Here is a 256,547-nt window from a genome sequence, read left to right as displayed (position 1 = left end):
GGAGCTCCCGGGGCGGGGTATACTTCTTGGGGTGAGTTGTTATCAATTGTCGATACAGTCATCTGTTTTACTGTGGTTTGGATCAAGAGGCATTTCAGCAAAGGCAGTACACAGCAAAAGACCACTCCCATTACCACCAGTGCTATGCCTATCATGATTGCCATTTTTGCAAACATTGCTCCCCACTTTCCCAGAGTTAAGTCCAACCAGTCTCAGGCGTGAGCATCATGCCCAGCATTGTCCTTAACTTCTTTCCGTAGTCCTTTGAGCTTAGTCATTGCTTCAATGAATGAACCATCCAGGGCAGTATTGTTGGGAATGAAGGTTCAACACTCATCCCCAAACATAACATAAACTCCACCTTTTTCTGCTATTTGCCAGTTTAGAGCCTGCCTATTCTGCCAGGTCATCCTACTTGTTGCCTGTACTTGCTCTCCCAGAGCTGTTAGCGCAGAGTCTGTGTAATTAATTAACCTCTGTTGATTATAGTAAATATAATTGATCCATTCTAGGTTTTTGTTGGGTGATATCCAGATGAATATTGATTCAAATCCTGATTTAACTTGCTTTATATTCCTTTGGAATTCCTCTAGGCTGACCTATTGAGTCTAAATATACATTGGGGACAGTCTGATACTCTCTTTTCATTCTTTTATAGTTATTCTGTGCATCCTGGTCTGTTGTTTTTACTGACTACCAGTCTGATATAACTATTTCCTGAAGCATTTGTACTCAAGCACATATTCCCTTCCATTCTTTAGGCAGGGTGGCTCTAACTCCTTGTCCTCCACATATCCAAAAGAAGTCTGCCACAGCCACAGACTGCTCCTCATAAGGAGAGATCAATGGTAGTGCCAGTGTTTGCTTCTCGCATTCCCCGGGGTCACCAGGGGCCCCAGGGGTAACTATCACTCCAGTACTTGACCCTGCTGCCTGATAGGTTGCTTTTCTGGAGGTGTCCGCATTCCAGGAGATATCGTTGTTCAGGTGCCATGTAGTTTCACACTTTCCCTTACATTTTCCCAAATCATACTCCCCGACTTCAACTGTAATACTTGTTATGACAAGTACTGAGGATACGAAGAGGCAGACGCAGGAATCAACAATGTAAAGGTTTACTTAACACTGAGCAAGAGAACAACAAAGAGCGAGTACACGACAAGACACTAACAGTCCAGGGATATACAGTGAGGGAAAAATGTATTTGATCCCCTGCTGATTTTGTACGTTTGCCCATTGACAAAGACATGATCAGTCTATAATTTGAATGGTAGGTTTATTTGAACAGTGAGAGACAGAATAACAACAAAAAAATCCAGAAAAACGCATGACGAAAATGTTATGAATTGATTTGCATTTTAATGAGGGAAATAAGTATTTGACCCCTCTGCAAAACATGACTTAGTACTTGGTGGCAAAACCCTTGTTGGCAATCACAGAGGTCAGACGTTTCTTGTAGTTGGCCACCAGGTTTGCACACATCTCAGGAGGGATTTTGTCCCACTCCTCTTTGCAGATCTTCTCCAAGTCATTAAGGTTTCGAGCCTGACGTTTGGTAACTCGAACCTTCAGCTCCCTCCACAGATTTTCTATGGGATTAAGGTCTGGAGACTGGCTAGGCCACTCCAGGACCTTAATGTGCTTCTTCTTGAGCCACTCCTTTGTTGCCTTGGCCGTGTGTTTTGGGTCGTTGTCATGCTGGAATACCCAACCACGACCCATTTTCAATGCCCTGGCTGAGGGAAGGAGGTTCTCACCCAAGATTTGATGGTACATGGCGCCGTCCATCGTCCCTTTGATGCGGTGAAGTTGTCCTGTCCCCTTAGCAGAAAAACACCCCCAAAGCATAATGTTTCCACCTCCATGTTTGACGGTGGGGATGGTGTTCTTGGGGTCATATGCAGCATTCCTCCTCCTCCAAACACGGCGAGTTGAGTTGATGCCATAGAGCTCGATTTTGGTCTCATCTGACCACAACACTTTCACCCAGTTCTCCTCTGATTCATTCAGATGTTCATTGGCAAACTTCAGACGGGCCTGTATATGTGCTTTCTTGAGCAGGGGGACCTTGCGGGCGCTGCAGGATTTCAGTCCTTCACGGCGTAGTGTGTTACCAATTGTTTTCTTGGTGACTATGGTCCCAGCTGCCTTGAGATCATTGACAATATCCTCCCGTGTAGTTCTGGGCTGATTCCTCACCGTTCTCATGATCATTGCAACTCCACGAGGTGAGAACTTGCATGGAGCCCCAGGCTTCCATTTGCGAATAATCGTACCAACTGTTGTCACCTTCTCACCAAGCTGTTTGGAGATGGTCTTGTAGCCCATTCCAGCCTTGTGTAGGTCTACAATCTTGTCCCTGACATCCTTGGAGAGCTCTTTGGTCTTGGCCATGCTGGAGAGTTTGGAATCTGATTGATTGATTGCTTCTGTGGACAGGTGTCTTTTATACAGGTAACAAACTGAGATTAGGAGCACTCCCTTTAAGAGTGTGCTCCTAATCTCAGCTCGTTGCCTGTATAAAAGACACCTGGGAGCCAGAAATCTTTCTGATTGAGAGGGGGTCAAATACTTATTTTCCTCATGAAAATGCAAATCAATTTATAACATTTTTGACATGCGTTTTTCTGGATTTTTGTTGTTGTTATTCTGTCTCTCACTGTTCAAATAAACCTACCATTAAAATTATAGACTGATCATTTCTTTGTCAGTGGGCAAACGTACAAAATCAGCAGGGGATCAAGTACTTTTTTCCCTCACTGTATATGGGTGGTGATGAGATGATGAGGTGCAGGTGCGCTGGAGGTGATTAGGGTGCATTGGGTTTCCATTCCGGTGTTGCCGAGGTGGTACGCTCAGACCGGTGGCTGAGTAGACCGGCGAATCAGAGCGCCGGAGGGGAGCAACGGGAGGAGACGTGACACTTGTGGTGGTTGGGACTTCCTAAGTAGGATAAGCATTCCGCAGAGCAATAGGGTCTTTCTGATCTTTTGAGGTAACAGAATTTCAGATTAAAGTCAGCACAGACCCTGTAGCTGTGGAGACGTTGTACTACTATCAGTTCCTTCAATGGGGAGGGGGCACATACTAGACAATTTGTTTTCTTATTTATCACGTTCACTGAATACTGTGCCTATTTGTACCAATCATTTTGTAATGCTTCCTCCCATGCCTTATCCCTGTTTGTAGGGGTAGTTTCATCTGTCTCAGGTTCTAAACTACCTATGCTCCCTAGGATATTCCACAGCCGTTGTAGACCACCTTCTGATTTTGTCTGTTCTGTTGAGGGCGGTGTAGTGGTTGGGAGGGCAGTACCATTTAGTGGGCTAGTTCCTTGACTCTAACTCTTTCTATTTGCATCTCCCAGGGTTATATTGCATGTTCCTCCTTTCTCAGAGGAATGTATTTCTAATGCTGGTACTTGTTGTCCTGGGTACTGTTTTACATCTTCTTTGGTCAGAGTAATATCTATTTCATCTATCAAGGTACACCAATTGTAGTGACACTTAACTTCTACTACATATGTTTTGAATTGATAACCTGGTTCATCTAGTTTGCATTTATCCTCTGTTTGAGTCACCCAGGTCTTGCATTTTTGATCACTAGTCATTACCTTAAGTGTGGTTATTCCTATCCTGGGTTGTTGATGCATCTGACCTATCAGGTTACATTGTCTGGCCTCCACTTGCTGAGTTTTTTTGCCATTAGAACTGCTAGACTACATACTTTCATTTTAGTTTCAGGAGTTAGTTTCTCAGGTATTGGTGGGACCATAAGACATTTGGCTTGTTTTATATCCATTATTCTTGCATGTTCTATTCTTAGAGGCCTCCTATTCTCATCTCTTTTGAATTGTATTTCTACACAATGGTCTTTAAGGCATTTAATCCTAATTAGCACGTACCCTTCTATTTGGCACCTGCCTAATTTTGGCCATCCTGTGTGCAGAACCTGATCTTTATTCATAATAGATATTCTCCCTGGTTCAGTAAGGCTTTCCCTAGAATAACGTATAGTTGTGGGCAGACTCACTACCATCTTTCTTAGGTTAACTGCTATCAGTGTTAGGGCCATTCCGCAGTTTTTCAACTGTTCTGATTTCCGTTTACTGCTAGGGGGACCATTGAAGGGCGGCGACGTCAATGGTGGGGAAGTCACTTTCCTCGATGGTAGGGATGTCACTTTCCCCTCTATCTCCTGTTGTCCCTCCGTTGCCTGGGTCATTGCCTTTGTTTGGGGCACCTGCCATAACAGGTATCCCATTAGTAGTATTCCACACGTTATCAGGCCCCATCCCCTGACTCTCTGGATTTTCAGGAGGGAGTATCTGCTGGCTTTTGATGTTTGTGCTGAGGCTTGTGCTTGCTTCTTCTTCTTCATGGACCCCGCCTGGTGCCTCAATATCCTCAGCTTCCTCATGGCTTGCTGGTGGTACGCCGATTCCCTTTGGGACCCTGGTGCACTGGTTCAGATGGTACCACGTAGTACTTCCTTCCACCTGTATCGCCGTGGGTGTTGCTCGGATCACTGTGAATGGTCCTTCTCTCCTGGGCTCGTTCCACTTTCTGCGTAACACTTGGATGTAGACTTGGTCTCCTGGTATCACCGGGCCTGGCTCCTCTGGTCTGGGTTCCGGTTCTCACCTTTTTTCCTGAAGATAAATAACTTTATGCATAGCAGTTAGTTGTCTCACATATGCCTTAAGTTCTATTTCTAATTGTTCCAATGAGGGACATTTATAGGGTCCTCTTAGAACTGGCACTGGAGTGGGTCAACCGTAAGCATTTCATGCGGGGTTATGTGTGTATTTCTGTTAGTTTGCATGCGATAGCTCATTAAAGCAAGTGGTAGTGCCTCCATCCAGTTAAGCTTTGCACCAGTACAGATTTTATTCAATTTAGCCTTGAGGGTTCCATTTATTCTCTCAACCATTCCATGCGACTGTGGGTGATATACTCATTCCAGTCTTTGTTTAATCCTTAACTGCTGTAGCACTTGTTTTACCGTTTTCTGAATAAATGCTGATCCATTGTCTGAACTGATTTCTGTCGGTATTCCGAACCTGGGTATTACTTCTCTGGTTAGGAATTTAATTACTGTCCCTGATCTCAAGTCTGCTGATGGTACCGCCTCTACCATCTACTAAATCTATCTATTATCACAAGCATGTATCTCTTGCCATTTACCTTTTTTATCATATCCACATAATCCATGACTAGGTGTCGAAATGGTTCTTCTGGGACTGGTATGTGACCTATAGGCGTGGTTGTGCCTTTATGCACATCATTTTGCACGCAAACTTCACATTTTGCCAATGCATCATCTACCATTGCTTGCAAATATGGTGACCAGTATCCTTGTTTTTTATTTATTTTTACCACTTCCCCCTTGTGCAATGGTCAAAACCATGCGCATCAGTTATCAGCAGATTAAGCAACATAGTGGGTGCTACTATGGTTCCTTCATGAGACCTCCATAGTCCTGTCGTGTCTTTGATGGCCCCTCTTTGGTGCCACATTGTTTGTTCATAAGTCCCTGTCCTTTACTGCATCCTAATTATATTATCTGGTTGTGGTGCCAATTCGATAATGACAATTGGTGCAGTTAATATTGGGATGGTGCATTTAGATGCTTTTTTGGCAGCCTCATCTGCCGCATTATTGCCTCTAATAAAATAATTTCATTTTTTGTGCGCCTGATATTTTATTATTGCCAGCTTTGTGGGGTACATTAATGCCATCATTAGTTCTACGATCTGCTGGTGATGTTGAATGGGTGTACCATCACTTTTTCTAAATCCTCGTTGTTTCCAGACTGCCCCAAATAGGTGGCATACCCCATGTGCATATGCTGAATCAGTATACAGTTGAAGTCGGAAGTTTACATACACCTTAGCCAAATACATTTAAACTCAGTTTTTCACAATTCCTGACATTTCATCCTAGTAAAAATTCCCTGTATTAGGTCAGTTAGGATCACCACTTTATTTTAAGAATGTGAAATGTCAGAAAAATATTAAAGAGAATGATATATTTCCGCTTTTCTTTCTTTCATCACATTCCCAGTGGGTCAGAAGTTTACATACACTCAATTAGTATTTTGGTAGCATTGCCTTTAAATTGTTTAACTTGGGTCAAACATTTCGGGGAGCCTTCCATAAGCTTCCCACAATACGTTGGGTGAATTTTGGCCCATTCCTCCTGACAGAGCTGGTGTAACTGAGTCAGGTTTGTAGGCCTCCTTGCTCGCACACGCTTTTTCAGTTCTGCCCACACATTTTCTATAGGATTGAGGTCAGGGCTTTGTGATGGCCACTCCAATACCTTGACTTTGTTGTCCTTAAGCCATTTTCCCACAACTGTGGAAGTATGCTTGGGGTCATTGTCCATTTGGAAGACCCATTTGCGACCAAGCTTTAACTTCCTGACTGATGTCTTGAGATGCTGCTTCAATATATCCACATCATTTTCCTTCCTCATGATGCCATCTATTTTGTGAAGTGCACCAGTCCCTCCTGCAGCAAAGCACCCCCACAGCATGATGCTGCCACCCCTGTGCTTCACGGTTGGGATGGTGTTCTTCGGCTTGCAAGGGACCCCCTTTTCCCTCCAAACATAACGATGGTCATTATGGCCAAACAGTTCTATTTTTGTTTCATCAGACCAGAGGACATTTCTCCAAATAGAATGATCTTTGTCTCCATGTGCAGTTGCAAACCGTAGTCTGGCTTTTTTATGGCTGTTTTGGAGCGGTGGCTTCTTCCTTGCTGAGCGGCCTTTCAGGTTATGTCGATATAGGACTCGTTTTACTGTGGATACAGATACTTTTGTACCTGTTTCATCCAGCATCTTCACAGGATCCTTTGCTGTTGTGCTGGGATTGATTTGCACTTTTCGCACCAAAGTACGTTCATCTCTAGGAGACAGAACGTGTCTCCTTCCTGAGCGGTATGACGGCTGCGTGGTCCCATGGTGGTTATACTTGCGTACTATTGTTTGTACAGATGAATGTGGTACCTTCAGGTGTTTGGAAATTGCTCCCAAGGATGAACCATACTTGTGGAGGTCTACAAAAAAAATTCTGATGTCTTAGCTGATTTATTTTGATTTTCCCATGATGTCAAGCAAAGAGGCACTGAGTTTGAAGGTAGGCCTTGAAATACATCCACAGGTACACCTCCAATTGACTCAAATTATGTCAATTAGTCTATCAGAAGCTTCTAAAGCCATGACATAATTTTTTGGAATTTTCCAAGATGTTTAAAGGCACAGTCAACTTAGTGTATATAAACTTTCTGACCCACTGGAATTGTGATACAGTGAATTATAAGTGAAATAATCTGTCTGTAAACAATTGTTGGATAAATTACTTGTGTCATGCACAAAGTAGATGTCCTTACCGACTTGCCAAAACTATAATTTGTTAACAAGACATTTGTGGAGTGGTTGAAAAACGAGTTTTAATGACTCCAACCTAAGTGTATGTAAACTTCCGACTTCAACTGTATATGTTAACTGTCTTATTTTTTCCTAGAGTGCAGGCTGCGGTAAGTGCTTTTAGTTCGGCTAACTGGGTGTCAAGGTGCTGATGTGGATGCGGTGGTGAAGTCAAGCGCAGGACACAGAGGAATAAGTCAAGACGACTTTACTAATCACCTCTATAGGTACACACAAATAAACGACCTCAAAAACACAAGAGGCAAAACAATACGCGAGTGCGTAAAATCACACGAAATGCCAAGGTACCGAACCTATACATTCATGACAGGCGAACAATAACACACAAAATACAAACATAGGGGAACTTATAGGTGACATAATGAATACAGAATACGAAACAGGTGCACTAACTAGACATGACAAAACAAACATCGAAAACATCAAACGGTAGTAGCTAGTACCCCGGGGACGACGAACGCCGAAGCCTGCCCGAGCAAGGAGGAGGAGCAGCCTCGGTGGCATCCGTGACACTGGGCTGAGCATGGCTGTGGACAGTATTCTGCTATCACTTCTTTAAACTCCTTTCCTTGTTTTTGTACCACTGCATAACCTGCATGATTTCCCGAATGGTCTTTATAGCAGGACCCATCCACAAAATATTATTCTACGTACTCTTTCCCCATGTTAAGCAATGGGGTTGACTCTAGGTATGTTATAAGGCTGGTAAACATCAGAGATTCTGCTACACAGTCATGTGCTTGTCCCTCAAATTCTAATGGAATTCTTTCAGCTGGGTTCACCGTGCTACATCGTATAATGGAAACATCTGGGTAGGTTAGTAGGGTCATATATTCTAAGGTTCTAGCATTGGTTAAAACAAATCTTCCCTGCTCTATTAACTCCACTATTTTATGGTGTGTGTGTATTGTTATTGGATATCCCATGGTTGTCACGGTTTCGGCCGAGGCGGCTCCTTCTCCTTGTTCGGGCAGGCTTCGGCGGTCGTCGTCTCCGGAGTACTAGCTGCCACCGTTCGATGTTTCATGTTAGATTGGTTTTGTCTGTTTGTTACACCTGTTCATTGTTAAGTGTTCATTAGGCACCCTATTTAGTTCTCTTGTGTTTGGTCAGGTGTTGTGTGTAATTGTTCGATGTCACGTGTTGTTGTTGGTCCGCTGTTCTGTGCTCTCTGTATTTCGTTTTGTTCAAGAGAGTCCTGCACGTTGTGCGCATTTACTTTGGACATTCCAGTGTGCGTATGTTTCGCCTGTGGCCTGTTGCCGTGTTGGCTTGTACTGTCGGACTTCACTAAAGACATCTGTTTTTTGAATCTCTGTGTCCTGCGTGTGATTCCACGTTCCCTCTACACTCAACCCTGACAATGGTGATGGTGGAAGCTTTATCATAAGCATATTGTAGTGCAGCTAAGCCCTGATAACAGGGTGGGTATCCCTGGGCAATGGAGTCCAATTTGGTACTATAATATGCAATGGGTTGTTTGCGTCTTCCACTGCATGTTTCCTGCATAAGTACTGCCGCCGCATACCTATCACACCTATTTGCCACATATAGCAGGAATGGTTTTGTATAATCTGGGGCTGCCAGAGCCAGAGTGGACTGCATCTCTTTTTTCAGTGTTTCAAATGCAATTAGGGCGTCACTGTTCCACTCAAGACTTGCCCTAATGTTTAGTTGTCCTGCTTCCTTCATAATTTTCTTAATCACATACTCCTCTATCCAGTCTGAGCTAAATCCAGTCATCCCTAAAAATGTCATCATCTGAGCCACTGTTTGAGGAAGTGGTGCTTTGCTAATTCCTTCTAGCTGTCCTGGTGCTATTGCCTTTGTTCCATGTGCTATTGTTCATCCTAGGTATTCAACTTGGGATCAGCAGTACTGGAGTTTTGTTTTTGACACCCTGTGCCCTCCTTCTGCCAATTGCTTTAAGACCTTTTATAGAATCAGCATGGCATTGTTCCAAGGAGGAGACACAGATCAACAGATCATCTACATACTGAATCAATGTTCCTTCAAGTACTAATTCCTCCAGGTCTGCTCTCAGTACCTGATTTAAACACGAGGCAAGTGTTTAAACCCCTTTGGCATGCGGGTGTATGTGTACTGTTTTCCTTTACACGTAAATGCAAACAAATGTCTGCATTCTTCCACCACGGGCACACAAAAAAAATGCTCCACATAGATAAATCACTGTAAAGTATTTGGCTTCTGGGGGAACATTGGTCAGCAGCGTGTGAGGGTTTGGAACTTCAACAGGCCAATCCTGTACTATGTCATTTACTGCCCTTAAATCATGGACTAGCCTCCACATCTTCCCATCTGCTTTAAGAACCAGTAACAGAGGTGTGTTGCAACAACTTTGTGTTTCTATTAACACCCCTACTTTTATTAGACCCTCGATTGTCATGCTAATACCTTCTTCTGCCTCAGGTTTCATATGGTATTAGGCCTTCCACAGGGGCTTAGCGTCTGGTTTAATCTTAACGCATATAGGACTTGCTGATTTTACTAACCCAACATCTGTATCATGTTGTGACCATACCCCATCCAATGTTTCTCTCCATTTCCTGTTTTTGGGACTCCCCACTGCCAGTCCCAGGTTCAACCCCCTTTCGGCTTCCTGTAATATCTGTACTATTCTTTGTTCCCTAGTTTATTTTTACCCTGTTATTCACTTTTTCCTATTGGTAATTTGTCCACAATCTTGATTCTCCTAGCCAGAACTCAGTTATTGTAAATGTGTGTGTTCGGTTTTCTCTTATTACACTTATATCTCCTGATGTCCACCTTCTTTGAGTGGACAATCTCATAAATCTTCTTTTTATTCTTCTTTTTCTTATTTCCAAACCGCTTGGTATCTTTCCACTCTTAGTACTTCAATGGGCATTCGCGCACCATTCACTCTTCCTCTCCTAGTGCGAGACTGGGTGCATCCTCTTTGCCGGGTTACACTTAAGCAATGGTCCAGGAGAGGTGCGCAGCCCCTTTCCCACCCAGGAGAGGAATTTCTTTCACACTTCTCACTTTCAGTACTTTAATCACACATTCATTCACGCTCTTCCTTTCCAGTGCAAACTGGGTGCGTCCTCTCTGCCAGGTCACTTTTATGTGACGATCCAGGAGAGGTGCGCAGCCCTTTCTCCACCAGAGACAGAAGCTTTCATACTTATTTTTACACTTTCTTTCTATGTTTTCAAAAAAACAACCTGCAAATTCAGCCCTCTTTCTGATACACTTCCTCGACACAGAAAAAGCGTTATTTATACAGGATTTCTGCCTGTCTAAGCAGCCCTTTATTGATTCACTTCCTCAACACAATAAAGCGGTATCCACTGGACTTTTGCCTACCCGTGCAGTCCCCCAGTGATACCGCTCTAGTGTGTTGAGGAAGTGTATCTGCAGGACTTTTGCTTACCCGTGCAGTCCCCTAGTGATACCGCTCTAGTGTGTTGAGGAAGTGTATCACTAGGGGACTGTACGGGTAGGCAAAAGTCCTGCAGATACCACTCTAGTGTGTTGAGGAAGTGTATCTGCAGGACTTTTGCCTACCCGTGCAGTCCCCTGGTGATACACTTCCTGAACACACTAGAGCGGTATCCGCAGGACTTTCTATTTCTTTTTCTAATTACCCAAACAGATGGGCAGCCGCTTGCGCCGAAATGAATCGAACAGAACGATCAGCAGGATAAACAGATGAATCAGACGAATTGAAGAAATGCACCAGACGAACAACTGAGTGACCCCAATGAATTGAATGCCCAAATTGAGTCCGACTGATTGAATAAGATGAACGTGTTGCATTCGCAACTCGAACAGGTTGAACAAAACTGGTCTGGACAAAACGAACAGATAAAACAACCGGATCAAACAGATTGATCTAACTGATCAAATGAACAACCTGAATGAAACAGGTGAACAGTCCAACTTAACCAAACTAAATGAAACAAAACCGCCCACGCAAACCACCCACCCACATGGGCTGAGAGGATTTACTTCTACCTAGGCTTTTTCTACTTGTTGCAACCCAAGGCTTTTTATTCCTTCATTATTTTGCAAACATTTTGAATTCAAAAGCTCCCAGTTTATGTTTTTCTAGTTCTTAAATTTGAAGAGACCTACTTGGTGTCCTGTTGCTGAGGCCCCGGAGCAAACCACACAAACTCTATACTATTAAGCAAGAACTTTGCTTACCTTTTTAGTAGCCACTTGTTTGTGTAGTTCGTCCAGGCCATCCACAGCCACAGGTTTTCACCGTTTCTGGTCCCTTTTTGCCAATCATGTTCGTGATGCCAAGATATGTTGTGGAAATACTTTTCAAAGATATCTCTCAGACACCGGAGCTTGTGAATTCAGTATAGACTTTATTACAAAGTAACAAGCCGAGCTGGTCCATGGAGCAACTGCCCATCCTGACTCGTAGTTCTCCTTTTATACAGTTTCATTCTTATACAACATTCATAGTCACTCCTCTTTATGTAAATGACTAATGTATTTTAGTTTCATGCCACTATTGTTTCCAAACCTAAGTTGTTTCTCTCTAGGCGGGGTTCCCCCTCCCCTTCAACTCTTGACACAATTATATTGGTGGCGTGATACTAAGAGTTTCATAGAAAATAATGAGTACATTCTTAAAGATTACATTACAGGGTGTGCTGATTGTCGTTACTATCCAGGCATGCATCTGGATTACAAAGCGTTAATCATGCCTATTCTGTTTTGCCCTTCTCCTATACAAAAAGGTGTGATTACAGGTTTCCCTTAAGCCCATAATGATTCTGTTATTCCATCTCAACATTTCATAATATACGTACTGGAAAATAACCCAAACCTGTTAATTGAAATGCATTCCAGGTGACAACCTCATGAAGCTGGTTGAGAGAATGCCAAGAGTGTGCAAAGCTGTCATCAAGGCAAAGGGTGGCTACTTTGTAGAATCTCAAATATAAAATATATTTTGATTTGTTTAACACTTTTTTGGTTACTAGATGATTCCATATGTCATTTCATAGTTTTGATGTCTTCACTATTATTCTATAATGTAGAAAATAGTAAAAATAAAGAAAAACCCTTGAATGAGTAGGTGTGTCCAAACTTTTGACTGGTACTGTATATTTTAACATGTACACTACCGTTCAAAAGTTTGGGGTCACTTAGAAATGTCCTTGTTTTCGAAAGAAAAGCAATATTTTTGTCCATTAAAATAACATCAAATTGATCAGAAATACAGTGTAGACATTGTTAATGTTGTAAATGGCTATTGTAGCTGGAAACGGCTGATTTCTAATGGAATATCTACATAAGTGTACAGAGGCCCATTATCAGCAACCATCAGTCCTGTGTTCCAATGGCACGTTGTGTTTGCTAATCCAAGTTGATCATTTTAAAAGGCTAATTGATCATTAGAAAACCCTTTGCAATTATGTTAGCACAGCTGAAAACTGTTGTGCTGATTAAAGAAGCAATACAACTAGCCTTCTTGAGACTAGTTGAGTATCTGGAGCATCAGCATATGTTGGTTTGATTACAGGCTCAAAATGGCCAGAAACAAAGAACTTTCTTCTGAAACTCGTCATTCTATTCTTGTTCTGAGAAATGAAGGCTATTCTATGCGAGAAATTGCCAAGAAACTGAAGCTCTCGTACAACGCTGTGTACTACTCCCTTCACAGAACAGCGCAAACTGGCTCTAACCAGAATAGAAAGAGGAGTGGGAGGCCCCAGTGCACAACTGAGCAAGAGGACAAAGACATTAGTGTCTAGTTTGAGAAACAGGCGCCTCACAGGTCCTCAACTGGCAGCTTCATTAAATAGTACCCGCAAAACACCAGTCTCAACGTCAACAGTGAAGAGGCGACTCCGAGATGCTGACCTTCTAGGCAGAGTTGCAAAGAAAAAGCCATCTCTCAGACTGGCCAATAAAAAGAAAAGATTAAGATGGGCAGTCTGAGAGATGGCTTTTTCTTTGCAACTCTGCCTAGAAGGTCAGCATCTCGGAGTCGCCTCTTCACTGTATCTGGTGTGACCACCATTTGCCTCATGCGACACATCACCTTCGCATAGAGTAGATCAGGCTGTTGATTGTGGCCTGTGGAATGTTGTCCCACTCCTCTTCAATGGATGTGTGAAGTTGCTGGATATTGGCGGGAACTGGAACACGCTGTCGTACACGTCGAATCAGAGCATCCCAAACATGCTCAATGGGTGACATGTCTGGTGAGTATGCAGGCCATGTTAGAACTGGGACATATCCCAGCTTCCAGGAATTGTGTACAGAGCCTTGCGACATGGGGCCGTGCATTATCATGCTCAAACATGAGGTGATGGCGGCGGATGAATAGCACGACAATGGGCCTCAGGGATGCTGGCCCATGTTGACTCCAATACTTTCCACAGTTGTGTCAAATTCGCTGGACCATTCTTGATACACACAGGAAACTGTTGAGCATGAAAATCCCAGCAGTGTTGCAGTTCTTGACACAAACTGGTGTGCCTGGCACCTACTACCATACCCCTTTCAAAGGCACTTAAATATTTTGTCTGGCCCATTCACCCTCTGAATGGCACACATACACAATCCATGTCTCAATTGTCTCAAGGCTTAAAAATCCTTCTTCATCTACACTGATTGAAGTGGATTTAACAAGTAACATCCATAGAGCCCCACATTGGCGGTGTCATAATACCAATAAAACCTAGCGGTCAAACAGGGAAATGGTTCCAATAGTTTTTCCACCATTCATTCAAGGGATTTTCGAAACACTTAAAATAAGGGCTGTGTTTCGTGTAGGCTTACCCTGGTGTGACGATTTGATAACCATTTAAATCTCTTTCGGACAAGGTGACGTTTATCAACATATTCGGCTCTATTTACTCTCAGTTTCAAAGTAGACATCATGCAAAACTACAAATCCCTGCATCTCTAGCCGACAACTTTGCTAACAGGTATTGTGTCTATTTAAAACTTGCACAAGACAGTTCACAGAATTGTCCATTTAAAGAAATGTAGCCAATTTATTAATTACTTCATTTAACACATTAGATAGCTAATCCAGAGATTCTTAATTTTGCCTCGATTCGACAGTCTCGTCCAGATCATCATGGCATTTGTAGTTCTTTATGATAGCCACATTAGCAGCTAATTAGCATTTCATTTTTGAGGGGTAAATACATGCGACTATATAAATAAAAGTCACCTTGTCCTAGAGAGGTTTACACGGTTATCAAAACGTCACGTAAGGGTAAGAGCAGGTGTCCTTAATGTTTTGTACACTCAGTGTATATTTAAATATATTACAAAATTGGACGTTTTCATATATTTCTACATACTGTATATGTTTATATATTTAAACATGCACTGCGTAACTATACTATATATACAAAGGTATGTGGCCACCCCTTCAAATTAGTGCATTTGGCTATTTCAGCTGACAGGTGTATCAAATTGAGCACACCGCCATGCAATCTCCATAGACAAACATTGTCAGTAGAATGGCCCATACTGAAGAGCTCAGTGACTTTTAACGTGGCACCGTCATAGGATGCCACCTTTTCAACAAGTCAGTTCATCAAATGTCTGCCCTGCTAGAGCTGCCCCGGTCAACTGTAAGTGCTGTTATTGTGAAGTGGCCACACAAGCTCACAGAACGGGACCGCCAAGTGCTGAAGCGGGTAGCGTGTAAAAATCGTCTGTCCTCGGTTGCAACACTCACTACTGAGTTCCACATTGCCTCTGGAAGCAACGTCAGTACAATAACTGTTTGTCGGGAGCTTCATGAAATGGATTTCCATGGTGGAGCAGCCACACACAAGCCAAAGAACACCATGCGCAATGCCAAGTGTCCGCTGGAGTGGTGTAAAGCTCGCCGCCATTGGGCTCTGGAGCAGTGGAAACAACTTCTCTGGAGTGATGAATCACGCTTCACCATCTGGCAGTCCGACGGACAAATCTGGGTTTGGTGGATGCCAGGAGAACCCTATCTGCATAGTGCCAACTGTAAAGTTTGGTGGAGGAGGAATAATGGTCTGGGACTTTTTTGTATGGTTCGGGCTAGGCCCCTTAGTTCCAGTGAAGGGAAATCTTAACGCTACAGCATACAATTATATTTTCGACAATTCTGTGCTTCCAACTTTGTGGCAACAGTTTGGTGATAGTCCTTTCCTGTTTCAGCATGACAATGCCCCCGTGCACAAAGCGAGTCCATACAGAAATGGTTTGTAGAGATCGGTGTGGAAGAACTTGACTGGCCTGCACAGAGCCCTGACCTCAACCCATCGAACACCTTTGGGATGAATTGGAACCCCAACTGCTTGCCAGGCCTAATTGCCCATCATCAGTGCCCGACCTCACTAATGCTCTTGTGGCCCTCTACTCTTTTCTATTTTTACCAATGACCTGCCATTGGCATTAAACAAAGCATGTGTCCATGTATGCTGATGATTCAACCATGTACGCATCAGCAACCGCAGCTAATGAAGTCACTGAAACCCATAACAAGGAGTTGCAGTCAGTTTTGGAATGGGTGGCCAGTAATAAACTGGTCCTGAACATCTCTAAAACTTAGAGCATTGTATTTAGTACAAATCATTCCCTAAGTTCTAGACCTCAGCTGAATCTGGTAATGAATGGTGTGGCTGTTGAACAAGTTGAGGAGACTAAATTACTTGGTGTTACCTTAGATTGAAACTGTCATGGTCAAACATATAGATTCAATGATTGTAAAGATGGGGAGAGGTCTGTCCATAGTAAAGAGATGCTCTGCTTTTTTTACACAATATTCCAAAAAGCAACTCCTGCAGGCTCTAGTTTTATCTTATCTTGATGTGTGCTGCAAAGAAAGACCTAGTTAAGCTGCAGCTGGCCCAGAAAAGAGCGGCACGTCTTGCTCTTCATTGTAATCAGAGGGCTAATATTAATACTATGCATGCCTGTCTCTCTTGGCTAAGAGTTGAGGAAAGACTGTTTTTATAACAAACATGAATGTGTTGGAAATTCCGAATTGTTTGCATTTAGTCAACTTACACACAGCACTGACACACACACTTACCCCACCAAACATGCCACCAGGGGTCTTTTCAAAGTCCCCAGGTCCAGAACAAATTCAAGATACAGTAACAAATACAGTATTATATAGAGCCATTATTGCATGGTACTCCCTTCCATCTTATATAGCGCAAGTGAACAGCAAACCTGGTTTCAAAAAAGAAATAATGCAACACCTCACGGCACAATGCCTCTCCCCCATGTGACCTACTTGTTGTGTGAATGTACTGACATGTACAGTGCATTTGGAAAGTATTCAGACCCCTTGACTTTTTCCACATTTCTTTACGTTACAGCCTTATTGTAAAACGGATGAAATTGTATTTTTTCCTCAAATCTACACACAATACTCCATAATGAAAAAGCAAAAACAGGTTTCTATAAATGTATGCAAATGTATTACAAATAAAAAAGAAATATCTTATTTACATAAGTATTCAGACCCTTTGCTATGAGACTTGAAATTGAGCTCAGGTGCATCCTGTTTCCATTGATCATCCTTGAGATGTTTCTACAACTTGATTGGAGTCCACCTGTGGTAAATTCAATTGATTGGACATGATTTGGAAAGGCACACACCTGTCTATATAAGGTCCCACAGTTGACAGTGCATGTCAGAGCAAAAACCAAGCCATGAGGTCTAAAGAATTGTCCGTAGAGCTCCGAGACAGGACTGTGTCAAGACAACGCAGGAGTGGCTTCGGGACAAGTCTCTAAACGTCCTTGTGTGGCCCAGCCAGATCCCGGACTTGAACCCGATCGAACAGCTCTGGAGAGACCTGAAAATAGCTGTGCAGCGACGCTCCCCATCCAACCTGACAGAGCTTGAGAGGATCTGCATAGAAGAATGGGAGAAACTCCCCAAATACAGGTGTGCCAAGCTTGTAGCGTCATACCCAAGAAGACTCGAGGCTGTAATCGCTGCCAAAGGTGCTTTAACAAAGTACTCAGTAAAGGGTTTGTATACTTATGTAAATGTGATATGTCCATTCTTTATTTTTAATACATTTGCAAACATTTCTAAAAACCTGTTTTTGCTTTGTCATTATGGGATATTGTGTGTAGATTGATGAGGGAAAAAATGAATTTAATCAATTTTAGAATAAGGCTGTAACGTATCAAAATGTGGATCAAGTCAAGGGTTCTGAATACTTTTTGAATGCACTGTATGTGTAACTGATAGATGCACACACACACACACACACACACACACCACATGTTAATGTTTTTAAATGTATGTAAATTGTAAAGTATTTCGTTATGTGTCGGACCCCAGTAAGATTAGCTGTCGCCATTCACGTCGGCTAATGGGGATCCTAATAAATCAAAAATCTCATGTGAAATCATGTGAAAACATGTGTTTGGAACACTTCACATGTGAAAAAAATAGTTTTTGAAACTTCACGTGATCACAAACTACAGAAGGACATAAACAGCAATAACATACAAAAAACATAATAAATACAACTCATAGAAAAGCCTCATTAAAACTGGAATTGTCATATGACTACCAATTAGCAGCAACTTTCCTTTGTATATGAAATTGATGTGGAAAATATCACTATACTTATTAAAAATCTAAGTTCTTCCAGAGTTTTTGTAGAATCAAGATAGACTTTATTACACAGAGTAACGGAAGCCGAGCTGGTCTGCAGAGCACCTCCCGTCTACCTCTCAGCTCTCCGTTTATATAGTCATATTCACATACATCTTAGCTTAAAGCCCCTCCCTCTTGGGTTCCCCCACCATTATCTTCAGTTTCCCTCTCTCTACCGCTCCGCCCACTTCCTTAGTCTATGATAGCGGCTAAATTAGACTTTTATTCAGTTTAGAATCAATAGTAGTTCAATCAATCAAGCCCTTGGCAAGCAACAATAATCTCTGTAATTTGTTTGAGGAGATAGGCAAAAGGCCACAGTCTGGTTTCAGTCCCTGATAAGGTAGGACAGCCATGGATTAAGTAAGAGCGAGGAAAATCGACCCGAGGTCAGATCCCTATTTCACACACACACAAACCCAGTGAAAGGAACCAATCAAGTTCCCGCCCAGCATCAGAGAACACCCATGTCTAATTCTGACTCCATGTTCGTGATTAACTCTGTTTATCTCATAGTTTACTAAAAAATCTTCAACATATCCCCCCACTGTGGGACCCCATTGGTCCCACAACCCCACAAAAGTATATAATGATTAATATAGTAACTAACATAAGAATAATTATGTTTATGATACCTGGCACAATCCTTGCATTTAAAGTTATAGTTTTCAAACAGTAAGATTCAAAAGTTTCTACTCAAATAAACCATATACGTGTATCCTAACACATTAAAACTAACGTAGCGTTGTTTTAACCATAATATCTAGGGCATGTTGAGAATAGTGTCAACATCTTTAGCTCACATAACTTCTTCACCCATAACACAAGTAGTATAACAATCAAAATAATAATTAATCATCATCAATATCTAAGCCATTAATTGTAGTGTCAACATCTTTAGTTATTAACATATTAATAACTTTATATTAACATACAGTATAATTATCCATAAATCTAGCATTAGCTTCCTCATAAGGAGAATAACTACAGATCAGTATCTCAATGCATTCTTAGTTTAAATTACTATAAAATTAGCAGTGTGTAATACCTCCTTAATCAAGGCCCCGTGTAGCTCAGTTAGTAGAGCATGGCGCTTGCAACGGCAGGGTTGTGGGTTCGATTCCCACGGGGGGCCAGTATGAAAGAAAAAAATAATGTATGCACTCACTAACTGTAAGTTGCTCTGGATAAGAGCATCTGCTAAATGACAAAAATAAATAAAAAATCTACCTAATACCTCAAATAACAATCCCTTCCTCCCCCAGCACTTAATCTTCTGGCGTGTCTTCATTATGTTCTTCAGATAGTTTCATAGTTCAACTTGGATTCCCCATGACAATGTCACACCTGAGCCGCCCCACCTCTACCCCCATTCTGTTTTGTCCATTTGCCAATCAGTATACCAGCACCATGAGAGATGTTGTATTTGAACAGATCTCTTTTCATTCCCACTCCACATGGACTCCTGTCACACTCTTGAGAGAAAAGGCATAAGAATAAAGGCAGTTGATTGCTTTGATTGGATGCTGGTTCTGATTCAGGTCTCCTGGTAGAGGTGGTGCTGGACAGGATCGTCTTCAACACCTTTGTTGTTCCTCTTCAGCCGGGTAGAGGGTTTTTCTTTTTTTAATTGAGGTTCACACCATTCTTGACCGAATTATCTCTGCTATGCATCAAGACACCAGCCGTAGTAACCTCGAGAAAGGACAGATCATAACAGTTTAGTTGAGTTCATTTCCAATCCAAAAAATCCCTATAAGCATTGACTATATGACAAATTATTATGTTTCACCAATCATTCTTAATACCAATTTCTAATACTTGACCCTGCTGCCTGATAGATTTTCCTTTTGAGGGGTGTCTGCATTCCAAAGGCTGTCACGCCCTGGCTCTGGGGACTCTCGTATGTTGAGCCAGGGTGTTAGGTTCTAGTTTTGTGTTTCTATGTTGGCCAGGGTGGCTCCCAATCAGAGACGGCTGTTGCTCGTTGTCTCTGATTGGGAGCCATACTTAGGTAGCTGTAAGGCATTCGTTTCGTGTGGTTTCTTGTTCCTTTTGATTTGTGTTTTGTATCGAAGGACTTCACGTTTCGTTTGTTGTTTTGTTCGCTGTGGTGTACAATAAAATAAATATGTATGCATCTCACGCTGCGCCTTGGCCCGCTCCTTTTCAAGACGATCGTGACAGAAGAAACCACCACGACTGGGTCAAGCAGCGTGATGAGGAGAAAGGTTGGAATTACGAGAAGTGGAGAGAGAATTGGACGAGAACCATGGAGGCCTGGTCCACGGGGGAGAGACAAGCCCAGAAATTTTTTAGGGGGGGGGCTCACGCCGTGGACGACGGGGCAGCAGGAGTACGGGATAGAGTGGTTCAGAGGGTTGGCAGAGGAGGCTGCCAGGTTAAGGGAGTTACTGGACACCAGGGGGAAGGAGTATGTAGAGGCACGGCGAGAGGTACTGGGGTGTGTTGCCAGTCCGGTCCGGCCCGTTCCTGATCCCCGCTTAGGGCCAGTGGCGTGTGTTCCCAGTACGGTTCGGCCTGTTCCTGCCTCTCGCACCGAGCCTGTGGTGCGCGTCGCCAGCCCGGTCCGGCCTGTTCCTGTCCCTCGCGCCAAGCCTGTGGTGCGCGTCGCCAGCCCGGTTCGGCCTGTTCCTGCTCCCCGCACCAAGCCTATGGTGCGCCCGTCCCAGCCCGGTCCGGCCTGTTCCTGCTCCCCGCACCAAGCAAGTGGTGCGCTTCATCAGCCCGGTTCGGCCCGTCCCTGCTCCCCGCACCAAGCCAATGGTGCGCGTCGTCAGCCCGGTCCGGCCTGTTCCTGCGCCCCGCACCAAGCAAGTGGTGCGCTTCATCAGCCCGGTTCGGCCCGTCCCTGCTCCCCGCACCAAGCCAATGGTGCGCTTCGTCAACCCGTTTCGCACGTCCCCTGCTCCCTGCACCAAGCCAATGGTGCGCTTCGTCAACCCGGTTCGGCCCGTCCCTGCTCCCCGCACCAAGCCAATGGTGCGCGTCGTCAGCCCGGTCCGGCCCGTCCCTGCTCCCCGCACCAAGCCTGTGGTGCGCGTCGTCAGTCCGGCACAGGCCGTGCCTGTTCCACTGGTGCCTGGTCCGGCACCGGTCAGCTGCTCCACTCCGGAGCTAGAGCATTCCGCTCCACCAGTGTTCAGTCCAGCTCCGGCCAGCAGGACCAGACCGGATCAGGGGCGCTTTGGGGGGTTAGAGAGGGAGTGGGAGTCATGCCCGAGCCGGATCCACCGCCGAGGCGGAGTGCCCACCCGGTCCCTCCCTGTTGTGTTTGGTTGGCGCGGCCGGAGTCCGCGCCTTTGGGGGGGGGTACTGTCACGCCCTGGCTCTGGGGACTCTCGTATGTTGAGCCAGGGTGTTAGGTTCTAGTTTTGTGTTTCTATGTTGGCCAGGGTGGCTCCCAATCAGAGACGGCTGTTGCTCGTTGTCTCTGATTGGGAGCCATACTTAGGTAGCTGTAAGGCATTCGTTTCGTGTGGTTTCTTGTTCCTTTTGATTTGTGTTTTGTATCGAAGGACTTCACGTTTCGTTTGTTGTTTTGTTCACTGTGGTGTACAATAAAATAAATATGTACGCATCTCACGCTGCGCCTTGGCCCGCTCCTTTTCAAGACGATCGTGACAAAGGCTATCTGTGTCTAGGTGCCATATAGTTCCACATTCTCCCTTGAATTCTCCCAAATTATATAACCCAATTGTTTTATTGTAACACTCATATTTTTGCTCATAGTCTATTTGATATTTCTCTGGTGTTCCCTTTTCCTTGTTCTTATTCTAACGTCTAATTGCTTACACTTCTCTCCCCATCCTGGCTGATTATACAATTGTTTATATTCAGGATTTCCTAAATATGACAAACATTCTGCTGGGCAATATGGTCTTTCCGAGTTCCTGAGATGACAGTAGTTGTGGTTGAACATAGCTCAGTCCTGGTAATTGTGGGGATTTGGAACTTCTGTTAATAATTTTAAAGGAGATGAGGTGCATATTAAACAGTTTTCTTTCTTTAATTTTAATGTAGTATATTGTGCCCATCTATACCAGTCATTGTTTAGCACCTCCTTCCATTCCCTTTCTTCTGCGTTTGATGGGGCTCTAACTTGTATCGGGTTAAGTGCACTTTCCCAAAGAATAACTACTTCAACAACCCTGCCCCCTGGAAATGTAGCACTTATAAGTACTACATCAAATTGTTTATCTAAGTCTTGGGCTGTTATCCTTATGTCTATGATCCACCTGTCTTTTTATTTTATTATCTTAAAGTCACAGTTACCCCATGTCATTTCCCCATAATCCTTGTGCTGGTTCCTCCCACACCAATAACTATTTGACCCTCGTACTTTAATAGCGATCCCTTTCTGTATTTTAGTTATGGTTCCTGCTTGTGCAGGAATATACATTTTAATCCTGTCTGTTTCTCTTCTCTGTCTTGTTATTTTGCTCATTACTATTGTCAGTATGCCATTCCCCTTATTCTTAGGGGGACTAGTCAAGGGCAGAGAAATCAATGATGGGGATATCTGGTGCGTCTTGGATGTCTGGAATATCTTGTAGGTCTGGGATCTCTTGGAGGTCTTATAGGTCTGGGAGGTCTTGAAGGTCTGCCCCGCCCCCGAGGGAATCAGCAAGAGCACGTAGCTCATCAGTAGCATTCCCATTGCCATCCTCCCCCATCTCCTGATTCTGGCCAGCTTCAGCATCCTCAGCTCCCTCATCTCTAGGTCATTGGTTTCCTCGTGGTACTCTGGTACAGTGGTTTAGATGATACCAGGTCGATCTCCCCTCTATCCGTACAGCCGTTGGTGTAGCCTGGATGACGATGTATGGTCCCTTTAGCTCTTAACCTTCTTCCGTCACTATGGTCTCTGGATCAGCCAGAGTCCCTCTCAATCCATCGACATCGGTCTTCGGAGAGTGTCCTTCTGGCAGCTTACCAATAGCGAAGCTCGGAGTCACCGGTGCAAAGACACACAAACACAGACAGACACAAAAAAAACAATGCTACCCAATGGCGGGGCCATCTTCCTCTCCTGGGGTTGGAACACTCCTACGGTGGGACACATGGATCTAAGTATCTGTCTCTGCCAATTTCACCATCATTGAGGTAGCCAACAACACCTGGTACGGGTCCCTCCACCTAGGGTCTTTCCAGCTCTTTCTTCTGTAGTCTTTTACCGCCACATAGTCTCCAGGGCCCAGAAAATGCTCAGATTCTCCTTCTCAGTTGGGCAGAGTTGCCTTCACCCATGGGAAGAAAGTCTTAAGAACATTGTTAGGTTAGGTAAGACACAGTATGCTACTGTACCCTGTCTTCCTATCAGTCAGGAGAAGCCTTGATATTAGGAAGTGCACAATCTTGCAGCTTGTTGCAGTCCACTCGTTTCATAGACAGGCCTCCTCTACACCCTGCCTCCTACCACAAATACACTTACACATAAAACATTTAACCTAACCCATAACACATTAATTACTACTGCTCATATACTTAATACAGTTAGCATATTTTACCAAAAAGCCCCATGCGACCAGTACTTCCCCCCTTTGGACACATGACTCACATCGTGATTCATGCGTTCAAAAAACAAAACAACAACATTGTCTGTTAAACCAAAATAATAAAGAAATTAAAATGACAACCTTTGATAATATCTTAACTTAATTGTATCCCATAAGATTATTCAAGGAATAGAAAAATTAGGTAGCAACAGGTATCCCTCATTCAGGACTAGCTCTCTCACTCTGTCTTTGTCATGGTTGGAATGATATATAGGACTATTGCCAAATTATAAACTTCTTCAAAATTATCAGTATTATAAATGACCCTCAACTCAGTATAATAAATTACCTTAAATTCATCATCCTATGTCACTTTGCAGTGTGGGTGATCAAATCACACTAGAAAATCAGGACAAAGGTCAGAGGTAATTCAAACCCTTCAAAGAAGTGTTTCATTCTATAGTAGACTAATCATTAACAACAGTCAAAACATTTAATAATTGTTGTATCCCAAGTGTACAGTAAGTCCTTAGTACAGCTCTTTTAAAAAGAAATCACATGTATTTACTTAAGTCACTCAGTAAATAAAAACCCTATACAACTAACATTTCATAATAAGTGGGTTGTTTGTGGTTATTTGAAAAACATATAATAAAACAACAAACAAAAAAATGGCAAGGCCTTCTTTATAGTCTCGGAAAACATTTCAGAGAAAGAGAAAATCACTCCCCCCATTTTCCTGGAAGAAAAAGTACACAATTCGTTAGTTTCCATTTTGATACCTCTTAAGTAGTCCAAACAATTCAAATTCGAAATCCTCACTTTGTATTGAATTTACCAGTCCACATCTCCGCCTCCTCCAACTCAGAAAACCCCCAAGAACATTACTCATGACTCCTCCTCTCCCCGGTCAATTCCACAAACCAGTGCACATAAAATGAAATAAAGTCTCATGAGATAAAAAACTCTAGGCTTTTCCTGAGTCGCACTGCTCCCACTCGATCACACCAAACATGCTTTGTGACTTCAGAAACTCAAATCCCCAAATATGCTATCTCTTGCCTCATTGGTTGTACTTTCCTACATGCCTTGTGGCCCCTCTCTACCAAAATAGTTTACTAATGTGATGATGGTCTGGCCTATCAGTGTTCTCGTCATTCTACGCCCATAACAATTTACTACAACATACACCCCTCAAATTCACCCCCTTCAGCGATTGTTTAAATGCAGCGTGATACAACATTTGACTATTTGTAACCATCATTCGTGCTGTCGCCCATACATACTGCCAATTTACATGTCACCTTTCAGAATCCATTATCTTTGATTCTCGGAAGGATTCATTAACCCCACTAAATGTAATATTTTTCTCTGTCGCAAATACAGACAATTTCTCAGTGTAAAGAATCAGTTATATTTGATCCCAAGCATCTATTAAAATGTTGTTTGAGACGTAGTCTCCTACATCTCCCTTAACATTCATACTGTAGGGGACTTCCATCAATCCTAGAAGAAAGACTCCCACTCAAGACACATCAGATATTACCACGTTTCATTAAGTGAAATATACACCTATAAAATAACAAACCCATAACCACTTTCTGGTAATCTAATCATTTCAACCTGTTGCATTGATTTAGTAAAAATATACATTTGTTGTTTAATTAATCCAGAACCTACAAAAAGTTGGTGCTGTCCCATCAGCATAATAGTCAAAATTAATGCTTCTCTAGTATCCCTGATTTGGTCCTTCCCACAAGTTCACTGGGCCCTGTGGAGCCTGTGTCTAAGACTGCTGCCATTCAGCTGAGCTGGGGCCATTTCCTTGCCAATTACCCTGTTGTGGTTGCCTAGGCCACCACGGCTTGGTAGGACAATTCCTTCTTGTATGTCCTGATTGATTGCACCTCCAGCAGACACCTGGTCTTCTTGGTCCACCATTCTGGTGTGTCTGATGCTGTGGTTGGTACCATTGATTCCTGGGTCCGTTTTCATTATTCTTGTTTTGCCACTGCCCAGGGGATTGTTGTGTGTATACATTCACTACTGGTGTGGCAGGAGCTCTTTGGCCTTGCTATTGACGCGGTGGTTGTTGACTTCCCTGGATGACAGGTGCCATGGTGCACCCTGTCTTCTTCTTGTCCTTTCTTGTCAGCTCTTTCAGCTGCATCTGTGTCAGTTTTCTCTGAATATCTCTCCCCTGCTCTGTCCGTTTTTGTTCGTCCTTCCTGTATTTTTCCACTGCGTGAATAACTCTTTGTATGACTTTGACGTTAGTCCCACCACATCTTCCAGTTTGCTTCTGATAGGCGTTGGCATTGATTCCATCAATGATGTCCTGAACAGTGTTGTCATCAGTGGATCCCCCTCTGGATCTTGTTCTGTTTCTTGTCGCCACCTCTTGAGCTGGTCCTCCAGGTAACCTGCCGAGTTTTCTTTATCCCACAATGGCTCCTTTCTCAGTGCCTTAAGGTCTATTTTGGCTGGATACTCTATTCTCAGAGTGTGCCATAGTCCTGGCCTATAACTGTCAAAGGCCACTCCATCCAGTAACGTCCTCTGCACCGCCTGTATGAGGCCATCCACCTGCAACAGGTCCTCCATTTTGGCCACTCCCACCACCCTGGCCAGCAATGCCTTCAAGTCTCCCACCGCCAGTAGCTTCCCCATCGTTTGTTCTTCAAATGTTCTAATCCATTTTCCTGCTCCTTCATGCAGGTTAGGCAGTCTAGTCACCAGGCCTTCCAGGTCCTGTGATCCCCAGGGCACATAGTGAACCTGTGTCCCTTTTACCAAAATGGGATATTGTGCTCCATACTTTTCTGGCTTTTTTATTGTCCTTCTGCTTCTTAAATTAGATTTTTCCAGATGGGCCTTACCTAATTCTGTTAATATAGGTTTGCCTCCCATGGCTCCGTGCTCTGAAAATCGTCCCTCTATCGCACTCTGTTCTAGATCAGAGTCAGCATACTGTCTAAGTTCTTCACCTTCCTCATTACTTGCATTCTCCCCATCTTTTTGCCCATCATACTTGATATCGAAATTAAAATATGTACAGGTTAAAAGTAATGACTAAATGTTCCACCCTTAAATATAGTTGTGAAATGTTCTTGTTTTAAGTATGATTAGTACTTTCTTAGTAGTGACTAATTATTATACTCCGAAACTGTGTGAGATGTGTTAGAATCTACTACCTGGTAATGTGTGAGTGTAGGACCAGTAAAGATTATGACATTGTGTTACTATTTAGCAATGTGAGTAGGCGTTAGACCGGACGGCGAAGAAGAAGGAGAACATGGAGCAGAATATTGTGAGAACGGCGATAACTGAGGAATGCAGGGAGTAGACTGTGTGTGTATATGTGTGTATGTATGTGTGTACGTGTGTGTGTGTGTGTGTGTGTGTGTGTATGTGTGTGTGTGTGAACTGATGGTCAGGAGAGCAGTTTTAAAGTGGAAAACTACAGGCCGCCTACAGAGGGGTGGGAGTTTTGTATGACGTGTGCGTATAAAAATATTGTACAACCATTTTGTGGCAGAATTCTCAATGAATAAAGGCCTGACTATGCAGACCGGGACTCTGTCCGTTTCTTGATCCAAAAGCCTTACAACCATTTGGGAGACGCACAGAGACACTGAAATAGTTAGTTAAATAATTCTCATAACAGCTTGGTCCTTCGAGCCGGATCCAATACCTGCCTCTGTCATTCCAGGTAACTCTGAAAACCGTCGACGGGCGAATGATACATTCGTAAATAGAAAGACCTGCCCTTTGACATTAAGGGTTAAGACAGGCCAGAGGACACCTGATTAATGACAGAGACGGTGATGGAATCCAATCTACATTGAATCTCGGCTGCAAGGATTAGGTCAGTAGTCTTTATTCATTAATTGGGGCAGTCTGGGATTTCTCAGGGTGGGTCCGTAACGATTCACGGTAATAGGCCATTATCAAAAGAAACTACCCTCTATTCAGAGAACATGTAGTAGATTATAGAACAGTAATGTTCAACAAATAATCCGGGATAAAGAAATACAGTGAAAGAGTGAAGTGAAGAGAGGGAGAACCCATTTCTGTTGTATGAGACTGTCAGGAATTGTCAAGATTACATTTGAGGGGATAAATTCCTCTGTAACGGTATGAGATAATTCTGGGGGACTAGTCAAGACTACCTATACAGGGAGGGGTGATTCCAGGTGTTGTGTGAAACTGTTTTGAGTTACTTGTTATATTGACGTGTTATATAGAAGAGGAGGCTATTTGGACGGTTAATATCACCAGGAAAGGAAGAACCCATTCCTGTTGTATGAGACTGTCAGGAATTATTAAGATTACATTGTGGGGATAAATTCCTCCGTAGAGTATGAGATAATTCTGGGGGACTAGTCAAGACTACCTATACAGGAAGGGGTGATTCCAATTGTTGTGTGAAACTGTTTTGAATAACTTGTTATATAAAAAAGGTGGCTAAGGGATTTTTAACAGTACCAGCTATGGGAGGCAAATCCTCACAAGAGGTCCCAGAATTAACTGGGGACGAGAAATATATGGAAATGCGAGACAAACGGAATGTGTATTATGGACCTATTTGGAGAAAGAAATATGGATTTATTGGGCGACTTGATGTAATTAAACTGGAATCCATGATTAAACAAATGCATGTAAATTGTGGTAATGATCTAAAGAAACAGAAAAGAGAGGGCTAGATACAGCCAAGGTGTGGCTCTCCGGAGTCTCGAAAGAGAGAGGAGGGTGAGAGACAGAAAAAGAAAGTCAGAAAGGAAGGTCTAAGACAGAACCCACAGCTCCCCCTGTAGAAAGGTATAGATCAAGACTATACACCTCCCTGGCAGATCAGGCCTGGAGGAATAAATCCAGACGATGAGGTGGTGGTGGTGAGGGGAAGGGTGCCACAGCAGGCTGCCATTTTGGAGTTTCCACCCCCTTACCAGAACCAAGGGGAAGCTGAGGGAGCACAGAGGGGGGTTGAGGATAAGGCAAAGGAAGATAGTACAGTTGAGGTTCTAAGGACAATTGGTCATTGCAGAAATTACAAAGATAGAGAGAGAGACGGAAAGAGAAGGCTAAGAAAGTAACTAGAGTACTAGGATACAATAGGGGGGTCAAGGGACCGAAGGGTGGAAGACCCAGGTCCCTGAGGAGACTTGAACCCCACAACAAAAGTCCAGTTAGGAGCTAAGCTCAGGAGGGAGTCAGTATGAGTCAGGAGATGAGAGAGTAGGAGGGGGCCAGTACCCACTGTAGCCTTACCTAATCTATTGGCAGGGAATGAAGGGGCCCCAGCAACCTTAGATGTATACAGGCCCATGAACACAGAGGGACGTGGCCCGAGCGGTAGAAGGAATAGTAAGGTTTGGGTTGCCGTTAGAGGGCAGTGGGTTTCAGGGGATGCCCAGAGGGCACTTTTGCCATGGGCCGATCACGGAGAGTATGTTGGGAAAATAACTGAATTGTGTAATAGCCTCAGAGAACATTACCATCGTCATGCAGACTTCTCTAAAGTACATGAGTGTAAACAAGAGGATAGTGAGACTGTCAGCCAGTACTAAGAGAGGCTTAAAGATGTGTTTAACGCAAACAGTGGCATACCCGAGCCAGACCAGAGACAGGGGAGTGATACGCCCTACCATCAGCAACTAAAGATAGCGTTCCTCAGTGGAATGAGAACAGAGATAAGCAGAACCATTAAATATACCCTGATTGGCTGGGGCACAGCAACACTCATTAAGAGAGACCTAAAGGGAGTCCAGTCATGCCAACTCTCGGGGAGATAGTGAGGCCAGAAACAAAGGGGCAGTGTCCTGGAAATCACTGTCAGTTTTTTTATTTTTTTCAGTTCTGCTGGGAGTATATTTGATGATGGGGATTTGTGTTGAATGAGAGGCTAGAGACTTCATAAAATAATAATTGGAATAATAATTATATATTAACTTGCTCACCCAAACGTAGACATACGTCATGGGTGAGACATAATTAATATAATATTGTACAAAGCCAATTTAGGGTTTCCATTAAGGAACGTCAATCACTACATTGGATATTAATACTATGGAGATAAATTCAATATATGCTGGTCAACTACGGCATGTGTTTGGTGTTATTTGTAGCCTACTTAGAAAGGACAGTTACCTATATCTGCTGTATTCTAAACAATGACAGATTGGGGGTTTCATAAGAGGTGGCTATAATTTTAGTTGATAACAGAGGTAATTAGATTTGAGAAATGTGGCGCAGTGGTCTAAGGCACTGCATCGCAGTGCTAGCTGTGCCACTAGAGATCCTGGTTCGAATCCAGGCTCTGTCGTAGCCGGCCGCGACCGGGAGACCCATGGGGCGGCGCACAATTGGCCCAGCGTCGTCCAGGGTAGGGGAGGGAATGGCCGGCAGGGATGTAGAGCATGGCGTTTGCAACGCCAGGGTTGTGGGTTCGATTCCCACGGGGGGCCAGTATGAAAAATAAAAAGATAATGTAAGTCGCTCTGGATAAGAGCGTCTGCTAAATGACGTAAATGTAATGTAAATGTAAAAGGGTTTGTTAGATGGAAAGTCAGCAATAGAGGATAGAGATTGTATAGGGTTTCCTGTGTGAAAAAAGTAATAGAAATTGGGTGATGAGAAATGTTGAATTGCATTGTTTAAGCAAGAATGGCATTAAATTCATGCTTTCTAGTTATGTGTATGCAAATATGTTATTTGTTTTTGGTGGTGTGTGGATAGAATTGACTAATGCCAGGATATAGTAAACAAAGCAGAGAGATGTAGTGAGAGCAGTGGAATGGATACTCCACCCTAAGACGGGGGTACACCAGTTCAGAAGAGATATGGAAGGGCTGACCGCCAGCTTTAAGCTGAATACAGGGGAACTAGAGAGGGCAGTCAGACAGATAGTGTTGAAGGACTGGGCGGCAGTAAGGGGAAACTGGGTTCCCGGAGATGGGAACGCGCCGGTGTTAGAGTGGGAAGAGGGAGGGGCTTATGGAGATAAATTGGCACAACTCTGTGATAATCTGAGAGAATATTATCACAGACATGCCGACTTCTCCAAAGTCCACGAGTGTAAGCAGGGAGACAGTGAGACTATTAGTCAATACCTAGAGAGACTGAGAGATGTGTTCAATGCAAACAGTGGATTTATTAAACAATAGGTTTAAATCAGTAGATTACCGGAAGGTGATTATGGGCTTGTTATTTATAGGTTTAGTGAATTTAATGAAACATGGTGTTCTGAGGGGGGAGTTTTTTTAGTTTTTTGTTTATTTCCCAGGACTGAGGAAAATCCCCTACAGTATATGTTAAGGGACAGTAGGAGACAACGTATCAAACATTTTTTTTTAAATAGATACCTGGAATAAAATATTACTGCTTACTTATGTGAAGTAAGGGATTATATTGACAAATGAGTGAAATATGACATTAAGAAGGGTGACAGGAACACTATACGGGGAAACAGATATTTCCTATGTTCTTGATTATATTTTACATTTTGGCCATTTGGCAGACGTTCTTATCCGGGGCGACTTACAGTTGGTGAGTGTATATATTTTCATACTGTAAAGAGAGGAACAATCCTACGAGATAATGTCTGGCATAGGGGGGATAGGTTAAAAGGTAGAGCAGGTTAGGAAACACTTTGTGGCCTATGGTATAACGAATTACTAAAAATATATATATATATATATATATATATAAGTGTTTGGAAGACCTTACAGAATGCCACAGTTGGCAGGACCAGAACAGGCAGACATAGAACTAGAGAATACACTAGCAGAACACATGAGAAAATTGTTCGTTAACCATACCCGTATGTCTAAGAATTTGTGTCCTACAGGAGAATTAAAGGAGAAGGTGATTCATAGTATATAACCTGGAGACTGGGTGTGGATCCAATCGTTGAGAAAAAATTATTGAAAGCAGTCACGCTGGGAGGGACCATACCAAGTCCTATTGGTAACTGCCTTCGCTATAAGAATAGCTGAGAGAGCCACTTGGGTCCACGTTACCCACTGCAAAAAGGTAGGCCCACATACCAACACTGTTGAACACACACAGAGTTAAAGAGAAGAACTAAACTACTAGGGTTCGGGGGTAAACTCTGTTAACGAAGAAACCCTACCCCGACCTTTCATCACTGTGGGGTGTTTATAGAGGTGTGGGAATGGGGAAGTACTAGGCAGGTGGGTCAGGGACAGGATTGGGATGGCGGTTTGGGGGATTTTGGGGGACTCTGAGCTGCATCATCATGTTAACCATATTATGGATTAATCCAGGTCAACCTAAAACAGGGAAATGATGCACTGATTCGATCTCGTAGAAATACTGAAACCAAGAAAGACTATTGGGGGAATGATTATTTTATAGTTAAAGTCAGTTTAGGACAAGATGGGGGATTCAAAATACCATTTGACTTCTCCCATGAAGAGAGGTGGTTTTGGGGGCTTTGGTAAGAAGGGGGCGTGTACAAGAAAGTTAGGTCCTAGAAGGTATGGTAAATACATTTGCACTGGGGAACACTCATGTCCTTGCGCAAGGGTGTTTAAACATACCTGGGGAACATACTGAGAGTGGAATGGACGCAGCACACCGATGGAGAATTAAACAAACCCATGATAAAGGTAAAACGGAACTGGTGATAACGGTAAAGTCAATTATGCAAGATGACATAGCAAGGAACTATTGGGTCTGTGTTGATGATGTCGGGGCAAATACATGTGTGAGGCTCATTTTTCAGGAGAGAATGTAATCTTCCACCCCCGAGACAGAACAGCAGGTAGATCTAATGTTATCACCAGAGGTATCAAAAACTAGTCTAACACCCCTTGGAAGGCCCTCAGAAGGAATCCTAAATAGCACTAAACCACCAAGGGTAGAATATTTTATCTTGCAGGAAATGAACTAAGGAGAAGTAGAAGGAATTTCAAATGAGAACTTCTGGGTAAGGTGGATGAACTACACAGCTAGGGCGTTGGGTCAAACTAATTGTTATGCCTGTTCAACAGGTAGGCCAACCCTTCTAACTGCACCTATGCCTCAGACCATGTTCTCTTGTGTGATAGATTTGGGATCAAACCAAACCTCACCTAATTGTTCTGATATTAAAAAAACCACTCTTAAAAAGGATAATACTAAGGCACCCCAATTCAACATGACCCCCGGAGATTATCAATGTTATAGACACCAACGTAATGCGAATCACAGATCAAATTGGAGAAGGGTTTACAACAACGTTTTTCTGGTGGGTTGCAATTGATAAAAATGTTGACTGGATTAATTACATCTACAAAGGTTCGTTAATTAGACAGGGGATGCAAGAGAATCTCAGACCAACTATCCGCCACATCACTCATGACCTGCAGAATAGATTGGCTCTCGATATGCTTTTAGCAGAGAAGGGCGGATTTACAAGATGGTGGGAGGTCATTGTTGTATGTTTATCCCCAACAATACAGCCCAGATGGTACAGTAACTAGAGCACTGGCAGGTTTCACTGCATTAAGTAAAGAATGGGCTGAGAACTGGGGGGGTGAATACATCAATGACTAGTTGGTTTGATAACATGTTTGGAAAATGGAAAGCTATTGTTGCAACTGTTCTGGGTGCAGCTATAGCTTCAATGGGTATGTTTGTTCTTTGTGGATGTTGTCTTATTCCCTGTGTCCGAGGGTTGGTGAGCAAGGCGTTGGAGTTGGCAGTTTCCCAACAGATGGTGAGATACGGCCCAATCCCGGACTCCGACCTAAGAAATGAAGAATATGACCCGCCAGGCTTGGTGGAGGACGACGACAATTCAGATAGTTTGAGACTGGATGAAACTTTTATTAGTTCTAATGTGTGAAGGTTGCAGTGAAAATCTAACGAAGAACTGTGACTGGATGTTTTCCTAGAACTATAAATCTCTAGTTTGAAAGTAATTGTAATGATTTTCTGTGTATTAAAGTGTGGATAATTTAGTCAAAGGGTGGATTGATATAGAAATTAAAATATATACAGGTTAAAAGTAATGACTAAATGTTCCACCCTTAAATATAGTTGTGAAATGTTCTTGTTTTAAGTATGATTAGTACTTTCTTAGTAGTGACTAATTATTATACTCCAAAACTGTGTGAGATGTGTTAGAATCTACTACCTGGTAATGTGTGAGTGTAGGACCAGTAAAGATTATGACATTGTGTTACTATTTAGCAATGTGAGTAGGAGTTAGACCGGACGGCAAAGAAGAAGGAGAACTGTTAAACATGGAGCAGAATATTGTGAGAACGGCGATAACTGAGGAATGCAGGGAGTAGACTATGTTTGTGTGTGTGTGTGTGTGTGTGTGTGTGTGTGTGTGTGTGTGTGTGTGTGTGTGTGTGTGTGTGTGTGTGTGTGAACTGATGGTCAGGAGAGCAGTTTTAAAGTGGAAAACTACAGCCCGCCTACAGAGGGGTGGGATTTTCGTATGACGTGTGCGTATAAAAATATTGTACGACCATTTTGTGGCAGAATTCTCAATGAATAAAGGCCTGACTATGCAGACCGGGACTCTGTCCGTTTCTTGATCCAAAAGCCTTACAACCTTTTGGGAGACGCACAGAGACACTGAAATAGTTAGTTAAATAGTTATCATAACAATACTCTTGTTCATCTATCCCATAATTTTCCAGTTTCGTTAACATGCCCCTCAGCCCTCCATAACAGTCTATATCTAAATGTGATTATTTTTCTCTTTTTGGTGTGGAAGCCTGCTGCTTCCCTTTTTCTACTTCTATCTCTACATTCCCTGTTATTGAGACTAGATCTGTGACCTGAGAATACTGCCCCCCTTCTGTGTATGGTGGTGGTGTAGTTAAGCCAGCCTTTTTCGGTTCACTCTCCCTCTCCATTATTATCCGTCTAGCTTTGGCTATGCTGTCCCTCCAACTCTTTCCTTCCTCCCAAAATATTTTCAAGATGTCTCTCTTTCTCTCTCTTCTTCTTTCTTTTCTCCCCTCTCTCTCCTGTTTTATCGTTCTTATTAGGGTATCAATTTCCTCACACACCGTTACATCAACAGTTCCCTCCTTTGGCCATTTTGTTGCTATTTCTCTGGTTATTTTTTCCTATTTATCTGAGATTTTTCCAATCTCTTCCTTATTCTCTGGGAACCTTCTCTTCATGATTTCTACTGATGTTCCTGCCATCCCTACTCCTTGTATTCTTGGCCTTCCTGTTGCTAATCTTATGTTTTTGTTCAGTTTTTATATTAGGATGCAAAGTAAATTATTTCTGTTAGCTTTCTCAGCTAAAAGTTTTTATATTCCGCAGTTAATGGTATTCTTCTTCCTAATATATCTTCATCCTCTGCTTTTTTCAAAAAATTAGATTTTATCCCTTGCCTTTCAACTATTCAGACTCCTGCTTCAAATGTCTCTTATAGCCCGATACAGTCCAGCAAGTACGACTCTCTTTTACCCACGAACTAGAACATGGCATTAGTAAAGTCTATTCACAAACCACCAATAACTAATAATATATTTGCATTCATATTATTAAAATACATTACTTTCATTCCAGTCTACCCAAACAATTCAAATTTGAAATTCTCACTTCCTATTAAATTACTTTCCTTTGTTTATCAATTCAAATCATGGCCACAGCTCTATTGAAATTGCCAGTCCGCTATTAAATGTATGTAACTGTCCTTTCTGATTAGGCTATAGTTAATAAAACCAATACTTGCTATAGTTGACAAGCATATATTCAATTCATATCCATATTCAATTCAATATTCCAAATTACAACCCTATTCACAGTAGTTTAAACTATCAAATCATTAGGCAACGCAAAAAATGACTCCCTCGAAATCATCCCACTATTCCTGTTGAATAAGTGAGTCTTTCAATTTGAAAGATGCAAGCTGCTAAATCGTCCAGTCTTACATCACAAAATCAAACACTGACTGTTCTATCAATCTAAGCAACCCATAACCATAGTCGAACTACAATCAGAAAACCTAGATTTTAGTCAGTAATGCAGAACCTATGCTTTATTGAAATGACAAGTAAATCCTCTTTTATTCCAATTATAATGGTCTGTAGTCTTAACATCGGGCACATAGCACAATTAAAGTAAATAGCTTTACAGGACAAAGATCTCACAAGCTCGAAGGGAATGAATTAGCAGTCAACGAGTCAAAGCTACATTCATTGACTTGGAAACACCTCAGCTCAGAAATGATAGATAATTATTATAATGCTTAATCTTATTTCTATCAAATGATCTATGCACTGTCTCCTACCCCTCACGTAGGTCTACGTTTTGGGTGCGCAAGTCAGTACCTATACATTATTCCACTTATTACTTTATCCAATCTCTAGTAATCAATTACACGCACATACAGTGGGGAAAAAAAGTATTTAGTCAGCCACCAATTGTGCAAGTTCTCCCACTTAAAAAAATTAGAGAGGCCTGTAATTTTCATCATAGGTACATGTCAACTATGACAGACAAAATTAGAAAAACAATTCCAGAAAATCACATTGTAGGATTTTTAATGAATTTATTTTCAAATTATGGTGGAAAATAAGTATTTGGTCAATAACAAAAGTTTCTCAATACTTTGTTATATACCCTTTGTTGGCAATGACACAGGTCAAACGTTTTCTGTAAGTCTTCAAGGTTTTCACACACTGTTGCTGGTATTTTGGCCCATTCCTCCATGCAGATCTCCTCTAGAGCAGTGATGTTTTGGGGCTGTCGCTGGGCAACACGGACTTTCAACTCCCTCCAAAGATTTTCTATGGGGTTGAGATCTGGAGACTGGCTAGGCCACTCCAGGACCTTGAAATGCTTCTTACGAAGCCACTCCTTCGTTGCCCGGGCGGTGTGTTTGGGATCATTGTCATGCTGAAAGACCCAGCCACGTTTCATCTTCAATGCCCTTGCTGATGGAAGGAGGTTTTCACTCAAAATCTCACGATACATGGCCCCATTCATTCTTTCCTTTACACGGATCAGTCGTCCTGGTCCCTTTGCAGAAAAACAGCCCCAAAGCATGATGTTTCCACCCCCATGCTTCACAGTAGGTATGGTGTTCTTTGGATGCAACTCAGCATTCTTTGTCCTCCAAACACGACGAGTTGAGTTTTTACCAAAAAGTTATATTTTGGTTTCATCTGACCATATGACATTCTCCCAATCCTCTTCTGGATTATCCAAATGCACTCTAGCAAACTTCAGATGGGCCTGGACATGTACTGGCTTAAGCAGGGGGGACACGTCTGGCACTGCAGGATTTGAGTCCCTGGCGGCGTAGTGTGTTACTGATGGTAGGCTTTGTTACTTTGGTCCCAGCTCTCTGCAGGTCATTCACTAGGTCCCCCCGTGTGGTTCTGGGATTCTTGTGATCATTTTGACCCCACGGGGTGAGATCTTGCGTGGAGCCCCAGATCGAGGGAGATTATCAGTGGTCTTGTATGTCTTCCATTTCCTAATAATTGCTCCCGCAGTTGATTTCTTACTTCTGCTTACCTATTGCAGATTCAGTCTTCCCAGCCTGGTGCAGGTTTACAATTTTGTTTCTGGTGTCCTTTGACAGCTCTTTGGTCTTGGCCATAGTGGAGTTTGGAGTGTGACTGTTTGAGGTTGTGGACAGGTGTCTTTTATACTGATAACAAGTTCAAACAGGTGCCATTAATACAGGTAATGAGTGGAGGACAGAGGAGCCTCTTAAAGAAGAAGTTACAGGTCTGTGAGAGCCAGAAATCTTGCTTGTTTGTAGGTGACCAAATACTTATTTTCCACCATAATTTGCAAATAAATTCATAAAAAATCCTACAATGTGATTTCCTGGAATTTTTTTCTCTCAATTTGTCTGTCATAGTTGACAGGCCTCTCTCATATTTTTAAGTGGGAGAACTTGCACAATTGGTGGCTGACTAAATACTTTTTTTCCCCACTGTAAAATTCATCATATTGTAATATATTCATATCAACCAAACCATTCGTATTTCTAATGATTCTTTATTACCACAAGTTAGTTCATCATAATCTACCTTCAGCGGAACAACAACTTTAACTACCTTGACCCTGCCCCTCAGTCATAAAATCCTCCCAGAATCTTATAGACTGGTCACTATTCAATGAACTAACATCTCACAACATTCCATGACAGGCAGTGTTGTACAAACCCCAAGATAACGTTATATCAAAAGCTTACTATCTAAATCTCAATAATTTTATTATAAATATTTCTATATGTTATTATCCAAACTTCAGATTAAAACTCATTCCCATATTCACACGACTCTCATATCACATTCACACAACGCTATTTCCCAACACACAATCAATAGTCGTATAACCTGCAGGAATATTTTATTATATAAAAGTGCCCTAACTTAGAATATCCAATCTATCACATTAACATTTTACTATAACCAATTTTACCATAATCCTGAATCTCCTCTAAGGTTTCCAAATTTGGGAAACGTGCAGGGATCGGTCTCACCGAGCTATAATAGCCTGACCCCACCCTGAATGACCGGCCGAAATACAATGTCTAGACCTCACATAAACACACCGGTACCTGCGACCTGTTCCTCTAACAGGATTTCTCATACCCCTCCTCGTAAAGACACTCACACCTTCTGATCCCCTTCTGATCAGGACACACACACACCTTCTGATCCCCTTCTAATCAGGACACACACACACCTTCTGATCCCCTTCTGATCAGGACACACATACACCTTCTGATCCCCTTCTAATCAGGACACACACACACACACACACACCAGTTACGATGAGCAGCCTCTCGTGACGAAATGAATCGAACAGAATGACCAGCAAGACGAACAAATGAATCAGACGTATTGCATTTCGTTTTTTCCCCACCTACTTTGAATGAGCAAAACTACTTTTTAACTAAGTTCCCTGTGTATTGCATCCCCTGGGCTGTATCCGCAGGATTTTCAAACATCAATTTTCAACAACATTGCATGCATGCTTATTTCTCATTCCAACAAAATCTCTGTACTTCTCCTAAATGTAGTCCTTAATACTGGAGAGACCCCTCCCGTACCTTACCCTCAGATTCAGCTTGATCGAATCACACAATTTCTATATTAAAAGTAAGAACGTCGCTTACCTGTATTAACAGTGGCCACTGTATTTTTGTGTGTGATTCGTCCAAACTTTCTCCGATGGCGTAGTACCCCTTATAGTCTCTTTTTCCAGTCCCGTCTGGGGTGCCAATATGATGTGGAAAATTATTACTATACTTATTAAAAATCAAAGTTTTTGTAGAATCAAGATAGACTTTATTACACAGAGTAACGGAAGCCGAGATGGTCTGCAGAGCACCTCCTGTCTACCTCTCAGCTCTCCGTTTATTTAGTCATATTCACATACATCTTAGCTTAAAGCCCCTCCCTCTTGGGTTTCCCCACCATTGTCTTCAGTTTCCCTCTCTCTACCGCTCCGCCCACTTCCTTAGTCTATGATAGCAGCTACATTTGACTTATATTCAGTTTAGAATCAATAGTAGTTCAATCAATCAAGCCCTTGGCAAGCAACAATAATCATGTTCAGTTTAAACTCTGTTCAACCCTGGCTCACCCTGGCTTGACCTGAAGATTGATTGTTGGACATGACAGGTCCACACTAAATCTTTCAAACGTACCCAAACCCACTCCTCTCTTCCCTCCCGTCATATGCTGTAATTACTCATGATTAGTCTAAACTCTGTTCAACTCTGGCGTCGCTCTCTGTACTTTGTTTGAGGAGATAGGCAAAAGGCGATAGTCTGGTTTCAGTCCCTGATAAGGTAGGACAGCCATGGATTAAGTAAGAGCGAGGAATTTGACCCGAGGTCAGATCCCTATTTCACACACACACAAACCCAGTGAAAGGAACCAATCAAGTTCCCGCCCAGCATCAGATAACCCCCATGTCTAATTCTGACTGCATGTTCATGATTAACTCTGTTTATCTCATAGTTTACTAAAAAATCTTCATCAAAATCAGCCCATCCCTCTTGACGTGTTATTTCGTCCCACTTATCTGTAAAATGTTGACACTTTCTTTCCACTTTCTTTTGCAATCAATCCTTCTAGTGTATAATAGTGTTTGACAGTTATTTTTGAAATAATCCAATACTAACATATTTGTTTTCTCAGTTTTTAAAATGAAAACCCCAGCAGAATAAAGATATTATATATCGTGTTGCATCTGTCCCTTATGTCACCCAATATAACTGTTTGTGTAGCGATAACAAGGTCTTTCTTTGCTGCACCATATTACCTGACAGTAATCAAGATGGGACAAGATCAGAGCCTGAACAACTACTACAGTTGATCTTTGTGCCAAAAACGCAGAACATCTTTTTATAACAGACATACCTCTCCCCATCTTTGTCAATATGAATTGACCATGATAACTGTCCATCCAATATTGCGCCTAGGAGTTCAACTTGTTCAATGATCACCCTTTATGCACAACTCCAGTGGAGGTTTAGGTCTAAGATAATATTTTGAACCAAATACAATGCTTTTGGTTTTAGATGTATTTAAGTCCAGTTTATTGTTCATTACCTATTCTGACACTGACTGTAACTCCTTGCTAAGAGTTTCAGTGAGTTCACTGGCTGTATATGCTGATGTGTAGAGGGTGCAATCATCCGCATACATAGTCATTTTAGCTTCTTGTAAGACAAGTGGCAAATTATTTGTAAAAATAGAGAAGAATAACAGCCCAAGGCAACTACCCTGAGGGATACCGCACTGTACATATCTGAGCAGTGCTTGGCAAACAGGAGCGAAAGCGACACCGTGATGCAACTGCCCAGTGGGAAGCAAAAGGAATGGCAAGTAAGTCTGGCTGCACAACCGATTGGCAAACGTACTGCAAATTGAGAAATCATGTGACTAAACTAAATAAAAAGAATTAGAAACTACACTATGAAGCAAAGATATATGACAAAGAATGATAGTAAAACGTTTTGGAGCACCTTAAATGACATTTTGGGCAAAAAGGCAAACTCAGCTCCATCATTCATTGAATCAGATGGCTCATTCATCACAAAACCCACTGATATTGACAACTATTTTAATGATTTTTTCATTGGCAAGGTTAGCAAAATTAGGCATGACATGCCAGCAACAAACCCTGACACTACACATCCAAGTATATCTGACCAAATTATGAAAGACAAGTATTGTACTTTTGAATTCCGTAAAGTGATTGTGGAAGAGGTGAAAACATTATTGTTGTCTATCAACAATGACAAGCCACCAGGGTCTGACAACCTGGATGGAAAATTACTGAGGATAATAGCAGACGATATTGCCACTCCTATTTGCCATATCTTCAATTTAAGCCTACTAGAAAGTGTGTGCCCTCAGGCCTGGAGGGAAGCAAAAGTCATTCCGCTACCTAAGAATAGTAAAGCCCCCTTTACTGGCTCAAATAGCCAACTAATCAGCCTGTTACCAACCTTTAGTAAACTTTTTTGGGGAAAAAATGGTGTTTGACCAGATACAATGCTATTTTACAGTAAACAAACAGACTTCCAGCACAGACTTCCAGCACGCTTATAGGGAAGGACATTCAACAAGCACAGCACTTACACAAATGACTCATTGGCTGAGAGAAATTGATGATAAAAATATTGTGGGGGCTGTTTTGTTAGACTTCAGTGCGGCTTTTGACATTATCGATCATAGTCTGCTGCTGGAAAAACGTATGTGATATGGCTTTACACCCCCTGCTATATTGTGGATAAAGAGTTACCTGTCTAACAGAACACAGAGGGTGTTCTGTAATGGAAGCCTCTCCAACATAATCCAGGTAGAATCAGGAATTCCCCAGGGCAATTGTCTAAGCCCCTTACTTTTTTCAATCTTTACTAACGACATGCTACTGGCTTTGAGTAAAGCCAGTATGTCTATGTATGTGGATGACTCAACACTATACACATCAGCTACTACAGTGACTGAAATGACTGCAACACTTAACAAAGAGGTACAGTTAGTTTCAGAATGGGTGGCAAGGAAGAAGTTAGTCCTAAATATTTCAAAAACTAAAAGCATGGTATTTGGGACAAATCATTCACTAAACCCTAAACCTGAACTAAATCTTGTAATGAATAATGTGGAAATTGAGCAAGTTGAGGTGACTAAACTGCTTGGAGTAACCCTGGATTGTAAACTGTCATGGTCAAAACATATTGATACAATAGTAGCTAAGATGGGGTGAAGTCTGCCTTCTTAACAGTACTATCAACAAGGCAGGTCCTACAGGCCCTAGTTTTGTTGCACCTGGACTACTGTTCATTTGTGTCAGGTGCCACAAAGAGGGACTTGGGAAATTTGCTATTGGCTCAGAACAGGGCAGCACGGCTGGCTCTTGGATGTAATCTCTCCTGGCTCAAAGTGGAGGAGAGATTGACTTCATCATTGCTTGTTTTTGTGAGAGGTGTCGACGAGCTGAATGTACCGAGCTGTCTGTTTGAACTACTGGCACACAGCTCGGACACCCATGCATACCCCACAAGACATGCCACCAGAGGTCTCTTCACAGTCCCCAAGTCCAGAACAGACTGTGGGAGGCGCACAGTACTACATAGAGCCATGACTAAAATAAAAATAGACCTTATGGAACAGTGGGGACTGTGAAGCAAAACAAACATAGGCACAGACAGATGCATACATACACACACGATACCATACTCACATGTACACATGGATTTTGTGTGATAGTAGAGTAGGGGCCTGAGGGCACACACTTAATGTGTTGTGAAATCTGTCGTTAGTGTATTGTAATGTTTTTTAAATGTTATAACTGCCTTAATTTTGCTAGACCCCAGGAAGAGTAGCTGCTGCCTTGGCAGCAGCTAATGGGGATCCATAATAAATACAAATACCTCAGGTCGGCAAGCACCTTGGTACAACACCGCTATGTTACAGTATTACTTTTGAATTCAAGAACAAAATTCATATTATTGCAAACAATAATAACGATAATGAAATCAAAACATTAACCCAAAAGTATTGAGAGCAAACTAAATAATATTTCAAGGAAATAGTTCTGAAAGGCAAGAACAAATTAATTGTAAATGAAATAGTTTTCAGTGAACGTTTTCAATGATAATGCAATTGCGATGAAACAATTCCCTCTTTGCCTGCAATGTTTTCAATCTTTGGTTAAGTTACCCTGTCCTTTGTTTTCTTTATATAATATTTTTATTCACAATGAATGAAAGATAAAATGTAAAGACATTGTACATTTTTCCAATTTTTGTCCCCCTTCGACCTCCCTCCTCCCATCACCCTCCTTCCAAGGTGATCTTATAGGCCTATATAGCAGTAACCTCAAGGGGTGGGGGTGAGGCCAAGAGTACTAATCTGGAGGAAGTGTTTGGAGCTGTTCAAAATAGGATATCATCGGGTCCCAGGTGGAATAAAATGAGTTAGTTGAAATGGTATATTTAATCTTTCTAATTTTAGGAACAGGATCGGATCTTTGAGCTAAAGAGAGGCTAAGGGACGATTGATAGATTTCCAATCCAAGAAAATCCTTCTGCGGACCAACAGGGAGGCAAAGGGAGGATTGATAGATTTCCAATCCAATAAAATATTTCTGCGGGCCAACAGGGTGGCAAAGGCAATGGCATCTAGCTATCTATTGGGAAGGATTGTTGTTTGTTACTCCAAAAATAGCCATTTCTGCACTAGGCTGCAACTTTATATCAAATGCTTCAGAAAGGGTTTTACATATAGCGGACCAATAGTCGGCCAGACTGGGACAGGACCAGAACATCCAAGTCAAGTCCGCCAAGGAGCTTTTACACCTGCCACATGTACCATCAATATTTGAGTAGAATTTGGACAATCTGGCCTTACTGAAATGGATATGGCGAAGTACCTGAAACTGTATAAGACTGAGCCAGGCACAAGAGGAGCTTCCAGTTACCCTAAGTAAGGCACTATTCCAGACTTCGTCAGAAATCTCTCCACCAAGTTCCTTTTCCCAAGGGACATGATTATTTAAAAAATACGAGATATGAGTCCCTTTAGTTGAAAAGGTGTTTTCAAAAGGGCATCCAAACACGATCCGGGTGATAGAATTGGAAAGGTTGGGTTTTAAGTGCGAATAAACTGACAGATTTGGAAATACCTAAACAAACTTGAATGGGGTAGATTAAATTTGCTAGCGAGGTAATCGAAATTGGCAAAGGTGCCATCAATATGCCTCCCGAGTGGCACAGTGGTCTAAGGCACTGCATCGCAGTGCTAGCTGTGCCACTAGAAATCCTGGTTCGAGTCCAGGTTCTGTCGCAGCCGGCCGCGACCGGGAGACCCATGGGGTGACGCACAATTGGCCCAGTGTCATCCAGGGCAGGGGAGGGTTTGACCGGCAGGAAAGTTCTTGTCCCATCACGCACTAGCGACTCCTGTGGTGGGCAGGGCGCAGTGCACGCTGACTCGGTCGCCAGGTGTACGGTGTTTCCTCCGACACATTGGTGCGGCTGGCTTCCGGGTTAAGCGGGCACTGTGTCAAGAAGCAGTGCGGCTCGGTTGGGTTGTGTTTCGGAGGACGCAAGACTCTTGACCTTTGCCTCTCCCGTGTCCGTACGGGAGTTGCAGCGATGGGACAAGATTGTAACTACCAACTTGGATACCATGAAAAAGGGGGTAAAATACCACACACAAAAAAGGCAACAGCTACTCTTCCTGGGGTCCAAACACATTAAGGCACTTATATTACATATAAAACAAAAGATAAAACAGTACATTATATTACATTATTACACCACTACATGTCTACAATGCAAAATGTATAATACCACCATACAACAATATTACAATGTTGTCTGTATAGAGTGCGTGTGCTAGCGCTTGTGTGCGTATGCGTGTGTCTGTACCTTTGTGTGTGTCTCTTCACAGTCCCCACTGTTCCATAAGGTGTATTTTTACCGGTTTTTAAAATCTGATTATACTGCTTGCATCAGTTACCTGATGTGGAATAGAGTTCCATGTAGTCATGGCTCTATGTAGTACTGTGCGCCTCCCATAGTCTATTCTGGACTTGGGGACTGTGAAGAGACCTCTTGTGGCATGTCTTGTGGGGTATGCATGGGTGTCCGAGCTGTGTGCTAGTAGTTTAAACAGACAGCTCGGTACATTCAGCTTGTCAACACTTCTTACAAAAACAAGTAGTGATGAAGTCAATCTCTCTTCCACTTTGAGCCATGAGAGATTGACATGCATATCATTAATGTTATCTCCACGTGTACTTTTAAGGGCCAGCCGTGCTGCCCTGTTCTCAGTCAATTATAATTTTCCTAAGTCCTTCTTTGTGGCACCTGACCACATGACTGAACAGTAGTCCAGGTGCAACAAAACTAGGGCCTGTAGGACCTGCCTTGTTGATAGTGTTGCTAAGAAGGTAGAGCAGCGCTTTATTACATTTACATTTTAGTCATTTAGCAGACGCTCTTATCCAGAGCGACTTACAGTTAGTGAGTGCATACATTTTTTAATATATTTTTTTTATACTTATTATGGACAGACTTCTCCCCTTCTTAGCTACTGTTGTATCAATATGTTTTGACCATGACAGTTCACAATCCAGGGTTACTCCAAGCAGTTTAGTCACCTCAACTTGCTCAATTTCCACATTATTCATTACAAGATTTAGTTCAGGTTTAAGGTTTAGTGAATGATTTGTCCCAAATACCATGCTTTTAGTTTTTGAAATATTTAGGACTAACTTCTTCCTTGCCACCCATTCTGAAACTAACTGTAGCTCTTTGTTAAGTGTTGCAGTAATTTCAGTTGATTTAGTAGCTGACGTGTATAATGTTGAGTCATCCGCATACATAGACACATTGGCTTTACTCAAAGCCAGTGGCATGTCGTTAGTAAATTTGAAAAAAGTAAGGGGTCTAAACAGCTGCCCTGGGGAATTCCTGATTCTACCTGGATTATGTTGGAGAGGCTTCCATTAAAGAACACCCTCTGTGTTCTGTTACGACAGGTAACTCTTTATCCACAATATAGCAGGGGGTGTAAAGCCATAAAACATAATTTTTTCCAGCAGCAGACTATGATCGATAATGTCAAAAGCCGCACTGAAGTCTAACAAAACAGCCCCACAATCTTTTTATCATCAATTTCTCTCAGCCAATCAGTCATTTTTGTAAGTGCTGTGCTTGCTGAATGTCCTTCCCTATAAGCGTGCTGGAAGTCTATTGTCAATTTGTTTACTGTAAAATAGCATTGTATCTGGTCAAACACAATGTTTTTCTAAAAGTTGACTAAGGGTTGGTAACAGGCTGATTGGTTGGCTATTTGAGCCAGTAAAGGGGGCTTTACTATTTTTAGGTAGCGGAATGACTGTTGCTTCCCTCCAGGCCTGAGGGCACACACTTTCTAGTAGGCTTAAATTGAAGATATGGCAAATAGGAGTGGCAATATCGTCCGCTATTATCCTCAGTAATTTTCCATGCAGGTTGTCAGACCCTGGTGGCTTGTCATTGTTGATAGACAACAACAAAAAATTCACCTCTTCCACACTCACTTTACGGAATTCAAAAGTACAATGCTTGTCTTTCATAATTTGGTCAGATATACTTGGATGTGTAGTGTCAGGGTTTGTTGCTGGCATGTCATGCCTAAGTTTGCTAATCTTGCCAATGAAAAAATCATTAAAATAGTTGGCAATATCAGTGGGTTTTGTGATGAATGAGCCATCTGATTCAATGAATGATGGAGCCAAGTTTGCCTTTTTCCCAAAAATGTCATTTAAGGTGCTCCAAAGTTTTTTACTATCATTCTTTATATCATTTATTTTTATTGCGTAGTATAGTTTATTTTTATTTAGTTTAGTCACATGATTTCTCAATTTGCAGTACGTTTGCCAATCGGTTGTGTTGCCAGACTTATTTGCCATACCTTTTGCCTCATCCCTTTTTAGTAGAACTGGAATAAGCAATTTCATAAATCTGTCAAGTGCAGCGTCTGGTTGCTCCTCATTACACACCACAGACCAGCAAATATTATTTACATCATCAACATAAGAATCACTACAAAACGTATTGTATGACCTCTTATACACTATATTAGGCCCAGCCTTTGGAACTTTGGTTTTCCTAGATATGGCTACTATATTGTGATCACTACATCCTATGGATTTGGATACTGCTTTAAAGCAAATTTCTGCAGCATTAGTAAAGATGTGATCAATACATTTTTGTGTATTTCTGTGCTGTTTGTTACTATCCTGGTAGGTTGACTGATAACCTGAATCAGGTTGCAGGCACTGGTTACAGTTTGAAGCTTTTTCTTGAGTGGGCAGCTTGATGAAAGCAAGTCAATATTTAAATCACCCAGAAAATATACCTCTCTGTTGATATCACATACAGTGGGGAGAACAAGTATTTGATACACTGCCGATTTTGCAGGTTTTCCTACTTACAAAGCATGTAGAGGTCTGTAATTTTTTTATCATAGGTACACTTCAACTGTGAGAGACGGGATCTAAAACAAAAATCCAGAAAATCACATTATATGATATTTAAGTAATTAATTTGTATTTTATTGCATGACATAAGTATTTGATACATCAGAAAAGCAGAACTTAATATTTGGTACAGAAACCTTTGTTTGCAATTACAGAGATCATACGTTTCCTGTAGGTCTTCACCAGGTTTGCACACACTGCAGCAGGGATTTTGGCCCACTCCTCCATACAGACCTTTTCCAGATCCTTCAGGATCGGGGCTGTCGCTGGGCAATACGGACTTTCAGCTCCCTCCAAAGATTTTCTATTGGGTTCAGGTCTGGAGACTGGCTAGGCCACTCCAGGACCTTGAGATGCTTCTTACAGAGCCACTCCTTAGTTGCCCTGGCTGTGTGTTTCGGGTCATTGTCATGCTGGAAGACCCAGCCACGACCCATCTTTAATGCTCTTACTGAGGGAAAGAGGTTGTTGGCCAAGATCTCGCGATACATGGCCCCATCCATCCTCCCCTCAATACGGTGCAGTCGTCCTGTCCCCTTTGCAGAAAAGCATCCCCAAAGAATGATGTTTCCACCTCCATGCTTCACGGTTGGGATGGTGTTCTTGGGGTTGTACTCATCATTCTTCTTCCTCCAAACACGGTGAGTGGAGTTTAGACCAAAAAGCTCTATTTTTGTCTCATCAGACCACATGACCTTCTCCCATTCCTCCTCTGGATCATCCAGATGGTCATTGGCAAACTTCACATGGGCCTGGACATGCGCTGGCTTGAGCAGGGGGACCTTGCGTGTGCTGCAGGATTTTAATCCATGACGGCGTAGTGTGTTACTAATGTTTTTCTTTGAGACTGTGGTCCCAGCTCTCTTCAGGTAATTGACCAGGTCATGCCATGTAGTTCTGGGCTGATCCCTCACCTTCCTCATGATTATTGATGCCCCACGAGGTGAGATCTTGCATGGAGCCCCAGACCGAGGGTGATTGACCGTCATCTTGAACTTCTTCCATTTTCTAATAATTGCGCCAACAGTTGTTGCCTTCTCACCAAGCTGCTTGCCTATTGTCCTGTAGCACATCCCAGCCTTGTGCAGGTCTACAATTTTATCCCTGATGTCCTTACACAGCTCTCTGGTTTTGGCCATTGTGGAGAGGTTGGAGTCTGTTTGATTGAGTGTGTGGACAGGTGTCTTTTATTCAGGTAACGAGTTCAAACAGGTGCAGTTAATACAGGTAATGAGTGGAGAACAGGAGGGCTTCTTAAAGAAAAACTAACTGGTCTGTGAGAGCCAGAATTCTTACTGGTTGGTAGGTGATCAAATACTTATGTCATGCAATAAAATACAAATTAATTACTTAAAAATCATACAATGTGATTTTCTGGATTTTTTTGATTCCGTCTCTCATAGTTGAAGTGTACCTATGATAAAAATTACAGACCTCTACATGCTTTGTAAGTAGGAAAACCTGCAAAATCGGCAGTGTATCAAATACTTGTTCTCCCCACTGTATATTATCAAGCATTTCACACATATTATCCAGATACTGACTGGCCTTACAAGGGTCATTAAACTTAGTAAGGCCATTCATCTGCCACAGCCTGAACGCTGAATCCCGCTTGTCTGGAAGGAAGAGGTGATTATTACATATAGGACCGTGAATAGAGAAATCACAGAATTTAAAATGTTGACAAAATTGAGTCCACATTTTAAGACTATTGAGAACAATTGGATTGGATGTGTAGTGCGAAGCTGAAAGAGGAAGAGAAACAGGAGTTGGCTTCTGTTTGACACCGGTCAGTTTCTTGGGTGCAATCTTTTGTATATTCGCTGCCCAGTAATAATACATAAAGTTAGGAAGGGCTAGTCCTCCATGTGTTCTATCGCTCTGGAAGAATGCTTTGCGTATTCTTGGACTCCCACCGCCCCATTAAAAAAAAGATACGCTTATCCGCTAAAGTGAAAAAAGACTTTGGGAGACATTCGAACAAATACAGAAATCTGGGCAATACGTTCATCTTGATACAATTCACTTTACCAGCTAAAATAAAATGGAGAATACTCCATCTATGAAAGTCCAGCTTAAGTTTGCTAATCAGGGGAATAAAGTTCTCATCATGGAGGGAAGACAAGGTACAGGTGATAAGATCCCTAAATATTTAAAGCCAGACTTGGACATAGGAAATGGAATAGTATTCCATGGAAATTGTAATGCTAATTCATGAATAGGAAAATGTTCACTTTTTGAGAAATTCAATGTATAACCCGAAAACACACCAAACCTACGCAGTAGGTCCACTATATCAGGGGGACACATTTCAGGGTCTGAGCTATATACAGTGGGGAAAAAAAGTATTTAGTCAGCCACCAATTGTGCAAGTTCTCCCACTTAAAAAGATGAGAGAGGCCTGTAATTTTCATCATAGGTACACGTCAACTATGACAGACAAATTGAGAAAAAAAAATCCAGAAAATCACATTGTAGGATTTTTTATGAATTTATTTGCAAATTATGGTGGAAAATAAGTATTTGGTCACCTACAAACAAGCAAGATTTCTGGCTCTCACAGGCCTGTAACTTCTTCTTTAAGAGGCTCCTCTGTCCTCCACTCGTTACCTGTATTAATGGTACCTGTTTGAACTTGTTATCAGTATAAAAGACACCTGTCCACAACCTCAAACAGTCACACTCCAAACTCCACTATGGCCAAGACCAAAGAGCTGTCAAAGGACACCAGAAACAAAATTGTAGACATGCACCAGGCTGGGAAGACTGAATCTGCAATAGGTAAGCAGCTTGGTTTGAAGAAATCAACTGTGGGAGCAATTATTAGGAAATGGAAGACATACAAGACCACTGATAATCTCCCTCGATCTGGGGCTCCACACAAGATCTCACCCCGTGGGGTCAAAATGATCACAAGAACGGTGAGCAAAAATCCCAGAACTACACGGGGGACCTAGTGAATGACCTGCAGAGAGCTGGGACCAAAGTAACAAAGCCTACCATCAGTAACACACTACGCCGCCAGGGACTCAAATCCTGCAGTGCGAGACGTATCCCCCTGCTTAAGCCAGTACATGTCCAGGCCCGTCTGAAGTTTGCTAGAGTGCATTTGGATGATCCAGAAGAGGATTGGGAGAATGTCATATGGTCAGATGAAACCAAAATATATCTTTTTGGTAAAAACTCAACTCGTCGTGTTTTTGAGGACAAAGAATGCTGAGTTGCATCCAAAGAACACCATACCTACTGTGAAGCATGGGGGTGGAAACATCATGCTTTGGGGCTGTTTTTCTGCAAAGGGACCAGGACGACTGATCCGTGTAAAGGAAAGAATGAATGGGGCCATGTATCGTGAGATTTTGAGTGAAAACCTCCTCCCATCAGCAAGGGCATTGAAGATGAAACTTGGCTGGGTCTTTCAGCATGACAATGATCCCAAACACACCGCCCGGGCAATGAAGGAGTGGCTTCGTAAGAAGCATTTCAAGGTCCTGGAGTGGCCTAGCCAGTCTCCAGATCTCAACCCCATAGAAAATCTTTGGAGGGAGTTCAAAGTCCGTGTTGCCCAGCGACAGCCCCAAAACATCACTGCTCTAGAGGAGATCTGCATGGAGGAATGGGCCAAAATACCAGCAACAGTGTGTGAAAACCTTGTGAAGACTTAGAGAAAACGTTTGACCTATGTCATTGCCAACAAAGGGTATATAACAAAGTATTGAGAAACTTTTGTTATTGACCAAATACTTATTTTCCACCATAATTTGCAAATAAATTAATAAAAAATCCTACAATGTGATTTTCTGGATTTTTTTCCCTCATTTTGTCTGTCATAGTTGACGTGTACCTATGATGAAAATTACAGGCCTCTCTCATCTTTTTAAGTGGGAGAACTTGCACAATTGGTGGCTGACTAAATACTTTTTTCCCCCACTGTAAAAGCAAGTAATCTGCATACAAGGAAACATTGTGTTCCAGTGCCCATCTATAGATACCATGTACTGAGGGTGTGGCCTTTAGCATAATAGAAAGGGGTTCTATCACCAGGGCAAATGACAGAGGGGACATTGGACATCCTTGGTGTGTGACCCTTGATAATGGGAAATATTATGAACAAAGTTTGTTTGTAAGTACTGATGCCCTTGGGTGACGAGTACAACAGTTGGACCCAGTACAGAGAATAAATATTCCCATTTGTCACGCCCTGGCTCTGGGGACACTGTTATGTTGAGCCAGGGTGTGTAATTCTATGTTTGTATTTCTATGTTGGCCTGAGTGACTCCCAATCAGAGGCAACGAGTGTCAGCTGGTTGTCTCTGATTGGGAGCCATATTTAACTGTCTGTCTTTCACTTTGTGTTTGTGGTTTCTTGTTCTTATTTGGTTTGTGTTAAACCGTAGACATCACGTTATCGTCCGTTGTTTTGATCGTGTGATCATTCTATTAATAAATATGTACGCATTCAACGCTGCGCCTTGGTCCTCCTTAGACGAGCGTGACACCATTCTACCCTGTCAAATGCCTTCTCCGCATCTAAAGAGATAATTACTTCAGGAACGTCCGAAGATGCAGGAGAGTGTATGACATTAAGCAGACGTCGAATGTTAGAAAAGGAGTGGCGACCCTTAATAAACCCTGTCTGATCCGTTGATATGATGTCTGTCATAGTGGATTCTATTCGAGAGGCAAGCATTTTCGCTAATATTTTTAGATCTGCATTTAAAAGTGAGATCGGTCTGTATGAGCCACACTCAGATCCAACTTTGCGTTGTTTTAACTAAAGTGTGACTGACGCCTCTGTCAGGGTTTGGGGTAAAACACCCTGGTCCAGGGCATTTTTGAACATTTCAAGCAGGAGGGGTGGCAGTTTGGCAGAAAACTTCTTGAAGAATTTGATTGGGTAGCCATCTGGGCCAGAGGATTTCCCACTTTGCATTTTTGGGGGAGGTAGATCAGCTTTAATATTGCAGAGAGATTGTAGCTTCCATCAATGTAATTATCTGCATCACTTCCAATCCCCCATATATTTTTTGCAAATATATATACATATACATACACACATATATATATACATACACACACACACACACACACACATATATATAAATACATACAAATACATATATATATACACACATATCCTTTAAAAAATATATATTTTCCTTTATTACTTTCTAACCCTACCACCCCTCCCCTAATTGGAGTAAACTAGTGAACAACAACGCTTAGGCCTCTACTTCCAGCTTATACATACTATATACATTTTATGGACACAGTCTATTTTTACAATAGTTCTATTTTGTTTGTTTTTACTACTGTCCTTCCTCTACCCTCAACCTCTCCCATCTATTTCTGATGTCCATCCGGTTTGATTTCTATTTGCCATATCTTTCAAACTGTGCTCTTTCACAAATGTTCTTAACCTATAACCTATATATGTTTTAGGGACACAGTATGTTTTACCTTAGTTATCTTTTTGTTAGTAGTTGTTATTAGTCCCAAACTTCAGCTCCATTCAACCCCTCCCATCGATCTCTTAATACCATTGTTAAGTTGCGTCAATTCAAATCTGGTATTGGGAACAAAAAGAGGTCAATACACGTCTTCTAAAATAGACTAGTATTTTAATTAATGAAAAACACTTCAATGGTAAATATGATGTTCGTATATACGGGTCCACTGAAATACCACACAGGGCATACAGAGAACTGAGCCATTGTCATAAGTTCTTCTTTAAATACTCTGACAGAGATAGTTCCTGCTCCAAGCAGGCCTATCAGAGTAGAGACTGAGCGTGGTTTAGACTTACTCAGCCTATCGTTGGGGCACAGGCTGGTCCCAGCCCCTTGACGCTTCACTGTTGCACACTGTTGCCAGGCATAAGTTGTTATCATCACAACTTTCCAGAGAGTCGGCACTTTTTCCAGTACACGTCCTTGAGCGCGGTTTAACAAAGAGGCAGTGTTTGTGTATGTGAGACACAAGTTCTTATCTCCCCCTACTCCCTAACAGCTCCTCACATGAATCACAGCTTGTTATGTTAAACAACCCACATCAGTACAGTACAAACCCACTATGTTTAATCATCAATGCATTCCTTCTAAGCTAGGCATCACATCCAGTTATAAGAAAATAGATCCCCACAATCCCCCTTTTCACACCCACTGGGTGTGAACCCACAACAAGAAAACCCAAAATAAGAAATTTCAGGGAAATTCAGGAATCCCCGTATTGACACCCTCTAGGGTGTCACTCATTAAAATACAATACAAACAAAAAGAATCACACTTTTATTAATAGGCAATAATGATAATAAAAAGGCCTTCAGTCCTTCCATCTACACCCAACTTGTACTAGGTTGCCTACCAGCCACCCAGGAACTTCAAACCTTCACATAAGGAAAGACAAACATTCACAATGGTTAACTTGATTAATAAAGCATAAAACACAGGATTAATAGAACACAAAACACAAGATTAATAAAACATAAAACACAAAGATTAATACATTTTGGCCCCCTTTAGACACCCACTAGGGTGTCACTCCACCACCTCACCAATAGCAAACCAAGGGTCATCCTCAGTCAACTTCATCTCAGTGTCTGCATCTCATTCTTGAGCCCCTAGGAGGGGCATCATACCAGCCGTATGCACGACATCTGTGACAGACTTTCTCAGACAAGGAATTACACAGGCAGTACAGCACATTAATATTAGAAACACAACTACTAGGGTCAGAAATCCAGTAACCACCACAACAGAGTACCCACCAAACCAATCACCCAACCAGGAGAACAGTTAGTTTCCCTCCATTCCAGCCATGCTCTTCATTTCAGCTGATAGTTTATCTAAACCAACTAGGGCTTTAGAGATACTCCCGTCAGGACTGGTATTGTTAGGGATAAATGTACAACAATGGCTTACCATTCTATAGACACCACCCCTTTCTGCCTGATCTAGAGCCAACCTCTTTATACTAAGTCATAAGAGTGAGATGGTGGATAATTGTTCAAAAGATCCCTTCTGTTGCATCCTTAGTCCAGCCAATAAATCGTTGTTGGTCGTAATAGATATAATTAATCCAATTCACAATTTTGTTTATTGTCACCCACCAAAAGAATGTGGTAGTAAACCCTTCCCCTAATTGTTTCATAGCTCGGCTACATCTGTTTAATCCTTGGTTCCTGTTGACTAATTCTAACTAGTTGTACCAGTATAACCAGGGTGCATGTATCTAGCCACCCCTTTGGAATTCTCTGCCTTACACTGCTTTTACTGGCACCCGCCCACCACACATCGGTTACAGGGGCTGTAAGGTTCAGAATTCTCTCCTGTGCTTCCGAACTTAAGTCTCCAATTGATCATTGGTGATGTCTTTGTTTCTCTTTACCCCCCATCTGGATGTTCAGTCCCCCTCGGTCTCATATCCCCATCCCCAAGTGTATTTAAACACTTGAGTCTAGGAATAATCCGCCGTGGGGGCCGAACACGAATATAATAGGATTTTATAATCCTAATTTGCTTATTGACATGTACCCCACCCGTTGGCTTCGTCCCTAACCCTTATTTTGAATCTGACAGTCTGCCCTTCTCTGACTCCCATTTTGTAGGCCACTCGTCCTTGACGGTCAGTATGTTGGGTCGCTTCTCTTCTCTTTTACTTCTTAACAATGGTAAGGGCATAGCATAATTGGTGGTGGATCTTGACATATCAAGACCATTACCGAGACTATGATTCAACTCAAGTTATCCATATTCCCATAAACCGCCAACCCTCTCCTGTCCTCAGTCTTTCTGCTTGGTACTACCCCATACTCACACCTCTATAAACACCCCACAGTGATGAAAGGTCGGGGTAGGGGATCTTCGTTAACAGAGTTTACCCCCAGACCCTATTGGTTCCAGTTCTTCTCTTTAACTCTGTGTGTGTTCAATGGTGTTGGCATGTGGGCCTACCTTTTTGCAGTGGGTAACGTTGACCCAAGTGGCTTTCTCAGCTATTCTAATGGCAAAGGCAGTGACCAATATAACCTGATAGGGCCCTTCCCAACAGGCCTGCTTCCAGTTGTTCTTCTTTAGGGACTGGATGCTCAACAGTCACCTGGTTAGATAGAGTGGGTCACCTTCTCCTTTAGTTCACCTGTGGGGCACAAAACCTCTGACATACGGGTGTGGTTAATAAACTATCTTCACACATGTTCAGATCTCAATTTCTATTTCTGATTTTTTTTTTTAAGTATTTTGTCCTCTCCTTCGTATATATATTTATTATTTAATCCTACCATCTCCTTATCATCTCCTACCATCCCCCTTTTGACACATGTTTTGCCCATGTGTCAATATTACCACCTACCTAAACAATCACTTACAGTGGGGAAAATAAGTATTTAGTCAGCAACCAATTGTGCAAGTTCTCCCACTTAAAAAGATGAGAGAGGCCTGTAATTTTCATCATAGGTACACGTCAACTATGACAGACAAATTGAGGGGAAAAAAATCCAGAAAATCACATTGTAGGATTTTTTATGAATTTATTTGCAAATTATGGTGGAAAATAAGTATTTGGTCACCTACAAACAAGCAAGATTTCTGGCTCTCACAGACCTGTAACTTCTTCTTTAAGAGGCTCCTCTGTCCTCCACTCGTTACCTGTATTAATGGCACCTGTTTGAACTTGTTATCAGTATAAAAGACACCTGTCCACAACCTCAAACAGTCACACTCCAAACTCCACTATGGCCAAGACCAAAGAGCTGTCAAAGGACACCAGAAACACAATTGTAGACCTGCACCAGGCTGGGAAGACTGAATCTGCAATAGGTAAGCAGCTTGGTTTGAAGAAATCAACTGTGGGAGCAATTATTAGGAAATGGAAGACATACAAGACCACTGATAATCTCCCTCGATCTGGGGCTCCACGCAAGATCTCAGCCCGTGGAGTCAAAATGATCAGAAGAACGGTGAGCAAAAATCCCAGAACCACTAGTGAATGACCTGCAGAGAGCAGGGACCAAAGTAACAAAGCCTACCATCAGTAACACACTACGCCGCCAGGGACTCAAATCCTGCAGTGCCAGACGTGTCCCCCTGCTTAAGCCAGTACATGTCCAGGCCCGTCTGAAGTTCATTTCGATGATCCAGAAGAGGATTGGGAGAATGTCATATGGTCAGATGAAACCAAAATAGAACTTTTTGGTAAAAACTCAACTCGTCGTGTTTGGAGGACAAAGAATGCTGAGTTGCATCCAAAGAACACCATACCTACTGTGAAGCATGGGGGTGGAAACATCATGCTTTGGGGCTGTTTTTCTGCAAAGGGACCAGGACGACTGATCCGTGTAAAGGAAAGAATGAATGGGGCCATGTATCGTGAGATTTTGAGTGAAAACCTCCTTCCATCAGCAAGGGCATTGAAGATGAAACGTGGCTGGGTCTTTCAGCATGACAATGATCCCAAACACACCGCCCGGGCAACGAAGGAGTGGCTTCGTAAGAAGCATTTCAAGGTCCTGGAGTGGCCTAGCCAGTCTACAGATCTCAACCCCATAGAAAATCTTTGGAGGGAGTTGAAAGTCCGTGTTGCCCAGCGACAGCCCCAAAACATCACTGCTCTAGAGGAGATCTGCATGGAGGAATGGGCCAAAATACCAGCAACAGTGTGTGAAAACCTTGTGAAGACTTACAGAAAACGTTTGACCTGTGTCATTGCCAACAAAGGGTATATAACAAAGTATTTTGTTATTGACCAAATACTTATTTTCCACCATAATTTGCAAATAAATTCATAAAAAATCCTACAATGTGATTTTCTGGAATTCTTTTCTCATTTTGTCTGTCATAGTTGACGTGTACCTATGATGAAAATTACAGGCCTCTCTCATCTTTTTAAGTGGGAGAACTTGCACAATTGGTGGCTGACTAAATACTTTTTTTCCCCACTGTATGTAATATTGGTAATTTATCATCCAATTGCCATCCCTTATTTTTATTTTTGAGACTGTCCCTTGCTTCTTTATTGCTCCTATCTTCCTGATCTCATTACTAAATAAATGATCTAGGTAATAGCTGTTTCGCATTAGATTGTGCCTTCCTCTGATTACTGCAGCTCATTGCATTAATTTAGTTTCAAATACCAACTTGTTGTTTATTAAAGCATACTAAAAATGAAATTTAAATGACAACATTTGATAATACCTCAATTTACTTCTATCCCGTAAAAGTAATCTAAGATTGGTACAATTGACTAGCAACAGGTATCCCTCATTCAGGGAAAGCTCTCTCTCTCTCTCTTCTGTTGTTTTATGGTTCAAATCATATATATTATTACCAAATTATAATCTTCTTCACACTTTTCACAGTTTTATAAATTACCCTCAACTTAGTAAAATAAACTATCTTAAAGTCCTCCTCTCATACCTTTAGAATTTACTAGTGTGGATGATTAATTAACTCCAGAAGGTTAAAACAGAGTTCAGAGGCAATTGAAATTATTCAACGAACTGTTCCATCCCATAGTATACCAAACATTACCATTATTCTAAATATTTCATAAATGTTACTTATCCCAAGTGTTCATTAAGTCCTGTAAGTCGCTCTGGATAAGAGCGTCTGCTAAATGACTAAAATGTAAATGTAAATGTAAGTCCTCATGACATTCATTCTCATAAGAAATCATATATACCCCAAACTCAGCCAAAACCGAAAAACTCCATCAAATTCACTGTGCGTGCTCCTCTAAGACCTATCACCCTTGACCTGCTGAAAACCCCCCAAAATTGAAACAACAAGGCTTTATAAACATCATACTAGGTGTGTTGTTTTTTGTTTGGAAACCCCAATTTGAAAAACAACAACCACAAATAGCCAGGCCTCACTTGATTTGGTAGCTCACTTTTATGACCTAAATACTGCCTAACTTCACTACTGCTCCCCCTAGCCCTGGGTAACATTCCAATGAGATAAGCTAATTCTCTTTCTCCTGGTTATAATTTTTGTTAACCTTCAATTACCATCAGTAATCTAAAGATGGTAGTACACACAAAACATGATACAGATATCCCCAGTCCTAACCCATCAATAATTGTTTGTATCAATCTAATTCCTCATAACTAATCCATAAAACCACTCAAAATTCCTCGAGTATACAATGATTATTTAATTGATTACCCTAAATCTGCTACATGTGATCTCATCTCAAATGATCCATTATCAATTATTTGTTCAATCCCCTAGGAAAATCTGTCTCCCCTTCTATTGTTCCTGTCCCCCCTGTAAATGTCATATTTCATTTTTTTGCCAATACAATCACGGTTACATCAAAAGTAATGCAATGTCTATATTAGGGTGTAAGGTAAATTATTCCTGTTTTCTTTTTCAGCTAAATGTTTTATATCCCTCAGTTAATGGTATTTTCTCCCTAATATATCTTCATACTCTACTTCTTTCCCTAAATGAGATTTAATCCCTTGCCTTTCCTCTACTATCGTTCTATCATTACTGGATCAATTATAATAACTGTAATAACTATTCATAATAATTGTAATAACTATTACACATTATATTGTGCCCTTTTTCTGATAATGTTATAATTGTAGCCTATTGCATTACTTTAGTTTATGTTTGTTTATTTAACAAATCCAGAACCCACCACAGGCTGGCGCTATTCCCCCAGCACAACAGCCAAAGCCACTTGCATCCCCTGGTCCCCGTAACAAAAATTAATTATTGTTCTAGAATTCACCAACTATTTGCATACACCACTGGCGTCAAGCAACCTATCGAATAAAGTAATAACCATTAGACTTCGTCAAAGAAATGCTTTTCATTCAACTATTAAAACTTCTGCTCGATCTAGTCAAGCAAGTACAACCCTTTTACCCGGGAACTAGAATCATAAATTATTTTCCTTTGTCCTCAACTTAAATAATTTTCACAGCTCTATCGCCATTTCAGTTCGCTATTCAATTTCTTTAACTGTTCTCTCTGATTAGGCCCTAATTAATAAAACAAATACTGGCTATAATGTACCAGCACACATTTAATTCATATCCCTATCATTTTTGAACTATGTACTGTCTCTCACCACTCCCCTTGCTCCTTCCTACACAACGGGGAAGGCGCGGGACCTTTTAACATATTTTCATAGACCTTTCTAGAATACTTCTACTTAAGCTGTCTAATTCAACCTTTCACATTTCTCAATCCACATAGTAATCTAGGTCTATAGCCCCAATGCAAAAGCTTTACCCACTGTCCCTACCTGTGTTCGAACCCGGGACCCTTAGATACATTGCCAGTCACCCCACACATTCCGCGATGCTTTCAAAGTACCCCAAACAAGCACTTTCATGTCGCACAACCAGCCACGTCATCACTCCCGACTAGCCAGCCCTTTCATCTCAAACACTAAATCCCCTAGTAGCAAAAATAAAACACACTCTCAAACAGCGTTCTGCATTTACCTCTATCATCGGGTTTAAAAACTAACGTAACAACATTAACCATCCTCTATTGCTGTAATAACGTCATGTTTGGTTCAGTTTATTTATTACGGAGTGTCCATTATACTTCTCTATTCTCAGTAATTTAACTCTCACCTCATTCAGTAACACAAAATAATGCTCTCTCTCCCTTCACCCATACCAGCCGCCGAATTCACTCATACACACAGACCTCACCTTATGCCACCAAAATGCCCAACAAAACATAATAGTTCAATGGAGCCCCCTATTGGCTCTCCACTATTTATACATTACTTCCATAACCACACTAGTCATGGTCCGATCACCCATCAAATCCCATCACATGATCAAACAACGGTACAACCTTAAACTCATATTCTCTACTTTCTCACCTATTACGTACGTCTACGTTCGGGTGAGCAAGTTCATACGTATATATCGTTAGAAATGTATAGGTACCTCTCAAATAATCGCTTCGTGGTGTTTTTAGCCAATTCTCAATCGACATAAATCACCCCCTAGTCCTTCCTGACTCTCCAAAAGCCACACTCTCGCTGTCTCCAGCCCCTCCCCTCGCGTTTCTCCCTCCTGTGTCCAGTCGAAACAGGTTTTGTCTGTTTTTCGTTTTAATTTGTAATATTCGTCCGTTATTTAATTATTTAAAGTACGTCTATCTATTTATTTAAATCAAATTATTCCCACCTAATTAGTTAAAGTCGGTGCATATTTATATTTCAACGATAAACCAAATTATTTCAGTCTAATTATTTAACCAGTATTTTGCAGGGTCAAACATCAAACGTTAAATTAAATAATAAACCAAATTGCTTCAACTTAATTATTTAAAACCAGTATTATGCTATGTCAAACATCAAACATTACAGTTCAATCATATCAGTTCAAACGTTTCAGTTTAGTCATACTAGTTATTCATTATTTTACCTTTATGTTCCCAATTGTTGTTAACGGGTTATACAGTTTAAGCAACCACAAACCCAACAGTTATTCACAAATTATACAGTTTGGACAGCCACAGACGTCTTTAATTCCTAATTAGTTTTCTATCAAGGTATACAGGTTTATTAATTTTAGTAACACGCATTCACTCTTTTATTTAGTCTGCAAACACTCTTTTATTACACTGGGACCATTCGCACTCTCATGCATACAACAACACATTTTTCTATGGAGTGTAAATAAATGTCTATGAAATATGAACAGTGTGAGAGCGAAAAACCTGTCCGGCAGCTTTCTTTCCAAATATCCATCAATCAATCAAGACAGTAAAATTCTCTCACGGCCCCTCTGCCCCAGGCAACCACCTAAGTACTCCAGATCAATTCATAAATCTTTATCAATGCATTTTAAACTATGATGCAATTAAATACACATGAAAGCTTTAGCAAACAAAATACAATCAAATTTGTCCACATTCAGGCTGGTTGACCCATCGGACCCTCCTGTGGAATCTCTCTGTCCCTGCCTAGACCCAATATCCCTAAGCATCCACGAAATAAACAAAAACATCTGAGATCCCCACATGTACCCAACAACAGCAAATATCATTCTTCAAAAATGAATACAGAAAAAATATTACACGAATTATGTATTACACATGCAAATATGTCTATATATCATTGCAGACACTGGAATGTAGTCCACTACACTTCATCTCCTCAGCAGTGTCGACTTTCAATGAAACGTCGATGATGGAATCTGAACATTTCCACACCTTCCTTGTTCCACTTCCTCCAGTCCATTCATATTGTCCATTCCTATTGTCCATGTTTGAGTATTTGAATCCCCTCTACACATTCCCCCATATGCTTCTGGAAGAAAAGAAAACACCAACCAGTATCTTTTGCAAAACAACACATGCAAATTAAAACATCAATATAAACAATAATATAAAAATGATATATAAAATGAATCACATTCCATTTCCCCCCTTTGATTCATCACAAAATACTAACTATCACAATAATACGTAAAAATATGTGAAAAATGATCGGATATTCAAAATGGATATCTATCCATCAATACTCCATCCAGTCCCACTTGTTCATCTTCATCTAGATCAGTAACAGTTAACAATGGCATCTGAGTGTTTTCTCCAGGCATCACAACTCCAACCCATCTCAATATCATAGCCTTCGCAAAAGTCAATAACAAAGTACAAAAGCAAAACATCACACACAGCGCTATCAGAGCTGCTACTAAAATCTGAACTATCACTGCTCCCACTGGGCCTAACTGATCTTGCAACCAAGTCTTCGCTGACCATCCAGCTCCTTCAGATCTACCAAACGCATCCCTTATATTCTTCAATGCATCTATAACACTAGTGACATTATCTGAACTATCGGGGATCAAAGTATAACAATCATCCCCCGTCAAATTCATAGCCAAACATAAGCCACCTTGTTTTGCTAAAATATAGTCAAGAGCCATGTCATGTTTCAACAGCGTCAGTCTGTGACTTCTTTGAGTATTTGACAGAAGGTGAAACCCTCTTATCGTTTCATTTGCAAAACCATGCAAAGTATAGGTAATATTATCAATGTGATCTGCCAAAAATTTTACACCATACCATGGAAAAAGTCCAAGTCCCCACTTCTCTCCTAGACTTATCCTCCAATGGTAGGCTTCCAGACTATGAAACTTCTCTCTTTCAGAATCAGATTTATCTGTTTCCAGTGCTTCCCCTCTTTTAATGGTAAAAACCTCATATGGAAGCTTCAACATCGACATGTAACAACATCCTTTCCATCCATAGGGTAAGAATATATTCTTTCTTACCACAAACCCCAGATGTTTCTCTAAAATTCCCAATAGTCACATTACCATGCAAAAGCTTATCTTTCACCATCAAAGTCCTGCTCTTCTTACTAACTTCAACATAAAAAGTTACATTATATTTCTCATTACTAACCTTATGTTCATGCTTACCCAAAGTCATCATATAATCATCACAATCTGATATTCCCATAAACATCCTCTTTCCATCATATGTTTTATTTGAACAAAAACAGCTTTTAGCCCTCACTGGTTTCACCTCCAATGCTTCAGGAATCGCTGTTAACTGATTTTCCTTCTGATCTAACAAATTCACATAGGGTAATTCATTTAACCAAGAACACTTAAACATAGGCCTAAACAAATGCTTCGACAACGACATTATTGTATCTGTTAATGATTGTTGCTGATACAACAGCCATGATAAAGCATAAGATTGACACGTACTTGATAGAGGTTTAGCCACCGTCTCTAAGATTGAACCCCATGTGCCTGGTGCTTGAATTCTCAACAGACATGGACCCTCAAGATTCCTCACTGATCTTACAGAATGAGTTAACTGCTGTAACCAAAGATTCCTACCTGCCCATCCATCTTTAATTTGCAAAACAGAAGAATCAAATCCATATGCCTTCCATTTAGTTTCTCTCTTCCCTAACGAGCGGTATTGATCAGATATATCTTCTTGTCTTCCATCAAAATCAAAGAACTCATCCTGTACCTCCATGATAGTATTCTGCACTATTTCAGATGAATCTACATCATTCTCTACTACCATCTGCTCTCGTATTTCAACACTATCCTTACTATCATTCACAGCACTCTCCATCCGTATCATAAACTCCTGAGTCACTCTTACTACATCCTTTAGTTTCAGAAAAGTTGTTGTTGGTGTCTGTGTCACATTACCTACATTTGTTATTGGCGTCGTAACATTAATCTCTTTCAAAGTTACTATTTAAATAGTTGCTTTAGTTGATGTATTAACACTCTTAATTATTTCCAGTGGGAAAGTGACAGATGTCCTCTGTGTATTATTTACTGTTGGAGTGGCTACTGTAATATACTTCTCCTGAACTCCTTTGGTGACTGTGGAAGCTTCAACAGACTTTAAATCTTCTATCATAAGCGTCACCTTACGAGTTACATAGCCTTTTAACCAATAATTCTTAACCGGAACAAATTTTAATGCTTGCACTAAATAAGTACACATATATTCTCCCTGATCTTTCCATTTAACATTACGCAAAATAAGTGAGCAATCACTCATAACCCTCTTCCACTTCATATCGTTGTACAAAATATACTTCCTTTGACTAGGTGAAACAGCTTCTACTTCTTGTCCTGATAACAACACTTCTTCTCCATAATTATCTCTCCACGTGGGAGGAACGTCACCACCCCCACTCCATCTCTCACATCTACAAGGAAGATGAGCTGTACCACCCATCCTAACCCTAATGACAGTCTTTTCCTCTAAAATTGGTGCTGGAGCGATTGGCTCCATTGTAATCAAATGTGATACATTTATAGCTTTAATAACTGTCAATGTTGAAAGAGTTTAATTGCTTCTCACTGTTGTTGTAATAGGCTGAAGTGTTGATGTCATTGTTGTTGATTCATCTACTTTCCCTAAAGCTTTGAACTCTTTACTTGTATTTCCATCTATCACCACTAGTGTCACTACATTAACTCTCAGTCCCAACTCTAATCCCTCACTTTCAAACTGTTGATTATAAAAAATACATTTATAATCACCTTGATCCTCCTGCTGGGAATTGTACACATAGATACTGCAATCACCCTCAATCTTCATTCTTCTCTTATCATTCAGCAACGCATACTTTCTCAATGCAACTGCTCCTAACAGATCTAAACTCCTGCCATATCTATCTTCCCACTGAACTCTAAATTTCTCTTCACCACTGTTCTCTCTCTCGTACTAACATTGAAGCTGAACTGACTGTCCTAGAGTTCCTTCAACCCTAGTTTTCATAATTTTTCTTTCCCAATTTTTTCAAAAACCATTTCACTGATCCATCCACAAATTCCTTTCCCACTAATTTGAGGATATTTGATCGGGAAGTCCCCACCTGCTTATGACTTCTTTACACAAGAACTTGGCAACCGATTGAGCATCTTTTCGCTTGGTTGGACAGGCCTCCGGCCATCGTGAAAATCTATCTACAACCACCAACATGTATCTTTTCCCATCAACTGGTTTTATCATATCAACAAAGTCGATAACCAACTCACGCATAGGACCTCTCGGTGTAGGAATGTAACCAGGAAGAACAGTCACACCCCTGCGAACATTATTTTTCAGACACATAGTCAACCTGTTCAAGCAAATATGGTGCCCAAAAACCATACTCCTTTGTGATCTTTCTCCTACCCTCCCCCCTTGCAACATGAGCTAACCCATGTGCTTCCTGAATCATCAGACCTGATAGGTCTAGAGGCGCTACTATCAACCCCTCATGGTTTCTCCAAAGACCAGTAGCATATTTGACAGCCCCTCAGTCTAGCCATAGCTGTTTGTCGATCATAGAAGCAGCTTCCTGCATCAAAATCACATCCTTAAGCGTAAATTTTTCTTCCAAGTCCACTCCATGAGTGACCAGAAAAACTTTTCCCAATTTGTCCGCTCCTGTGACGGCTTTTGCAGCTTCATCAGCAGCTTTGTTCCCTTGTGTGACTTTTGACACATCTGTTTTATGAGCTGCACACTTAGCTATCGCTATCTCTTTAGGCTTCATCATAGCATGCAACAGTTTCATTATTTGCGCATGATGCCCATCCGTTTTCTTAAACCCTCGACCTTTCCATACTGCCCCAAACAAATGACATACACTATGTGATATGCTGAATCAGTGTTATCGTCACTCGCTTTCCTTCTGCTAACAAACATGCTTCTGTTAGCCCCACAAGTTCAGCAAGTTGTGGAGACGCAGGCTGTGGTATTACTTCAGCCTTTTCAACAACAAATCCAGTTCCTTGGGCTTTAACTACTGCATAGCCAGCACACAATTGATCTCCCACATGATAACAAGACCCATCAGTCCAATACTCCAGGTCTGCCTCACATAATGGAAAGGCTTGCAAATCTGATCTAAGCCTCGAGTATTTCTCTGCTTCTTGGACACAATCATGTGGCTCACCATCCTCTGAAGTTGGCAAATTCTCGGCTGGATTCACCGTATCACACCTCACTAGGGTGACATCGTCCTGCTCTAAGAGCCTATGATAGTCTCTGAGCCTAGGCATAGTCAATGTATATTTCCCATAGTTCAGAAGATTTCTGAGACTATGATGGGTAAGAATTGTTACTGGGTAACCCATCGTAACAGATTATGCTTTGTCATACATTGAATATACTCCCACCATTGCTCTGTAGCACAGTGGTAGCCCTAGTTCTACTTCTGAATAGGCAGTAGAGTAGTAGGAAATAGGCTGAGGATTCGTCCCTGTGCCTGTCGGCTGACAAAGAACTGCACATGCATATCTACCTCCAGTAGAAGTAGACACATATAGCAAAACGTTCTTAGAGTAGTCTGGTAATGTAAGTGCAGGTGCCTCCTGCAACCTCTGTTTGATCGTTTCAAATGCCACATGGCCTTCCTGTGTCCAGGAAAGATTGCTATGGAGTTGACCACTTCCAGTATCCTTAACCATAGCTCTCAAAGGTCCCATCAAACTAGTATAGCTCTCCACCCAAGCTGAGGAATAACCAGCAATACCAAGAAATGTCATCATCTCTCTGACAGTTCTAGGCTTCGGAGCCTTACGAATAGCTTCCAATTGACTGTCCGAAATGTTTCTATGTCCATGCGTTATTTTCTGACCCAAATAAACAACCTTCTCCTGGCAATATTGCAACTTTTTCTGTGAAACCTTATGCCCCTTTTCTGCCAATACCTGTAGCAATTTAATTGAGTCTCTATGACATGTTTCCTTATTCTGTGAGCAGATAATTATATTATCCACGTACTGAATGACAGTGCTTTGCAATATCTGATCTATCCCTACCAAATCATCCATCAGTACTTTATTGAAAATATGGGGACTATACTTGTACCCCTGTGGCAAACGACTGTACTCATAGAATTGTCCCTTATATGTGAACCCAAATAAACCCGGACTTTCTACACTAAGTGGAACACTAAAAAATGCACCACATAAGTCTAACACCGTAAAATGTGTCGAATCAGGAAGAATTTGGGCTAACAAGGTATGCGGGTCTGGCACTTCTGCTTTTCACAGGCAACAAAGGCGTGTTACTCTGAGGGTTTTTTGTTGTCCTTAAAACACCTGCTTTCGAAAGTCCTTCAATTTGTGGTTCAATCCCTTGGATTGCTTCATCTTTCAATGGATACTGATTCTTCCAAGGAGGTCTGGCTCCTGGTTGAAGTTCAACTTTCACAGGTTGGGCTGATTTCACAAGTCCAATATCGGTACTGTGTTGAGACCACAAACATTCTGGAACTTGTTGCAACATCTTCTCTTTCATAGGGTCTGAATTCATCTTCACACTGCAAATAGATTAATGTGTCATCCGTACAGCTTGTGGCTCTCCTTGTCCTTGAGCCGAAATCATTATTTTGAGAAATCGCTGATCTTCACTCCTCCAAATTGCCAAATTCTCTTTCATCGGTACGAAAACAGCTTTCTCTGCTTCTGTCATCATTTCTCCTATTTGCTTCTGCTCATAGCCTTCAGAAACCAACAAGGTCACATGTGGCACACTCTTCTCAATCTCAAATTCTTTATCCAGATAATCGTCTGTGTTTATCTTCATTGCTGCTCCTTGTGGTCCTAAAATTATGCAACATGAGCTGAGTTGAACTTTCTTTGGTTGATGACTCAACCATTCCTCTGAGTTCAATTGGGCAGCATTCTTGAAATTCTTGAGCGTACAATGAAATGAATATTCCGGAAGCCTCGCATCTGGCATATTTGCCACAATAAATTTATCCCATATCTTAGCCTGCTTCAAAAAATCTTCCCTGAGATTTCCAATCCAGAATACTGAAGACGAATCCATCTCTGTCATCATCAACAATTGGTAAACCTTTTCCTTTGGCACTTCTACCAGACAGCCGTCTGGTGTACATTTTATTACACAATACATCTCTTCCCAACAATGCAATAGGTGTATGTTCTGATACCAGTATGGGTATTGTAATTTTCAGATTTTTATAGCAGAGCTCAATTGGTTCCGTGAGAGGAATCAGCTGTTTTACTCCCTCAAATCCGATTGTCCTAATTAGTTGATTGGACATAGGGAGATGTGTAGCATCTTCAGGCCGAACGCAGGTAAAAGCAGCTCCGCTATCCGCCATCAATTCCAATGGTCGGTTGTTTATTTTCACCTCAATTGTTGGATCTTTTTCCGGTCCTGATGCTTCCAGCTGACACCCCCCTTTCGGATCTTCTCGGCACCCCTAGAATCCTTGCTCCGGGCCCCTATAGGGGTTCACCGGTCCTCCAGATGATCTTGACTGGCCCCTGTATCTTCCTCTGAAATTCCCTCTGAGGTTTCCTCCTGGCCCATTGCACTCACGGGCAAAGTGACCAACCTGTCCACAATTATAACACACTTCTGAAGATTGCTGGAAGTATGGCTTAAATCTTCCTCCTCTTCCTCTTTCTAAGCCTTCTCGTCCTCTTCCTCTCCAATTCTGTGTCTGTCCAGAGACTGGCTGTGGATATGAAACAACTGGTACCGCTATTGGTGGCTGGTACAATTGCGGTTGGAACTGGTCTGGTTGAAGCTGTGGCAGTGATTGTTGATTTGGTGCACACTGATTCTGCATAACCAAAGCTTGTTTCTTCTCCTTCTTATTCTCCACCAGTTGTATTTGATTGAGTTTTCTGAGAGTTTCTTGGTCCTGTTCTTTCTGGTTGTGTTCCTTTTCCTGTACAGATCCACTTGATGGGCTATATGATCTGTATAGACGCCTTTTGTCATGCTTCCAAGTCCAACCACCTCTGCCAGTTTGCTCCTTACTGGTGAGGGCAGTCCCATCTGCAGTTTAGCTCTAAAAATTGACTGCTCAATTTGACTCACATCTGGATCATTTCCGGTAATATTTCTCCACACTTGATGAACTCTTGACACATAGGCTCTCTGATTTTCTTGTTGTCCTAGTGGGTCAATCAGAATGTTGTCAGGATGCACATTTGTCAGAAACGTATCTTTCAGTGCTCTCCACAGCCGATTTCTACTTGCAGCCAACAATTCAGGGTCATTCACTGCAGTCCCAACATATCTATTAAGTCCAGCTCTCTGAAAAGTTTCTTCCATATCTGGAATCCCAAAGAGATTAGCCAAAAGTCTCTTAATGTCTCCTATGGCAGACTGTGTTCCCACCGTAATTTCTTCCAACTTTGAAATCCAAGGATATGCTCCATCTTGAAGAGTAGGCAGCTTCTCAAGTATATCTGACATATCGGTATTTTGCAAAGGCTTATACTCTAGGTTCTGTCCTCGAATTATTACTGGCATCATCTTCTTACTTGTGCCCCCTTTCCTTGGCCTCAATGTATACTTCTTCTCTAATTCTTGGGATCCTTTTTGTCTTCTGTATCTTCAGCTTCTTGAGTTGTTCTTCCAGTTCTCTTACTTCTTCTAAATTATTCGCCTTATCCAGGCATGATACGCATCGGTCTATATCTCTTTCTATTTCTTCTGTGCTAGTCATTGTAGGATAAAATCCTCTTGAACATGAAGCACCTTTAATCTCCAAATCTTTATCGCTATCTTCATCTTCACTTTCATCAGAACTAGAATATCTTGTATTCTTCGTCTTCAAACATCCATCACCCCTTCTTTCCGCTCTGGCCAACCTCCGTCTGATCACAGGGTCATATCCACCCATGATCTCTTCTGAATCACTCTGATCATCATCATCATTATCTTCAAGTTCCATCCTCCTGAACCTCACTCCACCCTTAGTTTCCAGACATCTCGTTTTCTTCTTACTTTTGGAGTTTGGATTCATCTTTATAGTCGTTTCTGCTTGTCCTCTCTCTATTATTCGTTCATCTTCATCTCTGATGCAATAATCACCCTCCTGAATGATCACTGGAAGCTGAGGATAGACGTCCTTAAATTCTACTTATTTCTCATAAGGTGGGGGTATTTTTGCTGAATCCGTATGTGAGAAAGGTGTATTGACTTCTGCCATTAGTTTTTCTGTCACCTTCACCTCTTTTACCATTTTCTCTATACCTCTGTTTCTTTTATCGTTGGTATCTTTCATCAGTTTTTGTCCTTCATTTTCAAACAGCTTAAGAACACCCAGCTCTCTTTGTCTTTTTTCTTTAGGTTGTTCCCTTTTTTTCCCCTTCTTTTGATCTGCCTTATAAATTGACAGAATCACTTTCATTATGTTGATGACGTCAGGGTTAAGAGTCCCTTCCACTGGCCATGGTTGTTCAATGTCAGGCCAACGTTTATTCCATTTTCCAGATAACCTTGCAATATCATTAACTAGAGGATTACTATTTTGTACTACATCAACAGGAGTAATTACTTTCATAGTTTTGATGTCCTTTTTCCCCATTGTAACAACTCTTTTATAATCCTTTATTGTGAATTATTTTATTATTTTCGACTATGTAGCTTATGGTTCCCTCCCTATTTTTGTTTTTATTTTTTCTTTATTTTTTATTGTTTCTATCTTTATTTTTTAAAATTTATTAATTAAACAATGAATGAATGAATTAAATAATTAATCAATATATATATATATATATATATATATATATATATATATATCTATTTTTTTTATCTATTTATTTTACCAATTTATTAATTAGTGGCAATCTTACCACATCTGATCAGGAAAAGTAAAGGAAAGTAGTCAACTTCAGAGCAACCCAAAAAGAAAGACCTGTAATCCAGCAACACTACAGCACTCACAAACCAATTGCTTAATAAGCACCCAATGACCTTAATTTTACAGAACAATGTCAGTGCTCGATTTCCAACACAACTCTAATCAAACCAACTCATGCACAAAAAACTCCAATATGCAATTACATCAATTGATCAGTCTGTTGCCAAGTCCCTGTCAAATGGTCACAACATGAAATATGCTAGGCACACAAAATATCCTGTATGGGAAGGTAAGTTTTGTAAACAGAACAGTACTGGCCTTAATTTGACTGGATCCGTTGCAGCCCACACTGTCGCGTGATGTACTTGTCAGCACCTCCTCTCTCTCTCTGTCTCCTCCTTCTCGTCTCTCATATGAAGAAGAACAAAGGAACAGACAAGAATTTAGTATTTTATGCACTCACTGGGTTATTTCAACCATGCAATACTCCTCTGTTCACATTCGCGCTAAGAAATAAGCAAACAGTTTAACTCAGGAATATTATAGATAGATCAATAACATTTTACTTTATTTATTTTTAATCCGTCAACTTATCTCTAATTTATCAATTCAATAGGTCTCAATCAAATAGTTTCATCGTTAAGCAACAGCCGATTTAACAAACAGAATACTTTATTAGTGTGTAAGTCTCCCCTTCTGCTCTATCTGCTCTGAGTCTGCGTCTCCCAGCAGCTCAGTGCAGGCAGGGAAGTGGCATATTTGCTCTACGCAACTCTAAACTCATAAAATCCCACGCATGCGTAGTTCATTCACCAGTGCGATTTCAGAGTGAGAAGAGCTCCTAAGCAGCTCTCTCCAAGCTAAACAACAGAAAGTAGACAGACCAGCTGTCCCTCCGTTATTTCCCCCAACAGACTAACAGTAACACTTAACAGAACTCACAAACCAACACAAAACATAGAACACAAATCCTACTTTTAAGTTTCTTAACTTCACTTATCCTAATCTGCAGATTTATAGTTATTTTCTTATCCATTACAAAACATCTCTATATACTCTTAAAAACTCCTCCCTGTAGGCTCATGATTTTCTAATAGTTAGTAAACGTTCTCTTTTTATAGAGACTCATAAGATTTTTTACCTTAACGTCCTTCCAGGGGGCTCATATATATTTAACAATTATTAACGTTCTCACCAACGGAGACTCATAAGATTTTTTTACCTTAACTTACATATTTCCTTACAAAAAACAAAAAAACCCTGTTCTCAACCAAAACATATATATGTATATATCTCTAACATAAATCTTATCCTAACATGAGTCGACACACAGTTTAAACACAACAGAGACGTCTTTATTTTATAATTTTTTCTCCCCCCCACACACACATACACAGTTTAAGAGGCTTATATCCGTTCCTACGGACCTCTAAGGCAGCATTCTACCCCCATCGCGCCGTTTTTTCATTGTTCCTAAATTTATGTTACCACGAGTTTGCAGATATCCAATGAGCGGTTACATCGAACATATACCTCGTCAACTATAAGTCGAGCGGTAACTTGCAACCGAATGTATCTACCACAAACTCCAGTCCCCGAGACTGACCTAAAAACAACCTAATCAGTTTTCAGGATTTTCGGCCCATCCTAATGATCGCCTCGTTTGAGGGATTGCCATAGATTTGCGATGTCCTAATTTGTATACATTTTCCTTGGCCTTATTCCTTCATTCTATTCTTTTTCAATTTTCCTCAAGCAAAAATCCCTGTGTCCAGTATTATCAATACCTATAGACACTCCCCCCTGTTTGCGTTGCTTCCAACGCAAACAAATTTAGAAATTTAGAACGGACTCTTATCCCACAGCAAATAACAGCAAAATGCACACATAAGTCTTTCAAACGGTACATCTCCCCAGCGCACACACCCACATAAGCAAACGAACCGACCAGCGCACAAAATTGTGAGAAATCTCACCTTATGTGCCGGCGTCTTGAGCGGGAGTCACTTCGTAGCTCATGAATGGAACGCTGGAGAGACGCAACACGTCCCAAAGGTCCTCGTCGCCATTCTGTAGTAACTAAATAATGATGCTAATTATGCTGTGAGAACAAGGAATCCGCTGACACTGTACTTTGATTATAAAGGTTTATTATATCAAAAGATTTCAGCGTCAATTTACAGACTTCTGCAGGCATCTGGAGAACAACCGACCCGATCTAATATGTTGTTACTCTCCGTCCTTTGTTTCAATCATGGTATTTATATCCTATGCCCTATGTAACATAATATGGGTGTTTTCCCATAAACCAATCCAATAAACCAATCTCACACCATTTGCAAACATCAACAAAGTCATACACTGTTTAGACACTACATTATCATCACAACTTGTCCAGAGAGTCGGCACTTTTTGCAGTACACGTCCTTGAGCGCGGTTTAACAAAGTGGCAGTGTTCGTGTATGTGAGACACAAGTTCTTATCTCGCCCTACTCCCTAACAGCTCCTCACATGAATCACAGCTTGTTATGTTAAACAACCCACATCAGTACAGTACAAACCCACTATGTTTAATCATCAATGCATTCCTTCTAAGCTAGGCATCACATCCAGTTATAAGAAAATAGATCCCCACACCATCCATATTGGATTTCTATTTGCCATATATTTTTCAACTGCATTGCTGTAATTGAAGTAATAATCTCCTCTAACTGCAAAGGTGGATCAATTTCCTCTCTCTTCTCTGTACTAATGGTAGGAGTTTCCAAATTGTCAATAAAATCATTCATAATTAAATTGTCTTCAAGTGATTCTGATGTGTAAAGATCTGAATAAAATGTTTTGAAAGTATTATTGATTTCAGTGGGACTAACTGTTAAAACACCCGAGGTGTTGTGAATTTGAGGGATAAGCTGTGAGGCAGAGTTGCACTTGAGTTGATGAGCTAGAAGTCGACCAGCCTTTTCTCCATGCTCGTAAACAAAACTATGTGCACAGAGTAACTGCTGCTCAGTCTTATCTGTGGATAGTAAATTGTACTGAGCTTGAAGACTCAGCCTTTCTTTGTTAAGTTCTGGTGATGGCGAGGCGGAGTATTGTTGGTTTAATTCCAGAATGGCGTCGATCAGCTGTTGGTTATTTTTCTGTTGTTTATTGAGTAGAGAGGAATAGGAAATCATTTCACCTCTAAGAACAACTTTTAGTGTTTCCCAAAGTGTAGATGGAGAGATCGAATCTGTTTTAATTGTCTCAATAAAGACATCAATTGCATTCGATAGAACGGTGCAGAATGAATTGTTTGAAAGTAAAGATTAGTTAAGTCTCCATGGGGGGCGATCTGTATAATTCAATGAGAATGAGAGGTCAAGCAACAGAGGAGCATGGTCACTAACAACAATGGCAGAGTATTCTACTTTCTTAACAGAGGGGAGAAGGGCTTGATCTACGAAAAAGTATTATATTCTAGAATAGGAGTGGTGCACGTGAAAAGAAAGGAAATTCTTTGTTACTGTGAAAAAGGAATCTCCATGGATCTACACATCCTGCCTGGCTCATAAATGCAGACAAAGCTCTGGACATTTTTGAGGGAGATAATGATCTAGAATTTGAACGGTCCAAGACTGGATGGATCACACAATTCAAGTCGCCTCCAAAAATTAAATAGCGTGAGTTGAGATTGGGCAGCAAATAAATACGTTTGTTAATAAAATCAACATCATCCCAATTGGGAGCATAAACATTTACAAGCAAAACAGAGGTGCAAAAGAGAGAACCAGATACCATAACAAAACGCCCCTGTGGATCCGAGATTATGTCAGCAGCGGTAAATTGTACTTTCTTATGAATAAGTATTGCTGTTCCCCTTGCCTTAGCATTGAATTTTGAATTGAATATTTGTCCTACCCAAGCTTTACGGAGTCTACCATGATCTGCTGTACACAAATGTGTTTCTTGTAAGAATACTATATATCGGTTTTTAAATTCTTAAGATGAGCAAATACTCTAGCCCGTTTAACCGGGCCGTTCATTGCCTTGACGTTCCAGCTTGTAAACCTAATAGCTGACCCCCCAACTCCCACCCCAATATCTGTAGTGTCAGTCATAAAAAATTGAGATTACTAAATTAAGACTAGAATAGAGATGAAAACCCTGTATAAGACCACCGGTCATATCTTGTGACAAAAGAAAAAGCATGTACTGAAAAGTTAGGCAAAATACTGTTGAAGTACAATGTGTAACAATCAAAAGGGTTAATTAAGGCAAACAACGTCCCCCGAATATAAAACCCTCAAAATAACACAACAAAATAAACACAGTACAAAATAACACTGTCCTATGTTCGCCTCTAAGGCGGACTGCAGGCTTCCCCAAATAGGGTCAAACTCCCGGTTAACCATCTGTCACTTAACTTACCCTACACAAGAGGGCTCCCAATTATTAACAGAATGATTTACAACGGCAGTTTTAAATAGTTTAAACTAAGATGAACTAAAATATTAACAGTGTCACTCAATAGTCGAGCAGCCAAATCCTCCATTGGCTTTTACAAACGCAAATAGCAAAATAAAATGCTTCTGTTGGTCAAGACTTCAACCCATGGGTTGTGTTAAGGACGTGCTCCATGCCACGCTCCCGCAGCCTCACCGCGCAACTGTGCTCACAACTACAGGGAGTGAAATATGATACTCAGGCGCAGCCAGACCACAAAGACTACAGCAGGGAACGCACCCCATAAACACTGAGGCCAAAATATTCCAACATCAGTGAATCTCAGTAGAGGCGAAAGCTAAATATATCCAAACACCCACTCAATCAAACAAATGCATTACAATCACAATGAAAGCAAATGCAAACCCTGAGATTGTAGCATTATTAAATTGTCTTTAGAGGTAAATGACTTGCCAACGCCAACTTAGTTCAAACAAAAACATAACAACCCCACGTTAGCTATTTAACATGTGTTACTAGTGCCAGCCAAAGTTACTTACATGGATAAAGGTCTACGTTCAGTCGATTCTAGGTGTCGCTAGCTAGGTAGTTGTCCATATGTCAAGCTATATCTCAGCTAGCTAGCCGCTAGAAATGGTGGAGAAGTGCTTAGCTAAATCCACTGCCACATTCAAATAGCCCAGTCAGTGCTTGAGCACTCTGGTTTTTGTTGTGCATTGCTAGCAATGCTAGCAAGTCAGCCTATATGTCCCTGTTGTCTGAAATCTTCTCAGCCAAGTATAGACATAATAAAGATATCCCTGGGTGCTCCTGGAGTTAAGCATTCATCTGGTTGTCATGTTGAAATATATTTGCCTAAGCATGCCTGATAGACATGGCTGTAGGTAGACACATTTGTACAGTCTTTTGCAAAGGTTGAGGGTTATGCCATATTTCTTTCTATTAGGCTAGATATTGTTGTAAATGTAATATCTGTGCCTGTGCACATGTATGCATGTTCAACTAGTCTAGCCTAATGTTGATGTTATGCTGGCACAGTTCTACTGTCGTTCAAACTGTACAATAGAGTATACCTTTTTTGGGGGGGGTCTTACAGACAATACCGTGTGTGGAGTGGATTCTAGATACAGAAACATAATTTCTTTGCCTGCGTATGTCATTGTAGCAGAACTGTATCCCGTGAACTGTATCCCTCTCGGGGGTTTAGACATTATGCTGGATTTCAAGCATATCACTCATGAGTCGCTGAATGGCAGTTTGATCATGGCAACACTCCTCCCACAGCTTTACAAGTATTCCCTGAACTTTAGTACACTGATCATACTGTATTTTCTTACTGTATGTTTCTTTGTGAATGGCAATTTCATCATGCCCACCAATTCTCTTAGCTACAGATTGTTACACCAGATAATGTGATTTAACCAAATACTTTTTGGTATCCATTACTGGGAGTTACAGTATAGGTACTGTTTGGTGTAGCACAGAGAATTTTCGACCAACCTTAGCGATGCCGTCTTTGTCCTCGAGTCGGGGAAACAGGAGTCACATAAAATGTCTGTGTCCAGTTGCAGGGGGTCAGTTTGAATCTAGAAAATACTCTGTTATTAAAATTAATGTTTTTTTTGCTCCATGAAGTAATCCAACAATGTGTACGCCGCCATCTTTCAAGTCTTCTGTCATTGATCGAGACATGTCTCTGTCATCATGACATGCAGCCCTTTGGGGTGGACACCCACCTGTCTCGATCAATGAGAAGACTTGAAATAGACAATATGTCAGCAAAAATCTTTGGGTAAATCACATTATCTGGTGTAACAATCTGTAGCTACAGTTCTCTGCACTTGTGTGTCTCTACACCTGAGACACACTTGGACACACTGAACTGTACTACATTTTTCATTTAAAAAAAGGTGTATGTTACTTTTACCATAAAACAGAGGTTCCCAAACTTTTTTGGCCCACGACCCCATTTTGATATCAGAAAATTATTGCGACCCCAACCAAGTGATTTTTTATTTATTTTTATTAACAGCCAATGTTTACTTTTCTTATTTGGGGCTATGGCAGTCAATTTGTAAACATTCTAACAGTATTTCTGATTGTCTTCTCAACTCACCATGACATACTTTTAATGTGGGACTATGACAGTCAATTGCAAATTAGTCTGACTAATGTCTCTTATCTCACCACCACTAATGAGAGGGATGTGCTTGATGCATGTCGCATCAGAGCTTCTCAAAGTCAGGGGGCGTGGTCGACAGTATGCACCTCATCTCTGCTGTCACATCCAACCTGGACCGATATTTGGTTCCTCCGTAGTGACCCATGAATGTGTTGTCTGCAGAATTCACACACATGACAGCTCGATCAGCTGTTCGGTTTCACTTACCGGCATGTCAACTGAGCCAGGATCACAGTCAAACGGATTGGGAAGTAGGTCCCAAAGTGCTCTTCCAAGCGTTGGAGGTGACCAGTCATCACTCGTGTGGGACACTTACTGATGATGTTTTCTGTTAGAAACATGCACAGCCGAGGGAAGGGACTCTCTCTAATAAGAAAGACTCTCTCTAATAAGAACTCTTTCCTCTGAATACACTGATTCGGTCACTAATCTGTAGAATGTTTTTGTATTTCCCCTACATGCTTGAGTTCAGTTCGTTCAATTTCCCAAATATGTCTGTTACATAGGCAAGGAGACACATAGATTAGGGCCTAATGAATTTCTTTCAATGGACTGATTTCCTTATTTGAACTGTAACTCAGTAAGATCTTTGAAATTGTTGCATGTTGCGTTTATATTTTTGTTCATTATACAAAAGGTGCTGTAATTCGGTTCACACGATATGGATGAAAATACCCTCAAATGAAAGCTGACAGCCTGCACTTTATAGTGATTGTTTGACTTCAAATCCAAAAGAAGAAAAAATACTTTACTGCCCAATAATTACAAAGGGCACTGTAATTCACATTATAGGCCTAATAGTACAGTAGAGCTCTTTTTACTTGCACACAATATAGCTGAATCGCCCCGTCCTGTCCCTAGGGGTCCACCGCCCTGCAGCGCCCCAACCAAACACATCCCACTCAGCTTTAGGATTTTAGGGAAACATTCATTATTGGTTTCAGGTGTGTTAGGCCAAGGCCAGAGTGACAACCAACAGTACGGCAGACCCTACGGTAGAAAATTACGAGATTATGTTTTAATACTGTTTATGCATCCTATATGGTTTGATAAATACCTTCTCACTTTGTGTCTATGTGAACTGAGTTGCCTCTGGAGCTTGGGCTGGCAATTAATTTATGATGGCTAGGTGATAAAACTTACAGCCTACATTCCATAGATTGAATTGGTGTTTGTGTACGAGGTACCAGGGAGGAGATGGCTCTGGTATGGATAGCTGATAATAACCTTGTCTTAGGGGCCAAACCCTGGTTTCTATACAATTAGAATAGTCTTCACAGCAAATGCTATCTGGCTGGGGGATACGCCTTTCTCTCATACCAAACCTCACCTTTTGACCCATTCCAGCATATCGTTTCTTTGTCACGTACTCAGGAGGATGTTCTTGGTCTATAAAGGTTGTAAACCCTACTTTGCTCATTGGGCTCTCAACGATCACCTACAGGTGGTCGTTGACCAGCTCCATTATTGTAATAATTAATTGATATTAAAGTATGATTGCTTGAAGAAACTACTGTGTCTCTCCCACTTCATTAGAATTTCCACGACAACCCCCAGGGTCAAGACTGAGCAGGCCAGCAGCTAGGGATTGCCTAAATAGGTATCTCCCCTGACATGGGCATGTTTTCAATACAGACTCCTTTTGTCATACAGTATTCCATTTAAGGAATCCAGACCTTATGAAAGTTGCACATTATATCCTTAATCTTGTAATAAATCAAATCTAGTGATACATAACTTGACATTTCTGCCATCCATTGTGGCATTGTGGGAGGATAACCAACCTTCCAGCTAATGGCAATGCAATTCTTAGCCGCTATAAATGCTTGGTTACACAGTTTCTTCTGATAACAGTCTCCAGTATCAACATTTCCAAGCAAACAAAAACAGGGAGAAGGGAGAATCTGTAGACATGCTGAGATAAAGGAAAATACTCTTTGCCAGAATTCAGCCAGCCTTCACAAGAGTATAACATATGCAAATATGTCCCCTTTTGTGTTTTACACCTCCAGCAGAGGAATTACATTTCTGAGCGCATCATATTCAGTTTCACTGGCATATAGTACATTCTATGGATGGTCTTAAACTGCAGTAATTTATGTCTGAGATTATATGAACATGACTGGTGTCGTGACGTGAATTTCATTATTGTGATGACTATTATTTATTGAATAATTACCTACTATGTTTAATTGTGACTAGATTAAATTAATCATGTAACAATTAACGCATTAGGAATTTGGGGCACCACGGGAAAAGTTAACGAGTTACCGTTTCCCGAATTAACTCTAAAGATATCTAGATATCTCTTATCGTTTAACAGTCATTTATTAATCATTTACCTCATCAGTCTCATTCTGAAAGTCGTAGACTCTTTAAGTCTGCACAAACCTGGGTCTTACTGACCATTCCGTAACACACAAATTGATTTAATTATTTATTTACTAACTAATTAAAAATGATAACACAAGATACAAACACGTACATGGTAAAGGTAGGGATTAGAAACTTAATACAATGAAAACGGGTCCCTAGCGGACTAACACAATATGACACTTGTTACAAAAGATGGCGAGTTAAAGAGAAAGAGAGAAAACACTTGGATACACATGGACCTACGCTCACAGTAATCCTAATACTTTGTCCCGAACTGCTGCCCGTTTTGGAAGACAAGTAATGCATGTATTTACGTGTTGGAGGTCTTCATCGTGTATCTCTGTTGGACCCAGACCTTCGTGGAAAGGGGTCGATTGGGCCTTCTCTTTTGGATGGCCTTTTAGATGTAAGGCTCAGATTGTCAACAAGAGGTCACAATGTCCTTCTTCTTAGTTGTCTGTTGACTTTCACTCGTTCTGGAAGTGGTCTTCTGAGGACGGCTAATCAGCCGTGTCGATGATCCCCTGTGGGGTGATGAGCGCAGTGTAGTAGACGATGGCTTGAAGAGAGAAACAGGATGGTCCCACTTAAATTCACCTTCTTAGATGGTCCTCTGTAGCTCAGCTGGTAGAGCATGGCGCTTGTAACGCCAGGGTAGTGGGTTCAATCCCCGGGACCACCCATACGTAAAAAATTTATGCACACATGACTGTAAGTCGCTTTGGATAAAAGCGTCTGCTAAATGGCATATTAAATTAAATATTAGATACAGTACTTAGAACAGCTACTCAGCCGTAACATTGATTGTTAGTGGAGGCAAGTTTCTCGTCTTCACCTCGTGTTGATTTTCAGGGTCGGGACCAATATGGACAAAAGCTACAGCTTGAGGTCCGTCTAGTCTGATCTGATCATTCTTATCTCAATCTTTTATGCACACTGGTAAAGAGGGGTGTTTCCGTCATACTGACACGCTCTCTGAGCTCCCTCGGGCGTGGCTAGTTACGAGGCAAAAGTATTATCATCACTATGATTTTGTTAGAAAGCTAAAATCACATTCCTATCTTCACAAAAACATTGTCTTCCTCCTTGATATTTTCTACACAAGGTAAAGGATGTAAACCTGATATCCACAGTGTAAAATATCTTCAAGTCACAATGTTTTCATTATAACGCCTTTATACAATTTTTAATCACAAAATATATATTAATTTTCCATATTCCATTTCTCATCATTCCCAACATTTGGATGTTGAAATATATTGTCCCAATGTTCATTGTTGGATGATTAAGTTTTTGGGCGGCAAAAAGTATCTGAAACTGTCAGTGGGTGCTGTAGGTGGGTGTGGTGCAGGAATCAGATGCAGGACGCAGAAAGATAAGTCCAACAGACTTTAGTGAACAGCACACTAAATCACGAGTCAAACGCCCGGAGGCGAGAAAGTCCGCACACAGGCGAAAACCAAAAGGCGCACAAAACAGTGCGTAAAATAACCTCCTAAACACAGAGGAGGAAAATCCGAAATGCACAAGGCAAACAGTAGCGCACAAAACACGACAGCGAAACAATAACACACAAACACAGACACACACAACGAGAACTAAATAGAACACTAACGAGGACTAACTAGACACAGGTGTACAACATCAAGACCAAACCAAACGAACATGAAACATAGATCGGTGGCAGCTAGTACTCCGGAGACGACGACCGCCGAAGCCTGCCCGAACCAGGAGGAGGAGCAGCCTCGGCCGAAACCGTGACAGAAACAAAGGCATTCCTTTCACCATACTAGAATGTCAGAGATAGATTATCCTCCTCTCTAGTATTAAGGTGTCAAGACCAGCACAGCCCCCTGTGGGTAAGATGGTCTGGTTGTTGTCGGCCATTTGCCAAGCTGATGTGAGGCCTTTGATCCTCACCCAGGGAGAGTCATGACATTGGGTATTCAAACATATCAGTATCCATTCATCATCATCAATAGTGTATCCCAGGTCTTCCACACATTTTTGTTTTACATGTTTTGTGTCATCGGGAAGAGCCTCTATCAACCCTTGATATAGTTTGTCAGACTGCCTTAAAATACTATAGTTTCAATATTTGAAGCTTCTGGCTTGTCCAGTGTTTACTGCACAGAGAGAATAACGTGTTGCATCTGTGCATCATGCTTATTTTATTTCACAATGTACACCATTTAAAATGGCCAAACTCCATTCACAACAGTATTCAGTTGGTAAGAGACCGACAGTCAGTTAATACTAGGAATAGATTGTCCACCATCTATGTGTTATCCCGCCAGAAAAGAGAAATAGGCAAAATAACATTTAGATTCAGAGTCATAAAGAAATTGAATAATTCATCTGAGCAAACCAGAAACCTTTCAATATACAAATTCAAACAATATGTTAGAACCATTTCAATATAATAAATTGGAAGGTTGTGCAGGACTATGGTAGATGAAGGAATCATTCTATCTTTTCAGACTGTTAGAGTATTTATCCGGTCAATATGTCAGTGTATTATGTCTGTTGTGAAAATGTGATTGTATTATAAATTGTATTTTAATGTTTAAGGACTCTTGAAAGATTAGTCCAAATGAGGACTAAAAGAGATCCTAATAAAATAAAATCACCTCGTCACAGACTGGTCTTCCCTGGTTGCCTGACCCTGCTGAGACCCCTGTCACCATCTGGTCCTGCTCAGATGAGGCATGACAAAGAATTACCTTGGTGTACATTTATAAATTATATTATCCAAGAATAGAATCAATGGTTCAATAATTGAAATAACCATTATTCCCAGACTGTAGCCTACCCATCAAATCAAGATGTAACTTTGTATCCATTCACTGATTGTTATAATATACTGCAAAATTCACCTGAGCTCCATAGACTGGTCTTCCTTGGCTGTCTGACCCTGCTGGGACACCTGTCACCATCTGATCCTGCTAAGACATGATGAGCATAGTGTTGTGTACTGACTGTCCACCATTACAGTGAAGCCTGTAGAGCCTGTCAGTGTGAAAAGTAGGGAATTAGCTAGGGAAACTGACAGATCAATAACATTACATTGCTATACTGACTCTAATAGAAACTCACATTGCGCTGTCAAAAAACATCAGAATATCGGTCTTCAATCGTTTGGCCGCTGGTTTCATCATTTGATTCAGGTCTAGTGTGATTGAGGGAAAAATAATAGCTAACGTTAGCCAACTTTTGCCTAGCTCTAATGGTACATCAACTGGCGTAAATGAGCCAAGTTAATTTACTTTTGTTGAAACGGGACAAAAGAAAGGCTACAAAGCATTTCCAAACACACAACAGCTATTAAATACTGCTACCTGACAGATAGCTAGAGCTGAACTGGCTGTGGTAGCTACTAGCTAGCTCGCTAGCTACAGTAGTTCATTGACTTCAGACAGATCTTCAGGTCGAAAGGGGATTAAACATTAGCTAACGTTACATGTCAGTTACATTACTAGCTCAGCACTGGGAATAAATACTTTTTGTCTGTTATGTCAAACAGAAGTTACCTTGCATCAGTCAAATATAGTAGCCAGTTTCTGCTCTGCTTGCTTTTACAACTCAGAGAAAAAGTACAACACACACAGGCAACAACTGCCTCTGTTCGCCTAAATCCAGCCGGCTAAAACCACCAAACAGCCTACCCGACCGCTCTGAGGCGTCCGCATGGTCCTAAAGCACACAATGGCACTTTTTGCATCACAGTGTAATGATAAAACTGGGGGAACAAAAATGGGGGGGGTCATGTCCCCCCCATCCCCAGTGAAAGTTGCATCCCTGGGTTTGATGTAGTTTACAATTGAAGTTACCTGCTGCAGTATATCTCAGAGTTCTAAAAGGACACTTACCTAAGCTGTTCCTCTATGTCAAGTTTCAATGTCACATGCACAAGTACAGTGAAATGCCTTTCTTGCAAACTCAAAACCCATCAATGCAATAATCAATTACAATGTAATACTAGAAGAAACATGATAAATAAGAAGAAATATGAATAACACAATAAGTAAGTAAGCATACTATATATAGGGTCAGTTTCAACACCATATTTACAATGTGCAGGGATACTGGAGTGATGTATAGGGGTAAGGTGACTAGGCAACAGGATATAAGATAAACAGAGTAGCAGCAGCTTGTATGTGAGTGAGTGTGCGTGTGTGTAGAGTCAGTATAAATGTATGTGCATATTATGTGTGAGTGAGCAGATGATGGTGTGATTGTGTAGGGCCCTGTGAGTGTGCATAGATAGAGGGCAAAAATAAAAATAAAAGGTAAATAAAGATACCATGTTAACTCAGTCCGTGTAGCTACAGTATTTTGTTAGCTATTTATCAGTCTTGTTGCTTGGGGATAGAAGCTGTTCAAGAATTCATGCACCAGTACCGCTTGCCATGCAGAAGCAGAGAGAATAGTCTATGGCTTGGGTGGTTAGAGTCTTTAACAATTTTCCGGGCCTTCCTTTCACACCGCCTGATATAGATGTCCTGGATGGCAGGTAGCTCGGCCCCAGTGATGTACTGGGCTGTCCGCACCACCCTGTGTAGCGCCATGCGATCGAGGACGGTGCTATTGCCATACCAGGCAGTAATGCAGCCAGTCAATATGCTCTCAATGGTCCACCTGTATAACTTTTTGAGGATTTGAAGGCCCATGCCAAACTATTTCAGCTTTCTGAGGGGGAAGAGGCACTGTCACGCCTTCTTCACGACTGTGTGTGTGTGTTTGGACCATTTTAGGTGATTTAGACACCGAGGAACTTGAAGCTATCAACCTGCTCCACTCCAGCCCCGTCGATGTGGATGGGGGCGTGCTCGCCCCCGTTTCCTGTAGTCCATGATCAGCTCCTTGGTCTTATTGACGTTGAAGGAGAGTGTTGAGGGTCAGCGTGGCGGAGGTGATGTTGCCTACCCTCACCACCTGGGGTCGGCCGTCAGGAAGTCCAGGATCCAGTTACAGAGGGAGGTGTTCAGACCCAGAGTCCTAAGCTTGGTGACGAGCTTGGAGGCGACAATGGTGTTGAACGCTGAGCTGTAGTCAATGAACAGTACTCTCACATACACTACCAGTCAAAAGTTTGGACACACCTACTTATTCAAGGGTTTTTCTTTATTTTTACTATTTTCTACATTGTAGAATAATAGTGGAGCCATCAAAACTATGAAATAACACATATGGAATCATGTAGTAACCAAACAAAGTGTTAAACAAATCAAAATATGTTATATTTTAGATTCTTCAAATAGCCACCTTTTCCCTTGATGACAGCTTTGCACACTCTTGGCATTCTCTCAACCAGCTTCAAGAGGTAGTCACCTGGAATGCATTTCAATTAACAGGTGTGCCTTCTTAAAGTTAAAATGTCTTTCCTTCTTAATGTGTTTGAGCCAATCAGTTGTGTTGTGACAAGGTAGGGTTGGTATACAGAAGATATCCCTATTTGGTAAAAGACCAAGTCCATATTATGGCAAGAACAGCTCAAATAAGCAAAGAGAAATTACAGTCCATCATTACTTTAAGACATGAAGGTCAGTCAATGCGGAACATTTCAAGAACTTTGAACGTTTCTTCAAGTGCGGTCGCAAAAAACATCAAGTGCTATGATGAAACTGGCTCTCACGAGGACCGCCACAGGAATGGAAGACCCAGTTACCTCTGCTGCAGAGCATAAGTTCATTAGAGTTACCAGCCTCAGAAATTGCAGCCCAAATAAATGCTTCACAGAGTTCAAGTCACAGACACATCTCAACATCAACTGTTCAGAGTACCCTAGAACAGGGTAGGCAATTCTGTTTCTGGAGTGCCGCAGGTAATGCAGGATTTTGTTCCAACTAGGAACCACACGAGACTTTGAGATACATTTGCTCTGTTTGGTTCGTGTGCCGGGGTGTGGCTTGAAGCAATGAGTGATGTATTTAAAGGGCAGTGGTGCATTTTTAACCCACAACCCAACCCCTCCCCATTTTTTACTAGTCGTTCAGTACAGCACCGTTTCCAGTCAATTTAATGTTCTATTATGTTTTTATGTACTGAATGCAGCCCTGACCAACCAAACTAATTGATCAGTTCAGTGATTGCCTAAATTCAACACACCTGGTCTTCCAGTTTGGTTAAATCAAAAACATGAAGTGCTTGTGGCACTCCAGGACCAGGAATGGGCGGTGTCAGAGGAAGGGCCAAAAAATTGTCAAAGACTCCAGTCACCCAAGTCATAGACTGTTCTCTCTGCTACCACACGGCAAGCGGTACCGGAGCGCCAAGTCTACCTTCATGTACAAATTACCTTGACTAACCTGTACACCCACACATTGACGCGGTACCGGTACCCCTGTATATAGCCTCATTATTGTTATTTTATTGTGTTACTTTTTATGTATATTTTTTATTTTATTTTTTACTTTAGTTTATTTAGTAAATATTTTCTTAACTCTATTTTCTTAAAACTGCATTGTTGGTTAAGGGCTTGTAAGTAAGCATTTCACAGTAAGGTCTACACCAGTTGTATTCGGCGCATGTGACAAATAAGATGTGATTTGATTTGATTTGAGGGTTGCCTACCCCTGCCCTAGAGGTATTACAGTCAATGTTTATGAACTGAATAGTGTATGTGCATTTCCTTATTAATGACACTAAAGGGTTTAATTGTTCAGCAACATGCAGTAAATGCTAACATGGCTTTGGTGATGAAAGGTACATAATGCTGTGACATGGGCCTGGATGGTGACATCTTCTTCAAGCTACCTGACTGAACACTGTGGCCTTCAGTGGTTGTTGTCCAGTTGGAAGGTGAACCTTCGCCCCCAGTCTGAGGTCCTGAGCGCTCTGGAGCAGGTTTTCATCAAGGACCTCTCTGTACTTTGCTCTGTTCATCTTTGCCTCGATCCTGACTAGTCTCTTAGTCCCTGCCGCTGAAAAACATCCCCACTGCATGATGCTGCCACCACCACGCTTCACCGTAGGGATGGTCCCAGGTTTCCTCCAGACGTAACGCTTGGCATTCTGGCCAAAGAGTTAAATCTTGGTTTCATCAGACCAGAGAATCTTGTTTCTCATGGTCTGAGAGTCTTTAGGTGCCTTTTGGCAAACTCCAAGCAGGCTGTCATGTGCCTTTTACTGAGGAGTGGCTTCCGTCTGGCCACTCTACCATAAAGGCCTGATTGGTGGAGTGCTGCAGAGATGGTTGTCCTTTTGGAAGGTTCTCCCATCTCCACAGTGGAACTCTAGAGCTCGGTCAGAGTGATCATCGGGTTCTTGGTCACCTCCCTGACCAAGGTCCTTCTCCCCCAATTGCTCAGTTTGGCCGGGCGGCCAGCTCTAGGAAGAGTCTTGGTGGTTCCAAACTTCTTCCATTTAAGAATGATGGAGGCCACTGTGTTCTTGAACCTTCAATGCTGCAGAATTGTTTTGCTACCCTCCCCCAGATCTGTTTCTCGACACAATCCTGTCTTGGAGCTCTATGGTAAATTCCTTCGACCTCATGGCTTGGTATTTTCTCTGACATGCACTGTTAACTGTGGTACCTTATATAGACAGGTGTGTGCCTTTCAAAATCATGTCCAATCAATTGAATTTACCACAGGTGGACTCAATCAAGTTGTAGAAACATCTGAAGGATGATCAATGGAAACATGAATGCACCTGAGCTCAACTTCGAGTCTCATAGCAAAGGGTCTGAATACTTATGTAAATAAGGTATTTCTGTTTTTAATTTGTTATGAATTTTTTTCATGTGCTGCTCTAAAGTTCCATAGCCCAGCAGACTCACCAGGGGGATAGGGGGATGGGATACTTTTACAGGGAGGAGAGAGAATGAGTTTTGGAGTGAGTACAGCAGTGGAGGCTGCTGAGAGGAGGAAGGAAACCATGTATTTGATACCATTCCACCTATTCCGCTCCAGCCATTACCACGAGCCCGTCCTCCCCAATTAAGGTGCCACCAACCTCCTGTGGAGTACAGCAAATCCAATCCAACCAATGGCCCTGGATAATATGTTATGTTGTCACAGGCAGACTGCCATGGTGAAGTAGGTTTACATAATACAGTAGTATACTTGATGCACTATGATTGTAGCTTACTTCTCTGTGCTCTGGAGAGATCGCAGGTAGTTGGTCAGAAGGCTCTGGAGGTCCATGGACCATTCTTTTTCTGTAGCACCTGGAGAGAGACGGATAGAGGTAGTGAGTGAGCTAGAAAGAAAGAGAGCCCTCACCCGTGACCTCCCACTGGCCCAGGGCCTCCTGCATTGTATCATGCAATGTAAAGGAAAACAATAATATCATGACTTACTGACAGAGTGCTCCATGTTCCTGCTGGTAGCAAGCCTCAACCTGGATGCAGAGAAATGTCCTGCCTTGTAGTATGGTTGCATATGTCTCCACGAGGCTCCAAGAAATCAGATGACAAACCTGCAGAGATTAACAAAAGAAAATGGTACCTGTAATTCGGATTCATGTATCAGTTTGCCTACTTCACATTCATGTCTGTAAATGGCAACAATAGAGCTGATCAAAAGTATGCATGCCATTTTGTGATAACGGCTACGACAAATTACATGGAATACATGTGAGTTTATAGCTAGCTAAGCTATTATTTATATTATGGCACCATGTCTCATCTAACTAACAATTGCTAATGGCTAATCCTTATAGTGGCTAGCTTCACGTTTACATTTAAGTCATTTAGCAGACGCTCTTATCCAGAGCGACTTACAAATTGGTGCATTCAACTTAGGATAGCCAGTGGGACAACCACATCTTGATCACAGTATGTACACTTCTTCAAACAAGCAGCTGTGAGCAAAGTCAGTGCAAAGTCACATACACTATACAGTACCAGTCAAAAGTTTGGACACAACCTACTCATTCCAGGATGTTTTTTTATTTTTACTATTTTCTACATTGTAGAATAATAGTGAAGACATCAAAACTATGAAATAGTCAGTTTGAGCCAATCAGTTGTGTTGTGACAATGTAGGGGTGGTATACAGAAGATATCCCTATTTGGTAAAAGACCAAGTCCATATTATGGCAAGAACAGCTCAAATAAGCAAAGAGAAACGACAGTCCATCATTACTTTAAGACATGAAGGTCAGTCAATGCGGAACATTTCAAGAACTTTGAATGTTTCTTCAAGTGCGGTCGCAAAAAACATCAAGTGCTATGATGAAACTGGATCTCATGAGGACCGCCACAGGAAAGGAAGACCCAGAGTTACCTCTGCAGCAGAAGATCATTTCATTAGAGTTACCAGCCTCAGAAATTGCAGCCCAAATAAATGCTTCACAGAGTTCAAGTAACAGACACATCTCAACATCAACTGTTCAGAGGAGACTGCGTGAATCAGGCCTTTATGGTCGAATTGCTGCAAAGAAACCACTACTAAAGGACACCAATATTAAGAAGAGACTTGCTTGGGCCAAGAAACATGAGCAATGGACTTTAGAACGGTGGAAATGTGTCCTTTGTTCTGATGAGTCCAAATTTGAGATTTTTGGTTCCAACCGCCATGTCTTTGTGAGACGCAGAGTGGGTGAACGGATTATCTTTGCATATGTGGCTCCCACCGTGAAGCATGGAGGAGGAGGTGTGATGGTGTGGGGGTACTTTGCTGGTGACACTATCATGTCAGTGATTTATTTAGAATTGAAGGCACACTTAACCAGCATGGCTACCACAGCATTCTGCAGCGATACGCCATCCCATCTGGTTTGCGCTTAGTGGGACTATCATTTGTTTTTCAACAGGACAATGACCCAACACACCTCCAGGCTGTGTAAGGGCTATTTGACCAAGAAGGAGAGTGATGGAGTGCTGCATCAGATGACCTGGCCTCCACAATCACCCGACCTCAACCCAATTGAGATGGTTTGGGATGAGTTGGACCGCAGAGTGAAGGAAAAGCAGCCAACAAGTGCTCAGCATATGTGGGAACTCGTTCAAGACTTTTGGAAAAGCATTCCAGGTGAAGCTGGTTGAGAGAATGCCAAGAGTGTGCAAAGCTGTCATCAAGGCAAAGGGTGGCTACTTTGAAGAATCTCAAATATTAAATATATTTTGATGTGTTTAACACTTTTTTGGTTACTACATGATTCCATATGTGTTATTTCATAGTTTTGATGTATTCACTATTATTCTACAATGTAGAAAATAGTAAAACAATTCAGAAAAACCCTTGAATGAGTAGGTGTGTCCAAACTTTTGACTGGTACTGTATATACAAAAGTATGTGGACACCCCTTCAAATTAGTGGATTTGGCTATTTCAGCCACACCCGTTGCTGACAGGTGTATAAAATTGAGCACACAGCCATGCAATCTGCATAGACAAACATTGGCAGTAGAATGGCTTTACTGAAGAGCTCAGTGACTTTCAACGTGGCACCGTCATAGGATGCCACCTTTCCAACAAGTCAGTTCCTAAATGTTCTGCCCTGCTAGAGCTGCCTGTTATTGTGAAGTGGAAACGTCTAGGAGCAACAATGGCTCAGCTGCGAAGTGGTAGGCCACACAAACTCACATAACGGGACCACTGAGTACTGAAGCGCGTAGTGCGTAATAACCGTCAGTCCTCGTTTGCAACACTCACTACCAAGTTCCAAACTGCCTCTGGAAGCAACGTCAGCACAAGAACTGTTCGTCGGGAGCTTTATGAAAAGGGTTTCCATGGGCGTGCAGTTGCACACAAGCCTAAGATCACCATGCGCAATGCCAAGCGTCAGCTGGAGTGGTGTAAAGCTCGCCGCCATTGGACTCTGGAGCAGTGGAAACAACTTCTCTGGAGTGATGAATCACGCTTCACCATCTGGCAGTCCGACGGACTAATCTGGGTTTGGCGGATGACAGGAGAACGCTATCTGCCCCAATGCATAGTGCCAACTGTAAAGTTTGGTGGAGGAGGAATAATGGTCTGGAGCTGTTTTTCATGGTTTCATCTAGGCCCCTTAGTTCCAGTGAAGGGAAATCTTAACGCTATAGCATACAATGACATTCTAGACGATTCTGTGCTTCCAACTTTGTGGAAACAGTTTGGGGAAGGCCCTTTCCTGTTTCAGCATAATGCCTCCATGCACAAAGCGAGGTCCATACAGAAATGGTTTGTGGAGATCGGTGTGGAAGAACTTGACTGGCCTGCACAGAACCCTCACCTCAACCTCATTGAACACCTTTGGGATGAATTGGAACACAGACTGCGAGCCAGGCCTAATTGCCCAACATCAGTGCCCGACCTCACTAATGCTCTTGTGGCTGAATGGAAGCTGCAGCAATGTTCCAACCTCTAGTGGAAATCAATTGACAGTAGTTAGCTGCTAGCTTAGATGCCTGTGATTGTTGAGACCTAATTTTGCAGCCAAACTGCTTCAAAGATGAATGATGTTTAGCTAGCTACTTAAATCACAACCCAATTAATGAAGTATCCACTCTATTGCCATTTCTCTTTTGCCAAGATAATCCATCCACCTGACAGGTGTGGCATATCAAGAAGCTGATTAGACAGCATGAAGCTGATTAGGTGCACCTTGTGCTGGGGACAATAAAAGGCCACTAAAATGTGCAATTTTGTCACACAACACAATGCCACAGATGTCTCAAGTTTTGAGGGCGCATGTAATTGGCATGCTGACTGCAGGAATGTCCACCAGAGCTGTTGCCAGAGAATTGAATGTTAATTTCTCTACCATAAGCCGCCTCCAAAGTCATTTAGAGAATTTGGCCTTACAACCGCAAACCACGTGTATGGCATTGTGTGCTGATGTCAATAGTGGATGTGGGGTCATGGTTTGCGCAGGCATAAGCTATGCACAATGAACACAATTGCATTTTATTGATGGCAATTTGAATGCACAGAGATACTGTGAGGAGATCCTGAGGTCCACGCTGCATGAGGCAAATGGTGGTCACACCAGATACTGACTGTTTTCTCATCCACCCCCATATCTTTTTTTAAGGTATCTGTGACCGACAGATGCATATCTGTATTCCCAGTTAATTAAATCCATAGATTAGTGCCTAATGAATATATTTCAATTGACTGATTTCCTTATATGAACTGTAACTCAGTAAAATCTTTGAAATTGTTGCATGTTGCGATAATATTTTGGTTCAGTATTGCTAACATCAGCTAACCAACATGCATTGCTTCTGACACATGCTGCAGCCTGCTTTACATTTACATTTTCCATTTTAGTAATTTAGTAGACGCTTTTATCCATAGCGACTTACAGTTAGTGAGTGCATGCATTTTCCATTACATCTGACAAATATTTAGCTATCGTAGTTGCAGTTTAGTTCATTATCTAGCTATATGTGTAAAACTGAGAGTCTGGCTGTAAAACACAGCTAGATATTCACTCAGTAACGTTAGCTTACCATGCTTTTCTGGCCAACTGGACATTAATCTCGCCAATCCCGGTCAACTCCTTCTTGCCTACTCCCGTCTCTCAGTCTTCTTCTAGGTTCAAAACTATATGGCTGTAGTCCGGTGCCTTAGTGTCAAAAGCAACCCATTAGTAACACACCTGGTGCAGTCAATGGCTGTGTTCCAAAACTGTTCACTTTTCTACTTCAAGCAAGGACAATGTTCCATTTGTTCTTTTTGTGTGGTTTTATGGTGTGTGTGCGGAACAGCAGAAATATTAACGATTCTATCTCCAATTTCCAATGTCGAATAAAAATATGGACATATCATGTTGATACATATATGCGCTACATGGCTTTTAAACGTTGAATACCATTCTGTCATACTGAATCCAACCCAGGCAAATGCAGTTGAGCAACGCGCCATGGCATTGATCAACCAATGGTGTGTTAGATACCACCCACATATGTTTGACACCCCTTCATTATCATATTGGAGGAAATACACAATAAATACATTAATAAATAATATAAATGAATAATATTAAAGAAAGTGGGATTATTTTAATAACTTTTTATCTATTTATGTGCTCATTCATTTTCCATTAATTTATTTATCTATTTATGTGTGCATTTATTTATTTATATATTTCTAATTATGGCAAGTTTGGTACTCCATATTCGCCCTCACCCATACACTGTGTTCAACAGCTGCCCAGTAGAAAGCAGTTACCCATGATGACTCAGGAGCCAATTCAAAGAGAGTGCAGGCTTTCCCTGGGCAGTTCCTGCCTGTGCGGTTCCTGCCTGGCCCAAGACGCGGGTCACAGTGATGCTGTGTTCATAACCAAGTGGGAAGGTGAACTTTACCACATATGACTGGGGAAAAAAACAGATGAATGGCCCTCGAACTGGTAATTAGGCCTACTAGTGGGAAACTCGTCTATCATCACTGAACGCAGACTTCTCCCTCATGCTGAACTCTTACATCACCTACTAAGGAAAGGACCTCTATAACAGCATTTTCGGCAGTTAAATGCAACAACAAAACAGTATTTACAAAAAACAATCTATTCATATGGAGTTTGAACACTATAACAAAGTCATTACAGTATGAAGATAGGCAGAAACTGCTTCTCCAATAGAAATCCCAGATCAAGCTTGTAGGCGATGTCATGGTGACATTGGCTAGCTAAACTCATGAGCAGAAACACTTAATCAGATCTAACGGTCGTCTCGCGCCAAACTGCACAAACCAAGCCGTCAAATCAAAGGCACTCCTAAGAAAAAAACTTTGTTTTTGATTAAAATTAAAACGCGTCAGTTTGTCACTTTCATGAGGTTGGAGTAATAACATGTTCACCTACTTAAGACAACTAAGAAAGAATCTGTCCCTTCTCTCATTGACTTTTCAAACCCGAGCCTGGTCTGCTATGTCTGTTTTGCAAAAGTTCCCAGAAGTCTTGTGATGTTGCACCTATGTGACTATAATTAGTTTACAAGCATGATAGCTGTACTTTTAGTTTGTGGTTTACGCAGCTTGTTGGCCATTAGTCAATCAATGTTTCAACAAGTCAAAGCACATTAATGTCCCCTGTAGCTCAGTTGGTAGAGCATGGCCCTTGCAACGCCAGGGTTGTGGGTTCGTTTCCCACGGGTGACCAGTATGAAAATGTATGCACTCACTAACTGTAAGTCGCTCTGGATAAGAGCGTCTGCTAAATGACTAAAATGTAAAATGCATCCAACTCCTATTTACGACTTTATAACTGGTAATTACCACCGTCCCACTTGGTTATGAACGCAGCATGAGACCCACTAGGGACAAGGTCAAGTTGTCTGTTGGTTCAACCCGCAGAGAGCTGTCAGCGGCGCTTAGTTGAGCTTCGAAAGGTGTATGCCTCGTCATACGGCCATGGGAACGATTTGGTTTGTAACCGAAAAATAAGATAAATAATAGAAGATTGATTATCCTTTTTATTGTGCCATTTGCTCAATTGATTGCAATCAGTTACAAACCGTCGCAAGTTGAGCAGCGAGTGCTTGCTTTCACGTGGGTGGGACGGGTGAGGATTTGTGATTGTGGTGGGGGGGATTGGATTGTCATGAGTTTGGAGCAGTGTCCGGAGCAGCAGCAGAAGGAGGTCAACCCGGGATCGGACGAACGTGAACAAGGGGGTATAATATCGAAAAACGACAAGGATCAAGGCGGCATGGTAAGTTTGGGCCCTGTGTTAACTTGGCACCATCCACCCCCACATCGTTCAAGTCCCCCATTGATTACTGCATTGTTAAGTTTAGAGCTTGCAAGAAAAACATTTCACTGTACTTGTCGTGACATTGAAACTTGAAGCTAATCGTCATGTTGCGCTAACATTACTGCAATTCAATAAAACAGTCTGCCGTTGACTGACACTTGCCTTGGCAGGTTCTGCCGCGTGTTTCTTCGTTGCCAGTCAGGCGTGTAACCTCTAACGGACGGTAACTAACGTTAGATAACTAGTTAATTTTTTTATTATGTCGACAAACTAACGTTAGCAAGCCTAGTAGGTCGACTAGTTCACCAATTTAAACTAACGCGTTAGCTCCATGTAACTCGCTTAGCCGCGTTACCTACTTTTGCAGCTAGCAAACACCTGACTGGCGTTATCGTCAGCCATCGTCTTTCCATTTAACGTTAGCTACATTTCATCCAATAAAACGCTGGTGTAACGTCGTTGTAACCAAAGACCGAGTGTAACGTCTTTGGTTAAGGTTCAACCCATCTAACGTTAGTTAACTAGCTACTGTACCTAGCTAAGTTTAGGTGATTGTTGCTAGCTAACATGGCTAGCAAACGTTAGCTAATACATGCTAGCTAGTTGGTGGTGCCCGGCTAGGAGGCTGTAGGATAGGTCTTCAACTAGGCAGTAGGAAAGGCCAAAGGTAGCTTGCGGCTGTTGGCTAACGTTAATTTACAACATGTTGCATGCAAACAGTAACGTCAGATAGTTAGACATGCAACTGGGTTGTTTCTTACCATTTGCAGAATCGTTTCATGATGATAGTATCTTGTTACTCTAGCTAATGCAACGTTACATGTTTGGTGGTGGAGGTTGCAAGAGCTGAGGGTCCAAGGATACCCCCACCCATTGGGGAAGGTGAAAAACTGATCCTTGGCTTGATTGGTGAAATGTTTACTTTCCTAAACCTACTAGAAAGTGGCCAGAAGAAACTCTGGGCCTTGGGATTGTTGGGGAGGAAGAAACCTTAGAAGGAACAAGCTCTACGTAGCAAATAATGTAAATTACAGTATAGGCTGAGATGTTCCTCTACCCTGTAAATCTTTATTGCCTATACTGTTTGGCATTTCACATCTATTTGCCAAGCCTCATTGAAGGTGTGTTGTAGATACATGATTGATAGTCGTGCATTCAATAGTTAGCCCCTAGGCTAATCGTCCACTTTTCTGTTATTGCTTATTCCTAAGGCCAGACAGTTTTTCCTCCGGCCGTTAAATAACTAAGGCCAAATAGTCATACTTATTCCAAGCAACCCGGTAGGTTGAAGTTTATCCATTATGGCACTGGGATATTTCACTTCTCTGTAAAAAGAGATTTGACAATCTATCATGGACCAGGAGTGACAGCAATTACAATTTCAGTACTTTGCAGGCTTACTTATCACCTTCCCAAAACAAAGGGGTTCAATGTCACCCATTGTCTGAATTGCTTGCAAAAATCTACTCAAATTGTATCTTGAATTTGTCTTCGGCAGGTCGAGTAGTGGTTAGAGGTGAGTTTGAATTCCAGGTCTGACAGGAAAAGTCTGGCGGAAATGAGCTGGCAACCAGAGGGTTGCTGATATCACATCCTAGATGCCCTTGCCTGTCGTTGTGCCCTTGAGCAAGGCACTTAACTCCCCGGGTGTCCAGTGTGGCAGCCCCCCACACATCTCCAAAACCTGTATGTGTATGTCTTTCGGAGGGGTTGGGTTAACAGTGGAAGTAACATTTCAGTTGGACCTTGTGTTGGACCAATTGATCTTAAAACGGAAGTGGTTCGGTGAACCGCACTCGTGTGATGAGTAACTTTGCCTGAGACCTAAAGAGTTGTTGGCTCCATGAGCTAAAAGTCTTGTGACATGCAGGAGACTCAGGTTCAAAAACCCAGTTGTCTCATTGGTACCGCGACTCTGCGAGAAGGTCATATGGGGGTGTAGTGTGACTGAGGTGGTTCAGTGAACCACATTCCTGTGTTGAGTAATCTTGTCTGAGACCTGAAGACTTGTTGGCTCTCCGCAGGCTAAGAATTGTGGCTCACAGTCAGACGACGGCCTACCCTCTCAGACCAGGATTCTGTTTAACCCAATGGTGTATAAATCATTGATTCAACCCTGTCCCTCAATCATGTTTTGATGCCCTCTGACATAACTGATGCTATTTATGTGGCACCTTTGCTTTCCTGACCTCCACCACAGCCTGGTCTCAGAGAAAAACATATTATGTTACTAAAATCCGTGCCACTCCATTTAGTATGTTAGGTTATATTGTTTGACCTGTTTAGTATTATATATTATGTTCGATAAGACTGGTTACTTACAGTGCCTTGCAAAAGTATTCAGCCCCCTTGCCGTTTTTCCTATTTTGTTGCATTACAACCTGTATTTTAAATGGATTTTTATTTGGATTTCATGTAATGGACATACACAAAATAGTCCAAATTGGCGAAGTGAAATGAAGAAAAAAAAATTACAGAAAAGTGCTGCGTGCCCATGTATTCACCCCCTTTGCTATGAAGCCCCTAAATAAGATCTGGTGCAACCAATTACCTTCAGAAGTCACATAATTAGTTAGATTGCACACAGGTGGACTTTATTTAAGTGTCACACAGAGCATATGAGCGGAGTGGAGCGGTGAGAATCTCAGCTCCTCGCTCGCGGAGCTGTTCACCCCTCCGCTCCCCCCGCTCAAAGCCACATCAGGCCAGCCCGCTCATTATCGCTCAACGCAGTTTGCATCGCGCTCCACTCAAATCGCCCCCCCGCTCACTCCAAAAAAGGAACAAAATCTGCATGTATTTCACTTTTAGCTTAAACCACAGCCTTACTTTATCTCCCCGAATTTGTTCCATACAGACTCATTTCGGATTATCCATTCTGTCTTGAAACGGGGATCTAACACTGACGCTAAAATGAGATGTTAATCAGTATAGTATATTCCATAGCGAATTGACACGTTGTTTGCCAATGTTTCTGCAAAAGCAGCGATGCCCATTGGAAGTGCAGCGTGAGTGTAATCGGTGAGCAGGGATTTGATTTCTGTGACAGCAGGGAGGATCATCCCCATGTTCCCCAGCTCCTTCTGCATTTTGTCTGAGAGGTCTGCTAGTGGTGTCAGCACACTGACAAGGTGCGTCAGCTGCCGTACTTGATTCAGGGTGATGTTAGCAACATTAGACTTGAGTTTGTTTTGCCATAACGGGTATTTTTGGAACAACCGGATGAACGACTGAATCATCCGCAGCTGGCTGCTCCATCGAATGGCGCAGGCATTTGTGGGGCGGACACCTAATTGGTCGGTTTCCTATGTGCTCTTGCATACACTTTTCACCAGGTGCCCGACTTTCACTAACAGCCTATTAATGTTGTCGTGCTCGTTAACAGCGTTTTTGATCGCCAGCTGAAGCATGTGAATGGGGTATCTCAGATGTAAATTTGATAAAGTAAAGTACTGATTTATCATAGTTTCTTGGGGGGGTGTAGCCCGGTTGAGCTGCGCTGGCGAAGTGTTGCATCCCTTCGCGTTCTCCTTTACTCAGCGGTTCATAGTCCTTGAAAATCATTTTAAAAAATGCTACATCCAGCTCTCTTTTTCTCTCCCTTGTTATGGTTGGGCCTTTGTGTGCAGTGAATAAACTTTTGAATTCCTCAACCCTTTTATCTTGTTGCTGCTGCTGCTCCTCTTGCTCTATAAAATACAAATTCATGGACGACACAAATTAAATTAAACAGATGGATTCTGGGTCAGGCTTGAGCATGCTTCAGACTCGTGGTGTGAGCGAGCGAAATTGGAGCGGGACATAGGGCGACGCTCCGTCCTTTTAAAAATGCCGCTCTGCGCTCTGTTCAAAATCCGTCCGCTCCCGCTCCACTCCGCTCGTATGCTCTGGTGTCACATGATCTCAGTATATACACCTGTTCTGAAAGGGCATTAATTGGAGAGGCAACAAAGAGACCAAAGATAACCCTGAAGGTGCTGCAAAGCTCCACAGCGGAGATTGGAGTATCTGTCCATAGGACCACTTTAAGCCGTACACTCCTCAGAGCTGGGCTTTACGAAGAGTGGCCATTGCTTAAAGAAAGAAATAAGCAAACACGCTTGGTGTTCGCCAAAAGGCATGTAGGAGACTCCCCAAACATATGGAAGAAGGTTCTCTGGTCAGATGAGACTAAAATTGAGCTTTTTGGCCATCAAGGAAAACGCTATGTCTGGCGCAAACCCAACACCTCATTACCCCGAGAACACCATCCCCACAGTGAAGCATGGTGGTGGCAGCATCATGCTGTGGGGATGTTTTTCATCGGCAGGGACTGGGAAACTGGTCAGAATTGAAGGAATGATGGATGGCGCTAAATACAGGGAAATTATTGAGGGAAACCCGTTTCAGTCTTCCAGAGATTTGAGACTGGGACGTAGGTTCACCTTCCAGCAGGACAATGACCCTAAGCATACTGCTAAAGCAACACTCGAGTGGTTTAAGGGAAAACATTTAAATGTCTTGGAATGGGCTAGTCAAAGCCCAGACCTCAATCCAATTGAGAATCTGTGGTATGACTTAAAGATTGCTGTACACCAGCGGAACCCTCCCAACTTGAAGGAGCTGGAGCAGCTTTGCCTTGAAGAATGGGCAAAAATCCCAGTGGCTAGATTCCAGGTTTAATTCCAGGTTGTAATTACCTCGACTAACCGGTACCCCCGCACATTGACTCGGTACCAGTACCCTCTGTATATAGCCTCGCTATTTGTATTTTTGACTTCATATTATTTTAGATAGGATTTTTGTGGGTTATTATTATTAATTTTTTGGTATTCTTTCTTAAAACTGCATTGTTGGTTAAGGGCTTGTAAGCATTTCACTGTAAGGTCTACACCTGTTGTATTCGGCGCATGTGACAAATAAAATTTGATTTTAACAAAATAGGAAAAATGCCAAGCGGTGTGAATACTTTCGCAAGCCACTGTAAGGCAAAAACGAAAGTAGGGTGGGTGGGTGGGTGTATAACGCTAACGTCTAACAACCCAAAGGTTGCTTGTTCGAGTCTTATTATGGACAACTTCAGCATTTTAGCAACTTTGCAAGTACTTGCAACTTTTTAGCTACTTTGTAACTACTTAGTATGTTTGCTAACCCTTCCCCAACCCTAAACTTAACCTAACCCAGCTAACGTTAGCAACCTAGCTAACGTTAGCATTAGCCACCTAGCTAACGCTAGCAACAAATTGGAATTCATATATGTATTGCAAATTCGTAACATATTGTATGAATTTGAATTCGTAACATACTATGTTCTACAATTCATATTATATTGTACGACCGCAATAGAGAGCAATAGTATTGGCATATTTTTGTAGGCACTAACTCCGCCATTGTTCATTGGACAAAGCCTATGGGAAAATAGTTTTGTAGGGTTTTTGGATAAACACCGAAAATAAGGCAACCACAGCCTTAGGAGATCTTATGTTTTGTTCTATGAATTTTATCAGCTAATGTCACTTTTGGTGAATTTGAAGCATTTTTGTAATAAATAAAAAGCACAAGGCTTCATAATTCATAAACGTTAACTGACTGATATTATCTCATAGAACAAAACATATAAGATCTCCTAAGCCTGTGGTATTTCGCTGTTTATCCCCAACCCTATTCTTTCCCCATGAATGAACCAGAGGTAACATATTTCACGGTTTTATGACTACAAGCTGGCGAGCTCTTTTTAAATTAGTAGGCACATGAAATGTAACCGAACATATCATACTAAATGGAGTGGCACGGATCTTAGTAACATATAAAACACGTTTTGCTCTGAGACCATGTTGTCCACCAAGGCCAATGCTGTAAAATAGGTACTGATGTTATTTCTGGTTGATCTATAATGATTGCTATTTTATTTTCTTCGGATTATAAGTGTGCAGTGGACACATGTTGCAGGAGCGGCCTGTATGCCGGTCACCATGTGCTCTTTCGTCGTACTATCCGCAGAGGGTAGGTTTCGGTAGCGGAAGTGTTGAAAGAGCGTTTTGATTTAAGGGATGCTTTGACCAATTGCGAGACTACTATCTTTGACGTAGGTTCGGTGGAGACGAACGTGTGAATGAGAGGCGATGCACAAAGTCAAAGATGGTGGATAAATGAAGAGTTCCCTCAGGCCGTTGACCATTGGGGTGGGAGGAAAATGGGCAGTTCATGTCGGGTTAAGGGACTAGACACCAATGCGATAGCAGCTGGGTCTGGTCTGCTTAGTTTATAAAAAATATTTTAAAAAACTGCGAGTGGGGTGTCTCGCTTCCTTTTCCGTCTCTGACAAAGTATGTAGGTACATGTGACTTGTGGAGAGGCGGAGTCTAACGGAGTACGATAACCAATGAAAAATCCATTGAGGCCTCATGAAAGCTCCTTCACGGTAGCATGCTCTCACAGTTTGCCTTTTTGGTTTCTGTCCTCTTGTGAATTGTACGGTGTTATCGACTTCCACCCATTGTACATTTTTCTACTTAAGTGAGGAAAATCTTGGATTAGCTGGCTACATCAATTGAATCGGGTAGCTTGCGAGTCAGTACAACATTGGGAGGAAAACAATGCTGTTATTTGTTGAGGTATGTTTGGTCTGTATAGTGATCCATTATAGTCTAAAGTTCGTCTGGAACGACATTTTATGGCGCGGTAGGAAGCAACCGTTGGCAACAGCGTTGCATTCCCGTCAATACACACTAATAATAACGTTAATCAATAGTTGCAATCGGGGAATAACGTTATGCTTTCGATCATTGGTGAGCATGCAAAGTATCAAACTCGTTAAGAAATGGAGTTGTAGCTAGTAGGCTACATGTCGCATTTGTTTTCACAATCTTAGTGGAATTAAAGGGCAGTTCTGGCTTGCATGACATATCACGCCCCCTTAAACTTCAGTCACTGGGATCAAGAGTCTTCATTAGTTGGACAATTGCTCAATTTCTTTAATTTATAGATGTTTTTTTCCAATTAATTCCCTGTTCTAATAGTAAAATGATGACCCTATAAACCCTAACAAAACCCTGGAATGCATTTGTTTATGTGAAACATTGAACATTTGAAAATGAAGCATTCATAATATATAACTCCAAATAGACTTGAGTAGCCTACGGTTGGTTATGATTGTTAATGGTATGAGAATGTGTTTGACAGACAGCATTGGATGTTTAGGAAATTATGCAACATTGGAATCAATGTACAGTGGGGAAAAAAAGTATTTAGTCAGCCACCAATTGTGCAAGTTCTCCCACTTAAAAAGATGAGAGAGGCCTGTAATTTTCATCATAGGTACACGTCAACTATGACAGACAAAATGAGGAAAAAATTTCCAGAAAATCACATTGTAGGATTTTTAATGAATTTATTTGCAAATTATGGTGGAAAATAAGTATTTGGTCAATGACAAAAGTTTCTCAATACTTTGTTATATACCCTTTGTTGGCAATGACACTGGTCAAACGTTTTCTGTAAGTCTTCACAAGGTTTTCACACACTGTTGCTGGTATTTTGGCCCATTCCTCCATGCAGATCTCCTCTAGAGCAGTGATGTTTTGGGGCTGTCGCTGGGCAACACAGACTTTCAACTCCCTCCAAAGATTTTCTATGGGGTTGAGATCTGGAGACTGGCTAGGCCACTCCAGGACCTTGAAATGCTTCTTACGAAGCCACTCCTTCGATTGCCCGGGCGGTGTGTTTGGGATCATTGTCATGCTGAAAGACCCAGCCACGTTTCATCTTCAATGCCCTTGCTGATGGAAGGAGGTTTTCACTCAAAATCTCACGATACATGGCCCCATTCATTCTTTCCTTTACACGGATCAGTCTTCCTGGTCCCTTTGCAGAAAAACAGCCCCAAAGCATGATGTTTCCACCCCCATGCTTCACAGTAGGTATGGTGTTCTTTGGATGCAACTCAGCATTCTTTGTCCTCCAAACACGATATTGAGTTTTTACCAAAAGGTTCTATTTTGGTTTCATCTGACCATATGACATTCTCCCAATCCTCTTCTGGATCATCCAAATGCACTCTAGCAAACTTCAGATGGGCCTGGACATGTACTGGCTTAAGCAGGGGGACACGTCTGCACTGCAGGATTTGAGTCCCTGGCGGCGTAGTGTGTTACTGATGGTAGGCTTTGTAACTTTGGTCCCAGCTCTCTGCAGGTCATTCACTAGGTCCCCCCGTGTGGTTCTGGGATTTTTTGCTCACCGTTCTTGTGATCATTTTGACCCCACGGGGTGAGATCTTGCGTGGAGCCCCAGATCGAGGGAGATTATCAGTGGTCTTGTATGTCTTCCATTTCCTAATAATTGCTTCCACAGTTGATTTCTTCAAACCAAGCTGCTTACCTGTTGCAGATTCAGTCTTCCCAGCCTGGTGCAGGTCTACAATTTTGTTTCTGGTGTCCTTTGACAGCTCTTTGGTCTTGGCCATAGTGGAGTTTGGAGTGTGACTGTTTGAGGTTGTGGACAGGTGTCTTTTATACTGATAACAAGTTCAAACAGGTGCCATTAATACAGGTAACGAGTGGAGGACAGAGGAGCCTCTTAAAGAAGAAGTTACAGGTATGTGAGAGCCAGAAATCTTGCTTGTTTGTAGGTGACCAAATACTTATTTTCCACCATAATTTGCAAATAAATTCATTTAAAATCCTACAATGTGATTTTCTGGATTTTTTTTCCTCAATTTGTCTGTCATTGTTGACGTGTACCTATGATGAAAATTACAGGCCTCTCTCATCTTTTTAAGTGGGAGAACTTGCACAATCGGTGGCTGACTAAATACTTTTTTCCCCCACTGTATGTGCTCTAAATAGATGTTTTGACTTTGCAAGAAACCTACAGCAGCCTTAAGGTATTTTTGTATATCTTCACACAGGTAACCACAAAGGGAGTAGGTCTGAACCCCAATGCCAAAGTCTGGCAGGAGATCTCTACGCCCCAGAGCCAAGTCCCAGAGGAGGGCACAGAGGGCCCCTACTTGCTCCAGACGACCCCCGCCTCTGCTGATGTCACCGAGGGTGAGGGCCAATTGAAATGCACCCTGGAGTTTTTATATCACCACTACATGCATACACAGGCCTGCATAGATTTGTCACAGACGAGCAATAGCTTCAACAGATTTTTTTCTCTCTCAAATATATAGTTCAGAGGGCACAATGGACCTTTTGGAAGGACTATTAATCAAGGCCTGAGATAATCCTAACATTACTCTGTGGAGGCACTGAAAACAAAGCACTGTTATGAGTCTGTGGATTACATAGCCTCCCTGGTTCAACCTTGACAGTGTCTCTTTCTCCAGTCAGACTCTTATCAACCACATGACACTCCCCTCTTCCTCCCAGGTTACTCAGAGGTACCCCCTGCTGGGGGTAAGGGGTATGGCATGGGATACTCAGACCCCTCCTTGGACAGCAGTGCCCCTGCACCTACAGAGGGTGTAGTGAACGGCATGGACCCCCCTGAGCTGGGGTATCCCCTCTATGACTCTGTGACTGGGTCAGCAGGTCAGTAGCAGTCCTCTGGTCAGCTCCCTCTGGGTCAGACGCTTTTGAGATGCCATGCTCTGATCTGGCGTTGAAGGGAATTGGATACATTCCGTTTCCCTGTTTTGCCTTTCAGTATTGTCATTGAGTGTTGCGTCAATTAATGTCATAACGATTACCAATAGTAACGGTCAGAGATGTATGGCTTTGGTAACATTTGCTGTGCACAAGGGCTAAAGCTTGTAGCTTTGCAGCCTATAGTCAAACATACATTTTGATCTGAAATTGTGTGTGCAGTGGAGGGGGAGGCAGTGAAGGAAAAGCAGCCCCTCGCAGAGGTGAGCATGAGAGAATCTCTGAAGAAACAGCTGGAGTTCTGCTTCTCCAGGTAAGTAGTTAACTGCTTTATTTCAGATGGTTGTTATAACTTAAATACTTAAATACAGTCAGAAGTGAAATGTCTCTCATTGATCTAAGACATTCTAGACAGTGTGTGATAATTTTAGGTAATGTATCGTGTAGACCTTGGATTTGTACCCCCGGTGATGATCAGTATCGCGCTTGGAAGGACCCAGGAGCGCTGTGACTGTGGAAGGCTATCCTCTTCATATCTCTCTAAATCTATTCTCCCTCTCTAACTTTCCTACTCCTTCTACACCTCTTCCTCCTCTCCCTCTTTCTTTCCTTCGCTCCGTCAGCGCAGTGTGACTGACCTAATGACCGTGAGATTATGAGATCTGAGGGGAACAAGGAAAAGAAACATGGGGACATATGAATGTATAAATTTGATTTTGATGTCTTCGCACCCCGTAGGATGTAACAGACATGGCTTGTTGGTTTTTCATGCCCTGTTGCTGTCTGTGTCTTCAGAGAGAATCTGTCCAAGGACTTGTACCTGATGTCCCAGATGGACAGTGACCAGTTTGTCCCCATCTGGACCATCGCCAGCATGGAGGGCATCAAGGTCCTCACCACTGACATGGACCTGATCCTGGAGGTGCTACGAGGTACAAACACAAACCCACCTCATCTTTACCCTGTGGGAGTGGGGAGAACTGAGGAAATAGCCTCCCTGGGCAGGCTTATAGCTGTAGCCTGCTACAAGACTGGTCCGAAACAAGCTCAGATTGCAGTTGTAAAGACTCTTACCAGATGTTGTGTTGACATTGCTGGGAACGAGATTAGTAGTAGAAGTAACAATGTGGTGGCTGTAACACCACCAGTAGATTAATATGTAATTGTATAGAAAGGGATAATAATGGCAGTTGTGGTAGTCAAAACTTAAACAAGGTAGTTATGTCATAGTAGTAATGGGAGCAGCAGTAAGTAGGTGAGGAAATTACCTGATCAATTTGAAAGTTAAACCTGAGTGAGGGTTTTTCAAGCACTTCGGGTAGGTATGCATGAACCTGGCTTCAGGAGCAAACTCACTCAAAGGAGAGAAAATAATCATCAGTGTCATTATTTAAAAAGGCTCTAGTAAATCTTAGTGGATGATATTTCTGTTGACATGTTGATCAGGGGTCGCATTAGCTTTCAGAAATCTGCAGCCAAATTGAAAAAGCAAAGTATTTTTTTTGCAAAAACTGCATGGCAATCATATTTCTAATGTTTGTCATAGAATGTAGCCAGCTACATTTCCTAATGTTTTGCTTGAAGTTAATCTTGCATTTTAGCTGGCTACCTGAGGAAAAACTACACCGCAGGAAAGTACCGGAGAAAAGTAGCCTACACATCAGTCAGAGCGCTGTCTGGTGATCCAATGACGAGAACAAAGATATTTCATCCGGGTGGAGAAGTGCAACTCAATGAAGCATGAAATTAGTCCCTTTACATTCATGATTTAGGACGAACCCTGACTGAAGCCGAGCAGAATTTACAATAAGAAGTGTTGTTTTTATCTTTCCTTTCCTGTGTGAAAAACACAATCCTGCATTAATGTGACCCCTGCTTGATGTATTTCTGGATGTGCGTGTGGTTTCAGCCTCGCCCATGGTACAAGTTGACGAGAGTGGTGAAAAGGTTCGGCCCAACCACAAGCGCTGCATCATCATTCTGAGGGAGGTGCCCGAGACCACACCGGTAGAGGTAACCAAATGGGAGAATTCACGTTTTCGTGTTTGAACAGTTTTTCCAGTTTTACAATTTACCTTTGTGTAGCCATTGGCTCATTACATGTGATGAATAGAACTGTTGTAGAACTGTAAAAGAAAGGTTCTTACACCCTCATCTTCCCTCTATTTACTTCTTTCCTTTTCCCTCAGGAAGTGGAGGCCCTCTTTAAGAATGAAAACTGCCCCAAAGTGATAAGTGTTGAATTTGCAGCCAACAACAACTGGTACATCACGTTCCAGTCGGACACTGATGCACAGCAGGTAGCGTTTCACGTTCATAACTAGTGATGGGGAAAAATCGATAGTTACATATCCCAATATTATTGTGGATGATATAATATCGATACTTTGACTCGAGTATCGTTTTTGTTGTTGCTAGGTAGCGCTAGCTAGTGCTAGTCAGCTCTACCTGCACCAAAATGCTGGTATTTTTCATCCTATAGCTTGTTCTCCATCTTCTTTTTAAATAGTGAGCCAACATGTTTTCATCGCTATTATTTCCATGAGTGATCAAAACTAATTTTCTCATGCTCTCGCTTGTCTCCCTGCAGCAGACAGTGAGCAATATTTTTGGAACATCGAATCGCAATGCATATAGAATCGATACATAGCGTATCGACACCTAAGTATCGTGATAATATCGTATTGTGAGGTCCCTGGCAATTCCCAGCCCTATTCCTAACTCTCCGTAGTCAGTGAAAATGACTTGCAAATTCCAGGTCCTAATTCAAAGTTCACAGCGCATGTTTTTTGCAGTTTGTGTCTACTAATATTGTACACATTTAATTTCCTGCTTGTTGGGCCATTCAACCCATAACAGTTCTGTTTATTGATCTAGTTCACCAGTACAGTCTAACTTGTTAATTGTTTTAATGTGGAATGAGTGATGCAATTAAGTTGGCCAGTGTGTTAATTAGCTGATTGTTGTCACCTGTTACAAATGAACAGACACGCTTCAGTTTGTTACAGGGAGGCTCTTTTCTGTTTGTGGGGTTGATGCTGCTGATATGTCTGTGCAAGTTGTAGATAAAATAAACCAATTTAAACATATAGTCATATCGCCTACTACATGTGAAGGGGGATTGTCCAGCTGTCTCACAGGTCCTGTGTGGCTCAGTTGGTAGAGCATGGATCTTGCAACGCCAGGGTTGTGGGTTCGATTCCCACGGGGGAACAGTATGGGAAAAAAGTATGAAAATGTATGAACTCACTAGTGTAAGTCGCTCTGGAGAAGTGCGTCTGCTAAATAACCAAAATGTAAATGTACTTTATTTGTTCTCGCTTCTCCTTCCTCAGGCCCACAGATATCTAAGGGAAGAAGTGAAAACATTTCAGGGAAAACCCATCATGGTTAGTACATTTTACTTTTCTTTTCTCACGTAAGACGTGCTTTTCTTTGCTCATATTTCATTTGGTCAAGGGAAGGCAATGCGTAACATAAGTCAACTGTACAGCTCTGAGATCTTGTGCTGTACCTCCCTCACTGTTCTGCAGTCAGCTTTTACGAGGTGAAGTCAGTGAGTTTTAAAAGGGGATGCTGTCTGGTTGCTGGGAGCAGGCTACACTACAGCAAGGTCACCTTGAGTTTGTGCCTGCATAAGGGTCTGATAAGGAAGGAGAGGCTAGCCAGCCAGACTGCAAGCAATTTCTCTCTCCTTCTGTTCTACTGGTCTCCATCTCCCACATTCAAGAAGTTATGGCATTGTCCACATTTCATTCAACCACTCTTCTTTAGCAGTAGTTATTTTTGGTTATCCGTGTTATTGGTAAATGTACCTGGCAACACATTCCGACTTAATTTAAGAGTGACTGACAATGTGAATTTAATTTGATTGGTGTGCTAAATCAAGTAGCTTAATGCATTAAACTCCAGAACTCTGATTTGATTTTCCTGATTTTTAAGGCCGACAAAAGCGAAGCCCCCAGTGTTGATCAGTATCGCACTTGCAAGGACCCAGGAGCACTGTGACTGTGGAGGACTCTCCTCCAGCTCTCTAAATCTCTGTCTCCTCCTCTGACCTTTCCTCCCTTTTTTCATCCCCCTCTACACCTCTTCCTCCTCTCCCTCCTTCAGCACAGTGTGACTGACCTAATGACTGTGAGATTATGGGATCTGAGGGGAACAAGGAGCATAGCCTCCATTTCCTTCTCTCTGTGAATGGCAGTGTAGGGAGTGGGGACACACTCATATGAAACCTCTTTTAATATGTTGAAATTGTTTATTCAATGGGCTGCATGTTGTACTGTGTATTAATGTGTGCTAACATGTCATGTGTTCATACTCTCTTAATTTCTACCCCTCTTTGCATTCCTCTACACACACATCTCCATGCCCCACCTGTCTGTCTCTCTCGCTCTCTTTTCCTCTGTCCAGGCTCGTATCAAGGCCATCAACACATTCTTTGCAAAGAATGGCTACCGTAGCGTACCAGACTCCAGTGTGTACAGCCAGCAGGGCCAGTCTCAGTCCCAGTACAGCTCTACACACCTCTACATGCAGCAGGTGTTCAGCCCCCAGCAGCAGTACCCACTCTACCCCCTGGTGCCCCCCACCTGGAACCCATCGCCTGCCCCTTATTTCGAGACCCCACTGGTAAGGCCCGGATGATTGTGGTTCCCTGTTGTAACTCGTATTACACTTGGTTATAAGTACTGTTGTTCATTCCTAGGATGACCAGCCCCTCCAGAGTATGTAATGGAGAGTGTGGCAGTTGCTTATAAAGGGAACAATAGTGTTGGGTGTACCTGTAGTTACTCAATTCTGAACAAAGGAGATGTCAAAAAATAAGAATCAAATTGAGTCCAGTTTTCAACAAATGGCTCCTTTTTGAAGTAAAAACATGTGACCCAGTGATGACAGAACAATGCGCATGGAGGGGTTTCAGGCTGGGAGACAAGCCACTCTGGGTTCATCTATTCCCCCAAATCCTCTTCCTCTCACTCCTTTCTCTTACCCCCCCAAAGTGGTACATCTCCACAGCCGACCCCAGTGAGCGGTAAGATTATGAGATCTGAGGGTCTGGATAGGTGATTTAGGAACACGCATGGTAAACGTCATCCTCAACATGTTCAGACTCTAATGAATATACCATGTGTCAGCTGTAACACACCCTTCACCTTGCACTCTGGGGTCAGAGTGGTCATGACATTTAGTAATGTAGCACTGTCAGGATCAGCTGGTCCTGTAAGAGCTGTGGCATAGAACTGAGGTGATAAACCTTTGTCATTGACTGTCACTGAGTGATCATGGGCAGCAATTTAGTTTTCTTCCCTCTTTCATCCAGGCCCCGTTCCCCAACAGTGGTTTTGTGAACAGCTTCAGCACCCCTGGGAACTACAAGACTGGCACCAGTCCCCTGGGCCTCGGACGATTGCCCTTCAACAGCAACCGGTAGGTGTTTTCTCTCAGGGCAAGAACCCCCATCTGGCTTGAACTTGAGGCTTTATCAAATGGCTTTGACCCAATGATGACAAATCGATGCGCATAGAGGTGCTTCAAGCTGTGGGATGAAGGCTTTTGGGTTTCTTTCTCCTCCCTCCCTCCTACTTTTCTTTCCAACTCTCTCTCGCGCCCCAAAGTCACTAGTCTCTACACTTGACCCGATGAGCGTTAAGATTATGAGATCTGAGGGTTCAAACTGGTGTTATTTGGCCATCAAAAGTGGACCTGTGAATTCCTCCACAGCCTTGTTCTGACATTCTGTAAAAAAAAAAGCTGGTTTAACTAGCACCGGGGTGGTTGTAATTGATCAGACAATGTGAACAAAATAAGACAAATTGTATTTGGTTGTAGTTTTTTGGGCTCTGCTGTTATAAATAACTTGTTGCCTTTTACTCCCCCCTGTCCCACAGTGTCCCCCTCTATTCCAGAAAGAATGTAATCAATGCCTTCAGGTATAAACGAACAGATATCAATCATGTCATCAGTCGATGCTCCCCCACACCTCCATTTCATCCAGTCTCATTCTAAAACATACGTTAGCAAGCTAGATGTTAATGCAGATTTAAACTATCCATGTAATGCTACAGTGTAGTGTCCTTGAACTGTGGTGAATGGCAACCCTCAACTGATATTTGAGAAAGCTAGCGTAACTCTCACAAATGACAGTATTTCGAATGGAGAGCTCAGGGATTAAATTCAAGTTTGCACTTTGACTACAAGATGCAGCAAGTTCATTACCATCAGCTTGTGCTTAGCAAACGAAAACCCTTCCCTTAGTATTCTATACAGTAGCATAGTTACCATCCCCTCATCCACCATCTTAATGTTTTAATGTCCTCATCCTCTCCATATCTGCATGAGTCGTACTGGAACAGCTCTAGCTGTTTTGTGATCAAGTTAGACTGAATGATAGCTAGCAGTTATGCCTGTGAGAATGAGATCCAGTTATGACTAACTGACTGATTTTCCTCCTCAGGAACCATGTGAAGAGCCAGCCCCGGCCATGTGACGAGGCCCTACCTCCCTCTGTGACCCCCGTACCCCCCCTGGTGGATGGCCTGTCTGGCCCCTCCAGCCCTCAGCCACCCCGGATGGCAGGGGCTCCCCTGGTTTGCACCCCTGAACATGGCCCTGCTCTTACCTCCTACGCCCTCAGGGACACCCTTCCACTGCCTGCAGAGGAGATGTCTAACGGAGACCTGGGCATTGCTGGCAGAGGCAGGTCAGTCTCCACAGAGCACGCACGGACACACACACACACACCCACAACCTGCTCATACATGAAATGCCATCATATCACAATTGGGCTTTACCAGATGGCTTTGACCCTATGATGACAAATCGATGCACATAGAGGTGCTTCAAGTTGTAGGATGAAGGCTTTTGGGTTTCACTCTCCTCCCTTTCTTTCACTCAAACTCTCTTTCTCTTCTATCCCCCCCAAGTCACTAGTCTCTACACTTGACCCGATGAGCGGTAAGATTATGAGATCTGAGGGTTCAAACATGTCTTATTTGGCCATACAAAGCCTTCCCAGAACAGAAACAATGCATTTTACACTTTGGCTTCTTATGCTCATCTTGGTGATAATGTTTGTGTGTAGGAGAGGCAGCTATCGAGGGATGCGCAGAAGGAGAGAGGACGAGCGGATCACGGTCAGTTATGTTTTTCTTATTTAATTTCCATTTCTGTCCCATGTTTGTGTTTTCTACACCCTATTCGACCCAAGCACAGTTGGATTGGAGCTAAAAATTTGATTCTTGTGTGTGGGTTTAGAGGCCCATCCCTCAGAGCGGGGTTAAGGTTCCACAGCCCAAGTTTGACTTGGCGACCTCTAACTTCCCGCCGTTGCCTGGGAATGCGGTCAGCGCGCAGGGAGAAGAGCCCGTGCTGGAGACGCGCATGTCTGACGTGGTGCGGGGCCTCAAGGGGGTGACCAGTGACAAGGTAAGGAGAAACTCTAACGCTATTACACTTCATTTTTTCCTCTTGACCCAACCAAATAGGCTAACTAGGGCGGATATTATACACTGCTCAAAAAAATAAAGGGAACACTAAAATAACACATCCTAGATCTGAATGAATGAAATAATCTTAAATACTTTTTTCTTTACATAGTTGAATGTGCTGACAACAAAATTGCACAAATTATCAATGGAAATCAAATTTATCAACCCATGGAGGTCTGGATTTGGAGTCACCCTCAAAATTAAAGTGGAAAACCACACTACAGGCTGATCCAACTTTGATGTAATGTCCTTAAAACAAGTCAAAATGAGGCTCAGTAGTGTGTGTGGCCTCCACGTGCCTGTATGACCTCCCTACAACGCCTGGGCATGCTCCTGATGAGGTGGCGGATGGTCTCCTGAGGGATCTCCTCCCAGACCTGGACTAAAGCATCCGCCAACTCCTGGACAGTCTGGTGCAACGTGGCGTTGGTGGATGGAGCGAGACATGATGTCCCAGATGTGCTCAATTGGATTCAGGTCTGGGGAACGGGTGGGCCAGTCCATAGCATCAATGCCTTCCTCTTGCAGGAACTGCTGACACACTCCAGCCACATGAGGTCTAGCATTGTCTTGCATTAGGAGGAACCCAGGGCCAACCGCACCAGCATATGGTCTCACAAGGGGTCTGAGGATCTCATCTCAGTACCTAATGGCAGTCAGGCTACCTCTGGCGAGCACATGGAGGGCTGTGCGGCCCCCCAAAGAAATGCCACCCCACACCATGACTGACCCACCGCCAAACCGGTCATGCTGGAGGATGTTGCAGGCAGCAGAACGTTCTCCACGGCGTCTCCAGACTCTGTCACGTCTGTCACGTGCTCGGTGTGAACCTGCTTTCATCTGTGAAGAGCACAGGGCGCCAGTGGCGAACTTGCCAATCTTGGTGTTCTCTGGCAAATGCCAAACGTCCTGCACGGTGTTGGGCTGTAAGCACAACCCCCACTTGTGGACATCGGGCCCTCATACCACCCTCATGGAGTCTGTTTCTGACCGTTTGAGCAGACCCATGCACATTTGTGGCCTGCTGGAGGTCGTTTTGCAGGGCTCTGGCAGTGCTCCTCCTGCTCCTCCTTACACAAAGGCGGAGGTAGCAGTCCTGCTGCTGGGTTGTTGCCCTCCTACGGCCTCCTCCACGTCTCCTGATGTACTGGCCTGTCTCCTGGTAGCGCCTCCATGCTCTGGACACTACGCTGCCAGACACAGCAAACCTTCTTGCCACAGCTCGCATTGATGTGCCATCCTGGATGAGCTGCACTACCTGAGCCACTTGTGTGGGTTGTAGACTCCGTCTCATGCTACCACTAGAGTGAAAGCACCGCCAGCATTCAAAAGTGACCAAAACATCAGCCAGGAAGCATAGGAACTGAGAAGTGGTCTGTGGTCACCACCTGCAAAACCAGTCCTTTATTGGGGGTGTCTTGCTAATTGCCTTATAATTTCCACCTGTTGTCTATTCTATTTGCACAACAGCATGTGAAATGTATTGTCAATCAGTGTTGCTTCCTAAGTGGACAGTTTGATTTCACAGAAGTGTGATTGACTTGGAGTTACATTGTGTTGTTTAAGTGTTCCCTTTATTTTTTTGAGCAGTGTACTTTTTTTGCCTGGTCAGGTCACTTAACCCCAACTCTTACATCCGGCAGGTAGCCTTGTGGTTAAGAGCGTTGGGCCAGTAACCGAAATGTTGCTGGTTTTAATCTTGAGCCGACTAGGTGAAAAAACTGTCTATGCTCTTGAGCAAGGCGCTTAACCCTAATATGCTCCTGTAAGACGCTCTGTTTAAGCACGTCTGCTAAATGACTAAAATGTAATCTCTCTCTCATTTTGGTCTCTCAACCAAATGCCATGTTTTGTCCTCCTCCAAGTCAACTGTGTCCTATCGCGCTCTCTCTCTCATTTCCAGCCTGAGGTGAGTAAGGAGTCTGTGGCCCCTCCAGTTAGTGCCCAGGAGGAAACTGTGAGCGCGCCCAGTCCTGTCATGCCGGCCCTCAAACCCCCCACCCCTCTGGTTGTGGAGCCCCCTGGTCGAAGGTATGGTCTACCTCTGGTTAACAGCCACAAAGATGTGCTGTAGGGATTTTGAAGAGATTTAACTGTCGGAAATAAACCTTATTGGTAATATTTTCTTCTCCTGTCTGTGCAGTGTTGCTCACCCGGTGAAGAAAGTGGAGAAGCCTGAGCCTCATGTCCAAAGGGAGCCTGCTCCAACCCCCACACCACCCTCTTCTCTGTCAACCCCCTCACAGCCCGCTGCTGCTACCAAACCCACCCCTACCCCCACCAGCAGTCAGTCCATCTCCATGACAACACCAGTCCCCGCTGCCCCCACTACCACACCGGTAAGACTTCACTCACTACCTGGCTGATTTCACTGGATAGATAATGCATTGGATAGAATGTTGTCAGTTAACATATCTAGTTTAAAAAATGTAAACTAAAAGCTATTCTACCTATTCTCTCTCCTCCCTCTATTCTATTTCCTGTCTGTATTTCACCATCCAACCAGGAGCCAAGGAAGCTGAGCTATGCTGAGATGTGCAAGCGGCCAGCCACCCTGCCCCCAGCCCCCAGCACCTCCCCCAACCCTCCCACCACCTCAGCCAGCCAACCCCTGCGGGAGCTTCTCGTCAACAAGGCCGACGAGCCCGCCTCCTCCAGCAGCAATGGCGATATGCCGGAGAAACCCGAGAGGTCTGGAGAAGGCCGGCCCCCCCGTGACCCCCTGGGCTCATACCGTGGGGGCAACGGCCCTGCCCGATCCGGAGGGATGGGCCTAAAGTACCGGGATCAGCAGAGAGGTGCCTCCATGAGCAGACGGATCTCCCCCCACGGCTGGGCTAGACGGAGTGGGAAGGAACAGAACATTCCGCCCCGGTCGCCAAAGTAGTTTAAACCACAACCAACAGACTAACAGGAAAACAAACAGATCTATATATGTAAAGACAGAAATATATGAAAATATATTATTGGATGAAAGAACATGTGCGTTCTTAATCTAAAAGACCCTCCTGCAGCTCGGTCGGACACAGACTGAACTTTGTTTGGGAAACACTGCAAGCGGTAATCATTTTAAGAGGAGGGGGCGGACATGAGTGTCACTAATCACAAACTGAAGGACTTGTTTGAAAGAACAGTGAGACGCTGACATGCGGTCTCCCCTTGGTTAGCTTGAAGGATGGGCCCTCCACCGCTAAATCTATGAATTTTATTTTTATGTGAAAGTGGGGTTTGAGGGAGGGGGGGACAAATGTACGGTAAAGCTTTGTATCTCCAAAATACCAGTAGTTGCAAAGTAAGAAACAACAGTTGAGCTGTTAGCAACTCTAGTTAATATGCAACAAAGAAAAAGATGTGGATATCTACCGATATGACGGAACTGAGTTGATATTACTTCCTTATTAATTTTTTTGTTGAGGGAGGGGTTAGTAAGGGATTGTTCATGAACTGTGTGGAAGTGGGTTTTTATGAAGGTTCGAAGCAAGAGGGGGCCAAATGGATTTAGAAGTGTCTGTTTTTTAACTGTTCTGCGAGATGGAGAGAGTTGGGAAGCCTGTCAAGTCAAGCTGCACAATTTTAGGTGAAGAAACTGCCATAGACGTGTCTGCTTTGAGAGTCTGGAATTTTTAACCAGTGTGGAAATGTGAATTTATTAAAATTGTTGCATTTCTTTTCATGGTTGATGGAAACGTTTGGTACACCCTTGCATAAGTAGGACATTCAAACCTTTACAATAATGGTGCATGAATACTTGAGCTGTGCAAATTTGGGGACACTTTTGTATAGTCAGACTAATGTAACTGAATTGTTATATTTGTCCCTTTCTCTTCATTTACTATCACTTCCATACAGATGGTTAAATGTTTGGCTTTGTATGTCATGGGTAAATGCTCATCTAGGGAGGAGTCTTCCCTTAGCTGTTCAGTTATTGTGAGGCACTGTCACCACTCTCATCCTAGACACTTAATGGTGCACGTATCTGGCATTTCATGAATTATACAGTGTTGTACATAGCCATTTAAGAAGAGCAGTTTTTATTTGTGGCTTGCACCGAAGCTGAACATATTGTATTAATATTTACATTTGTATTCTCCTACCTACACGGTCAAATGCAGGTTACCGGCGTTGATTATATACCTTCCTTTTTATGTCTTAATGGAATAGGCAGTGTTGAACATCAAATAGAAACCCTTCCACCCCATATATCTGGTCATTTCAACATGCTCTGTTACCATATCTGTGCAACAGGCTCCCGGGTAGTCTTTCATGCATTTTGGTAGCTCTTGTATAGGCTAGATGGTATCTCATAGAGTAGTAATGGCAGATTTAGTGCAATGGTATCCCAAGCATGAAACTGGTCTCTGGTACTCTATGTATTCCAACTTGCTCATTTAAAATGGCAAAAATAGGCCTGAATTCTGAAGCAAGTAAACAGACTCAATTATCATGTTCTCTTAAGGCCGTGTCTACACTTAATAGTTCATTCAGCTTTTGTATTCGGATCATAGTTCTCATCATGGAATTCCGAATGCGTCATGCATCTACACCTACATTTTAAATGTCTACCGTGTCCGGAATCCCTTTTCCCGCGCTATATTCGAATGCTAGTTCGCATTCTACAAACGGTTGAATAGGCAAAGTATGACTCAAACAACTGATGGCAGTAGCTACTACTGTAGCTAGCAAGCAACGCCAAAGGGATTGCAAACGCGTTAGCATAACACTAGCCAAACAAATTGTTTGACTCAAAAAGTATGACTCAAACAAAATATTAGCTAGCTGGCTAACGTTTGAGTCCAGAAAACACGTTCCTAGCGTGTGAGGAATGCATTTCCTTCAACGTTATAATGAAACTGCTTCTCGGTCCCAAAACAAGTTTTCTGGAGACTTATGGGTTGAGTGCTGATGACGTCGCCCACTGTATGCGCTTTCTGTAGCCTGATGCGTCATAGGATTAGATTGTAATTTCTTTCCTCGTACATTTCACTTTTTGATTTTCTCTTCATCTTAGATTTGTTTTGATTGAAGATTTTAATGCTTATCATGATTTTTGAATTCTGTACATGTCCATTGATTGCAAAAAGGAAACTTTAGAGCGTTTGTCGTGCACATGTTAATGATGGGTCGCACATGTCAGAGTAAAAACATTTGTTTGTTTTAGGAACTCAGTTGGGGTCTCAATTTACTGTTTAGAGTTAGAATAGTAGAATACACTAGGTACAACTTTAGAAATTTAATGGTGCATAAGCAGTTTTACTCTTGTCAGTCACTCTTTTAGCCATGTCAGCAAACACGTTTTTGATTGGTAAATTAGTCTAGCCAGCTATCTAAACTTGTATCATCAAGGCCGAAACCCACCGGGCACGCCCAGGGGCCCTGACCTCCAGGAGGCCCCCATTGAGTTGGTTAGTCACTCTCACTTAGATATCATGTTAACATGGCATAAGTCATGGCACAATGTTTAGAATTGCAGGAAATTAGCTATAAAACTGCAAAGATGCATCTCCATCCCATGGCAGTATATCTTTTATAAAGTTGCAAAATTCTCTCTGCCCCATGGCAAAATGTGTAGAATTTAGGAAATGTACTTTAAAACTAAAATGTTTCTCTCTGCCATCAAGAGGGGGGGGGGCATTCTTTCCTAACCAAATCATGCTTAGGGCCCCCAAAAGGGTGCATCATTTCATGAGCTTGGGTCCCAGGCTGAAAAAGTTTAAGAACCCCTGCTTTAGAGTGATATCTTAAATGTAAATGATGTTAGAGTTGACTAGATGTGGGGGAGCATCAACCTTAATATCTGTTCTCTCGATGCTCTTACAAACTCATAATTTAGCCTTTGTGTATGAATGGATTGAACACCATCCAGACAAGTCAAGCAAGCAAAAATACAATTTTGGGAGCTTGCGCAAATCTGGGCAGGAAGTGGATATCAACTGTTGCTGAAACAGGATTGGACAGTCATGGCTTAATGAATGTAGTCCTGTTTGAGTGAAGGGCACTTTCATAAGTGGTGTGAATGTTCTTGTACTGATGATTTTGCGCCTAGCAGGCTTGTCTTTAACTGGATTGTGTTAAAGATGACAATGTGTTGCGATTTTAATTTTTTCTCATTCTGTTCTGCTGTATTAGTGAGCACATTTGAGATAATGTTTTGAAAGAGTTCTGCAGTTTGACTTTATAAAATGTATTGTAACTAATGTACTTTTTTTTTTCAATGCATTTTTAGTATGGCTTTAATTGTTCCCCAAAATGTATGTAATAGTTGAGTATACAATATCTGATTTGAGAATTTGCTAAATTGAGAATTCAGTGCATTGCCTGGGTGCTAGCAGTGCAGTAACATGTTATCTATGTAATCACTGGGCCTGTTTTTCTGATTTTATATTTTTACATCCATTAATGGCTAAACTACTAGCAGGTAGTGGTGTTTTGGAATGAAATGCGCTAACTTTTGTTTTAAAATAATCTCCCTTATTCTGTAAGGTGTAGAATCATCATTTTAGATGTCTACCTTGAAGAAAAGCAGTTTTACTGTTTCGATTGTTCTAGCATTTCTCTACTGGGACAAAGGGGTTGCAGGTGGGACATAGTAACATAAGTGGGGTGTGAGACACTGAATTACTGATTTTAGTAGATGTCTGAACAAAAAAAGAGTTAAAGAAAATAATAAAGTACATGTTTTGGCCTTAGTGATTCTGGGTCCTGTGCTTGCAATGATTTTGCCGTCCGTGCTCAGTAGTTCTGTGGTCTTGTACCGGACCTCTGTGTTAAGATGTTCGTTGAGCGTGTTTGTGTGTCAGGGTGCGTCTATGCCTCTCCACCAGTCCTACTTTGACAGTCCCCTGTCATGTCTAAATAAATAAAATTTCAGGCCTAACTAAAATTCCAGTGCCTTCTCAGTGTTGAGGTTTTCCTTCTCTGCAAAGTAAGAGTAACATGAACACATTAATTCGGAACAAGGCAGGTTTGTTGGTTTAGTGGAAAGACAAAAATACATGGCTCATACTCCCAAAGTGATCATTTATACATTGTCATTGAACTTGAGCGAGAGTGTGTGTGTGTGCTGTGTCACATAGAAATGTAAGCGCCTCGCATGACTGCTGAAATTGTAATGTGCTGCTTCAATAACAACAGCTCCTTTGAAAACCAGTGAAAAGGTGAAGCAAGTCGGATGGTGTGAGCAGGAACGTATACACACTGGTTTACTGTGTTGTGAATGTATCATTGCAAACATGAACATGTACGAGAATAAACATTTTAAACACTGCATTGTATTTATTGAATCAAACTGTGGCAATATTGTTTTGCATGAGTGAAGTCCAAAAATATAAATTTTGCTTGGTGTTTGTCCCAAATGTCATACTGTATACTGTGTCATCAGGTTGCAGACTCCGGTCTTAACCTTTCAAAACCAGAGACGATACGTTTTGTACTGGCATCAGTGCGGTTTTTAAATACATTAAATGTTTTACATGTTTGTCTTCTACAGTGGGGAAAAAAAGTATTTAGTCAGCCACCAACTGTGCAAGTTCTCCCACTTAAAAAGATGAGAGGCCTGTAATTTTCATCATCGGTACACGTCAACTATGACAGACAAATTGAGGGAAAAAAATCCAGAAAATCACATTGTAGGATTTTTAATGAATTTATTTGCAAATTATGGTGAAAAATAAGTATTTGGTCACCTACAAACAAGCAAGATTTCTGGCTCTCACAGACCTGTAACTTCTTTAAGAGGTTCCTCTGTCCTCCACTCGTTACCTGTATTAATGGCACCTGTTTGAACTTGTTATCAGTATAAAAGACACCTGTCCACAACCTCAAACAGTCACACTCCAAACTCCACTATGGCCAAGACCAAAGAGCTGTCAAAGGACACCAGAAACAAAATTGTAGACCTGCACCAGGCTGGGAAGACTGAATCTGCAATAGGTAAGCGGCTTGGTTTGAAGAAATCAACTGTGGGAGCAATTATTAGGAAATGGAAGACATACAAGACCACTGATAATCTCCCTCGATCTGGGGCTCCACGCAAGATCTCACCCCGTGGGGTCAAAATGATCACAAGAACGGTGAGCAAAAATCCCAGAACCACACGGGGGGACCTAGTGAATGACCTGAAGAGAGCTGGGACCAAATTAACAAAGTCTACCATCAGTAACACACTACGCCGCCAGGGATTCAAATCCTGCAGTGCCAGATGTGTCCCCCTGCTTAAGCCAGTACATGTCCAGGCCCGTCTGAAGTTTGCTAGAGTGCATTTGGATGATCCAGAAGAGGATTGGGAGAATGTCATATGGTCAGATGAAACCAAAATAGAACTTTTTGGTAAAAACTCAACTCGTCGTGTTTGGAGGACAAAGAATGCTGAGTTGCATCCAAAGAACACCATACCTACTGTGAAGCATGCTTTGGGGTTGTTTTTCTGCAAAGGGACCAGGACGACTGATCCGTGTAAAGGAAAGAATGAATGGGGCCATGTATCGTGAGATTTTGAGTGAAAACCTCCTTCCATCAGCAAGGGCATTGAAGATGAAACATGGCTGGGTCTTTCAGCATGACAATGATGCCAAACACACCGCCCGGGCAACGAAGGAGTGGCTTCGTAAGAAGCATTTCAAGGTCCTGGAGTGGCCTAGCCAGTCTCCAGATCTCAACTCCATAGAAAATCTTTGGAGGGAGTTGAAAGTCCGTGTTGCCCAGCGACAGCCCCAAAACATCACTGCTCTAGAGGAGATCTGCATGGAGGAATGGGCCAAAATACCAGCAACAGTGTGTGAAAACCTTGTGAAGACTTACAGAAAACGTTTGACCTGTGTCATTGCCAACAAAGGGTATATAACAAAGTATTGAGAAACTTTTGTTATTGACCAAATACTTATTTTCCACCATAATTTGCAAATAAATTAATTAAAAATCCTACAATATGATTTTCTGGATTTTTTTTCCTCATTTTGTCTGTCATAGTTGACGTGTACCTATGATGAAAATTACAGGCCTCTCTCATCTTTTTAAGTGGGAGAACTTGCACAATTGGTGGCTGACTAAATACTTTTTTTCCCCACTGTATATACATTACCTTGTATAGGATATGTATCTGTCGCGTGAATGTTGCTCTTATGTCTTTACTATATACGGTATCTTTCTCATCTGACTTGCCACCACTGAATATTCATCTGGGAAGAATTAAGTAATTATATTCTATAGGGTGCCATTTGGGATGCATCCTTGGACTCCTTTAGCACTGAGACCTAGGGCTGAAGTTCAAACTGGTTCAATCACCAATAAATGCCAAGGCAGTGAGTTGCCCTCCCAGTCTTGTCATTCTTTGGATCTGGAATTCCATATAAGTGAGACAGACAGGCTTGTTCTCACATTATGCTCTTGAATGGCTGCTGTGGAAATAAAAGATTGGAGTGTACAAATACAGCAGAGAAAATAGAGGATTTTGTGACAGATTTGATGCCATCTGTTGTTGGATAGATAAAGGGTCAGCTCCAGGCATAAGCGACACAAGTGGTTGCTTAGGGGGCCCCTGACCAATTCATAAAAAATTAAATAATTGTAACTCAGGGTCTCAACTTACTGTTGAGCGTTAGAGTAGTAGAATACACAAGGTGGAACTTTGTAATTTGGTTGTGCATCAGCAGTTTTTTTTATCTTATGTCAGTCACTGATAGTGCGGAGTGATTTGTGCTTTTTGAGGTTGGTTCAATTCTTAAAAATTAATCATGGTTTTTGATGTAGATTTTTTTTTTTTAACAAATGCATTATGAACTAATGACATTACAATGATTTAAGAGCTTTTTAATGGAAATTCCAAAGCCCAAAATAGTGAACATTCAACTGCCAAAACATTGAAAATATTCCATTGTCTCTGCAGGTCCACATTGGGTAAACATCAATAGAAAATAACTATGAAATAAAATAATTAAGTTGTGTATACTACTTAGTTTTTATTTGATTACTTTCTTTTTTTAATTCCCTTAAGACATAATCTCATCACTACTCAGGCAGTCGCAGCCAGCCAGACCATCCAATGTTATCTACACTGAACAAAAATATAAACCATGCCAGCCAAGGACCTCTACATCCGGCTTCTTCACCTGCGGGATCGTTGATGAAACTGAGGAGTATTTCAGTCTGTAATAAAGCCCTTTTGTGGGGAAAACTCATTCTGGTTGGCTGGGCCTGGCTCCCCAGTGGGTGGGCCTATGCCTTCCCAGGCCCACACATGGCTGTGCCCCTGCCCAGTCATGTGAAATCCATAGATTAGGACCTAACAAATTCATTTTTCATTGACTGATTTCCTTATATGAACTGTAACTCAGTAAAATTGTTGAAATTGTTGCATGTTGCATTTATATTTTTGTTCAGTATTTATGCTCCCAATACTGTATTGTCATTACTGTACTGTTTCGCTAGGTTGCCTAAGTATGCTGCAGAGCTGTCTGACAAAATCATTTTACTAGTTCTTCAAAGTAGATAAGGCATACTTTCACGAACTGTCTCTGTCCCTCTCATCGTTGTGTTGTGTACAATCCTCTCTCATGCGGTCTATGCAGTCTGTGTGTATCTAACCTAATGTAGCAGGCGTAAAAGTTAATCCGTCCAGATATCTGTATATAATGATGAGATGCTCATGTCTCCGCCCTAACAATGGGAGTCGTTGTCCCAAAGAAACGCATTAGGCTTATTTTGGACAGATTTTGGATAGAGTCCATTTTCTTTGTTTAATAATCAGCACTACTCAAACTAAAATGTTTTGCCGGCAAGGTGGGGGGGTTCCCCAACCAAATCTCGCTTAGGGCCCCCAAAAGGCTAGGGCCGGCCCTGAAAGGATACCAAACAATGGACTGTAATTTTCCACAAGTAGAAAATATTCTGCCATTATACATTTGTGTAGGCTTGCACTTACATCAAGCATACAACATACAATGTATCATATTATGATGAAAATGTTTTGAAAAACACCGTGATTTGTCAATTGCAGGGCTCTCATCATAGTTCATTTTTTTTGCCATTTGAGGACACATTCAATGATCCTCATGTTTACATAATACCCGACCCCAGTAATCCTGTTACGTAAGAAATTGAACAGTTTCACCTCTCGCGCGATTTCAACCCAACGCAGGCAGCGCAGTGTAGGATTTCCAGCAGCGGAGAAGGGGAGAGGTAGGGACGTTGGGTGAGTTTGTAAACATTTGACTTGCTCGTGTTCAGATATCAAGATTTTACCGAATAGCCTTTGTCGCGGAACAGGTGTATTGACCGTCTGTCACATTACCTTCCCCTTCCTGAAATACTTATTTGACGCGCCTCGATTTGTGTCAGTGCACTAACGTTAGCCTAGCCAGCTAACATAACGTTAGCTAGCTAACTACCCAGTGTGTTGTGTACAGAAGTATCCCCTGGTAAGGCGTTAGCAAGTTAGCTAGCTAGCTATTGTTTTGCAGAAAAAAGGGGAAGGTAAATAAAACAAGCTAACTTAGCAAAGCGACCGCCAAGAAGCCCTTTTAATTCGCTCGGCCGTGATTGCCAATGTGGTTGATGGTCTGCTGTAACGTTACTGCCTGCCTGTACCAAAACATCTGATCTGATCTGATGTGATGATGATGATGATGATGATGGCCTGTCAGATTTTGGATAGTGAGGTCCATTCTTCGTCCTGTCTGACATTATCTATCTAGCTAACTAATTAGCTAGCTAGCTATATCTAGCTTGACGTGCTGTTGTGATCATTGGCCCATAGTTAGTTAGCGAACAAGCAAGGGGCAAGATGGCTAGCTAGTTCGCTACCTTGTTCGCAGAGTCTGTCGTTAGCTAGTTAACGTTAGGTAGTTTCTGTCTTAGTTGAGACCATATACATTAAAACCAGGGTTGAGACACTCGCCAACGCCGATTCTGTTGTAAACCGTTTTGCAACAAAAACCGTTTACTCCAAACGGAAAACGAGAGTTATTCAGGTTGGTCCCTCCCCGTTTAGTTCCGTTTGCTCCATTTGGTTCTTAAACGGTTTCCGTTGTAATACGTAATGAATACACCCCATGAGAACTGCGCTGTTTGTTGACAATCAGCAGAAAGGTGGCAATTTAGCTAGGACAATAGAAGCTAAAGGGCGTATTTTACAATTCAAACACACTAGCTAGTTAAGACTATCACATTTTGACTACCTAGCTGGGACATATATTTAATATAACTTTTTGCACCAAGAAAATGTACGTGTCAGCATTAATATCTTTGTTTGATAGTAACGTTAGCATTTATTTTATTTTTTCATTGTAGTGTAAACAAGGTGCTTTAATTGGAAATACTGAACATGTAGGCAATAGGAAATCCTTATGAATATCAGCCTCAGTTTTTTTAATGCTACCTAGGTGTTAGAGGCAGAGACAAAATAACACACTTTCATTCTCTTCCTCTCCCATACCTCTTTATTGCAGGTTATTTGTGTGAGATGGGGGACGATCGACCTTTTGTGTGCACCGCCCCAGGCTGTGGCCAGGTAAGGTCTAATTTCCCCTCCTTTTCTCTTCATCCCTCACTCTCTTTTCCTACTCTACCTCCTGTCTTTACAGATCTCGGATTTTAGGAGCCATCAGATGACTCACCTCTGTCTTGCATTTTCTTTGTGCACAGAGATTTACCAATGAAGACCATCTATCAGTCCACAAACATAAGCATGAGATGACCCTAAAATTTGGTCCTGCCAGAACTGACTCGGTCATCATCGCAGGTGCTTAACTTTACTATTCCCAGCATTTCTCAATTACACTGTATGAGAAAAACATATTTTTGTCTAGCTGTCAAACCACCACCACCCTGTGTGGACAGATGATCAATCTCTGTTGTTGATAGAGGGGATTTACCTGTACTGTGAAGCCTCTACACCAGTGTCTCCTCTTTCTCTCTACCACCAGACCAGACCCCCACGCCCACCCGCTTCCTGAAGAACTGTGAGGAGGTGGGTCTGTTCAATGAGCTGGCCAGCTCCTTCGAGCAGGAGTTCCGGAAGGCCCATGAGGACGACCAGAGGAACAAAAACCCGGTGAGGGTGAGGACGGTGGAGGGGCTAGGATGGGTTTGGTTTTTAAACACGGGTAGTTTGACCGACTGATAAATATTGTGTCTGATTGTTGGTCCCGACACAGCTCCCGGCCCCTCAGCTTCTGGCCCCACCCCTACAGACCCCGTCTGGGGTGAAGGAGGAGGATGATGGACCTCTGGAGGTTGACTCCTCCCCCCCAGGCAGTCCTGACTCCACCTCCAGCATGTCAGACAGCAGCAAGGAGCCAATGGGGAGAGGAAAGGTACGACCTGGGGGCGGGGCGAACAGGGTGTATGGTTGAACAGATTAATTGATGTGTGTTCTTTCCTCTTGTCAAGTTTGCATGGTAACTTGGGTGAGAGAGAAAGAAGGGAACAGTGGTGGCCAGAGAGTAAAGTAATCACTTAACTATGAGGCAAGTAAAGAAGATGTCAGCAAAAAGTAGACAATTAGTGGGTGTCTTAGTGGGTTCAACTCAGCGGCCTATAGTGTCCAACTCTCATCTGAGTTTCACTGACTGGATGTGCTTTGTGTTGACAGGAGACTCTTCCTCCTCCACGGCCATTGTTGAGCTCCACCCCCACGCCAACCATCGTACGCCCAGGGTCCCTCCCCATTCACCTTGGTTACGACCCCCTGCACTCGACCCTGCCGTCACCAACTTCTGTCATCACACAAACCCCACCCTCCAACAGACAACTGGGGTGAGTCTAATTTACCAACATCTGTCTTTATTTGTATTCTCTCTGTCTATTTCATTTATACTAATCTCCTGTTCTCAGCTCTCCGACAGGCTCCTTCCCACTGATAATGCATCTCCCCAACGGACAGACTGTCCCTCTCCTCCCCAGCCCAAATATGACCTCCGTTATATCTGTGAGAATCAATCACATTTATTTATAATGCCCTTTTTACATCAGCAGTGTGAGTGAAAGTAGTAGATGTCTAATTAACATGAACAGTCTTGATAATGGCAGATATTGGTAGGTGTTATTTTGAACTCTTATTTTGTCTCTTCTTGTGTAATGTGTAGCTGGCGAGGCCATTTAATATGGTGCCCAACATCCCTGGGATTCCAGGCCCTCCGATTGGTGGGACCAGCAGCAGCTCCTCCTCCCCATCTGGGTATAGTCTACACTCAGAGGCCAAGATGGTGAGAGGCGCATGCACTGGCGGACACACACACACACACACACACACACTACACACCACACACACACTACACACCACACACGAGTTAAGGACCAAATAGCAGTGGGCCTACCCATACCCCTGGCATTGTGGCAGTGGAAGGCACAGGGTTGCAAAGGGAGGCAATGTTACTGGTAACTGTTAATTACCTAAATTACTTGTAGTTTTGCAACCCTAGGAAGGCATGTTGTTGACATCTGTATGGCATTTCTGTGTGTCCCCCTCCCTCTCTGTAGAGGCTGAAGGCAGCGCTGACCCAGCAGCAGCAACAGCATGGCCCAGGGGCTCAGAACGGGGCTGGAGGGGGCCCAGGGGGGGCGGGAGGGGGTCCAGGGTCCAGCCCCGCTGTCCCCCAGAGACATGAGCAGAGCCAGCAGCCCTCGCAGCATTCTGACACCCCCTCACCTGCACAGCCACAGGTAAAACACATACATACTGATACAATACCTAAGGGTCAGGTGGAATCTGCTAGAGGCAGGACGGCCTTAACCTCCTGAAATGATACAAATACTGGAAAGAACACTGAACAAACCAAAAGCTGCTACAAAACATGTTTTGTAGATTACATATGCTGGCAACTCTGTAAAGGTATTGATAAGAGAGAACTTCTCTGCAGATTCCGTCTGGCCCTATATATTTGGTAATGCATTATCTCACGTCGCTTGCATGTATTTGCGTACATTTTGTGCACAAACAGTGAGTACAAAAATGCACAGGCACACTCTCATGCATATATGATTTACATATACTCACACAGCAAACCAGCAGTGGCTCCTCCTCTCCATTTGGGTATAGTCTACATTCAGAGGACATGATGGTGAGAGGCGTATACACGGGCACACTTTGAAATACACATTCAAATGCACTTTTACACTCACACACACAAGCTCACACTCTTGTGCACTCTTGCATTCTCTCTCTCTCTCTCTCTCGTGCTCTCGCTCTCTCTCTCTCATATACACACACTCATGCACACACACCCAGTCCAGAGTGTATAACACCCTCCCCATCCTCGCCAGGTGTCCCCGGCCCAGCCCACCGGGGGTAGGAGGCGGCGGGGTGCGGAGGCCGACCCAGACGAGAGAAGGCAGCGCTTCCTGGAGAGGAACAGGGCGGCGGCGTCTCGCTGCCGACAAAAGCGCAAGGTTTGGGTTGGCTCTCTGGAGAGGAAGGCAGAGGACCTGGCTACCATGAACGTCTCTTTGACCGTGAGTCTACCGCACTACGACCGTAACTGGACCTAGACTGTAACTCTCTATTACAGTCAGTTACAATAGACCATAACTGGACTCAGCAGAGAAAGGAAAAGGCAATGAGAAAGGCAATATGTCACTTTTTGGGCGACCCGACCAAATTCACATACAAGAAGCGGTAGATCTGTTCTATGTGAGTTATTTCTATGCTTCCCATTCTTACATTTCATTTTTGCATCTTTCGGTTTTGTACACCAACTTCAAACAGCTGAAAATACAATATTTTTGGTTATGGAAAATATATTTCACAGTTGTTTAGATGGTACAATGATTCTCTAGACTATACTTGCTTGTTTTGTCACAAACTGAAATTAGGCGAACTATTAGAATTTTAGCAACCAGGAAATGGCGGAGTGATTTCTGCATAGTGCACCTTTAAAACCATGAACCCGTCTGTGATTGTATTATACTGGTATGAGCCCTAATATGATTCTCGTGCCCATGGGGTTTTGGTGTATGATTGTCAGTGGTTGAGAAGACAATAAATGTTGTGTGTACATTGTCTTGTGTGTTCATGCCTATATGTGATGTGTTCTGTTTCTATCAGAATGAAGTGGGTCTGCTGAGGAATGAGGTGACACAACTGAAACAGCTGCTACTGGCCCACAAAGACTGCCCTGTCACTGCCATGCAGAAGGCGGCTTCCTACTTAGGTAATTAAGACAAAACATACTTTTGGTCATGTAGTGTATGTGGACACCTGCTCGTTCTCATTCCAAAATCAATGGCATTAATATGGAGTTGGTCCCCCCCTTTGCTGCTATAACAGCCTCCACTCTTCTGAGAAGGCTTTCCACTAGATGTTGGAATAGTGCTGCGGGGACTTCCATTCAGCCACAAGAGCATTAGTGAGGTCAGGCACTGATGTGGTGCGATTAATCCCAAAGGTGTTCGATGGGGTTGAGGTCAGGGCTTTGTGCAGGCCAGTGAAGTTCTTCCATACCGATCTCGACAAACCATTTCTGTATGGACCTCGCTTTGTGGACTTGGGGCATTGTCATGCTGAAACAGGAAAGGGCCTTCCCCAAACTGTTGCTACAAAGTTGGAAGCACAGAATCGTCTAGAATGTCATTGTATGCTGTAGCGTTAAGATTTCCCGTCACTGGAACTAAGGGGCCTAGCCCAAACCATGAAAAACAGCCCCAGACCATTATTCCTCCTCCTCCAAACTTTACTGTTGGCACTATGCATTGGGGCAGATAGCATTCTCCTGTCATCCGCCAAACCCAGATTAGTCCGTCGGACTGCCAGATGGTGAAGCGTGATTCATCACTCCAGAGAAGTTGTTTCCACTGCTCCAGAGTCCAATGGCAGCGAGCTTTACACCACTAGCTGACGCTTGGCATTGCGCATGGAGATCTTAGGCTTGTGTGCGACTGCTCGGCCATGGAAACCCTTTTCATGAAGCTCCCGATGAACAGTTCTTGTGCTGACGTTGCTTCCAGAGGCAGTTTGGAACTTGGTAGTGAGTGTTGCAAACGAGGACTGATGGTTTTTACGCACTACGCGCTTCAGCACTCGGCGGTCCCGTTATGTGAGTTTGTGTGGCCTACGCATGGTGATCTTAGGCCTGCTCGGCCATGGAAACTGACTTGTTGGAAAGGTGGCATTCTATGACGGCGCCACGTTGAAAGTCACTGAGCTCTTCAGTAAGGCCTTTCTACTGCCAATGTTTGTTTTCAACTCTTAATGATCGGCTATGAAAAGCCAACTGAGATTTATTCCTGATTATTATTTGACCATGCTTGTCACTTATGAACATTTTTGAACATCTTGGCATGGTTCTGTTATAATCTTCACCCGACACAGCCAGAAGAGGACTGGCCACCCCTCATAGCCTGGTTCCTCTCTAGGTTTCTTCCTAGGTTTTCGCCTTTCTAGGGAGTTTTTCCTAGCCACCGTGCTTCTACACCTGCATTACTAGCTGTTTGGGGTTTTAGGCTGGGTTTCTGTACAGCACTTCGAGATATTAGCTGATGTAAGAAGGGCTATATAAAATAAAATTGATTGATTGATTGATTGATTGATATGGAGATTGCATGGCGGTGTGCTTGATTTTATACACCTGTCAGCAACGTGTGTGGCTTAAATAGCCGAATCCACTAATTTGAAGGGGTGTCCACATACTTTTGTGTGTATATATAGTATACACGAATCAACTATCAATCACACAAGTCTGTCATTCACTCCATCTGTTAGATTTTTTATTTAGGCTCATTTATCTGTCCCCCATCAACTTTTGCATCCATCCACCCACCTACCGATCAATCTATCCAGGATCAAACTCCAACTCATCCATCTAACCTATTGCTTGCCTGTCACCTCTCTTTAAGGGTGAATGTTTCTCTCTCTGTCTGTAGCTGCAGGAGGAGAGGAGAGCTCCAGGGATCCCCCCTCCGAGCCTACGGGGTCCACAGCCCCGGTCATCCAGCACGGGCCTTTGGCCCCTGCCCCCAGCCCTGGTGCCATCACCGTCAACGGGCTGAGTGTATGCGCGGCTGAGGCAGTGGCCATGTCAGTCCTGGCCGGGATGGGGGCGGCCCACCAGGGAGGGGTCCTCATGGCCACACAGCCTCAGCCAGCCCCCAGATGATGTGCAGGGAGCCAATAAGAACTTTAGGATGCTGGACTGGTACAATTATGTGAGAGATTGAAAGAGAGAAAGGGACCTGATTTGAAATCTGAAATCCCACCAGTTGTTGATAGAAGGGGAGGTGGGGGTGAGAAGTACTATCTCCAACCTATGCTCTGTGACCTTGGATACAGTGGCAGCCAGGAAAGGATGTTGGGAGTTGACATCCTGTCAAAGCCACAGAACCCCCCCAGAAACACACACACACACACACTCTCTCTCCCAGCCAAAGATAATCACTGAACATACCGAGTTATCCCGCCCTTTTTCTGACGGATCCCTGCTTGGAAGCACTGTCACTGCATATATACAAGCGTATGTACATACTCACACCTCGTGACATACACACACACCCACTCGATCACCGAATGTAGTGTGTTTTTGTTTTTGTCTATTTGCAACTCTCTCTGCTGTCTACAGTGTAAATCTCTCCTTACATATCTATCTTCTTCATGCAGCTGTTAATCCATGGGTAACTCTTTTAGGGTTGAATAAGCGTGAGATATTGTTTTCCCTTTGTCATGGAGTGAGCCAAAGTATGAATACATTCAATGTCTGGCCTTTTAAAAACAATTTTTTAAATCTTTTTTATAGGAATTATGCATTCTGACAATGTGTATGAAACCCTTATTGACTGCATGGATATTAGAGGATACTGATGAAGACCACTGTCTGTGTGCTGGTGTCTGCTCATATTGCTGGTTTTATCATACTGCTTTTCTCTCCCACTTTTTAAAGTGATATCAAATGACTGATGCAAACAATGATAATGTCCTAATGTAACACTTGAAATGGTTAGGTTTTAGATTATACTTTATGTAGTAATCAACAAACTCTTCATTAGATTTATACATAATTTACCCAGGCTAAGTTGAAAAAAAGTAGTGCAATATATTTTTATATTCAATACAAATATTAATGTTTAGCTAAAACGTGTAGTGACAGTGGTAGAACCGTTTGTTCTAATTCAATGAAAACAAATTACATTTTAAATGATCAAGGAAATATAAACCTACGACATATTCTTGAATGCAAATCTCGATTAGGGGACGTCTATATGGAGTTATAGATCATGTCCTAGTCTCAGGTGCTTTGCGCCATTTGAAAAACTATACTGTCTATTGGAGTATATCACTTTTGTAAGACACTTCATTTAAATATTTGTTATGAAATGTCATTGAGTGATGTGTCCTTTTCTTTTTTTACCACCTCATGTTGTGTTGAGGAAAACCATAGTGTTTGTTGCCTCATCTTTTTTGAACATATCAATGTTCTGTTTGTCATTTTGTTGTTGTTGCTGTAACTTCTCCACACTGCGTCATGTTACCAGTCCCCTCGTGTTCTGTCAAGAGGATGGGTATGTCTGTCTTCAACAGTGAACCCAGAGTGTAACCTCCCAAACTATTATGGAATTTGATTGTCTCCAATGCGTCGAGAGGGCGTTTTTTCCCAAAATAATTCCACCTCAAGGCGGGTGAAATGAACTTGTGTATAGTCTCAACTAATAAACTGTCTCTGGCAAAATAAATAAGTTAATGGCAACAATGGTTTTAGGTTAATCTTTTTCATGCTGAGTATCTCTAAGTGCCTATCCCCTTGGTATAGAGCTCTATGACAGGAGGAGCAGAAGCTGTCTGATGCAGTACTGGCTCAGGGTGCTCAGCCACAGGGGCAGACAGCTCTCCAACTCCAGAGGAGGAATTAGGATGGACTGGTGGTATGAGTGTGCACAACAAGCACAGGAAACAAGAGAAGGGGAGAATCCTAACTTCCACTAAATCGATTTTTCACTTGAGTCTCCCATTGACATGAATGTATGACTAAGTGAAAATTTGACTTCTGTGGAAGTTAGAATTTGCCTCTAAAATTTTGTTCCAGCCATAATTTGTGTGATGTTAGGATGTTCATCTTGTCATGAAATTGCAATAGTTGACTGACCAAAATCATGGACCATAGTTTCATAATCAGTAGCCCTGTCTGTGTTCAGTCAGTGGTGTGCGAAATGCTCTTAAACATTGTTGCCATACAGCAGGGTTCCACAACTGGCGTCCCGCGGGCCGGATTTGGCCCGTGGGTGGATTTATTTGGGCCCCAAAGTTTTCTGAGCAAAGAAACATAAAAAAAAACGTTTTTTGAGAAATGTTTTCCTAAGTATTGCCACGCATAATAGAGAGACACGTAATCGTATACAAATGTAAGCAAGGTTTGAAATTATTGTTTTAGTCAAACATATCTGTTTGGGCTTCTTGCGGTCAATTTGCAGTCAACAAATTATTTGTAATATGTTCCGGCCCCCCCACCAACCGCTCAAGAAAATGTAGTTGATGATCCCGGCCATACAGTAACGCCAGGGGGAGCAGACAGTCTATTGATCTCATGCTCCAGTCACAACCATTAACATCATACATGGTCATGTGACAGATTCCTTTGGTGAGTTGTTCATCGCTTACGGTTATGGCGGTGTCAGGGAGTCGAAAGGATGGAGTACAATCTTGATTTCTGCTTTTCTCGTTGACTCAGGAACTTGTCACCACTTTTAATTTCTTTACATTCTACAACGTTTTATTCCTGCAACGATGGCGGACGGAGGCGTGGATATGTCGGCACTACCGAAAGAGGTCAGGGACCAATTGGCGGAGTTGGATTTGGAACTGTCCGAAGGTAAGGATTTTAACAGGGAAAAGGGAAAGAGAAAAAGGTGTTGTGTCCGTAAACGCTCCTATGACCCAGATAAAAACAATAACAATCACACGTACGGTGTCAGTGGTAAGAACTGCAGTCTATAACCGGGCTGGCACGACTCGGCTCGCGCTGCTATGTTGCTCCAGAGGATAAAAACACTGACCTATTTTATTGTCATTTGATTAGCTAATTAATGTAACCAAAATACTGTCGTTATTATTTTCGCCTGCAATGGCATAGTGTTGTTGAGTAATGAGAATATAGAGAGATGGCTATTTTATTGCATGAGGCTTTTGATATGGCTATGTATTAACTATATGATACCATAGTTTATGACTGGATGTTTTTTAATAGTTTTTTTTGTTTATTTATACTTTACATTATACTTACCATCAGAAGTAACCATAGCTCTCAACATTAACACACTCTTCCAATTTGCTTTGCAGGGTCAGTGCATTTTTCTCTAGTAACTAGGATATTAATTGCCTTCATGTCATTTGCTGTATCAAAAAGGAGACCATACAGGTTTTCCTCCCGTCATAGAAATTAGGTCAAGGCTCTCTTCCTCATCACATAGTAATTGTGTCTGTTTCTAAAGTGATAGTGTTGCTGAAATGATGCTGCTCTTTCCATAGGCCTACATCAAGGCAGTAGACTGCTAAGCTCTCTTGTTAATGTGGGAATGCAGCTTTTGCCTTGTTTTGACAAATGGCAGTGCTAAAAAGAAAAAGAAATAATATGGTGTTATGCAAGTCTCCTCCTTGGTGGGTGAATCACAGTATTGCTGGATCTGTGCCATGTGGTTCAAAGCGCCCAGGGGTGCATGAGTAATGTTATGTTTCAGCTTTGGAGAGGAAGGAGAGAGAATGTATGTATGGAAGAGTAGAGTCACCATTGGTGACTGACCGACTGAAGTCAATTCTCTCCCTGACTCTCCTCCCCTCTCTCCCCACTGTGTGAACATTGAATAATAGTACAGTTTCACACTGTGCCTTTTGAGCTCTTCTCAGCTTACTGCTGAAGCTCATGGCTCCATGGAGTCATCATGGACTCCAACTATCCAGGTCTCAGCCAGATACAGTTGGATGAAACTGCCGATCAGTGAAGAAGACCCTGTGTGGAGAAAAGTTTTCAAGGTCATTTTCCAAGGCCTCGATACTATTCCGCCACCGCCAGACCTTTGGTTGTGGGCCCTGGCACTTTTTCCATCAAATCTGCTGAATATAATTTCAAAATTTGTTTTATTTGACACAAAAAAAAGTGACCACCTGTAATAATAATTGCTTTCTGAAATGTCTCAAAGTAAGGCTATTAGGCTAACAAGAGAATCATAGTAGAATCAAACAGCCTGAGCACATCATCAAACACAGCCACCCTGGGATACAGCCACAGAGATGGCCTCTCAGTGGTTACAAACTAATCAAAACAACTCCCTCAAAACAACATGGTCTCAGAGCATTTCGTATTATTCTGTATGTAAATCCGAGACACTCCATTTAGTATGATATGTTACGGTTCGTATGGTATGTATTCATTTGTGGATGTCCATTATCCATTTTGTATGATATGTTGTGGTCCTCTGTAGCTCAGCTGGTAGAGCACGGCGCTTGTAATGCCAGGGTAGTGGGTTCGATCCCCGGGACCACCCATACACAAAAATGTATGCACGCATGACTGTAAGTCGCTTTGGATAAAAGCGTCTGCTAAGTGGCATATTATTATTATTATATTATTATGTTACGAATTGCAACTCTTATAATATGTTACGAATTCCAATTTGTTGTGGCCAAAGTTAGCTAGGTAGCTAACACTAACATTAGCTAGCGCTAGGGGTTAGGGTTAAGGGTTAAGATTAGGGTTAGGGGAAGGGTTAGCTAACATGCTAAGTAGTTGCAAAGTGGCTAAAAAGTAGTTGCTAATTATCTAAAATGCTAAAGTTGTTCGTGATGAGATTCGAACACGCAACCTTTGGGTTGCTAGACGTTCATGTTATACGCCAACCCATCCACCCCGACCAACCACCCTCCTTTCGTTTTTGGCTTTAAGTAACCTATCTTATGTAACCATACCAAACGTAACATATCATACTAATTTGAGTTTCCCGGATTTCCATTTACTGTTTTATGTCTAGCTGTTACTGAGACCAGTCTGCTCAAAAAGAAGTGTGAAATCTGTTTTATCTTGATCAAATAAATTAGATTGGGCTGTTTTATATGTCACAGGGCACTTCTGAAAAAGCCTGAGTGATGGAGAAGCCCTAATTCACTGTTACACACGGTGGGTGACCTCACTTCTACTTGACGGTGTGGCCTTGTTAATAATAGACAGCAATTAACAGTTTGGTTAGCGAGGGTTAGGAGGAGTGCTGCTCCGCTTAGGATCACACACACAGACGGAGAGAGAGAAAACAGACAGGAGTAGCTACAGTTGAAGTCGGAAGTTTACATACACCTTAGCCAAATACATTTAAACTCAGTTTTTCACAATTCCTGACATTTAATCCTAGTAAAAATTCCCTGTCTTAGGTCAGTTAGGATCACCACTTTATTTTAAAAATAATAAATAATAATTGGTCATTTAGCAGACGCTCTTATCCAGAGAGACTTACAGGAGCAATTAGGGTTAAGTGCCTTGCTCAAGGGCACATCGACAGATTTTTCACCTAGTCGGCTCGGGGATTAGAACCAGCGACCTTTCGGTTACTGGCACAACGCTCTTAACCACTAAGCTACCTGCCGCCCCATTTAAGAATGTGAAATGTCAGAATAATAGTAGAGAATGATTTATTTCAGCTTTAATTTCTTTCATCACATTCCCAGTGGGTCAGAAGTTTACATACACTCAATTAGTATTTGGTAGCATTGCCTTTAAATTGTTTAACTTGGGTCAAACGTTTTGGGTAGCCTTCCACAAGCTTCCCACAATAAGTTGGGTGAATTTTGGCCCATTCCTCCTGACAGTCAGGTTTGTAGGCTTCCTTGCTCGCACACGCTTTTTCAGTTCTGCCCACACATTTTCTATAGGATTGAGGTCTGGGCTTTGTGATGGCCACTCCAATACCTTGACTTTGTTGTCCTTAAGCCATGTTGCCACAACTTTGGAAGTATGCTTGGTGTCATTGTCCATTTGGAAGACCCATTTGCGACCAAGCTTTAACTTCCTGACTGATGTCTTGATATGTTGCTTCAATATCTCCACATAATTTTCCTTCCTCATGGTGCCATCTATTTTTGTGAAGTTCACCAATCCCTCCTGCAGCAAAGCACCCCCACCGTGCTTCACGGTTGGGATGGTGTTCTTCAGCTTGCAAGCTACCCCCTTTTCCCTCCAAACATAATGATGGTCATTATGGTCAAACTGTTCTATTTTTGTTTAATCAGACCAGAGGACATTTCTATAAAAAGTATGATCTTTGTCCCCATGTGCAGTAGCAAACCGTAGTCTGGCTTTTTTATGGTGGTTTTGGAGCAGTGGCTTCTTCCTTGCTGAGCGGCCTTTCAGGTTATGTCGAGATAGGACTCGTTTTACTGTGGATATAGATACTTTTGTACCTGTTTCCTCCAGCATCTTCACAAGGTCCTTTGCTGTTGTTCTGGGATTGATTTGCACTTTTCGCACCAAAGTATGTTCATCTCTAGGAGACAGAACACGTCTCCGTCCTGAGCGGTATGACGGCTGTGTGGTCCCATGGTGTTTATACTTGCGTACTATTGTTTGTACAGATGAACGTGGTACCTTCAGGCGTTTGGAAATTGCTCACAAGGATGAACCAGACTTGTGGAGGTCTACAATTTTTTTTCTGAGGTCTTGGCTGATTTCTTTTGATTTTCCCATGATGTCAAGCAAAGAGGCACTGAGTTTGAAGGTAGGCCTTGAAATACATCCACAGGTACACCTCCAATTGACAAATTATGTCAATTAGCCTATCAGAAGCTTCTAAAGCCATGACATCATTTTCTGGAATTTCCCAAGCTGTTTAAAGGCACAGTCAACTTAGTGTATGTAAACTTCTGACCCACTGGAATTGTGATACAGTGAATTATAATCTGTCTGTAAACAATTGTTGGATAAATTACTTGTGTCATGCACAAAGTAGATGTCCTAACCGACTTGCCAAAACATTAGTTTGTTAACAATACATTTGTGGAGTGCTTGAAAAACGAGTTTTAATGACTCCAACCTAAGTGTATGTAAACTTCCGACTTCAACTGTATCTATTAATAATAATGGCATGGCACGGCACATTTTATGATATATTGCATACACAGACTGTCACTAGTTTTATGCTCTGTTTGCAAATCGAGTGGAAATGTTTTATGAGAGTGTGTCGTTGTGTGGCATACACTGGTTGTGGGATATTTGTTGCTAGGTTTTTTTTGCTTTAGTGACTGAAGAGCTCAGCAGTAGTAGTAGGCCTATACAACTCTACTACTCAACTGTAAATGCCAGCTGTATGCTTATTGGTCAATTGTCCTCAGACATTTAGAGCAGTAGTTAATTACCCCTGATAAGACCTACCAGCTCCACGTGTAGGCCTACCCCTTGACAATCTCTGTAGATTTTTATTTTACATTTTTATTTCACCTTTATTTAACCAGGTAAGCCAGTTGAGAACAAGTTCTCATTTACAACTGCGACCTGGCCAAGATAAAGAAAAGCAGTGCGATAAAAACAACAACAACACAGAGTTACATATGGGGTAAACAAAACATAAAGTCAAAAATATAACAGAAAATATATATACAGTGTGTGCGAATGTAGTAAATTCTGGAGGTAAGGCAATAAATAGGCCATAGTGCAAAATAGTTACAATTTCGTATTAACACTGGAATGATAGATGTGCAAATAGAGATACTGGGGTGCAAATTAGCAAAATAAATAACAATATGGGGATGAGGTAGTTGGATGGGCTAATTACAGATGGGCTGTGTACAGATGCTGTGATCGGTAAGCTGCTCTGACAACTGACGCCTAAAGTTAGTGAGGGAGATAAGAGTCTTCAGCTTCAGAGATTTTTGCAGTTCGTTCCAGTCATTGGCAGCAGAGAACTGGAAGGAATGGCGGCCAAAGGAGGTGTTGGCTTTGGGGATGACCAGTGAGATATACCTGCTGGAGTGCAGACTACGGGTGGGTGTTGCTATGGTGACCAGTGAGCTAAGATAAGACGGGGATTTGCCTAGCAGTGATTTATAGATGACCTGGAGCCAGTGGGTTTGGCGACGAATATGTAGTGAGGGCCAGCCAACAAGAGCGTACAGGTCACAATGGTGGGTAGTGTATGGGGCTTTGGTGACAAAACGGATGGCACTGTGATAGACTACATCCAATTTGCTGAGTAGAGGGTTGGAGGCTATTTTGTAAATGACATCGCCGAAGTCAAGGATCGGTAGGATAGTCCGTTTTACGTGGGCATGTTTGGCAGCATGAGTGAAGGAGGCTTTGTTGCGAAATAGGAAGCCGATTCTAGATCTAACTTTTGATTGGAAATGCTTAATGTGAGTCTGGAAGGAGAGTTTACAGTCTAACCAGACACATAGGTATTTGTAGTTGTCCACATACTCTAGGTCAGACCCGCCGAGAGTAGTGATTCTAGTCGGGTGGGCGGGTGCAAGCAGCGTTCGGTTGAAGAGCATGCATTTAGTTTTACTAGTGTTTAAGAGCAGTTGAAGGCTACGGAAGGAGTGTTGTATGGCGTTGAAGCTCGTTTGGAGGTTTGTTAACACAGTGTCCAATGAAGGGCCAGATGTATACAAAATGGTGTCGTCCGCATAGAGATGGATCCGAGCGTCACCAGCAACAAGAGCAACATCATTGATATACACAGAGAAAAGAGTCGGCCCGAGAATTGAACCCTGTGGCACCCCCATAGAGGCTGCCAGAGGTCCAGACAACAGGCCCTCCGATTTGACACATTGAACTCTATCTGAGAAGTAGTTGGTGACCCAGGCGAGGCAGTCATTTGAGAAACCAAGGCTATTTAGTCTGCCAATAAGAATGCGGTGGTTGACAGAGTCGAAAGCCTTGGCCAGGTCGATGAAGACGGCTGCGCAGTACTGTCTTTTATCGATCGCGGTTATAATATTGTTTAGGACCTTGAGCGTGGCTGAGGTGCACCCATGACCAGCTCGGAAACCGGATTGCATAGCAGAGAAGGTACGGTGGGATTCAAAATGGTCGGTGATCTGTTTGTTAACTTGGCTTTCAAATACTTTCAAAAGGCAGGGCAGGTTGGATATAGGTCTGTAACAGTTTGGATCTAGAGTGTCAGCCCCTTTTGAAGAGGGGGATGACTGCGGCAGCTTTCCAATCTCTGGGGATCTCAGACGTTACGAAAGAGAGGTTGAACAGGCTAGCAATAGGGGTTGCGACAATTTCGGCGGCTAATTTTAGAAAGAAATGGTCCAGATTGTCTAGCCCAGCTGATTTGTAGGGGTCCAGATTTTTCAGCTCTTTCAGAACATCAGCTGTCTGAATTTGTGTAAAGGAAAGCGGGGGGGGCATGGGCAAGTTGCAGCGGAGGGTGCAGAGCTGGTGGCCGGGGTAGTGGTAGCCAGGTGGAAAGCATGGCCAGCCGTAGCAAAATGCTTGTTGAAATTCTCGATTATTGTAGATTTATCGGTGGTGACAGTGTTTCCTAGCCTCAGTGCAGTGGGCAGTTGGGAGGAGGTGCTCTTATTCTCCATGGACTTTACAGTGTCCCAAAACGTTTTGGAGTTAGTGCTACAGGATGCACATTTCTGTTTGAAAAAGCTAGCCTTTGCTTTCCTAACTGATTGTGTATATTGGTTCCTGACTTCCCTGAAAAGTTGCATATCGCGGGGGCTGTTCGATGCTAATGCAGTACGCCACAGGTTACATTAGCAGACAGTGTAGCCTTATTATAATGTAGCCTATATACTTGTTTATTAGGATACATAGTACTTTGAAAGATGAGTGTTGAAATGCCCTGTTGTAGTGTTATGGCTCAAGTATGAGGTGTTTGTTTATTCCCTCCCGTCAGCCCTGTAGCCCTCAGCTAGTCCACTGACTCCACTCACATACAGAATCCATTTTGAGCCCGAGCAGCACTTAACACCCATCGATTGATTCACCACAAAGAGAAGCCTTTCTCATTATTCCAGCCACACTGAGCCATGACCAGATGGCCGGACCAGAGTAGCCATGGTTGTAGTTCCATCAGCCTGCTGGTGGTTGTAGTTTAACTGTAGCTAGTATCGTACAGTAGATGAATTGGATCAGTTGGGACTGGAGTCAGTAAAGGCTTCAGTAGCACAGTAACTCAATAGAAATTCAACAACCCCAGTGCGGCCATCATTCAACTGAAAGTCTCTGTCACAGTGGGGAAGGGAGGACGACATGGTGTACTGTACATCCAACAGTCTTTGCCCCACTCATGTCAAAGCTGTTACTGTAAGCACATAGCCTACACTCTACTATCTATGTTTTGGGAAGTACTTTATCAGTATTATGCACCAAAACACATCATCATCTATTTTAATGGACTGCCAGTACATTTCCATTATATGGAGTAGTAGCAGTCTATTCGGAGTCTTCTTAATGTTTCTCATGCATATCCTTTACATTTCTAACAATCAGCCCATTGTTGTCACTCTGTCCCAAAGATGGGACTCCCATGGCAACAAATATAGGAAATATGCACCATAGCAGTGGTGGTGCATTGTGTGTGTGCGTGGTGGGTGCGTGTTAAAGGGATACATCGCAGATACCCATAGACTTCCAGTTATTGCGCTAACGCTAGTTAGCATTAGCTTGCGAAACTGCCTCTTACTTCCTTCATACTGGACACAGAGACATAAACATGGTATCCACAAGTTCATCTGACTCTGGGGAAGTAGATCAAGGGCCTCATTGCCAAAATCCCGAAATATCCCTTTAAGGTCTCCACTACACCCAGCTCTACCCCGGTGACTGTGGGGACACAATGGTAGCCATTGAGAGGATCAAAGCCATGCTGGCTGGAAGCTCGGCTGGAATTCAAAACGCTCAACCACAACCCTTGGTGTGTTTTTAAGCTGCTCAAATTAACTGTGTGTGCGTGTGTGTGTGAAAGTGAGCTAGCTGTACAGTTACTGTAAGTATGCCTACACACACACTCATACTCATTCTCTCTCGCTCTCTCTTTCTCTCTCTCTCACTCACTCACTCACTCACTCTCACGTGCGTGTACACACACAGACACACACACACACACACACACACACACACACACACACACACACACACACACACACACACACACACACACACACACACGTGTGCCCCTTTGCCTGGTTTTGGTGTCTCCCTGCCTGGTCTGCAAGGCCTGTGTGTATAGTATGGTGTAAGTGGTGTAATGCTCTGATAAGAGCTGAGCGAATGGGATTCCCTTTGGCCTTGCTCTGAGCCCTGTCTCTGTCTCAGTGTGGACTGTAGTGACTTGTGTGTGTTTGTCCAGTCGTGTGTGTTTGTCCAGTCGTGTGTGTGTGCACTTTCTGTTGATGTGAGGAGGAGAGGCAGCTTTTTCAGCACAGCAGCCTGTTCCGTGCTGAGTGGAGAGCGGGAGAAAGAGAAAAAGAGAGAGACAGTTGGAGTTGGGGGAGAGAGAAAGAGAGAGATTACGGTCGTGTCTGCGTCTCCCAATCTAGGTCACAGAGCATCAGGAGGCAACACGCCTGGCTCATTTAGCCCTCTGAGTCACAGTGGGCCAGTACTGCTGCTGGGGATCTCTCTATCTCTCTCATTCTCTCTCTCGTGCTCTCTGTCCCTTACATTCTCGGTCACTCATTCTATCTATCCCTCACTCATCCTCTCTCTCTCTCTCTGTCACTCATTCCCTCTTTCTCTATCTCTACACCTGGTATGCTTTCTCTATGGCTCGCTCCTTTCTCAGCCTTTCTCTCCTTCCTACCCTTGCACTTCATCACCATAAACAAGGCAGTGTAGAATGGGGGCTGTGTGTATAACAGTGTGTGTGTGTGTTTTTGTATGTGCACGTCGGGGATTGTAGGCTAAATGTAGCTTCCGCGTCAGTGCCCTCACAGTGTGATGGCCACAGACACACACAGGGCAGGAAGATGCTTCAGCCTATCCATTGAAAAGCTCAGTAATGACCAATAGAGAAGGAAGCACAGATTCAGTGTGTGGAACATATTGTGGAAAGTTATAGAACCCATTGCCCTTTATGGTTGTGAGGTCAAAAATATCCCCCGTGTACAACGTAAAACACCAAATAATGCATGCACAGCAGAATTAGGCCGATACCCGCTAATTATCAAACTCCAGAAAAGAGCCTACCTAAAAGGAAGCAATTCCCAAACCTTCCATAACAAAGCCATCACCTACAGAGAGATGAACCCGGAGAAGAGTCTCCTAAGCAAGCTGGTCCTGGGGCTCAGACTGTAGGCAGACCTGGCTCTCAAGAGAAGGCAAGCAAAACTGCCCACAAAATGAGGTGGAAACTGACTTGCACTTCCTAACCTCCTGCCAAATGACCAAACTTGCTAACTGCCTGGTACTCAGCACTATATTGTCCCTCTAATCACTCAGACATCAATGCAAATGTAATCAAAAATCTAATCAAACGCTTCATGAGAGCCCATGAGCTCATGTTGCACAACATTTCTATAGGCTATGCAAGTGCGTGAGAAAAGAGTGATGGCCTCTATTAAAAAGAGGAGGATCCCATCAGCTTTCTCTAGGCTAGGCCTACTATATTTATTTCTCAACCTTCCTAATATTAAGCACATTGCTTCTCTTTACAACAGGAGTATAGCCTACCTGGCTGGCATGAAAATTAACCATGGGAAAAGTGTCCTCCATTCGCCAGTTAAGTGCATAGATGACATGTTTTTTTCCTCCGCTGTCCCTTTTTCGAAACAGGTGAATGATAACGGTCCATTCTAAATCAAAACAAATTTCACAGATATATTATTTAGTATATGTAAAGACAAGATTAAATCAAGAATAGTGTGATGGGTGACAATATTAGCCTATCACTTGTGAATGATATATTATCACTTGTGAATGATGCCAAGCTTAACGCTAACAGCGCATGCTTTTTTTGGCGACTTTTTCATATCATAGTCGCACACCTCATGTAGCCTAGCCCATAGGCCTATATGTTTTGATAAGGTTTGTATCACAACTAAAGTTACCAAAAAACTTCTTAAAATGAAGCACATTAATCCGCTTTACAAGGGCCTAACTGTCATACATAAGCAGCGCGTGAGTTTCAAGTTTGGGGAAGATAATTTTCACCATAAAAATACATTAATAACTGTAAATTAAGCATATAGGAGTATTTCTATAATTTCTATAATGAATATGAATTCGGAGAACAGAAATGATTAAATATTAAAGCATTAGACCTATCACTAAAATCTTCAGTCTGGTTCTCTAGCGAATTAGTAAGATTGTCTCACCCAATGTTCAACAATGGCCTTTTTCCCTTTATTCAGATTACAACCTCTCACTTTCAGTTATTTGAAAAGGAAATCATCTCCCAAATATCCCAGCTTGTAGCGCCGTGCTCTACAAGCTGGTAGAGCACGGCGCTTGTAACGCCAAGGTAGTGGGTTCGATCCCCGGGACCACCCATACACACAAAAAATAAATAATTATGCGCGCATGACTGTAAGTCGCTTTGGATAAAAGCGTCTGCTAAATGGCATATTATATCACTATTTCTAAAACAAGCCATAGAAAGTTGGTTGCAATTTCAATTTAATCCTCCAGAAACGACAGAACAAGTAATGCAACAAATATTGTGGTTAAACTCAAATATACTAATTGATAAAAACCATTAAAAAAATATATCATAGGTAGGACTGGTGGAGTTAGTTATGTCGCACATGCAGCTAACAAAAACATATAGAAATCTGCTCTACCCAAAATTACAACCAAATAATTGCAGCATTACCGCAAAAATGGAAGAGGAAAGTGGAAGGGGGAAAAAGTAAGGAACTTGTCTGTAGGCCCTGCATTAAAGAATAATTGGTTAAAGAAAATTGTGATAAATAAAAAAGTATACCAGTTTCATTTAAGGACCAAAGGATTGACAGCTGTCCCATATAGATTGCAAAATAGTTGGGAAGAGATTTTTGACGTACCGATTCCATGGCATAGTGTTTATGAACTGATGCGCAAAACGACGCCGGATTCAAAACGTATAATTTTTCAATTTAAATTATTATATAAAATTCTTGCTTTCAATAGAAGTTATTTATATGGGGGATACAATCTTCCTAGCTCTGCAGATTTTGCTGCGAAGAGACAGAATCATTAGATAATTTGTTTTGGTACTGTCCATTTGTAGCTTGTTTTTGGATACAGGTCCAGGAATGGCTAAAGGATTGCAATACAGTGGGGGGAAAAAGTATTTAGTCAGCCACCAATTGTGCAAGTTCTCCCACTTAAAAAGATGAGAGAGGCCTGTAATTTTCATCATATGTACATGTCAACTATGACAGACAAAATGAGAAAAGAAATCCAGAAAATCACATTGTAGGATTTTTAATGAATTTATTTGCAAATTATGGTGGAAAATAAGTATTTGGTCACCTACAAACAAGCAAGATTTCTGGCTCTCACAGACCTGTAACTTCTTCTTTAAGAGGCTCCTCTGTCCTCCACTCGTTACCTGTATTAATGGCACCTGTTTGAACTTGTTATCAGTATAAAAGACACCTGTCCACAACCTCAAACAGTCACACTCCAAACTCCACTATGGCCAAGACCAAAGAGCTGTCAAAGGACACCAGAAACAAAATTGTAGACCTGCACCAGGCTGGGAAGACTGAATCTGCAATAGGTAAGCAGCTTGGTTTGAAGAAATCAACTGTGGGAGCAATTATTAGGAAATGGAAGACATACAAGACCACTGATAATCTCCCTCGATCTGGGGCTCCACGCAAGATCTCACCCCGTGGGGTCAAAATGATCACAAGAACGGTGAGCAAAAATCCCAGAACCACACGGGGTACCTAGTGAATGACCTGCAGAGAGCTGGGACCAAAGTAACAAAGCCTACCATCAGTAACACACTACGCCGCCAGGGACTCAAATCCTGCAGTGCCAGACTTGTCCCCCTGCTTAAGCCAGTACATGTCCAGGCCCGTCTGAAGTTTGCTAGAGTGCATTTGGATGATCCAGAAGAGGATTGGGAGAATGTCATATGGTCAGATGAAACCAAAAGATAACTTTTTGGTAAAAACTCAACTCGTCGTGTTTGGACGACAAAGAATGCTGAGTTGCATCCAAAGAACACCATACCAACTGTGAAGCATGGGGGTGGAAACATCATGCTTTGGGGCTGTTTTTCTGCAAAGGGACCAGGACGACTGATCCGTGTAAAGGAAAGAATGAATGGGGCCATGTATCGTGAGATTTTGAGTGAAAACCTCCTTCCATCAGCAAGGGCATTGAAGATGAAACGTGGCTGGGTCTTTCAGCATGACAATGATCCCAAACACACCGCCCGGGCAACAAAGGAGTGGCTTCGTAAGAAGCATTTCAAGGTCCTGGAGTGGCCTAGCCAGTCTCCAGATCTCAACCCCATAGAAAATCTTTGGAGGGAGTTGAAAGTCTGTGTTGCCCAGCGACAGCCCCAAAACATCACTGCTCTAGAGGAGATCTGCATGGAGGAATGGGCCAAAATACCAGCAACAGTGTGTGAAAACCTTGTGAAGACTTACAGAAAACGTTTGACCTGTGTCATTGCCAACAAAGGGTATATAACAAAGTATTGAGAAACTTTTGTTATTGACCAAATACTTATTTTCCACCATAATTTGCAAATAAATTCATTAAAAATCCTACAATGTGATTTTCTGGATTTCTTTTTCTCATTTTGTCTGTCATAGTTGACGTGAACTTATGATGAAAATTACAGGCCTCTCTCATCTTTTTAAGTGGGAGAATTTGCACAATTGGTGGCTGACTAAATACTTTTTCCCCCCACTGTATTTACCTGGAGCTAACCCGGCAGATAGCACTACTGGGTGATCTGAAAAGTCATAGTCAATCGATCAATAATATAATAATACTTTTAGCAAAAATGTTTATTTTCAGTTTACAATCTGTAGAAACAATGAGAATAGAAGGGTTCAGAACCTTTGTAAAACATCACAGTACAGTTGAAAAATATATGGCAAATAGAAATCCAATATGGATGGTGTTAAGAGATAGATGGGTGGTGTTGAATGGAGTTGAAGGATGGGACTAATAACAACTAATAACAACAAGATAACTAATGTAAAGCATACTGTGTCCATAATAAATATATAGGTTATAGGTTGAGAGCTTTTGTGAAAGAGCACAGTTAGAAAGATATGGCATATAGAAGCAAACGGATGGACATCATGAAAATGATTGGAGAGGTTGAGGGTAGAGGAAGTTCATGAGTAAAAACAAACAAAATAGAATTATTGTAAAATTGACTGTGTCCATAAAATGTATATAGTATGTATAAGCTGGAAGTAGAGGCCTAAGCATTGTTGTTCACTAGTTTACTCCAATTAGGGAAGGGGTGGTGGGGTTGGAATGTAATAAAGGGAAATATATTTTTTTAAAGGATATATGTATGTACAGTGGGGAGAACAAGTATTTGATACACTGCCGATTTTGCAGGTTTTCCTACTTACAAAGCATGTAGAGGTCTGTAATTGTTATCATAGGTACACTTCAACTGTGAGAGACGAAAAAAAATAAAAAAAAATCCAGAAAATCACATTGTATGATTTTTAAGTAATTAATTTGCATTTTATTGCATGACATAAGTATTTGATCACCTACCAACCAGTAAGAATTCCGGTTCTCACAGACCTGTTAGTTTTTCTTTAAGAAGCCCTCCTGTTCTCCACTCATTACCTGTATTAACTGCACCTGTTTGAACTCGTTACCTGTATAAAAGACACCTGTCCACACACTCAATCAAACAGACTCCAACCTCTCCACAATGGCCAAGACCAGAGAGCTGTGTAAGGACATCAGGGATACAATTGTAGACCTGCACAAGGCTGGGATGGGCTACAGGACAATAGGCAAGCAGCTTGGTGAGAAGGCAACAACTGTTGGCGCAATTATTAGAAAATTGAAGAAGTTCAAGATGACGGTCAATCACCCTTGGTCTGGGGCTCCATGCAAGATCTCACCTCGTGGGGCATCAATGATCATGAGGAAGGTGAGGGATCAGCCCAGAACTACACGGCAGGACCTGGTCAATGACCTGAAGAGAGCTGGGACCACAGTCTCAAAGAAAACCATTAGTAACACACTACGCCATCATGGATTAAAATCCTGCAGCGCACGCAAGGTCCCCCTGCTCAAGCCAGAGCATGTCTGGCCCGTCTGAAGTTTGCCAATGACCATCTGGATGATCCAGAGGAGGAATGGGAGAAGGTCATGTGGTCTGATGAGACAAAAATAGAGCTTTTTGGTCTAAACTCCACTCGCCGTGTTTGGAGGAAGAAGAAGGATGAGTACAACCCCAAGAACACCATCCCAACCGTGAAGCATGGAGTTGGAAACATCATTCTTTGGGGATGCTTTTCTGCAAAGGGGACAGGACAACTGCACCGTATTGAGGGGAGGATGGATGGGGCCATGTATCGCGAGATCTTGGCCAACAACCTCCTTCCCTCAGTAAGAGCATTGAAGATGGGTCGTGGCTGGTTCTTCCAGCATGACAACGACCCGAAACACACAGCCAGGGCAACTAAGGAGTGGCTCCGTAAGAAGCATCTCAAGGTCCTGGAGTGGCCTAGCCAGTCTCCAGACCTGAACCCAATAGAAAATCTTTGGAGGGAGCTGAAAGTCCGTATTGCCCAGCGACAGCCCTGAAACCTGAAGGATCTGGAGAAGGTCTGTATGGAGGAGTGGGCCAAAATCCATGCTGCAGTGTGTGCAAACCTGGTCAAGACCTACAGGAAACGTATGATCTCTATAATTGCAAACAAAGGTTTCTGTACGAAATATGACAGGCCTCTCTCATCTTTTTAAGTGGGAGAACTTGCACAATTGGTGGCTGACTAAATACTTTTTTTCCCCACTGTATATTCAAACACATGAATACATATACATATATATACACATATCCTTTTTAAATATATATATATATGCGAGAGAAAAAACATGGGGGATTTAAAAAAAGCATGTAGGAGTACATGTTTCTTTGTTAACCGCTCAACACAGAATAGCCGTATGTGCGCACTCCCTGTCACGGATTCTGCCGAGGCTGCCTATCCTCCTTGCTCGGGCAGGTTGCGGCGTTCGTCGTCACCGGAATACTAGCTGCTGCCGATCTATGTTATATGTGTCTATGTTGCACCTGTTGTCTAGGTCACACACCTGTTTCCCATTTGTGTAATCACGCCTACCCTATTTAACCCAGTGGCTCCCCATGTGTCTTGTGCGTGGTTGTTTTTCGTTCGTGTGTCGTTTGGTGAGCGGGTTAGTTCCTTCCTGCGTGAAGGTATTGCTGTGTTGTTTTCCTTTACTCAAGTTCAGTAAAGTACGTTTCCTCGAGTTCTGTGTCCTGCGCCTGACTTCGATCCACCGCATTACACTGACACTCGTTACAGTCCCTCAAATCATTTGGAGAAAATATCCTTTCTATTTAATTCAGCTATGTTCGATTATATTCTTCATATTATAAAATAATATAAAATAATGCCACGGAATTCTAAGGAAATCTTGTCTGCTAAATTAACTAGTATAGCCCACAGCCATATGTCATAGCCAGATCAGGGCCAAACACAAGGACAATGCAGAGTATTCTATTCTGTTCTTCTGAAATAGACTACATTTTCTTCAAATCATGTTTCTTTAGACCTGTCTAAAATAAATAATGGATTTATTTATTGTGATGATGTAGGCTATATTACATGGATTTATTAGACTTTTTAAAATGTAAATGTTCCAAAGGTCAGCATCAGTGGCTTGTAGGCTATGCGGGGAAGACAGGAAATGCTACATGTGTTTATGTTAATTAACGGTCAATTACCATGAGACCAGCAGTTATTTGCTTGACAATCACCGGCTGACAAAATTTCATGACAGCCCTAGCCATCACAGCAGCAAGATTTGTGACCTGTTGCCACAAGAAAAGGGCAACCAGTGAAGAAAAAATACCATTGTAACTACAACCCATTTTGTACTTGAACTATTTGCACATCGCTGCAACACTGTATACAGCCATAATGACATTTGAAAATGTCTCTATGCCTTTGGAACTTTTGTGAGTGTAATGTTTACTGTTAATTTTTTGTTTATTTAACTTTTGTTTATTATCTATTTCACTTGCTTTGGCAATGGAAACATAATTTATGTTTCGCATGCAGAGAGAGAAAGAGCGAGCAATGTAAACATGTTTCCCATGCCAATAAAGCCCTTAAATTGAATTGAGAGAGATTAGCCATGAGCCCAGGTCACTGGTGTACTCTGAATTATTGAACAGAACTGAGTGGATTCTGCCGCAGTACACTGAGTTAATCTGCAGATCCCTTACCTTCACATCAATGAGCCACTGTGCCTGTTAGCGTTAGCTAATGTTTATACCGCATTACAGTATACAGTCTAAGTACTTTACAGTGTGAATTGTAGGCCAACACGGCATTAGTTTAGTGTTGTAGGCCTAGAGCATGACTTAGCATTAGCAGTCTCAGACAGTGCATGGCATGATGAATGCTACATGTATGGCACATATAATAATAGATAGATAGATACATAATTGGATTAAGAGACCTGCCTCCCCCTCCTCCACCCACAGACAGACAGATCAACCGCTGGCACGGCCTATTGGGGATTATAGTCAGACAGTCTTGCCTGAGGGATGGCCACTGATGATCATTTTCAAATGTCATTATGGCTATATACAGTGTTGGAGCAATGTGCAAATAGTTCAAGTACAAAATGGGTTGTAGTTACAATGGTATTTGTTCTTCACTGGTTGCCCTTTTCTTGTGGCAACAGGTCACAAATCTTGCTGCTGTGATGGCTAGGGCTGTCATGAAATTTTGTCAGCCGGTGATTGTCAAGCAAATAACTGCTGGTCTCATGGTAATTGACCGTTAATTAACATAAACACATGTAGCATTTCCTGTCTTCCCCGCATAGCCTACAAGCCACTGATGCAGACCTTTGGAACATTTACATTTGAAAAAGTCTAATAAATCCATGTAATATAGCCTACACCATCACAATAAATAAATCCATTATTTATTTTAGACAGGTCTAAAGAAACATGATTTGAAGAAAATGTAGTCTATTTCAGAAGAACAGAATAGAATACTCTGCATTGTCCTTGTGTTTGGCCCTGATCTGGCTATGCCATATGGCTGTGGGCTATACTAGTTCATTTAGCAGACAAGATTTCCTTAGAATTCCGTGGCATTATTTTATATTATTTTATAATATGAAGAATATAATCGAACATAGCTGCCTCCCCCTCCTCCACCCACAGACAGACAGATCAACCGCTGGCACGGCCTATTGGGGATTATAGTCAGACAGTCTTGCCTGAGGGATGGCCACTGATGATCACCCCCCCCCCACCCCACCCCACACACACTCACACTACCGCTCCGGGGTGGTGAAGGGCTTGGACACCACATGCGCAGGGTTGCCATGGACACAGAGGATACCCCCTCTATCTTGGGTTTGTATGTTTTATTATAAAGCTTAAATCCCGGAAGATTACAACGCCCGTATGCCAAATTGAAAGCCAAAACCACAGTAACACAATCCAAAGGGCTGCTTAGCTTTTAAAGCTATTATTATAGAAGAAGCATATGTTGATCACAGTAGGTAGAGAAAGTGTTCTCTTAAGAGCTGATCCGCAATCAGTTCTTCTCACCCTCGAACTCATCATAAACTATTATGAGATACAGAGCTAAAACTACATCTTATCAGGCCTAAACTAAGGACACTGTATCTACTCCACACACCCACATGATCACAAGGAAATGGAAATCATTCAACTTCATTTGAGCCATGAAAGTAGGTGAGGGAGGGAGGGGGTGGAAAAAACACTCCCATGTAAAGGTCCAGACACACTGAGAAATCTGACTGCCGATAGGAACTTAGCACCTCTGCCCAGAGTGTTAGCAGTTAACTTTTTTTGTTCACATAGAACAGTTTTACCTCCGATTTGCTACGTTTAAATACTCCAGGCCACAAGGTGGCAGTGGCTTGTGCCTGCTGTAGCTAATGTAAGCTAACTGGCAAGCTGCGCTAATGCTTTTGCTAGCTAACTAGAATTTGTAATAAGCTCATGTTGATACTAACCAGTTGGCCACAACTAGATAACTAGCGTATCTAGCAACTTTATAATTTTATCACAATGGATTCATTTTTGAATTAAGCAGCTGCCTGTTAGCTGTCGAGAGTCGGTGGAGTAGCTAGCTAGCTATGGTGTGCTAACATTAGCTAGCAAACAAACTGGCACTGGCAGTATGGGAGAATGGAGAGTGAATTAAATTATTTATTCATGATCTTGCTAGCTAGCTAGCTTGGTAAAGCATTTAGTGTTGTGTGCATTGTGCTGCACTTCCCATCCCATTCGTTTCATATGAAGTGTTTGTGACTGCCTGGCTCAGTCAATAAGCTAACGTTAGTTAGCTATCTAATGAACAGGTGCACATGATCAAACTGAACCTAACAAAAATCTTTCAAGCACAAAACTCCTTAGCTAGATGTAAAAGTTGTAAAGACTTGCTCTAGAAAAAAATATGTATTATGCAGCTTTATTGTTTTAGTTAGAACAATTCTGATTTAAATGGGAGTGGATTACACCGGGAAAAGTGCCCTCTCTTTGACCTTTTTCTTGTCACTTCTGTTGACTCCCCAAGGTCCGGAGTTGTGCTATTTTCATAGCTGTTATTTTTGCTATTTTCACGCTGCTCGTTCACGCTGCTCATTGGTAAGTGAATGCTCCTGCTACCTGTCTCTCCCTAACATCTGACATCAATGCAAATCTAATCGAAAATCTAATCAAACACTTCATGAAAGCCCATGAGCTCATGTTGCGCAACATTTCTATAGGCTATGCAATTGCGTGAGAAAACAGAATGATGGCCTCTATTAAAAAGAGGAAGATCCCATCAGCTTTCTATATGCTAGGCCTACTATATTTATTTCTCAAACTTCCTAATATTAAGCACATTGCTTCTCTTTACAACAGGAGTATAGCCTACCTGGCTGGCATGAAAATGAACCACGGGAAAAGTGTCCTCCATTCGCTAGTTAAGTGCATAGATGACGTATTTTTTCCCTGCCCCTGTTTCGAGACATGTGCATGATAATGCGCCATTCTAAATCAAAACAAATGTTCACACATATATTATTTAGTATATGTAAAGACAAGATTAAATCAAGAATAGTCTGATGGGTGACTATTAGTCTATCACTTGGGAATTATACACTGCTCAAAAAAATAAAGGGAACACTAAAATAACATCCTAGATCTGAATGAATGAAATAATCTTATTAAATACTTTTTTCTTTACATAGTTGAATGTGCTGACAACAAAATCACACAAATTATCAATGGAAATCAAATGTATCAACCCATGGAGGTCTGGATTTGGAGTCACCCTCAAAATTAAAGTGGAAAACCACACTACAGGCTGATCCAACTTTGATGTAATGTCCTTAAAACAAGTCAAAATGAGGCTCAGTAGTGTGTGGCCTCCACGTGCCTGTATGACCTCCCTACAACGCCTGGGCATGCTCCTGATGAGGTGGCGGATGGTCTCCTGAGGGATCTCCTCCCAGATCTGGACTAAAGCATCCGCCAACTCCTGGACAGTCTGTGGTGCAACGTGGCGTTGGTGGATGGAGCGAGACATGATGTCCCAGATGTGCTCAATTGGATTCAGGTCTGGGGAACGGGCGGGCCAGTCCATAGCATCAATGCCTTCCTCTTGCAGGAACTGCTGACACACTCCAGCCACATGAGGTCCCACCGCCAAACCGGTCATGCTGGAGGATTTTGCAGGCAGCAGAACGTTCTCCACGGCGTCTCCAGACTCTGTCACGTCTGTCACGTGGTCAGTGTGAACCTGCTTTCATCTGTGAAGAGCACAGGGCGCCAGTGGCGAATTTGCCAATCTTGGTGTTCTCTGGCAAATGCCAAATGTCCCGCACGGTGTTGGGCTGTAAGCACAACCCCCACCTGTGGACGTCGGGCCCTCATACCACCCTCATGGAGTCTGTTTCTGACCGTTTGAGCAGACACTTGCACATTTGTGGCCTGCTGGAGGTCATTTTGCAGGGCTCTGGCCGTGCTCCTCCTGCTCCTCCTTGCACAAAGGCGGAGGTAGCAGTCCTGCTGCTGGGTTGTTGCCCTCCTACGGCCTCCTCCACGTCTCCTGATGTACTGGCCTGTCTCCTGGTAGCGCCTCCATGCTCTGGACACTACGCTGACAGACACAGCAAACCTTCTTGCCACAGCTCGCATTGATGTGCCATCCTGGATGAGCTACACTACCTGAGCCACTTGTGTGGGTTGTAGACTCCGTCTCATGCTACCACTAGAGTGAAAGCACCGCCAGCATTCAAAAGTGACCAAAACATCAGCCAGGAAGCATAGGAACTGAGAAGTGGTCTGTGGTCACCACCTGCAAAACCAGTCCTTTATTGGGGGTGTCTTGCTAATTGCCTATAATTTCCACCTGTTGTCTATTCCATTTGCACAACAGCATGTGAAATGTATTGTCAATCAGTGTTGCTTCCTAAGTGGACAGTTTGATTTCACAGAAGTGTGATTGACTTGGAGTTACATTGTGTTGTTTAAGTGTTCCCTTTATTTTTTTGAGCAGTGTATATTATCACTTGTGAATGATGCCCAGCTTAAGGCAAGAAACAATGGCTTTTTTTTGGCAACTTTTTCAAATCATAGTCGCACACCTCATGTAGCCTAGCCCATAGGCCTATATGTTTTGATAAGGTTTGTATCACAACTAAAGTGGCCAAATAACTTCTTAAAATTAAGCACATTAATCCACTTTACAAGGGGTGTAGAGCCTAACTGTCATACATAAGCAGCGCGTGAGTTTCAAGTTTGGGGAAGATAATTTTCACCATAAAAATGCACCTTTATAATAAAAGCATTACATGCATAATCACGTTTGCGGTCACTTTTGATAATGGTGTTTTCTTGCTAATGGAACATTCACACTTATAGCCTACTGCCGTGTGCGCATTGCTGTACTTATATTGTGAATAAATAGCCTAATAGTTTATCAACATTTTAAGCTAAACGTTCTGACCTGTTGAGTCAGCCTCATTGCGTAAAAAAGTGTTTTTGATGCTAGTGGTTGTATTAATTTGGGATCTATCTCATCTCACAACTGTCCAAGACTATGTTTGAAATATTTATTTCTCGCACAGAATAGAATAGGTTAACTTTTGTACTATGGGGGATAGTACAGTCGTGGTCAAAAGTTTTGAGAATGACACAAATATTAATTTTCACAAAGTCTGCTGCCTCAGTTTTTATGATGGCAATTTGCATATACTCCAGAATGTTGTGAAGAGTGATCAGATGAATTGTAATTAATTGCAAAGTCCCTCTTTGCCATGAAAATTAACTTAATCCCCAAAAAACTTTTCCACTGCATTTCAGCCCTGCCACAAAAGGACCAGCTGACATCATGTCAGTGATTCTCTCGTTAACACAGGTGAGAGTGTTGACGAGTACAAGGCTGGAGATCACTCTGTCATGCTGATTGAGTTAAAATAACAGACTGGAAGCTTTAAAGGAGGGTGGTGCTTGAAATAATTGTTCTTCCTCTGTTAACCATGGTTACCTGCAAGGAAGCACGTGCCATCATCATTGCTTTGCACAAAAAGGGCTTCACAGGCAAGGATATTGCTGCTAGTAAGATTGCACCTAAATCAACCATTTATCAGATCATCAAGAACTTCAAGGAGAGAGGTTAAATTGTTGTGAAGAAGGCTTCAGGGCGCCCAAGAAGGTCCAGCATGCGCCAGGACCGTTTCCTAAAGTTGATTCAGCTGCGGGATCGGGGCACCACCAGTGCAGAGCTTGCTCAGGAATGGCAGCAGGCAGGTGTGAGTGCATCTGCACGCACAGTGAGGCGAAGACTTTTGGAGGTTGGCCTGGTATCAAGAAGGGCAGCGAGGAAGCCACTTATCTCCAGGAAAAACATCAGGGACAGACTGATATTCTGCAAAAGGTACAGGGATTGGACTGCTGAGGACTGGGGTAAAGTCATTTTCTCTGATGAATCCCCTTTCTGATTGTTTGGGGCATCTGGAAAAAAGCTTGTCCGGAGAAGACAAGGTGAGCGCTACCATCAGTCCTGTGTCATGCCAACAGTAAAGCATCCTGAGACCATTCATGTGTGGGGTTGCTTCTCAGCCAAGGGAGTGGGCTCACTCACAATTTTGCCTAAGAACACAGCCATGAATAAAGAATGGTACCAACACATCCTCCGAGAGCAACTTCTCCCAACCATCCAAGAACAGTTTGGTGACGATCAATGCCTTTTCCAGCATGATGGAGCACCTTGCCATAAGGCAAAAGTGATAACTAAGTGGCTCGGGGAGCAAAACATCGACATTTTGGGTCCATGGCCAGGAAACTCCCCAGAACTTAAAACCATTGAGAACTTGTGGTCAATCCTCAAGAGGCGGGTGGACAAACAAAAACCCACAAATTCTGACAAACTCCATGCATTGATTATGCAAGAATGGGCTGCCATCAGTCAGGATGTGGCCCAGAAGTTAATTGACAGCATGCCAGGGCGGATTGCAGAGGTCTTGAAAAAGAAGGGTCAACACTGCAAATATTGACTCTTTGCATAAACTTAATGTAATTGTCAATAAAAGCCTTTGACACTTATGGAATGCTTGCAATTATACTTCAGTATACCATAGTAACATCTGACAAAAATATCTAAAAACACTGACGCAGTAAACTTTGTGAAGACCAATACTTGTGTCATTCTCAAAACTTTTGACCACGACTGTAGATTGACATAGGCTAGTGCTTTTGCTGTTCGTTAGGCCTACTCATCTTGTACGCTCTCGTTTACTGGCCCTCACTACATATTCGTCGCCAAACCCACTGGCTCCAGGTCATCTATAAATCACTTCTAGGCAAATCCCTGCCTTATCTTAGCTCATTGGTCACCATAGCAACACCCACCCATAGTATGCGTTCCAGCAGGTATATCTCACTGGTCATCCCCAAAGCCAGCACCTCCTTTGGCTGCCATTCCTTCCAGTTCTCTGCTGCAAATGACTGGAACGAACTGCAAAAATCTCTGAAGCTGGAGACACTTATCTCCCTCACTATCTTCAAGCATCAGTTGTCAGAGCAGCTTACCGATCACTGCACCTGTACACAGCCCATCTGTAATTAGCCCACCCAACTACCTCATCCCCATATTGTTATTTACATTGTTATTTATTTTGCTCATTTGCACCCCAGTATCTCCATTTGCACATCATCTTCTGCACATCTATCACTCCAGTGTTAATACTAAATTGTAATTATTTTGCATTATGGCCTATTTATTGCCTTACCTCCATAACTTACTACATTTGCACACACTGTATATATATTTTCTATTGTGTTATTGACTGTACATTTTGTTTATTCCATATGTAACTCTGTGTTGTTGTTGTTTTTATCGCACTGCTTTGCTTTATCTTGGCCAGGTCGCAGTTGTAAATGAGAACTTGTTCTCAACTGGCTTACCTGGTTAAATAAAGGTGAAATAAAACAATTTGTTGGCTGACGAAAAATAAATGTGGACAGTTCTTCCAATATCTTCAATATGCACCTCGGAATTGGATAAGGATGCGCGCAGTTGCGTCCCTGATGTGTCTGTCTTCACTTGTAGCCTGTGAGAAAGACCCGATCATGTGATGGAGAGCCATGTGTGTGAGAGGTGCTTCGGAGCACGCAGCACTTAGGGAGAAGGGAATTATAATTATTATATTTAGCCTAAGCGCACAACGGCCACTGGCCGCAAAAGGCATTGATTTTTTGAGTGTGCATTACAGCCACACAAAGGGTATGCCCCCGGGAAATTCGAAGCATATTCAAGTGCTTGTCAAATTGTGAATGAGAGACTAATGAAGTGTGTACAGCCTGCACAAAAGAAACAAAGCAGAGCTCATGCCTTTCAAGCAACTTTTTTCAAATCATCCTTAGAGTCGCATCATGCATTCTTACAATGTATTAAAAATTAAAACACATAGTCCAACGTTTGTAGAACAACTAAAGTTACATTAATAACTCTAAATTAAGCATATAGGAGTACCTATTTCTTTGTTAACCGCTCACAACAGAATAGCCACATGCGCGCACTCCCTCAAATCGTTTGGAGAAAATATCCTTTCTATATTATTAAGCTTTGTTCAATTGTATTCTTCATACTATAAAATAATACAAAATAATGCTTCGGAATTCTAAGCAAATCTTGAAAGCTAAATGTGTGTAGCCCACAGCCATATGGCATAGCCAGATAAGGACCTAACATAAGGACATCTCAGAGTATGCTGTTCTGTTCTTCTGAAATAGACTACATTTTCTTCATGTTATGTTTCTTTAGACCTGTCTAAAATAAATAATGGATTTATTGTGAAGGTGTAGTCTATATTACATGGATTTATTAGACTTCTTAAAATGGTCTTCATCAGTGGCTTGTAGGCTATGTGTGGAAGCCAGGAGATGCTAAATGTGTTTATGTTAATTAACGGTCAATTACCGAGAGACTGGCAGGTATTTGACATTGACTACAGCTCAGAGTTCAACACCATAGTGCCCTCAAAGCTCATCACTAAGCTAAGGATCCTGGGACTAAACACCTCCCTCTGCAACTGGATCCTGGACTTCCTGACGGGCCGCCCCCTGGTGGTAAGGGTAGGTAACAACACATCTGCCACGCTGATCCTCAACACGGGGGCCCCTCAGGGGTGCGTGCTCAGTCCCCTCCTGTACTCACTGTTTACCCATGACTGCATGGCCAGGCACGACTCCAACACCATCATTAAGTTTGCTGACGACACAACAGTGGTAGGCCTGATCACCGTCAATAGGGAGGAGGTCCGAGACCTGGCCGTGTGGTGCCAGGATAACAACCTCTCCCTCAACGTCATCAAGACAAAGGAGATGATTGTGGATTACAGGAAAAAAAAGAGGACTGAGCACGCCCCCATTCTCATCGACGGGGCTGTAGTGGAACAGGTTGAGAGCTTCAAGTTCCTTGGTGTCCACATCACCAACAAACTATCATGGTCCAAACACACCAAGACAGTCGTGAAGAGGGCACGACAAAGCCTATTCCCCCTCAGGAGACTGAAAAGATTTGGCATGGGTCCTCAGATCCTCAAAAAGTTATACAGTTGCACCATCGAGAGCATCCTGACTGGTTGCATCACCGCCTGGTAATGCAACTGCTCAGCCTCCCGACCGCAAGGCACTACAGAGGGTAGTGCGTACAGCCCAGTACATCACTGGGGCCAAGCTTCCTGCCATCCAGGACCTCTATACCAGACGGTGTCAGAGGAATGCCCTCAAAATTGTCAAAGACTCCAGCCACCCTAGTCATGGACTGTTCTCTCTGCTACCGTACGGCAAGCAGTACCGGAGCGCCAAGTCTAGGTCCAAAAGGCTTCTCAACAGCTTCTACCCCCAAGCCATAAGACTCCTGAACAGCTAATCATTGCTACCCGGACTATTTGCACTGCCCCCACACCCCCACCCCCCTCTTTTACGCTGCTGCTACTCTGTCTATTATTTATGCATATTCACTTTAATTCTACCCACATGTACATATTACCTCGACTAGCCGTTGCCCCTGTACATTGACTCTGCACCGTACCCCCCTGTATATAGCCTCCCTACTGTTATTTTATTTTACTGCTGCTCTTTAGTTATTTGCTTTTATTTTTTTTACTTAACACTTGTAAGTAAGCATTTCACTGTAATGTCTACACCTGTTGTATTCGGCGCATGTGGCAAATATAATTTGATTTGATTTTATATTTGCTTGACAGTCACTGGCTGACAACATTTTGTGACCGCCACAGCCCTGTTCACACCCCTTGACTTTTTCCACATTTTGTTGTGTTAAAGTTTGAATTTAAAATGGATTACATTTAGATTTGTTTGTCACTGGCCTACACACAATACCCCATAATGTCGAAGTGGAACTTGAGCATAGTGAAGTTACTTATTACACGGGGGGCCAGTATGAAAAATGTATGCACTCACTAATTGTAAGTCGCTCTGAATAAGAGCGTCTGCTAAATGACTAAAATGTCAATTGGATCACTATCAATACACCTAGTCACTACAAAGATACAGGTGTCCTTCCTAACTCAGTTGCTGGATAGGAAGGAAACTGCTCAGGGATTTCACCATGAGGCCAATGGTGACTTTAAAACAGTTACAGAGTTTAATGGCAGTGATACGATAAAACTGAGGATGCATCAACAACTTTGTAGTTACTCCACAATACTAACCGATTTGACAGAGTGAAAAGAAGGAAGCCTGTACAGAATATTATTTTTTCCTAAACATGCATCCTGTTTGCAACAAGAGACTAAAGTAATACTGCAAAAAACATGTCAAAGCAATTCACTTTTTGTCCTGAATACAAAGCATTATGTTTGGGGCAAATCCAACACAACACATGACTGAGTACCACTCTCCATATTTTCAAGCATAGAGGTAGCTGCATCATGTTATGGGTATGCTTGTAATCATTAAGGACGAGAGAGTTTTTCAGGATAAAAAAGAAACGGAATGAAGCTAAGCACAGGCAAAATCCTTGAGGAAAACCTGGTTCAGTCTGATTTCCATCAGACACTTGGAGATTAATTAATCTTTCAGCAGGACAATAACCTAAAACACAAGGCCAAATCTACACTGGAGTTGCTTACCAAGAACACAGTGAATGTTCTAGAGTGGCCGAGTTACAGTTTTGACTTAAATCTACTTGAAAATCTACGGCAAGACCTGAAAATGGTTGTCTTGCAATGATCAACGACCAATTTGACAGAGCTTGGAGAATTTTGAAAACAATAATGGGCAAATATTGCACAATCCAGGTGTGAAAAGCTCTTAGAGACTTATCCAGAAAGACTCACAGCTGTAATCGCTGCCAATGGTGCTTCTACAAAGTATTGACTCGGGGGTGTGAATACTTATGCAAATTAGATATTTCTGTATTTCATTTCCCAAAAAATTGCTAAAAATTCTAAAAACATGTTTCCACGTTGTCATTATGGGGTATTGTGTGTACGTGTGAGAATGTTTTTTATTTAATCCATTTGGAATTCAGGCTGGAACATAACAAAATGTGGAATAAGTCAAGGAGTATGAATACTTTCTGAAGGCACATACAATAAGTGTTGTAGTAATTCCTATGTTGAAGATGTAAAGATGATTTGCTGGTCTGTAGTGTGTAATGAGGATCAACCAGACACTGCACTTGACACATTTATGAAATGTCTTATTCCAGTTACTAATAAGTAAATGACTGGAAAAACTGTTAAATCCTTGTGGATTGATAAGGAAAATTGTTATGGTTGAGAGGGATGAGGCAAAAGGAATGGCAAATAAGTCTGGCTGCACAGCCGATTGGCAAACATACAGTAAAATGAGCAAATTTAGGCATGACATGCCAACAACAAATTCTGAATCTACACCTCCATGCATATCTGACCAAATTATGAAGGACAAGTATTGTAATTTTTGAAGAAGAGAGAGAGAGAGTGTGGAGCAGGTAAAAAAAAAGTGTTGTTGTCTATCAACAATGACAAGCCACCTGGGTCTGACAACTTGGATAGAAAATTACTGAGGATGATAGTGGACGATATTCCCGCTCCTATTTGCCATCTTTTCAATCTAAGCCTACAGGAAAGTGTGTGCCCTTAGGCCTGGATGGAAGAAAAAGTCATTCCGCTACCCAAGAAAAGCAAAGCACCCTTTACTGGCTCAAACTGCCGACCAATCAGCCTGTCACCAACCCTTAGTAAACTTTGGGAAAAAATTGTGTTTGACCAGATACAATGCTATTTCAAAGTAAACAAATGAACAACATATTTTCAGCACGCTTATAGGGAAGGGCATTCAACATGTATGGCACTTACACAAATGACTGATGATTGGCTGAGAGAAATTGATAATAAACATATTGTGGGAGCTGTTTTTTTAGACTTCAGTGCAGCTTTTAACATTATTAATCATAATCTGCTGCTGGAAAAATTTATGTATTATGGCTTTACATCCCCTGCTATATTGTGGATTGAGAGTAACCTGTCTAACAGAACACAGAGGGTGTTCTTTAATGGAAGCCCCTCCAACATAATCCAGGTAGAGTCAGGCATTCCCCAGGGCAGCTGTCTAGGCCTCTTACTTTTTTCAATCTTTACTAATGACCTGCAACTGGCACTGAGTAAAGCCATTGTGTCTATGTATGCGGATGACTCAACACTATACACGTCAGCTACCACAGCAAGTGAAATCACTGCAACACTTAACAAAGAGTTTCAGAATGGGTGGCAAGAAATAAGTTAGTCCTAAATATTTCAAAAACTAAAAGCATTGTATTTGTGACCAATCATTCACTAGCTAAGATGGGGAGAGGTCTGTCCATAATAAAGCACTGCTCTGCTTTCTTAACATCGCTATCAACCAACAAGGCAGGTCCTACAGGCCCTACTATTGTTGCACCTGGATTACTGTCCAGTCGTGTGGTCAGGTACCACAAAGAGGGACAGAATATGACAGCACGGCTGGCCCATAAATGTACACAGAGAGCTAACGTTAATAGTATGCGTGTAAATCGCTCCTGGTTCAAAGTAGAGGAGAGATTGACTTCATCACTACTTGTATTTGTGACAAGTATTGACATGTTGAATGCACCGAGCTGTCTGTTTAAACTAGCACACAGCTCAGACACCTATGCATACCCCACAAGACATGCCGCCAGAGGTCTCTTCACAGTCCCCAAGTCCAGAACAGACTATGGTAGGTGCACAGTACTACATAGAGCCATGACTATGGAACTCTAGTCCACATCAAGTAACTCATGCTAGCAGTAAAATTAGATTAAAAAACCAGATAAAAATACACCTTATGGAACAGCAGTGACTGTGAAGAGACACACGAATAGGCACAGACACACACACATGATAACATACGCACTATACACACACGTACACATGGATTTTGTGTTGTAGAGTAGTGGTCTGAGAGCACACTCTTAATGTGTTGTGAAATCTGTTGTGTAATGTAATGTTTTTAATTGTATATAACTGCCTTAATTTAGCTGGACCCCAGGAAGAGTAGATGCTGCCTTGGCAGCAGCTAATGGGGATCCATAATAAATACAAATACAAAATACGTGGAGGTCTGTGCTCTCTGATCGGCTCAAAGTCAAGTTCTTGGCCACTGACGAGCATTGCGATTCTACAAGTAGAAATTGCAGGTTCGTCGGTACATAGCAGGGAAGTCTTTTGTTCTTGCATGAGAAGGAATGGCCTCCTACTGTGATAAGTACCTATAGGTAGTCATATTTCTTGGTGTGTCTTTACCATAACAGGGTAGTTATTTTGGCACTGAGATTATCCTGTCCAAAACCAGTCATTAGTGGATTGTGTTTTAAAAGCACGATTAATAAGTGTGTTATTGTGTGTGCAGTGTGCATGCTCCACAGACATCCTCTGTGCAGGAGGTGGTTGTTGGGCTGGGAGTGTGAGTGTGTTTGTGATAACAGAGCACGGGGTGGGTGTAGTGTGTAATGTGTCAGCCTGTCATTGTGCTAAGGTATTGGAGTAGGAGGAGCAGGACAGGAGCTTCTGTTGTAAGACAGGTGTGGTATGATTCAGATGGGCCTCGCCTAACACTGTTGTCTTGCCCTGAGGGGAGAGGAGGAGGGAGTGGGGGAGGAAGGAGGGGAACAGGGGGTGACTGGCTGAGTTAAGGTTTCACCTTTCTCAGTGCAGTATCAGTCTGCCTCCACTCCCCTTAGGTGTCCCCCTCACCACGCACACATACAGTTGAAGTCGGAAGTTTACATACACTTAGGTTGGAGTCATTAAAACTCGTTTTTCAACCACTCCACACATTTCTTGTTAACAAACTATCGTTTTGGCAAGTTGGTTAGGACATCTACTTTGTGCATGACACAAGTAATTTTTCCAACAATTATTTACAGACAGATTATTTCACTTATAATTCACTGTATCACAATTCCAGTGGGTCAGAAGTTTACATACACTAAGTTGACTGTGCCTTTAAACAGCTTGGAAAATTCCAGAAAATGATGTCATGGCTTATTGACATCATTTGAGTCAATTGGAGGTGTACCTGTGGATGTATTTGAAGGCTTACCTTCAAACTCAGTGCCTCTTTGCTTGACATCATGGGAAAATCAAAAGAAATCAGCCAAGATCTCAGAAAAAAATCTGTAGACCTCCACAAGTCTGGTTCATCCTTGGGAGCAATTTCCAAATGCCTGAAGGTACCACATTCATCTGTACAAACAATAGTATGCAAGTATAAACACCACGGGACCACGCAGATGTCATACTGCTCAGGAAGGAGACACGTTCTGTCTCCTAGAGATTAACGTACTTTGGTGCGAAAAGTGCAAATCAATCCCAGAACAATAGCAAAGGAGCTTGTGAAGATGCTGGAGGAAACAGGTACAAAAGTATCTATATCCACAGTAAAACGAGTCCTATATCGACATAACCTGAAAGGCTGCTCAGCAAGGAAGAAGCCACTGCTCCAATCCGCCATAAAAAAGCCAGACTAAGGTTTGCAACTGCACATGGGGACAAAGATTGTACTTTTTGGAAAAATGTCCTCTGGTCTGATGAAACAAAAATAGAACTGTTTGGCCATAATGACCATCGTTATGTTTGGAGGAAAAAGGGGGTACCTTGCAAGCACAAGAACACCATCTCAACCGTGAAGCACGGGGGTGGCAGCATCATGCTGTGGGGGTGCTTTGCTGCAGGAGGGACTGGTGCACTTCACAAAATAGATGGCATCATGAGGAAGGAAAATTGTGGATATATTGAAGCAACATCTCAAGACATCAGTCAGGAAGTTAAAGCTCGGTCGCAAATGGGTCTTCCAAATGGACAATGACCCCAAGCATACTTCCAAAGTTGTGGCAAAATGGCTTAAGGACAACAAAGTCAAGGTATTGGAGTGGCCATCACAAAGCCCAGACCTCAATCCTATAGAAAATATGTGTGCAGAACGGCCCCGTGTAGCTCAGTTGGTAGAGCATGGCGCTTGCAACGCCAGGGTTGTGGGTTCGATTCCCACGGGGGGCCAGTATGAGAAGAAAAAAAAAAAATATATATGTACAGTATGTATGCACTCACTAACTGTAAGTCGCTCTGGATAAGAGCGTCTGCTAAATGACTAAAATGTAAAATGTAAAAACTGAAGAAGTGTGTGCGAGCAAGGAGGCATACAAACCTGACTCAGTTACACCAGCTCTGTCAGGAGGAATGGGTCAAAATTCACCCACCTTATTGTGGGAAGCTTGTGGAAGGCTACCTGAAACGTTTGACCCAAGTTAAACAATTTTTAAAGGCAATGCTACCAAATACTAATCCACATTTATTTTTCGTCAGCCAACAATTTTCTTTATTTGTTTATTTCACCTTTTATTTAACCAGGTAAGCCAGTTGAGAACAAGTTCTCATTTACAACTGCGACCTGGCCAAGATAAAGCAAAGTAGTGCGATAAAAACAACAACAACACAGAGTTACATATGGAATAAACAAAACGTACAGTCAATAACGCAATAGAAAATCTATATACAGTGTGTGCAAATGTAGTAAGTTATGAAGGTAAGACAATAAATAGGCCATAGTGCAAAATAATTACAATTTAGTATTAACACTGGAGTGATAGATGTGCAGAAGATGATGTGCAAATAGAGATACTGGGGTGCAAATGAGCAAAATAAATAACAATGTAAATAACAATATGGGGATGAGGTAGTTGGGTAGGCTAATTACAGATGGGCTGTGTACAGGTGCAGTGATCGGTAAGCTGCTCTGACATGCTGATGCTTAAAGTTAGTGAGGGAGATAAGTGTCTCCAGCTTCAGAGATTTTTGCAGTTCGTTCCAGTCATTTGCAGCAGAGAACTGGAAGGAATGGCGGCCAAAGGAGGTGTTGGCTTTGGGGATGACCAGTGAGATATACCTGCCGGAACGCATACTACGGGTGGGTGTTGCTATGGTGACCAATGATCTAAGATAAGGCGGGGATTTGCCTAGAAGTGATTTATAGATGACCTGGAGCCAGTGGGTTTGGCGACGAATATGTAGTGAGGGCCAGCCAACGAGAGTGTACAGGTCACAATGGTGGGTAGTATATGGGGCTTTGGTGACAAAACGGATGGCACTGTGATAGACTACATCCAATTTGCTGAGTAGAGTGTTGGAAGCTATTTTCTAAATGACATCGCCGAAGTCAAGGATCGGTAGGATAGTCAGTTTTACGAGGGCATGTTTAGCAGCATGAGTGAAGGATGCTTTGTTGCGAAATAGGAAGCTGATTCTAGATTTAACTTTGGATTGGAGATGCTTAATGTGAGTCTGGAAGGAGAGTTTACAGTCTAACCAGACACCTAGGTATTTGTAGTTGTCCACATATTCTAAGTCAGACCCGCCGAGAGTAGTGATTCTAGTCGGGTGGGCGGGTGCAAGCAGCGTTCGAGTGAAGAGCACGCATTTAGTTTTACTAGCGTTTAAGAGCAGTTGGAGGCCATGGAAGGAGTGTTGTATGGCATTGAAGCTCGTTTGGAGGTTTGATAACACAGTGTCCAATGAAGGGCCAGATGTTTACAAAATGGTGTCGTCTGCGTAGAGGTGGATCTGAGAGTCACCAGCAGCAAGAGCGACATCATTGATATACACAGAGAATAGAGTCGGCCCGAGAATTGAACCCTGTGGCACCCCCATAGAGACAGCCAGAGGTCCAGACAACAGGCCCTCCGATTTGACACATTGAACTCTATCTGAGAAGTAGTTGGTGAACCAAGTGAGGCAGTCATTTGAGAAACCAAGGCTATTTAGTCTGCCAATAAGAATGCGGTGATTGACAGAGTCAAAAGCCTTGGCCATACACTAATTGAGTGTATGTAAATTTCTGACCCACTGGGAATGTGATGAAAGAAATACAAGCTGAAATAAAGCATTCTCTCTCTATTATTCTGACATGTCACATTCTTAAAATAAAGTGGTGATCCTAACTGACCTAAGACAGGGCATTTCTACTAGGATTAAATGTCAGGAATTATGAAATACTAAGTTTAAATGTATTTGGCTAAGGTGTATGTAAACTTCAGACTTCAACTGTACGTACACATACACAGCAGGTACTAATTTCCTTCTATACACTGTCTTGCTGTTAGGCCAATGACGGCATGAAAGCGTTTCTTTGTTCTTGAACTCCCCAACAGAGAGAATGCGTGTTTGTGTGTGAACAGCTTTCCCCCCCAGGAGCAGTGTCATTAGTGCGTAGTGTGTAACATGAGTCACCTGTCTTTACCTGTGTGTTGACACACCCTGCTGCTGATGTTACTGAGAGTGAACCACTTCTTCTAGAGACCACAACCTCAATGGAAAAAGGAGGGGTGAATTGATATAGAGACTCAACCGTTGCTGTTTGTTTGTCTTTGTGTGTTTGCTCTAGAGTCTTTGTGTTGTTGAGAGTTGTTATTTGTCAATAAGTACTTTGTGTGCAATTGTGCATAGCCTATGTTTGCTTCTGACAGGACTTGGACTGAAATAGGTGCAGGTACTCATTTTGGGTGCCAGTACTTTTTACATTTAGTTGCAGGAGCTCCACAATACTTTTGAGCTAATATTCTATAAGAGGAACAGGAGCTCAAGCAGTATAACATTTGAGGTACCGTTACTTAGCGCCAGTGAGCTCCTGCCCAAGTCAAGCACTGGCTTCTGAGTGTGTGTGCGTGCGTGTGTGGTGCTTGGTTTAGGGCTGTTCTCACAGCACTGCAGGAAAACGATGTCAAAGGACAGAAGATTGTGCACTGGAGAACATGACATCACCCTCAGAGACAGGAAACCAGTGTGGAGAGAGAGAGAATTATTGTGCTCTTTTTTCCAACATTAAAGAAGGCCGTTCAATGGAAAAAATATTATTGTCACGTGTGTATGTGACAGAGAGACTTACAGCAAAAAGGAAAAACATCTTTAAAGAGGATTTTTTAAATTACATCTCTTCAAAAGAACAGTTGAGAGTGACTCATAGCAGGCTAGGGCTTCAGAACAGACATACAGACAGAGGCCTATTGGGAGAGAGGGTTGAGGAGCAGGAGGACAGACAGGGGGATGGTGTGTGTGGGGTATCTTGGCAGAGTAGGGGCAATTAGATTTAGAATAGGGTAAGAAGGAACAGTGGGGATGCGGTTGGTTGGCTCCTTGAAAACAGGGTTTTATTCGAGTTAGAAAAGTGGAGTAAATGCTTACTAAACAGGCTATATGAATGTGTGTTGGTTAGCGTAACTACAGGGGTGTCAATGGGAAGCTGTAAATTAGTGGGACAGATGGGTAGCGATACTGTGTGTGTCCACGTACTTGCGCGCATGTGTTGTAAGGGGGTTATCTTTTGGCAGGAGTGGGCTGGTTGGCTGCTGCTGGTAGAGGAAACTCTGGGGGAGGTTTTAGTAGGATGTTTGTTACACAGATAGAAACATGCTGGTTCCTTGGGAAAGGCTGTTTCACACACGTGTCCTCCTTAGCTCTCCCAGACTCAACACACACACACTAGGGCTGGGCAGTATACTGTATTTTACTATATACCGGTGTTAATGCACGGACCGGTTTGAGTTTTTAGTTTACCTTCTATAACGGTAGTTGAATGTTTGGTTTGTTAAATGTGATATGCCGTGTGTAACGTCAATTTTTCTAGTTTACATCTCGACTTGAGTCATCCGTCTCCGCTCTCTCTCTCCATGTCGCTTTCCACACAGACCTAGCCCCGGCCCTGTCACGCATGGAGCGCATTTGTTGTTACTTGACCACGAGACACTTGCGTTCAGTCTGCATGGTCAATGCAGCACATAAAACAATGTTGATGACAACGATGTTGTTTCCACTTTGCTTCTTAATATAAATCTACAAGCGTTCTATTATTACACTTAGTTTGTATTTCTTGCATCTGCAAACAGCTAGTTTGTATTTTTCTTAGCAAGTTCTAGCTAAATCGTGTTAGCCGCTAATGCTAATCGCTAGTGTAAATGGGAAGGTGCACACAGCACAGAAGGAGCGAAGGAGACCAAAAGAACAACATGAAAACAAGCGGACAAATGCTCATAAAAACGAAAAATACAAAGAACCTTGATTCTTGCAATACAAGCATTTGGAATATCGCGCAAAAACATACATTCAAATTAATATACAGTGAGGGAAAAAAGTATTTGATCCCCTGCTGATTTTGTACGTTTGCCCACTGACAAAGACAAGATCCAGAAAAAAGCATGTCAACAATGTTATAAATTGATTTGCATTTTAATGAGGGAAATAAGTATTTGACCCCTCTGCAAAACATGACTTAGTACTTGGTGGCAAAACCCTTGTTAGCAATCACAGAGGTCAGACGTTTCTTGTAGTTGGCCACCAGGTTTGCACACATCTCAGGAGGGATTTTATTCCACTCCTCTTTGCAGATCTTCTCCAAGTCATGAAGGTTTCGAGGCTGACGTTTGGCAACTCGAACCTTCAGCTCCCTCCACAGATTTTCTATGGGATTGAGGTCTGGAGACTGGCTAGGCCACTCCAGGACCCTAATGTGCTTCTTCTTGAGCCACTCCTTTGTTGCCTTGGCCGTGTGTTTTGGGTTATTGTCATGCTGGAATACCAATCCACGACCCATTTTCAATGCCCTGGCTGAGGGAAGGAGGTTCTCACCCAAGATTTGACGGTACATGGCCCGTCCATCGTCCCTTTGATGCGGTGAAGTTGTCCTGTCCCCTTAGCAGAAAAACACCCCCAAAGCATAATGTTTCCACCTCCATGTTTGACGGTGGGGATGGTGTTCTTGGGGTCATAGGCAGCATTCCTCCTCCTCCAAACACGGCGAGTTGAGTTGATGCCAAAGAGCTCCATTTTGGTCTCATCTGACCACAACACATTCACCCAGTTCTCCTCTGAATCATTCAGATGTTCATTGGCAAACTTCAGACGGCCCTGTATATGTGCTTTCTTGAGCAGGGGGACCTTGCGGGCGCTGCAGGATTTCAGTCCTTCATGGCGTAGTGTGTTACCAATTGTTTTCTTGGTGACTATGGTCCCAGCTGCCTTGAGATCATTGACAAGATCCTCCCGTGTAGTTCTGGGCTGATTCCTCACCGTTCTCATGATCATTGCAACTCCACGAGGTGAGATCTTGCATGGAGCCCCAGGCCGAGGGAGATTGACAGGTCTTTTGTGTTTCTTCCATTTGCAAATAATCGCACCAACTGTTGTCACCTTCTCACCAAGCTGCTTGGCGATGGTCTTGTAGCCCATTCCAGCTTTGTATAGGTCTACAATCTTGTCCCTGACATCCTTGGAGAGCTCTTTGGCCTTGGCCATGGTGGAGAGTTTGGAATCTGATTGATTGATTGCTTCTGTGGACAGGTGTCTTTTATACAGGTAACAAACTGAGATTAGGAGCACTCCCTTTAAGAGTGTGCTCCTAATCTCAGCTCGTTACCTGTATAAAAGACACCTGGGAGCCAGAAATCTTTCTGATTGAGAGGGGGTCAAATACTTATTTCCCTCATTAAAATGCAAATCAATTTATAACATTTTCTGGATTTTGTTGTTGTTATTCTGTCTCTCACTGTTCAAATAAACCTACCATTAAAATTATAGACTGATAATTTCTTTGTCAGTGGGCAAACGTACAAAATCATCAGGGGATCAAATACTTTTTTCCCTCACTGTGTATACTGTATATCTCCCAGCCCTAGCATTGCAACTGTACTAACATTACCGTACCTCAATTCCACCTCACAAAGTTTGCATTTCCTTCTCATTTAACTTCTCAAAATATTGCCATACAGGACTTTGCTGCTGTCACTTGCCTTTCTCTGCCATTTTTCCAACTGTTAACAACAATGACGTAGTAGTGGAGAGTTGACTCCAAAATAATGTATTCCTCGACTACTTGTATGTCGACTCCCATCTCTGAGTGCTGCTAAGATTTAGTATTTTTGGAACAGAAGAGACTGATTGGTTGCCATACTTCCGAGAACACAAACACTCACATCTTTCATAGCGAGCTAGCGAGGGATGGAGAGAGAGGGGAGGGGCACAGTACAGGCAGGTCGGCCACCAGGCAGACAGTCAGAACCATGCACTAGGCCTATCTATCGGCAATCAAAAGCTGAACCTCGCAATGGAATGCTGTATCTCTTGCAATGTCTCGCAACTTCAGTAAAGCAGGGACTTTCATCAATTAATAGGCTAGGATATTTTACACGCACAGACCGAAGACTGAACACACACACTCGCATCATTAGCAAAGAGAAAGAGCAGGCGAGCCAGCGTGATGGAGAGAGAGGAGGGGGCAGGCAGAAAGAACTGTGCGCATATGTCTTGGTAATCTGTATCTCGCAATGTCTTGTCTTGCATGCCTCGCAAATTCACCAAAGTAGCCTGAAGTTCGCCTCTTCCTCTCTGGTTTTATTTAAGTTAGACAACTTTCCCCAGGCCTTTATAGCCTATCGTCTAGTTAGGCTAAAACATGGGAAAATAATGTTTCGTGATAACTGCAGTGTTTTTCGGTTAGGGATGTTTCTTAACGTTAAGGATCCCAATTTTGTTTAAACGTTTTCACACTCTTGCTTTGACCACCACGCAACAGAAAGAGAAAGAAAACAGTTAGGCCTATGAGCTGAACATAACAGCATGCCATTGAAAGGGAGGACAGTAGCAGGTGACCCAACTGTAGTTGTGACTACTATGAATTACCATTGTAGCCAATTCAGTTGCAGTCATTCTATTACAGATTTTTTGGTTATTCTGTTACCGATTTGGTAGCCTAAATGGGAAGCCTGGAGAATTCCATGGCACAAAATCAGCTAAAAAAGGGTGGGAACCCGGTGTAAATCAGTGACGACTCGCAACACGTCAAACCAATCAAATGCCTTGCTTGGACAGAGGTGCTCACTAGATTAGTGTCGTAGGTGAAACAGTTTGTGAGGATGGCCGTGAAATCGTCGATTTAAAACCCCATCAAAATATGTTGATGCATGCCATGTTTGTGGTGAAGCGTACGACTGTAACAGGAACAAACTTTTTGCAACGTTTTTAGCGACCTGACTACCCAATTGCTTTAGAAGAGATAACAGGACCTGTCGAGGGATGGGTTTTCAAAAGCAGGATGTGGCTCCTGTTGCAATCTTCTACTCAAATATAAAAGAAGTGTCAATGACGTGGAAAGAATGTTCTGTTTTGTCAGTGAAAGCTAATTCTAGAGTTCCAACAAAAAGATGTGCCGCGGCTGTCTCGTCCCCAAAAGTACCAAAATAGTGTCTGTTCAGGACAGCACAGAGAGTCTAGCGAGACAAGGCCTATTTCAGGGATCCAGCCCCAGCAACAGATGACCAGCCGCCAGATATAGGAATTAACCTGCCACAAGCACAGTTTTTTGGTGCATCATTGGCTGTAAGTGACAACAAAGAAAGTGATCACCTCCTAGTTAAAGTAAGTACTCGAACTTCGAACAACATAGCTATCTACAGCTAACTGGAATAGGCCATGCAGCTACAGGTGAACTTTTGTTAGGTTTTTGTTAGTTTGTTTATTATCCCAGTATTAATCATTACCCTCTTCATTTACTTATCATACAGTCGTGTACCATCGCTACAACTCCCCTACAGACTCGGGAGAGAGCCATGCGTCCTCCGAAACACGTCCCTGCCAGGCCGCACTGCTTCTTGACTGACACACAGCTCGCTTAACCCGGAAGCCAGCCGCACCAAAGTGTCGGAGGAAATACCGTCCAGCTGGTGACCGAAGTCAGCTTGCAGGCGCCCGGCCTGCCACAAGGAGTCGCTAGAGCACGATGGGACAAGGAAATCCCGGCCGGCCAAACCCTCTCCTAACCCGGACGATGCTGGGCCAATTGTGCGCCACCTCATGGGTCTTCCGGTCACTGCTGACTGTGACACAGCCTGGGATCAAACCCTTAGACCACTGCGCCTCTCGGGAGGCCACAGCTAAGCTGTTTACCGGCGTATCCAACAAAAGAAAATCGAAACCCAACAGGCTTGTCCTTGCTGGAGTAAGGTGTACGGCCAAGTAACGTCCGGTAGGTTCCTGCCCAGTTGGGTTCGATATCCCTCCCAGTGTTGGAGGGCTTTACATGTCAGCTCTTGCTGCTCCAGACAAAAAAAAACAGATCTGGCCAAAGCCAGGTTAAAACAGCCACCACCCAACCTCCAAACTAATTATTTTCAGGTGTGTGTAATTAGGCTCTTACCCTTCTGGGCCACCCTCTCTCCTGGCCAGAAGATGTAGCCAACAAGCAGGAATATACCGGCCTTCACATACCACCCTCTCACTCCATCACAATGTATACACAGTCATGTTTACAAAAGCCCGAAGTTGAATCCAGGCTCTGTCGTAGCCGGCCGCGACCGGGAGACTCATGGGCGGCGCACAATTGGCCCAGCGTCGTCCAGGTTAGGGGAGGGAATGGCCGGCAGGGATGTAGCTCAGTTGATAGAGCATGGCGTTTGCAACGCCAGGGTTGTGGGTTCGATTCCCACGGGGGGCCAGTATAAAAAAATATATATATATATATGTGTTCACTAACTGTAAGTCGCTCTGGATAAGAGCGTCTGCTAAATGACTAAAATGTAAATAAACTTCCATCTTATCTAGCTTTGCTGTTGAAGTATAGACACCTGAGTTGCCTAACCCATTAGCAGGATTGGTTAACTCTTGCGGTTCCTAGGGTTTCCACCGAGCTAGGTAAATCTGCTTTTAGTTTTAATGCACCCTATTGCTGGAACAAAATTCTAAATACATTTCATCTTGATGTTCTGGTGCCATTCGGGCAATTTTAAAGTATTGATTGGGGACTTATTTGTGGAGGAATGTAACTTTTTTCTGGGTGATTTGTGATGTTTCATTTGTGCTTCCCATGACTGTGATTTTGTATATTAATATATATGTGTGTGTGTGTGTGTGTGTGTGTGTGTGTGTGTGTATATACAGTGCATTCAGAAAGGATTCAGACCCCTTGACCTTTTCCACATTTTGTTACGTTACAGCCTTATTCTAAAATGGATTAAATATTTTTTTCCGCTATCAATCTACACACAATACCCTATAATGACAAAGCAAAACCATGTTTGCAAATGTATTCAAAAATAAAAAACGGAAATATTACATTTACATAAGTATTCAGACCCTTTACTCAGTACTTTGTTGAAGCACGTTTGGCAGTGATTACAGACTCGAGTCTTCTTGGGTATGACGCTATAAGCTTGGCACACCTGTATTTGGGAGTTTCTCCCATTCTTCTCTGCAGATCCTATCAAGCTCTGTCAGGTTGGATGGGGAGCGTCGCTTCACAACTATTTTCAGGTCTCTCCCAGTCCCTGCTGCTGAAAAACATTCCCACAGCATTATGCTGCCACCACCATGCTTCACCATAGGGATGGTGTCAGTTTTCCTCCAGACGTGACGCTTGGCATTCAGGCCAAAGAGTTCAATCTTGGTTTCATCAGACCAGAGAATCTTGTGTCTCGTGGTCTGAGAGTCCTTTAGGTTCCTTTTGGCAAACTCCTAGTGGGCTGTCATGTGCCTTTTACTGAGGAGTGGCTTCCGTCTGGCCACTCTACCATAAAGGCCTGATTGGTGGAGTGCTGCAGAGATGGTTATCCTTCTGGAAGGTTCTCCCATCTCCACAGAGGTACTCTGGAGCTCTGTCAGAGTGACCATCGGGTTTTTAGTCAACTCCCTGACCAAGGCCCTTCTCCCCGATTGCTCAGTTTGGCCGGGCGGTCAGCTCTAAGAAGAGTCTTGGTGGTTCCAAACTTCTTCCATTTAAGAATGATGGAGGCCACTGTGTTCTTGGGGACCTTCAATGCTGTAGAAATTGTTTTGTTCCCTTCCCCAGATCTGTGCCTCGACACAATCCTGCCTCTGAGCTTCACGGACAATTGCTTCGACCTCATGGCTTGGTTTTTGCTCTGACATGCACTGTCAACTGTGGGACCTTATATAGACAGATGTGTGCCTTTCCAACTCATGTCCAATCAATTGAATTTAGCACAGGTGGACTCCAATCAAGTTGTATAAACATCTGAAGGATGATCAATGGAAACAGGATGCACCTGAGCTCAATTTCGAGTCTCTTAGCAAAGGGTCTGAGTACTTATGTAAATAAGGTATTTCTGTTTTTGATTTTAAATACATTTTCAAAAAAAAATTAAACTGTCATTATTTGGTATTGTGTGTAAATTGATGAGGATTTTTATTTTATTGTATCCATTTTAGAATAAGGCTGTAACGTAACATAATGTGGAAAAAGTGAATTGGTCTGAATACTTTCAGAATGCACTGTAAGTGTTGGTATTAGTTGGCAGGGGTCTTTACATTATTGTGTTTTGATGTATTTCTAATACCTTTTAAGAGTTTTTCTGGTGGATGTTGTCAAAGACCCCTTTTCCATCTGTTTAACCAGAAATCAAAGCCTTTGGTTATTCCTGATTTATTTTATATATTCCTTAATTTATACAAATATAGACTCAGCTTTCATTTGACACCCAATTTGACATGCTCCTATGAACGTCACATGTTGGTGGTGCTCATGGGTCCTTTTAGATGGAAATGCCCCTATCTATATCTATTAAAATGATTACAGGACCACAGTCCTTATCTTCAAACGAAAGTAAAAAAAACGGATGACTGTAGTTTATTATGGTGAGTGAGAGACTGGGAATCCCCGTCCTCATCCTTTCTCCGTGTGTGCGTGTGTATGTGCGTGTGTGCGTGCCATGTGTCATGTGTATATTATCATCAAGTGTTTAGATGTCTCAGTGTTTCCTTGAAGAAACAGAGTGAATTATAATGTTAAAAGTAAGAGCGTACGAGAGAGGAGAGAGCTAGCTAATTGCTATGCAGACAGAGTGCCCATGGGGTAGAAAGCGGTCTCAATTTAATTCCAGTTTAAGACTTCAACAGTCCTACCGCTGGGCAAAAACTGGTTGAATCAACGTTGTTTCCATGTCATTTCAATCAAAGAAATCAATGTGATGACGTTGAATCAACGTGGAAAATGTATTGGATTTGCAAAAAGTTCTCAATGTAATGGCTTTTTTTTTTTTTTACCTAGTTGACAACTCAATCAAATGTAAATCAAAACTAGACGTTGAACTGACGTCTGTGCCCAGAGGGATGTTGTCTAGACTAGAGGGAGACCCAAATGGCTTTAGCTGCTGGGACGCACCAGGGAAACCATGAAACCATGCGTCTGACTCTTCTTTAGGAACTGGCTGTGTGATCAAGTAGAAACATGTCACCATGCATCACTGTCTGTCCCACAGCTCAGGGTCTGGTCTGGTATGGACTGGGGGGACTGAGTGACTGACTCTGCTGCTAGATCAATGAGACTGAGAATGTAGGCCTTGTTCTCTTTTCGTATCAGGAGAATTGTGGTTTGTCTTGGAAATAGAAAGCATAGGCTACCCATGTCATTTAGCCTATTACTGTGTGTGTGTTTGCAAACTTTGTTCCCAACTTTGTTGGAATTTTGTAACATTTCAAAACATTCTAAACTAAATAATGTTTATTTGGCATTTTCGGCCAGTACCAATATGAAATCGAATCAAATGGTATTTGTCACATGCTTCGTAAACAACAGGTGTAGACTAACACTGTGCCACTGTCCTCCCGAGTGCATCGCAGTGCTAGCTGTGCCACTAGAGATCCTGGTTCGAATCCAGGCTCTGTCGTAGCCGGCCGCGACTGGGAGACCCATGGGGCGGCGCACAATTGGCCCAGCGTCGTCCAGGGTAGGGGAGGGAATGGCCGGCAGGGATGTAGCTCAGTTGGTAGAGCATGGCATTTGCAACGCCAGGGTTGTGGGTTCGATTCCAGTATAAAAAATAAAAATGTATGCACTCACTAACTGTAAGTCGCTCTGGATAAGAGCGTCTGCTAAATGACTAAAATGTAAATGTAACAGTGAATTTCTTACTTATGTGTTGTTTTCCAACAATGCAGAGTTAAAGATTTAAAAAAATATATACACTACTGATCAAAAGTGAGAGAATGCCAAGAGTTTGCAAAGCTGTCATCAAGGCAAAGGGTGGCTATTTGAAGAATCTCAAATATAAAATATATGTTGATTTGTTTAACACTTGTTTGGTTACTACATGATTCCATATGTGTTATTACATAGTTTTGAATATCTTCAATATTATTATACAATGTAGAAAATAGTAAAAATAAAGAAAAACCCTTGAATGAATAGGTGTTCTAAAACTTTTGACCGGTAGTGTATATACGTAAACAGTGACACAAAAAATAAATACACAGTGAACAACGAAATAACAATAATGAGTAAAAGTAACTTGGCTATATACAAGGAGTACCAGTATAGAGTCGATGTGCAGGGGTATGAGGTAACTGAGGTAGCTATGTACATATAGGTAGGGTTAAAGAGACTAGGCAACAGGATTGATAAAAGGTAGTAGCATCAGCGTATGTGGTGAGTGTGTGTGTGTGTGTGGTGTCAGTATGCATGGGTGCACATGTTATGTTTGTGTGTATGTGGGCATATGTAGTGTGTGTTGGGGTGACAGTATGTGTGAGTAGAGTCCATTGTGTGTGCATAGAGTCAGTGCAAGAGAGTTAGTGCAAAAAAGGGTCAATGCAGGTAGCGCGGGTAGCCATTTGATTAGCTATTTAGCGGTCTTGTTTAGCAGTCTTATGGCTTGGGGGTAGAAGCTGTTCAGGGACCTGTTGGTTCCAGACTTGGTGCACTGGTACCGCTTGCCATGCGGTAGCAGAGAGAACTGTCTATGGCTTGGTTGGCTGGAGTCTTTGACAATTCTTTGGGCCTTCCTCTGACACCGCCTGGTATAGAGGTCCTGGATGGCAGGGAGCTCGGCCCCAGTGATGTACTGGGCCGTACTCACCACCCTCTGTAGCGCATTGCGGTTGGGTACCTTGTAGTTGCCATACCAAGCGGTGATGCAGCCAGTCAAGATGCTCTCAATGGTGCAGCTGTAGAACTATTTGAGGATCTGAGGGCCTATGCCAAATCTTTTCAGCCTCCTGTCATGCCCTCTTCACAACTGTGTGGGTGTGTGTGAACCATGTTAATTCCTTAGTGATGTGGACACCGAGGAACTTGAAGCTCTCGACACGCTCCACTACAGCCTCATTGTCAGGAAGTCCAGGATCCAGTTGCAGAGGGAGGTGTTCAGTCCCAGGGTCCTGAGCTTGGTGATAGAGGGGACTATGGTCTTGAATGCTGAGCTGTAGTCAATGAACAGCATTCTTACATAGGTATTCCTTTTGCCCAGCTGGGAGAGGGCAGTGTGGAATAGAGATTGTGTCATCTTTGGATCGGTTGGGGCAGTATGCAAATTGGAGTGGTTCCAGGGTGTCTGGGATGATGGTGTTGATGTGAGCCATGACCCGCCTTTCTAAACATTTCATGGCTATAGATGTGAGTGCTACAGGGCGATAGTCATTTAGGCAGGTTACATTGGCATTCTTGGGCACAGGGACTATGGTGGTCTGCTTGAAACAAGTTGGTATTACAGACCTGGTCAGGGATAGGTTAAAAATGTGAGTGAAGACACTTGCCAGCTGGTCAGCGCATGCTCTGAGTACGTGTCCTCATAATCCGTCTGGCCCTGCAGCCTTATGAATGTTAACCTGTTTACAGGTCTTACTGACATCGGCTACAGAGAGCGAGATCACACAGTCGTCCGGAACAGGCTGATATAAGGCAATTGTACATCCCTTTTAACATTACTCTGCATCTATGACCATATCCAACCCCATCCACCTGCGCTTCCCTCACGGGCTGCACCACCTCCACCCAGAGAGGGGGGTTTGGCTCTTAGTGGTAGGCTCTTAGTGGTACACTCCAATGAATGGAACAGCTCAACTAGAGCTGATGTTGCAGGGATGTAGCTTTTGATGGCGCCATCAAGAAAAAAAAGAGATCAATCTGAAATCACCCCGATGGAATAGTGTTTACTTTGAGAACTGTTCGTCTAATTCCCCAGTCGCCCCTCCCCCCATCCACATCCCTCTTCCTCTTCAGTGGAGGGGTCGGTTCACATGCGCTAAAAATAAGTTGCGTGAGTAAGCCAGGCCAACTGTACTGTTCATGTATTACTTATGGTAGTGTTAGCTTGTTCCCATCCTTGTCTTCATAAAAAAAGACTAACTCTGTTTCTGAGTGTATGGGCTGTGTTTGAGTGTATTCAGTAGGGAGTAAATACTGAATAGTCCTGTAGCTCAGTGTGGTCCTCTGTAGATCAGTTAGTACATCATGGAGATGGGTTCGATTCCCGGGACCACCTGTTCATATGTAAAATGTATGCATGCATGACTGTAAGTCGCTTTGGCATATATTATATATATTAACTAACCTGCTAACATGAACAGACAGTGTGTTTTGTATGATGCCGCTGTATCTCATGGATGCTTTGACCCACAGCACTGGGGTGTCGCGTTACCAACAAACTGTCCTTGACTCCTTTCCCTATGGGGATAGTAATTATTTATTTAATTGGATGGAATTTAACTGTGGTATGTGTGACAATCTGAGTGGGTGTGAGCGTGAATCGGTATGTGTGTCCAAACTGATCTTGTGGATCAGTCCAAACATGTACATCATATATCGGCCATCATGCAGAGAAAATATCTGTTATCGTATCAGCTTCTGGGTGATTTATTGTTTCAATGTGCATCTAAATAAAATAGGCCCGTTGAACTGTGTCTCTGTATAGGCTATAGTAAGTATTTGTATACTGAATCCCTGTGTGTGTGTACATTATGTACAGTGTTTGCGTACTTTGTCTATTCAGGGGGAAACCCTCCTCTAATCCCTTTAGTCCTATAGAATCCCTGTAGAAGGTGACTAGGTAGCACCACTGGAACTCACCTTGGCTTTTCCTGCCTGTGTGTGTCTGGGCCAGGCCTCTAATCTGTAATCTGGGTTTAGGTCCGCTGCCCACTGAGAGCTCTCCCAGATGATACGACCCAGGAGGGGTCTCATCTCTTGCTTCAGATAAACAGATCACCCATTCAGATTGGGTGAAGCATCAGACACAGGAAACCCTTGTTATTATCAAAACGTTTTGTGTAACGTTATCTCAGACTCAGCAGCACCTGTGATATAATGTTTCAATAACAGACTGAGTTGATTTGGAGGCAGGGCAGTCAGGGGTTCGTTCAACATCTGTTAATTCCTTAAGCGTTATTCTGTGTTTGCCAGAGAGGCCATTGGGCTGTTGCTGCTTTGGTTTACTTGTTAGAATAAATGCGTAGTTCCATTCACCCTGACAGCTGTCTTAGTCCCAGCTAAAGTAGTGGCTTTCTGTTTGACTGGACTGTGGCCCCCTATGCTGCACCTTGAGTAGGCAGACGTTATGTGAAGTGGTGAGATTGGGGTGTACAGTGCAGATTTGCAATGAGGCAGTTGATACTCCTCTCCTCCAGATCTAACAGGCCTCATTCAAAATTAGCTCAGGTGATGATGATGATGATAATGATGATAACAGCAGTTTTAATGTTGACTAGGTTTTTCTCAGGGAGATTTGTGATGCCATCACTGCACTTCTGAGGTGGGCCCAGTAGGGGTCAGATGGTGCCTGGTTGGCTCCCATGGATCAGGGAGAAGGGGGTAGGTAGGATGGGGGCTTGAGGGAGGGCATATTTATCATCTGTGTTCAACAGGGGTGATATCGAGGTGAATGCACTCCAGATGGATTGTGTGTGGGTGGGAGAATATTTGTGTGTGTGTGGGTGTGGGTGGCAGCAGTGCTTACGGAGGTGGTTGGCAGAGATGCTACTCTGCTTCAAGGCCAGATTCTCAGGCAGATAGCTAGGTCGGGTGAGAGGGGAGAGAGAGTGAGAAAGAAAGAAAGTAGAGAGCTGACTGAGACACAATAGCATGCTCACTATGACCTGCCATCACACCAACTCAGCACTCATCCACCTCTGTGTACCCATCCTTTCCTCCCCTATGTCCCCTCTTCTCCCCCCTGTCTCTTTCTCCTCCTCCATATTCTTCCTCTTTCTTATTTCTCCTCTCTTCTCCTCCTCTGCCCTCCCCTCATTCTCTGTGTATATCTCTGATTCATCCCATCCTGCTCTGGCATCAATGTGTCTCCATATTTAGTTCACTCTCTTCCTCCACTTCCCCCTCTCATCCTGTCACTGGAGTCACACCAACACTTTCATCATCCAGCTCACATGTCTTCCCATCCGTCCTTCTCTCTGCCAGAGCACTGAACACTAGTAGCTAGCTACTTGAATCTATCACGGTTTTCTGATAATCTCTGTTGTTTTTCCCTCTCCCTCTCTTCATTCCTTCTTTCATTTGCTTAATCCCTCCCCCCTCTCGTCCCCCCCCCCTCTCTCTCTCTCTCTCTCTCTCAAATGGGAGTGACTTATGAAAGGCCTGTGTTTGAACAGATGGGTAATACACCACACCTTGTTGAGCATAGAGGGTCATTACCAGGGTTGCTATGGTCTGATGTGGGAGTTGGGAATCCAACTACAGACAGTTCAATTATGTTTCTAGCCCCGTTTGCCTTTTGCATAACTTTTGGGTTGTATGGGTTGTATGGGTTGTCCGGTGCCATTCGAAAATACTGATGACAAATTTCTTACATAATAAAATGTGCATTGGAGGCAAAAAAGGGTGGAAAAAAACTGCCATCAAAGTATCATTGTAGATATTTCCCCCAAACAGATTCTGAGATATGAAGATTTCAGACATGAAAAGAAAACCACTTACTCTTTAATCCTTAAACTGTTTGGTCAGAATATTCTAGTATTTCTTCATCAAAGTTGGACATGAAGTGTGTGTTTCTGCCTGTTTGTGTGTACTACAATAACTTTTCTGAGGGCTAAATGAACAAAATGAATAAATAGCCTACACACAGTTGCTCCAGTAAAGCACTTGCTCTTTACATAAAGAACACACAGCTCATTTTTGTTCGACTGAGATTATTTGACCACTGTTGGTTTGATGCATACATTAGCCTATGTATTTGTACTGCCTGCTGAACTAGTATTTGTGTATGTTGTATATCTGTCTGATCACATCAGTGACCAGTGTTCTCTTCTTTCTCAGGTGATATCACACAGAAGGGATATGAGAAAAAAAGGACTAAACTTCTGCTTCCCTTCTTTATTCATACACCAGGTAAGAAACAAGTATGAAACAAGTATTTCGCTGCACCCGCTATAGCATCTGCTAAACTGTGTACGCAACCAATAAAATTTGATTTGATTGACCTTTTCCTGGATACAACATCTCCCCATAATGCCACTCAGGCCTATGAGAACATACCTTCAATATTCAACTACTGTTTTTGTTTGATTTTAGATTATTTACAAAATTCGTCATGATGTTCTGGATTTTTTCTCTCCTCCATCATCAAGAAGATTAAGAAACATGGTCAAACCTGCTTGGTGCTTACTGCTGCGTCTCAGTGGTAGCTCCGGTCACTACAGTGTCTCCAGACTCCTCCAGTCCACAGATGCAGAGACGCGATAGTCTGGCGGCCCATTGTGACATAGCTACGCGGCTCTGAGACCACCGACGCACAGCCCAACACCACGCACCTCCCTAAAATTCCCAACCAGCACGGCTCCGCGTATGCGTCTTCTATTAATTTGAATGGGGGTGACGGTTGGATAAATTGATTGTAGTATTTGGAAAGCATAAAAGACAACGGTCCAATATTCTAGAACACTGCTGTGCGTACACGTTTTTGGACTCTGATAGGCGCATTATTCTCTCCACAGCCAGGCACCACTTCCCTCTTTATTCACCCACTTCCTTTATGGTTCATTGTCTGAAAATATTAGCAATTTCAGACAGCATTTCTCGGCAATGAGCAAAGCTGCTCCTTTGTTTACAATGTTCTGTCCCTTTCCAAAATGACCCAAGTCATGATGTTCTATTATGGTTAGACGGAACCCTTTTATATACATCTTTAACATTTTGATGAAAATGCGGTATGTTGTAAAAGCACATGTAGATCCTAATGACATTTTGTAAGTATGAAAATGTATGCACTCACTATCTGTAAGGCGCTCTGGATAAGAGCGTCTGCTAAGTGACTAAAATGTAAAAATGTAAATGTAAGATTGTGAATTGAAGATTGTGATTATGAATTTCTATTTGAGAGGCAGCAATATTTTCTTCATCATGTGACGATTAAGTCACTTAAAGGTCAGGTCAAGGTCCTTAGTAGGAGAAGGAAGAACTGGAAGCCTAGAGAGTTCTGAACTCTTTTTCTGTCTGTATCCATGGAAATGACAGAGCCACAGCTCTTTACTTGTACTCTGTGGTACATGACCTACTACAGTGCATTCAGAAAGTATTCAGACCCCTTCACTTTTTCCACATTTTGTTACGTTACAGCCTTATTCTAAAATGGATTACATTGTTTTTATTCCCCCTCATCAATCTACACACTATACCCCATAATGACAAAGCAAAAACAGGTTTTTAGAAAAGTTTGCAAATGTATTAAAAATAAAAAACAGAAATATCACACTTACATAAGTATTCAGACCCTTTACTCAGTACTTTGTTGAAGCACCTTTGGCAGCGATTACAGCCTCAAGTCTTCTTGGGTATGACGCCACAAGCTTGGCACACCTGTATTTGGGGAGTTTCTCCCATTCTTCTCTGCAGATCCTCTCAAGCTCTCAGGTTGGATGGGGAGCGTCGCTGCACAGCTATTTTCAGGTCTCTCCAGAGATGTTCGATCAGGTTCAAGTCCGGGCTCTGGCTGGGCCACTCAAGGACATTCAGAGACTTGTCCCGAAGCCACTCCTGCATTGTCTTGGCTGTGTGCTTAGGGTCATTGTCCCGTTGAAAGGTGAACTTTCACCCCAGTCTGAGGTCCTGAGCGCTCTGGAGCATGTTTTCATCAAGGATCTCTCTGTACTTTGCTCCGTTCATCTTTCCCTCGATCCTGACTAGTCTCCCAGTCTCTGCCGCTGAAAAACATCCCCACAGCATGATGCTGCCACCACCATGCTTCACTGTAAGGATGGTATTGGCCAGGTGATGAGCGGTGCCTGGTTTCCTCCAAAATGTGGAAAAAGTGAATTAGTCTGAATGCACTATGTACAGTGACTTGCAAAAGTATTCACCCTCCTTGGCATTTTGTTGCCTTACAACCTGGAATTAAAATGGATTTTTGGGGGGTTTGTATCATTTGGTGGTCCTCTGTAGCTCAGCTGGTAGAGCACGGCGCTTGTAACGCCAAGGTAGTGGGTTCGATCCCCGGGACCACCCATACACAAAAAATGTATGCACGCATGACTGTAAGTCGCTTTGGATAAAAGCGTCTTCTAAATGGAATATTGTTATTTGATTTACACAACATGCCTACCACTTTGAAGATGCAAAATATTTTTTATTGTGAAACAAACAAGAAATAAGACAAAAAAACAGAAACCTTGAGCGTGCATAACTATTCAACCCCCCCAAAGTCAATAATTTGTAGAGCCACCTTTTGCAGCAATTACAGCTGCAAGTCTCTTGGGGTATGTCTCTATAAGCTTGGCACATCTAGCCACTGGGATTTTTGCCCATTCTTCAAGGCAAAACTGCTCCAGCTCCTTGAAGTTGGATGGGTTCCGCTGGTGTACAGCAATCTTTAAGTCATACCACAGATTCTCAATTGGATTGAGGTCTGGGCTTTGACTAGGCCATTCCAAGACATTTAAATGTTTCCCCTTAAACATTTACATTTACCATTTTAGTCATTTAGCAGACGCTCTTATCCAGAGCGACTTACAGTTAGTGAGTGCATACATTTTTCATACTGGCCCCCCGTGGGAATCGAACCCACAACCCTGGCATTGCAAGCATCATGCTCTACCAAGTGAGCTACGGGAGGGCCTAAACCACACTCAAGTGTTGCTTTAGCAGTATGCTTAGGGTCATTGTCCTGGTGGAAGGTGAACCTCCGTCCCAGTCTCAAATCTCTGTAAGACTAAAACAGGTTTCCCGGGGCGGCAGGTAGCTTAGTGGTTAAGAGGGTAGTGCCAGTAACCGAAAGGTCGCTCGTTCTAATCCCCGAGCCGACTAGGTGAAAAATCTGTCTGTGCCCTTGAGCAAGGCACTTAACCCTAATTGCTCCTGTAAGTCGCTCTGGTTAAGAGCGTGTACTAAATGACTAAAAAATGTCAAATGTAAGAATTTCCCTGTATTTAGCGCCATCCATCATTCCTTCAATTCTGACCAGTTTCCCAGTCCCTGCCGATGAAAAATGGGGATGGTGTTCTCGGGGTGATGAGAGGTGTTGGGTTTGCGCCAGACATAACGTTTTCCTTGATGGCCAAAAAGCTCAATTTTAGTCTCATCTGACCAGAGTACCTTCTTCCATATGTTTGGGGAGTCTCCCATATGCCTTTTGGCGAACACCAAATGTGTTTTCTTTATTTTTTTCTTTAAGCAATGGCTTTTTTTCTGGCCACTCTTCCGTAAAGCCCTGCTCTGTGGAGTGTACAGCTTAAAGTGGTCCTATGGACAGATACTCCAATCTCCGCTGTGGAGCTTTGCAGCTCCTTCAGGGTTATCTTTGGTCTCTTTGTTGCCTCTCTGATGAATGCCCTCCTTGCCTGGTCCGTGAGTTTTGGTGGGCGGCCCTCTCTTGGCAGGTTTGTTGTGGTGCCATATTCTTTCAATTTTTTAATAATGGATTTAATGGTGCTCCGTGGGATGTTCAAAGTTTCGGATATATTTTTTTAACCCAACCCTGATCTGTACTTCTCCACAACTTTGTCCCTGACCTGTTTGGAGAGCTCCTTGGTCATCATGGTGCCGCTTGCTTGGTGGTGCCCCTTGCTTAGTGGTATTGCAGACTCTGGGGCCTTTCAGAACAGGTGTGTATATATACTGAGATCATGTGACAGATCATGTGACACTTAGATTGCACACAGGTGGACTTTATTTAACTAATTATGTGACTTCTGAAGGTAATTGGTTGCACAGGATCTTATTTAGGGGCTTCATAGCAAAGGGGTTGAATACATATGCACGCACCACTTTTCCGTTATGTATTTTTTAGAATTCTTTTAATTTCACTTCACCAATTGGTCCATTATATGAAATCCAAATAAAAATCCATTTAAATTACAGGTTGTAATGCAACAAAATAGGAAAAACACCAAGGAGGATGAATACTTTTGCAAGGCACTGTACTTTGTGTACTGTTCTTTTGTCTCCTAGTCATCTACTTTATTATTTTGTACTCCCCAGTGGAAGCTCCCCCCCCTGCCTATGACGCCCAGGCTCCTGGTCCTAGCAACGCCTCTGGCACCCATGCCAACGTTCACACCCAGGCTCCTCCCCCCAGCTCCTCCTCCCGGTACCGTGATCGTCGCTCCCGACGACCGCACCGCAACGGAGGGACCAGGGATGACCGCTACCGATCAGGTGGGCAACAACTTTAGGTCACCTAAGGAAATCCAGTCATAGTCAATAATGTTGAGTTTTTGGTTCATGTTAAGTTTGATCTATTCTCATTATTTATTTCATTTCAGTCAATATAACCATTAATATAGTCATTTTATGGTCCAATCTGGTTTGAAGTAGAATCCTGTAATAGTCTCAAATAGACCAATGAAAGGGCAACGCTGCTTTGTGTTGGAGTGTGAGTGTGTGTCCTGTTGGGTTGTGGAGAAAGAGAAGTCCCTACAGTGTGCAACAGCATCCCCTCTAAAGGGGAGCCCAAGAGGCCAGATCCCTCACATTGTGATTGGGGAGTAATGTCATGGCTTGGCAATGTGCTGGGCTGTGGAGAGAGCAGGGGGAATACTATACAGGAAGGAGGAACTCTGCACCATAGAATTCTATTGTAGATTCTATAGAGTGCAGGGAAGGAGTGTTAGAATGTATCGTTGAGAAGACATGAAAGAACAAAGGATTGTAGAGAAGCCTATAAGAGTCTTTCTGTCCTCTCTCTCTCTCTTTCTCTCTCTCCTTCTGTTACTAGAGGTGCACACAGTGTAAATGTGCCCTCCCTCTAGGCAGCTTCATACTCTAGCATTTCTCTCTCCTTACATTTCTCTCTCCTCCCCTCCCTGTTTGGTCAGCCTCTGCATCAGACTGGTCTCGCCTCTCACGTGAGATACACATGCATGTACACACATGCACGCTCGCTCCCATGCTTCATTGTGGAGTGGAGTTTTGGGGACTGAAGGACCACTACTGTGTGGGATCTGTTTGAGCTAATAGGACGGCTGACCAGAGAGAACAGCAAAATGTTTTCTTCAAGTTCCATTTGATGTGTGGAGGAATCTCAGGGGATCTTACTGGAAGTCCGACTGGATTCAGGGAAAGGATTGGGAAAGAGGGAAAGGGAATGGTAGCTGGTTGCCAGGTGGAAACAAATAGGATGCAGGGATAATGGAGAAGGACTTTGAAGAGGATTGACATTTGAGGGCAAACACTCTTCTATTACAGAGGAATAACACAGAGAAATGGAGCAGGACTGAGAGGGAATAAGAGAGGGATGGAGAGGAGGGATGGAGAGGAGGGAACCCTTTTATATACATCCTTAACATTTTGATGAAAATGGATGGAGAGGAGGGATGGAGGGATGGAGAGGAGGGGTGGAGAGGAGGGATGGAGAGGAGGGGTGGAGAGGAGGGATGGAGAGGAGGGGTGGAGAGGAGGGAACCCTTTTATATACATCTTTAACATTTTGATGAAAATGGATGGAGAGGAGGGATGGAGGGATGGAGAGGAGGGGTGGAGAGGAGGGGTGGAGAGGAGGGATGGAGAGGAGGGGTGGAGAGGAGGTATGGAGAGGAGGTATGGAGAGGATGGAGAGGAGGGGTGGAGAGGAGGGATGGAGAGGAGGGGTGGAGAGGAGGTATGGAGAGGATGGAGAGGAGGGATGGAGAGGATGGAGAGGAGGGGTGGAGAGGAGGGATGGAGAGGAGGTATGGAGAGGAGGGATAGAGAGGAGGGAACCCTTTTATATACATCTTTAACATTTTTATGAAAATGGATAGAGAGGAGGGATAGAGTGAGGGGTCAGGGAAGAGCAGCTATGGGTCAGTCAGTAACACTCCAGCAGTCCTAATGAAGAACCTGCTGACACCTCAGTCTCGTTGAGAGAGAAGGGAAGAAAGAGAGAGAGATGGAGGAGGGAGTAGAGCTACAGAGAAAGGAAGACAGGGAGGATGTGCGCAAGAGGACTGAGAGATTGAGAATTAGCTGTCAGCGATATGATGATGTTTAGATCCAGACGCATGGCGAACATTTGTATGTAGCATGGATGTGTGTAGGGTATGTGTGTGTTGCTAGGCTGAGGTGCTGCAAGTGTGTATGTGTGTGGGCTCTGATGGCGTCTGGCAGTCTTTGCTGTTCATTGTTGGTTGCCGTGTAGGGCCGGAGAGGTAGAGGAGAGACACCGAACAACTTTAACATCTTAACACCCGGCAACCTCGCCTATTGCCATGGAGATGCCTCTCAGCCTCTCAGACATGTGTGATGGTCATTCTCTCATGTTTCTATGGCGATTAATGATTGCGCATGCAGCTTTAGGAAGAATGGAAACAGAATAGCAGTCTATTTTTAGTAGAATCAAATGATATCTTATGACATTCTATAGTGTTGGTTATGCAATGTGTTGTGTTTGATGGTTTATGTAGATTTTCTTATATATTCTGATTGTGTCATGAGGAAATGTATCAGTAGTGCCTGTGTGTCTTCTGGTCATCATCTGATGCGTGCCTTTGTGCGAGTGTGTGTGTGTGTGTGTGTGTGTGTGTGTGTACAAGGATGGGTGAGCATGATAATAGCCCCTCTCTCTCCAGCACACAGACAGTGGTTTCCTATTACAGCAGGACCTAACTGCCATCTCTTCTCCTCTGATGGTTGAAATTCAAACATCACTTCAGCTTTAACTGTGTTGACAGAACAGTGATTGTCTTTATGCATCAGTATCTATGGAATAATGATTATTATTTTGAAGATCTCCGTTTCACTTAGATTTCAGAAATACTTTTCCAGAAAAACTCATGTTTACCTTGGGTGCTCTCATGTTCAAGGATCTCAAGGATCATCTGCATCTTCCTCTCGATCCCTATTCCCTATCCTTTGCAATCATCAAAATTCAAAATTGTAATTTCTTCTGCTTTCTCTGTCTCTGTCTCTGTGTCTCTCTCTCTCTCTCTCTCTCTCTCTCTCTCTCTGTCTCTGTCTCTGTCTCTGTCTCTCTCTCTCTCTCTCTCTCTCTCTCTCTCTCTCTCTCTGCCTCTCTCTCTCTCTCTCTCTGCTCTCTCTGTCTCTCTCTCTCTCCGTCTCTCTCTCTCTCACTCTGTCTGTCTCTCTCTGTCTGTCTCTCTCTGTCTCTCTGTCTCTCTCTGTCTCTCTGTCTCTCTGTCTCTCTCTCTCTCTCTCTCTCTCTCTCTCTCTCTCTCTCTCTCTCTCTCTCTCTCTCTCTCTCTCTCTCTCTCTCTCTCTCTCTCTCTCTCTCTCTCTCTCTCTCTCTCTCTTTGTCTCTGTCTCTGTCTCTCTCTCTCTGTCGTTGTCCCAGATATCCACACAGAGGCGGTGCAGGCTGCGTTGGCCAAACACAAGGAGGAGAAGATGGCACTGCCCATGCCCACCAAACGCCGCTCCACCTACGTCCAGTCGCCCATCAACAACTGCACCCCACCAGGTAGCGTAGGACTGACCCCCTCAAATCAGCCTGACTGCTTCTATTTCCTCAGGAACAGCCTACGTAAGCTTTATTGTTAGTGCTGTAGGGTTGAATCCTAATGCCACACACTCTCTTTCTAATTCTCTCCATCTCTTACTTCCTCTCTCCTATCTCAGACTCGTCGTCAGGTTCAGAGGATGAGGGTGCTCTGTTGAGACAGTCGTCAGTGGGTGCTGGTTTGGGGGCTCCTACCCCTTCCTCTCTGCTGCAGCCCCCCAATCTGCAGAGCCCTGACTCCTGGATCAACCGCTCTGTCCAGGGCTCCTCCACATCCTCTTCTGCTTCTTCCGCCTCCTCCACTCTGTCCCATGGAGAGGGCAAGCCCCAGCCCCAAGCCCAGCCCCAGCCCCAAGCCCAGCCCCAGTACAAGCCCCAATACCAGCCCCAATACCAGCCCCAGTACCAGCCACAGTACCAGCCACAGTACCAGCCACAGTCACAGCCACAGCATCCAGCCATAGCTGACATGCTGGCTCAAGCACGCATCGGTAAGATATGTCCTTATGACCACAACACTTTAGAACGCCTTGGCATGTAACCCTATATAAGATAAACTGAGCAGATAAAATGAACCTGTCTTTCTTCCAGGCCTTTCAGAGAACAGCGGACCCCCCCCAGACGTGTTGGCGGCAGCCCCCCAGGCCAGGGGCTCCTCTCAGGTGGACAGGCCCAACAACCCTCCCGTGGTCCGGGGGATGAGCCGCGGACAGAGTCGCTCCAGCATGATGGAGACAGCCGACGGTAAGAACAGCCTCTTTGTTAGGGTCACCGTGTGTGTGTGTGTGTGTGTGTGTATGGGTGTATGTAGGAGTACGGAAGTCTGTGCGTGGGTGTGTATATGTGAGATTATGACCGCGTGAGTGTGTGTCCTTGTCGAATCTTCATACACTTTTGCATTTCCATTGAATATATATATTATTTTTTAAAGTAATAATGTTTTTCTTGAATAACATGTTGATTTCTGCCTGGACCATATCATTAACCAAACCATGTTGTTTTGTTTTCTTCTGGTCTTTTTCCACCCTGTCACGTGTTATTTTGACTGGCAATAGGTAACAGAAGAGGTAACACATTCCCTATGAGAAACTCATGAACGAGTGGTGTTATATATACGTCTGTGTACTGTTTGGGCCTTTGTGCCTTGTTCTTACCCTCTATGCTGTATGATTAGGGAGAGTAGTATTTCTGTGAAACCAGAACCATCCTCTGAAACCGACTGAATCCTCATGTGTTTTCCTATTATGAAACCAATGATTCTTATTCCCTTTTACCTCACTCCAACCCTCCCAGTCCTGGTGTAGAGTTAGCCCTTTGCCTGCTGGTTTTCATACTAGCAGACTGCGAGTCGAGAAATAGGCTAGCGAAATAAGGAAAGCCAGTGTTGTGTGTGAAGTCAATCAAGACTTCCCTTCATATATTGGGGCAGGGAGAGTGTGTGTGTATGTATGTGTGTGTGACAGTGTCTATCGGACCCCCCTAGGTGTCCCGGTCAACAGCAGGGTGTCCACTAAGATCCAGCAGCTGCTCAATACCTTGAAGAGGCCCAAGAGGCCCCCCCTCAGTGAGTTCTTCGTGGATGACCAGGAAGAGATTGTAGAGGGTGAGCCACCATTCATTCTTCAATCAATGGATCTCTCTTAGCCTGGTCTCAGATCTGTTTGCTAACTCCCAAGACAGCACAAACAGATCTGAGACCAGACTATATCTCTGTACATTTTACCTACAATGTTTTCATTTCCACCCCTCTGTACCAACCTCAAAGGTGCTACCTGGTTTATTCTGCCCCTCCCCCCCCTCTCCTCCTCCAGTGCCCCAGCCGGACCCCAACACACCGCGGCCAGAGGGCCGTCAGATCATCCCAGTGAAGGGGGAGCCCCTGGGGGTGGTCAGTAACTGGCCTCCAGCCCTCCAGGCTGCCCTGTCTCGCTGGGGGGCCACACAAGGCAAGAGCCCCGCCCTCACCGCCCTGGACATCACTGGCAAACCCCTGTACACACTGACCTACGGTAAGAAACTAGGCCCACACACAAAGCCCTGTACACTGACCTACGGTACGTCACAGTCTCAAACCCCAAAATACACTGACCTACAGTACGTCACAGTCTCAAACCCGTGTACACACTGACCTATGTTACGTAATAGTCTCAAACCCCTAACCACACTGACCTACGGTATTTCACAGTCTCAGACCCCAAACCACACTGACCTACGGTATTTCACAGTCTCAGACCCAAACCACACTGACCTACGGTATGTCACAGTGTCAAATCCCTAACCACACTGAACCACGGTGAGAGACTAGGACCACACAGAGATTTTATACTGCTACTACAACCTGACTTAGATACCCCTGTCTTTTCCATAGTTATACGATTGCCTACAGTTAGAGAACATATGATTTTTAACATCTATAACTCTACTTAGGTAGGGACAAGGCCCTAGATACTTTATTTATTACATTGTTGTGCTATACTGTAGTCATGGTGTGGATAGAGTAATCTAGGTAATGGAGGGTTATGAGAGAAGAAGTATGAGATTGAGTGACACTGTTATTTACGATGCACGCCCTCCCTCCTTCCTCCCTCCTACCTCTTCCTCTTCTCCCTCCATCAGGGAAACTGTGGAGCCGCAGTGTGAAGCTGGCCTACACCCTCCTCAACAAACTGGGACCCAAGAACGAGCAGGTCCTCAAGCCTGGGGACAGGGTGAGACACATCGACTCACACTACTTCTACTTCTCTCGTAATGATATAGCGTCAAAACAACCCCATGTATTTTTTTGTATTTATGAAGCTGCTGCCAATTACTCTTCCTGGGGTCCAAACAAGATAAAGGCAATTACATCACAAAAAAAACCATAATAAAACAGTACATCATACAACACATTATTACACCACTACTCTACGACAAAATGTATAATACCCCAATACAACAATATTACAACATTACAATGTACGTGTGTGTAGGGTGTATGCGTTTTTGTGTGTCTCTTCACAGTCTGCATTGTTCCATAAGATGTAGTTTTATCTGTTTTTATTTGTTATTTTGACCAGTTGTCATTTTCTGCAAATAAATGCTCTAAATGACAATATTTTTATTTGGAATTTGGGAGAAATGTTGTCAGTAGTTTATAGAATAAAACAAAAATGTTATTTTTACCCAAACACATACCTATAAATAGTAAAACCAGAGAAACTGATAATTTTGCAGTGGTCTATTAATTTTTTCCGCAGTTGTGTGTGTATATATATATATATATATATATATATATATATATATATACAGTACCAGTCAAAGGTTTCAATGGTTTTTCTATATTTTTACTATTTTCTACCTTGTAGAATAATAGTGAAGACATCAAAACATATGGAATCATGTAGTAACCAAAAAAGTGTTTAAAAAAATCAAAATATATTATATATTTTAGATTCTTCAAAGTAGCCACCCTTTGCTTTGATGACAGCTTTGCACACTCATTTATTTGGGCTGCAATTTCTGAGGCTGGTAACTCTAATTAACTTATCCTCTGCAGCAGAATAAAAGAGACCTAGGTCTCAATATGTCTTCCCTGTTAAAATAAAGGTTAAATAAAAGTAAAAAATTATTCAGCCCCTTCCCTCAGCTTTTTACCGAAACAGGGTTTTTACCGAAACTGGGTTTTTACCGAAACGGGTGGGGGAACGCGTTGTTATTGTTTTTACTGCTGATTTCTGCATTAAGGTCCATACATCAACTTGATTTTTTATTTTATTTCCTGTAGGTGGCTCTAGTGTACCCTAACAGTGACCCTGGGATGTTCTGGGTGGCCTTCTTTGGCTGCCTGCTGGCTGAGGTCATCCCTGTCCCTATAGAGGTACCTCTGTCTCGCAAGGTTAGGAACATGTCAATGGAACTTTTTCAAGCCCACATTGACATGCTGTTACATCTGCTCTGTGATTGACTCCATATCCATTGTTGTTCCACCAGGATGCAGGCAGTAGTCAGGTGGGCTTCCTGCTGGGCAGCTGTGGTGTAACTCTGGCTCTGACCAGTGAGATCTGTCTGAAGGGACTCCCCAAGACACCCACCGGAGAGATACTACAGTTCAAAGGTCAGGAGCTGTCTCTCCTACTGGCCGTATTACAGAGCATCAATGTTTTTTAGTCACTGGTCACCGACTGAGTACACTGACTGATCTACAAATAATAATGAGTAGTTATTTAGGAAGCCATGTGATTTGTAGGCATCCAGTCGAAGACTGCAATGTGGTTGATCTCAAACACAACCATTTTCTCTAGAGATCCAAATGTGATACTTTTTCTCTTTCTCTATGAGTCTCTTTTTGATTAAGTTGATTGGTTGACGTATGATATTGACTGTCTTTTATAGGCTGGCCTCAGCTAAAGTGGGTGGTGACAGACTCCAAGTATCTCACCAAACCTGGCAAGGACTGGCAGCCCCACATCCCTACAGCTAACACTGACCCTGCATACATAGAGGTGTGTGTGTGTGCGTGTGTGTGTGTGTGTGGGGGTACGTGTGTGTACTTCTCATCCAATTCTAAGTGATTGTGTTTTCTCTCCCCCTAGTACAAGGCAAGTAAGGAGGGCACAGTGATGGGTGTGGCTGTGTCTAAGGTGGCCATGTTGACCCATTGCCAAGCACTGACTCAGGCCTGCAACTACTGTGAGGGTGAGTAACTACACTATATGAGAGAGGCATACTCTATCGCGAGAGTAAGTCTATGGCGTCTTTATGAAGATGATACACAGGGAACAAGTGTTTGAAGGATGCTTCTCATAGGGACTTATCTATATGGTTCTGTTTTTAGGTGAGACACTAGTGAACGTTCTGGACTTTAAAAAGGACATGGGCCTGTGGCATGGAGTTCTCACGGTGAGTGTTTGTGGATGGGGGGATAATAGTTACTTCAGTTACTTAAATCATATGCATTTCCGTTTAATACGTTGTATTTTGTTGTTCTTTTAGAGTGTAATGAACAGGATCCACACTATCAGTGTGCCCTACGCTGTGATGAAGGCTTGCCCTCTCTCCTGGGTTCAAAGGGTCCACATACACAAAGGTAGTTACACCTCCACAACCACTCTCTCTCTGTGTGACCATGAGAACACTAATTTTCATGTACTCATTTGTCCCTCCTGTCCCCCCGTAGCGCGCGTTGCCTTGGTGAAGTGTCGTGACCTGCACTGGGCCATGATGGCACACAGGGAACAGAGGGACACCAGCCTGGCATCGCTGCGCATGCTCATTGTCGCTGATGGAGCCAACCCCTGTGAGTGTGAAATGTAGTCAATGCAGGGAAATGTAGTCTGTGTGGAATCCACACTGGAACTACAGATGCCAGACATGCATGGAACTGGTCTGCATCCCAGTAAGCAAAATGAAGTTGAAAAGTATTTTAGACGTCTTTTCCTGACGTTGATGTCAGGTGCATATTAGGTGCTGAATGAAAGGTGAAAATACGTATTTTCCAGATGTCGAAAATACTTATTTTCCGGATGTTGAAATCGGGTGCATTGTAGGTGCTGAATGAAAGGTGAGAAGACGTATTTTCCGGCCGTCAAAAATATGTATTTTCCGGACATTGAAAATACTTAATTTACAGACGTTAAAAATACGTTTTTTTCAGACATTGATTCTATGGCCAATTTTCAACTGCACATACATTCTCAATGAAGTAAGCATTGTATCACAATAATAATTGTTCAAGCATCTTACTATAGGGAAGAGGAGCCAACAGAATATGTATTATTACTCTCATCTGTAACATGCACTTATGTTAGATTTTTCAAAAGCTTTATACCTGGCAGCAATGACGTTCAAACTAATACAACTTACCGAATAAACCAACGGACCACTTCAACTACAATACCATTCTCAGTAACGGTCACAGATTTTTTTCTTTTCTTGTTATGACTTTGATATATTGTTGTTTATCTACCTAAATTGAATGCATTGACTGTAGGTGGCTCTGACCAAAATGTAAATGTACAAAATAAAATAATCGCAAAGCATGCTGGGTATTATTCTAATGAGCTACACCCCCAAACAAGGACACATTTGGTAGGTGCGGACCAGATCCAAAACTGAACGAATAATAGACGTTTTGGGCTATGTTTCACAAGTTTGAACATCACAGTACAGTACGGCACAGTTTAGTACAGTAGAGCACAGTAGAGTACGGTACGGTACAGGACAGGAAAATGTTTATTTGGTAGAGTAGACTACAGTAGAGGATAGTTTAGTTCAATAGAGGATAGTACATTAGAGTAAAGTAGGGTACAATACAGTACACTATACTTTACAGTACTGTACTATATTGTACTCTACTGTACTTTTATTTTCTGTACTGTAATGTAATGTGCTGTACTGTGCTCTCCAAACTTGTGAAACATAGACGTCTATGTTTGGTTCAGATTTGGTCCGGTCCGGACCGGCCTTTATTTGGCCCAAACATAGACGTCTATAATTGTTTCAGATTTGGTCCGCTCTAGCCCAAATCTGAACCAAACATAGACGTCTATGATTGGTTCAGATTTGGTCCGGACAGGACCAAATAACATTGCCGTTGGTAAATGCTTAGTGGGATTGCACCTTCCAGGCAGTCAGTGTGGCTGACAGACAGCAAACATCCAACATGCAATAGGACAATTGCAAGTGATAAACAAAGCCCTGTATGATTTGAATGGATACCATCCAAAAATTGTCAATGTTTTGAGATGTCAGTGTTGTTGAGTCTCTCTCGCTGTCTGTGTCTCTCCCTAAGGGTCGGTGTCGTCCTGCGATGCCTTCCTCAGTGTGTTCCAGATCCACGGGCTGAAGCCAGAGGTCATCTGTCCCTGTGCCACCTCCCCTGAGGCCATGACGGTAGCCATCCGCAGGTAGGATGGGCTGAATGGGTCTTCTTAGCAAAAATAACAGTTTGTGTTTTGTTTTGCTACTTGGCCAAATGTGTTTGTAGTACCCTGAGTTGCCTCTGGAAAAATGTAATGAAATCAAAGTTACATAATGTACCTTCAATAATTTAATTTATGTATGGTTAGAAGGACCGTCTTTCGGCAGTGTGTGTACATTTTTGAGTAAAATCCCTGTCCTCTCCTGTACCTCTCTGTGTGCAGGCCGGGGGTGCCAGGGACGCCCCTCCCAGCCAGGGCCATCCTCTCCATGGGGGGTCTGAGTCACGGGGTCATCAGGGTCAACACGGAGGACAAAAACTCTGCCCTCACCGTGCAGGATGTGGGTCATGTGATGCCTGGAGGTGAGGAGGGGGGATGCACAGTATAGAAGAGAGAGAGAAATGGGGGATCTCACTTGAGAGTAATATCAGGAGTGAAATCCATGTGTATGTGTGTAATTGGCATACAAGTCTCAGGCAGGAATATAGTAACTAATCACGAGAGTTTGATTTCAAATCACCTCCACTGCAGGTCCATTTTTATATATGAATGTGTTTATTCCCAGGGCCACCCATATGTAAAATGTATGCACGCATGACTGTAAGTCACTTTGGATAAAAGTGTCTGCTAAATGGCATATATTATTATTATTATTATTATTATATTTGATTCTTTATGTGTAAATCGGTTTCTGTAATTGTATGTGTGTTATTATTCCTGTACATGTATTTATCTGTGCAGCTGACTCTGTCTCTATGTCTATATCTCTGATGTGTATAGTGAAGCCTGACTCTGTCTCTGTGTCTATAGCTCTGATGTGTATAGTGAAGCCTGAAGGGCCTCCTCAGCTGTGTAAGACAGATGAGATAGGGGAGATCGTGGTGAACTCTCGTGCTGGAGGCAACATGTACTATGGCCTACCAGGAGTCACCAAGAACACCTTTGAGGTACAGACCCACAACCATTCAATTCCCCCTTATGTGTTACGTGCTGTAAAGGGGAACCTGGTCAGACACCTGATCAGGACCTGGTCAGACACACCAAACTCTGAACATTCAATATGCTTACCAACACGTTTTATATTAGAAAATGTTAAAAACATCAGTTTTTGTCTGTCTGTTATAGGTGATTCCTGTCAATGCACTTGGTGCTCCTATTGGAGACATCCCCTTTGTGAGATCTGGACTCCTAGGCTTCGTAGGACCCGTAAGTAGGACTGTCTTGTGTGACCGTGTGCGTGCGTCCATATGTGTGTATTGAATGCTGTGTCTAACCGCTCTACAGGGCAGTCTGATATTTGTGGTGGGGAAGAACGAAGGCCTGCTGATGGTGAGTGGTAGGAGACACAACGCTGATGACTTGGTGGCCACAGCACTGGCCGTGGAGCCTGTCAAGACTGTGTATCGTGGGAGGTGAGTACTGTATGTGTGCATGCGTTTGTGTGTGTGTGCGCATATGTCAGCATGTATTTGAATGGACAGTGGATGAGGTCTGTGTTGTGTGTGCTTGCTGTGAGTCAGGTGTATTGGGGATTGCGCATAGAGATGTATAGAGATCATTACTTGGAAATAACCTGTTTTTGCATGGACATTGCCATTGAGGGCTTCCACCAGTTTAAAGTGGTCAACTGGGTGGGGATTCCTATGGGTTGGGAGCGATCAGCCAATGATCAAAATGTGTCTTCTTCAAATTGGTTTGCCTAGTTTGTAAAATGGCTTTAAGCTATATTACATAATCTAGTGGCCACAATAAATGATTGACACACAACATTTGGTTCAAGACTCCAGCTCTGCAGGTGGCGTGGCGGTAAGTCACCAATATTAGCTTTACACTTTTTTTCAAAAAATCAAAAGAAAATGGACTACTTGGAGATAGCCTCAATGGCGCTGCCCATGCTGTCACAGACTCCATAATGGCACAGATACAACATTGCAATCTCTATATGTCTCTATGGCATTGAGCTTTGTTGTGTATCACGACTGTCATCTGGTGGTTGTTAGTGAGCACTGCAGGCCCATAGCGCGCTCGTAATATGAGTGGATGTATACAGCATATTTCTGTGTGGGATGTGGGGGTGTATTGGCTCCTTGCAGAAAAGATCATCTCAAGCTGTGAAAATGCTTGTTATCAGAGTGGTTTTGTGTGTGTAGGAATTGCAGTGTTCTCTGCTTTATGTGTGGATGTACATATTCAGTATATGGAGGGAGAGGTCAATATCTATGTGTGTGACTATGGATCCTTGCAGAGAAGACATTCTAATTGTGTGTGTGTGTGTGTGTGTGTGTGTCCGCGTGTATGCATGTGTGTGTCAGGATTGCGGTGTTCTCTGTGACTGTGTTCTATGATGAGAGGATAGTGATTGTGGCAGAGCAGAGGCCAGATGCCAGTGAGGAGGACAGCTTCCAGTGGATGAGCCGAGTACTGCAGGTAGCTAACCCCCCTACAAACACCTCTTTCTTGGTACATTCCAAAACGAACACCACAGTTTTCAATGTACTCTAAACACTTGATTAGAGAAGTTGTCTAACTGAGGGGTGTTGTGTGTGTCCACTGTCCAGGCCATTGACAGTATTCACCAGGTGGGTTTGTACTGCCTAGCTCTGGTGCCTGCCAACACGTTACCCAAGACCCACCTGGGAGGGATCCACATCTTCGAGACCAAGCAGCACTTCCTGGACGGCAACCTGCACCCCTGTAACATCCTCATGTGCCCCCATACCTGTGTCACCAACCTCCCCAAACCACGGCAGAAACAGCCAGGTACAGTAGGCTCATCAACAGCAAAACTTGGAAACTGATTGGCTTACAGTGGCCATGACTTTTGAGCTAGGGAATTTATTTGATTGTGAATATGCATCTCTCTCTCTCTCTCTCTCTCCCTCCCTCTTTCTCTTTTTAGTGGGTGTGGGTCCAGCCTCCATCATGGTGGGGAACCTGGTAGCAGGGAAGAGGATAGCCCAGGCAGCAGGCAGGGATCTGGGCATGATCGAGGACCAGGACCTGATCAGGAAGGTAGGACCACCTCAGGACCTCTCTCTCATCATCACACCAGTTAGAAAGGACCCACATGCACGGTGGCCCATAGCAGGGTAGGGACGATAGCGGTAGCTGGTACTACTAACCTGGTGGTAGCCAACACTACTAACAATGGCATGCCGACTGCCGGATAGTCACGTTCGGTATGCTGTTGGGCTGCCACCATATTGGTTGGAGACAGCGGTTCAATATGGGCTTGCCTGCAGTGGTGAGCTGCCTCTTTGCCACCAGTGGTCCAGTAAGTGTTTGCTAGTTGGGTAGTTAGACAGGACAAGATAGCTGGTAAACCATGTGGGCAACATAATGCATTCTTTCTTCTGTCCTAATGCACCCGTCTCTCTTTGGATGTAACATTACATAGCTTCGTATGTGGCCTACTATGATGGTAAGAGCTACTGCCCCCTCCCAACTCTAACTTCTTACCCACCACACCCTGGTCCTTCCTTTGCTTCTGTCTTCAATGTGCTGTACAGTGAAGCTCTCAATGTGAATTGAGTTATTTTTCAGTTGCACACACAAATAATTATATGGATGCATCGCTAAGTTCTGGCAAGATGTGAGATCTTGCATGGTGTCAGACGTGATGCTCTGAATCTGCATGTGCCAATGTTTTATGCAATTGTTTTTATTTTTGCATCACAGCACAGTCTGTCATGGCATCTCTTAATGTCACCTGATGCACCATGCCTTCCATTTTTTATTTTATTTTTTATTTATTAAGGATCCCCATTAGCTGCTGCCAAGGCAGCAGCTACTCTTCCTGGGGTCCAGCAACATTAAGGCAGTTATATACAATTTCAAATATTACATGACATTATATTTCATAACACTTTACCCAATACATTTAGTGTGTTCCCTCAGGCCACTACTCCACTATCACATATTTACAATACAACATCCATGTGTACGTGTGTGTAGAGTGAGTGTCTATATGTATGTGTGTATGTACCTGTGTGTGTGTCTCTTCACAGTCCCCGCTGTTCCATAAGGTGTATTTTTACCTGTTTTTTAAATCTGATTCTACTGCTTGCATCAGTTACCTGATGTGGAATAGAGTTCCATGTAGTCATGGCTCTATGTAGTACTGAGTGCCTCCCATAGTCCGTTCTGGACTTGGGGACTGTGAAGAGACCTCTGGTGGCATGTCTTGTGGGGTATGCATGGGTGTCCGAGCTGTGTGCCAGTATTCCAAACAGACAGCTCGGTACATTCTGCTCGTCGACACCTCTCACAAAAACAAGCAGTGATGAAGTCAATCTCTCTTCCACTCTGAGCCAGTAGAGACTGACATGCATGTCATCAATGTTAGCTCTCCGTGTACTTTTAAGGGCCAGCTGTGCTGCCCTGTTCTAAGCCAACTGCAATTTTCCCAAGTCCCTCTTTGTGGCACCTGACCACGCTACTGAACAGTAGTTGAGGTGCGACAAAACTAGGGCCTGTAGGACCTTCCTTGTTGATAGTGTTGTTAAGAAGGCAGAGCAGCGCTTAATTATGGACATACTTCTCCCCATCTTAGCTACTGTTGTATCAATATGCTTTGACCATGACAGTCTACAATCCAGGGTTACTCCAAGCAGTTTAGTCACCTCAACTTGCTCAATTTCCACATTATTCATTACGAGATGTAGTTGAGGTTTAAGGTTTAGTGAATGATTTGACCCAAATACAATGCTTTTAGTTTTGGAAATATTCAGGACTAACTTATTCCTTTCCACCCATTCCGAAACTAACTGCAACTCTTTGTTAAGTGTTGCAGTTATTTCAGTTGCTGTAGTAGCTGACGTGTATAGTGTTGAGTCATCCGCATATATAGACACACTGGCTTTACTCAAAGCCAGTGGCATGTCGTTAGTAAAGATGGATAAAAAGCAAGGGACCTAGACAGCTGCCCTGGGGAATTCCTGATTCTACCTGGATTATGTTTGAGAGGCTTCCATTAAAGAACACCCTCTGTGTTCTGTTAGACAAGTAACTCTTTATCCACATTATAGCAGGGGGTGTAAAGCTATAATACATACGTTTTTCCAGCAGCAGACTATGATCGATAATGTCAAAAGCCACACTGAAGTCTAACAAAACAGCCCCCACAATCTTTTTATCATCAATTTCTCTCAGCCAATCATCAGTCATTTGTGTAAGTGCTGTGCTTGTTGAATGTCCTTTTCTATAAGCATGCTGAAAGTTTGTCAATTTGTTTACAGTAAAATAGCATTGTATCTGGTCAAACACAATTTTTTCCAATAGTTTACTAAGGGTAGGTAACAGGCTAATTGGTCGGCTGTTTGAGCCAGTAAAGGGGGCTTTACTATTCTTAGGTAGTGGAATGACTTTTGCTTCCCTCCAAGCCTGGGGGCACACACTTTCTAGTAGGCTTAAATTGAAAATATGGCAAATAGGAGTGGCAATATCGTTCCGCTATTATCCTCAGCAATTTTCCATCCAAGTTGTCAGACCCCGGTGGCTTGTCGTTGTTAATAGACAACAATAATTTGTTCACCTCTTCCACACTCACTTTACGGAATTCAAAATTACAATGCTTGTCTTTGGTTATATATACTTGGATGTGTAGTGTTAGCAATTGTTGCAGGCATGTCATGCCTAAGTTTGCTAATCTTGCCAATGAAAAAATTATTAAAGTAGTTGGCAATATCAGTTGGTTTTGTGATGAATGAGCCATCTGATTCAATGAATGATGGAGCTGAGTTTGCTTTTTTTCCCCAAATGTCATTTAAGTCGCTCCAAAGCTATTTACTATCATTATTTATGTTATTTATCCACCAGTCCATCATAGTGTTATTTCTTCTTCTTTTCATTCAGTTTAGTCACATGATTTCTCAATTTGCAATACGTTTGCCAATCGGTTGTGCAGCCAGACTTATTTGCCATTCCTTTTGCCTCATCCCTCTCAACCATACAATTTTTCAATTCCTCATCAATCCACGGGGATTTAACTGTTTTTCAGTCATTTTCTTAATGGGTGCATGCTTATTAGTAACTGGAATAAGCAATTTCATAAACGTGTCAAGTGCAGTGTCTGTTTGCTCTTCCATTGGCCCCCATCACCTCTGAATGTTCAAAATACTACACATACACATACAGGCCTTGCTGGTCTACAGAGTTGTTTGGACTCAGAGGAAGGCCCTGGCAAGCCATCTTCCTGAGATTCAACCATCCACATCTGCTCTTCATGTGCTTTGCTGTTTTTTCCCAATTGATTCCTCCCCATAATTGCTGTTAGCTAATATTTAAATCAGTTTTTCATTATTTTAAGGAATAGTTTGGTTAATGCTGCATGGTGTAAATTGACCATTTGTTTGCTACTTTGCCAATGGAAGTGACAGTTGCCTTCCTCCTGGTAGAAAAGCTACCTACAGAGGACATTTTTGCTCCAGGGCTATTTACTGCAGTGCAACTGTATTGACCATCTTCATGTCCTTAGACTTACTGTAACTTAAGGGAATTAACTTGAGGAAATTCAAGTTCTGTCAGGTTCCTTCCATCAGCAAAATACAACTCCTATTAGATTTATTTGTGGTTATTTTGTGTTGATATCAATTGATTTTTTCCCTATTGATATGATTGCTATGTAATTAGCTTTGACCCTCTCTTTTCTCTCCTCAGCACCAGTTCCTGTCCGAGGCTCTACAGTGGAGGGCACAGACTGACCCAGACCACTGTCTCTATGTGCTGCTCAATGCAAAGGTAGCACTCTCACTCTTTTAGACTCACTCTCACACATACAGTATACAGAACCCCCATAGACAGTTGTGCCCAGTTTTAAATAAACCCCTTGCCCCTACCCTCTCTCTAATGCCTTTGCTTCAGGGGGTAGCAGTGTGCACAGCCACATGTGTGCAGCTGCATAAGCGGGCGGAGAAGATTGCAGCGGCGCTCACAGAGAAAGGCAGCATCAACACCGGGGACAACGTGGTGCTGCTCTACCCTCCTGGTGGGTCCTTTCTGTCTTTCTGTCTGTCCGTCCATCAGACTCACACTGAGAAGTGGCATAGTCATACCCATTGAGGATGACTTAGAGTTACAGTCTGTCTTTGTCTCTCTTTCTGTCTCTCTCTCTAGGTATTGACCTGATAGCCTCTTTCTATGGCTGTCTGTACGCTGGCTGTGTTCCTGTCACTGTCAGACCTCCTCATCCACAGAACCTGGCAGCCACACTTCCCACTGTCCGCATGATCATCGATGTAAGTGTGTGCATGTTTATGTGTATATGTGGTATATTTTGATTACGTGAGTGTATGAGGATGGGTGCTTTTTTATTAGCATTGTGTTTGAGTGTTATTATTTTGGTCTTCCAAAGGTATGAAGTTGGAACCATACTTTTCTACAAACTAACATGTTTGTGGTGCATCTGTCTGTCCCCAGGTCAGTAAAGCTGCCTGTATCCTTACCACTCAGAACCTCATGAGGATCCTGCGCTCCAAAGAGGCTGCTGCCTCTCTGAACATTAAAACATGGCCGACAATCATAGACACAGGTACCATAGGCCAGGTGTTCTTAAACTTTTTGGTGCTGGGGACCCCTTTTGTGATTGCAAATTCATCAGTGAGGGACCCCCTCATAATCAGAACACAACTCGAGTGAGATAAAAGTAGCATACAAGGAGTTTTACTATGACTTCGGCAGTGTATGGCCGGATGAACCAAGTCTCAGGCCCTGGGATGGAACATTTTAATGCTTTTGGCATCTGAGATTTTCTTTTGAAGTTTTCAAACAAATTTCCTGCAATTCTACACATTTTGCCATAAGACAGAGAGAACACTTTGCAGTTTAAAGCTTAAATTACAGTGCATTTATGTAAAAGTATTGAGTTGATAATTGGTGGAGTACTGTGGATACCAATATCCCTCTGAACATGTTGCCCAGGGTTAAGAACATACATTGTATATATATATATATTGTATTGTATTATACCCTCTAAACTTATTCCACAGATCCCTTGGACAAAATTAGTTTAATCTATTTTTATTTTTTTATATATAAAAATAAATAAATACTTGATCTGGCTGTGTACCCCCTAAAGTACCTCCACACCCCATTTTAAGAACCCCTGCCATAGAAGATCTTACATACAGAACATACCTAACCTGAGCCAGAGAAACTCAACCTTGTTGTGCATGTTCCCTTCTTCCAGATGACCTCCCTCGCCATAGACCCCCCACAATCTACAAGCCCCCCACGGCAGAGATGATCGCCTATCTGGACTTCAGTGTGTCCACCACGGGCATGCTCACTGGGGTCAAGGTAAGGTCAATTACAGGAGGCTACCACTGTGTCTCAATACTCTAAAACAGCCCCAGATAGTTTGCAAAACTATGGTGGCCCATGAGCGGCCTGCCTTCGGCAAAGTCAGTAGCCAACGGCCCATTTTGCTAATCTGCTTTACAGTGGGCCAATGGCGGTAGCCATAACCATGGCTTTACCGGTTGATTCTGCTTCTCTTATTGGTTTCATTGTGATGTGTGTGTGATTGGCTGTGTGTCTCTGGCCATCAGATCTCCCATGCGGCAGTCAGTGCTCTGTGTCGCTCCATCAAGCTGCAGTGTGAGCTCTACTCCTCACGCCAAATAGCCATCTGCCTGGACCCTTACTGTGGCCTGGGCTTCGTACTGTGGTGCCTCGCAAGGTAACACACACATACACACACACAGGGTATCTTTATCTCTCTCGCTTACACACATGAACTCACACCTTATCTTGTTTCCTGTGTGTGTAGTGTGTACTCGGGCCACCAGTCCATCCTAATCCCTCCTCTGGAGTTGGAGAGCTGTCTGCCCTTGTGGCTGAGCACCCTGAGCCAGTACCGCATCAGAGACACCTTCTGCTCCTACTCTGTCATGGAGCTCTGCACCAAGGGGATAGGCACGCAGACAGAGATACTCAAAGTGAGTACAACACACACACACACACACACACACACACAAACACAAACAAGCTAACTCCCCATCTCCTTCTCTCTTTTCTTCCAGGCACGGGGGCTGAACCTGTCATGTGTGAGGAGCTGTGTGGTGATAGCAGAGGAGCGTCCTCGTCTGACCCTCACCATGTCCTTCTCCAAGCTGTTTAAGGACCTGGGCCTCTCCCCCCGTGCTGTCAGCACAGCCTTTGGATCCAGGGTCAACCTGGCCATTTGCATGCAGGTATTCAACCAGCTAGAATCTGTTCTGTGAGGAGGTACTAGGCAACAGGGAATTTCATAAGATGGAAGCATAACTTACTTGTTTGGAAAGATAGACTTGTATTAATGGCTAAGGGAAAACATTAATGTTTTGACGGCCATGTCCAATGTTCCTATGATTTGTGGCTGAACCTTGACTCATGTTGGTTGATGCACTAACTAGTGTCTCCCTGAACTGGAGGCTAGAGCCTTCTGTTAACTCTACATAACAGAAGAGTCACGTGTAAATAGAGGACTCTGAGGGTTGTCTGCCAGTTCAGTTAGTACAGCAGGACCTCCCTGTATGTCTCCTCAAGGACTGATACATGTACAGTGGATGTGTATCTGAGTTTTCAGTCAGGTTTTCTGTTTGTTTCTCAGGGAACCACTGGACCGGACCCCTCCACTGTGTATGTGGACATGAAGTCCCTCCGCCATGACAGGTGAGAACATATGTATGAGCAGCTTTGACGCTGAGGATCTTTTTTGTTTTTACAGTATTGAGTTCACCATCACAATGTGCTTTCACTTTCTGTCTCAGGGTGAGGCTGGTGGAGAGGGGAGCCCCTCAGAGTCTCCCTCTGATGGAGTCTGGCAAAGTAAGTCTCCCCTGATGGATCCACACACATTAAATTCCCTTTGTATTCAGATACAAGATGTGTTGTTGTGGGATTTTGTTGTTCACCATCTGTCTCTCTACTCTATCACTCTCTATAGATCTTACCAGGAGTCAGGGTGATCATTGTGAACCCAGAGACCAGAGGTCCTCTAGGAGATTCCCATCTAGGAGAGGTGAGGGAAGAGAATGCTAATATTAGAGTGAATATGTCAACATGTGGCATAGATAAAAGGATGGGCAATAGGATGGGTATAATTAGGAAAAACTCCTATCCCTATCAATAACCAACAATTCTCCTCATACATAACTCTCCTATTCCATCCTTATTAGGTTGGGCGGCAGGTAGCTTAGTGGTTAAGAGCATTGTGCCAGTAACCGAAAGGTCGCTGGTTCTAATCCCCGAGCCGACTAGGTGAAAAATCTGTCGATGTGCCCTTGAGCAAGGCACTTAACCCTAATTGCTCCTGTAAGTCGCTCTGGATAAGAGCGTCTGCTAAATGACTAAAATGTAAATGTAAAATGTTAACTGTACCTACTCTGCTCTCTGTCTCTGTCAGATCTGGATTAACAGCCCTCACAGTGCCAGTGGCTACTATACCATCTATGGAGAGGAGAGCCTGCAGGCCGACCACTTTAACACCAAGCTGAGCTTTGGAGACCCCACGACCCTGTGGGCCAGGACTGGCTACCTGGGCTTCGTCAAGAGGACTGAACTACTGGATGCCGCTGGGCGTGAGTGGATGGGTCTGGTCAGGGATATGGAGGCTAACGCTAATGGCTAACATAAAAAGGGAGGGCTATAGATGCTAATGCTAATGGCGAACATGAAAAGGGAGGGCTATGGATGCTAATGGATAAAAAATGAAAAGGGAGGGCTATGGAGGCTAACGCTAATGGCTAACATGAAAAGGGATGCTATGGATGCTAATGCTAATAGATAGCATGAAAAGGGAGGGCTATGATGCTAATGCTAATAGATAACAAGAAAAGGGAGACATACAAGGGATCTGATGAGGGATAAATGAGCTAGCCCAACATACCCAGTATTCAACATATTTGTTTGCCCCTCTCTGTCTGTCTCCCTCTCTGTGGTCAGATCGTCATGATGCCCTGTTTGTGGTGGGTTCCGTGGATGAGACTCTGGAGCTTAGGGGACTGCGCTACCACCCCATCGACATCGAGACATCTGTGTCCCGGGCTCACCGCAGCATCGCAGAGAGGTCAGAACACTGGAGTGTCCCAGGAAACCTTACTTATTGTCCATTGGTTTATCTGTGTTTTCATAATTGGAGTGAGATGAAGAGATGTCTTAGTGTGTGTGTGTACGTGCGCACGTGTGTGTCTTTGTCTGACATTTGATTTGAATATAACCCCTTTTTCATATGTGTCCCATACAGTGCGGTGTTCACGTGGACCAACCTACTGGTGGTGGTGGCTGAGCTGTGTGGCTCAGAGCAGGATGCCCTGGACCTGGTGCCCCTGGTCACCAACGTGGTGCTGGAGGAGCACCATCTCATCGTGGGCGTGGTGGTCATCGTGGACCCGGGGGTCATACCTATCAACTCCAGGGGGGAGAAACAGCGCATGCACCTCCGGGACTCCTTCCTGGCTGACCAACTGGACCCCATCTATGTGGCGTATAATATGTGAGGGGCCAGGGGGGATGGGCTGGGCTGGTCATCGTATGGTGGAAAAGATTCCGGCTGTTGGAGAGGGTGTTAGGAAGAAAGTAGTTTGGACCAACCTGCTCCACAGACAGAAAATGCATGGTACCACAATGGGCAGTAGGAGGGGGTTGGCTGCACTTTACTGCACTGTATTGACACAGACCTTTTTGGGGTGTATGTGGTTCAGATCTTAGGTCTTTTGCATTCCAGGTCTGTTGGATTTCAAGGAGCACTCTGTTGTGTTTTTGAGACGTACACTGTATTGTAAAAAAAAAAGTATATAAAATATATATATATATATATATATATATATATATATATATATATATATATATATACTGAGTATACAAAACATTAAGGACAACTGCTATTTCCGTGACATAGACTGACCAGGTGATTCCAGGTGAAAGCTATGATCCCTTATTTATGTCACTTGTTAAATCCACTTCAAATCAGTGTAGATGAAGGGGAGGAGACAGGTTAAAGAAGTATTTTTAAGCCTTGAGACAATTGAGAAATGGATTGTGTATGTGTGCCATTCAGAGGGTGAATAGACAAGACAAAATATTTAAGTGGCTTTGAACAGGGTATGGTAGTAGGTGCCAGGCGCACCGGTTTGTGTCAAGAACTGCAACGCTGTTGGGTTTTTCACTCTCAACAGTTTCCCATTTGTATGAAGAATGGTCCACCACCCAAAGGACATCCAGCCAACTTGACACAACTGTGGGAAGCATTGGAGTCAACATGGGCCAGCATCCCTGTGGAACGCTTTTGACACGTTGTAGAGTCCATGCCCCGACAAATTGAGGCTGTTCTGTGGGCAAAAGGGGGGGTGCAACTCAATATTAGGAAGGTGTTCCTAATGTTTGGTATACTCATATATATATATATATATATATATATATATATCACTACCGTTCAAAAGTTTGGGGTCACTTAGAAATGTCTTCACAGAACAGCGCAAACTGGCTCTAACCAGAATAGAAAGAGGAGCGGGAGGCCCCGGTGCACAACTGAGCAAGAGGACAAATACATTAGAGTGTCTAGTTTGAGAAACAGGCGCTTCACAGGTCCTCAACTGGCAGCTTCATTAAATAGTACCCGCAAAACACCAGTCTCAACATCAACAGTGAAGAGGCGACTCCGGGATGCTGACCTTCTAGGCAGAGTTGCAAAGAAAAAGCCATATCTCAGACTGCCCATCTTAATCTTTTATTTTTATTGGCCAGTCTGAGATATGACTTCACTGTTGACGTTGAGACTGGTGTTTTGCAGGTACTATTTAATGAAGCTGTCAGTTGAGGACCTTGTGAGGTGTCTGTTTCTCAAACTAGACACTAATGTATTTGTCCTCTTGCTCAGTTGTGCACTGGGGCCTTCCACTCCTCTTTCTATTCCGGTTAGAGCCAGTTTGCGCTGTTCTGTGAAGGAGCAGTACACAGCGTTGTACGAGATCTTCAGTTTCTTGGCAATTTCTCGCATGGAATAGCCTTCATTTCTCAGAACAAGAATAGACTGACAAGTTTCAGAAGAAAGTTCTTTGTTTCTGGCCATTTTGAGCCTGTAATCGAACCCAAAATTGCTGATGCTCCAGATATTCAACTAGTCTCAAGAAGGCCAGTTGTATTGCTTCTTTAATCAGCACAACAGTTATCAGCTGTGCTAACATAATTGCAAAAGGGTTTTCTAATGATCAATTAGCCTTTTAAAATGATAAACTTGGATTAGCAAACACAACGTGCCATTGGAACACAGGACTGATGGTTGCTGATAATGGGCCTCTGTACGCCTATGTAGATATTCCATTAAAAATCAGCCGTTTCCAGCTACAATAGTCATTTACAACATTAACAATGTCTACACTGTATTTCTGATCAATTTGATGTTATTTTAATGGACAAAAAAATTGCTTTTCTTTCGAAAACAAGGACATTTCTAAGTGACCCCAAACTTTTGAACGGTAGTGCGTATATATACATACACACACAAACACACACACACAAAAGTATGTGGACACCCCTTCAAATGAGTGGATTTGGCTATTTCAGCCACACCCGTTGCTAACAGGTGTATCGAGCACACAGCCAGGCAATCTCCATAGACAAACATTGGCAGTAGAATGGCCTTACAGAAAAGCTCAGTGACTTTCAACGTGGCACCGTCAGAGGATGCCACCTTTCCAACAAGTCAGTTCGTCACATTTCTGCCCTGCTAGAGCTGCCCCGGTCAACTGTAAGTGCTGGTATTGTGAATTGGAAACGTCTAGGAGCAACAACGGCTCAGCTGCGAAGTGGTAGGCCACACAAGCTCACAGAAAGGGACTGCTGAGTGCTGAAGCGCGTAGCGCATAAAAATCGTCTGTTCTCGGTTGCAACACTCACTACCGAGTTCCAAACTGCCTCTGGAAGCAACGTCAGCACAATAACTGTTCGTTGGGAGCTTCATGAAATGTGTTTCCATGGCCGAGCTGCTGCACACAAGCCTAAGATCACCATGTGCAATGCCAAGCGTTGGCTGGAGTGGTGTAAAGCTCGCCGTCATTGGACTCTAGAGCAGTGGAAACGCATTCTCTGAAGTGATGAATCACACTTCTGGCAGTCCGATGGACTAATCTGTGTTTGGCGGATGCCAGGAGAACGCTACTTGCATAGTGCCAACTGTAAAGTTTGGTGGAGGAGGAATAATGGTCTGGGGCTGTTTTTTGTGGTTTGGGCTAGGCCCCTTAGTTCCAGTGAAGGGAAATCTTAATGCTACAGCATACAATGACATTCTAGACGATTCTGTGCTTCCAACTTTATGGCAACAGTTTGGGGAAGACCCTTTCCTGTTTCAGCATGACAATGCCCCTGTGCACAAAAGCGAGGTTCATACAGAAATGGTTTGTGGAGATCGGTGTGGAAGAACTTGATTGGCCTGCACAGAGCCCTGACCTCAACCCCATCGAACACCTTTGGGATGAATCTGAACGCCGACTGTGAGCCAGGCCTAATCGCCCAACATCAGTGCCCGACCTCACAAATGTTCTTGTGGTTGAATGGAAGCAAGTCAACGTTGAATGGATGCAAGTCAACGCACCAATGTTCCAATATCTAGTGGAAAGCCTTCCCTGTTATAGCAGCAAAGGGGGGGACCAGCTCCAAATTAATGCCCATGATTTTGGAATGAGATATATATATCTCCATATCCACCTGGACAGAGTCCGTGTCTACACTAAACACAGCTTTTCAACTGCAACTGGAAGGGAAAATAACTATACCCTCGCCACACCCCCCAATCACACAACAAACACCTCAACTGCCTGACTGGCCCTCTATTTGCACAGTGTCAGGGAGTATTAAGGTGCTGAAGTCAATCTTACCTCTCTCCCCACTCCTCCATGATCCAATCATATGTAAGGTATTGCGAGGGGCCAAGGGATGAGGACTTCCTGTCTCTGGTGACATAATTTCCTGGGGTTGAGTGATACAGTATGTAAAAAATATATTCATCTTACTCCATTTTTACTGGCTTTCCTCCCCAAGCTTTCCAGGTCTTACCCAGTCCTTGTTTTCTTTTCTTTTCTTATCTTTAACTTATTCTAAATGTTGTGCTTGCTTCACCCTGTAGTGACCTATCTGTGTACTTTGAGGCAGGGGTTTATGAAGGATGTGTGAAGGCATGTTAGAACACTAATGAACACATTAGTGGGCGGCGCACAATTGGCCCAACGTCGTCCGGGTTTGGCTGGTGTAGGCCGTCATTGTAAATAAGAATTTGTTCTTAACTGATTTGCATAGTTAAATAAAGGTAAAAAAAAAAAATACATATAAGATAGACCAATCAGCAGCCGTAGAAGAAATTACATCAGTCAGTCGTCATTGGCTGTACTTGCATCACAGGTTTATTGCTTGAAAAGGCAAAATAAGAAATGGAACGCATTTTCCACTTTCTTTAATTAAGTTTACTTCTTGCCTTATAAAACTTTGCCCATACACGTTTTGTTTTTGTCCATTGCTGTTCTTCCATTTCATAACTGTTTGTGTTATTGGGGTGATAATCCTTATTGATATCCAAAGGGATGTTTGGAGTAGAACATAGAGGCCATTTACTGTACTGTACCCATCAAGGCTTCTGTATTTTATATATACTGTATAGATATTATTTTTTAATTGTATGTATACATGTAAAAAAACTAAAACTCAATTGATCTCTCTCACCTGATGGTTTTCTGGATAACTAACCTAGTTGTGAGCAGATGGTGCCGAAAGATTATTGTACATAAGAATTAAAGCAATTTAAAGGTAAAGACTCTAGTGAATTTAAGATCTTAACACTGATCTTGCACTTGTCTATTTTTGATGATCCAATTATCCACATTCCTCATGTTCAAGGAGCATATTAATTGTGAGGAATCATTTTTGAGGAATCCAAGTTAACTAGGGATTAGCAGAAAGGAACCAGCTAATAGTGCCAAGAGTTTTTCCTGGTCAGGTCACTTCAAGCTCGAAGGACCTTGAAAACCACGCCACCATGAATAAGGTTGTCAGGGATTTGTACAGTCAGGGATAACTTCTGGGCCCAACCAGAGATTGGTTTGATGTTATGAGCTTGGGGAGAACGATGAAACCAATATAATGACTGTTGTTTTGTGGCAAGCTCTTATTTCTTATATGAACCACTGATCAAATAGTTTAGATGCAGGGCACTTTTCACTGACTGTCCAAAGCTGAGTGATTGAAGAATGTGAGTGAGAGAATATGGCAATGCAACATTTTGCATACGAAAAGGACTTTCAGGGCCCCAATTTGCAAAATAGGACTGTCATATTTAATGTAATTAAACATTGGCCACTATCATAGTGGTCAGGTTTGAAAATTGAATCATATTCTACTTTAAATCACTGGAACCTGTTTTTATTTTCCCCTGTAAACTTCAATTGCACACCTGAGCCAATCATATTGTTGGAATCAACAACAGAGTATTTTATTGACAAGTACAGTTAGGCATAGTCCTGTGGATGAAACCGGAGAACAACATCGACCAGTTTAGGGTTCTGTTATGTTCCTCTCCACACACAATGTGTAGCACTCGGGGGGGTTCTCATTTACTGTAATCTTTAGAAGTTTTCACACATTATTATTATATTGTATGCTCCTTCCTGTCTGTACGGTTCTAGTGATCCTCAAAATAACATTTATTCTCCTTGCAGTGCTATAGGAGTCCATGATGAGCATTTCATTATTATTGTCTAACATGTACACGTAAATAGTTTGTTGTTTTGTTATTTTCGGTCTCCTTCTTAAATATGTGAGAAGTGTGAACGGGGTTTGTGTATATGTACATTCAGTCATGTTCAACACTACAGCTTAAAAGTTTGCAATTAATTTTGTTGTAATATATTAATAAGAACATTATGCGAAGGTTCTGGACAAGAGATGTGTATGAGTTAAATAACTGTCCCCCTTATGCTGTTCAATCACAATGTTTAGAGCAATTACAAGGTTACCATATGATTTGAACCTATCCATTCAGAAAAACAAAAGCAGTGACAAGTTATAGCGCCATATCCTACATTTGAATTAAAGTTCCAGGTTCACCGTGGAATGTCTGAATGCATGACTCAGAGACCAAGCACACATACGCATCAGATTCAAGCACAAAAGGGAGAGATGTTTTATTCATTTTTTGGGTGACATTTCAGGGAACAATAGTGGGCTGCTCTGACAACAGAGTGAATAATACTCCCCATGTTGTGGATGTTTGGCCCAGGACTTGCTTGTCATTACTGCTAACTGCAATCAATCTACCACAGGGAGGTCAATAAGGGCTTCCTCTTCTCTCTGCTCTCTCCAAAATACTTTTTGACACTATGCAATCAATGGGCGTGCAGTTTAACCCCAATGTTTACACAGCCCTGGGGAAATTCATGTTGCTTATACATTTTGTAATAAATATACACAAAGAGGACTTAAATTTGACTTGTGGTATTGTACATATAGCATTGCACATATCTCTTTATCTGAGTTGTTCAATCAATATTTTGTGTATGCACTCTTGGTATGCTGTGTATATAAATGATTTGGTTAATAATAATGTCAATTAAAGGGGGGCTGAACTTCCCGATTTAGCCTCAGTTTCAATTATCCTCATTAGGAAATGCGACTGAGAAAAATATTTGGGGTTTGGAGGCTTGCTTTGATGTGGGTGTCTCTTGGTTGTGTGTTCGAACGTGGGAAGCGTTTGTACTTTCACTCTGCCAAAACAGTACACAGTTACAGTCACTCACCCTTCTAGATAACTTGACAGTCTAACCAGGTATTGTGTCTGCAAGTAGCCTAGACTAGCTAGCAAGCTAGCCAACTTATTTCTCCAATTAGCTTCAGTGGGCTGGTGTGCTACCTTGGCAAGTTGGTTTCACTTTGGATAGCCTATTTGTGGGGCTAGTTATGGACTGTCAATAAATTACACAATGTAAATAGGACAATAATTGCACACCTTTTAGTTGTCTCTTTAAATGCTTTGAATATTTATATATTAAAGACATGCTCGGTACTTTGGCGACTAGTAAATATTTTTTTTACCTCCCAGCTTTGGGCTGGATGTGTCAATGTGTAGTTCATACATGCATAATCTATCAGCAGAAATACAGTTTTACCTCAATTAGCCACGAAATCCCTAGTTTGAAAGCGACTATTTTCTGGAAGCTGTGCAGTGCCATTTTCCCTACATTTCCCCCCCACATGGGGCTGCCCTAGCAATTTGAGATCTAGCAATGAGCTTCAGCCCCTTGCCATTTGAGTGACAGCTAACAAAATGCACACACAGTAGAGAGAGAGCAATGACATGGTGCACAAATCTGCACATATGTCATGTAGTAACCTACGAATTTCCAGGGAACACTTTTGGCTTGTGGGCACTACTTTCAGAACTACTGGCTAAAAAGTATACAAAAGTACCGGAGAATCCCTTTAATTTCTACAATTTATAGTTGGTTTGAGGTTTTTAAGTCATTGAAATTTGGAGCTATTGACATAAAGAAATATTGTCCCATGTACATTGTGTATTTTACTGATGATCTCTAACTAGTCCCATAGGGATATCGAATATCAAACCAAATTGACCATGGGCATTATGATCAGGTTTGAAATAAACCCAACCCAAGGAAAACTGTTAAGGTACCCTTCATTCCGTGACATACCATTTTTTCCTAATTATTTCGCAAATCTCTGTTTTGGATGAGACTGACTTTATGACCAAAATTATCCTATTTACACTTTGTAGTCAATTTCGACACTAGAATAAATGTTTCTGACTTATATTGATGCCACAGGAAGTTTTCAAAAAGAAAAGTTGCTTATTATGTTCAGTTGCTATTTAAAAACAGGTCATAGTCATAGTCAGTCATAGTGATTTAATTGTGTTCTGGAGTCATTTAGCTCATATTTTTTTTAAATAAAGACTTGATATTATACTAGCCTCACCCCATTATTTTCACTCATTTCATTTAGTAAATTGGTCATAATTGCTGTTTTATACTGAAATTGCAAAAATAAATGAAAGGCTTTGATTTTACAGCAAATAATTTTCTTTATTTTCGTACAGCTTTTAACTTCATGTTGAGTGCATTGTTCAATGACATTACTCATGTGTATGGATGTGTAACCACATTTGTTAAAGGTGCTGTCTAACATTTTATTGATCATTTCAACTATTGAAATATACCCCTTGGTTTTTGAAGAATACAACTAAGAAATACTGTACCTAAAATAGCTTAGTATGACTAAGCTATTTCAGGAAGTTGATGCTATGTATATCCACTGAAGGTGGCCATTTACTACAGATGTGGACATTAAAGGGCTATTTGCATGTGATGTGGACATTTAATGGGATGCATTTTAAGTGCTATTTACAAAACTGTGCATGTGGGAATTTTTACAGAGGCAGCGACATTTTATCTATTTTATGTCATCATAGATATGCTATGCACACCTTTCCACCAATCACAGTGCTCAAATGAAACAATTACGTCATATGTCCTTCCTGGGGCAGCGCGCATCTCCGCCTCCTTCCTTTAAAAACAAATAGAACGTTTTTATTTTTTTTATGGTTCCGCGCCGCCCTTTTTATTTACCATATTAGCAATTAGCTAGCTAACAACTATTTGTTTTCCCGTGATTTATACGCGCTTTTGAGATAATCAACGCCACCGCTGAGGTCCACGAAGGATTTCAAAGGTAATACAGCTTTTCAATGATTTTACCGTCTGTATGTGCTCCGCACAATGCCATTTTATGGTGTGCTTTGCTAATGTAATGGCGCCTGGCGGCTCCCTCTCCTCGTCCTTGTCGAAGGGAAAGGTAAGTTGCTAATCATGGCTCCCCTTATCGCTGACGTCCGTTGACGCGGGTACTTGCGTGCCAGTGACTGTGTATTACAAAAATTCGCTCATTCATTGAGACAAAAGCACATACTAGCCACGCTAGCTAACTACAAGGCAAATGTTAAGAATAGCTGGCTTATCCACCAATGTTTAGTTAGCCAGCGAGCTAGCGTTAGCTGGCTGACATTACCCTGATTTAACAAATTAACGTTAGTTAACTAACGTCATCTATTGCTATCAAAACGGTACTAATTTATCAAACGTCACTAAGGGTGTGTTCTTAAATTCAATCTGGAGTGCCAGAGTGCACTAGTAAATTCAGAGCGTTCGCTCTGGCTATCTACTACGATTTCAGAGCACTCGTCTGAGTGTGCCAGAGCGGAGAATAACTGATGATTTTACCAACGCTCAACACCAGTTGAATATGTCCGGTGTTAGTAAACGTCGGCAAAAAACGTAATTCGATTGTTGCCAGCAGCACAGTTGGATAACAGTAAAATCGTCCGAGTGATGTGTCCTCATTTGTGTCTGGAAGTAGCTAGCCAACGTTAGCCAGTTAGCTTGGGTGTTAGACTGCCGTTGTGTTGTCAGAACGCTCGGATCAACCCTACTCCTTGGCCAGAGCTTCCAGTGCGCGCTCCGAGAGCGAAACGCTGAATTTACGAACGGACAATCTGACAACGCTCTGAGTTTACGAACGCCAAGAGCACACTCTGAGGACCCTCTGGCACTCCATATTGAATTTACGAACACACCCAGATTGTCCGTTCATAAATTCAGAGTGTTTCGCTCGAGGAGCGTTCAGAGCGCACACTGCTGGTGCAACAATTTAATTATGCCCTTTTGCCGACGTTTACTGACACCGGCCATATTCAAGGGTGTTGAGCGTTCGTAAATTAATCAGTTATTCTGCGCTCTGGCAAACTCAGACGAGAGTGCTCTGAAATTGGAGTAGATGGCCAGAGTGAATTTACGAACGCATCCTAATTTGCCTATCTAGTTAGCTTGTATTCAAATTAGAGGATGCTGTGTAACGTTAACTAAACGCTCACGCTGCTCAATAACTAGCTAGCTAACAATGTTTGCATATTGTGAACCGGGTTCTCGTGCGTGATTAGGGTAGCTAGCTAGCTAACGACATTGGTATTTGCCTGTTGACCACACCAATTAGCCAGCAAGCTATGTTGAGCATGCCGGTCTAACGTTGGCTAACTAGCTAACGTTAGACCCCTAGCTAACCAAAAGTTATAGCTAGCTAGCTACCACAAGTTAGTATTTAGTGCTGTCAGCCTTGTAACTAGCTAGCTACTGGTACGTTGTACTGAATGTCCAATCATGTCTTTAGTGAGACCATATCCTTGGTGAGACATGATTAGCTAGCTATATGTTTTGTTCAATGGACACATAAATATATCCTGGTGGATGTGCATAGTAATTCTAGCTATGGTGAATAACTAGCTAGTCAATACTTTTTTAGGTGTGAGGGATGGGTGACTATCCTCTGTTTCCATGGAAATGCTCAGCCTGTCCAGTCAGTGGCCACCATAAACCTTTATTTACAAAATAGACATGCCAGAGGGCTCTGTCCAGTGCCCATACACACTAGTGTCCCATCAGGAAATCTTACCTGGTTTACCAGTTAGTTCATCAAGCCTTTTCTTACTGAATGACAGACTAGCCAATATGTCTTAACAAATCTGCTCAATGTTCTGTAATATCTGATATCTGAGTCCCCTGTAGCTCAGTTGGTAGAGCATGGCGCTTGCAACGCCAGGGTTGTGGGTTCGTTTCCCACGGGGGGCCAGTATGAAAAATGTATGCACTCACTAACTGTACGTCTGCTAAATGATTAAAATGTAAAACATTTAAATATCTGTATTTTAATGTGTTGCAGTAATCAGTGGTCTTTTAATGTATCTGTATATCTGCCTCCGCAGTGACCATGGAAGAGGTGCAGAACAGCAATGGCGCTGAGACACAGACTGTCACCATCCCCACCACCATCACAGCCTCCCAGATCTCACAGATAGCCCAACAGGTAACAGACAGGCTGATATCAACAGGTTAATAATGACTCACTGACTTTCTGGAAGTAGGGGTTAGGAATGGGAATGATATCACTGACGGCAATGCACTATGCAAGTGAGAACTTATATAGAGGGCAGTGTGGTGTTACTGTCACAGAGAACATGATGGGTCCATTCTGTGAATAATATCAGCATGGTAATGAGCGACTTAATTACCAGGGTGTCTGCAGGTCCTTTAAGTCTTACATTTATTTATCTGGTCTATATTGTGCCGCTGCTTAAAGACTCACTATGCAGAAAACACTCCGCCATTTCCTGGTACATTACATTTACATTTTAGTCATTTAGCAGACGCTCTTATCCAGAGCGACTTACAGGAGCAATTAGGGTTAAGTGCCTTGCTCAAGGGCACATCGACAGATTTTTCACCTAGTCGGCTCGGGGATTAGAACCAGCGACCTTTCGGTTACTGGCACAACGCTCTTACCCACTAAGCTAAAATTCTAATAGTTTGCCTATTTTCAGTTTGACAAAACAAGCAAGTATAGTGTAGAGAATCATTGTACCATCTACACTGCTGTGAAATATATTTTCCATAACCAAAAATATAGTACTTTCAGCTGTTTGAAGCTGGTGTACAAAACCAAAATTAAAGACGCAAAAATGAAACTTAAGAACGGGAAGCATAGAAATAGCGCACATAGAATAGATCTACCGCTTAGACTTGCTTTCAATGAGAACGACAGATCTATAACACACTTCTATGTGAATTTGGTCAGGTCGCCCAAAAGGTTACATATTGCAGCTTTAATTGTTGCCACCGCGGCAAAAAAAGAAAAACAATTGGGTCATTCTTATGACTGACATTTTACTAAAAATCCATGTAATTTTTTCACAAATTCCTCATGGATCACTGAGATTAGGATCTATTTAATAATTGTATTTTTTTTTAAATCAGATATTATGCATTTTACCACAAATTCCACAAAATTCTTATTACTGCAACAGTTTTCGAAGTACCAAAAAGTAATAGACAAATCCATTTTTTTTTTACTTTTATTTTTACATTGCTTCCCCAATGAAATGGCCAGAGTTAAACATAACATTGACATTTTTTTTATTTAAACTTAAATGACCTTTTCCCAATTTGAGCTTTTTAGCCGTTTCGGTAATGAGAAGGCCACAAGTGGGGTAAAGGGGGGTGTTTGAGAATAAGAAACTCATTCTGTAGGCATATAAGCAAATTCATTAAATTAACTTTTCTCATCTAAGGACTACTCTAGATGATGGTTCATGGGTGTATACACGTTTTACTATTGGTTTTGTAACTCTATTTGCTACAGACATGTTTAAAACTGGTTTCATGAGAATCACCCAGTTGAACATCAACTCGAGGCGCACTTTCAAGTTGTTAGAGAGCTATCCACGTGCGCCTCTGTGTGTGCACATCATGTGCGAGTCGGGCTGTTGCCAGAGGAAAGAAAGAGCGCAAGGTAGCCTCTACAATTTGAAAGACAACAACAGTAACTAAAGCTGGGACAATAAACTGACATTGCCCTCCTCTTACCAAAGCAATTTTGCTTGCTTCGGTAATTTCAGTGATTGGGCAACCCAGTGTTCCTGCAGATTTTTGTTTTGTTTATAAAACCATTATTTGGCCATTATTTGGTCAACAGTAATGTGCATTAACCTGCTTCCCGCAATTAAAATATCTGCCCTTTCCCTGTTTTGCTGCTGGCTCTGACTCCCGCTCCCCCCTTTGCACAAGGAGTAAAGGGAGAGATCCATTCTGATAAGCGCAAGCATACTGACAGTTAAGCAACATTTCAAAATGTAATTGCGGGAAAGACAGTTTTTAAAACAACTACTGTTACTGTTGTTAAAAAATAGTAAAGTGTCAGCGGTGTGAGTATAACTTTAATTTCTCAGTTATCAATATAGAGGAAATAACACCACTTTACAAATGGAATATGTACACTGAACAAAAATATAAACGCAACATGTCAAATGTTTCATGTGCTGAAATAAAAGATCCCTGAAAGGTTCCATAAACACAACAAGCTTATTTCTCTCAAATTGTGCACAAATTTACATCCCTGTTAGTGAGTATTTCTCCTTTGCCAAGATAATCTATCCACCTGACAGATGTGGTGTACCAATAAACTGATTAAACAGCATGATCATTACACAGGTGCACCTTGTGTTGGGGACAATAAAAGGCCACTCTAAAATGTGAAGTTTTGTCTCAAAACACAATGCCACAGATGTCTCAAGTTTTGAGGGAACATGCAATTGGCATGCTGACTGCAGGAATGTCCACCAGAGCTGTTGACAGATAATTTAATGTTAATTTCTCTACCATAAGCCCCCTCCAACGTCGTTTTAGTGAATTTGGCAGTATGTCCAACCGGCCTCACAACCGCAGACCACGTGTAGCCAGCCCAGGACCTCCACATCCGGCTTCTTCACCTGCGGGATCGTCTGAGACCAGCCACCCGGACAGCTGATGTAACTGAGGAGTGTTACTGTTTGTAATAAAGCCCTTTTGTGAGGGATAACCTCATTCTGATTGGCTGGGCCTGGCCCCCCAGTGGGTGGGCCTATGCCCAGTTGTGTAATCCATAGATTAGGGCCTTATTTATTTAAATTGACTGATTTCATTATATGAACTGTAACTCCATAAAACCGTTAATTGTTGTGTTTTGTATTTTTGTTCAGTATACTTTGCAGATATGAAACAGACAATCATAATATCAGTCATATCAAATTCCCAGTTCATGCTACAAAACCAACTTTATAAGAGGTTTTAAAAATAGGTTCTACATTTACATTTACGTCATTTAGCAGACGCTCTTATCCAGAGCGACTTACAGTTAGTGCATACATCATTCTTTTTTATTTTCATACTGGCCCCCCGTGGGAATCGAACCCACAACCCTGGCGTCGCAAACGCCATGCTCTACCAACTGAGCTACCTCCCTGCCGGCCATTCCCTCCCCTACCCTGGGCCAATTGTGCGCCGCCCCATTGGTCTCCCGGTTGCGGCCGGCTACAGCAGAGCCTGGATTCGAACCAGGATCTCTAGTGGCACAGCTAGCACTGGGATGCAGTGCCTTAGACCACTGCGCCACTCGGGAGACTTAACATTCCATGATGGTACTCTAAGGCATTGTTGGCAGAATAGATGGCTGCAGTTCAATGCATGATTCATATAATTCACCAATACATTTCTTGGTAGTCCAAAAATATTGCTATCAGGTTGTAAATCACATTTGGTCTGGTACATTGTTTTCTGCCTCCATTCGGGATGCACTGTTTCAGTTTCAATGACTCAATATTTTGTACAACAACGGACAAATGTATCTAAGTCTGGGAATGCCAATACAATCAAACTAGCAAGGGCAATGATCACAAGTCAGTCATAACGTGGCTAATAGCCTAGCATATCTATTTATGTAGCAAGTTAAAAACACGGCGCCTAACGTTAGCTAGCTGCTAGGAGCATGTCATGTATTTGGAGGAGTGGGTGAGTGACTGACTTTTTCCCCTCATTGTTTTTCGGTGGCTATACACAGCTAGAGATACAGGTGTCATTTGGTTAGCTAGCAATAACTTGAACGACTGTTAAAGCCAATTTATGCTTGATCCGAAAATGTGGTCGGAGGATCCGTATGCAGGGTGTGACGCAATTGCGGCGCCTCCGTAGGTGTGCAGAGGCCAAATTGATGGTTTTGATCAATAGGACTGTAAAGTTCAGAATCGTGATATAGAATCGTGATACCAGGGGTCTCATTACCTTTCAGAAATCTGCATTTTCAAATGCAGACCATTTCACCTGTGTTTTATATTGAAAGTCTTGGTATTTTTTTTGCTTCAGTAGGGTGATTAGGGGCGTGCAACTATAGTTTTTCTAAACACAAAATACTAGGGCTGTCCCAGACAAGTAAATAAAATAAAAATCATGGCCAGAGTTGTCCTGTTCTTTCGACTAGTCCAGGGGTGTCAAACTCATTTTAGCTCAGGGGCCACATGGAGGAAAATCTATTCCCAAGTGGGCCGGACCGGAAAAATCATGGTGTATGTGTATATATATATATAACTTAAAAACAACAACTTCAGATTGTTTTCTTTGTTTTAATACGATCAACATACAACATAAAGCTGGAGCCTGAGGACAGTGTGTCCAAAATAGTACAAGCACAACATCACTATTAATCATAAAACACGTCAAGTTTATTTGAAAATTCTAAAGAAAAAGAACACAAACACACAATGCCTCAGTGATTAACAGAACTGTTTCACAGATCACAGAACTATATCAGGGGGTCATTTCTCAGGCAGAAATGTAGATAAAAAGAATGAAATCCTGTTCCCCAAACAAGTGCAAGAACCACAGAGTCAAGAATAGGTTAAATATACAAATAAAATAAAATAAATTAAAAACAATAGCACATCAACATAAAAACATATAAACATAAAGCTGGAGCCTGAGGACAGTGTGTCCAAAAGCACAACATCACTATTAATCATAAAACACCAAGTTATTTGAAAGTTCTGAGGACAAAGAACACACAAACACACAATGCCTCAGTGATTCACAGAAGTATATCACAGAACTATATCAGGGTGTCTCATGTAGCACTTTAAGTGGGGTTGCATAGTTTATTTGACTCCTGATACCTGGCATCTTTTAGCTTTCACCAGCGCATCAATATCAGGCATCACATCCTGAGTGGCAGCCAACTTCAGGATGTGATTCAAGTGCTTGTGCGTGAGCCTTGAGCGCAGCTTTGTTTTATTTATGCTCATTACAGAGAACTTGCTCACAAAGATATGTGGTTCCAAACATGCACAACAGTTTTGCAGCGAGGGCTGTCAAGTTGGGGTAACCTGGCAAGAGATTCTGATTAAATGTGTCCAAGCCAGCTGCGGCAAATTTGCCCTTCAAATCCGAGTCACACTGCAAGTCTATTATTTCAAGTTGGATGCTGACGGGCAGATCAGAGGGATTCACGGTGAATGGCGAGCAAAAAACTTTGAAGTCTTTCTGCAGTTCACCAAAAATCTGAAAGCGTTGCTCAAACTCCCTTAACAGTCCCGTTATTTTATCTTTGAACCGCTTCATGTCTGCCACATGTTGGGTCGTGCACACATTTTTCAGACCGGGGAAGTGAGCTGCATCACCACCGGCAAGTTGCGTCTCCCACAATGACAGCTTCAACTTGAAAGAACGTATGCTGTCATAATACTGCGTGACAACTTTGTTGCGCCCTTGCAGCTGTTTGTTCAAGTTATTCAGGTGCTCTGTAACATCCACCATAAATGCAAGGTCCTGCATCCATTCTGCGGAATGGAATTCTAACACTGTTCAATTTCTTCTCGTAAATCAAAGAAACGCCTCGGCACCTCGGCTTAACCATCTTACCTCAGTGTGGTATGGCAGGCCATAGATGTGGTCTTTCTCTCTGAGAAGGCTGTCAAACTGACGGTGATTCAGGCTTCTGGATCGGATGAAATTAACAGTTTGGATGACTACCTTCATGACGTTATCCATCTTTAATGACTTGCAACACAAAGCCTCCTGGTGCAAAATACAGTGAAAGTCAAAAAATCACGTCCTCCATTTGCAGATTGCACTTTCTCTCTGAACTTTGTCACAACGCCTGCTTTTTTCCCGATCATTGAGGGCGCACCATCTGTAGCCAAGCTGACAGCGCTTCGGGACCAGTCCACTCCGACCCTGTCCAGCGCGCCCGACGAGTGCGGTAAAAATATCAGCTGCTGTCGTTGTATCTGTCATCGGCACCAACTCCACGAACTCCTCGGTGACGGTCAATGTGTCATCAACTCCAGCGGATGAAAATGGCCAGTTGTGCAACATCTGTAATGTCCGTGCTTTCATCAATTGCAACCAAACGCAATAAATGACTTTACTTTTTTGCTTCAAGTGGCTGTCCAAATCCACTGAAAGATCGGAAATCCTGTCTGCAACTGTGTTTCTTGTCAGGCTGATATTTACAAAAGCCTGACGCTTTTCAGGGCACACAATCTCAGCTGCCTTCATCATGCATGTTTTTACAAATTCACCCCCACTAAATGGTTTTGAAGCCACTGCGATTTCATTAGCAATGAGGTAGCTAGCTTTCACTGCAGCGTCACTGATGTCTCGGCTGTGAGTAAACACAGACTTGACCTACTTGCTCTGCCCCGGTATAAACAGTTTGCTTGCTTAACACAATTGCTATTGCGCCATCCAGTGGACGCAATTGGAACAGCAGTTTATTTTATTGAAAAATTGCAGCGCATTTTTATACTTTACAAAATCATCTCGCGGGCCGGATTAAACCCGTTTGCGGGCCTGATCCGGCCCGCGGGCCGGACGTTTGACACCCCTGGACTAGTCGATTGGTCTAAATGTTTAAACGTATTTTTCCATCTACAGTGAGGGGAAAAAAGTATTTGATCCCCTGCTGATTTTGTACGTTTGCCCACTGACAAAGACATGATCAGTCTATAATTTTAATGGTAGGTTAATTTGAACAGTGAGAGACAGAATAACAACAACAAAATCCAGAAAAACGCATGTCAAAAATGTTATAAATTGATTTGCATTTTAATGAGGGAAATATGTATTTGACCCCTCTGCAAAACATTACTTAGTACTTGGTGGCAAAACCCTTGTTGGCAATCAGAGGTCAGATGTTTCTTATAGTTGGCCACCAGGTTTGCACACATCTCAGGAGGGATTTTGTCCCACTCCTCTTTGCAGATCTTCTCCAAGTCATTAAGGTTTCGAGGCTGACGTTTGGCAACTCGAACCTTCAGCTCCCTCCACAGATTTTCTATGGGATTAAGGTCTGGAGACTGGCTAGGCCACTCCAGGACCGTAATGTGCTTCTTCTGGAGCCACTCCTTTGTTGCCTTGGCCGTGTGTTTTGGGTCATTGTCATGCTGGAATACCCATCCACGACACATTTTCAATGCCCTGGCTGAGGGAAGGAGGTTCTCACCCAAGATTTGACGGTACATGGCCCCGTCCATCGTCCCTTTGATGCGGTGAAGTTGTCCTGTCCCCTTAGCAGAAAAACACCCCCAAAGCATAATGTTTCCACCTCCATGTTTGACGGTGGGGATGGTGTTCTTGGGGTCATAGGCAGCATTCCTCCTCCTCCAAACACGACGAGTTGAGTTGATGCCAAAGAGCTCGATTTTGGTCTCATCTGACCACAACACATTCACCCAGTTCTCCTCTGATTCATTCAGATGTTCATTGGCAAACTTCAGACGGGCCTGTATATGTGCTTTCTTGAGCAGGGGGAACTTGCGGGCGCTGCAGGATTTCAGTCCTTCACGGCGCCGTGTGTTACCAATTGTTTTCTTGGTGACTATGGTCCCATCTGCCTTGAGATCATTGACAAGATCCTCTCGTGTAGTTCTGGGCTGATTCCTCACCGTTCTCATGATCAGTGCAACTCCACGAGGTGAGATCTTGCATGGAGCCCCAGGCCGAGGGAGATTGACAGTTATTTTGTGTTTCTTCCATTTGCGAATAATCACACCAACTGTTGTCACCTTCTCACCAAGCTGCTTGGCGATGGTCTTGTAGCCCATTCCAGCCTTGTGTAGGTCTACAATCTTGTCCCTGACATCCTTGGAGAGCTCTTTGGTCTTGGCCATGGTGAAGTTTGGAATCTGATTGATTGATTGCTTCTGTGGACAGGTCTTTTATACAGGTAACAAGCTGAGATTAGGAGCACTCCCTTTAAGAGTGTGCTCCTAATATCAGCTCGTTACCTGTATAAAAGACACCTGGGAGCCAGAAATCTTTCGATTGAGAGGGGGTCAAATACTTATTTCCCTCATTAAAATGCAAATCAATTTATAACATTTTTGACATGCGTTTTTCTGGATTTTGTTGTTGTTATTCTGTCTCTCACTGTTCAAATAAACCTACCATTAAAATTATAGACTGATCATTTCTTTGTCAGTGGGCAAACGTACAAAATCAGCAGGGGGATCAAATACTTTTTTTCCCTCACTGTATAGACAGACCCACCCTATGTGTTTGAATAAAATCAACTACATATGCACTGAGCTTGTCTGATGTTTTAAGCACATTGTTTGATTAAATAATTTAGACGCACAAATGACTCAAAGAGCCTGATGGTCACACTGTGTAAAAAAAAAATGACAGCGAGTGCCTGTGTGACTGGCGCACGTTGTCTCGCTCTCCTCCCTACTGCAGCGAAAAGGCACCACAGCACAGCAGGTGTTTATTGCGCAACATCATTTCAGCCATTTAGTTTCTTACTTGTTTCTGACTGAAAAGTTCTGTTACCGAAATCCCTAATTTGTTTAAGGAAAAACATTCCCTCAACCATTGCTCTCTTTACGTGAAACATGTAAGCATTGCATGCATGTGACCATGTAGGACCTGTAGCCTATCATAATCACATCAATAAATTGGTTATAACAAACTCCGAACACAGTAACACGTGACAGCAAAATGGATGCGGAGGACGTGAAAAAGAAACTCGAAACAGGCACATTTTTACTGGTTGCTCAGGAGGGAAAGGGGAAGTCAGATCTGTGGAAGACATTTGACTTGTTGTGAAATCCTTCTCCCTCCAATCTCCTGATTCTGCCTCCTCTCCTCCCTCTCTGAATCTTTTGACTCTCTATGTCCCCTATCCTCCCGGCCGGCTCGGTCCTCCCCTCCTGCTCCGTGGCTTGACGATTCATTGCGAGCTCACAGAACAGGGCTCCGGGCAGCCGAGCAGAAATGGAGGAAAAATAGAGACCCCCCCCCCCCAAAGCCAATACTTTGTAGAGCCACCTTTTGCAGCAATTACAGCTGCAAGTCTCTTGGGGTATGTCTCTATAAGCTTGGCACATCTAGCCACTGATTTTTGCCCATTCTTCAAGGCAAAACTGCTCCAGCTCCTTCAAGTTGGATGGGTTCCGCTGGTGTACAGCTATCTTTAAGTCATACCACAGATTCTCAATTGGATTGAGGTCTGGGCTTTGACGAGGCCATTCCAAGACATTTAAATGTTTCCCCTTAAACCACTCAAGTGTTGCTTTAGCAGTATGCTTAGGGTCATTGTCCTGCTGGAAGGTGAACCTCCGTCCCAGTCTCAAATCTCTGGAAGACTGAAACCGGTTTCCCTCAAGAATTTCCCTGTATTTAGCGCCATCCATCATTCCTTCAATTCTGACCAGTTTCCCAGTCCCTGCCGATGAAAAACATCCCCACAGCATGATGCTGCCACCACCATGCTTCACTGTGGGGATGGTGTTCTCGGGGTGATGAGAGGTGTTGGGTTTGTGCCAAACATTAGCGTTTTTCCTGATGGCCAAAAAGCTAAATTTTAGTCTCATCTGACCAGAGTACCTTCTTCCATATGTTTGGGGAGTCTCCCACATGCCTTTTGGCGAACACCAAATGTGTTTGCTTAATTTTTTTCTTTAAGCAATGGCTTTTTTCTGGCCACTCTTCCGTAAAGCCCAGCTCTGTGGAGTGTACGGCTTAAAGTGGTCCTATGGACAGATACTCCAATATCCGCAGTGGAGCTTTGCAGCTCCATCAGGGTTATCTTTGGTCTCTTTGTTGCCTCTCTGATTAATGCCCTCCTTGCCTGGTCCATGAGTTTTGATGGGCGGCCCTCTCTTGGCAGGTTTGTTGTGGTGCCACATTCTTTCCATTTTTTTATAAAGGATTTAATGGTGCTCTGTGGGATGTTCAAAGTTTCGGATATTTTTTTTATAACCCAACCCTGATCAGTACTTCTCTACAACTTTGTCTCTGACCTGTTTGGAGAGCTCCTTGGTCTTCATGGCGCCGCTTGCTTGGTGGTGCCCCTTGCTTAGTGATGTTGCAGACTCTGGGACCTTTCAGAACAGGTGTGTGTGTGTGTGTGTATATATACTGAGATCATGTGACAGATCATGTGACACTTAGATTGCACACAGGTGGACGTTATTTAACTAATTATGTGACTTCTGAAGGTAATTGGTTGCACCAGATCTTATTTAGGGGCTTCATAGTAAAGGGGGTGAATACATATGCACGCACCACTTTTCCGTTATTTATTTCTTAGATTTTTTTTCATTTCACTTCACCAATTTGGACTATTTTGTGTATGTCCATTACATGAAATCCAAATAAAAATCCATTTAAATTACAGGTTGTAATGCAACAAAATAGGAAAAATGCCAAGGGGATGTAGTCTCAGCAAGAGCAGCAAGACTTCGCTCTCACATAGTCACACAGAGTATGTGCACGGGTGCGCTTTACAGTGCTACAAACAGAGGAGAAGGAGAGCCTCGCACTTCAAAGCTCTTAGTAGTTGCGGAAATGTACCCACTACAGCTGTTTACTTTGCATCTGCGTCACCTGGCTGAGTATCTTGGACAGGACACGAAAACAAAATCCAAAGGATGGGACAGAACAGGATTGAATATTCACTCCTGTGTCATCATCTAATCTGACTGTGTTTGCAGATGTCTCTGGGGGGCTCTCCTGTGACTGTGGTCCAGCTCCCTGGAGGTCAGTTCCAGGTGCAGGGGGTGATCCAGTCGGCCCAGTCGTCGGTCATCCAGTCCCCACATTTGCAGACTGTTCAGGTAAGAGGTGCTCCTCGACAACCAGGAACTAGGCTTGAGCCCATATTCACAAAGCATCTGAGTAGGAGTGCTGCTGATCTAGGATCAGTTTTGCCTTAAAGATCGTAATGAATAAGATGACATACACATTGGGGACCTCATTCTAGATCAGCACCCCTACTCTGAGATGCTTTATGAATACTGGCCCTGGACTACAGTGCCTCCGGAGGACATGGAGGTGTCCCCTGTTCTTCTAGCAGACTTTAACCTTTGTTAGCCTTTAGCCTACGCTATCTTGCCAAATGGTATTACTGGGGTAAATGTGTGATTGATGGGCAGGTATATCTATCTTGTACACTGTAGAACCCCCACATTCTGATTTAAGTTAAGGTCCGAACAGTCATTCTGATTCCGACGTAAAATAGCCTTTTGAGTGACTAAAACATCACCCATAATATTTCTTCCTGATAAAAATGCTGAAATTTTAGATAAAAAAAAAAAAACTTATGTCAAGACCAAAAAACTACCAGTAAGCCTGAAAAGACATACCGAGTGGAGAGGGAGCTAGTAGGCTGAGTGGCTCACCTTGACTGACGGTTCTTTGAAAATGCCTGTCAAGCAACATGGATGCAGTGTTGCAGTGAGATTATCTCAAGCAAACTTGCTGATACACAAAGCAACTCAAACAACATTGAAATTGCATGCAACATCCAATCCTGTCACACGTCATGGTTTCACAAAATATATTTTTATCCAACTGTTGGGTTATTGTAACAGCATCAATATAGACAGTGTTGGCTTTATAATTTTGCTAGCTAGTCCAAATGGAATTGTCAGCGCTGTTTATGATGCTAGCTAGTTCATCTTCGACAATTTCAGTTGAAACTTTACAGGGTGAGGTCTGGGTACTTTTCATTAAATATATCAGGGGGTCTTCAACCTTTTCTTGCCCAGCGACCCCCGCCCAGACAAACCGGCGACCCAGGGACCCCCATCATATGTTAGCAAAAAAAATTAAAATAATTAGGGGTGTATTCATTACACAGATTCAGTTGCAAAACATTTTGCAACAAACCATATACTCCAAACGGAAAACTAGTTTGTTCTTTTATTTTTTTTAGGGGGTGGCTTTTAACAATGTAGTTGTCTGCATAATTTCCAATTCCCCATATACACTACCAGTCAGAAGTTTGGACACACCTACTCATTCCAGGGTTTCTCTTTATTTTTACTATTTTCTATATTGTAGAATAATAGTGAAGACATCAAAACTATGAAATAACACATATGGAATCATGTAGTAACCAAAAAATTGTTAAACAAATCAAAATATATTTGCTATTCTTCAAATAGCCACCCTTTGCCTTGATGACAGTTTTGCACACTCTTGGCATTCTCTCAACCAGCTTCATGAGGTAGTCACCTGGAATGCATTTCAATTAACAGGTGTGCCTTGTTAAAAGTTAATTTGTGGAATTTCTTTCCTTAATGCGTTTGAGCCAATCAATTGTGTTGTGACAAGGTAGGTGTATACAGAACATAGCCCTATTTGGTAAAAGACCAAGTCCATATTATGGCAAGAACAGCTCAAATAAGCAAAGAGAAACGACAGCCCATCATTACTTTAAGACATGAAGGTCAGTCAATCTGGAAAATTTCAAGAACTTTTGAAATTTCTTCAAGTGCAGTCGCAAAAACCATCAAGCGCTATGATGAAACTGGCTCTCATGAGGACCGCCACAGGAATGGAAGACCCAGAGTTACCTCTGCTGCAGAGGACAAGTTCATTAGAGTTACCAGCCTCAGAAATTGCAGGCCAAATAAATGCTTCACAGAGTTCAAGTAACAGGCACATCTCAACATCAACTGTTCAGAGGAGACTGCGTGAATCAGGCCTTCATGGTTGAAATGCTGCAAAGAAACCACTACTAAAGGACACCAATAAGAAGAAGAGACTTGCTTGGGCCAAGAAACACGAGCAATGGATATTAGACCAGTGGAAATCTGTCCTTTGGTTCCAACCGCCGTGTCTTTGTGAGACGCAGAGTAGGTGAACGGATGATCTCTGCATGTGTGGTTCCCGCCGTGAAGCATGGAGGAGGTGGTGTGGGGGTGCTTTGCTGGTGACGCTGTCTGTGATTTATTTAGAATTCAAGGCATACTTAACCAGCATGGCTACCATGGCATTCTGCAGCGATACACCATCCCATCTGGTTTGCGCTTAGTGGGACTATCATTTGTTTTCCAACAGGACAATGACCCAAAACACACCTCCAGGCTGTGTAAGGGCTATTTGACCAAGAAGGAGAGTAATGGAGTGCTGCATCAGATGACCTGGCCTCCACAATCACCCGACAACCCAATTTGAGACTGTTTGGGATGAGTTGGACCACAGAGTGAAGGAAAAGCAGCCAACAAGTGCTAAGCATATGTAGGAACTCCTTCAAAACTGTTGGAAAAGCATTCCTCATGAAGCTGGTTGAGAGAATGCCAAGTGTGCAAAGCTGTCATCAAGAGAAAGGGTGGCTACTTTGAAGAATCTAAAATATATTATAACTGTTTTTGGGTTACTACATGATTCCATAGGTGTCATTTCATAGTTGTGATGTCTTCACTATTATTCTAGAATGTAGAAAATAGTAAAAATAAAGAAAAACCCTGGAATGAGTAGGTGTGTCCAAACTTCTGACTGGTACTGTATTTATATATTTATCACACAGTGCTTTCAGAAAGTATTCAGACCCCTTGACTTTTTCCATGTTATGTTACAGCCTTATTCTAAAATGGATACAATTACTTTTTTTTAACCATCAATCTACACAATATACCCCATAATGACCAAGCGAAAACAGGTTTAGACATTTTTGCAAATCTATTACAAATTTAAAAAAGGAATACCTCATTTACATAAGTATTCAGACCCTTTGCTATGAGACTCGGAATTGAGCTACAGTGCATCTTGTTTCCATTGATCATCCTTGAGCTGTTCTACTACTTGATTGGAGTCCACCTGTGGTATATTCAATTGATTTGGACATGATTTGGAAAGGCACACCTATGTAAGGTCCCACAGTTGACCGTGCATGTAAGAGCAAAGACCAAGCAATGAGGTCGAAGGAATTGTCCATAGAGCTCCGAGACAGGATTGTGTCGAGGCACAGATCTGGGGAAGGGTGCCAAAAAATGTCTGCAGCATCGAAGATCCCCAAGAACACAGTGGCCTCCATCATTCTTAAATGGAAGAAGTTTGGAACCACCAAGACTCTTCCTAGAACTGGCTGCCCGGCCATACAGAGCAATCGGGGGAGAAGGGCCTTGGTCAGGGAGGTGACCAAGAACCCCATGGTCACTCTGATAGAGCTCCAGAGTTTTGGAGATGGGAGAACCGTACAGAAGGTCAACCATCTTTGCAGCACTCCACCAATCAGGCCTTTATGGTCGAGTGGCCAGACTGAAGCCACTCCTCAGTAAAAGGCACATGACAGAGAAGAGGTAATCAAAGATGCATGCATTGACCCCTTGAGTTGTACAACTATTGCAACGGCATGCATGAAAACCTATCCTACACACTTTTTACCTCCAGCCACTATAGCTATCCCATCGCCTGACTACAACTGACGTCATCAGAGTGCGCTGCTGAACACTGTATGCTGGAAACACTCGGTTTGTTATTTTAACTAAAACATAACCAATCTTTGTTAAACATAAATACCGAACATGTTTTTGCATGGATTCCACATCGCGGTTAGCTTTTACCAGCTAGGACCACTAGTAATGTCATTTATCTGTTTGACCAGATACAATGCTATTTTACTGTAAACAAATTGACAAACTTTCAGCATGCTTATAGAAAAGGACATTCAACAAGCATAACACTTACACAAATGACTGATTTGGCTGAGAGAAATGTATGATAAAAAGATTGTGGGGGCTGTTTTGTTAGACTTCAGTGCAGCTTTTGACATTATCGATCACAGTCTGCTGCTGGAAAAACGTATGTGTTATGGCTTTACACCCCCTGCTATAATGTGGATAAAGTGTTACTTGTCTAACAGAACACAGAGGGGGTTCTTTAATGGAATCCTCTCAAACATAATCGAGGTAGAATCAGGAATTCCCCAGGGCAGCTGTCTAGGCCCCTTGCTTTTTTCCATCTTTACTAACGACATGCCACTGGTTTTGAGTAAAGCCAGTGTGTCTATGTATGCGGATGACTCAACACTATACACGTCAGCTACTACAGCAACTGAAATAACTGCAACACTTAACAAAGAGTTGCAGTTAGTTTCGGAATGGGTGGCAAGGAATAAGTTGGTCCTGAATATTTCCAAAACTAAAAGCATTGTATTTGGGTCAAATCATTCACTAAACCCTAAACCTCAACTACATCTCGTAATGAATAATGTGGAAATTAAGCCAGTTGAGGTGACTAAACTGCTTGGAGTAACCCTGGATTGTAGACTGTCATGGTCAAAGCATATTGATACAACAGTAGCTAAGATGGGGAAAAGTATGTCCATAATTAAGCGCTGCTCTGCCTTCTTAACAACACTATCAACAAGGAAAGTCCTACAGGCACCTAGACTACTGTTCAGTAGTGTGGTCAGGTGCCACAAAGAGGGACTTGGGAAAAGTGCAGTTGGCTCAGAACAGGGCAGCACGGCTGGCCCTTAAAAGTACAAGGTGAGCTAACATGCATGTCAGTCTCTCCTGGCTCCAGAGTGGAAGAGAGATTGACTTCACCACTACTTGTTTTTGTGAGAGGTGTTGACGAGCTGAATGTACCGAGCTGTTGGTTTGGAATACTGGCACACAGCTCAGACACCCATGCATACCGCACAAGACATGCCATCAGAGGTCTCTTCACAGTTCCCAAGTCCAGAACGGACTATGGGAGGCACACAGTACTAAATAGAGCCATGACTACATAACTGCCTTAATGTTGCAGGGCCCCAGGAAGAGTCGGCAGCAGCTAATGGGGATCCTTAATAAATACAAATACAAATACAGCCCGCTTGGAGTTTGCCAAAAAGGAACCTAAAGGACTCTCAGACCATGAGAAACAAGATACTCTGGTCTGATGAAACCAAGATTGACCTCTTTGGCCTGAATGCCAAGCGTCACGTCTGGAGGAAACCTGGCCCCATCCCTACGATGAAGGATGGTGGTGGCAGCATCATGCTGTGGGGATGTTTTTCTGCGGCAGGGACTGGGAGACTAGTCAGGATCGAGGGAAAGATGAACGGAGCAAAGTACAGAGATCCTTGATGAAAACCTGCTCCAGAGCGCTCAGGACCTCAGACTGGGGCGAAGGTTAACCTTCCAACAGGACAACGACCCTAAACACACAGCCAAGACAACGCAGGAATGGCTTCGGGACAAGTCTCTGAATGTCCTTGAGTGGCCCAGCCAGAGCCCGGTCTTGAACCCGATTGAACGTCTCTGGAGAGACCTGAAAATAGCTGTGCAGTGATGCTCCCCATCCAACCTGAGAGAGGTTCAGATGATATGCAGAGAAGAATGGGAGAAACTCCCCAAATACAGGTGTGTCAAGATTGTAGCGTCATACCCAATCAGACTTGAGAGAGGGGGGGAACAATTTTAATAAATTTTAGAATAAGGCTCTAACGTAACAAAGTGGAAAAAGTCAAGGGGTCTGAATACTTTCTGTGCGCGTGCGTCATTTGTATGCTGTAGCGTTAAGATTTCCCTTCACTGGAACTAAAGGGCCTAGCCCGAACCATGAAAAACAGCCCCAGACCATTATACCTCTTCCACCAAACTTTACAGTTGGCACTATGTATTGGGGCAGGTAGTGTTGTCCTGGCATCTGCCAAACCCAGATTAATCCATTGGACGGCCAGATGGTGAAGCGTGATTAATCACTCCAGCGAACGTGTTTCTACTTCTCCAGAGTCCATTGGCGGCGAGCTTTACATCACTCCAGCCGATGCTTGGCATTGCGCATGGTGATCTTAGGCTTTTGTGCGGCTGCTCGGCCATGGAAACCCATTTCATTAATCTTCTGACAAACAGTTATTGTGCTGGCGTTGCTTCCAGAGGCAGTTTGAAACTCGGTAGTGAGTGTTGCAACCGAGGACAGACTATTTTTACGCGCTGCACGCTTCAGCACTCGGCGGTCCTGTTCTGTGAGCTTGTGTGGCTTACCACTTCACGGCTGAGCCGTTGTTGCTCCTAGACATTTCCACTTAACAATATCAGCACTTACAGTTGACCGGGGCAGCTCTAGCAGCTCGATTTTATACACCTGTCAGCAACGGTGTGGCTGAAATAGTGGAATCCACTAATTTTGAAGGGGTGTCCACATACTTTTGTGTATTTATTTATTTATTTATTGACTGCCAGGCAATGTTCATATATATTGACTATCAATGATGTCAACAAGTTATAAATCTTACGTTTGGCATCTCTCTTCATGTACATGACAACTGCGTCTGAGATTTGGGCAACCGTTCCCCTCCATGCTGAAAGCGGAAACCTATAAGTATCTTTGTCTTAGATGAATATGGGAAACCTTTAATTATATTTGCTGACACGTTGCAGTCAAATTTTTGCACCAGTAGATTAGCTATCTAGCTATGTAAACCACACCCCTCTGCAACCAAGCCCTCTGCGATGTTGGTTACAAGGCAGTACTTATTTAAATTAGGTAAGAGAAAAGACGTTACCATTGGTGTATTCAAATGAGATTTTGTGGTATCGCAATCCCCTAAATAATCCCGCCTTCTGAATTAAAGTGTTTGACATGGGGAAGTTGACCAATAACTTTATGATCAAACTTTATCAATGTACCAGCAAAACTCATTTTTCATGATCTGGTTTCATCCAAATATCATGAAAAACATGATTTTGACTGTGCAGGACCTTTAAGTAAACATGGTGTATGAGTAACTTCTCACGTACCGGCATCTCTTCTCTTCTCCTCTACTTCACAGGGCCAGGGCTCAGACAGTGATGACTCCCAGGACTCCTCAGACAGTGGAGCCTCTGCCCAGAAGACCAGAGAGATACTGGCCAGACGGCCCTCCTACAGGTAGCCGCCACCGCACTGTTGTGTCAAACGCCATCTTAACCTGTCCATGTAGTGGTGGAAAGAAGTGTGTGCAGACTGCAGAGGTCAATGCTGGTGATGGACTGGGGATGTTAGTGGCACTCCAGTCTCCTTTTCACCTCATTTAACACCTGATTTGCCCCCCCCCCATCTATTTTTGGTGTTATGTTCCAAAATTTTAAATGGTACTTTTTACATTGGATAAAAGTACAGACTCAGAGCTTCAAAATGGTATATCATACACTGTAGTTGGAGGAAACATGGGGAAGTAATGCTGCTTTAAAAGCTGATAAATATATATTCCCATTTAGGAGAAAAGGGCATTCAAACATTTTACTGCGATTTTCACACTTGCTCTACACTTAGGAAACATACTGTATATTTAGAAAACAAATACTTTTACCAAATTGCCTAAATGGATTCTCTGAACATTATCACACCAAGTTACCCCATTAGGCAAGCCATTTACAGTATTAAATTGCCTATTGTTGTATAATAAAGATAACCTTTCACATTGAACAGCTACAGTGCTGCTCTTTGTTTATGCCCATTTAGTATCGTTCACACAGTATTTACGTGTGCTCGCATCCTCCCTTAAAATACCTTCGCTTGAAAAACGAGAAAGCGGCAATAGTACCGTTTGCCTCAAAATAGTCAGAATTAACTAAAATAACTCAAGAAATCTGTCATTAATTTTGACGTTCTTGCAGAGAATCTTAGTCACTCAATTTTACATTAAGATGTTTGGTGCTGTATTTCTAAAGTGAAAACATTTGCATGAAAAATGATTTGTCTCTCGTTAAATGACAAACATTTAATTGAAGAATCCCTACTGTTGACCAATCACAGAAGGGGCGTACACTTCGGCTTCCGAAATTCAGCTTGCCTCGAGAAAAATGTGTGCAAGAACAGCCTCCCCAAAAACATGCCTAAGACCAAAACGAACAAAAACATCACAAAATGTTGTCTTAATATTTACACAAACTTTTCTGAACGGTTTCGGATGGGAAGCATGCGGATGCCTTCAGCCTTAAAGACGATAATATGCTTAATCTGGCAATGCGGTCCGTAGGCTCCGTACGGATGGTGTGATGCAATTGCAGCGCCTCTGAAGGTTTGCGGAGGTCAAATCAAGCTCCGTACAATTGCCGCACACCTCCCAAATATTTTAACAATGGAGGGCTCCGTATAGCTCCACATTGACATAATTGGTTAACCGTATGTGGGGGCGGTACATCCTGTAGAAACACACTCACTTCCTTGACAACAGCTCAGGACCCAGTTTCTCAAATGCATTTTAGGCTAAGTTAATTGCTAGAATCATGGGATCCTATGGTTCTAAGATTAACTTAGCCTTAAGGTGCTTTTGGGAAAACGGGCCCTGTTCTGCGACGCGCAAGAAGTATATATGCCCTGACTTCTGCAGAGGCCGCATCGCAGTAAATGCTGTATGGCCAATACAGATGAATCGGCTTTTAGACCCACCCATCTCTTGTGACTATGGCCATGTGCTAAAGTAAAGCAGTGAGGTAGTGCTTAAAAAACAAAGATTTCAAGATTAAAATACTTTATATTAATTTATTAAGTGCTAAAGGCAGTAGCCAACAATTAGGACATTCTTAACACACAAACACAAAGGTAAAAACACTATCTAGACCTAGGCCTATATCATAAGATCCTTTGAGTAACTTTGGTTCAGGTTATGGTATGAACAAAGGAATCTAGCCTGAGAGCATATTTCTGTCCTGCGCTTTGGAGCAAGACATGTAATGTCCATAGCCTTTTCATTGCAAAAGTCCTGATCTTCTCAAAAATACATTACATTTACATTTTAGTCATTTAGCAGACGCTCTTATCCAGAGCGACTTACAGGAGCAATTAGGGTTAAGTGCCTTGCTCAAGGGCACATTTACGTCATTTAGGGGACAATTTTTTTTTTTGGGGGGGGGGTAGAAGGATTACTTTATCCTATCCCAGGTATTCCTTAAAGAGGTGGGGTTTCAAATGTCTCCGGAAGGAGGTGAGTGACTCCGCTGTCCTGGCGTCGTGAGGGAGCTTGTTCCACCATTGCTACATGCTTGCTGGGGGATGCTTGCACATCTCTGGGAGGAAGGACATCAACGTGGAACAGCAGCTGAAACCTGGTGCCATCTGAGTGAAAGCTCCTTGGCCACAACAACTCCAGGCTCCAGACAATTGAAGCTGTAAAGGAGGAAAGCAGGCAAAAATAGACAAAACATTGCATGCAAGCTATAACATTAATTGTCCCCAAGTTCAAGCGATAAGTACAAAGACAAAATACCTGAAGTGTTTCTTGTTCGCCCTCGTTCATCTCCAGAGAGCAGGTTTATACTGAAAGAAAATATCCAAAAAAATAGGTGAAAACATGAATTCATTCATCTCCTATAGCTTGTTATTGCCTGTTGACTGCTACAGCTGTACTAAAATGCCCTGTACACTCAACCTGCTTCCAGCCAAACAATTGAAATGCGGTCACTACAAGATAACTAAATGGATTTAGCAAACATTTAACTTCATAATTACCAGCTAGTTGAACATGAAGTTAAGTTGCGTCAATTCAAATCTGGTATTAGGAACAAAAGAGGTCAATACACGTCTTCTAAAATAGACTAGTATTTTAATTATTGCAAAACACTTCAATGGTAAATATGATGTTCGTATATACGGGTCCACTGAAATACCACGCAGGGCACTCAGAGAACTAAGCCATTGTTATGAGTTCTTCTTAAAATACTCTGACAGAGATAGTTCCCGCTCCCTGCTGGCCAATCAGAGTAGAGACTGAGCGTGGTTTAGACTTACTCAGCCAATCGTTGGCGCACAGGCTGGTCCCAGCCCCTTGGTACTCCACTGTTGCCAGGCATAAGTTTGTTATCATCACAACCTGTAGAGTCATCACCCATAGACACTGTTCCCCTGTACTCCTTGTACCTACGTCCTTGGACGGTTCACAGATCACAAAGAGGCAGTGTTCATGTCTGTGAGAAATACAAGTCTTATCTCATCCTACCCCCTAACGTTCCTCACATGAATCACAGCTTGTTATGTGAAACAATTTATATCAGTACAGTACAACCCTTTTATGTTTAATCATTAATGCATTCTTTCTAAGCTAGTCATCACATCTAGATCCCCACAGATCCAATGTCGATAGCTAGCTATTTAGCCATTTCATCGTGGCTAGCTAGCGAACTTAGCATGTCCCTATCACTTAACATGGAGTTTGATTAGCTTGCTGTTTGATTAGCATTCGCACCACAGTGGCTATTTTCGGTAGCTAGCTAGGTAAACATGACAGACTGACAAACATGACAAAGATTATCATTATGTCATGCATGGCTTGGCACATCAGCAATCAACATTAAGAGCAGAATGCAACTGGCCAGCTCAGCGAGCTAGCTGGCTGTAACGTTACCTGTATGCAACTGGCTAGCTAGCTAACAATGGCTAGCAATGACAACCTTTTTGATACAGTTGAGACAATAACGTATGCAAATGTAGAGTGCATTTGGAAAGTATTCAGACCCCATTGACTTTTTCCACATTTTGTTACGTTACAGCCTTATTCTGAAATGGATAAAAATATATATAATCCTCATCAATCTACACACAATACCCCATAATGACAAAGCGAAAACAGGTTTTTAGTCATTTTTGCAAATGTATTAAAAATAAAAAAAGAGACCTTATTTACATAAGTATGAGACTCGAAATTGAGCTCAGGTGCATCCTGTTACCATTGATCATCCATGATTTGTAAAGGCACACACCTGTCTATATAAGGTCCCACAGTTGACAGTGCATGTCAGAGCAAAAACCAAGCCATGAGGTCGAAGGAATTGTCCGTAGAGCTCCAAGACAGGATTGTGTCGAGGCACAGATCTGGGGAAGGGTACCAAAAATGTCTGCAGCATTGAAGGTCCCCAAGAACACAGTGGCCTCCATCATTCTTAAATGGTAGAAGTTTGGAACCACCAAGACTCTTCCTAGAGCTGGCCGCCCGGCCAAACTGAGCAATCTGGGAGAAGGGCCTTGGTCAGGGAGTTGACCAAGAACCCGATGGTCACTCTGACAGAGCTCCAGAGTTCCTCTGTGGAGATGGGAGAACCTTCCAGAAGGACAACCATCTCTGCAGCACTCCACCAATTAGGCCGTTATGGTAGAGTGGCCAGACGGAAGCCACTCCTCAGTAAATGGCACATGACAGCCCGCTTGGAGTTTGCCAAAAGGCACCTAAAGGACTCTCAGACCATGAGAAACAAGATTATTCTGGTCTGATGAAACCAAGATTGAACTCTTTGGCCTGAATGCCAAGCATCACATCTGGATCAAACCTGGCACCATCCCTGCGGTGAAGCATGGTGGTGGCAGCATCATGCTGTGGGGATGTTTTTCAGCGGCAGGAACTGGGAGACTAGTCAGGATCTAGGGAAAGATGAACAGAGCAAAGTACAGAGAGATCCTTGATGAAAACCTGCTCCAGAGCACTCAGGACCTCAGATTGGGGCGAAGGTTCACCTTCCAGCAGGACAATGACCCTAAGCACACAGCCAAGACAGCGCAGGAGTGGCTTTTGAGAAGTCTCTAAATGTCCTTGAGTGGCCCAGCCAGAGCCCGAACTTGAACCCGATCGAACTTCTCTGGAGAGACCTGAAAATAGCTGTGCAGCGACGCTCCCCATCCAACCTGACAGAGCTTGAGAGGATCTGCAGAGATACTCCCCAAATACAGGTGTTGCAAGCTTGTAGCGTCATACCCAAGAAGACTTGAGGCTGTAATCGCTGCTAAAGGTGTTTCAACAAAGTACTGAGTAAAGGGTCTGAATACTTATGTAAATGTCATATTTCATTTTTTTTGTGATACATTTGCAAACATTTCTAAACCTGTTTTTGCTTTGTCATTATGGGGTCTTGTGTGTAGATTGAGGAAAAATAACAATTTAATCAATTTTAGAATAAGGTTGTAACGTAACAAAATGTGGAAAAAGTCAAGGGGTCTGAATACTTTCCGAATGCACTGTAGCGATCTTTGCATTTTAACTGTAGACTTACCTGTGTATGGATTATGATGATTCATGGCAGACTGAAAAACTGTCCAAATTTGAAGCTGCAAGCAGCAATGCTGGGGTTAAAACTGTGGACCCACTTTGCCGCCATCAGGACCAATTGAAAACATTTGCCTAGGATGAGCTACTTCAGTACTCCTACAATGATGTTATTATGTTTTTGATATTTACTATATGAGACACTTATTCTCCATTCATTTTCCAGTCTCATTAGTTTGGTTCTGTAGCATAGAGTGTTGTTTTAGTGTAAGGATTTTGGTAATGGATTATTGTATGAGTAATCTCCTGCATCTTCCCGGTGGTCTGTAGGAAGATCCTCAATGAGCTGTCTGCTGAGGAGGTGGCGTCACGGAATGAGGGAGAGGATGAAAACCCTGCTTCCTCTGGCATGACTTCAGTGACAATGCCCAACACCCAGACAATCTACCAGACCAGTAGCGGCCAGTACAGTAAGGGTTGACCTACTACATAGCACTAAAACAACCACACAACACCGTCCTACCAGTGCACCATTTTGTCACTATAAATAGATTATACAGTTGGATATGGTTAGAATTGGAGGCACTTGTTGAGTAAGTAAGGGATCATCAATCATGGGCTACTGTAACATTTTTGCTTCCGTCCTTCTCCTCGCGCCTACCTGGGCTTGAACCAGGGACCCTCTGCACACATCGACAACAGTCACCCTCAAAGCACTGTTACCCATCGCTCCACAAAAGCCGCAGCCTTTGCAGAGCAAGGGAAACAACTACTTCAAGGTCTCAGAGCGAGTGACATCACCCGATTGAAACGCTACTAGCGCGCACCGCTAACTAGCTAGCCATTTCACACCGGTTACACTACTACAGTTTTGTGGAAATATACCGCACCGCAGGAGAAAGGGAGTGCAAAATGGCTCCCGAGGTGTGGTCATGGTGTGTGTGCTCCCGATCATACTCAATAATGTCTGTGTGTTGACTGTATGTTGATGGATGAAATACTCCTGTTAAACTTTGATTTGGAAGGTGGTCATTTATTTGGCATATGCACAGGACACAGCGTATTATACAATGAAATGCATACTTGCAAGCTCTCTTCAAACAGTGCCTTCCAGTGTGTTTACTGTCTGTAGTTAGTAGTGGTGGGCACTAATGTCGATAATTCAATTTGATATTGATATGAAAATTCACACTATAATGTAAAAAATGCTACATGACTGTTCCCTCCATGCACAAATCCCTCAACTTTTCACAGGCTTTCAACTCAGTCAGCCATGGACGCGAGCAGAAAAGTGAACCTTCACACAGTTGCAATTTATTTTATAAAAATGGATATCGAATCGAAAAAATGCAACTGATATCGATTTTTTTTTTCTTCATATAGGTGCCCATCATACCTAGTAGTTACCTTTGTCCCTAATGTCCTGTGTGTTTATTGTCTGTAGTTACCATCGCCCCTAATGGCGCCATCCAGCTGGCCAGCCCGGGGTCAGAGGGCCTCCAGGGGTTACAGACTCTTACCATGACCAACTCAGGCCAACAACAGGGCACCACCATCCTACAGTACGCTCAGACGCCCGACGGACAGCAGATACTTGTGCCCAGCAACCAGGTGGTCGTACAGAGTGAGTATGGCTTCATGACTCACGGTAAGCTTCGAGACGATACCACAAGGAGTAGTACCCAGGAGTGCCTGCTAATCCACCCCCCCCCCTCCCCCCTTTATTTTGTGTTGTCACTAAAGTTTCTCTGAAGGTGTGTAAATATGCACTGGTCCCAGCTTGCGGTCCACATTGTAATGTGTTGAGATTATAAAGAGGAGATGCCCTCATCTACTGTTTTGATTGGCCCCATCCCCCTCAGATGCAGGAGGAGAGATGCAGACGTACCAGATCCGCACGGCGCCCACAGCGCAACAGACCGTGGTCATGACTTCCCCTGTAGGAATATCTGAGCAGAAGAGTGGCGACCCCACCATGAAGAGAGAGATCCGCCTCGCCAAGAACAGGTGTGTGTGTGTGGGGATAAGCATGTGGTGTTACTGTGTGTGTATAAGGATGTGTTGTGACAGTGCACAGTTAGTCCCTTTGTCTGTTTGTGTGTGTGTGAACCTTAAAGGGCAACTGAACGCAATAACCAACTTCTCTGGTTGGAAAAGGCCTAGGTGTCATCGATATTAGTCAGAAACATTTATTCCAGCACCAAAATGTTCTAAAGTTGAATAATTTTGGTCATAAAGTCAGTATATTCCAAAAGTGTTTTGTGAGATTTGTGTAACTGAAGATGTCACAACTTACATGAGGGTTGGGTTTTGATTTCAATCCTGCCCACACAGTACCGCTGCCTGGCACAGTAATGACGGCTGGCAGTAATCAAATCATCTGGATCACAGCTGCCTGGTGTGCTGTAGTGCAGACGTACCAGATCTACTACAGCACAATTGGATAGTCACCAGACTCAATCTACAACCCGCCCACTTATTTACAGACAACCAAAGTAACCATTAGCACACAGTGCCTCAGACATTGTCGCAAATGTTATGTTGAAACAACGAGAGTTGTTCTTTTATATAAGGCTTGGGTTTTTTCCAACTAAAACATTCACATTCTTGTGAGCTAACGTTAGCATCACAAATTCAACTTTTATCAAAGATGGCAACATCTAGAAAGCAGGATGCTCAAAGCATGGAATTCCCTGATCAATCTCGTACACGTTGCCATGCTGTGTCACGCGGTTGTTAAGCCATCCGGTGTGGTGGCCTGTTTGGGATTGTGACCGAATAGGAACAAACAACATTACTGCAAGGATATGATATAGCGAACATAACACACCCACATCGAACCACACCACTAAGACTGAAATCTAGTTTTTTTTAATGAGCAACAGAAAAACACATGGAGAATCGATGAGTTCAGTCGCTCTTTAAATGTAATCCTCTAAAGCAGTTTTCTGTGTTTCTCCCTGGCAGGGAAGCGGCCCGTGAGTGTCGCCGGAAAAAGAAGCAATACGTCAAATGTCTGGAGAACCGCGTGGCGGTGCTGGAGAACCAGAACAAGACTCTCATTGAGGAACTCAAGACGTTAAAGGACCTGTACTGTGTCAAAACAGGATAACCAGGAGGAAGAGAAGCCAGCCAGCGTACAGGACTTTTAACGGCAGCGAGCGGCTCAGCTCTGCCACATGGACAATGCGAGGTTAACCGGGAACACCTTTCATTTCAGACCTGAAATCCTCCTCAGTTTTTATTTTATACTCTCTTTTAACAAACATGTCGCGAGTGGTGGCTATGGGAACTGTCCCATTTTAAAAGACAATGAAAGGGTGTGAAAGAGGTTGGCTGTTTTTCATTGTCTTTTTATTGAGCTAACAAATGGATTACTAACGCTTAAATTTGTATTTGTGTATATTTTGTGAGCACACGGGAGCTTTATCATTGACATTCAATTTCCAATTGTGTCCCTCTTTTCCAGAATCGGCTCCTTATTTTCCTTTTTGTGTGTGTAGCAGTAGGATCAATTTGCTGTTTTTAACATCTAACCATTTGCAGCTGAATTGATTGTATGATGACTTCATGATGTGATTTCATGTATCTTTTATGTGAACCAGCTATTTCCACCCCCACCCCCCCTTCTTTCCCCCATGAGGAAATGTTACAAGTCCCATTCCTTACCCCTGTCCAGAGGGATGTAAGGGGTATTAGATAAGACAACATTGTGTAAGGCGGACTTTGCTGTTACTAAGACAATCTATCAGGGAGAACACACAATTGCAGGGTAATATTTATTTTCTATTTCTGGAGGGGGTGTGAGCGAATCAAACAAAAAGAGGGAAAGCAATGTCACTCATTCTGTAAGTAAATTTAAATACATATTTTTCCAGTCTTTACATACATTGCTTACTGGGTTTTTTTTTTTTTTTTTACATATTTGACATTTTTGGGGGGCTCAATGCTCATTTGACGGTCAGATTTTGATTGATTATGAAAGGTTTTTAGACATATTTTTTTAAAGTCAATATTACATATTTTAGGAGATGTCTAAACTTTCATATGCAACTAGAATCCGACCTGAATAAGACATCTTATTGCTGACGTCCTCCACTCATATCCAACCAAATTATGACCAGTTTATGACCTCCCAATATTACTCATGTAATACTGTGCTCATGCATCTCACAGCAACAATGTTCACTGCAAATCAATCCATATGTATAGTACCTTAAACCACTATCACAATATCCATCTACTATGACAATGGTGAGATGATCTACAAAGTTGAAATTGCCTAATTTAAAATAACAAAATTATCCTAGGGTCCATTCACAACTGTTGAACATTTATTTTGTACCAACATTTAAAAAATCACAGTAAAGAAAAACAGTTTATGTCAAATAACATGTATTTATTAACTGGGGGGGGGAGAAGATATAATTACAAAATGAACACAAAACAACTCATTTTCGTGGCCGTCATCCACTCCCCAGTCTGTCCGGTGCATACTTTAGCACCAGTCCGAGGTCCCTCTACAATTGCACCTCCAGATGGGTCGGGTCTCTTTGCCGCCCGCTAGAGATATTCAGCCATGTTGGTTCCGACCTGTCTATTAGAGAATATGCTTATAATTAAATCATACATTGAATTCTGCCTACTGACAAGTATGAGTATCAGGGTTGGGGTCAATTTCAATTCCAGACAATTCAGGAAGCACACTAAAATTCAAATTATCGTCAATGCTTTTCAATGAGGACAATTTATAATTTGGTTTACTTTCTGAATTGACTGGAATTTAAATGGAATTGACCCAAACCCTGATGAGTAGACTTTAAATCATGTATGGAAACAGATTTGACTTTAACCCTGTTGCTGGGGTGCTTACTATGACCCAGCAACTGTGATTGGAATTTCCTCCATGGTCTTGGACCCGTTTTCACGTATCCACTAAGCCCTCTGGATGGCTGTCTTCTTTATGGGACATATGACTCTGTTATGGGCAAAAAGTATTTAATGTCAAGTAACATTTCACTTGGGAAATCCCTCTTTCCCTAAATATAGTGAGTTGTGTATATCAACAAAGTTGTAGCTGATGTGTGAAACTGTAGACCATCTGTGGCCTAATATCATTACACGTCTATTTGAATCAATTAAACCGCTCAGTAACAACAAATAACATAATTAATACAGACGATCTGGTCTGTACTAATATCTTGTGTGTGTGTGTGTGTGTGTGTGTGTATACACACACTCCATATACTGAAACATTTACCAGGCAAGACAGGACTCCTGCTTGGTCTGTCATCTTCGGCGGCTGCAGCTGTAGAGTTGAGCCATCCTGGTCTCCGACGCCGCTTTCTCAGGTTCCTGAGGCGTTCCTCAAAGAAGCCAGTAGAAGGACTGTGGCGTCATCTTTGGGTGTACCAAACATCCTTGAAGATAAGTCTTATTTTTTTAAAGACCCTTTGTGGTCAATATGGCTTGGTAAAATGTTGGTAAAACCAACCAAAAAGTATTACACCTTCAAGGGCTCCATTTTGGTGGAAATAGCAGAGCTCATGCATGTCAGATAATGCAGTGAGTTTCAAAATTAAAACCTAACTTACAGCCATTACCCTCTGAATCCTTGAGGCAAGTCTGTCTCAGATGTTGGGCTGAAAGAAAAGAGGGATAAACAGAAAAGACAACAAACAAAAGGTACAATCTTTACAAAATAATCACAAAGTCACAATTCCCGTCATGAGGACCATAATGATGTAACTACTATATAATACGTTTCTCCAAACCTCTTGATGAGGTGTGAAATCAACACCCGGACCATGGACTGTGTTTGCTGGATTGAGATGCTTGGGGGGCAGGTAGCCTAGCAGTTAAGAGCGTTGGGCCTGTAACTGAAAAGTTGCTGGTTCGAATACCCAAGCCGACTAGGTGAAAAATCTGTTGACCTTGAGCAAGGCACTTAACCCGAATTGCGCCTGTAAATGACTAAAATGTCATGCATAGACCTCCATTGAGGCTGAACACAATGGCTTTGCCCTCCAGTGTTGTCTGTGTTCAAAACAGTTCCATTTGAGTCTTACACATGCTCTGCAGCTAATAAGAAAACTTACAAATGATGCCACAACAGTCTGGTGTCTGTCTCTGGTGTTGGTTCTGCTGGTATATGATGCAGTGCCTTAAAGAAGAATAGAAAAAAGTAAATCAGTCACTGTTTCATATAGTCAAACTACAGTGCATTTGGAAAGTATTCAGACCCCTTGACGTTTTCCACTTTGTTACGTTAAAGTCTTATTCTAAAATTGATTAAATCGTCGTCCCCCCTCATCTACACACAATACCCCATAACGACAAAGAAAAAACAGAATTTTTGACATTTTTGCAAATGTATAAGAAACTGAAATATCACATTTACATAAGTATTCAGACCCTTCACTCAGTCCTTTGTTAAAGCACCTTTGGCAGCGATTACAGCCTCGAGTCTTCTTAGGTATTATGCTACAAACATGGCACACCTGTATTTGGGGAGTTTCTCCCATTCTTCTCTGCAGATCCTCTCAAGCTCTGTCAGGTTGGATTGGGAGCGTCGCTGCACAGCTATTTTCCGGTCTTTCCAGAGATGTTCAATCGGCTTCAAGTCTGGCCTCTGGCTGTGCCACTCAAGGACATTCAGAGACTTGTCCCGAAGCCACTCCTGCGTTGTCTTGGCTGTGTGCTTAGGGTTGTTGTCCTGCTGTAAGGTGAACCTTCGCCCCAGTGTGAGGTCCTGAGCGCTCTGGAGCAGGTTTTCATCAAGGATCTCTTTACTTTGCTACGTTCATCTTTCCCTCGATCCTGACTAGTCTCCCAGTCCCTGCCGCTGAAAAACATCCCCACAGCATAATGCTGCCACCACCTTGCTTCACCGTAGGGATGGTGCCAGGTTTCCTCTAGACGTGATGCTTGGCGTTCAGGCCAAAGTGTTCAATCTTGGTTTCATCAGACCAGAGAATCTTGTTTCTTATGGTCTGAGAGTCCTGTAGGTGTCTTTTGGCAAACTGCAAGTGGGCTGTCATGTGCCATTTACTGAGGAGTGGCTTCCGTCTGGCCACTCTACCATAAAGGCCTGATTGGTGGAGTGCTGCAGAGATGGTTGTCCTTCTGGAAGGTTCTCCCATCTCCACAGAGGAACTCTGGAGCTCTGTCAGAGTGACCATCGGGTTCTTGGTCACCTCCCTGACCAAGGCCCTTCTCCCCTGATTGCTCAGTTTGCCGGGCGGACAGTTCTAGGAAGTTTTGGTTGTTCCAAACGTCTTGCATTTAAGAATGATGGAGGCCAATGTGTTATTGGGGACCTTCAATGCTGCCGAAATGTTTTGGTACCCTTCCCCAGATCTGTTTCTCGACACAATCCTGTCTTGGAGCTCTACGGACAACTCCTTCGACCTCATGGCTTAGTGTTTGCTCTGACATGCACTGTCAACTGTGGGACTTTTTCTAGACAGGTGTGTGCCTTTCCAAATCATGTCCAATCAATTGAATTTACCACAGGTGGACTCCAATCAAGTTGTAGAAATATCTCAAGGATGATCAATGGAAACAGGATGCACCTGAGCTAAATTTCAAGGGTCTGAATACTTTTGTAAATAAGGTATCTGTTTTTTATTTTTAATACATTTGCAATAATGTCTAAACCTGTATTCGCTTTGTCATTATGGGGTATTGTGTGTAGATTGATGAGGTAAAAATATTATTTAATACATTTTAGAATAAAGGCTGTAACGTCACAAAATATGGAAAAAGTCAAGGGGTCTGAATATTTTCCGAATGCACTGTATATTGTCTTTTGCTGTGTTTGCACTGACCCAATTATTATTATTTTGAATTATGATGTTGGAGGTCCCTTAGAGTGCAGGAAGTACACCGTTACCTGATACTGCCTCAGATCAACAGTCTAAACAAGTAGCCTTGCACAAGTGTGATGGAACGGCTCATAGGAGCTTAACTCCTGTAGTGGACAGCTTAATTCTACAACCTTGATTCTACAAGTGGATGCTAGTCTGTCGCAGGGCCTTGCCCCCAATCTATCTCCTTAATGCTGTGGTGTATGAGGTCCCATTTTTACTGTCTTTGGTATGACTCGGCTGGGAATCGAACTACCAACCTTCCAATCTCAGGTCAAACACTAACCACAAGGCCATTGAGTTGGTTATATACTAAACTGTGACATGGCCTTTAATTTGTTCCATTTGCAGAACATATTCAGCTGAAATTATAAAAACTAGTGTGTCATACCTTTGTTCATGAAACATGTTGAAAGTAAAAGATTGTGTGCTAGGCACAGTTCTGACTGAAACACAGCTTGAGAGAATTATCCACAGCCTTTGTGAACTATTCCAACCTAATGGCTGCGATATCTTCCCAGTTATAGTTGTATTTAGTCTGAGTTTGCTCCTGATTTGGGCATTGCAAGGTAGCTTTAGTAGCCATTTGTTTACACGCTCATGTTACTGGTAGGATATGAACCCCAGTCTCCCGCTCCGGAACCAAATGTCTTAACCATTAGACCCAAAAATATTTAGTCCTTGGCCAAGGGTGGTTTTAAGTCGCAGTCAGGGCTACTTCATCACTAGAGCATTATAACTCACATCTGCTACACTTCTCCTATAAATGTTTTTCTAAAATCTGGCCTAAATGACAGCTGTGTTTCCCACTGTTGTCATTGTAATATCCTGTGTGTTACTGTCAAACCTTTTGGTTTTCAGGAGATCCAGGGCCAGAAGTATAGGCAAGAAATATATATAACCGTAAAAGCATTGGTTTTTTTCATGTTAACATCAGAAGCCTCCTCCCTAAGTTTGAGTTATTCACTGCGTTAGCACACTCCGCCAACCCTGATGTTCTAGCAGTGTCTGAATCCTGGCTTAGGAAGGCCACCAAAAATTCAGAAATGTCCTTCCCCAACTACAACATTTTCCGTCTAGATAGAACTGCCAAAGGGGGTGGAGTTGCAATCTACTGTAGAGATAGCCTGCAGACCTCTACCATACTATCCAGGTCTGTGCCCAAACAGTTTGAGCTTCTAAAAAGAAAGGAGGACCAAGGCACTCTTCATTTAATTAATTAAAATGCCTTTATTAGTATGGCATGTTCAATAGAAACAAGATTTTTTAAAAAATCCGACGTGTTTCGGCTGCATGGCCTTCGTCAGGGAGTACAAAGAAATAATACAATGTCCTCTTTTGAACAGCTTTTCCAATTAGCCCTAATTTGAAGAGCTGATTGGACACACCTAGTAAGCAATACTATACACATTAAAAAGTGAAATACTGTAACTATGTTATCATACAAATACAACTCCAACTAAGAAGTATCAGAACACTTAGAAAGGTAGTTCTAACCTTAAACATGACTGGGAAAAGTGTCCTAACATCAAACTAACTATGGAGTACAGCAAGGATAACATTACTTTTTTGGACCTCGACATTAGTAAAAATGACAAAGGTTGTTTGCACACATCAATCTTTAGGAGGCCTACAGATGGGAATACCATTCTGAGGGCAGACAGCTTTAACCCCAAAAGGCTAAAAGAGAATATTCCATATGGCCAATTCCAAAGAGTCCGTAGAATTTGCGATCAGGAAACAGACTACAGTGTCAAATCTGCTGAATTGGAGAATCTCTTCTTGAATCGGGGTTACAGCGTTCAGGTCCTGAAAGATGCAGGTATAAGAGCTGGATTACTTGACAGAGAGAACTTGTTGCGAAGGGGAGTGCCTCGTGATACATCAGAGAGAGTGTATTTTGTTACAAAATACAGCACTGAAGCAGAGAACATTAAAATAATCATTAAAAATAATTGGGGAATCTTCCAAAGTGAGATGCTACTATGCCAAGTCTTTCCTGAGCCACCAGTCATAAAGCTTTAAGAGATGTCCTACCCTAAATGACAAATTAGTCCACAGTTATCTTCCGGGTGACTCTCAAAAAACTTGGCTTGACCACAAACCCAAGGGCTCTTTTAAATGTAACCAGTGCAACCATTGCTGAAATATTGCACAGAAAAAGTATTTTGTTGACACAGCTTCCAAAATGGAGTATTACGTCAAGCATTTAATTAACTGCAAAACCACTCATGTCATCTATAGATTGGAATGTCCACAGTGCAAGGTGTTCTACATTGGACGGACAAAGAGACGCCTTCAAGACCACTTAGCGGAACACAAGTACGCCATACGGGTAGGCAATGAAGACTACCCCATGGCAAGGCACTACAAGTCCTTACACCATGGTAACCCTGCCTCCCTACAAGCTATGGGTATTGATCATATTCCGGCCTCTATTAGAAAAGGGGACCGTCTGAAACAGTTAAACCAAAGGGAACGTTTTTGGATTTACAAACTACAGGCCACTAAATACCCTGGTTTAAATGAAGATATGGATTTCTCACCCTTCCTGTAGGGTTGTGATAGGTCTATTTGCTGTCATCTAGTGGACATTGTGCTCAATTGCCCTCAGCTATGTTTAGACTGTTGTTGTTCATGTTTTGCTGGTTTCTAGTGTACTATGGAATATATTGCTTTCTTATTTTTGACACTTTTCCCAGTCATATTTAAAGGTTAGAACTACCTTTCTAAGTGTTCTGATACTTCTAAGTTGGAGTTGTATTTGTATGATAACATAGTTACAGTATTTCACTTTTTAATGTGTATAGTATTGCTTACTAGGTGTGTCCAATCAACTTTGTAACCACTCCCTCTTCAAATTAGGGCTAATTGGAAAAGCTGTTCAAAAGAGGACATTGTATTATTTATTTGTACTCCCTGAGGAAGGCCATGCAGCCGAAACGCTTCGGATTAAAAAATATATATTGTTTCTATTGAACATGCCATACTAATAAAGGCATTTTAATTAATTATATGAAGAGTGCCTTGGTCCTCCTTTCTTTTTGATGACCAATTCACCCCTTTGACCAAAGAGCACCTTCTGTCTACCAACATTTACTATTGTGTACCTTAGTAGCGCTTCCCTTCCTACTAGTTTGAGCTCCTACTCCTAAAAATCCACCTTTCCAGAAATAAGTCTCTCACTGTTGCCGCTTGCTACAGACCCTCCTCAGCTCCCAGCTGTGCCCTGGACACCATATGTGAATTGATTGCCCCCCATCTATCCTCAGAGTTCGTACTGCTTGGTGACTTAAACTGGGATATGCTTAACACCCCGGCCATCCTACAATCCAAACTAGATGCCCTCAATCTCACACAAATTATCAAGGAACCTACCAGGTACAACCCTAAATCCGTAAACATGGGCACCCTTATAGATATCATCCTGACTAACTTACCCTCTAAATACACCTCCGCTGTCTTCAACCAGGATCTCAGTGATCACTGCCTTATTGCCTGCGTCCGTAACGGGTCAGCGGTCAAATGACCACCCCTCATCACTGTCAAACGCTCCCTAAAACACTTTAGCGAGCAGGCCTTCCTAATTGACCTGGCCCAGGTATCCTGGATGGATATCGATCTCATTCCGCCAGTAGAGGATGCCTGGTTGTTCTTTAAAAGTGCTTTCCTCTCAATCTTAAATAAGCATGCCCCATTCAAAAAATTCAGAACTAAGAACAGATATAGCCCCTGGTTCTCCTCAGACTTGACTGCCCTTGACCAGCACAAAAACATCCTGTGGCGTACTGCATTAGCATCGAATAGTCCCCGCGATATGCAACTTTTCAGGGAAGTTGGGAACCAATATACACAAGCAGTTAGGAAAGCAAAGGCTAGCTTTTATAAACAGAAATTTGCATCCTGTAGCACTAACTCCAAAACGTTTTGGGACACTGTAAAGTCCATGGAGAATAAGAGCACCTCCCCCCAGCTGCCCACTGCACTGAGGCTAGGAAACACTATCACCACCGATAAATCTACAATAATCGAGAATTTCAACAAGCATTTTGCTACGGCTGGCCATGCTTTCCACCTGGCTACCACTACCCCGGTCACCAGCTCTGCACCCTCCGCTGCAACTTGCCCATATCGAATCACACCGTACCTTCTCCGCTATGCAATCTGGTTTTCAAAGCTGGTCATGGGTGCACCTCAGCCACGCTCAAGGTCCTAAACAATATTATAACCGCAATCGATAATAGACAGTACTGTGCAGCCGTCTTCATCGACCTGGCCAAGGCTTTCGACTCTGTCAACCACCGCATTCTTATTGGCAGACTAAATAGCCTTGGTTTCTCAAATGACTGCCTCGCCTGGTTCACCAGCTACTTCTCAGATAGAGTTCAATGTGTCAAATCTGAGGGCCTGTTGTCTGGACCTATGGCAGTCTCTATGGGGGTGCCGCAGGGTTCAATTCTTGGGCCGACTCTTTTCTCTGTGTAAATCAATGATGTCGCTCTTGCTGCTGGTGATTCTCAGATCCACCTCTACGCAGACGACACCATTTTGTATACATCTGGCCCTTCATTGGAAACTGTGTTAACAAACCTCCAAACGAGCTTCAATGCCATACAACACTCCTTCCGTAGCCTCCAACTGCTCTTAAACACAAGTAAAACTAAATGCATGCTCTTCAATCGAACGCTGCTGGCACCCGCCCACCGGACTAGAATCACTACTCTCGATGGGTCTGACCTAGAGTATGTGGACAACTACAAATACCTAGGTGTCTGTAGACTGTAAACTCTCCTTCCAGACTCACATTAAGCATCTCCAATCCAAAGTTACATCCAGAATCGGCTTCCTATTTTGCAACAAAGCCTCCTTCACTCATGCTGCCAAACATGCCCTGGTAAAACTGACTATCCTACCGATCCTTGACTTCGGCGATGTCATTTACAAAATAGCCTCCAACCCTCTACTCAGCAAATTGGATGTAGTCTATCACAGTGCCATCCGTTTTGTCACCAAAGCCCCATATACTACCCACCACTGTGTCCTGTACGCTCTTGTTGGCTGGTCCTCACTACATATTCGTCGCCAAACCCACTGGCTCCAGGCCATCTATAAATCACTGCTAGGCAAATCCCCGCCTTATCTTAGCTCATTGGTCACCATAGCAACACCCACACGTATTATGCGCTCCAGCAGGTATATCTCACTGGTCATCCCCAAAGCCAACACCTCCTTTGGCCGCCATTCCTTCCAGTTCTCTGCTGCCAATGACTGGAATGAACTGCAAAAATCTCTGAAGCTGGAGACTCTTCTCTCCCTCACTAACTTTAAGCATCAGTTGTCAGAGCACCTTACCGATCACTGCACCTGTACACAGCCCATCTGAAATTAGCCCACCCAACTACCTCATCCCCATATTGTTATTTATTTTGCTCATTTGCACCCCAGTATCTCTATTTGCACATCATCTCTTGCACATCTATCATTCCAGTGTTAATACTAATTGTAATTATTTTGCACTATGGCTTATTTATTGCCTTACCTCCATAACTTGCTACATTTGCACACACTGTATATATATTTTATATTTTCTGTTGTATTTTTGACTTTGTTTTGTTTTACCCCATATGTAACTCTGTTGTTGTTTTTAATCGCACTGCTTTGCTTTATCTTGGCCAGGTCGCAGTTGTAAATGAGAACTTGTTCTCAACTGGCTTACCCGGTTAAATAAAGGTGAAATAAAATTAAAAATTAAAAAATATGACTTTTAAAATGCGATTACTTTTTGTAGATTAAAAGGTTTTTTAAATAGTGGTACAGTCTGCAGCCTTTTAGTAAAATGGCTGATACGGCCCCCAGGTGCCAAATCTGGGGTGGCTCTATGTCTACATCTTCTCAGGGTCCATAAACCTGTTCCAAATTGTACTGCTCTTCTGAATTGTAAAATAATGGTAGGCCAACCGTTGGTGGACATTTTGAAAAATGACTGCCATGCTCCCGCCAGGGTCCAAATCTAGAATGGCTTTATATCTGAATCTTTTCAGGTGTGCAGGTAGCCTATGGTTAAGAGTGATGGGCCAGTAACTGAAAATCTGTTGATGTGCCCTTGAGGAACGCACTTAACCCTAATTGCTCTTCTAAAATGTAATGATTTTACATAAACACCAAATTTGCACAGAGATAGATTTATCACAAAATGCACAATTGTTCCTTATTTTCCATTTTAGAAGCTTGATGGGAAGATTCAGGGCCATGCATAGACCTTTTGGGGGGCATGTGCTCAAAAAAATAAATAAATGATGGATGATAAACGAAGGCCTAATCTGTTTTTGGCAGGCAAAACAGGAGGAAATTAAACAAATTATTTCTGGCCACTAATCTGGATATGCGCACCAGCCTTTGCGCGCCAACGCTGATGACTGGCCATTGACATTGACCAACAATCAAGACGCGCGGCACAACTTTCGATTGTAAAAGCATAGATGAGAATTTTATGATGACTTGCGGGCAATGAGTTCAGAACAACGACAAAAAATGTATACAAAAAATACATAATTGGGGGTCAAATTAATACAGTTGGTCTAATTTACTTGAAACGAAAGTCTACTGAATTGAGACTTTGTCCTTGTTTCTTGGCTATTTACATTGTTTTGTTCACAAGCTAAGTTGATTTTCTATATTTGAGTTTCGACTGCTAAGGAAGAGAAGACAACGCTTCTACTAGTTACAATCAATCTCACAGGCACAAACATGACTCGAGTCGCACTACCACGGTAACCTCCCGCCCTTAAAGGGGCAGGTGAAATGTTTTGTCTCGGCAGTGATATTTTGGTTAAAAGACACAAGTCATAAAACATTAAGTTATTCAATTTACCATATTAGTTACTTCTTACTAGTAATACACTTATTGTTTTATACACTTATTGTTTTAGAAACATTACAAAGCATACTCAGTTTTTTTGTGTTTTGTTGGTGTAATTTTAATCTACCTGCCACAGTAGCTGGTGGGCTAAAAAGTTAATGCTATGCCCTGATGTGTGGTTTGATCATGAAAGTGACCCGTGGGGCCTCAATGTGTCTAAACTGGATCTTTATTCCACATTTTGTTGTGTTACAGACTGAATTAAAAATGGATTCAATATTTTTCCCCCACACAATACCCCATAATGACAAAGTGACATTTATTCTTTAGAAATCGTTGCTAATTTATTGAAAATGAAATTCAGAAATATATCTAACATGGCAGCGATTACTCCTGTGAGTCTTTCTGTGTAAGTCTCTAAGAGCTTTGCACACCTAGATTGTACAATATTTGTACATGATTGTTTTCAAAATTCTTCAAGCTCTGTCAAGTTGGTTGTTGATCATTGCTAGACAGCCATTTTCAAGTCTTGCCATAGATTTTCAAGCCGATTTAAGTCAAAACTGTAACTAGGCCACCCAGGAACATTCAATGTCGTCTTGGTAAGCAACTCCAGTGTATATTTGGCCTTGTGTTTTGGTTATTGTCCTGTTGAAAGGTGAATGTCTCCCAGTGTCTGTTGGAAAGCCACCTGAACCGGGTTTTCTACAGGGCTTGACATTCACTTTTTTAGCAACTTGTCCTTCGGCCAAGTAGGACCCCTAGTCAAAAAATCCTATAGGATTCCAATAAAAAAAACTATTAGAATCCAATAGAAAAGCCTATCTGATTTTGGAACCTATCCTATATAATTGTATCCTATAGGATAGAATCAATCCTATTAGGACCTATCCTATAGGACTGGTTCCAAAATCTGATTGGGTTTTTCTATTGGATTCTTGTATTGGAATCATATAGGATAGAATCCCATAGGAGTCCAATAGGACTGGTTTCAAAATCTGATAGGATTGAATCCCTCCCATATGGTGGTGGTGTGTTGAAGAGGTTGAGAACCCCAGGGAATTATCACTGGTGTGAGTAGGCAAAAAGATGGAGATTGTGCTCCAGAGAGACACGGGAGAAAGACTGTTCCTCAGTTTACTGTTCTTCAATCTTGATTGCAGTTTAACATAAAATGTTCAGGTTTCTGTGCCATATTTATCTGTGAAATTGTCCAATAAAGCTACATATTAGATTATTTGCACTAATTTCCTGTATGTGGACAGTATGTGTTACTACATTACACAACCTCAAGTTTTGACCACATCGAATTGAGGGTAATTACACATCCTGTTTACGTCAGATTAGTGATGTTAATATAAACGTTTATAGTTATCACAATGACACAAAATTGATTGCTTAAAACAGATCAATATCATTGGTTTTGTACTGTTGATTTTGACGGTCTTAGAATTCTACTATAATTTTAAAACTCAAATGGCAGTGAAAATTCAGGGTGCTCTCTGTATAAAAGTTGCAGTCTCACACCAATACATGGATTTGAGAGTCAAAGTATCACTCAAACAACAGCCAACTCGTCACTTGATATCCTATGGCGGATCGTGATTAAATTACAAAGCAACTGATTTGTTCCCCGTTTCAGCAGCCTCACAAAACTTCCATTTGACATTCTAGGATGTATGTAGATTACTGTCTTTAGCAAATTCTCTTCTAACCAGTGCCTTTATAAAGTATTCACACCCCTTGACTTTTTCCACATTGTTGTGTTACAGCCGGAATTTAAAATTGATTAAATTGAGATTGTGTTACTGGCCTACACACAATACCCCATAATGTCAAAGTGGAAATGTTAGAAATTTGTTCAAATTAATTAAAAATGTAATGTTGAAATGTCTTGTATCAATAAGTATTCAACCCTTTGTTATGACAAGCCTAAACAAGTTCAGAAGTAAAAATGTGTTTAACAAGTCACATAAGTTGCATGGACTCACTATGTATGCAATAATAGTATTTAACCTGACTACCACATCTCTGTACCCCACACATACAATTATCTGTAAAAAGTGAATTTCAAACACAGATTCAATCACAAAGAACAGAGAGGTTTTCCAATGCCTCACAAAGAAGGGCACCTCTTGGTAGATTGATTTTTAAAAGAAGCAGACATTGAATATCCCTTTGAGCATGGTGAATTATTAATTACACTTTGGATGGTGTATCAATACACCCAGTCACTACAAAGATACAGGTGTCCTTCCTAACTCAGATGTTGGAGAGAAAGGAAACCGCTCAGGGTTTTCCCCATGAGGCCAATGGTGACTTTAAAACAGTTACAGTTTAATGGCTGTGATAGGAGAAAACTGAGGACGGATCAATAACATTGTAGTTACTCCACAATACTAACCTAATTGACAGAGTGAAAAGAAATCCTGTACAAAATAAAAATATTCCAAAACATGCATCCTGTTTGCAACAAGGCACTAAAGTAATACTGCAACAAAAAAAGTGTCAAAGCGATTAACTTCCTTTCCTGAATACAAAGTGTTATGTTTGGGGCAAAACAATACAACACATTACTGAGTGGTGGTGGGATCATGTTATGGGTATGCTTGTAA

At 42.6% G+C, this 256,547-nt stretch overlaps 4 protein-coding genes and 2 long non-coding RNA genes across 14 annotated transcripts; 4 read left to right on the top strand and 2 right to left on the bottom strand.

The window, feature by feature from the left end:
- Positions 1 to 70,519: 70,519 nt before the first annotated feature.
- Positions 70,520 to 94,837, bottom strand: LOC121575208. The gene is made up of 5 exons (XR_006002307.2): positions 94,604 to 94,837; positions 91,597 to 91,712; positions 87,518 to 87,636; positions 87,307 to 87,385; positions 70,520 to 70,616 (listed from the first exon to the last, which is right to left on the bottom strand). It is a non-coding gene; the product is annotated as an uncharacterized LOC121575208 (long non-coding RNA).
- On the top strand, positions 93,418 to 118,165 carry LOC121575206 (la-related protein 4). 3 transcript variants are annotated; one of them, XM_041888162.2, is made up of 17 exons: positions 93,418 to 93,800; positions 102,730 to 102,871; positions 103,196 to 103,357; positions 103,634 to 103,724; positions 104,207 to 104,343; positions 105,321 to 105,424; positions 105,601 to 105,711; positions 106,747 to 106,800; positions 107,825 to 108,043; positions 108,735 to 108,841; positions 109,303 to 109,344; positions 109,869 to 110,114; positions 110,496 to 110,547; positions 110,669 to 110,839; positions 112,805 to 112,932; positions 113,045 to 113,240; positions 113,408 to 118,165. In XM_041888162.2, the coding sequence occupies exons 1-17, from the start codon at positions 93,690 to 93,692 to the stop codon at positions 113,786 to 113,788; spliced, it is 2,454 nt and encodes an 817-aa protein (XP_041744096.2). In that variant the 5' UTR covers positions 93,418 to 93,689; the 3' UTR covers positions 113,789 to 118,165. The 3 variants fall into 3 exon arrangements, with proteins under 3 accessions (XP_041744096.2, XP_041744097.2, XP_041744098.2); XM_041888164.2 differs by lacking the exon at positions 93,418 to 93,800 and adding an exon at positions 100,243 to 100,435; XM_041888163.2 differs by lacking the exon at positions 109,303 to 109,344.
- Positions 118,166 to 122,007: 3,842 nt separating this feature from the next.
- Positions 122,008 to 130,562, top strand: LOC121575205 (cyclic AMP-dependent transcription factor ATF-7-like). Of its 3 annotated transcripts, none has more exons than XM_045223248.1 (13): positions 122,008 to 122,086; positions 123,342 to 123,403; positions 123,538 to 123,634; positions 123,819 to 123,946; positions 124,050 to 124,208; positions 124,487 to 124,650; positions 124,729 to 124,822; positions 124,980 to 125,099; positions 125,374 to 125,556; positions 125,895 to 125,954; positions 126,157 to 126,345; positions 126,938 to 127,043; positions 128,752 to 130,562. In XM_045223248.1, exons 2-13 carry the CDS (start codon positions 123,356 to 123,358, stop codon positions 128,982 to 128,984), a joined length of 1,581 nt encoding a protein of 526 aa, XP_045079183.1. In that variant the 5' UTR covers positions 122,008 to 122,086; positions 123,342 to 123,355; the 3' UTR covers positions 128,985 to 130,562. The 3 variants fall into 3 exon arrangements, with proteins under 3 accessions (XP_045079183.1, XP_045079182.1, XP_045079184.1); XM_045223247.1 differs by having other exon boundaries at positions 123,819 to 123,952; XM_045223249.1 differs by having other exon boundaries at positions 123,819 to 123,952; positions 128,725 to 128,844.
- An 898-nt stretch (positions 130,563 to 131,460) lies between these two features.
- Positions 131,461 to 206,344, top strand: LOC121575204 (disco-interacting protein 2 homolog B-A-like). Of its 3 annotated transcripts, none has more exons than XM_041888158.2 (39): positions 131,461 to 131,684; positions 180,076 to 180,147; positions 184,231 to 184,407; positions 187,520 to 187,645; positions 187,804 to 188,175; positions 188,276 to 188,428; positions 189,168 to 189,287; positions 189,496 to 189,693; positions 190,301 to 190,392; positions 191,448 to 191,558; positions 191,654 to 191,777; positions 192,056 to 192,165; positions 192,256 to 192,358; positions 192,498 to 192,562; positions 192,656 to 192,749; positions 192,840 to 192,959; positions 194,454 to 194,568; positions 194,806 to 194,945; positions 195,394 to 195,530; positions 195,709 to 195,789; positions 195,868 to 195,995; positions 196,896 to 197,010; positions 197,142 to 197,343; positions 197,483 to 197,595; positions 197,981 to 198,004; positions 201,241 to 201,321; positions 201,445 to 201,568; positions 201,697 to 201,818; positions 202,000 to 202,111; positions 202,769 to 202,878; positions 203,130 to 203,260; positions 203,351 to 203,519; positions 203,604 to 203,774; positions 204,173 to 204,234; positions 204,333 to 204,390; positions 204,509 to 204,583; positions 204,968 to 205,142; positions 205,507 to 205,630; positions 205,808 to 206,344. In XM_041888158.2, exons 1-39 carry the CDS (start codon positions 131,600 to 131,602, stop codon positions 206,058 to 206,060), a joined length of 4,944 nt encoding a protein of 1,647 aa, XP_041744092.1. In that variant the 5' UTR covers positions 131,461 to 131,599; the 3' UTR covers positions 206,061 to 206,344. The 3 variants fall into 3 exon arrangements, with proteins under 3 accessions (XP_041744092.1, XP_041744093.1, XP_041744094.1); XM_041888159.2 differs by lacking the exon at positions 197,981 to 198,004 and adding an exon at positions 188,740 to 188,751; XM_041888160.2 differs by lacking the exon at positions 197,981 to 198,004.
- A 7,744-nt stretch (positions 206,345 to 214,088) lies between these two features.
- Positions 214,089 to 243,089, top strand: LOC121575202 (cyclic AMP-dependent transcription factor ATF-1). 3 transcript variants are annotated; one of them, XM_041888155.2, is made up of 8 exons: positions 214,089 to 214,290; positions 216,374 to 216,474; positions 226,967 to 227,089; positions 234,025 to 234,122; positions 239,536 to 239,675; positions 240,650 to 240,853; positions 241,068 to 241,212; positions 242,173 to 243,089. In XM_041888155.2, the coding sequence occupies exons 2-8, from the start codon at positions 216,379 to 216,381 to the stop codon at positions 242,315 to 242,317; spliced, it is 951 nt and encodes a 316-aa protein (XP_041744089.1). In that variant the 5' UTR covers positions 214,089 to 214,290; positions 216,374 to 216,378; the 3' UTR covers positions 242,318 to 243,089. The 3 variants fall into 3 exon arrangements, with proteins under 3 accessions (XP_041744089.1, XP_041744091.1, XP_041744090.1); XM_041888157.2 differs by having other exon boundaries at positions 214,090 to 214,290; positions 240,650 to 240,829; XM_041888156.2 differs by lacking the exon at positions 214,089 to 214,290 and adding an exon at positions 214,325 to 214,413.
- LOC121575203 lies at positions 243,006 to 245,443 on the bottom strand. The gene is made up of 3 exons (XR_006002306.2): positions 245,304 to 245,443; positions 244,466 to 244,847; positions 243,006 to 244,183 (listed from the first exon to the last, which is right to left on the bottom strand). It is a non-coding gene; the product is annotated as an uncharacterized LOC121575203 (long non-coding RNA).
- Between the last annotated feature and the right edge of the window lie 11,104 nt (positions 245,444 to 256,547).

Source organism: Coregonus clupeaformis, chromosome 10 (assembly GCF_020615455.1).
Source record: "Coregonus clupeaformis isolate EN_2021a chromosome 10, ASM2061545v1, whole genome shotgun sequence".
NCBI classification, from domain to species: domain Eukaryota; kingdom Metazoa; phylum Chordata; class Actinopteri; order Salmoniformes; family Salmonidae; genus Coregonus; species Coregonus clupeaformis.
This window is presented reverse-complemented; position numbering and strand designations above follow the sequence as displayed.

Excerpts from the sequence above, each read along its gene's own strand:
- LOC121575206 (XM_041888162.2), top strand. The coding sequence starts at position 93,690 with ATGAGTTTGGAGCAGTGTCCGGAGCAGCAGCAGAAGGAGGTCAACCCG. Across the intron at positions 106,801-107,824 it reads TTCAGGGAAAACCCATCATG|GCTCGTATCAAGGCCATCAA; the intron begins GTTAGTACATTT and ends TCCTCTGTCCAG. Across the intron at positions 110,115-110,495 it reads GGCATTGCTGGCAGAGGCAG|GAGAGGCAGCTATCGAGGGA; the intron begins GTCAGTCTCCAC and ends GTTTGTGTGTAG.
- LOC121575205 (XM_045223247.1), top strand. The coding sequence starts at position 123,356 with ATGGGGGACGATCGACCTTTTGTGTGCACCGCCCCAGGCTGTGGCCAG. Across the intron at positions 124,209-124,486 it reads AGCCAATGGGGAGAGGAAAG|GAGACTCTTCCTCCTCCACG; the intron begins GTACGACCTGGG and ends TTGTGTTGACAG. Across the intron at positions 125,100-125,373 it reads TACACTCAGAGGCCAAGATG|AGGCTGAAGGCAGCGCTGAC; the intron begins GTGAGAGGCGCA and ends CCCTCTCTGTAG.
- LOC121575204 (XM_041888158.2), top strand. The coding sequence starts at position 131,600 with ATGGCGGACGGAGGCGTGGATATGTCGGCACTACCGAAAGAGGTCAGG. Across the intron at positions 190,393-191,447 it reads TCCTCAAGCCTGGGGACAGG|GTGGCTCTAGTGTACCCTAA; the intron begins GTGAGACACATC and ends TATTTCCTGTAG. Across the intron at positions 201,322-201,444 it reads ATGTGCTGCTCAATGCAAAG|GGGGTAGCAGTGTGCACAGC; the intron begins GTAGCACTCTCA and ends CCTTTGCTTCAG.
- LOC121575202 (XM_041888155.2), top strand. The coding sequence starts at position 216,379 with ATGGAAGAGGTGCAGAACAGCAATGGCGCTGAGACACAGACTGTCACC. Across the intron at positions 216,475-226,966 it reads TCTCACAGATAGCCCAACAG|ATGTCTCTGGGGGGCTCTCC; the intron begins GTAACAGACAGG and ends CTGTGTTTGCAG. Across the intron at positions 239,676-240,649 it reads GACCAGTAGCGGCCAGTACA|TTACCATCGCCCCTAATGGC; the intron begins GTAAGGGTTGAC and ends TATTGTCTGTAG.